Here is a 236522-nt window from a genome sequence, read left to right on the forward strand (position 1 = left end):
GATTCTGAAGAAAGGCCCTACCATCATCTGCAGATCATTTGAGAAACAGCTTTTGGCCTGCTATTGGGCCTTCATAGAGACTGAGCACTTAACTATGGGCCCCCAAGTTACCATGCAACCTGAGCTGGTCTTCATGAACTATGTGCTATCTGACCCAATAAGCCATAAAGCTGAACATGGCAACACTCAGTCATCACATGGAAGTGGTATATATGTAATCAGGCCTCAGAAGACCCTAAAGGCACAAGTAAGTGGCCCAAATGCCCATGGTCCTCACTCTTAGTACACTGCTTTCTGTTACCTGGCCTGCACCCATGGCTTCATGGGAAGTGCCCTACAATCAGTTGGCAGAGAAAGGGGAGGACTTGGGCCAGGATTACAGATGTTTCTACCCAAAAGTGAACCACTTTAGCCCCAAATCCTCTCTGGGACATCCCTGAAAGACTATAGTGAAGGGAAATAGTCCCAGTGGGCAAAACTTTGAGAAGTGCATCTGATTATGCACTTTTGCTCAGAAGAAAAGTTGACCAGATGTGCAACTACTATATACTGATTTATGAGCTGCAGCCAATGGTTTGATTGGATGGTTAAGGACTTAGAAGTAACATGACTAGAAAATTGGTGACTAAGAAATTTGGGGAAGAGATATGTGAATAGACGTCTCTGAAATGGAAAAATACATACAGATATTTGTGTCTTACCAAAGGGTGACCTCAGCAGAGGAGAATTTAATAACCAAGAGTATCCATTCTCTGGATTCTAGTCTGCCTTTCTTTCTTTCTTTCTTTCTTTCTTTCTTTCTTTCTTTCTTTCTTTCTTTCTTTCCTTCTTTCTTTCAAGTCAGCCCCTTTTTCAAGCACCCCTGTCATCACTTATTGGCCACGGTGGCAGGGATAAAGGTTTATGCATGGGCTCCAAAACATTGACTTCCATTCACCAAAGCTGTTCTGACTATGGCCCTGGATAAATGCCCAATCTGTCAGTGCCAGAGGTCAACACAAAACCTCCAATATGGCACCATTCCCCAGGGTGATTAGCCAGCTAACTGGTAGCAGGTTAATTACATTGAACCACATCCAACCTAGAAGGGACAGAGTTTTGTTCTTACTGTGATGGACACTCTAGATATGAATTTTTCTTTCTTGCACACAATGCTTCTGCCAAAATTGTCATCCGAGGACTTACAGATGCCTTATCTACTGTCGTGGTATCCCACCCAGCATGCTTCTGATCAAGGAACTGATTTCACAGCAAAAGACGTACAGCAATAAGCTCGTGCTGATGGAATGCATTGGTCTTACCATGTTTCCTCATTATTCTAAAGCAGTTGTCTTGATAGAATGATAGAATGGCCTTTTAAAGACTCAGTTGTGCCCTGGATGGTTAAGAGTGTCAAATTGATATGCCAACGTGCGGGTTCAATCCCCAGTTAGGGCACATACAAGAAACAATGCATTAAATAAGTGGAACAACAAAAATCTCTCAAATCTCTCTCTCTCTCTCTCTCTCTCTCTCTCTCTCTCTCTCTCTCTTAAATCAACAAATAAAAATATTTTTAAAAGACTCACTTACAGTGCCAGCTAGGTGACAGTAATTTGCAGAGCTGAGATAATGTTTTCCAAGTCAGTGTCCAATACATGGTGCTATTTCTCCCATAGCCAGGATTCATGGGTCCAAGAATCAAGGGATAGAAATTACAGTGATACTACTTACTATTACCTGTAGTAATCCACTAGCAAAACTTTTGCTTTCTGTTTTTATAACTGCATGCTCTGCTGGTCTAGAGATGTTAGTTTCAGAGAGAGACATGCTTTCACAAAGATATGCAACAGTGAAAGTTAAGACTGTTATCAGGCTACTTTAAGCTTCCCATGCCTCTGAATCAATAAGTATTTCAAGGAATTAAGGTTCTGGATGAGATAATTGATTCAAAATCCTAATAAAGTTGGAAAACTACAACTTAATCCAAGAAAAATTAGAAATGGCCTGACTCTGAGGAATGAAAGTTTGGGTCATCCCCCAGGTAAATAACTATTAACAATTGAGGTACTTGCTGAAGGCCAAGAGAATACAGAATGGGTAGCAAAAGAAGATAGTTATAAGTACCAGCTATGACTATGTGACCAGTTATAGAAACAAAGGCTGTTATTGTCATGAATGCCCTCCCTGCCAGCATACACCTCTCTCTCTCTCTCCCTCTCTCTCTCTCTAAGGTTGACATGTATGGCCTTAGCCAGGAAGCAAGATTCAAGCAGGAAGGATGGTGAGATTCAAAGAGGAAGAAAAACTTGCAATGGTGTTGACAAAACTTGAAGACGTGAAAGCATAAGATGAGATTTAAAGAAAACTGACCTGTTTGGCTAAATTGGGGCATTTGTGGGGGATTGATTTAAGCTATAAATCTATATGAGTTCAGGTGTAAGAGAAACAGAGATGATTCAAGAGTTAGTGCTTGGAGCATCAGAAACTGAATGGTATTGACCTCTGAAAAGTTTGGTGTGTGGACATAATATGTGAGTAAAGAACAGCCTGGGCTCCGTGGTGTTTAATATCAGTGGTGTTAAGCCATCCTGTTTGTGATAGCTTACAAACAAGGTGAACTGGATGAAAAGGGAGTGTTCAGGGGTTTATCAGTGGATGTGCATTTTTCTAAACTCACAGTGTCTTGCTAGTGTAAACTTAAAAATAGTCTGTTGGTCTTCCTTCTCATTTTCATACTGCTTTGCTGCTCACCTGGAATCTCTGGTGCTTGTACAAAAGGGCTTAGGTCATGCTGGGCATTCCAAGAGCCAGAGATTAATTGGATATTAAATATGGATTTAGCTTGCATGTAGAGAAGAGGAGATGCTCTTGTCCAAGTTTGGCATTTGCTTAGATGTTGAAGTCCCAATGTCTCAAACTCAGCTCAAAACCCTTTGGTGTGTTTTGAGTTTGTCTCTTGGCAAGAAATGACTTCCTGTTTCTAAGAAAAAAGACTCATGAGAGATCCTCCATAAAGCTTCTTGGACATCAAAACAACATTTTGATGAATTAATTGTAAATGAATCAGAAACATATGGATTCATTCTCTTGAGACACACATGTGTTTAAAAGGGAGGAGGTGGTGGTTGTTGCTCAGGGCTAAATGTGTTTTGGGTTTTATCAATTGCAAAATGCTTAGGGGGAAAAAAGAGCAAAACAGGATAAATTGGAATCTCTGCCTTGTCTTTAAATAGACAGGCCCATTTACAATCTTATTTACTGCCACCTCAGTTGTTCCAGAAGAAATTTAGCAGTCATGACTAATCACAACCAGCCAGGCCTGGCAGTTTACACCATTACATGTAGGCGTACTGTGGAGATTTTGTGGGTTTGGTTCCAGACCACCACAATAAAGCAAATATTACAATAAAGTGAGTGACCCAAATTTCAGATTTCCCAGTGCATAGAAAATTTGTGTTTATACTATACTGTAGTTTATAGTTGCATTAGCGTTATGTTGAAAAATAGATATACCTTAATTAATAAATATTTTACTGGTAAAAAAAATGTGAACCATAATCTGAGCCTCCAGTGAGTCATAAACTTTTTGCTGGTGCAGGGTCTTACTTTGATGTTGATGGCTGCTGACTAACCAGGGTGGTGGTTGGTAAAGGTTTGGATGATTGTGCTAATTTCCTAAAATAATATAGCAATGAGGTTTGACTCATTGATTCACTCTTCTTTTCACAAATGATTTCTCTGTAGCATGTGATGCTATTTGATAGTTTTACCAATAGTATAACTTCTTTAACAATTGAGAAAATTTCTCAAACCCTATCACTGATTTGTCAACTAAGTTTATGAAATATTTAAATCCATTGTTGTCATTTCAACAATCTTCACAGCATATTCACCAGTAGATTCCATCTTAAGAGACCACTTTCTTTGCTCATTCATAAGTAGGAACTCCTGATTTGTTAGCTTTATCTTGAGATATCAATTATTCAGTCACATTCTCAGGCTTCAATTCTAGTTCTAGTTCTCTTGCTATTTTCACCACATCTGCAGTTACATCCTCCACTCATATGTTGAACCCTTAAGAGTCATCCATGTGGGTTGGAATTGACTTCTTCCAAACTCTGTTACTGTTGATATTTTGACCTATCCTTATGGATCATGAGTATTTTTAACGGCATCTAGAATGGTGAATCCTTTCCGGAAAATTTTCACTTTGCCCAGATTTATTGAAGGAATCACCATGTATATGGTGGCATATAGCCTTACAAAATATGTCTTAAATTAGGGGTGGGGAAAGTCTGGCCTAAAAAATCATTTGGTCTGGCCTTACCAAGGCATTAGGGCTGAGTTAATTAAATGTTTGAGCAAATATAGCAGACTAATTTTTAAGTTGATAATTTTGTATGGCCCACAAATTTTATATATATATATATATATATATATATATATATATATATATATATATATGGCTAATATGCTGAGTGTCCCTCCAAACATCTGACATGCACTGACCACCAGGAGCTGCCATAACGTGCATTGGCCATTTACAGAGAAATGGCACTGCAGACCTACACCCACAAAGCAACATTCTGTTTCCCCCAAATGGAACACAGGCCCCGCCACCACCCCGGAGCAACAGCCCCCCAAATCACAGCCAATGCTGCCAAGAGCCCATGGCGCAAAATGCAGCCCACAGCCCAACCCAGCCTGGAAACAATCACCGTGGGCGCCGGGTAATGATGTCACGTAGCAATGCCAGCCTTCCTCTCCCTAGCGAGTAGCCTCTGTGGAATTTCTTCAGCCCAGGAACACGACTTGCTTTAGAGCCAGGTGCAAACATTTTACACTTTAACCAAATGTCTGTGAAGCATTTTCCCATGCCTCATCTCATTTGATCCTCACAGAAGTCCTGGAGTAGGTAAATAGGAGACTTGGTAAAATCCTATTTTCTTTTCATTAGCTAGAAAACAGAGATTTAGAAAGTTTAGAAACTTAACCCAACTGAAAAAAAGTAAGAAATAGTGGACCTTGAAAATGAATTCAGGTTTTTTCACTGCTCAGAATATAGTCAAACACTGCTGCAGTTAAATATTTTACCCTTTGTTCTCCCTGCATAATCTACAATAATAATCTGCTTCATGTTGATATTTACTGCTGTGTTGCTGACAATTACCTCAAAGAGAAGTTGGAGCACTTCACTGGGCTGGAAAAAGTTTAGCTAAATCAGAAAGCAGGTCTAATTAAGCAAGTTTATCTATATATACATATAAAGCTCTCGCTGGCGCCAAGCGCATGTGTGTGTTTCAATCTGTCATTGTCAATCGTGAATTTGGTTGACACTTCTATTATAGAGAAAGGGCAAATAGCGATATTAAAATATTCTAATTAATTTCCATTCAATGTGCATGAATTCATGCACTGGGCCTCTAGTTATATTATAAATATCCAAATGGCCCTTCACAGAAAAAAGGTTCCCCACCCTGGTCTTAGATAATAAGACTTGAAAGTAAAAATTACACCTTACTCTGTGGGCTACAGAATGCATGTTGTGTTCACAGGCTTGAAAACAACATTAATATTGTATAGCTCCATCAGAGCTCTTGGGTGACCAGGTGCAGTATTAGTGAGCAATAATATTTTGAAAGAAATATTTTTTTGTGAGCAGTAGGTCTCAACAGTGGGCTTAATATATTCAGTAAACCATGTTGTAAACACACGTGGTCTCATTCATACTTTTATACAGCGAACCATTTATAGAGCAGAGGCAGAATAGATTTAGCACCATTCTTAAGGTCCCTAGGATTTTTTGTAAATGAACATTGGCTTCAATTTAAAGTCATCAGCTGAATTAGCCCCTAACAAGAGAGTCAGCCTGTTAGCATAGGCTGATAGGCAGCTAGAAGTTAAAGAGAAGGGAGCTACACTGGCTGGGCTTGATTGAGTCTGTAAGTTACAGCTTCAGACGTCACAGGGCATGGCAGCAACCAAGGGTACTGGCATCTCTCTGCCACCACCCCTCCCTGTGTATACTGATTTCTCAATCTCCCCAGGAAAGCACCGGTTCCTTCTGGCAGATTACCAGGAAGAGGAGGAACCAGTGAATGCAAAATTCCTCTGCTGGGTAGGGTCTAATCTGGGAAAATAATAGAATTGGATAAGGGACATGAGACCCCCTCCCCCAAGAGCCATGAAAGAGATTGTTAGTTAAAAAAAAAAGCTTCTCTCTCTCAAACCTGAGATAATATAATCAAACCTTAACAAAGGCCCCTATTTGTAGCATGCATTTGTTAATGCACTTGCCCATTTGTTCACTTGTTCTCTCTTTGCAGCAGCCCTGCAAGTCCAAGCTTGGGCTGGGTCCAATGAGGGCCTAGGTGCCACAGTGCAGCACCTGGCTGAGTGTAGCCAGGAACAGAGATGGAGCTGGACTAAGTTTTGGCATGGACTGAACTGAACTACCAAAGCTTCGGATGCCCTGCCGATGCTAGTTGATGGCACAACATCTCTGGACTCTGGCCTTCTTCTGAGCTTGGTGAAGACAAGGCTGGACTTTTTCCACTGTGGGATGGAGCTGAGCCATCTGCTCATGAATGACACACTGGACATCTGGGGACAGTCCTTTGTGTTTGCTCCAGCTCCAATAAATCTTACCACTACACCTCATCCACCCATGTGTGGGTTCCCAAAATGCTTTTCTTGTGACTCCATGCAAGAACCCTATTTCCACTGGCAACAAGTCTGTCATTAGAAGCTTTAAAGACAAGCATTGATTTGTCCTCTCTAACTATGAAAGTCCTTTATGGCATCCTATATAATAAAAGGCTAATATGCAAATCAACCAAACAGCAGAATAACAGGTCACTATGACATGCACTGACCACCAGGGAGCAGATGCTCATTGCAAGAGCTGCCCCCTGGTGGTCAGTGTGCTCCCACAGGGGGAGCACCACTCAGACAGAAGTCCTGAGCCAGGCTCACGGCTGGTGAGTACAGCGGTGGTGGTGGGAGCCTCTCCCACCTCCGTGGCAGCGCTAAGGATGTTGACTGACGGCTTAGGGGGAGTGGGCCTAAACCACCAGTTGGACATCCCCTGAGGGCTCCTGGACTGCAAGAGGGTGCAGGCTGGGCTGAGGGAACCCCTTCCCCGAGTGCATGAATTTTGTGCACCAGGCCTCTAGTCTTTCAATATAAGGCTATTTCATTTACATTGAAGATCAGTTGTTTGGTGTAGCCACCTTCATTCATTATCTCAGCTAGATCTTCTGGGTGACTTGCTGCAGCTTCTAGATTAGCACCTGCTGCTTCACCTTGCACATTTATGTTATGAAGGCAAACCTCAGAGCCAACCTCTGCTTAGCTTCAAACTGTTCTTCTGTAGCTTCCCCACCTCTCTCAGCCTTTATAGAATTGAAGAGAATTAGGTAGAAGCTTGTTCTGGATTAGGCTTTGGTATAAGGCAGTGGTCGGCAAACTCATTAGTCAACAGCCAAATATCAACAGTACAACGATTGAAATTTCTTTTGAGAGCCAAATTTTTTAAACTTAAACTTCTTCTAATGCCACTTCTTCAAAATAGACTCACCCAGGCCATGGTATTTTGTGGAAAAGCCACACTCAAGGGGCCAAAGAGTTGCATGTGGCTCGCGACCCGCAGTTTGCTGACCATGGGTATAAGGGAATGTTGTGGCTGGGCTGATCTTTTATCCAGACCACTAAAACTTTCTCCATCTCAGCAATAGGGCCATTTTTGCATTGTTATCATCTATGTGTTCACTGAAATAACACTTTTCATTTCCTTCAAGAACTTTTCCTTTGCATTCACAACTGAACTCTAAGAGGGCTAGCTTTTGCCCTAGCTTGGCTTTAGACATGCCTTCTTCACTAAGCTTAGATAATTCTAGCTTTTGATTTAAAGTGAGAAACATGCAACACTTTCTTTTACGTGGACCCTTAGAGGTCATTATAGGATTATTAATTGGCCCAATTTCAACATTGTTTTGTCTCAGCCAATGGAGAGGCTCAGAGGAGGGAGATAGATGTGGAAATGGCTGGTCAGTGGAACAGTCATAAGACATGTAACATTTATCTATTAAGTTTGCCATCTTACGTGGGTGTGGTTCATGGAACCCCAAAACAATTATAATAGTGACATCAAAAATTGCCCTGACTGGTTTGGCTCAGTGGATAGAGCATCGGCCTGTGGACTGAAAGGTCCTGGGTTCGATTCCAGTAGAGGGCATGTACCTTGGTTGTGGGCACATCCCCGGTAGGAGGTGTGCAAGAGGCAGCTGATCAATGTTTCTCTCTCATCGATGTTTCTAACTCTCTATCCCTCTCCCTTCCTCTCTGTAAAAAATCAATAAAATATATTTAAAAAATTATTTATCACAGATCATCATAACAAATACAATAAAAATGAGGAAGTTTATAATATTATGAAAATTGTCAACATGTGGCATAGAAAAACAAAGTGAGCAAATGTTGGAAATGTGGAGTGATAGAGTTGCTCTATGCAGGGTTGCCACAAACCTTCAGTTTGTAAAAAAAAAATAAAGCAGTATCTGTGAAGCACAATAAAGCAAAGCACAATAAAATGAGGTGTGCCTATAGTTGCCAGTCTTAATGGCTTGAGACCCTCGGCAAGGCATTGAGGGCTTAGGAAAGATTCGAACTTGTTTTCATGTTATTAATGGAGTTCAAGTCAGACTATGTAGGGAGGATTGTTGTCTCATAAACAACTTGTAAATCTACTCATTTTTTTTGTTGTTGAATGCTCTTTTGCTATCTTAAATGTTATGGTTGAAATATAGAGAAATTTTCTGGAAATCCTGCTTTAAAAACTAATGTAATTACAATCAGATAGTACTCCACACACATTAAGATGCCTGCTTTACAAAAATGGAAAATAACAAAGGTTGACGAGGATGTGGAGTAATTGAAATGCTTGTGCATTATTTGTGGGAATGCAAAATGGTGCATCTACTCAGAAAAATATTACGGCAGTTCCTCAAAAAATTAAAATAAAATTACATAGGATCCAGCAGTTTGACTTTTTGATACATTTTCCAAAGAATTAAAAGCAGAGACTTAAAGAGAATTTGCAGTAGCCAAAAGGTCAAAGCAATTCAAGTATCAATTGAAAGATTAATTGAAAAAGAAATTGTGGTGTAGCCCTGGCTTGTGTGGCTCAGTTGGTTGAGCATCCTACTATGCACTGCAAGTTCACCAGTTTGATTCCCAATCAGGTTGTATGCCCAAGTTTCCACATCTATCTCCAGTCAGGTATGTGCAGGAGGCAACTGATCCATGTTTCTCTCTCACATTGATGTTTCTTTCTCTCCCCCTCTCCCTTCCTCTCTCTTTAAAATCAATAAAAACATATTATTTCAATTATGGTATAGACATTACAATGGAATATCATTCAACCTTAACAAGGAAGGAAACTCTGGCACATGCTACACCATGGATGAACCCTGAAGATGTGATGCTAAATGAAATAAGCCCGTCACAAACGGACAAATACTGTATGACTCCACAATATGCGGTATCTAGAGTAGTCAAATTTCTAAAGACAGAAAGTAGAATAGTGGCTGCCAGGGGCTGTAGAAAGAGAAAAATGGGAGTTGCAGTTGTAGAAAATGGGGACAAAGAAAGGTTCAGTTCTGCAAGATGAAAAAAATTCTGGAGATGGATGGTGGTGATGGTTGCACAACAGTGTATACGTACAGTGAGAATGCTTCCAGTCCCAGTGGCATAGGGTGTGTAACAGCACTGACAAATTTTATGCTATGGATATTTTGCTACAATTTAAAAACAACAGCAAAATAGAGGGCTTTCATTTGAATACTGTTGACCAGAGTAGTTTGAAGTACACATGACACCTGCAATCCCAGAGGTGCTGTTCTCTGGCTCTGTGGAGTTCAATTTTCTGAATTGGGATTTGGTTGTACCAATGAGAAGATAACTATACACACACACACACACACACACACACACACACACACACACATACACACACACTTAAAATTTTAGTCAGTACTTAGTTTTTCCTGCCTAAAATATTTAACTCAAGGTTTAAGCAATCACATGGATGTGGCCACCTTCTCTGATCCTGATTCTTGCTATGTTAGCAATTTGGTAGACTGGCAGAGTGGAAATGGCATTCCATTAATATTTAGCTAAAGCTGGCACATGGTGTGAGAAGTTACTGGCTTGTCATTGTCTCTTTCCTGGTCTCAGGGAAGGTGAACTAAATAGTTCCCTACCTAGGTCCTTCTCAGCTTTACGTTATAAAGTAATTTAATCTTACTACTCAAAATAGACCAAAGCACATGGAAATATCTTTTGGTGCAGTGTTATCTTTCAACTAGGGGCCCAGTGCATGAATTCGAAAGGAACTGTGGGCACAGGGGTGGGTCTCGGCTCATTCTCCACACCCCTACCTGGCCCCTCCTGCCATGGCCTCCAGTCCCCTGCTGCTCCCATGCACTGATGGTTCTGGCCCCGCTCACACTCATTGATGGCACCGAGTGATTGGGGCCAGAGCCAGCAGTGGTGCGAGTGGGGCCAGCGCCATCAGTGGGTACAAGCAGTGGCTGCTGCCCTGATCGCCCCTCAGGAGCAGAGGAAGGTGGAGAAGCCCTCAGGGGTGATTGAGGCCAGCAGCCACTGCTCACACCTGCTGACAGCGCCAAGTGATTGGGACTGGTGCTGGACACTGGCAGCGGGTGCAAGAGGTGGTTCCAGTGCCAGCTGCGGGTGCAAGTGGGGCCATCACTGGCAGTGGGTGTGAGAGGTGGCTGCTGGCCCTGATTGCCCCTCAGGAACAGGGGGAGGTGGAGGAGCCCTGAAGGGTGATCAGGGCCGGCAGCCACTGCTCGCACCTGATGACGGCGCCGAGTGATCGGGGCCGGTGACAGGTGCCAGCAGCAGGTGTGAGTGGCAGCTCCAGTGCCAGCTGCGGGTGCAAATGGGGCTGGCACTGGCAGCAGGCGCGAGCGCCCGGCGGGACCACGGCATGTGGAAGCAAATAATTTTCAGTAACCACCAGAGGCTTGTCCCAAGGACAGTGACCAGTGCCCGGCCTTGGTCTGGCACCCTGGCTCACCTGCTCCACCATCCCGCCACGGCCAATGCCCGCCATCTTCCGTGCTCTGCTGCCTGCTGCTGATGCCCGCCATGTTCTGCGTGTGCTCCCTGCTGGTCAGCGCACGTCATAGTGACCGGTTGTTTGGTTGTTCAGTTGTTCTGCCATTCGGTCTATTTGCATATTAAGGTTTTATATATATAGATAATCTCTATGTAATAATCTCTGGCTAGGAAATATTGATAATAAAAGAACCACTTAAAAGTGTGCTGAGTTCTTTGGGGAAGTAGTCCAAGAAGAATGCTTTTATAATTGAAAGGACAGGAGCATTCGTGAGTAGCAGGGGAAGGAGCTTATGATGTCTTTCTAGGATGAAAATGACTACTAAATATACACAATGGAATTTGGCAGTCTAGATTGTTTTGGCCTTATTTCCACTCACTTAAAACAAATGTGTGTGTGGGAAGGAGTTTGTGGGAAATGGGGATGGAGGAGATATAATTTATTTGGGGTATTGTGCATTAGTCATTTTTCATCTGCAAAGTCACCACCTAAAAGAAACATCAGATGGCGATAGACGTCATTCATAAGCAATACGTTTTAAGAGAGACTTTTATGGATGTGATTAAGCTTTGTTAAACATCCTATGCCACTGGGACCGGAAGTATTCTCATTGTGTATTCTCACTTGTGAAATGCCACCACTCAGGAAATACATGAACTTTAAAACTATTCTGGCTGGATCTATACTTGCTTGGGAACTGGGGAAGGAAAATAGAATAATCTGATCACTCAGGCCTTGATTATTTGGAAATTTAGCTGCAAGTCAACCAAGTGATTCCTTTAATTTTCCATGTCCTTTTTGGAAGTAGATACTGTTGCTTTTTTATCCAAAAGCAACTTTTTTTTTTCATTTCACTATAATACTTCAAATTATGTCCATGGTAATTTACTGGTACAACTTGAAGCAATCATTTTACACTCATTTATAGTAATTCTCCACAATGTTGCTTGTGATGGTCTTAATTGAAAACCGGTGGATAGGATTATTTTTAGTGTAATGTCAGTATTTTGCTAGAAGGAACACAAAAGTCTTTACAAAAAAAAAAAAAAAAGACAAATAGCTTTTGAATCAAAGTAAAGCACTGGGTTAATATATATATATATATATATATATATATATATATATATATATATATATATGGATAACTCATTAACTAAACACACACACCAGTGAACAATCTGAAAGGGTGGTAGCCATGAGGTAGACGAGTGATGTGGGTTTTTCCTTTTCCAAATATGGCCATAATTGGAAAACATTCCAGACCTTATTGACATCTTATACAACCAAATCCACATTTGATTTGAATTAAAAAAAAACACACACACACATTAAAACTATTTTGAGGACAAACACATAGTAAATAATGCCATTTTTCATAAGTTTGAGTTAGTAGTAAGTTGTAATTTCACTTTTCTCTCTGTATGCTATTACTTTCTAATGTTAAATTGTTGAGACTTTAAAACTGGTTCCATCCACAGATTAACTGATTAAAGAATGTAAAATATAAAAATGCTTAATTTGCCATACCACTCCCTAGTTTAACTAAGTATCATGACACAAAAATCCAAAACCAAAGATAATAGCAAAAGCCAATCAAAATAACTAAGGTGATATGTGTATCCAAAGAAGCCACTTGGTATATTTTATAAGTTTAAATATTTTATAAGTGTCCTGTTAACTCAAAGAAAAGCTCACATTTAATAAATTCATTTGGAGGACCTAAGTTTGGTCACAAAAATGTGTCTTCGGGGTAGTCTTTGATATATGCAAAATCAAAAATTGGTGAGTGACTTTGTGGAAGTCCAGCTAACAGGTGCTCCTGGAAGGCTTCCCCCCCCCCCCCCCCCGCTAAGCTTTGTGAACTAATATTAACCTCTGAGTATTGAAGGTTCCAGCTTACTTTCTGACTGCGACCTTGTAACAATCTCTCATTGCAGCTCATGGTATAACACATCTTGGAAAGGTTTGTGTCTTGAGAATTGTTCAAGGATCTCTCCGAAGAGCTAGCTTTAATTTTCTTTTTTTTCTTTTTTTTAATTTCTTTATTGATTAAGATATTACATATTTGTCCTCATCCCCCCATTCCCATCCCAAACCCCTCCCCATGCATGCCCCCACCCCCCTGTTGTCTGTGACCACTGGTTAGGCTTATATATGCATGCATACAAGTCCTTTGGTTGATTTCTCCCCCTTACCTCCACCCTCTCCTACCTTCCCTCTGAGTTTTGACAGTCTGATCGATGCCTCCCTGTCTCCGGGTCTGTTTTTGTTCATCGGTTTATGTTGTTCATTATTTCCCCTAGATGAGTGAGATCATGTGATACTAGAAATACACTTATAAGAACCAAAAATGGGACAAGCAATAATGGTTATGCTGAGGGGCAAATGAATCAGTCTGTAGTGAGTTTCTTTCTGGGCCAACAGTTCTTTTGAGTCCCAAATTCAATGTCAAACAGTTCCTTATGTGTACATGACAGCAATGATATTTCAGTTCTGGATGGTGGACAAATGGTGGTAATGCAGGTCCGACTCTCTCTGGTTTGGTCCTGGGCAACCTGCAGCGACGCACAGCTGCTGACTGCTAGTATGGCAAGGCGTCGTCTGTGTCTTCCATCTCTGGACTGTTTCTCCTCCGTCTTCATGGCTGGAGCAGACCTGTCAATTCCTCTCTGTTGCAGAAATCCACATGGTCTTGGAGTTGGTTTCTGAAAATATACAAACATATTCTCGACTAAAAGTTAATAAAGGAATCTTTTCTATAAATTTGACTTGGGATCCTTTTTCATTTTTTGTCCAAACGATTTTCCTTTGGCTTGTTTTGATACCATGTGTGTTTTTCATGGGTGTCTTGCTGTTAGCATTACAAATGAAAGTTAATTTTCTAAAGTAAAAATTTTCTAGATGTAATTTACTTACAGGATCTTTTTACTTACATGATTTTCTTCTACTTTCTTTGATTTAAATATTAGAAGGCTTTTGGAAATTTTATAATGCAGTCTTGATAACTTTTAAATTTTAATTTTTTACACTAAAATATGACTGCTTTAGGTTCATTGCATGTTACGCAATTTTACCATGAGATGAACTACCAATAAAAATTTTATTTAACACTTTAGGAACAGCTTTTTGTCCAGTACAATTAATTTTTCTAGAATATTCACTTATTTCAATTAGCCAATTTAAATTAGTCTGAAAACTTGACTACTATTTTACTGTCAAATTTAATAATCTAAGAACAATCTTATTTTATCCTGTAAATATTAGTGGAAAGGATTATTTGCCTTCTTGAGTAGGCCCTGAGCATTCCTGATGCTAGGTTGGATTTAGATATAAAAAACCCACTTCCCCACACCATGGGCACAAGACAACTCAAACAAGTCTTGTTGCAGTGAGAAGACAGCTGCTGTCGGCCAAGTCTCTGTCTGTTACCTGGGTCCCACTTCTAGGAATATATCCCAAGAAACTAGGAACACAAATCAGAAATGATATATGCACCCCTATGTTCATAGCAGCACAATTCACCATAGCTAAGATTTGGAAACAGCCTAAGTGCCCATCAGCAGGTGAGTGGATTAAAAAACTGTGGTACATCTACACAATGGAATACTACGTTGCAATAAAGAAGAAGGAGTTCCTACCATTTGCAACAACATGGATGGAGATGGAGAGCATTATGCTAAGTGAAATAAGCCAGGCAGAGAACGATAAATATTACATGATCTCACTCATTTGTGGAATATAATGAATGGCATAGACTGATGAACAAGAACAGATCCAGAGACTGAGAAATGCCGATCAGAACCTCAAACTTCAGGGAAGGAGGGGGTCGGTGGTAGTAAGGGGGAGAGATCAACCAAGGGACTTGTGTGCATGCATATGAACCTAATCGATGGACGCAGACAACAGGGGGGTGAGGCATGAATGGGGGGTGGGGGGTCATGGGGGAATAAAGACACATATGTAAAAATAATAATAATAAAAATAATAAAAAAATAGAAAAGAAATTGTGAGGTAACCAGAACCCCAAGAACGCCTGAGAACATCTTTCTTGCCATGCTAGTAGTCATCAGCTGTACGCTAGCTTTAATTTTCAACAAATTGTTTACTCTTTATCATCTACTTAAGAAAATTTTTATTCAGCTAAATTAAAAGTATAGTCCATAGCATTTAAAGACAAGTATCACATGATCTCACTCCTATGTGGAATCTAATGAACAAAATAAACTGGTGAACAAAATAGATCCAGAGACATAGAAACATGGAACAGACTGTCGAATCCCATAGGGAAGGTGGGGGTAGGAAGCGATCAACCAAAGAACGTGTATGCATATATGCATAACCCATGGACACAGATAATAGGGTGATAAAGGCCTGGGAAGGGGTGCGTGGGGACTAGAAGGGGTCAATGGGAAGAAAAAGAGACATATGTAATACTATAGATTTTTTTAAAATTTTAACTGTGGTAAATACACATAACAGAATTTACCAAGCTAACCATTTTCACGTGTACAGTACAGTAGTGTTAAGTATATATACATTGTTACAGAATCCATTTCCAGAATACTTTTCAACTTGCAAAACTGAAACTATACACACATTAAACAATAACTCTCATTTTCCTTTAGCCCCTAGCAACCACCTTCTACTTTTGTTTCTGTCAATTTGACTACTTTAGGTATCTCATATAAGTAGAAACATCTAGTATTGTCTTTTAGTGTCTGGCTCATTTTACTCAGCATTATGTCCCATGTTGCTAGCATATGTGAGAATTCTCTTCTTTTTTAAAGTTAAATTATAGGCCATTGTGTGTATACACCACAATTTGTTATCTATTCATATGATTATTGACACTTGTATTGCTTCCCCCTTTTGGCTATTGTAAATAATGTTGCTATGAACCTGAGTGTACAAATTTCTTTAATAGAAATTTTATTTCCTACAAATTGGAGAAGAAACAGCTTCTGAGGCAGTCAATCTAAAATATATGTTTAATTCTTTCTTTAAAATTCTGAGTATAATTCATAGAGGAGCTATTCCTTGAATGATCAATGTTAACATTGTCAGTGATTTCTGTGAATCACATAAGGTATATTGACCTGATATAGACCTTTCCCTAGCATGTAACTCATGAACAAGTTGTGGATTAAATTAAATGAGATCAACTTAGACCTCTGATTCTTAAAGCAAAAGCAAAATCTATACTACTTAATTCTACTTTGAGAATCATGGTATGTTGGAATAATCTTTAAATATATCAGATATACATTTCTAGTGAAGTAAAACAAGGATGTGTGCTGATTTCTCCTTTTAAATTTTATTTTAATGACTTAACAGCACTTTTTCTCCCATTGATTATCCATTCACTGACTTAGTCATATGTTTTATGAATCTTTAAGCTTCCTCTTCCATTTTAGGCACTTTTCTGAGTGATGGGTATATAGCTATGAATAACACATACAAGGTCCCAGACTACCCCTGCTTACATTACATAGAGATAGTAAACAAATAAAAAAATCACCTCCCCACATTTGATTTTTTTTCAGGTATGGAGAAGGGTTACAAAGGAAACAATGTAGGGCAGTATGATAGCTTGAATTTTATTTGATGTAACAACGTAAAATTTCTGGATAGTTCTAAGAGAGTGACCTTCTCTGATTTTGACTCTTAAAAATCACTCTGGCTTAATAGTGTAGAGGTTCATAAAAAAATAAAAAATGGAACTGTCTTACGACCAAGTGATTCCACTTCTGGGAATATACCTGAATAAACCTGAAACAGTAATCCGAAAGAATATATGCACCCCTGTATTAATTGTGGCATTATTTATAACTAGAGGCCTGGTGCACAAAATTCATGCACTGGGGGGGGGGGGGGGAGTGTCCATCAGCCCAGCCTGCACCCTCTCCAATCTGGGACCCCTCAGGGGATGTCCGACTGCCGGTTTAGACCCAATCCCACAGGGATCAGGCCTCAACTGGAAGTCAGACATCCCTCTCACAATCCAGGACTGCTGGCTCCCAACCGCTCGCCTGCTTGCCTGCCTGCTTGCCCCTAACCATTTCTGCCTGGCAGCCTGATCACCCCTAACCACTCTCCTGCCAGCCTGATTGACGTCTAACTGCTCCCCTGCTGGCCCGATTGCCCCCAACTGCCCTCCCCTGCCGGCCCGGTTGCTCCTAACTACCCTCCCCTGCCAGCCTGGTAGCCCCTAACTGCCCTCTCCTGCTGGCCTTGTTGCCCCTAACTGCCCTCCCCTGCAGGCCTGGTTGCCCCCAACTGCCCTCCCCTGCTGGCCATCATGAGGCGGCCATCTTGTGTGAGGGCGTGACAGTCAATTTGCATATTACCTTTTTATTATATAGGATAGCCAAGATATGGGAGCAACCCAAGTGCCCATAAATAGACAAATGGATAAAGAATATGTAGTAGCCTGGCTGGTGTGGCTCAGTGGTTTAGCATTGACCTATGAACCAAGCGGTCACAGCTGGATTTCAGGTCAGGGCACATGCCCAGAGTTGCAGGCTCTATCCCCAGTAGGGGATGTGCAGGAGGCAGCCAATCAATGATTCTCTCTCATCATTGATATTTCTATCTCTCTCTCCCTCTCTGAAATCAATAAAAATATATTTTGAAAAAAGATGTGGTACATATATGCAATGGAACACTACCTGACCATAAAAAAAAAAATGAAATATTACCATTTGCAACAGTATAAATGGACTTAGAAGGTATTATACTAAGTGAATTAAGTTAGAGAAAGACAAACACCATATGATTTCCCTTATATGTGGAATCTAATGAACACTAGAAACAACTCACAGAAACAGATACAGACTGACAGTTATCCGAGGGGAAGAGGTTTTGGGGTCTGGGTGGAAAGATGAAGGAATTAAGCAGTAAAAATGGGTAGTTACACAATAGTCACAGAGATGTGGATCACCTTATAAGAAATATATTCAATAATATTGTGCTAACTACTCATGGGTCCAGATTGTACTGGAATAGTGTGGGGACCACTCTGTAAAGTACATGATTGTCTAACCACTTTGCTGTACATCTGAAATTAATGGAGAATAATATTTCATGTAAACTGTAATTGAAAAAAACTCAATAGAGGGACATTCTACAAAATACCTGACTAGTACTCCTCAAAACTGTCAATGAAATTGGAAACAAGGACAGTCTAAGAAACTGTCACACCCAAGACAAGCATGAGAAGACATGACAACTAAATGAAATGATTTTTTTTTTAGTAAATAAAGAACATTCAGTGAAAACTTAGAATATCTGAGTAAATTATAGACTTTAGTTAATAGTGATTTATCAATATAGGTTCATTAGCTGTGATGAATGTATTATTCTAAGGCAAGATGTTAAAAATAGGGGAAACTGTGTTGGGGACATATGGGAACTCTACTATTTTCATAATTTTTTCTATAAATCTAAAACTATTCTAAAATAAAAGTTCATTCTTTTGAAAAATAACACTCTGGCTTTGAGTAAAAAGAATTTGGGGATCAAAAAGCAAGGGCCAAAAAATTATGGCGGGGGGGGGGGGGGAAGAGTAAGGGCAGAATCATAAGGACCAATTAGGAAGCTGTTGCATTAGTGTATATAAGGGGGAAGGTGAATTGGTCCAGAGTTGCTAACATTGGACATGGAGAGAAGTATAGATAGTGTGAATGTGTTTTGGAGACAGGGCTGACAGAACATATTGCTACCCCACCTCACTTCTGCCACCACACTAACACACATAGCCATACCACATACTGTAATAGATTTATCAATTAGAAATTTTTCAGCTACAAGGAACAAATACCCAAAATGTAATTCACAATAACTTTTAATATATGAAGGATATTAAACATTTTGGATAATTATTTATTTTTTCATTTGCCTTTCATTTTCTTTTATTTAAATTCTTCATGGTTTAAAGTATTACATACCTGGTATAGTATTACATATGTCTCTTTTTTCCCCCATTGACCTCTCCCCAGCCACCCTTTCCCCTTCCCCCCACACCGCACATGCCTTCACCCTCCTAGTGTCTGTGTCCATTGGTTATGCGTACATGCCTGCATACAAGTCCTATGATTGATCTCTTACCACCCTCCCTCCCCTGCCTTCCCTCTGAAGTTTGACAATCTGTTGGATGCATCTCAGTCTCTGTATCTATTTTTGTTCATCAGTTTGTGTTGTTCATTATATTCCACAAATGAGTGAGATCGTGTGATATTTATCTTTCTCCAACTGGCTTATTTCACTTAGCATAATGCTCTCCATGTCTATCCATGCTGTTGCAAATGGTAAGAGTTCTTTCTTTTTTACAGCAGCATAGTATTCCATTGTGTAGATGTACTACAGGATTTTAATCCACTCATCTGCTGATGGGCATTTAGGCTGTTTCCAAATCTTAGTTGTTGTAAATTGTGCTGCTATGAACATAGGGGTGCATATATCCTTCCTGATTGGTGTTTCTGATTTCTTGGAATATATTCCTAGAAGTGGGATCACTGGGTCAAATGGGAGTTCCATTTTTAGTTTTTTGAGGAAACTCCATACTGTTCTCCACAGTGGCTGCACCAGTCTGCATTCCCACCAGCAGTGCACGAGGGTTCCTTTTTCTCCGCATCCTAGCCAGCACTTGTTTTTTGTTGATTTGTTGATTGTAGCCATTCTGACAGGTGTGAGATGGTATCTCATTGTCGTTTTGATTTGCATCTCTCAGATGATTAGTGACTTTGAGCATGTTTTCATATGTCTCTTGGCCTTCTGTAGGTCCTCTGTCAAAAAGTCTCTATTTAGGTCATTTGCCCATTTTTCGATTGGATTGTTTATCTTCCTTTTGTTAAAATGTATGAGTTCCCTATAAATTTTGGAGATTAGGCCCTTATCAGAGATAACATTGGCAAATATGTTCTCCCATGCAGTGGGCTTTCTTGTTGTTTTGTTGAGGGTTTCCTTTGCTGTGCAGAAGCTTTTTATTTTGATATAGTCCCATTTGTTTATTTTCTCCTTAGTTTCCTTTGCCTTAGGAGCTGTATTAGTTAAGATATTACTACAACATATATCTGATATTTTGCTGCCTAAGGATTCTTCTAATATTTTTATGGTTTCTCATCTTACATTTATCCATTTTGATTTATTTTTGTGTATGGTGTAATTTTGTGGTCTAGTTTAATTTTTTTGCATGTATGTCCAATTTTCCCAACACCATTTATTGAAGAGACTGTCTTGACTCCATTGTATGTTCTTGCCTCCTTTGTCAAATATTAATTGAGCATATGGCTTGGGTCAACTTCTGGGTTCTCTGTTCTGTTCCATTGGTCTGTATGTCTTTTCTTGTGCCAGTACCAGGCAGTTTTGAGAACAATGGCTTTGTGGTATAGCTTGATACCTGGTATTGTGATCCCTCCAACTTTGTTCTTCTTTCTCAAAATTGCTGAGGCTCTTCAGGGTTGCCTTCAATTTTCTTAACAGTGATTTAGTATTCAGATATTTAAAAAAATTATATAGTTAAATATAAATATATGATTTGAATTATTTTCAGTTTTTTTCTTAGAAACAGTAACTATCTACATAGAGGAGATTAAATATGTTTACACATATATTCTTCTCTCATAAAAGGTTTACATGCTTTTATTATGATACTAGAGTCCCGTTGCAGGAAGATTCCTGCAAGAATAGGGCTTCCTTTGGCAGTCTCCGCCACCCTGCCTGCTTCCCTCCCTGCTCCGCCACCCCGCTTGCTTGCTTCTCCACAGCTTCACTCTCTTCTGCAGTGCTTGGCTTCTTTCTATGCTGTCTTCAGTCTTCGCTCTGTGCCTGGATATGCAAATTAACTGCCATCTTGCTTTGGGTTAATTTGCATACTCACTCCTGATTGGCTGGTGGGTATGGCTTGTGGGTGTAGCAGAGGTATGGTCAATTTGCATGTTTCTCTTTTATTAGATAGGATTATAAAAATGTAGATACATATAAAAAGTAAATAAATTGTTATCTAAAGGCAGTAACTGTCATTACTTTGGTATTTACTAGACTAGGTTATTATTTTTAAAATATGTTTTTATTGATTTCAAGAGGAAAGAAGAGGGAGAGAGAGATAGAAACATCAATGATGAGAGAGAATCACTGATCAGTTGCCTCCTGCATGCCCACACTGAGGATCGAGCCCACAACCTGGGCCTGTCCCCTGACCAAGAACTGAACCGTGACCTCATAGGTCAATACTCAACCACTGAGCCACCATCACCGGACAGTCTAAGTTATTTTTAAAAATGTAATAGGGTACACTGTTTGTTAACTTGCTGTTTTTACTAATATATATTCTATAGTTTTACATAATTTCATGTTCTATAAAATTATTTTTATACTTGCGATTTATATTAATTGAACTTAATTTATTCAGATATTTTTTCTTGGACATTTTCAATTTTCTGCTATTAAACACAATGTTGCTAAGACACCATGGTGATTAAATTTTTATAGACTTTCATGATTATTTCTTTAAGATCTCTTTCTACTATAAGCTTGTATGTCAGAGGTATGTCTGTTTTAAAGCCTTGCATCAGGGAAATAGGATGGTAATTTTAAAGTTGGACTATGAAATCAGGCTGCCTTAATTAGGATTCTGTTTCTGCACCTTTATATGTCACAAACTCTCAGGGTCATTTTTGCACTTACATATTATTCATAATAGTCTTTATCTCAAGACTATGAAATGGTTTTTTTCCTGATGATGGTGACTGGCAGGGAGGTAGGGAGGGAGAGAGTGTGAGAGAATGAGGAAGTGATAGAGGAGTGTGTAGACATGTGTGGTGTGTGAGTGTATGAGCTAGGGACAGTTAGATTCTGCTGGTCTTCCAAGGGGCTGCCAAACCAGGCAGTCTTAGATGGCAGAGCCCCGCGCACAACGCGGACACTTCTGGGCTGCCAGTGAGGGCAAAGAGACCATGCCATCTTGAGAAACAGAGCTGCTTGAGGCTAGGATCCTGGCCTCAGCACCACCCAGTCGCGTCTCAGATGCAAACCAGGACCCTGCAGCCACTGGGGGCAGAGATCTGTGACCACAGCTGCAGACCAACAGACAACAAGAATCCAGACATGCTGGCCGCAGATTTCTTTGAGTCAAGGAGCCATTCCCCTGCCCTGCAGGCTCGCGGATAGAGCCATAGTAACTGATAGACCCGCCCCTTGCACAGGCCGCATTGCCCCTACTGGAATTTGAGCTTGGGAGCTTGCACAGGGGCCACAGCACCCCTACGGGAATTTGAGCCTGCACACACACAGAGACTGGAATCTGCTCCCTGCAACTCAACCGGGCGACCAAAACCAAACCCGAAGCCCACGCAGGGCAGCAGTGCCACCTGACTTAGATTCTGAGCAAGCACACACGGAAGTCTGTTTTCCGCAGCATGGGGGCAGACCTCCAGCCGACACAGTGCTACTGTGCAACCCAGTCCCCCATGGTGACCGGGACCCAGATTCTCCCAGCAAGAGGCAGCACTGAGCACCACTGACTTGACTCTGTTTCTTATCGCGTGTGCCTGGGATCCCTGACTCATAGCGCATTCACACTAAGAGCCAGTGACTCCAATTCTTGGTGCATACACACACAGGGACCCTGATTCTCAGTGAGAAGCTGCATGAGGCAAAGAGACTCTGATACTGGATTCTTGGTGCAGACACAGGGGAATTCTGACTCTTGGCACGTGCTAGGGGACTGATTTTCGGCTCACACCAACAGCGCGGTGCAGGCGGGGTCCCTGATTCTAGGTGCGCTCACGAGACCACACTGAGCACTGGCAACACTGACCCTGAGCGAGCCTGGTTCCCACCAACCAATGGCAGCCACACATCTTAGTGTTGGAGCACTTCAGTGACACTCGGGTGGTGTGAAGCTCCCACGGCACACGGCCCAGGTCCACGCAACTCGAAGTTTGAACCTACTGGTGATAGTCAGAATGGGGAGATGACACAATCCCCAGAGGAAAGAAAATGAGGAGTCGCCAAGAAAGGAAACTAGTGAAATTGAAGCATGCAACATGACCAAAAAAAAATTCAAAGTAATGGATGTACAATTCATTCACCGGATGAATGAGAAAATCAACAACCTATGCAAGAATCAGGAAGAAATGAAGTGATATAGCTACAATCAAAAACACCATGGAAAGTTTCAACAGTAGACTAGAAGACGCAGAGGACCGAATTAGTGAGTTAGAAGTTAAGGTAGAGAAACAAGCTCAATCTGAACAGCAACTGGAGAAAAAAATTAAAAAGCAGGTGGAGAGCCTAAGGGAGCTTTGGGACAACATGAAACGAAGTAACATACATATAACAGGGCTGTCAGAAGGACAAGAAGAGCAGCAAAGATTAGAAAATCTATTTGAAGAAATAATGACAGAAAACTTCCCGAATATGGGGAAGAAAAAAGTTACACAAGTACAAAGAGTCCCAAGCAAGATCAATCCCAAAAGACCCACACCAAGACACATCATAATTTCAATGGCAAATATTAACGAAAAAGAGAGAATCTTAAAGGTGGCAAGAGAGAGAGACAGAGAGTTACTTACAAAGGATCCCCCATCAGATTATCAAATGATTTCTCAACAGAAACCATCAAGCTAGAAGGGAATGGAAGGAGGTATACAAAGTGTTGCAAAGCAAAGGGCTGAATCCAAGAATACTCTATCCAGCAAGACTATCAATCAAAATTGAAGGGGAATCAGGAGTTTGTAGACAAAAAAAGGCTAAGGGAGTTTATCACCACCAAACCAGCAATGCAAGAAATGCTAAAGGGAATGCTGTAAAATGAAGAAATAAAAAGGTAAGAAGGAACACAGGTACAAAAATAGAAATGACTACAAATAAGTACCTTTCAGTAATAATATTAAACGTAAATGGACTAAATGCTCCAATCAAAAGACATAGAGTGCGAGAAACCAAGATGGCGGCATAGGTAAGCACCTAAACTGCTGCCTCGCACAACAATTTCAAAACTACAACTAAAAGACAGAACGGGTGAACTAAAATGGCGGCGGAATAGAAAGACGTGTCCCAAGCCTTGTCCCAGAGCAGATAGAAAGAACAGTTGAGGGTCGCACGAGGAGTGTCTGTTGGAGAGTTAAGGGACAGCTATACTCCAGGAGAATGTGGGGGACTGCTGGACAGGGATCCCCTGACCGGGCAGCCCCCACTGCTGCTGGGTTCCCTCCCGGAGCCACCAGCTCGGACACAGAGACTGCGCCATCTTGAAGGGGAAAGTGGATGTTATTGGAAACCTGAAAATCTACAACTGTGGCACCCACCGAACAGCTGCGAACCCCAGAGCACCAGTCCCCAATTGGCACAAACACGCGGATTCAGAAGTGCTCTACACTCCACCATGGAAAGGTCAGATTTTGCCTGGTGGGACAGAGAAACGTGCACACTGTGGGAGCTGGAGGACCAGGGGAAATCTGAGCCTATAAAAATCCATGGCTGTTGGGGCTGGCATGATCCGTGAATGTGGAAGGGGGTCCTCAGAGCTGGTAACAGAGGGGATATCTAAAAAGCAACCCATTTTGATCTTATGCAGAAGGACAGCCTAAAAACTCTGGGAGTGTGCCAGCTGTTTGGACACAAGGGGGAAAAGGGGATTGCACAAGCTTATGAGCAAACCCGGAGTTCGCACACTCACGCTTTCTCCTCTTTGAATCTTTGTTTCTGATTACTGAGCCCAATACATAGGATCACCCAGTTGGGGACACCCTAGGAGACTGCAGGGGAAAGTTGTGTTTCTGGAACTTGGGGATCAAAGCGGGGAGTGACCGTCAGAGAAACAGCTCTAGGGCAGCCCACTCCCACAAACCAGTATTGAGTGCCATAGGGAAAGCAGGATCTAAAGCAGAGGTTAGAAAGGACCCATAGACCTGGAAGTCAACCCAGAAACACTGCCACCCAGGGGCTGAATCACAAATTGACTCTTGTGTAATCACAAATTAAGGAATACAAGAAAGTAAGACACACCGCCTGCTTAAAAATCAGGACTGGCTTACAACACTGAGAAGCAGTGGAACCCAGGAAACTGCAATACTGCCCTGACTGGGAAACAGGTGTGCCAAACAGAACAATAGGGGAAGTGAATGACCTTCACTACTGCACATTTTATTTTTTTTATTTTTTATTTTTTTATTATTTTTTTCTTTTTCATTTTACTTAAAAAAACTATTTTTTTTTCTTTTTTCCTCACTTGATTTTACCTTTTTAATTATTACATTTTTGTTTTCAATCAGTATTATTACTACTACTATTTTACCTTTTTTTTAAAAAAAGTGTCATTTTATTTTCTCTTTATTTGACTTTGAGATTAGTGTTCTACATTCTATTTTCATCTTTCCTTTGCATCATTCTACTCTATCTCAACTCTATCTTTATGCCATAACTCTCTTCCTAACTTTTGCCCTTTTGTTGTCCTGTTTCTCTTACCCTTTTCCTGCCTTAGATTTTCCCTATACTTTCTTTTTACCCCCTGTTAAAATTTCACCCTACTTATATATCTAATTTCCAATCCCCTGCTCCAAGTTCATACACACCTCTCTCTTCTCTGTCTTCACTATCCAAAAATTGTTTTTCTCTCTGTGCTTTTGTTGTGTTTGCTCGAATGTTGATTATATTGTTTTTTTATGCTTGTTTGTGAGATTTTTTTGCTTATTCTTTTTTGTTTTGTTTTCTCGTTTGCTTTGTTTTTGTTTTTTGCATCTGTTTTTCCTCGCCTCACTTGATATTAATTGTTGTTTGTAGTTTGTATTCATCTCCAGGTACTTGTTGCTGACATTTGCTGGGATTAGTGGCTGTTCTATTGGAGTTTCCCCCCCATATATACAGTTTGTTCCCATTTACTTCTTATTCTCTTTCTTTTATCTCATACTTATTTTTTCCTTTTCCCAATTTCATTTTGGCACTCCTTTTTTTTTCTCTTCTTCTTTCTCTCCTATCCCCTAATTTGCCTTTCTCTGGTGGTCACCTTTATTTGGGGTTATTAATATTGTGAATACATTTCTGTTCAGTGCCTTGTGTGTGGTACTTGGTTGTGTTGTATTCTGTGCCTTTAAATCAACACAGGAGAGAGAGAACTACATAACCAGACACCCGGAGAAGGAGAGACCATGGGGAGACAAAGAAACAGCCCACATATGAAAGAAAAGCAGGCATCACCAGAAAAGGAAGTAAAGGAAATGAAGGCAAGCAACCTGACAGAGAAAGAATTCAGAGAAATGGTCATAAGGTGGCTGAAAAGAATGGAAGACAAATTTGACAATAGGAGTAAGAACTAAGAGGAAACGAAGAAGAAGCAAGAAGAAATGAAAAATGACATCGCTGCTGTAAAGAACTCAATAGAAAGCATCAAGAGTAGACTAGAAGAAGCAGAGGACCACATCAGTGAGCTAGAAGACAAGGTAGGAAAAAATACCTAAGTAGAGCAGCTTCTAGAAAAATAAATTAAAAAGCAGGAGGAGAGCCTAAGGGAACTCTGGGACAACATGAAACAAAACAACATCTGCATAATAGGGGTTCCAGAAGGAGAGGAAATGGAGCAAGGAATAGAAAACCTGTTTGAAGAAAAATGACAGAAAACTTCCCTGATATAGGGAAGAAAAAACCCACACAAATCCAAGAAGCTCACAGAGTCCCAAGCAAAATAAACCCCAAAAGACCAACGCCAAGGCACATTATAATTAAATTGGCAAACACCAATGACAAAGTAAGAAGCTTAAAAGCGACCAGAGAGAGACAGAAAGTTACCTACAAAGGAACCCCCATCAGACTAGTAACTGATTTCTCAACAGAAACTCATCAGGCCAGAAGGGAATGGAATGAAATATACAAAGTCATGCAAAGGAAGGGTATGAATCCAAGAATACTGTACCCAGCAAGGCTATCAATTAAAATTGAAGGTGAAATCAGGAGCTTCACAGACAAAAAAGGACTAAGAGAATTTATTACCACCAAACCAGTGATGCAAGAAATACTAAAAGGTTTGCTGTAAAAAAAAGAAATAGGAACTGAAGAAGGAACACAGGGGTAAAGAATAAAAATGGCGACTAGTAAGTACCTATCAATAATAACTTTAAATGTAAATGGATTAAATGCCCCAATCAAAAGACATAGGGTAACGGATTGGATAAGAAAACACGACCCATATATCTGCTGTCTACAAGAAACCCACCTCAGAAAAAAAAAGATGCACACAGACTGAGGGTGAAAGGATGGAAAAAGGTTTTTCAGGCGAATGGAAATGAAAAAAAAAGCTGGGGTAGCAATACTTATATCTGACAAATTAGATCTTAAAGTGAAGGACATAACAAGAGATAAGGAAGGCCACGTCATAATACTAAAGGGAGCAATCCAACAAGAAGAAATAACTCTGGTAAACATATATGCACCCAATACAGGAGCACACAAATACATAAAAAATCTCCTAGAGTATATCAAAGGAGAAATTGACAGCAATGCAATCATAGTAGGAGACTTTAATACCCCATTATCACCATTGGACAAATCCTCTAAACAAAAAATCAGCAAAGAAACATCAATCCTAAATGACTCACTAGACCAGATGGAATTAATTGATATCTTCAGAACATTTCACACCAAAGCCACAGAAAATACATTCTTCTCAAGTGCACATTGGTCATTTTCAAAGATAGACCATATGTTGGGCCATAAGCAAAGTCTCTTCAAATTCAAGAAGATAGAAATCATATCAAGCATCTTCTCAGATCACAGTGGCATAAAATTGGAAATCAACTACAATAAAAATCCCTCCAAAAATCAAACACATGGAGACTAAACAGCATGCTATTAAATAATGACTGGGTTACCAGAGAGATCAAGGAAGAAATAAAAAACATCATGGCAACAAATGACAATGAAAACACAACAATCCAAAATCTATGGGACACTGCGAAAGCAGTCTTGAAAGGGAAGTTCATAGCTCTACAAGCCTACTGCAAAAAAACAAGAAACAATGGTAATAAATTGCCTAACCCTACAACTCAAAGAGTTAGAAAGAGAGCAACAAGAAAAGCCCAGTGTAAGCAGAAGGAAGGAAATAATAAAGATCAGAGTGGAGATAAACGACATTGAAACCAAAAAAAAAAACAATACAAAAGATCAACAAAACCAAGAGCTGGTTCTTTGAAAGGATAAACCAGATTGATGAACCTCTAGCCAGGTTCACCAAGAAGCAAAGAGAGAGGACTCAAATAAACAAAATCAGAAATGAGAGGCAAAATAACAACAGACCCCACAGAAATACAAAGGATTGTTAAAAAATACTATGAACAACTCTACTCCAACAAACTAGACAACCTGGAGGAAATGGACATATTCCTAGAAAAATACAACCTTCCAAAACTCCATCAGGAAGATTCTAAAAATCTCAATAGGCCGATAACTATGGAAGAAATTGAAGCAGTCATCAAAAAGCTTCCAGCAAACAAAACCCCAGGGCCAGACGGCTTCACAGGGGAGTTATACCAAACATTTAAGGAAGAACTAAAACCTATCTCCTCAGACTATTCCAAAAAATTCAAGAGGAAGGAACACTTTCAAACTCATTCTATGAAGCCAGCATCACCCTAATACCAAAATCAGATAAAGACAACACAATGAAAGAGAATTATAGGCCAATATCCCTCATGAACGTAGATGACAAAATCCTCAACAAAATTCTAGCAAATCGGATCCAGCAATACATCAGAAAGATCATACACCTCAACCAAGTAGGATTTATCCCGGGAATGCAAACATGGTACAATATCTGCAAATCAATAAACGTGATACATCATATAAACAAATTGAGAGATAAAAATCACATAGTCATATCAATTGTTTGACAAAATCCAACACCCTTTCTTGATAAAAACTCTCAGCAAGGTGGGAATAGAAGGATCATACCTTAACATAATAAAAGCCATATATGACAAACCCACAGCCAACATCATACTCAATGGACAAAAACTAAAACCATTTCCCCTAAGAACAGGAACAAGACAGGGATGCCCACTCTCACCACTCCTGTTTGACATAGTACTGGAAGTACTAGTCATTGCAATCAGACAAGAAGAAGAAATAAAAGGCATCCAAATAGGAAAAGAAGTAAAACTGTTCTTATTCGCAGATGACATGCTATTGTACATAGAAAACCCTAAAGACTCCATCAAAAAATTATTAAACTTAATAAATGAATTCGGCAATGTAGCAGGATACAAAATTAACGCCAAGAAATCTATGACATTTCTTTACACCAATAGTGAACTTACAGAAAGAGAGACTAAAAAAGCAATCCCATTTATCATCGCACCAAAAATATGAAGATACCTAGGAATAAACTTAACTAAGGAGGTAAAAGACCTATGTGCGAAAAACTACAGGACACTGAAAAAAGAGATAAAGGAAGACATAAGCAGATGGAAGAACATACTGTGTTCATGGATTGGTAGAATCAACATCATCAAAATGTCCATACTACCCAAAGCAATCTATAGATTCAATGCAATCCTATTAAAATACCAACGGCATATTTCACAGACCTACAACGAACTTCCCAAAAATTTATCTGGAATAAAAAAAAAGACCCCTAATAGCTGCAGCAATCCTGAGAAAGAAGAACAAAGTAGGTGGGATCTCAATACCAGATATCAAGCTGTATTACAAAGCCACTGTTCTTAAAACAGCCTGGTAATGGCACAAGAACAGACATATAGATCAATGGAATAGAATAGAGAACCCAGAAATCGACCCAAACCACTATGCCTAAAGAATATTTGACAAAGGAGGCATGAACATACAAAGGAGTCAAACAGTCTCTTCAACAAATGGTGTTGGGAAAATTGGACAGATACATGCAAAAAAAATGAAACTAGACCAGCAACTTACACCATACACAAAAATAAACTCAAAATGGATAAAGGACTTAAATATAAGATGGGAAACCATAAAAATACTAGAGGAATCCACAGGCAGCAAAATCTCAGCCATACGCCGAAGCAATTTCTTCACTGATACTGCTCCTAGGGCAATGGAAACTAAAGAGAAAATAAACAAATGGGACTACATCAAAATAAAAAGCTTTTGCACAGCAAAAGAAACCATCAACAAAACAACAAGAAAGCCCAATGTATGGGAGAACATTATTGCCAATGTCATCACTGATAAGGGTTTAATCTCCAACATTTACAGGGAACTCATACAACTTAACAAAAGGAAGATAAACAATCCAATCAAAAAATGGGCAACGGACCTAAATAGATACTTTTTGAAGGAGGACAGAAGGAAGGCCAAGAGACATATGAAAACATGCTCAAAGTCACTAATCATCAGAGAGATGCAAATCAAAATAACAATGTGGTATCATCTCACACCTGTCAGAATGGCTATCATCAACAAATCAACAAATGACAAGTGTTGGTGAGGTTGTAGAGAAAAAGGAACTCTTTTGCACTGCTAGTGGGAATGCAGACTGGTGCAGCCACTGTGGAGAACAGTATGGAGTTTCCTCAAAAAACTAAAAATGGAAATCCCATTTGACCCTGCGATCCCACTCCTAGGAATATACCCCAAGAAGCTAGAAACATCAATTAGAAAGGATATATGCACCCCTATGTTCATAGCAGCACAATTCACCCTAGCTAAGATTTGGAAACAGCCTAAGTGCCCATCAGCAGATGAGTGGATTAAAAAACTGTGGTTCATCTACACAATGGAATACTATGCTACGGTAAAAAAGAAGGAATTCTTACCATTTCCAACAGCATGGATGGAACTGGAGATCATTATGCTAAGTGCAATAAGCCAGTCAGAGAAAGATAAATAGCACATGATCTCACTCATTTATGGAATATAATGAACAACATAAACTGATGAACAGGGACAGATCCAAAGACAGAGAAGCATCGATCAGACTGTCAAACCTCAGAGGGAAAGTACTGGAGGGTGGGGGTAAGGAGGAGAGATCAACCAAAGGACTTGTATGCATGCATATAAGCCTAAGCAATGGACACGAACAGCAGGGGGGTGAGGGCATAAGGGGGAGGGGTGTTGGGGGGTTAATGGAGGGATGAGGACACATATATAATACCTTAATCAATAAAGAAATTTAAAAAATAAAATAAAATAGTAATAATTTACATTTAAAAAGAAAAAAGACTATGTTATGAAGATTACATGAGCTATTACATGCTAGCTTAAAGGAGTGTTTGGTGCATAGTGAGCAGTCAGTAGATTTTTTTGATTATTATATACTGCCAAATTGTCCTTGTAAGCTTTGAGTCTGTTTATAATTTTAACATTATATTAAAAAATTCCCATTTACACAGTTGTTATTTTATTTTTTTAAAAATCTCATTTGAGAATTAGTTGCATTATTTTAATTTTTAATTTTCATCAGTTTAGCTTTCTAGCAAGAATGAACACTTTTATGCATATGTATATTCATATGAACATTTTTATTCATGATAACTGATATATGTATTTCTTTATTTCTGAATTATTTACTCAGATATTTTCCAAAATTTGCATTGAGATATTTGTTTCTTAATTATTAATAAGATTTTAAAAATGTATTGATATTAACTCTACCTTAAATGCTATAATTATCTACTGTCAATTGTTTGTCTTTTAATGTGTTTGACCTGATTTTTGTTGTTTGACCTGATTTTTCTGCAATAAAATATAAAAATTTTGAGGGGTTAGAAATTGTGATATAATACATTTTTTTAATAATAGTTTCTTATGTGATCAATAATCTGTTTTCTAAGTTACTTGAAACTTATTGACATTAAATGAATTAATACAAAGTTTACAGATCAAGTTAATAAAGTAAAAACTTAAATTTAGAATTAAATGTTATTTTTTTTACATGAAAGAATATTTAGTAACTAGAGGCCCAGTGCACGAATTTGTGCACAAGTGGGGTCCCTCGGACTGACCAGTGATCGAGCCGATCGGGGCCAGCCAGCCACAGGGAGGGATCATGGGAGGTTGGCCGGCCACAGGAGGTTGGCTGTGGAAGTGCACTGACCACTAGGGGGCAGCTCCTGCATTGAGCATCTGCCCCCTGGTGGTCAGTGCACATCATAGCTACTGGCTAGTTGTCTGGTCATAACAGTCACTTAGGCTTTTATACATATAGATATATTTGGGGAGAGAGAGAACGAGAGAGAGAGGAGAGTCCCCAAGTCCCCTCAGTACTTCTTGGGAAGATTTGAGACCATTTCAGTTGGCCCTATGAATAGAGACTTCCAGTAGGTCAGATCTAGTTTCAAGAAACAAGATTGGCACTTCACCAAAGCCATAGCTCTATAAATGGAAGTACAGTTTATTCCCTAGGAAGGTAAGACCTGATCTCATTGGAGATACACAGGCAGCCAGAGTAAAGTCCACTCCCCTCTCTGTCACTGTTAGTGTATACCAACTCATCCTGGAGTCATGGAAATATCTAATTCCTCCTTACTATCTTTAGTTTCCATTCCCCTTCATTTTATTATCCACAGGATGAGTCTAGAAGACAATATTAATTGCTTTATATCTTATGAATCTGTTCCAGTTTAAAATCCCACTCAGTTGTAGGAAAAATTTTCTCCTAGATTCATCTTTGGAACTTAAAAAACTAGTTTTTAGTGCACTCAAACTAAAATAATTTCAAAAGCCAAGATTAAGGAAAGATTCACAACTGTATCATAAAAATGAATGGTTTTTATTATTTATATGTTTGTCTTAAGTTCATCTGGTGTGTATTAGGGCTCATGAAAAAAATAAGGTTCTCACTTAATTTATCTTCAAATGATTGAATAATTTCTCCAGTCCCATTAATTTAAAAATCACTATTTAAGCATGTCTTTAGAAGATGATATTTATAATATTTAAATTATACATAAGTTGATCTGTATACTACTATGTCAATAGAAATACTGTTCTTTTTTTAAATTTAATTTATTGGGGTGACATTGGTTGATAAAATGGTATAAGTTTTGTAAATTGTAGTGTATGTTTACCACCCCAAGTCAAGTGTTTTTCCATCAACATTTATTCTCCCCTTTGCCCCCTTCTACCTTCCCCCAATCCTTGTTCCCCTTGGCAATCACCATACTGTTTTGTCCATGAGTCTTACTTTTTTTCTTTGCTTAATCTCTTCACCCTTCTCACCCAGCCTTCAAACCCCTCCCCTCTGACAACTGTCAGTCTGTTCTCTGTATCTGAGTCTGTCTCCACTTGGTTTGTTTATTTTGTTCCTTAGATATAAGTGAAGTCATATGGCACTTGTCTTTCTCTGACTGGCTTATTTCACTTAGCATAATAACATGCTGTTGCAAAAAGTAAGATTTCCTCTTTTTTTTTTTTACAGTTGAGTAGTAGTCCATTGTGTGAATGTCCCACAGCTTTTTATCCACTTCTATACTAATGTGAATTGGGATGCTTCCAAATATTGACTATCCTATCTAATAAAAGAGTAATATGCAAATTAACCATCACGCCACTACACCCACAAGCCACGCCCACAAGCCACGCCCACCAGCCAATCAGGAGTGAATATGCAAATAGACCCAACCAAGATGGCTATGGCCACAGAAAGCAGGAGGGAGGCTTGAGCTGAATAGATAAAAAAGCCAGACCCAATGGAATACTAGGAGGTTGTAAAAAAGGAGAAAATTCTTACCTTTTATGAAGCCTGGATGGACCTGGAGATTATTATGCTAAGTAAAATGAGCCAATCAGATAAAGAGAAATGCCAAATGATCTCACTCATATATGGAATCTAATAAACAAAATAAACTGATGAATATAATGGAAACAGAGGCATGGATAAATGGAACAGTCTTACAGCTGTCAGAGGGGAGGGGGGATTGGATGAAAGAAGGTGAAGGGATTAGTCTAATAATGTATATCCATAACGGCATAGACACAGACAACAGTGTAGTGATGGCCAGTGGAAAAGGGGTGGGGGGGCTGGGTAGAGGGGGATAAAAGGAAGGAAATGGGGATATCTGTAATAGTGTTAACAATAAAAGTAAAGAAAAAATATATATATATACTTTATTTTTTTAAAGCAATACAGTGTTATCATGTAGCTCCCATCTTCCCCACAGCCTCCTCCATTATCACCATCCCTCACCAAAGGTGTACATGTGTTACAATCAAACACTGCCCCGCCCTCCCACAAAAAGCAAGACCTGTATATGCTATCTGCAAGAGACCCAGCTCATAATGAAAGATACACACATACTAAAAGTAAAGGGCTGGAAAAAGATATTTCATGCAAATGGAATTAAAAAAGAAAAAAGTTGGTGTAGTAATATTCATATCTCTCAAAATAGACTTAAAACACAGACTATAGTAGGAGACATAGAAGTACACTACATAATGATAAAGGGAGAAATCTGACAAGAAAATATAATCCTAATAAACATTTCTGCACCCAACACAAGAGCACCTAAATATGTAAAGCAAATCTTGGTGAACACAAAGTGATAAATTGACAGTAACACAGTCATAGTAGGAGATTTTTACTCCCCATTGTCATTAATGGATAGATCTTTCAGACAGAAAAATCTACAAGGAAATAGTAGTCTTAAATGACACACTAGATTAGATGGATTTATTTGATATCTTCAGAGCATTTCACCCTAAAGCAACAGAATATACATTCTTTTCAAATGCACATGGAACATGTTAAAACACAAAACAAGTCTCAATAAATTTAATAAGATTAAAATGACATATCTGACCACAATGGTATAAAACTAGAAACCAATCTAAGAATAAAACTGAAAAACACACAAATATAGAGGCTAAATAACATGTCACTAAACAGTGAATGGGTTAACAGTGAGATCAAGGAAAAAATAAAAAGATACCTTGAAACAAATAAAAATGAAAACACAACACGACCAAATCTGTGGGACACAGTCAAAGCAATACTAAGAGGGAAATTAATAGGATTACAGATCTATCTCAGAAACAAGAAAAATCTCATATAAACAATCTAACTGTGACTTCAAGGAACTTGAAAAAGAACAGCAGGCATAGCCCAAAGTGAGTAGAAAGAGGAAATAATAAAGGTCAGAGCAGAATAAATAAAATGGAGTCTAAAAAAATACAAAGGATCAATGAAGCCCAGAGCTAGTTCTTTGAAAAGATAAACAAAATTGACAAACCTTTAACTGGACTCATCAAGAAAAAAAGAGAGACAACCCAAATAAATAAAATCAGAAATGAAAGGGGAAAAGTAACAACTGACACCAAAGAAATACAAAGGATGGTAAGGAAATACTATGAACAAATTGGACAATCTGGAAGAAATGAATAAATGTCTAGAAACATACAATCTTCCAAAACGGAATCAGGAAGAATCAGAGAACCTGAATAGACAGATTACAACTAATGAAATTGAAGCAGTAATAATAATAATAAAAACTCCCCACAAACAAAAATTCTGGCATCCTATCTAATAAAAGAGAAATATGCAAATTAACCATCACTCTGCTACACTCATAAGCCACGCCCACCAGCCAATCAGGAGTGAGTATGCAAATTGACCCAACCAAGATGGCTGCAAACAGGAGGCTTGGGTTGCCCCCGGCGATGGAGGAAGCCAAGCTTTCCGCACACCCTGGCCAGCCCAGGCCTCTACTCAAGGCTACAAAGTTTCAATTATAGAAGATAAATAAATCCCAACGGAAATGGCTGCGGCCATGGAGTGAACAGGAGGCTTGGGTTTCCCAGGCGATGAAGGAAGCCAGCATTCCACACACCCTGGCCAGCACTGGCCTCCACTCAATGCTACAAAGTTTCAATGATAGAAGATACATAAATCCAAACAGAAATGGCAGCAGCCACAGAGCTGGAAAGAGCACGAGGCTTGGGTTGCCCCCGGCAATGGAGGAAGCCAAGCTTCGGCAGCCCTGGCCTGCCTTGGCCTTCGCTTAAGGCTACAAAGTTTCAATTATAGAAGATACATAAATACCAACAGAAATGGCTGCCGCCACAGAGCAAGCAGAAGACTTGGCTCCGCTCCAGGCTACAAAGTTTCAATTGTAGAAGATAAATAAACCCTGTAAAAGATACCAGGGCCTCCGCTTGGGTCACCAGGGGGCGTGGCCAGCCTGAAAACCACCACAGACCCCTCGCCCAGGCCGCCCCACGACCCAAGGGAACCCCCACCCTGATCCGGGACACCCTTCAGGGCAAACCAGCTGGCCCCAACCCATGCACCAGGCCTCTATTCTATCTAATAAAAGAGTAATATGCAAATTGACCATCACTCCAACACACAAGATGGCTGCCCCCATGTGGACACAAGATGGCCGCCACAAGATGGCCAGCAGGGGAGGGCAGTTAGGGGTGACCAGGCCAGCAGAGGAGGAAAGTTGGGGCGACTGGGCCTGCAGGAAAGGGCAGTTGGGGGGTACTCAGGCCTTCAGGGGAGGGCAGTTAGGGGCAAACAGACTGGCAGGGGAGCAGTTAGGCATCAATCAGGCTGGCAGGGGAGTGGTTAGGGGGTGATCAGGCTGGCAGGCAGAAGCGGTTAGGGGCAATCAGGAAGGCAGACAGGCGAGCAGATGGGAGCCAGCAGTCCTGGGCCACTAGGGTGTGCAGGAAGCTTAAATGGGCAGTTGGACATCCCTCAAGGGGTCCCAGATTGGAAAGGGTGCAGGCTGGGCTGAGGGATACACCACCCCCCATGCATGAATTTTGTGCACTGGGCCTCTAGTTACATTATAAAGGTCATGCACCATGATCAAGTGAGATTTATTCCAGGCATGCATGATAGGTACAATATCTGCAAATCAGTAAATATAATTCACCACATAAACAAAATGAAGGTTAAAAACCACATGATCATATCAATAGATGCAGAAAGAGCACCTGATAAAATCCAGCACCCATTTATGATAAAAACTCTCAGAAAGTGGAAATAGAGGGAACATATCTCAACCTAATAAAGGCCAAATATGACAAACACTCAGCCAACATCATACTCAATGGGAAAAGACTACAAACATTTAAGATCAGGAACAGGACAGGGATGTCTGCTCTCACCACTCTTATTCAACATAGTATTAGAAGTCCTAGCCACAGTGATTAGATGAGAAGAAATAAAAGACAATCAAATTGGAAAAAAATAAGTAAAACTGCCATTATTTGCAGATGACATGATACTGTATATAGGGAACTCTAACGATTCCGCTAAAACTACTAGAACTGAAAAAGTGAATTCAGTAGTCAGATAAAAAATAAATACCCATAAATCAGTGCATTTTTATACACCAATAATGAAGTATCAGAAAGGGAAACTTGGAAATACTGTTTTTATTATCATGGGTTTGTAATATATTTTACTCTCTGAGAAGATATTAAATCATTTCTTTTTCTGACTCTTTTTCTTTAACAATTTTTTGGCTAGCATCTACTCTTTATTTTTTTCCAAAAAGTATATAATTTTTAAGAGAATAAAGCATAACTATTCCAGATGGATTTTTCTAATTTTTGAAAATTTATGTTTAAATTGGGTCAGGATTGCTATGTTTACAGCATTTTTCCATCTGAGAACATCCTGTATAATAAAAGGATAAAATGCAAATCGATTGAACAGCAGAACAACCGGTCACTATGATGTGCTGAACCGGTCACTGAACACCAGGGGGCAGACACTCAATGCAGGAGCTGCACCCTGGTGGTCAGTATGCTCCCACAGGGGGAGCACTGCTCAGCCAGAAACCAGGCTGAGGGATCCTCTCCCTGCCCCAAAGTGCACAGATGTCATGTACCAGTCCTCTACTTACATATAATGTATTCTTGAGTATTTAATATTTTAAAATTTGAATTGTCAATCAAATATTTTTTCCCTGTATATGCCTTCAGAGAATTTCTGATGAATAACAAGACTTTTTCTTGTCAGACATTTATTTTCACCTTGATGTCTTAGTAAATTTTCCTGGTTTAAGTAGTATATTGTTCCCTTTAGATGTCTAGGTACATAATTATATCAACTACAAATATATGATGCTCTTTTTTTTTCCCACTTTGAATAGAGATTATTTTTTCTATTTCACTCACATCAGATACTTAATATGATAGTGTAAAGAACTGTAGTGAAAATTATTTTCTTTAAGACATTTGTCATCAAAATGGCAGAATAGGAATTTTATATTATCTTGCCTTCAAAGAACAACAATTTTGACAATCAACCATGGACAAGAGTGCTTTTGTGGAATTCCATGTGTCCAGCAGAGAAGTTCCAGCACATCACTGGACCATGATTGGATTTATTGAAGAGGGTGAAAGAAACCAGTTTTATTTTACCAGCATCACCCCTCCCCTCAGCAGCGCAGTATAGTGCCAAGAGAGATGTTCATGGCTTACAGTTTTTCCTACAGGAGAAAATGAGAACATGTGAGAGATAAGCTGGCTTCCCCCAGTGAATGACACTGCCAAAGATGATCACTTTTTCTTGCCCCATCAAAACTAAGGTGTTCTACATAACTGGGAGAACATCATCCGGCCTCTCAGAGAGCATCAGATCTTACTGACACTTTGTGGTCTCTATCAGGAAGTCCATCCATGAGGCACTGTGGTGCAGATTTCCCCCATAGTCAGTAAAGACTGAGGTGGTGACTGCTTCTGCAAATATGAAGACATCAAGGTGAAAAATCAAGAAAACATGACAACACCTGAGGAAAACTATAATTCTCCAGTAACCCAAAGGAATTGGGTTTATTCTTTTTATTGGAAATTTATTTTCCCAATAAAAAATTCAAAATTTAAGAAAGCTCAGAGAGATTTAGGAAAACAATACATGGACAAAACACGTTTAATAGTGATATATAAATTATGAGAAAAGAACCAAACAAAATCTGGAGTTGAAGAATACAATGAATAAAATTAAAAGTCTATACTGAGCATTAATAGCAGATTTGATAAATGAAAAGAAAGAATATCTGACATAAAAGATATATCACTTGAAATTATCCAGTCAGAGGTGAGCAAAGAAAAAAGAATAAAGAAGAATAAAAAAAGCCTACATAAATTATGGGATACCATCAAAACAAAGAACATATGCAACATTGGAGTCCCAAAATGAGGAGAAAGGGAAGACAGAAAGCTTATTTCATAAGAAATAATTGCTGAGAACTTCTCAAATCTGGGGCAAGATTAATACATCCAAGTTTATGAAGCTCACAAGGTCCCCAAAAGTTTCAATCCAAAAAGATCTTCTCTAATACATATTACATCTGAAATAAAAGATTTTAGGAGCCTTGTACCAGAATCAGAGACAGAGACCAATACATATAAATTGTCTAATATCTCAGAATATTCAAATATTGCCAGTTTTGATTTATCCACTGAACTCCAGATTTGTTTATCAATCTAACTTTTTTATTTCTCATTTGAATATCTAGAAATTTTAAAATTAGCATAATCAAAATGGAACTTAGGAGAATTATTAATTTTAGTGATTAAGAATAATAGTGTAGTGGAAAACCAAGATGGCGGCATAGGTAAGCACCTAAACTGCTGCCTCGCACAACAATTTCAAAACTACAACTAAAAGACAGAATAGACACCATCTAGAAACACAGGAAAGCTGGCTGAGTGAAAATTCTACAACTAGAAGGAAAGAGAAAAGCTCACAGAGAATTGGAGGTACGGCAAAGCGTCTTTGTGCACGCAGAGAGGAAGGGAGGCTGAGAGCCTGGCTGACTTTCTCCGGCGGAAGGGGGAAGGAAGCCCCCGACCGCACTGAACCCCAGTTCTGACTGCACTGAACCCCAGTTCCGGGCGAGCCCCTGGGGACCCACGCTCTTACGGGGGGAATCTGGACTCTCGGGTGGAGACTCGGGAGCCAGGGAAGGCAGAGGTCTGAAGGTGAGCGCGTGCCAGTGCGCACAAAGGCTGCGGAGGTTGCCACAGGCTTTCCCTAGTGGAAGGGAGTCAGAATCTCCTGACTACACTGAGCCCCAGTTCTGACTGCACTGAAACCCAGTTCCAGGCGAGCCCCTGGGGACCCACACTCTTGTGGGGGGGAATCTGGACTCTCGGGCGGAGACTCAGGAGCCGGGGAAGGCAGAGGTCTGAAGGCGCACGTGTGCATGCAAGGGCAAGGCTGATGGGAAGCCAAGACTGTCTGCTCCACCCTGAGACTCCACCCCATCCAAGCTGAGCACAGAGGCTATTGCAATTTGGCAAGTCTAATCCTATAAGGCTGTCTCCAGCACTGAACTTCTCCCAGCGTAGACACAGCTGATCCTTACAGCCAACTGGCCTGGAGGTCAAATTCTTCCCAGTGATACCAACAACAATCAAGACTTAATTACAACAAGGCTGTCCACACAGTCCACAAAGAGGTGCACCAAGAGTGTCCACCTCAGGTTAACTGGGGAGGCCAACCCACTGGGCCATATAGGAAACCTAGCACACAAATCTACCCTACCAACCCAGGGAAGCAGTGAAAATGCGGCATCAAAGAAACAGATCACAAACGAAAGAAATGGAGGAAAACTAACGACTGGATATAGAATTCAAAACCATGGTTATAAGACTTTTCAAGAATATCCTAGAAAAGGCCGATAAATATAACGAGACCCTTGAAAATATGAAAAAGGACCAACTAGAAATTAAACATACACTGACTGAAATAAAAATATTATACAGAGACCCAAAAACAGACTAGAGGAACACAAGAATCAAGTCAAAGAATTGAAATACAAAGAAGCAAAAAACACTCAACCGAAAAAGCAAAAAGCAAAAAAAAAAAATCCAAAATGTTGAAGATAGTGTAAGAAGACTCTGGGACAACTTCAAGCGTACCAACATCAGAATTATGGGGGTGCCAGAAGAAGAGAGAGAGCAAGATACTGAAAACCTATTTGAAGAAATAATGACTGAAAACTTCCCCCACCTGGTGAAAGAAATAGACTTACAAGTCCAGGAAGCGCACAGAACACCAAACAAAAGGAATCCAAAGAGGACCACACCAAGACACATCATAATTAAAATGCCAAGAGCAAAAGACAAAGAGAGAATACTAAAAGCAGCAAGAGAAAAACAGTTAATTACCTACAAGGGAGCACCCATACGACTGTCAGCTGATTTCTCAACAGAAACTCTGAAGGCAGACGGGAGTGGCAAGAAATTTTCAATGTGATGAATAGCAAGATCCTACAACCAAGATTACTCTACTCAGCAAAGCTATCATTCAGAATTGAAGGGCAGATAAAGAGCTTCACAGATAAGAAAAAGCTAAAGGAGTTCATCACCACCAAACCAGTATTATATGAAATGCTGAAAGGTATTCTTAAAGAAGAGGAAGAAGAAAAAAGTAAAGATAAAAATTATGAACAACAAATACATATCTATCAACAAGTGAACCTAAAAATCAAGTGAATTAAAAACCTGAGGAACAGAATAATCTGGTGAATATAATAGAATCAGGGGCATAGAAAGGGAGTGGACTGATAATTCTCAGGGGGAAAGGGGTATGGGGGTTCAGGAAGAGACTGGACAAAAATCATACACCTATAGATGAGGACAGTGGGGGGGAGGTAAGGGGAGAAGGTGGGGTGGGAACCTGGTGGAGGGGAGCTATGGGGGGAAAAAGGAGAAACAATTGTAATAATCTGAATAAAGATTTATTTAAAAAAAAGAATAATAGTGTATCCTATATTTACTTCATTTTTTCCTGTTTCCAACATTCTTCCACATTTCTATGTGGCATCATACTTCTTCTCTTCTGCCTGAAGAATTTCTTCTAACAATTTTTAGAGCTCAGATATTACAGCAAAAATTTTTTATCTGTTTTTGCTTGTCTAAAAAGTTTTTGTTATTTTATCTTTATTTTTGAGGGACAATTTATATTTTATAAAATTCTGGATTATCAGTATTTTTAGCACTGTAAAAATGTAACCTCGTTGTCTAATATCTGCTGTTAGTCTTATCTTCGTTCTTCTGCAGAGTTTTTTTCCCCTCTGACTGCTTTGTTTTTATCTTTGATTTTTAGCAGTTTTACTGCTTGTTTGTTTGATATTTTTGTGCTTTGATATCTTTGAGCTCTTGGATTTATTTGATGAGTTTCTGATTATTTTTGGAAAATTCTTGGTCGTTGTCTCTTCAAACATTTCTTCCACTCATTCTCATCTTCTCCTCCTACTGTTCTAATTACATGTATATGAGATCATTATATATTATCTCTTGGGTAGTCTGTTTTGTTTTCACTCCTTTCTCTTTGTGTTTTAGTTTTAAATTTTAAAAAATAAGGAATTTTGACTTATTTTTCAGGTCACTGATTCTTTTCCCATCTGTAGTAAATCTGCTGATGAGCTCATATAAAAAAATCACCTCTGATATTGTATATGTGAGTTTATTTATAGCATTTTTATTTGACTCTATATAATTTCTCTGCTGAAATTTTCATTGCTTATCCATGTTTTCCACTAAGCCTCTGGCATTTAATCATAGTTATTTTTAAATTATCTGATTGATAATCCCAGCACCTTGTTAATTTTTTGGTCTATTATTATTGCTTTAGTTTTTGACAATAGGTTATTTTTAACTTGCTCTATTTTGTGCTTCATAATTTTTGTTGAATCCTGAACATGATGTAGTGGATACTGAGGTAAATTGTATCCATACCTAGAAGTAGGCATTACCACTTTATCTATCATGCTGTTTGTGTGGAGTTGAGCTATTTGGGGGTTTTGTTATTGCTATCATTACCTCTAGTGACCACCAGGTTCAAAATTCTCTTAACAGTAGTCTTGTGTTTTGTCGGTGGGCAATGAAGTAAAAACCAGAGAGTTTTTATCAATAATCCCCCCTTCAGTTTGTAAGCATCTCTCTGCATGTCTGAACTAGGAGGCTCTTTCCAAGTTCCTTCCCTTCTCCCAATAGTAGTCATATCTTGCTGTGACTTAGTACTAGGATTTTGGTGAATCAGGGGTATAGTTTAATATTAACCTCAGTCTTGCTGTGATTGTCTCTAGGTTTAAGGCTTTCTCAGTGTTCCTGCCCATCTTCTCCAGGGCAGAAAAGTATCTGCCTTTATTTGCAGTTGATTTTGAGAGGAAGACATTTTATTGTCACATCTCCCCCCTCATCCTCCTCATTGTTAGCAGACCTCTGCTTAGTGTTCGTGTAGGGATCCTTAGCCAGAGATGATCTCCCGCCCTTTGTCCACAGGTAGAGAATGTATCTTACATCTTACTCCAAGCATCTTTCTTAAGGAAACAAATGTGTCCAACAGTTGGAAACGTTTTCAATTCCTTCCAAAGAGGTAGACAGATTTTGCTTCTATCCATTCCCTAAAAACAATTAATATTTATCTGTGCCCTGAGTCAAAAAGGTTTACTACCCTCTTCCAACAGCCTGTGGGATTGCTTCTGGTGGAAGTGTTATATAAATTATTCAAAGATGTCCCTTATATATTGGCTCCATGTTGTTTAGTTCTTCAAAGCAATCTGGAACCATTAGCTCAAAAGTCTCTTGGGACCAATCTCATATTTTTGTCCATCCAGTTGCTCAAAAATATAGTCCAAATCAGCATATTTTAATATAGAGCTTGCCTGCTTTCCTTACACCACAAAATCGCACCCCAAATCTGCTAGCCATAGATAAGACAAAGCCTGGGATTATAAGAGACCCCAAACCACAGCTGTCCTTTGAATTTTTTTGACCCAGAGACTCCTCATTATGCTGCTGAGTGATATCATCCAGACACATAAGCTCCCTAACCAAGTTTCCCCCTCTCTCAAGAATTCCCTCGTCCCTTTCTCCTTCTGGGTGGTGGCCCTATGCCATTGTCTCTGGAAGTTTTCAGCCTGTGAGGTAATCCCCCATCCCTCCCTTGCAAATCTGTCAAAATGCCACCCAAATAAAGCTCATTGTTTGTTATTCACCTGGTGATCATTAATTTTACTTAATCAGGCCCAAAATATGTGAACTCACTAGAGATGGCAATAAGGATCAGGTGATTTTTGGTGATGACCAAGGAATGCATATGTTGTCTAACCAGTCAGTAAATCAATTGGCAGATTGATCCTGGACATCCTTAAGTGGCTGAGACTCCAAATATGGAAAACTTACATGGTGGTTTGGCATGTCATTGCTCTGTGCTCTATTGTGCTCTGTATTTTTCGTGATCTTCCCTGTGCCTCATTAGCCTGGCTAAGCAGCAGCTCCAGTATTTGAATGAACCCACACCATTAGAACTGACTTTTGGTATGAGAATCACCAAAATGCCCAGGCAAAGTGGTTGGTCCACATGCCTGGGTTCACCACTAGGCAGGTGCTAGATGTTGTGAGACTGGAGGGTATGAATAAGAAAAGGTTAGACCTGCATATCTCTAGAGCAAGGACGGGCTATTGGTGACCGTGTAACTGGCAATAGTGGCAGGAACTCCCCACAGCCAAGCCAGGGATTTGGGGAACTCTGAGATAAGACATCCTTGTCCTAGAAGACCTGAATGGTACATAAACAAGCCATAAGGCACAGACAACAGGTTGAGGCCAGTCTCCTAAGTACAGTTGGAGGAGTAAGCAGCCTTTGCAAGCAGCAAGCAAGCCTCTGTGATGCTCAGTTTTGCTGCAGTGATTTCATCATTACAGCTTCTCCTTAGAGGAGTATTGAGGGAGAAGTATTGAGACCCCACCCTTGGTCTGAGCCAGCTAGCATGTTACTTTAAGTTGATAAAGGCAAAGTAATGTATATGTCTGTCCATTCCAGGACTCCAAAGCGGTATCTGTTCAGCTGAACACATACTCCAAACCATAAGGCATGTGGTGGGCATTGCTTAGGGCAGCTTGTCACCAAGACCTCCCACCCCTAGAGAGGAGGTGGAAGCCTAAAGTCCTGGGGGAGATGATAAGGACTGGTGCTCTGAAGAAAGGGCAGCACAATGTCACCACAGCAGTGGCTGAGATAGTTTACCCTCTGCTTTGCCAGTAACCACTCACGGAGTAATAAAGAGAGAAAAGACAAAAATAAATGGCAAAGGAAAGGGGAAAGTTCTCACTTGGAGGAGGAAACACAACCTCTCTCTCACTCTTAGGCCCAATCTCTCCTTAATGAGTTAACCCAGGAAACAGATTTTTAAAAAGGGCCATATAGAATGCATCTGACAGGGGTGTGCTCTACCTGACAGGCACTGAATTTAAACAATTGGCTGCTGTAGTACTGAACACAAGAAAACGGTGTTCTTACTAAAAGATCATGTGTTGGTAGTGCAAAAGGTGGGGATAACCCGCAGAGGAGGATTTGGACCCTGGTCCACATATACTTTGCTGATGTGGACTTTTATGGCTTGGAAAGCTGTTCAGCCTACGTTAGGTCTCATAATGGCCTGGGCACACTGTCAATGGAAAATGTTAGTTGAGGCCAAAGATCTCCTCCACCAGTTGGAGATTTTGGAGTATGTTTTTCAGGCAACTGATGGCATCAAACATGATGACTTGGCAAGTCCAGAGGAAGCTGAAATGAGTCCTGTGTCCACCAGTTGTTTCTCAGGAGGATCTTTTGAAAAATGTAAGTTCTCTTTTCTGCAATAATGGATAATGCTAAAACAATGTAAGAGGACATAGATGACCTGGGTTTAAAAGATAGCCATCTCCCAGGAGTTATCCACACAAATTAAATAAATGATCCAAGAAATGAAACTCATGGGTGAATCTCATCATACTTTAGGGCCAGTGGTCTTAACAGGTTTGCATTAAGAATTGGTTAATTAAGGAGGTTGGGGTGTGTGTGGGGGAGTAGTCCAGATAGCCAGAGACAAGTACCAAAGCACATAATGTTACTCTATTACTAAATTATTAAGTCAAAGTCTTCTCCTTTTTGTATCTATTCTCCTTAATTTCCCTCACTGAATGGGAAGAATGACTGCAAGTGAACTTTAAAATCCTCGTTTGTGTCCTTATAGGATTCTGGGCCAGCAGAATGTTTTATCACTGGTTTCAAGCTCAGAGTTTATGAAATAACATACAGCTTTGGTTGTAAAACATGGGGCCAAGGGACAAATTGTAATATAAATAAGCCTAAAAAGTCCTCTATCTAACGGTCCTATGTCCACTTCTTTACACCAGGTTGGGGTTGGGATAATTATCTCAAAAGCCCATCAGAGAGAAACCAAATGTTTACTCATACAATTTTAAAATTATAGCCCAATAAGTATATTTTTAGCCACTTAGAACCTGCTTTTGCCCATTTCATGAGATGGAACATGACATCTGTTAGACATAGATAAAACAAACTCAAGGACTGTGAAAGACCCCAAACTGTGGAAATTCCTCATCATGCTAGACACAAGTCCTTTCTCCAAAATTCTCTCTTCCCTCTTGTCCTTCTGGGTGTGGCCCCATGCCATTGTCTCTGAAAGGTCTCATGCTATGAAGGAATTCCCTTCCTCATACAAACCTGTGCTACTATCAACTCATCTTTGTCCGTGATCAGCCCCCAAATCCCTGAAATCATTATAGGAGAGAAAGATCTGGAGAAGCATATAACACTTTCTACTCCCCCTCCTTCCCATCAACCACTAGCCCCCTCATGCCAGAGTATCACCATGGGAGACTATCTTTGGTCTCTCTTTTTTCCCCTCTATTAGTTTCCTAGAGCTGCTGTAGCAAGTACTTGGAACTGGGTGACTTACAACAGGAGAAAGATTCTCACAATTATGGAGACTAGAAGTCCAAGTCGAGGTGTCAGCACAGCCATTTTCCTTCTGAGATGCCTTCCTTGTCTCTTCCTAGCCAGCTTCTGGTGGTGCTGTCAATTTTGGTATTCTTTTGCTTGGAGGTATATGGCTCCAATTTCTGCTTCTGTTGTTATATGGCATTCTCTGTGTATCTCTCTTCTCTTCTAAGGAACCCAATCAGAATGGATTAAAACCCATCCTACTCCAATATCTCCTCATCTTTACTAAATGACTCTATTTCCCATTAAGTTTATATTCTGAGGTTGTGGGGGTTAAGACTTCAAAATACCTTTTGGGGAGACACAACTTAACTCAAAATGTCCCTTTCTCATAAGCACATGGTTGAAGACCTGTGTGAAGGGTTGTGCCAATAAATTTTACCTTCTCTTATATCATGGGCTCCCAGCTCTTCCACACTTACATAGTAGCCCACACTTAGACCTTAACAATTCATTAACCTTTAAATGGTTTCTTTTCACCCACTTGTATGGTGACCACCCCCTTCTCCCATGGTCTGTCAATGATGAAACAGTCATTCCCCTAACAGGCTTCATTTTGGAATATAGGTTACTTGGTTGCCTTGGGATTTTAGCTTGCAATAGGCTAAAGAAGTGGTAGTATTTAGATTTTTTTATTAGGCTTTATTGCAACATTCTTTGCAGGTTTCTTCATTTTAAGTGATAATGAAAGTCATAAACTCTTGAATTCTACTCTCCTATCCACCTACCAACCTACTTCTCCTTCAGGCTTCCACATTTTTTATATTATTCTCACCCATTTTCTAAAATTTAAAAATATCTAGGTGTAGTGTCTGATTTTGTGCTCTTATCATATTAAATCAATCAATGTGCCTCTTCTGTTTTACTTTCATATAATGGAACTAGAGACCCGGTGCACAAAATTCATGCACAGGCTGTGGGGTGTGTCCTTCAGCCTGGCCTGCACTCTCTCCAATCTAGGATCCCTGTGGGATCAGGCCTAAACCGGCAGTCAGACATCCCTCTCACAATCCGGGACTGCTGGCTCCTGACCGCTCCCCTGCCTGCCTGTCTGATTGCCCCTAACCACTTCTGCCTGCCAGCCTGATTGCCCCCTAACCATTCCCCTACCAGCCTGATTGACGCTTAACTGCTCCTTTGCCAGTCTGATCACTTCCAACTACCCTCCCCTGCCGGCCCGATTGCCCACAACTGCCCTCCGCTGCTGGCCTGATCGCCCACAACTACTCTCCCTGCCGCAACCCACCTCCTCCGCTGGGACTGGCCTCTGCTGTGCACTTGGCCACTTTGTGGCAGCCACCTTGTGACAACATCACACGAGGGCATTGCACAAGGGCATGATGCCACCTAGGCTTTTATTATATAGGATATTAAAGATAAAGGAGATGCTAAGGCCTTCAAGTGAAAACTATCACCAGTTTGAATTGTGAGATGGATTGTGGGAAAATTGTGGCAATATCCAAGTTTTCATCCATTTTAGAGAATAGTGAAAGATAAAATAAAGCTGCTTTTTAGTACCTTCTAAGAGTCAGGCTTTTGAAGTTCAATGTGGAGCTTTACCTTGTCAGAGATCCACTCTCTGTTTCTCCAAGTCCTGAGCCAGTTGTGTATGTTTTTCAGCTGTGACCAAAGTCAGTGGGTTCTGCATGATTTCCTCATTGTCAAGTTCAAAGGCAACAAGAACTTACACAGTTTTCACATAATCTTTCTGCTTGTGCTTGTGGATTCCTGCTTGATCTTACTTTCTTTCCCTCATCCCACACCCATCTTCCCTTCCCAACTACCTTTCCTGTAATTTTTACACTGCAGAATCCAACATACAGATAAAAAAAACTTACAAAGTCCCACAACTACATAAGATAAAGTCCCTGTAACAAATCTATATATATCCTAATTATTCTGCTTCTGTAATTGAACTCTGACTGACACAGAAATTAAAATCACATATCAGATAATATGCAAAATTCCTTCCAGCTTTTTACCCTTACATATGAGAAATCTGAACAGTAAAATGGTTGGGAGCCCAGACTTTTTAGGCAAGGCTAATCCAGTTAGCTCTGACAATTTCTGCTCATGTGTCTTTAGATAGTTTTTGAAATTTTGAAGCTCTTATTTCTTGTGTGTAATAAAGAGGTGACATTTACCCTTATTATAAGATCATTATGAGGATAAAAGGAAAAAAAATCTTGGTATAGTACCTTACACTCAACAAATGGTAGTTTTAAAAACTATAAGTATAGATTTTTACTCATTAAATTTTGAATTGACAGAGGGTGCTAAAATAATTTAAAAATATTTTATTAACTCAGCTGTGAATAAGCCACTTATGAGAATAAAAAAAACCTAAAGTAACAATTTTTTGACCAAGACTATATTGCTTACACTTCCATTGTGTTTTCTTCTTTTTGTATTTTATTTTATTTTACATGCAATAAACATTAATATTTCAAGAAAAACAATCCTATGTAATAAAAGCTCAGTGACCAAACGGTGGAAGCACCAAAACGACCAGTCGACCAGTCGCTATGATGCTCACTGACCACCAAGGGGCAGACGCTCAATGCAGGAGCTGCCCCCTGGTGGTCAGTGTGTTCCCACAGTGGAAGCGCCACTCAGCTGACCAGGATGAGCAGCCACTCATAAGGGGAGTTCACAGCTGCTCAGAGGGTGGGTCTACAGCAGCTTGGCTGACTGGGATGAGCGTCGCTCCCACAGCGGGCCGATCCCTGTAGGCCACGCCCCCACTGGTGCATGAATCCCATGCACTGGGCCTCTAGTTTTAAATATAATAATGTAACATGCAATGAACATGAATAATTCAAGAAAAATATCTATAATAATAAAAGTGTAATATGCTAATTAGACCAGACAGCTGAACGACCTTCCGAATGTCATTCCGGATGACCTTCCAGATGCAGCTGCCGGGGCGGGGGCAAAGGCAGAGGCAGTTAGGAGTGATCAGGCAGGCAGGTGAGCAGTTAGGGGCAATCAGGCAGGCAGGTGAGTGGTTAGGGGTAATTAGGCAGGCAGAGTGGTTAGGAGCAATCAGGCAGACAGGCAAGTGATTAGGGGTGCTCAGGCAGGCAGGTGAGTGGTTAGGGGTGATCAGCAGGCAGGTGAGCAGTTAGGGACATCAGGCAGGCAGGCAGAGTGATCAGGGGCGATCAGGCAGACCAGCGAGTGGTTAGGGGCGATAAGGCAGGTCGGCAGAGTGGTTAGGGGCGATCAGGCAGGCAGGCAGGTGAGAAGTTAGGAGCCAGTGGTCCCGGATTGCGAGAGGGATGTCCAATTTCTGGTTTAGGCCTGATCCCACAGGCCTGATCGTTCCTAAACCGGCAGTTGGACATCCCCTGAGGGGTTCTGGATTGCAAGAGGGTGCAAGCTGGGCTGAGGGACCCCCTCTCCCCTCGTGCATGGTTTTGTATACCGGGCCTCTAGTTTTAAATATAATAATATTACCAAAACTGTACTAACATAGTATAATATCACAAAAGTTGTAGGAAATATTAAAAATCTTTAAATAACAGGATTATTTCTATTATATTCTAAAAATTTTTTCCTCTGCCTCTATTTTCATTCATCAGTTTATGTTGTTCATTATATTCCACAAATGAGTGAGACCATGTGATATTTATCATTCTCTGACTGGCTTATTTTACTTAGCATAATGCTCTCTAGATCCATCCATGCTTTTGCAAACGGTAAGAGTTATTTCTTTTTCAGCAGCATAGTATTCCATTGTGTAGATGTACCACAGTTTTTTAATTCACTCATTTGCTGATGAGCACTTAGGCTGTTTCCAAATCTTAGCTATTGTAAATTGTGCTACTATAAACATAAGGGTGCATATATCCTTTCTGATTGGTGTTTCTGATTTCTTGTGATATATTCCTAGAAGTGGGATTACTGGGTCAAATGGGCACTCCATTTTTCATTTCTTGAGGAAACTCCATACTGTTTTCCACAGTGATTGCACCAGTCTGCATTCCCACCAGCAGTGCATGAGGGTTCCTTTTTCTTCTCATCCACGCCAGCACTTGTCGTTTGTCAATTTGTTGATGATAGCCATTCTGACAGGTGTGAGATGGTACCTCATTGTTATTCTGATTTGCATCTCTTGGATGACTAGTGACTTTGAGCATGTTTTCATATGTCTCTTGGCCTTCTGTATGTCCTCTTTCAAAAAGGGTCTATTGAGGTCCTTTGCCCATTTTTCGATTGGATTGTTTATCTTCCTTTTGTTAAGTTGTATGAGTTCCCTGTAAATGTTGGAGATTAAACACTTATCCGAGATAACATTGGCAAATATGTTCTCCCATGCAGTGGACTTTCTTGTTGTCTTGTTGATGGTTTCTTTTGCTGTGCAGAAGCTTTTTATTTTGAGGTAGTCCCATTTGTTTATTTTCTCCTTAGTTTCCATTGTCCTAGGAGCAGTATCAGTAAAGATATTTCTATGACATATGTCTGATAATTTGCTGCCTATGGATTCTTCTAAGATTTTTATGGTTTCCTGTCTTACATTTAAGTCCTTTATCCATTTTGAGTTTATTTTTGTGTATGGTGTAAGTTTGTGGTGTGGTCTAGTTTCATTTTTTTGCATATATCTGTCCAATTTTCCCAACACCATTTATTGAAGAGACTATCATGACTCCATTGTATTTTCTTGCCTCTTTTGTCAAATATTAATTGAGCATAATAGCTTGGGTCAACTTTTGGGTTCTCTGTTCTGTTCCATTGATCTATATGTTTGTTCTTGAGCAGTTTTGAGAAAAGTGGCTTTGTAATATAGTTTGATATCTGGTATTGTGATTCCTCCAACTTTGTTCTTTCTCGGGATTGTTGCTGCTATGTGGGTCTTTTTTTATTCCATATGAATTTTTGGAGAGTTTGTTGTAGGTCTGTGAAATATTCTGTTGGTATCTTAATGGGGATTGCATTGAATCTATAGATTGCTTTGGGTAGTTTGGACATTTTAATGATGTTGATTCTACCAATCCATGAACACGGTATTATCTTCCATTTGTTTATGTCTTCCTCTATCTCTTTTTTCAATGTCCTGTGGTTTTCTGAGTACAGGTCTTCTACTTCCTTAGTTAAGTTTATTCCTAGGTATCCTAATATTTTTGGTGCAATGGTAAATGAGATTGTTTTGTGTGGGTTTTTTTTAGTTTCTCTTTCTGTGAGTTCATTATTGGTGTATAAAAAAGCCATAGATTTCTGGGTGTTAATTTTGTATCCTGCTACATTGCTGAATTCATTTATTAAGTCTAGTAGTTCTTTGATGGAGTGTTTGGGGTTTTCTATGTACAATATCATGTCATCTGCAAATAATGACAGTTTTACCTCTTCTTTTCCAATTTGCCAATTTGGATACTTTTTTTTTCTTTTTGTCTGATCGCTATGGCTAGCACTTACAGTACTATGTTGAACAGGAATGATGAAAGTGGGCATCTCTGTGTTGTTCTTGTTCTTAGGGGAAATGGTTTTCGGTTTTGCCCATTAAGTATGATGTTATCTGTAGGTTTGTCATATATGGCTTTTATTATGTTGAGATATGCTCCCTCTATTTCTACTTTGCTGAGAGTTTTTATCAAAAATGGGTGTTGGATTTTGACGAATGCTTTTTCTGCATCTATCGATATGATCATGATGTTTTTGTCTTTCAGTTTGTTTATGTGATGTATCACGCTTATTACTTTGTGAATATTGTACCAGCATTGCATCCCTGGACAAAATCCCACTTGATCATGGTTTATGATCTTTTTAATATATTGTTGGATGATATTTGTTAATATTTTGTTGAGGATTTTAGCATCTATGTTCATCAAGAATATTGGCTTGTAATTCTTTCTTTGTAGTGTCTTTATCTGGTTTTGGAATTAGGATAATGCTGGCCTCATAAAAAAAGTTTGGAAGTGTTCCTTCATCTTGGATTATCTGAAATAGTTTGAGGTGTATAGGTATTAGTTCTTATTTGAATGTTTGGTAAAACTCTCCTGTGAAGCCGTCCATACCTGGGCTTTTGTTTGGTTGGAGTTTTTTTTTTTTTTAATTACTGCTTCCATTTCATCAGGTTTTTTGTGTTTTGTTTTGTTTTGTTTTTTCCTATTCAGGTTTTTTTATTCTTCCTGATTCAGTTTTGGGAGATTGTATTTTTCTAGGAATTTGTCTAATTTCATCCACATTGTCCAGCTTGTAGGTACATAGTTGTTCATAATATTTTCTTACAATCCTTTGTATTTCTGTGGTGCCAATGGTTATTCCTCCACTTTCATTTCTGTTTTTATTTGGGTCCTCTCTCTTTATTTCTTGATGAGTCTGGCTAATGGTTTATCAATTTTGTTTATCCTTTCAAATAACCAGCTCTTGGTTTCATTTATTTTTTGTATTTTTTTAGTCTCTATGTGATTTATTTCTTCTCTAATCTTTATTATTTCCTTCCTTCTACTTACTCTTGGCTTTTTTGTTGTTCTCTTTCTAATTCTTTAAGTTGTATGGTTAAATATTTTATTGCTGTTTTTCTCTCTCTCTTTTTTTTTTTTAGGTATTACTGTAGTGATATGACCTTCCCTCTCAGGACTGCAGGACTGCTTTCACTGTGTCCCAGAGATTTAGGGTTGTTGTGTGTTCATTTTCATTTGTTTCCAGGAAGTTTTTTGATTCCTTTCTTGATCTCACTGGTTACCCATTCATTGCTTAATAACATGTTATCTAGCCTACATGCCTTTGAATGTTTTTGAGTGGTTTTACTGTAGTTGATTTCTAATTTCATTTCACTGTGATCTGAGAAGATGCTTGATATAATTTCAATCTTCTTGAACTTGTAGATACTTGTTTAGTGTCATAATATGTGTTCTGTCTTTGTGAATGATCCATGTGCACTTGAGAAGAATGTATATTCTGCTGCATTTGGGTGGAATGTTCTATAAATGTCAATTAAATCCATCTGATCCAGTGTGTCCTTTATAGTCTCTGTTTCCTTGTTAAGTTTTTGTCTGGAAGATCGATCCAGTGAAGTCAGAGGGGTGTAAAGTCCCCTATTATGACTGTATTGTTGTTGATCTCTCCATTAAAGTCCTCTAGAAGTTTTTTTTAATATATATTTAGGTGCTCCTATGTTGGGTGCATATATGTTTGCCAGGGTTATATCCTCTTGTTGGATCAATTCCTTTAGTATTATCTTGTGACCTTTGTTGTCTCTTTTGATGGACTTCATTTTAAAGTCTATTTTGTCAGATATGAGTATTGCTACTCCAGCTTTTTTTTCTTTTCCATTTGCATGGCAAATTTTTTTCCATCTCTTCACTCTCATCCTCTGTGTGTCTTTTGTTTTGAGATGGGTCTCTTGTAGAAAGCATATAGTTGGGTCATGTTTTTGTATCCATTCAGCTACCCTGCACCTTTTGATTGGAGCAGTTAGTCCATTTACATTTAGAGTTATTATTGATAGGTACTTACTTATTGCCATTATATTTCTGTATGGCTAGGTTTCTCTCTCTGTTTCCTCTTCTCATTACAGCAATCCCTTTAGCATTTCTTGTAATGCTGGCTTGGTGGTGATGTACTTTCTTACCTTTTTTATTTATTATTGTTATTATTATTATTATTATTATTATTATTATTATTATTTGTCTGGGAAGCTCTTTATTTGACTGTCTATTTTGAATGATAGCCTTGCTGGATATAGTAATCTTGGTCTCAGGTCCTTGCTTTCCTTTACTTTGAGTACTTCATGCCATTCCCTTCTGGCCTGTAGAGTTTCTGATGAGAAATCAGGTGTCAGCCTTATGGGAACTCCTTTGTAGATAACAGTTTTCTTTTCTCTTGCTGCCTTTAAGATTCTCTCTTTGTCTTTAATTTTTGGCATTTTAGTTATGATATGTCTGGGCATAGGCCTGTTTAGGTTCTTCTTGTTTGGGGTTCTCTATGCCTCCTGATCTTGTGTGTCTTTTTCCTTTACTAGGTTAGGGAAGTTTTCTGCCATTATTTCTTCAAACACCTTTTCTATGCCTCTCTCCCTTTCTGCCTCTTCTGGCACACCTGCTATTCTAATATTGTTACATTTTATGTTGTCCCACAGCTCCCTTAAGCAGTCTTCCTGTTTTTTAATTGTTTTTTTTTCTTTTTGGTTTTCTGATTGAGTGATATTTTCAACTCTGTCTTCTAATTCACTGATTCAATCCTCAGCTTCCCCTAATCTGCTATGTATTCCTTCCAATTTGTCCTTTATTTGTGTTATGTCATTCTTTATCTCAGACTGTTCTTTTTTCATACTTGCTATATCCTTTTTCATGCTGTTGAGCATCTTTACCATCATTTCTCTGAACTCTGTTTCAGATAAATTTCTTATATCTGCTTCATTTATCTCTTCTTCTGGAGAATTCTCTAGTTTTTTCATTTGAGGATTGTATCTTTGTCTCCTCATTTTGGCTTTCTGTTTGCATTTGTGACTATGTATTAAGTAGATCCTCTACACCTCTCAATCTATAGTGCAGGATAGTGTTAAAGACTATTTTTGACTAATTAGATCAGGCAAAGACTCAAGGCCTCCAGAGACTGCCTCTGCCTACAGACTGATAGGATTCCAACTTGAATTGCTACCTTCCCCTTCTCCCCACAAGCAATCATCCTCAGATGTGGCAAGAGGTTTTTTGTTTTTTTTCAATAGGGTGGGGCAGTTGCTTCTGCCTGGAGGCTAATAGTTCACTTTAGTCTTTTAAGTGGCCTCAGGGCAAGGTATTTCCCAAGGATATTTCAATTGTCTTCCCCCCAGGCAAGTCAGATGTCTATGTGGAAAAGATGTACTCCACTGCATGAGGGAATGACTCAGTCCAGGAATCATGGGATGTCTGCCTTCTGGGCTCTATCCCTTGAGTCCCCAGTCTTGGCTTTTGCCCTCACAACTCCAGTCCACTTCACCCTCCCTCTGCCAGAGCACAAGGTGGGTGACTCCACAGGGAATTTTGTGCATTGGCCCTTTAAGAGGGTGCCTGAATTTTCAGCTTTTACTCTCTGGCAGACAGTGCCCTGCTGCTTTTCACAGTTATATTATGTGGGTACCCTCCTCAGTTTTGGTGATCTCTGCTGAGGGGCCCAGCTTGGGCATTAAATCCAGGAGTTCTCAGTGGGCAACCCTCCACAACTGAGATATCTCTCTGGGACTTCAGTTGCTGTCTGTGGGAGCCCAGCCAGCCCTTTCACGCCTCTGCCCCTCCTACCAGTCTCTATGCAGTCTCCACTTTCGGTCCTTGGGTATCAGGTTTCTCTCCTGCAAGTTTTCCGTTGATTACTCAGGAAGTTTTTCTGTATTTTAGTTGTAATTCCAGTTTGGTCCTGGGAGCGTGTCCGTGCAGCATCCGCTTACTCTGCCACCTTTTTTAATCTCCGTGTTTTCTTTTTCTTTAAGCTATAATTTAGTATTTGATTAATAGTTTATTATTTAAAACAAACCATCTGCTTAACATTTTGAAGCAAAATACCTATCTGTTGATTAACTTTTCTTTCCTTTGCTACCCTAAGTCTATGTATATCAGTGTTCTACTGTGGAAAGTGCACCCAGAGGACTCCTAAGCCCTAAATTCAAGCTTGACTTCCCTACTTCTGGAAGCTGACTTGAACAAATGCCAGAACATTACTTAAAGCTGCTTTCTTATCCATGAAACGAAGTAATACTCCCTATGACTACCTGACCTAAAGGGTTGTCATGTAGGTTAATGGTTAAAGAGCTTGAGTGACTTGAGTGTTACACAAATGTATCCTGGTGTCATTGTTATTGAATATGTGCTTATTAAAGTCCAATTTGAATTTACTCCTGCCTCTGTTCAGCCAAAGAGTAGTACTATTTATTTTTCCCTTTGTGGAGATGACTTGGAAAGCATAAAGACCAAAAAGGAATCAAGTTTTGTGTTAGTACGCTAAATGAAAGTAACATAACATATTATATCTATTAATTATTTAACCATATGGAAAGATATGAGGAGGAAAAATAAACAGAACCCCCAAATTTCTCTGTTATACTTATTTAATATTGTAGGTGTTTTTTTTAAATAAATGAATAATTGAATTCTAGCACTAAAAATTAAAGTTAGCACACATGAATTTAGTGCTTAGAATGCTCCAAATACTTGGCTAGATATAAGAACAGCAGGGATAAATTTAATGGAATCTCTGTTTTTAAAGAGTAAGAGACATAATAGGGAGACTAGATCATGTCACATATACAAATAAATATAATTCATAATGGAAAATGTGTATTACCATCCAGAAAAAAATACAGTTTAAACAATCACATCATTTCTTTTCCACACAGAGCATTTTCCTATGACTTTATACTTTTACTACCACATTTACTGAAATTGAACTAGTGTGTTTGAAATGAACTCTAAGTTAGGCAATTAGTCTAAGGCTTGATATCTTGATCAAAAAGAAAAAATGCAGAACTAGAAAAACTATGGCTCCATTGCAGGCATTTGTTAATGAGGCTGTTAGGAAGGCTGGAAGAGATCAAATATTTAGATAATATATTTCTTGATCTCATTTGTGTACAGAAGAATGTCATTTTTTTAATAAAACATGGCCCCTTTTAGACAATGACACTGGATAATGTAAGGAAAGGAGATTTTCCTAGAATGGTTTGATACCCTGGTTTGATACTTAAAGAGGCACTGAGAGTTTTGGGGAGGATGATTCTCCCTAAAATTCCTTCTGGTTTGAGCAAGAGGCTCAGTCATCCCTGATGCTCAGAGTAAGGGCCCTGGCCAGTTTGGGCCCCATGATTTCTTGTGATGTCTCTGAACATCTAATGCTTGCTTGTATTATCTTTCTCCTGCTGCCCTGTATCCTTTACCTTTAAATGGAAGCCTCAGGTGAGTACACTCTGTGAAGTCTAGCAGTGAGTTCTTTCAGAGAACCAAAATTGGGGAACACCATACACTCAGCTCAACACCATATAATTAGGGACTCAGATAGGACATTTGAAGTGACCCTCCCAACTCTGTAACTTAGTTAATAAAGGCTAAGGCATTGTTTAGGGGAAAGAACGATGAGGTAAGGGGTGAGGGAAATAAAAAAAAAAAAAATTGTCTCCCAGTGGTTTCTCCCTGCACACTCCTTGGCCGAGGTCACAAAAATATTCCTTCTCAAGAAGGGCAGAAAAGCATCTGTAGATGGAAGTGGGTGTGGGAGGTAGCTACACAAATAACAGCAGATTCAAACACAAGGGAAGTTGGCCAAGGACAGGCACCTTGCTGCTCCCATCTGTTCTAGCCAAAGTGACGGAAAGCTGACTTCGGCTACTGGAGCCGCAGCATTAGGGCCAGAGACTGTAAGAGGGAGGGTGGAGTGTCCAGGAGGAATTTGAAAAGATATTTTATTTGACTGGAATTTGGTCAACTAAAGAGTTAAGCTACTTTTTAGATCCATTTTCAGAATTGCTTTTGAAGTAGAAATTGAGTTTGGGAAATTAGAGATTACATCATGAGCACTCTAACCCAGGATCCCAAATTGGCTTGTAGCTTTCACAGAGATGTGGTTAGAGGGGCAAACTCCAGCTCCGTTAAGTTGCTTAAAGACAAGAATATGCGGTTCATGGCCCGAAATAGGGAATTGCCTGTCTCCTCTCTTGGATATTAAGTGGAATACTCCGAGACTACTGAATTGCTGGAAGTGCTAGGAACTTTAGATGAATTGAATGAGAGCCTAATGCTATGAGTCTGACTCAGGGGATGATTGATGCTGGGATAAAGGAAACTATGTTTTCAAAACCCCTCGGTGACTGCACTGTGGAGGGGACAAGATGATTCGAGGGAAGCTGCCCCAGGTCACCTTGCTCAGTTCCCTTGAATGGGTTTTAATGGCAGGGAAAAATTAGAATTACTCAGAAGCAGTGGAACAATAAGAATACAACAGATGGAAAAAAATACAAATCATTGGGACAATGAAACCAGGCAGAGATGTTGTATAGTTGATTAAAAATGGCATGAAAAAGGAGATAATTGGAGTAGCCACTAGATGTTAATGAATCACTAGAAAGGATGATAAAAGCTTTAACACCAACTCCGCACACTGTAAAACTGATACCATTGTAATTAACCTAGTTCTTAACAGGAAAGGAGCAAAGGGAAGGACAAATATTATGGGCATGTGATTTGGGCAGCTTCCGCAGGAAGCTAAAGCTTTACATTCCCCAGGGAGCCACTGGTCTATTCCTGAAGATCTCAGATCGCTTTGCGAAGGGACCACTCAGGGAAGAGAATAAACACATGGCCAGTAAAGTTAGGGTGATGCTGGGGAGGTACTTGCTGTCACAGATCATTGGCCAGAATGGGCATGGCCACTGCAAGGCTGCACAATTTGGGGTATTTAATCCCCAAAGGAGTTTGCTCTCCTGATGCTTTGTGTTCTTGTTGCTCTAGGCTCTTGGGACTCTTGTTGCAGGGAGCATGCTCTGTTCATCCACAAGGCCCTGGGCCATGTGGACCCCACACACAATAGGCTAATGGACTGCAATTAGCTTGATGCTGAACTGGACCCCACTGCAATATGGAATGGAAACTCTGGACACTAGCTCTGCTTTTAGCTCTACTGAAACCCCAGCTGCACTTTTTCTGTGACATGAACGGGGCTTTAGAAGCACAGAGCTGTAATGCCACACAAATAAAAATGACTCATTCTTTGACTCTCAGAAAATTCTTTTTCTTGAGATATTGTAAGGACTTCATCCCCATCATCCAATGGGGAAAAGGATACCCCAATTTCCATGATAACAAACAAAATGATGGAGATAGTTTCACTCAGTTTATCCTATTCTTGATGGATTGAAAATCTGATTATTACACAAAAGAAGAGTCTAACATCTCTTCAAAGCCTATGCCAATGTAAAAAGTGCAAAGCAAAAATAGGATTAGGACTTTAATGGGAGACACCAAGATTCTTAGGAAAATTAAACAAAAAACAGCCAGGGACCCACTCGGTCAAGTGTCCTATTTATAGTGAAGAAACTTTATTAGGATTGCTGGACATTGGTACCTAACCCCACTAATGAAGTGTTGAAAAGCACTGTAATTAATTAGAAGAATATAGTGTTGTAGGTGTAAGAGGCTTGCAAGTGAAAGTATGGTTCAAAATGAGAATTTATTAATACTAATTGTGCATGGTTTGTACCTCTTACCAGAATTTTTCATTGCAATGGATGTGATGTCTAAATGGGGACTCTTCCCTTATCCAAATCATTGGGAACAGGAGGTGTTCAAGTCTGCTTCTCCCCATTTTTATTAGGCATGCTAGATAGGAAACCTTTAGAATTACCTGAGTTCACTCATCTGACTAAGGTAAAACAATAGATAGATTCCCTGGAGAACAATTTCAACCTTAATTATAGACCTGTGATATGCAGTGATATTAATGTCCACAGATTCCTTATTGCATAGGCCCCTATTGCCTAGAAGAAAAGCTGAAGGTTAACTGCTAATGATAGAACGGATTAAGGTGGTGATGATTGTGCAGGTTTCTGCTCCTTGCAGAGCTTCTGACAAGAGTCTGCTACTGCCACCCAGTGGCAACAGCTAGGATTTTTGGACTGGGACTAAAGCACTGGTACCAAAGGGAGCCTTAGAAGCCTGGAAAGTAAAAGGAACACCAGGCTTGGAGTGCTCAATTTTAGAAAACCTTATGGACTTGAAGGGGGGAATTAAAGTGGGACATGTTGATGTCCATCAAAATCCCCCTTCTGGTTTCTAAGGTGACTTGAACCACAAAGTGAATGACCCATTTGCACTCTGAGGGTGGATTTCTGGATACAGGTCAGTGGCTCCAGAGACATTCAAGCAAATCAATGAGGGGCAAGAAAAAGATGTATCCAACTGTCTCTCTAAGAAGCTTGAAAGATGACAAAAAGTTGCTGTATTTGTCAACATAAACATCAGAGACTAAATATAGTGATGGACCTCATACCAAGGTGAGCTGTGCCCACCTGTAGCTGGCAGGCAAATTCATGACTCTGTGGTGGATACCAATGGGTCTTCACTGGATAGGTATTCCTTCCAGGTTCCAACTTGCATTTCTGTTAGCTGAAGCAAATTATCCTCTCACAATTGAACTTAGAACAGAAAATACAACTTCAAGTTGGACTTTTTGCTAACGTGTCACCTAATCAAGAGCCAATTTTAAGGCAGGTGCACTGCAACATGGACTAAAGAGCATCATATAAAAGGAAGTTTACCTCCACAAAGCAGTGGGCTGGCTGAAAATTGGAATGAGCAGTTGAAATACTTGCTTACTAAATTGGGAGTGATAATGGACAGAAGAGATGGCTTCCATGATTGAATAAATGTGCGTTCAAATTTAACATGCATGGAAGTAAAGGGTATTTTCAACTGGACAGATTGTTGGTATATTGTGATGATGATAGGAAGAGGGAGCACAGGAACTTATGTACTCTGTTTTTACTTTTTTAGTATACTCTTATTTTTCTCTACTTCTAATTTTTTGTTATCACTACCAGATCCTGCAGTACCAGGACGTGCATTTCATTGAAGAGGTATAGAAAAAGGATAAAAGTTTAACATGGTACCATGACAATATCCTTAAAAATCATCGAGCAATTCCTAAGAGAATGATGGTTATTGTTTCTCCTCACCTGTCTAAGCTAGATCTGTTTCTGCTTTCCTATGCAGTGGCTGGGTCAGTAATAAGTTGGTATGTATCCAACCTTACCCCATTTCACTGCAGTGGACAAAGGCTAAGGCATTGGTTAGACCCGTGGTCAGCAAACTGCCGCTCGCGAGCCACATGCGGCTTTTTGGCCCCTTGAGTGTGGCTCTTCCACAAAATACCACAGCCTGGGTGAGTCTATTGAAGAAGTGGCGTTAGAAGAAGTTTAAGTTTAAAAAATGTGGCTCTCCAAAGAAATTTCAATCATTGTACTGTTGATATTTGGCTCTGTTGACTAATGAGTTTGCCGACAACTGGGTTAGACTATTATTGCCACCTCTATAGGTCAGTCCTCTGCTGAACTTTGCAGTTGTACTTAGGGCGTGGAAGGAGGATGTAGGTGAAAATCAATAACAATTTAAAAGAATGGGAAGTGCTTGCTGACCTAAAGGGGGTTAAAAATGAATAATGCTAAAAAGAAAATATTAGACCAAGAGAATGATACCTTCTCTGAGATAGGTTTACACATGCCTACTTTTTGCTTGAATATAAAGATCCAGATGAGCTCCAAAAAATTAAAGAAGCATTCAACAGTAGTCATCTATATGATGGTATCTGGATGATATCAACACCCTATGGAGGAAAGCAACATGCAGTAAAGAACCAGAAATAAGTAATGACTTGTTTTGGAAGATGCCTAGAAACAATGAATATATGTTACATGTCCAATTTGTCATAGCATTATGTGCTCTAATGCATATAATCCATGTTTTTTATGGATGGAGATCACCCATCAAAATAAAAAACACTAGGCAAACAGATACCAATGTTAATTAAGGGGTGACTTGGTGGGATCCAATATCTGCCAAGTGATGGTGAATTCATCTATTTCTTCTTGCAATTCTATTAGATTTTGTCGCGTGTAGTTTGACACTGTGTTGTTAGGTGCATACATGCTTAGGATTCTTGTATCTTCGTGGAGAATTGATCCCTAATCATTATGTGATGCCTCCTTTTATTCCTGATAAATTTCTTGTTCTGAAGTTTGCTGTGTCTAAAATTAATATAACTACTCCAGCTGTTTCTTATTAGAGTTAGCATGATATAACTGTATTGCTTTACTTTCAACCTATTTTGATCCCTATATTTAAAATAAGTTTCTTACAGACAATAAATAGCTGTAGTGTTTTTTAAATCCCCTCTGACATTTTTTGTCTTTTAACAGCTATAATTTAGACCATTCACCTTTAAAATGCTTGTTGCTATAGTTGGATTAATTTGTATGATGTTGTAACTGTTTTCTTTTTGCTGCACTTTTTTGTTTTGTTTTTTATTTTCACTAAATTTATTGGGGTGACAATGATTGACAAAATTATACAGGTTTTTATTTATTTTTTGTTTCTTTTTTCTATCTTCTCTGGTTTTCATTGAGCATTTTATATGATTCTATTTTATATCACTTATATTTTTAATTTTTTAGTGTTTGGTCTAGAGTTTGCAACATACATTTTTAACTAATCTAAGTCCATCTTTAAATAATACTATGCTGATCAACTGTAGTAAAGATTCCTTATAATAGAGTATTCCCAGTTCCTCCCTTCTATCCTTTATGGCATTGTTGTCATTTATTTGATCAATTCAAATACCATCCCATATAATAAAAGAGTAATATGCAAATTAACCATCACTCTGCTACACCCACAAGCCACGCCCACAAGCCAATCAGGAGCAAATATGCAAATAAACCCAACCAAGATGGCTACGGCCACAGAGAGCAGGAGGGAGGCTTGGGTTTCCCTGGCGATGGAGAAAGCCAAGCTTTCCGCCTGCCCTTGCTGGCCTAGGCCTCCACTCAAGGCTACAAAGTTTCAATGATAGAAGATACATAAACCCAAACAGAAATGGCGGCAGCCACGGAGCTGGAAAGAGCAGGAGGCTAGGGTTGCCCCCGGTGATGGAGGAAGCCAAGCTTTCCGCACACCCTGGCCGGCCCAGGCCTCCGCTTAAGGCTACAAAGTTTCAATTATAGAAGATACGTAAATCCCCCCAAAAAAGGCTGCTGCCACGGAGCAAGCAGAAGGCTTGGCTCCGCTCCAGGCTACAAAGTTTCAATTGTAGAGATAAATAAACCCCAAATACCAGGGCCTCCGCTTGGGTCACCGGGGGCGTGGCCGGCCTGCAAACCACCACAGGCCCCTCGCCCAGGCTGTCCCATGCCCCAAGGGAACCCCCACCCTGATCTGGGACACCCTTCAGGGCAAACCAGCTTGCCCCCACCCGTGCACCAGGCCTCTATCCTATCTAATAAAAGAGTAATATGCAGATTGACAATCACTCCAACACACAAGATGGCTGCCCCCATGTGGTCAAAGATCCTGCCCCCATGTGGACACAAGATGGCCACCACAAGATGGCCAGCAAGGGAGGGCAATTGGGAGGGACCAGGCTTGCAAGGGAGGGCAGTTGTGGACGATCAGGCCAGCAGGGGAGGGCAGTTGGGGGCTATCAAGCCTGCAGGGGAGGGCAGTTAGGGGTGACCAAGCTGGCAGAGGAGGGAAGTTGGGGGCGACCAGGCCAGCAGGGAAAGGCAGTTGGCAGGGACCCAGGCCTGCAGGGGAGAGCAGTTGGGGGGGCCCAGGCCTGCAAGGGAGGGCAGTTATGGGTGACCAGGCCTTCAGGGGAGGGCAGTTATGGGTGACCAGGCCTGCAGGGGAGGGCAGTTAGTGGCAAAGAGGCTGGCAGGGGAGCAGTTAGGCATCAATCAGGCTGGCAGGGGAGTGGTTAGGGGGTGATCAGGCTGGCAGGCAGAAGCGGTTAGGGGCAATCAGGAAGGCAGGCAGGAGAAAGTTGGGAGCCAGCAGTCCTGGATTGTGAGCAGGATGTCCGACTGCCCATTTAAGCCTGATCCCGCTGGGATCGGGCTTAAACGGGCAGTCGGACATCCCTTGAGGGGTCCCAGATTGGAGAGGGTGCAGGCTGGGACACCCCCCTCCCCATGCACGAATTTTGTGCACCGGGCCTCTGGTCATTACATAATACATTATTACTGTTATCACTTTAAACAATTATCTATAAGTAAATTAAAAGTAAGAAGATTTTATTTTTATTTATTTGTTCTCTAATGCTATTCATTGCTTTAGGTAGGTCTGAGTTTGTTTCTTCTTTTATTTACTTTTTAATTTAAATTCTTTATTGTTGAAAGTATTACTTATGTCTCCTTTTCCCCCATTGACTTCTCCCTGCCCGCTCCCACCCCCCAGCACAGGACCTCACCCCTCTACGATCTGTAGTTTTCTGAGACCTCCATAACAAAATACCACAAAATGTGTGGCTTAAACAACAGAAATTTTTGTCACACAGTTTTAGATGCCAGAAATGAGAAATTAAGGTGTCTGCAGGATTGATTCCTCTTGAGGACTTTGAGGGAGAATTTATCCCATGCCCTTCTCCTAGTTCTTCATAGTTTTTTGGCTTGTAAATGGCATTCGCTTTGTTTCTTCACATTATCATTTCTCTGTGTGTCTATCTCTGTGTTCAAATTACCCTTCTTTATAGGATACCATTCATATTCTATTAGGGCTTACCCTAATGATTTCATTTTAACTTGATTGCAGCTGCACAGACTCTAATTTGAAAAAAAAAAAAAAAGTCACATTCTTGGGTGCTAGAGTGAGGACTTCAACATATCTTTTTGTGGGGACACAATTCAACTCATAGTGGTCTGTCTCCTATACTTCTCAAATTTATGTTCTCCTCATCTGCAAAATCTGTTCATCCTACCCGGACATCCCCCAAATCTTTATCACTTCAGTATCAGCTTTAAGCCTAAAATCTCATCATCTAAATCACTGAAATCAGTCTGAATGAAGATTGTGTTATGATTCATTCCAGGGCAAAATTCCTTTCCATCTGTAAACCTATGAAAGCAAACAAATTATCTGGCTCCACATTACAATGGTGGGGCATGCATAGGATAGGCATTTCCATTCCAAAATAGAGAAATAGGAAGAAAAAAAGGGGTCATGTTTCCCAAAAAGCTCTGAAAATTAGCAAGGCAAATCTCATTAGATTTTAAAGCTTGAGATGAATCCTCTTTGGTTCAATGCTTTGTCTCCTGGGCCCACTGGGGAGGCAACCTTGGGTGGTGGCCCTGCTTCCTCTGCCCTGGGAAGTGACCCCACCCTTTGGAACTCATGATGTGGCTGTGTGTTTTGGAACTCAGGAGGCAGTTGCCCAACCCCCTGGGCCATTGGCCTTAGAGTCTTAATGTCAATGACAGACCCATCAACCTCTGAACTTCCCTGGAGGTCATTCTTCCCTTTTCTTGAAGAACAACACATTTTCATAGATAACTCCATTCACCTGTTTCCTTCTTGTAGAATCCCAGAAGTCTAAAAGTCTTCCTTGATTTCATCTTATCTCTAACTCCTTCAGTCCAACCTGTGTTTCTTGCTGAGATGGTCAATTGGATTCACAAGACATATGTCTAGTTTCTTTAGCAAATGGTTGTTCAACTACGCCCTTGGGATTCATTTCAGAGCACTTTTCCTAATTTTGTTCAATATGGACTGACAATTTCCATATCTTCATATTCTGGTTAGCAATCCCTTATTCAGTTAATCACTTTCCTTTTGCATTTCACCATAAGCAGCAAGGAGAAACCAGACCATGCCTTCAACACCATGTTAGAAATAGCCTCAGCTAAATATTCTAATTCATTGTTTACAAGTTGTATTTGCATCCAACAGAACACAAATCAGACATGTTTTCTGCCACTTTATGATAAGGATTATCTTTCTTCCAGTTATCAATAACGTGATCCTCATTTCTGCCCTAGATCTCACCAGAAGTATGTTTAACACTAATGTTTCTATAACACTGTTCAAGGTATGCTTCTTTTCCATGCGTGTCTCCTAGCTCCACCTAGTAGCTTCAGGCATTCCTCAGCTTACAGGTGGCATTTTCTCTGTGTCTTTACTTTATCTTTTCCATTAAAATTCTCAAAACCCATTTGGCCTCAATTCATTACCAAATTCCAAAGCCAATTTTTACATCTTTAGGTATTTGTTACAGCAGCACTCCACTTACTGTAGTCTATATTAATTTCCTGAGTTGCCATAACAATGTACTACAAATTGGGTGAATTAAACAACAAAAATTGTCTCATAGTATTGGGTGCTAAAATCTAGAATCAAAATATTGGCAAGGTTGGTTCCCTCTGAGTGTTGAACACCCTATCCCAATATCCCCCAAATCTTAATTATTTCAGCATCAAGTCTAAGTCTAAAATCTCATCATCTAAATCAACCAAATCAGTTATGGATGAACTTGGGGTATGACTCTATTCTATTCCTCTTTCCTAGCATCTAGTAGCTTCAGGCATTCCTCAGCGTACATATGGAATTTTCTCTGTGTCTTTACTTTATCTTCCCTTTACATGTATATGACTCTGTGTCTAAATTTCTCTTTTTTATGAGGACACAAGTAATATTGGCTTACATCATAATGACTTCACTTCAGCTTTATTACCTCTGCAAAGAACCTATTTTCAAATAAGGTCACTTTCTGTGGTACTAGGGGTTAAGACCTAAAATACTTAGGGTGAACACACTTAAACTCATAAAATGATCCATATTATTTGCTCTTTTCTTGAATAACTTACTTTAATATTTATTAAGGGTTGTATCTACTTGTGATGAATTTCCCTCAGTTTTTCTTTGTCTGAAGAAGTCTTTATTTTCCCTTTACTTTTAAAGGGTAGTAATTTTAGGTGGTTGGTTTTTTCCTTCAACACTAAATATCTCTCTTTGCTTGCATGGTTTCTGTCAAGAAGAGTGCTGTAACTCTGTCCTTTCCATCTTGGCTGTCTTTAATTTTCTACAATTTGAATATGATAGTCTAGGTGTGGTTTCATTTGTTCATTTTTGGGAGAGTATTTATTCTGTCTGGTGTTCTCTGAGATTCCTGGAACTATGTCATTAATTTTAGAAAGTTCAGGACCATTATTACTTTGCATATTTCTTCTTTCCTATTCTCACATTCTTCTCCTCCTGGTATTCTAATTACATTTATGTAACAAATTTTGGTTCATTAAACACATACTTATTGAACACTACTATGAATCAAATACTGTCTTAAGAACTAGAAATATGCCCTAACCGGTTTGGCTCAGTGGCTAGAGCATCGGCCTGGGGACTGAGGGGTCCTGGGTTCGATTCCGGTCAAGGGCATGTACCTTGGTTGCGGGCACATCCCCAGTGGGGGGTGTGCAGGAGGCAGCTGATTGATGTCTCTCTCTCATCGATGTTTCTAACTCTCTATCCCTCTCCCTTCCTCTCTGTGAAAAATCAATAAAGTATATTTTTTTAAAAAAAGAACTAGAAATACACCTGTGTATAAAAGAGACAAATATATATTAGGTAAATTTTAAACTGTATATATAGAAAGATGGTCATGACATTACTAAATAATTTCACCTTTGTTCATTTAGAAATTGTATACAGTGTTTAACTCTTCAACTATATCTTATTTTTATAAATTTTTGAGATATAATTCACATAACTTACAATTCACCCTTTTAGAATATTTCCATTGCCTCCAAATGAAAGCCTGTATTCTTCAATCCTTCCATCTCTTCCTCTAGGTAGAGATAACCACTAATCTACTTTTTATCTGTATAAGTTTGCCTGTTCTTGACATTTTATATAAATGAAATCACAGTATGTGGTTCTTTGTAACTGTTTCTTCTGCTGAGCATAATGTTGTCAAGGTTTATCTGTTAAAGCAAGTATTGTTACTTCATTTCTTTTTATTGTTGAATAATATTCCATTGTATGCATATACCACATTTTATTTATCCATTCATCAGTTGATTAAACATTGGGTTGTTTATATCTTTAACTATTATGAATAATGTTGCTATCATCATTTGTGTACAAGTGTTTTTACTTCTCTAATTTCATATAATTTCTCTTGCATATATAACTAGGAGTAGAATTGCTGGATCATGTGGTAACTCTATTTTAACCTTTTCAGGAATTGCCAAAGTATTTTTCAAAGCAGTTGCACCATATTAAATTTACACCAGCAATGTCTGAGGATTTCAATTTTTCCACATTCTTGCCAATACATTCTTATCTCTCTCTCTCTCTTTTAAAAATCTTTATTGCTGAGATAATTAGAGATGTCCCTCTTTTTTCCCCTTATTGCCTCCCTCCACCCAGTTCCTGTCCTGCCCTGTTGTTTGGATCCATAGATAATGCATATGTGCATATAAGATCTTTGTTTAATCTCTTGCCGGGCCCCCTCTGAGAATAGTCAGTCTGTTCCATTTCCATGCCTCTGATTCTATTTTATTCACCAGTTTATTCTGTTCATTCGATTTCCTATGCATTTATTTTAATTTTTAGATTCAATCATTGATAAGTATGTATTTGTTTCCATTTTGTTCTTCATATTTTTTATCTTTATCTTTTTTTCTTCCTCTGCTTAAAGAATACCCTTCACCATTTTATATAATACTGGTTTGGTGGTGATGAACTCCTTTAACTTCTTCTTGTCTGTGAAGCTTTTTATCTGACCTTCAATTCTAAGTGATAGCTTTGCTGGGTAGAGTAATCTTGGTTGTAGGTTCTTGCTATTCATTACTTTGAATATTTCTTGCCACTCCCTTCTGGCCTGCATAGTTTATGTTGAGAAATTGGCTGACAGTCATATGGCTATTCCTTTGTAGGTAACTAACTGCTTTTTTTCTTGCTGCTTTTAAGATTCTCTCTTTGTCTTTAGCTCTTGGCATTTTAATTATAATGTGTCTTGGTATGGTCCTCTTTGGGTTCTCTTGTTTGGGACTCTCTGTGCATCCTGGGCTTCTTGCTCTCTCTTTTCTTCTGGCACCCCATAATGTGAATATTGGTATGCTTGAAGTTGTCCCAGAGGCTCCTTACACTATCTTCATATTTTTGGATTCCTATTTTTTTTCCTCTTTTGACTGGGTGTTTTTTGCTTCCTCATATTTCAAATTGTTGATTTGATTCTCAGAATCATCTACTCTACTGTTAAAAATCCCTGTATATTATTCTTTATTTCAGTCAGTGTATGCTTAATTTCTGACTGGTCCGTTTCCATTTTTTGGCATTCTCACTAAGATCCTTAAAGGTATCACTAAGTCCCTTGGAGGTTTCTAGAAGATTCTTCAGTAACCTTATAACCATGGTTTTCAACTCTACGTCCAGTAGTTTGCTTTCTTCCATTTCTTTCATTTATGACATGTTTCTTTGTCTCCGCATTTTGGCTGCTTCCCTGGGTTTGTCTCAATCTATTGGTAGAGCTGCTATGTCTCCTTGAGTTGGTAGAGTTGCCTTGTGTAATAGGTGTCCTATAGGGCCCAGTGGCTCAGCCTCCCCAGTCACCTGAGCTGGGAAGGAATTGACCTCCAGGCCAATTGACTGTGAGGACCAACTGTGACTACAGGGGCAGAGCAGCTATGCAGGACACCCCCATGGAACAGGACCTGCTTCAGTGGGGCTTTGGTGCTCACTGAGTCTATCCCTTGAGTGTATTGCTTATGGATGTATAGAGTTGTAATCTGGTATGCTCTGACACTGACCACTGGGTATACTGGCTCTTGGGTCTCCGTGGAGGTGCAAAGTCAGCCACTCCCTGGGGCCACTCAGCAGGAGCTACAGAGAGATCTGCAGATTCCTCCTCTTTGTATCAGGTTTGGAAGTGCCCAGATGAGGCCCAGCTATGAAACAAGGCAGGCTGGTGCTGGTGTCAGATCCTGGGCCTTTTACTGATAGGTTTTGTGGCTCCCTGACCCAGCTGCAGCTTGTTTGAGAGATTTTAGCCTAAGCAAGGACAGGCCATTCATATGCAAAATCCACTGTACCCAGCTTAGGTGCGGTTGTAAATTGGATGAGGTGAGATCTTAGGGAATCACCAGGGTGGAGCAAACAGAAATGGCTGATAGTCAGCCCTACAATAGGGAGGTCCCAACATAGGAACTATGATCCCTGTGAGCATCTCCATATGGGAGAATGCTGCCCCTGAGTTCCTGTCCAGATGCCAGACAATCCAGTTCCACCTTATATGTGTCTGTGTTCCCCAGAGCCTCGCCCTGGTGCTGGAGCTGAGGAAGTGGGACCTTGTAAGTTCAGTTCGTGGTTCCAGCCTTTTAAGAGGAGCAGCTGGGTCTCCAGCAGCCTCTGTCACTGAACCCCAGGCTGCACTGGTTTTTACAGCCTGTAGTTATGGGGATTTCTTTTCCCAGCTCTGGGACCCTGGGATGGGGGTCTGCTGTGGGGCTGGGACCCCTTGCTCCTAATGGATGGCCTCTGCAGAGATGATCTCCCTCCCAATTGAAGAAGTGGCACATGTGGGTGTTGGACCAGCCCATTCTGTGCCTCTACCCTTCCTACCGGTCTCAGTGTGCTTTATTATTTACTTCTCTAGTTGTAGGACTTCCATCTTTCCAGCAGTTCTGGATGATGGTTGTTCTGTATTTTAGTTGTAATTCTGACATGGTTGTGGGAGGCGGTGAGTACATGCTGCCATCTTGGTTCCTCCAGTAAATCTCAATTTCTTATCTCTCTTTTTGATTAGAGTCATCTTAGTGGGTGTGAAACATTATCTCATTTGTTGTGTATTTCCCTGATGTGTTCAGTGATGTTGACCATCCTTTCATGTGGGTTTTTTTTTTTTTTCATTTCTATATCTTCTTTGGAGAAATATCTGCTCATATTCTTTTTTCACCTTTTAATTGAGTTATTTGTCTTTTTATTATTGCATTGTAAAAATGTTTAGACTTATTTCAGATGTTAGGAGCATAGCTGAGCTTGGAGAAAGAGCAGAGCTACCCCGGGACAGACTAGCTATTTAAAGCAATAAGCCAAAAATGAAAGTGCTAAGGCTTTAATCACTTACTAAGATGGTATACAGCAATAGGCTAAAATAAGAGAAAACACCAACTCCTCTGTTCCATTTTTCAACATGAAACAACACATTAGTTGAGGGTCAGATGAATCAGTTTGGATTTGAGGGTTGTTTCACTGTTGAGAAAGTTCCAACAAAAGTCTCTGGCAGCTTTATGGACCTTGTATTTGGGGAGAGAATGAGAAGGAAAGATTAGGAGCAAGAAAGTACTGGGTACTGAGTTGGTGTGGGGAAAAACATCTTCAAGGCATGCCCCTCTTTCTCTGCATAAGGAGGTCTCCACAGAGAAGTCTGGGAAGATCTACCCAAGGCCTCTAATAAATAAAAACACCTGGCAAGGAATGCAAATATGCCAAGAGCATGATATTGCCCAGCCAGAGAGGTTCCAGCTCTTGACCACAGCTCCCTTCAGAAACTGCAGTGCAGGAGCTGTGCTCCGAGGCTGGTGTGAGGAGGGCAGCTTCTCCTGAGTGCTGCCTGGTAAAGCCTTTGTAATGGCCTGTGGTCAGACCTGAAAAGTAACATAGATTTTTCTAACTAGGAGTAAGACTCCTTAAAGATGCACATCCCTTGTCAGTTACATGAAGGATTTGGAATACTTTTCTCCTATTACGTACATTGTCCTTTCACCTTCCTGATGGTTTGGAAAGTTTTTATTGATCTCTCACTAAGCTCCGTGATTCTCTCCTCAGCTATGTCCAGTCTACCGATGAACTCACCAAAGGCATTCTGGATTTTTGTTATAGTGTTTCTGGTTTCTGGTGTTTCCTCTAGATTCTTTCTTAGAGTTTCCATCACTCTGCTTACATTACTCATATTTTTACATGTGTCTATTTTTCCCCATTAGAGCCCTAACTAGCATTTTAATTATGGTAAAATGCCTAATATGATAACTCCAAGATGTCTGGCATATCTGAATCTAGTTCTGATACTTGCTAAGTCTGTTTTTCTTGCCTTGTAGCATGCTTTATTATTATATTGAAAACCTGACAAGTATTGAAGATAAGAAGTGAGCCTTTAGCATAAAATTTGTGTTAGTATGAGTGGGAGTGGGTTGTGCTTAATGTTCATTGTAAGCTGTGGATGTCGGAGTTTTCAAATACATCTAGTGTCCTTGTTTTTGTCTCCCCTGTTGATTTAGGATATTCCTAAGTACTACTCCTCAGAGAGAGGCTGTGTATTGCAAAACTCGCAGCTATAATCCACTGTTATTCCACTGGAACCCTGGTGGTATGGTGATAATGTAGGATGGGGGAGAAGAACCATTCTGTAATTTTTTTTTTTCATTTTTATTGAGTATTTTTAGAAAGAAAGGGAGAGGTAAGGAGAGAGAGAGAAACATCTATGTGAGTGAAATATCAATCGGCTGCCTCCTGCAGGCCCCCTACCAGGATCAAGCCCACAACCAGCAACCAGGGCATGTGCCCTGACCAGGAATAGAATGATGCCCAACCTACTGAACTACACTGACCAGGGCCCATTTTGTAATCTTAAAATAAAATCTCTTTTTTTAAAGTAGGAAACATTTCTAATTTTTATTCATAAAATTATAAATCTAATTGCAAAAAAATAAATATACAGAGCCACAGGTCAATGACAAAACAGGAGAAAAATGAAACTTCCCAGAGACATCTTGTAAAATTCCAAAGGCACACACATCAGCAAAAAATCTACAGTTAAACTGTGGTTGCACAACAAGCTATATTTAATCCTGCATTTTCTCAATAAGGTCTCCCGTATCTTTGTTTTGCTCTTTTCCAACCTGTACAATTTGGCTTTGCATGCAAGAATTTTTCTCCACTCTTTGTCCAGTTTTAGCCTGGTGGGGCCACTGCTCACATGAACACGTGCTGTTATCCTTCTGCTGTGGCACCCACTCAATTTGGATGATCTCTTTTTTTCTGTACACCTGTACCACATTGTCGATCTGCTGACCTTTGTGCTGTCCCCAACCCATCTGGACCTTGTTGCCTTTGCAAGGGACATGGAGCAGACATTGTGTCTCTGCCACAGATCCTTGGAGAGCGGGCAGACGTGATCTTCCTGCACAGGTGCAAGGGGGCAGTGCAGTGGTGTTTGCGGGTTTTGCTGCAGTCCTAGGTCACGAAAGGGTTGAACTTCATGATGACTGTGTAGCTGGCACCTGGCGGGCTCAGAAGTGCATGCCTTCACTTGTATTTCTTAGGTTCTCTCCTCCCCTTAGGTGACACATGAACGCTAGAGGGTGATAAAGGGAAAGAAGTGCCCTTATCTTAGGTGGGATAAGGCTCTGGTAAAGTTTTATTTTTCCCTGAAGCAGGCCTTTGTTATGAGGAATGCTTTAGGTGCATCCTACAACAGTGACTCCTCCCCTTTTCCAGCTAGAGCCCTGAGGGAATCTTTCTCAGCATTTCCCCTTGAGAACCTGGTGGGTTTCCTACAGGGAAAACCCAGGAAAGTGTGGAGCCCCTAGAAGATGGTGGCTGCCAGGAGTTTTCTCCCACGAGCTAGTCTCAGTCTCCAGCCATTTATAAAAATTACCATTTAAGTGTTTCTACCAGTTTATGGTGCCAGTCGTTTCTGTGCTTTTAGGTAAGTGATTTCAGCTGTGACTCTAGATCTAGAGTCACCTCACTGCCCAGATTTCGGGTGGCAGTTTTTCCTGCAACCTCAGTTCTCTGTAAGTCCAAGAAGAGTTGTTGAGCGTTAGTTTGTTCAGTTATTTCTCGTTACAGAGATGGGAGCGATGACTCCCAAGCACGTTGCATGTCAGAGATACTGGTCAACTTTTCTTAGAGCGTGGACTGTTAGAGCATGTAACTCTTTAGCCTCGAAATTCCAGGGGGAATGCATCATCCTCTTAAAAAGCATTCTCTTTCAGTTCAGATTATTTTTATTTTTTGCTTTGATTGGACTGGTATTTCATGTCACCACATGCACTATGTGATGCAATCAAGAACTTCCCTCTGAACTCAAAGTATCAGAGTTTGAATTATGGCTCTACTTCTTTTCCAAGTGTTTGACCTTGAGGAAGATATGCCACCTTGCTGTTCCTTAGTTTCTTCAACTGCAAAATGAGGTTAATAATGTTAACTTTCTCTCAAAGGCAGGGCTAATTGTGTTAATACATACAAACATCATAGAACAGTGCCTGACACTAAATAAGTACTCAATGAATATTGGATATTACTAAATTCCCCCAGAAGTTTATCTGTTTCTCTATTGGTGTGAAAGGATGGGTGTGTTTTTAATACATCATAAGGTATGTAAATGTTGAATCACTATGTTGTACTTGAAAGTAATATAATATGGTATGTCAAGTATACTTTCGTAAAAATGACTGTTTTTCACTGTCCCTTTAGAGTTTAGAGATGAGGCTCAGATTGGCATCAGAACTGATAGAAATCAGCAGGCAACTTCAAGTCATGGGGCTAGGCAAAGGGTTTTCTAATTGAGAGACACGCCTTTGTCCCTGACAATGTAGGGCAAATGTCCAACAGTTTTGATTTATTTTGTTGAAATCATTGTGTGTGTGAAAAATTATCTGTGTGGATAGTTTATGGATTCTGGAAAACTCCCTATAAAAACAAGATTCTTTGATCCATGAGTGTTTGTTTTTCATCAAAAACAAAACAAAACAAAAAATACCAAACAAAACACCACCAACACCAAATAAACATAACGCAAAGCTTTAAAATGAAATAAAAATTAGGTGCTTTGAAGGCCTGTTATTGTCCTTGGAAAATGTCTCATTTTATGATACACACCTGCCTTGCTATGACTGAGAATGTGACCCAGATCCTTCAACATAAATAGTGAAGATGTTCATTAATGGAGGGTAAGAGTGTGTTCTTTTATGGGCCAACTGTTTGGTTCCATATTGACTTTTTGTTCAAGTCAGGATTGGCTAATGATTATATATTAAAGTAAAAAAAATTTGTCTTCACCCTTCATTGCTCTTTTTCCACGAGTATTATTCTGCCTTTAAGTCTATGAGCTTCCAGTATTATCAATAGCAAACATTAATAAGTGCCCACATGTGTGGGAGATTGTAAGAAATATCATACATAGTTCTTCTTACATAATATTTTATAATCAAGTATTTTATTCTGCTCTTTGAAACTTAGACTTAGTTCTGTCTTCCTTGGATCTTATCCTGTATTTTCTCTTTAATTTATTCACTAAACTGTTGATTCTTGAAGACGAATGTAGAGCTCATTTAACCCCATTTACTTCACATTTCGTGGCAAAGATAATGCTACATACCATCATTTTAGCTCACCTTACATCTAAGGCATTCACTAATTTTCAGAATTAATGTAGATTGTCCACTCTGGAGATGATGGCATTTTTATCTGTGGAATTTGGACAAAAATGATATAAGCCATTTACAGATCTGGCCCTTAAGTCTTTCTACAAGGTCTTTCTTGCTCTCTTTCTTCCTGTCTCAGGAGCCAAAAAGTAAGGGATTCCAAAATAATAGAGTCGCACTATGGAAGGGGACTGGTTCTTAAACTACTTGTTGGCAGAGTGCTATCCCAACGACCTTATGAGTTACCTGATAAAGAAAATCTTCATTAGACTTTCTGATCAGATAATATATTTTGTTATGTATTAATTATTGATTTAGTAATACATAATAAATGAGGTTTTTGCGGTTATTTGTTACAGCAGCTATCAGTAAATAATACATAGCTAGAGCATTGAATCTCAGAGAGTTCAAGTAATTTGTTCTAAATGACATATGACTTTATGCCAGGGCTGGAAATGGAAGTTTCTTATTTTGAATTTCATACCTTTTCTCTTCACTCACTGTTCCATCTCAGGTAGTTATAAAAATATGTATATCACAACATGAGAAATTAACATGTTGTTAATTAAATTAACATGTTTAATATATAGTAATTCCATTTAATTACTGCCTCTCTGCACTTAAAAAACACAACTACTAAATCTCAAGACACTCATTCCTTTGGATACTTACAGTAGCTTTTCCCAACATAATTTCTGAAATTATGAATTTCAAAAGGTTTGCCTAAAAGTTGGGGGAGATGTATATGGACATGAGTCAGTTATTTAAAATCAAAGCACAAGAGTTACCATTAACTCTATTTATGAAATAAGTCCATTTTTAGTTTCCAGAGATCAAATTTCTCTCTGAATTGAAATGATAGTCATATGAGCTTGTGAATCTTTAATTCCATTTAATGCTCTATCCGTGCCAATGGGATGAGTTGGACAATTAAAGGTATCTGACTAAAGGAAATACTTTAGGGCCAAAATAAACTGTCAAAATGAAGCTAAATTTAGCTTTGCAACAGAGCAGATGTAAATCTAAATGGGTTTCTCACCATCGGCTAAGAAAATAACAAACATTCATGCCTGTGTCCCACAGAAGCATTTCATAAAGTTGAAGACAGAAGGGTCAAGGTTTGCAGCCTGTTTCCTCTAAGCTGTAAGTCTGAGATCAGTTCCAGTAAACGTCGAAGGTTACTTGAAGTCTGGCCTGTTTCACACTGCGTACATAAAGTGTCCCCAGTGCAAAACCCTTAGTTCAGTGAGTGGTTATGGCTAAAGCACAGAACCTGACAACTTGTGATGACCATGCTGTCACCTCAGATGCTACAGTGAGTATATGAAGAATGCCAATAATAGGAAGACCATTTTCTTGTCCAATTCTCTTTTTGGACATAGTGAAACATTTGGATCACATGACTCAATCAAAAGCGAGCTGAGTGTCTGTTGTTATGAAATCTCACATTCTTCCACAGTGAGGGGAAAGAAAATAAAGCATAGAAGAAAGGCATTTTCATTTTACAAATTTAGAAAGTAAACTATTTTTCTGTGAATATTTAATTAGGAAGTTGCTGAGAATCTGGTAGCTGTTATAAACTGCATTTCAGTTATGATTGTTGAATTTTGCATTTTGATAAAATTTCCATGTCTGATTCCTTATTTTTTTGACATTTGCAAAGTAATTCCATGAAAACTTTAAAAAGATATTTGCAAAGCTCCCTGCCAAAAAAAAAATTAAAAAAATCTGAGTAACCTTTCCTATATATCTTTCTTCAGAAATGATGAGGTTCTCAGGTGCCCTAAGGCAAGACTTAGTGGCTAAGTAAGCACAGTATGGTTTTTGAGGTGAATTCATTCATTCATATAAAAAACAAATACACTATACACATTTTTCCACATAGTGATTGCCTAACAGAAAAACATGTTTATCTAGTATAAGAATAATTATTACAAAATATCATCATAGGAAGTATTCTAATGTAAACCTTGAGGCAAGTATTTTAGAACAGAGTAAAATAGAGAGTATATATAGCATACACTATTTGTATGGTGTTAATTTAAACTTTGATATTATGGGTATTTAACATTGATCTGAATAAGATAACCAATAGGTTTTATACTCTGTTAAAAGTAAATATTTTTCTTCTTCAATCCTCAGAGAATAGGAGAGATTGTACTCTAAATGTCCTTATTAATGCTGACAATCAGACTGACAATCAGGCTTTGACCTAAGGGCACTGACTTTGTCCTATCAACTAAGGAAGCAACCTCATTGGAAAGACCAAAAACCCAAAGGAAAGCCACGCCTGTTCTTTAAGGGGAAAACAGATGACAAATGACATGATGCACTTTCTCCCATAACCATTGTCTTTTTTCCCCTTGAGTAATTTTTCAGATATAGGCGGTCCCTCACTTGTAAGTTCACAAAGTTCATTTGTCAGAACTGTTAGAACTAAGGATGTAAAGTCCCATAAACATAAGTGTTATGTTGGTGGTTACTGAGGCTGATATCTTTTTTTGTGTCTAAAACCCTCTTTTTTTCTATGGTTAACAATGCCCCCTTCTCTACCTCCCACCTCGTGGTCCTTATAGATACCTCCACCCCTTGACAGCAGCTTTCGTCAAAGGTCAGTGATTAATCGAAGGAGCTGATACAACCCAAGTCAGGACAATCATAGTAATCCCCTCCTAGTCATGGTGACTTATCCAGGTGGTGAGCATGCAGCTCAAGCTGAGCCTAACGGGATTCCTTTCCAGGAGTATTTTTACCTGGAGTAAGGAGAAATAACTCTGTTTTTGTTTGTTTGTTTGTTTCTGGTCTGGGGCTGTAAGGTTGTGACTCCCTTGCTGTTAGAGTCAATTTCTCCCACTGTGTGAAGACGAAGACTTATAATAAGAAAGAGTAAAATTAATAGGTGAAGAGAAGCAGAGATAAAAGAGGAAGAAAGAGAGAAGGAGCTGACAACATTGGATCCCTGATTTTCATTGCCCAACGACCAGAACTGCCTGAATTCATGTTTTCTGAGTTTGGTTGTTTAAATCTCTGTTTGATTATGGAAGCTCCCAGTAGTCTTAAAATAAAACAAAGAAAACAAAGCAAAATCTCTCTTTTCCACTTTGTTTTTCCTTAAGTCGATTTAAATGGTGTTTCTGTCTCTTATAATCAAGTGTCCTGCCTAAAAGGTTTGGTTACTCAGACTAGGATTTAGAAATACATTTTGTCTACAATGTAGGAAACTAGCCACTATCCTGAGCCTGGGGATCCTCTCTTTCCTCTTTTTTTCTGATCTGCTTTAAAAAAGGACTCAGTGAAATCAGACAATCTAAAAAGAGAAGATTCAAGCCCAGCATTCTGAATTAAATATCTTCTTCCCTTGCTGTAGCCATGATAACAGGATAATGAAAAGGGGACATAGCACATTTTTAACCTCAATAAATAGTTATTTACCGTGTCACCAAGGTATTTTCAGCAACATATAATGATTATGATTATAAAATATTGTTAGTCTTTTCATTGAAAAATTTTAATTCATAATTACAATAACTTTCAATGCAATTTAATATCTCCTTTCACCCTGTTCAGAAAATCTAAAATTTGTTTACAGTTCTTTTCTAAGAATTCTATCTATTTTCTGGAATTCTCAACACAAGTAGACTCTAGACAGACTTTCAATATTTTGTTGACTGACTGCCCAACAGAGCATTTATGAAGAGGTTATGTACTAGTATAATACTGGCAATAACAGAAAATCAGGGCTTTAATCATCTGAGAAGAGCATTCTTACACACTTGTTCATACTTTCATTGTTTAGTTTCTGAAATAGCTGAATCATCTCAACATTGGAAAAAACTTTTTTAAAAGTACTGCTCAAAATATTAATCACATCATTGTGATGATTTCTAATCAACACTTATTAATCTAGTTCATAAATATTCCCCATTTCTGGAGAGGCACAAATATGCCCAAGCTTTGAAAATACTTTGTCACATTCTGAAACAATTAATTTTGTGTGCATTTCTTATTTCTAGATGTTTATTTTATGTACTCTATGACCTCCTGAACACACACACACACACATTCCCTTTTTTAGCCCTATTCTCCACTGCTACATGGTATGACCACATTCAAATAAAATAAACCTGAACAACTGTGTGTTTGCTAAAGGGCAGGGAGTGGTTAGGGAGAAGAGAACACCACTGTATTCATTTCATCCTACCACACTTTCCAATTCTCTATCCCTTGGGAAGATTATTCTAGTTTTTTTAATAATTATAATAGGTAATTTGGGTGTACAGAACAGGGACACCAAATTCTGCCTTAAGAGGTCAGAGGAGGTTATAATTGAACCTCATTCCTAGAGGAGATTATAGCTTAACTGTATCATAGATGCTAAGTAAACGTAAACTCAGAAAAGGCCATGAGTGTGGACAGGTGGAGAATGTGAAATTGCTAACTGAAACAAGAACTGAGGAAAAATTTATTTTAGAAATGGGATATGGCATTGGAAAAACAATGTGGTGCATGAAGCAATTTGGTGTTGCAAGAGTGGTAAATGTGAAATAGCCAACGGCTGAAGCTTGCAATGAAGATAAGTAGGGCTCAAATGACAGAGGGCTTTATATTACCATTTTATGATGTTTGAGTTTATTTTTGTTGATAAGAAGCCAATAAAGAGATTTAAATAGGTCCAACATAAACAGATTTACTATTTGATCTATTACTGTTGAGAATGGCCCTGTGTAAAATAATGTTACTACTTGACATGCACATATGATGAGACTTAGCTGCTTTGATTCAACAAAAGTCCCACAACCACTACCAATAAGGCCAAAGTGTAAAAATATGAAGTTTACAGAATGTTTATGAAAATAAAAGAGAAGAATTATTAAAACTTATACATCAGAGCTCAATCTTGTTAATAAAAGTAAAATCCCAATAAGACAACATTTTTACCCATTGGTAAAAATCTATATCTATTAACAAACTATGTTTGTGACAATATGGAAAAATAGGCACCTTCTTGAATTTCTGATATTTATAAGAATTATTCTACAATATACTTATATATGATTGTATATGGGTAGAAGGGATTATATACAAGGTACTCATTGCAGTATATTATAAAAGCAAATTATTAAAAACATTAATAGTATATATTGTGTGCATATATTGAAATATTGTAACCCCATTAGGAAGAATATTGACAGCTCTTTATATAGAGGGTGGAAAATGACCTCCAAAAGTATGCATTTATTAGAAAAAATTGGTACACAAGGCTATGTATTATGTGATGACATACTGATGAAAAAAACCACATGTGTGTACATAGAATATTTGTGGAAGAATACATAAGGAACTGATGAGGAAACAGGATAGGGAGACCTCAGGGATAGGGAGTGACTTATTATTAATAGTATACCCTTTTATAGATTCAAAATATATACCACATGAATGTATTACCTAGCCAATAAAGGAGAATGAGAGAGAGAAAAATAAAGGAAGAAATGAAGGAAGAAAAGAAGGAATGAAAAAGAAAAGAAATAAGGGGAATTAATATATAAGCTAAAATTGTACCTTCCTTAAGGGGATTGAACCTATGCCTACATAAGATCAAGAGATGAACCTTGGAATCCACATGAAGTAAAAAAATTATAACTGATATATCCTATTTAATAAAAGAGTAATATGCAAATTGACTATACCTCCACTACACCCACAAGCCACGCCCACCAGCCAATCAGGAGCAAGTATGCAAATTAACCCAACCAAGATGGCTGTGGCCACGGAGCTGCAGCAAGCAGGAAGCTTGGATTTCCCCAGCAATGGAGGAAGCCAAGCTTCTCAGAATTTGGCTACACTCAAGGCTACAAAGTTTCAATTATAGAAGATAAATAAATCCCAATAAAAATGGCTGCAGCCATGGAGCTGGAGAGAGCAGGAGGCTTGAGTTGCCCCTGGCTATGGAGGAAGCCAAGCTCCCACAGCCCTGGCCTGCCTTGGACTCTGCTACAAAGTTTCAATTATAGAAGATAATAAATCCCAACAAAAATGGCTGTGGCCATGGATGAGCAGGAGGCTTGGCTCCGCTCAAGGCTACAAAGTTTCAATTATAGAAGATAAATAAATCCCACATACCAGGGCCACCGCTTGGGTGGCCTGGGGGCATGGTCGGCCTGAAAACCACCACAGGCCCCTCGCCCAGGCCGCCCCATGCCCCAAGGGAACCCCCACCCTGATCCAGGACACCTTTCAGGGCAAACCAGCTGGCCCCCACCTGTGCACCAGGCCTCTATCCTATCTAATAAAAGAGTAATATGCAGATTGACCATCACTCCAACACACAAGATGGCTGCCCCCATGTGGTCAAAGATGGCTTCCCCCATGTGAACACAAGATGGCCGTGACAAGATGGCCAGCAGGGGAGGGCAGTTGGGAAGGACCAGGCCTGCAAGGGAGGACAGTTGGTGGCGATCAACTGGAGTTTGAACACAAGCCTGCAGGGGAGGGCAGTTAGGGGTGACCAGGCCAGCAGAGGAGGGAAGTTGGGGGTGACCGGGCCTGCAGGCAAGGGCAGTTGGGGGGATCAGGCCTGCAGGGGAGGGCAGTTAGGGGTGACCAGGCCAGCAGAGGAGGGAAGTTGGGGGTGACCAGTCCTGCAGGGAAGAGCAGTTGGGGGGGACCAGGCCTGCAGGGGAGGGCAGTTAGGGGGGACCAGGCCTGCAGGGGAGGGCAGTTAGGGGCAAACAGGTTGGCAGGGGAGCAGTTAGGCATCAATCAGGCTGGCAGGGGAGTGGTTAGGGGGTGATTAGGCTGGCAGGCAGAAGCGGTTAGGGGCAATCAGGAAGGAAGGCAGGCAAGCATTTGGGAGCCAGCAGTCCTGGATTGTGAGAGGGATGTCTGACTGCCCGTTTAGACCCAATCCTACTGGATCGGGCCTAAACAGGCAGTGGGACCTCCCTTGAGGGGTCCCAGATTGGGGAGGGTGCAGGCTGGGCTGAGGGACCACCACCCCCTCCCCCACCACCACCATGCATGAATTTTATGCACCGGGCCTCTAGTATATATATAATACTGATTCTGAAGTACAAGTCTCAAGTAAACAATGGGCTAGAAAAAGTGCACCATCAATATTATGATATCATTGCTAACTCAATCCAAACTTGAAAAAGAAATAAAATCTTCCCTATGAATTCATAAGCATGAATTTGTAGTTATTTGGGAACTGATTTTTATTAGTTTGAGAATCCTTATATCAAGAAGTTAAGATAGAAAGAGGTTTTGTGCAGTAATATCCTGTGAAACATGGAAGAATCAAATGAAAACCAACCTATCAGTACATATCCTTAATCTAAACTCCTCAGGTTCTCCAAGATAAATCTCCTAGAGCAATGAGCACCTGGTCTAAAAATGACAGAAAACACTAGAAAATAAATTTCCCAGAGTGAGAGTTGATAGGATAAGGCCTTCAAAAGTGTCATATGGTAGAGCTCCTAAGTAAAAATGTTTTAAACTTAAAAAGGGACTCAGAGCAAAAAGTTGATATTAAAAACACTTGATAAAAGAGTAAAATAAATCACATAGAAATTTGAGATATAAAAGTATATTTTGGGGTGATTAGTAAAACTGTGGTTTAGGAAGTCCCAGCCCTTATTCTCCCACAGAAACATTGATTTAATATCGATGTATGGACCAAAATACCTTTATTAGAATTCCAGAATCCAATTAGGAAAATACAGCATTACAGATAAGCACAAATCTAATAACAAGCTTATTGAAATGGGTAAAAATAGCAGTTTTACTTTATCCATGTGAGGCCTCCCCAAGCTCTCTCAGGATACCACTGAGAGATCACATTAGCCTGAGATATTTCCCCTGGAGAAAGAGAGAGTGAAGCAGGCATCCAATATCTCTACACTTTTGAGGCATTGCCCAGGAGATCTGCTCTGTGGCACTGCACCCAGAGTGAAGTGTTGAGTTTGAAAACCTGGGGGCAAATGAGAACAATGAAAAGGGTAGTGGCTCTCAGTAGGCATAGATCTGCAAAAATGGTTACAACCCTGATGTGAGAGAAGTGGAGTTTGAACATAATGTTCAGGCCACTTGGGGCACTGACCTAGGGAAAAGGAGTGGGTGGTTTATGGTGAATTACATGGCTTTGCAAGATTAGGAGAAGGTGCACAACCCTGAAACACTTCCCCTGGGAGGAAGGATGAGGACTGGAGCATGCATATTTGTAGAAAAGGTTTGTGGGCTCCCAGTCCGTAAAGACTACTGCTTCTTCAAATGTGCTGACATAAACACAAAGCTATAAGAAGCATGAAAAATCAAGGAAATACGACACAATAGGAACAAAACAAATCTTCAGCAACCAAACCTAAAGAAAAAGCAATCTGTGCCTGAAAAATAATTCAAAAGAATCATCTTAAAGAAGTTTACTGAGCTGTAAGAGAACATAAACAGCTAAATTAAATCAAGAAGAAAAAAAACACCAGGAAAAGCATTTGACTAAATCTGGCAATTATTTATGATAAAAACTCTCAGCAAAGTGGGAATAGAGGGAACATACTTCAAACAATATATGACCATATATAACAGACCCAGTTCACATTATACTCAATGGGGAAAAGCTAAAAGTGTTTCCCTTAGGATAAAAAAACAAGACAAGAATGTCTGTTTCACTACTCTTATTCGACATAACACTGGAAGTCCTGGCCACAATAATCAGAAAAGAAGAAAAAAGGCATCCAAATTGTAAAGGAAGAAATAAAACTATAACTATTTGCAGATGACATGATACTGTATATAGAGAACCCTTCTTATATTCCACCAAAATCTATTAGAACTGATAAATTAATTCAGTAAAGTAATAGGATACAAAATAAATACTCAGAAATTGGTTGTATTTTTATACACCAATAATGAACTATTAGAAAGGGAAACTAAGAAAACAACCCCATTCACAATTGAATTTAAAAATGTCTAGGAATAAATTTAACCAAGGAGTTAAAAGATCTGTACTTGGGAAATTTTAAGACACTGAAGAAAAAAATTGAAGAAGATACATATAAATAGAAACATAAACTGTGCTCATGGATAGGAAGAATTAACATTATAAAAATGTCCATACTGCCCAAAACAATCTATAGTTTCGCACAATATCTATCAAAATATCAAAGACATTTTTTATAGAACTGGAACAAATAATCCAAAAATTTATATGGAACCACAAAAGACCACAAATAGCCACACCAATATGGAGAAAGAAGAACAATGTTGGAAGTATCACATTGCCTGATATCGAACTGTACTACAAGGCTATAGTAATCAAAACAGAATAATACTAGAATAAAAACAGACACACCCATCAATGGAACAGGATTGAGAACACAAAAATAAACCCACACCTGGTCAATTAATATATGACAAAGGAGGCAAAAACATACAATGGGGTAAAGACAGTCTATTCAACAAATAGTGTTGGAAAAGTTGGACAGATTCATGAGAAAAATGAAACAAGACCACTGTCTTATACCACACACAAAAATAAGTTCAAAATGGATTAAAGACTTAAATGTTAGATTCAAAACCATAAAAATCTTAGAAGAAAAGATGGGCAGTAAAATTTCAGACATTTCTCTTAGCAATATTTTTCCTGATATATCTCCTCAGGCAAGGAAAACAAAAGAAAAAATAAACAAATGGGACTATGTCAAACAAGAAGGTTTTTGCACAACAAAGGAAACCATCAACAAAATAAAAGGACAACCTACTGAATGGAAGAACATATTAACCAATGATACATATGATAATAGGTTAATATCCAAAATTTATAGAGAACTCTTAGAAATTAATGTAAAAAAAAACAATCAATTAAAAAAATGGGCAAAAGATCTGAGTAGACACTTCTCCAAAGAGGACATACAGATGGCCAATAAACATATAAAAAGATGCTCAATGTCACTAATCATCAGATAAATGCAAATTAAAAAGGGAATATTTGTAACACTTTCAACAATAAAGATAAATTTAAAAAAAACACAATGAGATGTCACCTCACACGTGTCAGAATGGCTATCATCAATAAATCAAAAAACAAGTGTTGGCAAGGATGTGTAGAAAAGGGAACACTATTTCGCTGCTGGTGGGAATGCAGATTGGTGCAGCCACTATGGAAAACAGTATGGAGTTACCTCAAAAAATTAAAAATGGTACTGCCTTATGACCCAGTGAATCCACTTCTGAGTAGAAGAAACCCAAAACATAGTTCAAAAGAATATATGCACTCCTATGTTTATTGCAGCATTATTTACAATAGCCAAGCTATGGAAACAACCCAAGTGCCCAACAATAGACAGGTGGATAAAAAAGTAGTGGTGCATATATAGAATGGAATACTACTTGGCCATAAGAAGAATGAAATTTTACTATTTGTGACAGCATAGATGGACCTAGAGGATATTATGCTAAGTGAAATAAGTCAGAGAGAGAGAAAGGCAAATACAACATGATTTTACTTACATGTGGGATTAAAGAGCAGAATAATTAAACAAACAAAATAGAAACAGACTTATGAATTTAGAGAATAGTTGCCAGAGGGGTGGAGGCTTGAGGGGCTGGGTGAGAAAGGTGAAGAGAATAAGAAGTACAAATTGGTAGTTACAAAATAGTCATGGGGATGTAAAGTACAGCATAGAGAATATAGTCAATAATTTTGTAATAGCTATGTAAGGTGCCAGGTGGGTACTTGAAATATCTGGGGGAATAATTTGTAAAGTACTATTGTCTAACCACTACCCTGTACAACTGAAACTAATAGAAAGTAATATTGAATATAAACTGCAATTGAAAAATAAAATTGAAAAATAAAACAATACATAAACAAAATGAGAATAATTCTAATAAAGGGATATAAACCATAAAAACAAACAAACAAACAAAGACCCAGAGGCTTTGGAGCTGAAGATTACAAAAAAAATTAACTAAAAAATCAATAGAGTTTAAATAAGAAACTTGATTAAAATGAAGATTCAATGAACATATGAGAAGTAATTGCAAAGTATCCAGTCCAAAGAGCAAAAAGAAATATAAAGCATTTAGAAAGCCTACAAGACTTATGTGACACCATTATGTGAACAATATATGCATGATGGCTGAAACCACCCCAAGTCTAGGGAGGGAAATAGGTATTCAGAATCACAAAGCCTACCAGTTTAAAAGAGGATTAATCTAAAGTCTACACCAAAACACATTATAATCAAATTATCAAATTTCTAGAAAAAAAATCAGAAAATTTTGAAAACAACAAGAGAAAAGCAATTCATCGGATATCAGGGAGCCCAAGGACTATCAGCAGACTGCTCAGCAGAAACCTTGCAATCTAGGAAAAAGAGAAATGATGTATTCAAAGTGACGAGGGAAAAATTGCCAGGCAAGAATAGTGTACCTTGCAAAACTGTCCAAGAAAAAATGAAGCAGAAATGAATAATCTCTAAGCAACAAAATATGAAAGTGTTAATCATCACTAGACCTGCCTTACAATAAATGCTAAAGGGAGTTCTTCAAGGTAAGACAAGAGGACATTGAAGAGAAACACAAAGGCATATGACAACATAAAACTCACTACTAAAGGTAAATATACAGAAAAATACAGAATACCTTAGTACTGTACTTCTGGTATATAAATCACTTTTAATTTTAGTATAAAAGTAAAAGGCCAAAATATAAAATAATAATAATAAAGGCTAATTCAATTGAGGTCACATACAGGTGCAACTAACATTTTGGCCAATAATATGATGTAAGATGAAAGGTGAATAACTGAAATTAAACTGTTCCAAGGCTCTTGAATATTTGGGAGAAGGGTGGTGATTATCAGTATTTAGGAAATACATGGGCTACAAATGTGGGGTAACCAGCTAACAACAAAAATAAAATAAATAAAACAAATATACTGTAGAAAACACATAGTAAATAAAAACCACAACATAAGATATTAAACATAAATTTAAATAATGTATCAGTAATAAGATAAAGCTTATTAGCTAAAAACTTGTCAAATGTAATAAAAAGAAAAAATGAATTCAAGTTACAGAAATGCATCCAAAACAAAAGTGCATTAAGAGGTTGAAAGTAGAAAGATAAAAGTTATGGTAGACAAATAACCAAATGAAAGCTAGTGAAGCTACAATAATACTATCAGGAAAAATATTTTTAGGTGGAAACATAGAGCTAAAATTGTTGCTACATCGTCATAGAAGAACAACTTACCAAGAAGATAGAAATTTATATGCTTCAAACTGTATAAACTTCAAACTGTATAAGGCAATATTTATAAGAAGAAAAATATAAACACACTAGAGGCCCAGTGCATGAAATTCGTGTATGGGGGTGTGTGTGTCCCTCAGCCCAGCCTGCACCCTCCCCAATCTGGGATCCCTCTCACAATCTAGGACTGCTGGCTCCCAACTGCTCACCTGCCTGCCTGCCTGATTGCCCCTAACCACTTCTGCCTGCCAGCTTGATCACCCCCTAACCACACCCCTGCCAGCCTGATTGACGCTTAACTGCCCTCCCCTGCTGGCCTGGTCACCCCTAACTGCCCTCCCCTGCCAGCCTGGGTCCCCCCCAACTGTCCTCCCCTGCAGGCCTGGTCACTCCCAACTGCCCTCCCCTGCCAGCCCGGTCACCCCTAACTGCCCTCCCCTGCCAGCCATCTTGTGGTGGCCATCTTGTGTCCACATGGGGGTGGCCATCTTGTATGTTGGAGTGATGGTCAATTTGCATATTACCGCTTTATTAGATAGGATCATCATGGTAACAACATTTAGAGTATATCACTAAGCAATTGACTAATCCACAAAAAAGTACTTAGTAAAGATATATAAAATTTGAATCACGCAATGAAAACTTGATATAGATAAATAGATAGGTACAGATACAGATATAGATATTGTTGTAGATATATACATACCCATTTGAAATTGTGACTATTTAAACATTTAGAAACTGGCAATTTCATATGCTTAAACCAAATATATGAAAACTAAATTCAGCTATTGAAGACTACACATTCTTTTCAAGCACTCTTGATAATAACTAAAAATTATTACAGCTAACACAAGGGTATAGTAAGGTAGATGTATACTGGAAAAAACAAAATTAACTGTTTATTATATCCCAGAAGGCAAAGGTAGAATCTAAAAATATAATGAAAGAAACATTTATTTTCCAAATACAATAAAAGAAAACAAACACAACTTGACATATATGGAAATATGTTTAAAAGGACTATGAAAGACTAATGAAGAATACAAGCAAATCATAATAAATATTGTGGTATTCTATTTTTAACAATAAGAACACTAAAGGTTGCAAGAATGCCACACCTATAAATGTAACACAATATTAATAAATATCAAAGAAATTTTAAAGGGACTTTGATAAACTGAATTTAACATTTATTTGCAAGAGGAAATACTTAAAAACAGCCACATAAATGATATTTAAAATGCATTTATTCTTGCCCAAGAATATATTTATTGATTTTAGAGAGAGGAAGGGCGAGAGAGAGGGAGAACATCAATGGGAAAGAGAAACATCAATCGTTGACTCCTGCACGCAGATCGAAACTGCAACCTAGGTATGTGTCTCAATTGGGAATCGAACCCACAACCTTTAGGTGTATAGGACAATGCTGCAACCAACTGAGCCACCTGGCCAGGGCAGCCACATGATTTTTTTTTTAAATGAAGGTAAATAGAGGGTAATTGCACAAGAAATATCAAAAAAGTGATGCAAAGCAACCACAATTATATGTTCTTGGTATAGAAATAGAAACATAGATCAATGGAAAAAATATGAGTCCAGAAATAGAATAATATTTAAATAGATGATTAGAATTAATGAAATTTAAATGTTTAAAAAGTTAATAAGATTTAAATGTGTTAAATATTTTCTTGATAAGAAAACTCAAAAATATTAAAACATTAGAGCTGCCTAAAGTTAATTATATGTTAGAAATGCCCCATGTTTTGCTTTATTTTTTTTTTGTTGTTTTTTAGCAAGCAAAAATGATTTCAGTAAGAAAATACCCATACATAATATCCAGGAAAACTGTAAAAAGAGAATTAATAACAGGAATATTGTCCACAAATTGACATATTAATATATAAGAACTAGTGGCTCGGTGCATGGATTCGTGCACATTGAAAGGAAATTAATTAGAAGTATTTTAATTTCACTATTCACCCTTTTTCTATAATAGATGTATCAACCAAATTCACCATCAACAATGACAGATGGAAACACACGCGTGCGAATGGCACCAGCGAGAGCTTTATATGTATCGTGCATGCATGAGTCAATTAGCCTCTTATATATATAGAATAAACTTGCTTAATTAGACCTGCTTTATGATTTAGCTAAACGTTTTCCAGCCCAGTGAAGCACACCAACTTCTCTTTCAGATAATTGTCAGCAACACAGCAGTAAATATCAACATGAAGCAGATTATTATTGTAGATCATGCAGGGAGAACAAAGGGTAAAATATTTAACTGCAGCAGTATTTGACTATATTCTGCACAGTGAGAAAACCTGAAGTCATTTTCAAGGTCCACCATTTCTTACTTCTTTTCAGTCGGGTCAAGTTTCTAAACTTTCTAAATCTCCATTTTCCAGCTAATGAAAAGAAAAGAGGATTCCACCAAGTCTCTTATCTACCTACTCCAGGACTTCTGTGAGGATCAAATGAGATGAAGCATGGGAAAACACTTCACAGACATTTGGTTAAAGTGTAAAATAGTGTAAAATGTTTGCACCTGGCTATAAAGCAAGTAGTGTTCCTGGGCTGAAGAAACTCAAGGAGGCTAGTCACTAGGGAGAGGAAGCCGGGTGTTGCTATGTGACATCATTACCTGGCGCCCACAGCGATTGTTTCTGGGCTGGGCTGGGCTGGGCTGTGGGCCTCGTTTTGCAACATGTGGTCTTGACAGTATTGGCTGCAATTTGGTGGGGTGTCACTCCGGGGTGGTGGCCGGGCCTGTGTCCCATTTGGGGGAAGCCAAGTGTTGCTTTGTTGGCGTCAGGTTCGCAGTGCTGTTTCTTTGTAAATGGCCAGTGTATGTCACAACAGCTCTTGCATTGAGCGTCTGCCCCCTGGTGGTCAGTTCGCATCATAGCGACTGGTCAGATGGTCAGAGGGACACTTAGCATATTAGCCTTTAATATATATAGATATCATTCACAAATAAACTAAAAGTCATGTTATGCATACATAACAATTGCTAAATATATTGCATATTTTCTGTGTGTTAGACATGCTTCTAAGCTCTTCCTGTAACTAAGTTTTATATTAACTATATAAGGCAGGTGCTATTATCCCCATTTTACAGAGGAGAAAATTAGGCAAAGTTTTGAATAACTATGGAAGAGATGGAATTAATTAATAGTGATGTAATTACGGATTTACATTAAAAATAGATGGCAAAAAAATAAATAAATAACAACAAAAATAAAGAATGGATGGCTTTCCGTATAGCCTTACACCAGAATAAATTCCAATGGGTCAAAGATTTAAATGGAAAAGGTGAAATGCTAAAACTTCACAAGCATAACCACAGAGTGATGGAAGCTTTCTATGGAGACAGTCTTGCTTTTTTAAACTACTGGATGATTCAGAGTGAAGAGCAATTAAGACAGTCGTTAAAGCGCAATGCAGAGTTGTGAGAAGGATTGGTTTATTTGTTCGTTTGGTATGTGTTGTGCGTACATGCCAGTGTGTGTGCGCGTGTGTGTGTGTATGCATGTGTGTTTGTGTTTTTAAGGTAAGATAGACTTTGCCCTGGCCAGGTAGCTCTGTTGGTTAAAGCATTGCCCTAATACACCAACATTACAGGTTTGATCTCTGGTCAGGGCACAGGTAAGACTCAACCAATGAATGCATGAATAGGTGGAGCAACAAATTGATGTCTCTCTCCTTTCTCTCTCTCAAAAATAAATAAATAAAATAGACATTTTCTTGAGCTAATAAAATAATAAAAATGGGATTTGTGAAAACTGAGAAAACAAAATATATGTCAGAAAAAAGAAGAACCTAGGCGACAGGTTTGGGACTGAAATTGGATTGGTTATAGAGTAGACATCTCACATTCTAAATGAATGAAGTTTGGGGTTGGAAATTACCAATTTGTGATGGCTCATATATAATATTGAGTGATATTTTCCCAGCAGTACCCAGCTATATGAAAGGAGATGAAACATTGTGGCACTTATTTAAAGTAGTACTTTTGTGGATGTAACAGAAGAAAAGAGATTAAAAGGAATGGGGGTTTCTGGTGAAAGGATAGTTAAATGTTGGCTTCTGGGTAGCATTAAGAGTAAAGTGAAGGTTGAGAAATGAGAAAAAAAAGACATTTAAAACACATAATGGCAGTGGTAATGGAGACAAAAAGATATTCAAGGAATGATATTGAGTAGGATAATGTGTAGTTGAAGAGGAGAAAACACCTAGAATAATCCCTGTTTCTGTCTTGGATGACGTGGGGCATTTGTGAATTAGGGAATAAGGAAGGGAAAACAGGATTAGGAGGAAAAGATAAAATCTGTTTTTGAGTTTAAGGTGCGTGTGGGCCATCTGTAGATGACCATGTTTAACAACTGCCTGTTGTTAAATAAACTTCGAGACCAGGAGGGTCTTAGATCAGATGCCCCAGGAGATTGTCAGATAAAAATTCATGCACAGGTGATTTACTAAAGAAGTGCTTCCAGGAGTGATGGAAGCTGAATAGGGAAGAAAGAGAAGTCAATCAAGGGTGCAGTCTGAGGTGGGGTCTCAGCCTCCTCTAATGCCAAGGGGAATTCTGGAGAATGAATTGCACCACAAAACGTGTTCTGCTCCAAACAAAGGTGCTAGGCTTTTACTAGTATACTGATCCATCAGTCATTAGCTATGGTCTGCCTCATGGGACAAACTTCCTCACATGTCCAAGTAAAGTGGCTCCAGTAGTCTAAGAATTGCCTCTGAATAAGGTTGTAGAAGCTAAGCTGCAGAAATAAGGAATGCAGAACCTTGGGTGGGCACTCAGAACATGCCAAGGGTCTCAAAGGAGATCTAGTAGAATACTGATGCATCTGGAGAGAGACATATGCTTAGAATTCTTCCCTTTATTGGTAAGAGTTAGGACAGAATGTAGTCCTGAAATCAAATGGCTTTGGAGTTACTGAGAAATGATATTTGAGAATCACTGACATTTCAAAAGAAGCCTGAGAATGTAGAGAAAACAGCAAGACAAACCAGAAGAGTAGCAGGGCAAAGAAGTATCCTAGGGTGTTTCTGGATTATTCACATACTCATACAGGGCAGTAGTGTGGTGATGGTGGGGAAGACAAATGAGTGGTATAGATACTTGTCCTGGGGAAATCCAGTCACCAGGCAGGGGAGCAGACTTCAGCTTCCCTACCGACTTTCTGCAGAGCCCCAACCAAGAGACCCTCCCAGCTGTGACGGGCTCGGCCCTTCAAATCTTCTTGACCAAGTGTGGAGTGTTTTTAATTAGGCAATTTTGAAGGCATCCACAGGATGATGAAGCACACACTTTCTGAAGGGGTGAAGGGCAATGACCTGAGGGACTTGGAAAAGCCTGGGTTAATATTTATTTAAAACACTGTGTGAATCAGGCTGTGCCCAGATCTCCAGGCCTGAGTCCCAAACAGGAAATACATTGAGATGAATTGTGGTGACTCAGAATCCAATCTCACTAATTATCTGGTAGGAGAGAGAGAGAGGAAAAGAGGGGTGGAAGAGAAAAAGGAGGGGAGAAAGCACAACTAGTTTGAGGGTATGTGGGTGGGAGGCCTTCCCACTCCACAAGAAAAAGCCTAGTGCTCTGAGATTAACCCCAACAATTCTCATTTTTTTCCTCTCCAGGTCCATCATCTTCTTTTTTAAAAGGACAGTATGCCTTAGGTCTATTTTAATTCATTATACAATAATTATTCCTTGAATAAACATATTTACTTTGAAAAAATGATAAAATCCTAAACATTGTTTTGAAAATCACCCACATCTATATATATATATATATATATAAAACCCTAATATGCAAATAGACCGAACTGAGAAACAACCGAACAACCGGTTGCTATGATGTGTGCTGACCACGAGGGGGTGCGTGCAGAACATGGCAGGTGTCAGCAGCAGGTGGCAGAGCACGGAACATGGCAGGCATTGGCTGTGGCAGGATGGTGGAGCAGGTGAGCGGGGGCTCCAGACCAAGGCGGGGTGCCAGTCACTGTCATCGAGGCAAGCCTCTGGTGGTTACTGAAAATTCTTTGCTCACATGCGCCATGGTCCTGCCAGGCAATTGCACCTGCTGCTGACTCTGGAGTTACCGCTTGAACCCACTACTGGCACCCAGCTCCAGTCCCAATCACTAGGTGGCATCAGCGGGTGCAAGCAGTGGCTGCCAGTCCTGATCGTCCCTGAGGGCTTCTCCACCTCCCCCTGCTCCTGAGGGGCAATCGAGGCAGCAGCCACCGCTCGCACACCTGATGGGGCTGGCCCTGGCCCTAATCACTCCATGCTGTCAGTGGGTGCAAGTGGGGCTGGCACCAGCAGGGCATGGGAGCAGCAGTGCTGGGATCAGGGGACCAGAGGCTGTGGCGGGAGGGGCTGGGCAGGGGTGTGGAGGATGGGCCAAGACCCACCCCGGCCTCACAGTCCATAGTTCCTTTCAAGGTGCATGAATTTTTGCACTGAGTCCCTAGTTCTTACTATGCATAAAAGTAGTTTTAAAATTATATTGTGCTTTTTTATGCTAATACACATTTTTAATATTGTACTATGGCTATAGAATATTACTTTGCACCAATATCACAATTTAGTCAAGCCTCTTGACTATTGTTTGGCATTTTTTTCTAGCCTCCTGTTTTTAAACTAAGTACAATAAATGCCATTTTGATACCAGGAATGGAGCTGGCATTCAGCAGCATGGTTTGCATCTGTCTACCAGCACTTGCATATTCCAGGCATAGCCATTGATGGAATCTGGAGGAAATGCACCATTGGGAGATATGATGAAAGTGTAATTTGAAACTACAAGGGAAAAACTTGTATCCAGGTATAGTACCTCCAACCCAATTAAAATATGAAATTATTTTCTGATTGTACAACAGTACTTAAAATCTTATTGTGCAAGACTAATGTAACCATTGAAATTTGACGACTGTGAAATCTGAGCATCCTGGGGGACTATTTCCACCATCACAGCCACCACACCTCCTCAACTCCTCTTCCTAAATTAGCATGAGAAAGAAATGTAATGTATGCTCTCAGACCTGCAAGAAAAAAAACGGTCTAACTGGGAATACAGAACAATGTAGATAAAAGAAAAATTATTTCTGCCATTCTCTCACCACTTCAAAAAATATCCTTCTGGTATTCTCAACCTTTTTACATCCACTGCATTTATATCCAAATGTTCTCAGACTCTCATTGTCATGTCTACACTTAGAGATAAAATGGTTCCAAATGTCAGTAAATTTGGTTTCTATTTTTCCTACTAAAATCTCTCCATTTCCTTTATCCTATCTGTTCATACCATTTTTTTGAATCCTGATCTCTAAATGTCCAAAATTATACCTTCCCCCCCTCAATTCTTGCAAGGCATGGCTATATCCATTACCTTCAAAAGTTCTGGACTTCATGATCAGACTTTTTCATAAATGTATTGGCATTATTATTTCTTTTGATGATCCACGTATTTACTTTGGATTCCTAGGTTATTATATACTAGAGACCTGGTGCACAAAATTTGTGCACTTGGATGGTGGGTCCCTCAGCCCGGTCTGTGCCCTCTTGCATTCCGGGAGCCCTCGGGGGATGTCTGGCTGATGGCTGGGAGTGGGCCTAAGCTGGCAGTTGGACATCCTTAGAGCTGCCGCAGAGGTGGGAGGGGCTCCCGCCACCGCCGCTGGGCTCAATAGCTGTGAGCCTGGCTTCTGGCTGAGCAGTGCTCCCCTTGTGGGAGTGCACTGACCACCAGGGGGCAGCTCCTGGTGGTCATTGCGTGTCATAGTGACCAGTCATTCTGCTGTTCAGTTGATTTACATATTAGCTTTTTATTATATAGGATGCCAATGAAAGTCACAAATCTAGACTATCATGTTCTCTATAAACTCATGATTTTCCACCTTCAATGTTGCCTACTAATCCTTTCATTGATGTTTTATGGACTTCTTATGGCATCATCCACAGCTGCTATTATAAAATTTTTTCATATTCCCTTGAACAATCCATGTAAGTTGCTTGCCCTGAACTATTTTACCCTTTGTTGCTTGCTCATGGAATCCCTTTTTTATTCAGGAAGTAAAATGCTCAACCCCAGAGTGAAAATCATGCTTGGTCTAAGCCAGTAATGCTAATTTCATTTGTTTTTTTACTCATTTGTGGTCTTTGGGTAGCTGCTGACCAGTTTTGTCCAATGAGATTAAGGGGATATTTGCTAGTGCCTTCTGGAAAAAGACTATATATAAAGTATATATAGTATATTCAGGAGAACGTGTAAATGTGGGTGTTTTTCCTATCTATTCTCATTCTTTTTTGTAGAGGTCATGTGAAACTGTGATTCAACAGCCATCTTATGACTTTCAGGAGAAGGTGGAGAAAGTTTCAAAGATGACAGGCCTGTATCCTGATATTTGTTAACCTCCTGAATCCATCCTGGAATTGCCTGCTTCCAAACTCCTTATCATGTGAGATAATTAATTGCCTGGACATTATTATTAGTTGGTAATTCTTATACTTGTAAGCAAAGATCAACTTAAGCCCAAACCCTCATTACTGCCTCTTGATCTCAGCAGATGATATTATCTGCTACTTTACTAACAAGACCAAGCCATCCTGCAAGGCCTCAACTGGATCATTACCGATTCTATTGTCCCTTTCTCCTGTTATAAAAATTAACTCATTTATCTATCTGTTAGAGTTCATCAGCTTGTTCCTGCTCTAAGACACTGCTCCTTCAATCCTTAATTTCATCTACACCTTTAATCTTTTTGTTTTATTTGCCACCTCTTCACCTTCTTGGAAGAATCCCCACCCTATGGTTTTGGGGATGACCAAACACATGCCATTGACACTGTACCGATGATTTTAATAACAGTTTATTAGTCACATCTCCTCATGACCCAGAGGAGAAGGACACCATTTGAGACACCTGGTCATATGGGGGTTGCACTCAGAAGAGAGTGAACAACCAAAGGAGGAAGGTTTTATAGTACCAAGAGGATGCGACTGGCTTGTTTAAATATTTCGGTGGGATGTAGAGGACTAAAGCCTTAGAAAAAAAGAGGACTGTGCCTGGTGCCCATGATAAGGAAGGTTGTTTGGCTAGGGGAATTTATCCAAAAACAAATGGGAACTTAATGGCTTTTTCATTCTAGGCAGATATAAATATAACTTTAAATATATTATCCACATGTTTTAAACTTTTTAAATAATTTTGTGAATATTTTTCTATTCATTTGAACATGTACAGTGTGTTATTATGATTATACTCTCTGTACCTAAAGGCCAAAATTTAGATATTCTATTTGTTTCTGATGATATGTTCTTGTTATGTATTTTGCTGTATATTCTCGTGGCTAGATGTTTGCACATATAAATGATTTTTTCCATTTATATAATTTCTAGAAAATAGAAATATTGTCAGATTTTACAAAAAGCATTAACTTGTCATACAAAAGTTTATCCTGATTTATACTCCCCAAAATGTTTTAGAGTACACATCTCCAGGTACTTTCGATAACAGTACTCTTGATTACACTATTTTAATTTACTCCAATGTAAGACGAAATTCTCACTCATTGAATCCATGTTTCTCCATATGTTGATTGGCTACTTACATTTCTTCTTTTATAAACTAACAATATTATTTCCCATTTTCCTATGTAAATGTTCATTTCATTTTCTGACTGAATACTTGTAGAATATTTTTTATTCTAAAAATAATTTCTAAGAATTCCCCATAATATGTCTAGTAATAAAATATTGCTGGATGGGGTTATCTTTTTTCATCAAAATGACCTGTCTTTTTTTGTTAGGAGCCCTTTACATTTAAATATCAACTTCTTAAAAAATCTTAGGGAAATTTCCTTCCCTTTTTTTTATTATGTCTTTTCCTTATTTACTCCTTTTGAAATTTCTATTATGACTACATTTGATGGCACTGTTCTATATTTCTGATTATTCTCTTAACTTCTTTGTCTTTATTGTCTGACTCCGATTTTTTTAAGTAACTTTTAAAATGTTCTCTAATCTTAAATTTTTCTTCTAAACAGCTCACTGCTTTCATTGTACCTTTTCTGTTTGGCAATCATGTTTGTAACTTCTTTTTGTTTTGAGTCGCTCTTTTTCTAATTTCATAGATACAATATCATCTCAAATTGATTGGAAAGTTAAATTCAAATGTTCTAGAGCCCTAGCTGGTTTTGATCAGCCAATAGAGCATAGGTCTGCTGACTGAAGGAATCCCAGGTTCAATTCCTGTCAAGAATACATACACATGGTGTCAAAACAAGCCAAAGGAAAATCATTTGGGCAAAAAATGAAAAAGGATCCCAAGTCAAATTTATAGAAAAGATTCCTTTATTAACTTTTGGTCGAGAATATGTTTGTATATTTTCAGAAAACACCTCCAAGACCATGTGGATTCCTGCAACAGAGAGGAATTGACAGGTCTGCTCCAGCCATGAAGACGGAGGAGAAACAGTCCAGAGATGGAAGACGCTGACGATGCCTCGCCATACTAGCAGTCAGCAGCTGTGCGTCACGGCAGGTTGCCCAAGACCAAACCAGAGAGGGTCGGACCTGCATTACCACCATTTGTCCACAATCCAGAACTGAAATATCATTGCTAACATGTACACATAAGGAACTGTTTGACATTGAAATTGGGACTCAAAAGAACTGTTGGCCCAGAAAGAAACTCACTACAGACTGATTCATTTGCCTCTCAGCATAACCATTATTGCTTGTCTCATTTTCGGTTCTTATAAGTGTATTTCTAGTATCACATGATCTCACTCATCTATGGGAAATAATGAACATAAATTGATGAACAAAAACAGACCTGGAGACACGGAAGCATCGATCAGACTGTCAAACCTCAGAGGGAAGGTAGGGGAGGGTGGGGGTAAGGGGGAGAGATCAACCAAAGGACTTGTGTGCATGCATATAAGCCTAACCAGTGGTCACGGACAACAGGGGGGTGGGGGCATGAGTGGGGAGGGGTTTGGGATGGGAATGGTGGGATGAGGACAAATATGTGATACCTTAATCAATAAAGAAATTTTTTAAAAAAAGAATACATGCTCAGGTTTCTGGCTCAATCCCCAGTAGGGGGCATGCAGGAGGCAGCCAATCAATGATTCTCTCTCATCATTGATGTTTCTATCTTTCTCTCTCTCTCCCTTCCTCTCTGAAATCAATAAAAATATATTTTAAAAAAAGATGTTCTAGAGTTTTCTTCTGATTCTTTAAGTAGCTGTATGCCATAAGATATACAGTATTTATTTGCTGTTTTCTATCTATAGTGGTTTCCATTTACTAATCTTATAGAAAGAGATCATTGTATTTTTTTTACCGTAGAGAGTTGGAATTGGTGCTTTTGGACATCATTTAGTCCCCAATTTAAGACATGGAAATTCTACAGGATGTGGGAAAATTTAAATTTATTAGAGTTTAACTTTGCCAGAGTTTAACAAGACCATTGGTGAAAATAGAGGGTCGTATACTATGTAAGCAAGTTTGCTTCTGTGCTGAAAAGTTTCTTTTACATGGCTGTTATTGTGGCCTAAATATAACTTAACCAGTGACTTCCTCTCTAACGAACTGGAATATTACCCACATTTTATTTAGCGTGCTCTTGGCAACTCAAGGGTGTAAATTCAAAAGAAGAGTCTCAACTTCCCCAGAAAATTACTAGGCTTTTATTCATTTTCCTCAGGGACCTATTGACTTCTAGGGTCTTCCTTTCTACACTAGAAGATGTTATTGTAGTCCTACTAGGTAGTGAGCTCTATGTTCTGTTATGTGGTAAACATCGGGCCACTCAGTAATTCCCTAAATCCTGGAATATTTATGAACAGTTCTAATACTACCACATTTTCAATCATTTTAACCTTTAACACTATTGCCAATCCTAACTTCTAAAATTTTTCTCTTTGTTTTACATGACACAAAATGCCAATGACCTCTTTTCCTAGCTGATTGTTTATTGTATTTTTCTCCAACTTCTTCTCTTTTCACAATGACCTAAGTGTAGTTGAGCCTTAAATTTCTATCCTTTTCCAATTTCCATTGTACCTCTTTTCTCTGTCCTTGAGTGACCATATAGGAACATTTGAACATTCATATGTTGACCCAGTTTCTCATCATTCATTTACCAGGAATTTGTCAGTTTTACATATGCTACGCTATATAAGGATGAATAAGATAAAATCTCTATCTTCAGGGAAGTCACTGATTAATTAGAATGGCAAACATCAAACGGTTTTAGTGAAATAAGCTGCATGTTTTAATAGATATATGATATGTGTGACATAAGAAAGTGTAATTCTGTTGAGTAGGATAACTAAGTAATTTGAAATATGATACTATTTAAAGTTATTCTCATAAAATTATTTTTAAAATATGAAAAGTAATGACTAAAGCTCTCAAATTTTGAATGAAATCTTTTACCTAATCACTTTCACATGAAGTTTTCCTTTTTATTTAATTTATTGGGGTGACACTGGTTAACAAAATTATAAGGTTTCAGGTGCACAATGCCACAACAACATCATCTATATATTGTATTGTGTGTTTACCACCTCGAGTCAAGTCTCATTCCATCACCATTTATCCCCCCTATACCCTCTCTACCTCCTTCATCCCGTCCCCCCAGCAATCACCACACTGTTGTCTGTGTCGATGAGTTTTTTCTCTTTTGTTCAATTCTTTGACTGCACTGACACTGCCCCCAACCCCACGCCCTGACAGCTGTCAATCAGCTCTCCCTTTATGAGTCTGTCTCTATTTTAGCTTGTAAGTTCATTTTGTGCACCCCTATATTCATTGCAGTGTTATTTACAATAGCCAAGATTTGGAAGCAGCCCAAGTGTCCCTCAGTAAATGAGTGGATAGAAAAGCTGTGGTATATTTACATAATGGAATACTACTTGGCTGTGAAAATGAAGGAAGAAAAATAGAAGGAAAACTCACCCTTTGAGACAGCATGGATGAACCTCAAGAGCATTGTGCTAAGTGAAATAAGCCACTCAAAGAAAGACAAGTACCATATGATTTCACTCACATATGAAAGAACTCTGGAGGGTAACTACATGAAAAGGAACATCACTTTTTATTTAATAGTGCATGTGAATTTTTCCTGGTTATGTTCATTTTTTTTTCTTTATTTTCTCTAAACTGTTTAGAAAAGATAAGAGCTAGTTCCAAATTCTTAAAGACCCAACTTTGCCTCTTTATCTCTGTGTCAAGCAGAACACTACACACAGTAAAGCCTCAAAAATATTTATGAAATAAAATAGAATTGATTAATCGTTTATCTTAATAAAATTTGGCCTTTTCATCCTAATTATTACCTAGAAGTTAAAAATCCATGTGGAATATGAAGATTAATTTATTATTTCCTTAATGTTCTGGAAAACAAAATCAAGGCTAGAAGACCTAGATTGGAGATTTGGATTTACACTTGCTATATATGTGCAAATTACCTTAACTTGCTGTGGCTTGGTTTTCTAACTTTCTAATTTGAGAAATTGATGACTTTAAATAGCAATTGGATGATATGGATGAGCCTAAGGTATTATAACTTTAGTTTACATACCTTTAGATTTCTGTGTATCTGGGCTTGGAGAGATCCAAACACCCTAAAAAACCCCAATCCCAAAGCCAGTTCCTGTATACTGAGTATTTTGAGAATGGGCATGATGTACAATTGTTACAGGCAGTGTACAAAAGTCAATCTGCACCAGTCCTGGAAAGTAAACATTTGGGTCAGCATCCAAATAAATAAGGTGAAAATAAATATTTTTTTCATAAAACTCAATAAATCATTAACATCTCTCAAATTTAGAATGATGTGGAGGAGTGTAAGAGGTAAGCAAGAGAGAAAGAAGCATGATTTGATTCCTTTCCATTTCAGGACATGTAGAATCTCTGAACTGTATATTATCATAATGAAAATAAGTTAATTGCAATCATATTAGTCCCTTAACACTTTGGAGAAACCCTTTATATAACAGACATATGTTAAGATACTTTGAACTATAAAGGAAGCCATATTCAAGTATCATCTAAAATTTAAGTTAAAAAAAATATGCATTTGGTGAAAACAAATTATCCTGGAGAGTAAATCTGTTGGGGGTTAAAACTGTAAAGGGGACAGTCAGCTATAAACATACATGTGAGTAAGTACCCACATACTAATTCAGAGGTTAAAGTCACCAAGTTTAATACTTGGAGAACACATGAGCCCTTTCGTTAGAGACCCTACATGACTCCGCAGGAAGTTCCACACCTGCAGAGCAATGCTCTCTTTGGAAACTTCTACTTTAGTGATCTTCTCAGTTGATGACTAAGCCACAGACCTGATTGTCTATTAACTAAATGGTCTGCCATGATGTTTCTTCATTGAATCATGCTGGAGCACTTAATTAATACATTACATTCTCCCATAGCATTTTCTTACGTGAGGCAAGAATTTAGCTTTTTAAATGTAAGTCCAGTTTTTCTCTTTATACTTTTTGGTCATTTTTGGCAGAGAATGAAGAAAAGCTGAATGATTTACAAAACAAGTTTGAGAAGATTTGCTTGGAGACAAAACGTAAAATGTAGCAGAGGACTGTTTAGGCTGTGTTGTTTCGTGGCTTTCTTTAGAAACTGGAATGCACAATTTGTCACCTTACAATTGTACTTACACAGTTGAAAATAAGTCTATTTTATTTCCTCCGTGGCTCTGGAGAGTGTGATTTTTTTTTTTTTTCCCCTAGCGAAACTTAGGAGTCTTTCCATTACATGGATTTGGGTTTGGGACTGTAACTTCTCTTATTGTTTCTAAGGAAATGGCCAGGAAAGGTCACACATCAGCTTTTTAGAGTAAAAATAATGAATGGGCATTTGAAATGAATAAGAATTATTCTCACCCTCTGTCCCACCTAGGCCACGTGTTTGCCTTGTGCCTCATTTCCCACAACTGGAAGCTCCCAGCTGAATAATCATATCCAAACATGCTGAGCTAATTGAAGAAAGGTGCCATGTAAACAGAAGGTACTATTATTATGGTCATTTTCCCAGACCTTGGCTTCCCCACCCACTTCCTCTACATGTACAATGAGATGGAAAGCATAACCTCCTCCAACGGATGCAGAGCAAGAGCAATGCCTTTGGTGCCCTCAAGTGGTTTCCTCTAGGTAGAGGTCAATTGACCATAGAGCCTAAGTTCCTAACAAAGACATTATTCCCTTGAACATTCCACTTTAAAAGGGGAATGATACATGACCAAAACATGTATGGCCTTTTAGATGAGTATTTTTAAACAAAATATTTACATGCATTAAAAGTGCCAGGCAGTCTTTAGTATTATTAAAAATAACACTAGCCTCTCTTGTGAAAGGGAGAGGATAGGCACAGTAACTATTTTTCTGGTTGATCTAATCACTCAAATTGTTCAAGCACATATTTCCATCCTTAAATTGGAGGCTGCATTGAAGATGATGCATGAGGCTATGTGGAGGTAATGGGCAGACAGCCAGTTCTTTATAAATATTTCCTGAGTGTCTCTTGTATCAAGTCCACCACCATTAAGTTGGGTGAGGTCAGACAGTTACTTTTGCTGGCTGACCTATAATGTCTTTATTCCCAAAAGAAAAGCATTTAACCAAATGAATAAAGTTCATCTTCTCTACTTCACTGCCTCTGTGCACACATTGATGATCAAAGTAGAAAAAAAACCCACACACCTTAGTACAGATCAATGGAAAAGTTAGGAGAGTGTTTGAATTTGAACAGACAGAAAGGATCCGAGGTTTATGAGGTCTTCATACAAGTTTGGGGGCAGGAATGAATGCTCTCAACCTATCCTTGTGAGGCTGTGTGGATACAGGAGGACCGATAGCTGGAATTAGCAGCTCTGTGGCTGGACCTTGGCTTTACTCCTTAGTCAATGGAAGGATGCCTGTAAAGACACAAAAACATCTAGCAATAAAAGCAATTAACTTCTTCTCTTACAGTGATATGGAAAAATTAATTTACTCCACTCCCATATATACATTCTTTGCCATGTAAAAATATTGGAATTGCCCTAACCAGTTTGGCTCAGTGGATAGAGCATTGGCCTATGGACTCCAGGGTCCCAGGTTCGATTCCAGTCAAGGGTGTGTACCTTGGTTGCAGGCACATACCCAGTAGGGAGTGCGCAGGAGGCAGCTGATTAATGTTTCTCCCTCATCAATGTTTCTAACTCTCTATCTTCTTCCTTCCTCTCTGTAAAAAATCAATAAAATATATTTTTAAAAAATATTGGAATATTACAACATATTTATGATGTGAGTACACAATTTGTATTTTGCAGTGTATTAAATTTTAACCTGTACTCCAAGTAGATAATTCATGTTTAGTATGTAGAATGGTGATGCTAAGAATTGGTGTAATATTTTCAAACATGAGTGCAATAGCTAAAGGAAGCCTTTCTCACTGTCAGGTTGGCATGCCTAGGGACTCTACCTGCTAGGTCAATGCTGCCCTAAACAGATAGCACCAGTCTCAGGTATCAGCTGTTCCAAGGTGGAATATGTGATATGGAAAACATGACTAAAATAAAAGGTCAAGTGCTATCTTCAAGGAACAAAGCTCAGATAGAGAAGAGGTAACAAGGAAGTTAGTTGTGCTAATAAAATCATCATAGATCCTATTACGTGAAAGAATAATAAAAATCTGCCCCTCTATAACAAAGTTGGTGGTTTTTCTCCTCTTAAATTGCTTTTTTTTTTTTAAAAAAAAAAAAATTCTCCAATGGGCTCATGTGATTTCGGCACTGGAACAGGTTGAAGTGAAAACAGGAAACTGTCATTCCTCCAGCTCTGCTTCCTGAGGGGGCAGAGCTACAAAGGGCTGAGGACCAAAGGGGTGGACTCAAGTCAGTCCCTGAAATCTTCCTAACTCAGTATGGTTCATTCCCTCTGAGGGAAACTTGCTGTTAATAAACATTGTGGCCCAGATTAAGAAAGAACATTGACAAAAAATTAATTAACTTATTTTATCACACTAATAAGCTAAATTGAAAAAAAACAAAACAGGGCAATCTCAAAATGCTGGAAAAGTATTTGAAAATATTCACAAATGAAGACTATTTTAGTATATTTGAAATTAAAAGATGTATTCAAAAAATAGGCAAAAGGTTTTCTAGTGGCAAGGAATATATAAATATTGAACAAGTGGGCAGAGAATTATTATATGTAGATGATGTACCTACCAGGAGACTGAATATATTACTTTGACAACTGTTTAAAACCAAGAGATTTACCTGCATATGAAAATTAGTAGATGTTCTCCATTTACAATATCAAAATAAATGAAAACATTGTAAATAAAACAAGAACTATTTTAGAAAAAAATTTGAAAGGCATAATAATAGAAAATGATTTAGTGGGGATATGGTCTATTGTCTTACTACTGGTAAAACTTTCTTCAGTCAATGCAGCCTTGGGGTGCAAGCAATAAGAGGTTATAAATTATAATTGTGTTACAGTTACTGACACTCTGCTTTTCAATCTATACCTTGAATTGAGAACTTTGGACTTTAAAGTTGCTACTCTCTCTGAAAGTTGTCCACCACTATTAGAAGCCATCAGTTCACCTCCAATTCCTTGAAATTCTCATGCCCTATATATTTTTCCATGCACAGGCCACTCAGACTCCCAAGCTTTGCCTTTAATAGGCCTTTTATTACATATGACCACAGACAGCCCATGCCTGCCAGCAGCTGCCAGAGGTCCAGCCCTTAAGTGTCCCAGGAATTCCTCACTGCTGTTAGCACCAACAAGGCCAGGTAACGCATCCTAAATTTCACCAACCTCCCTTGTGGAAAGGTTGTTGATTGCAATAATTTTCAGTGCTAACTTTTGCATTAGTTTACTTGTAAACCTGACAGTCTAAGATATGTTCAGATGGGTTTATACAGGTAGGAAAGAGTTATTAAAAGATAGTGGTAACTTGAGGTGCCAGAGAAACAGGCTTAAAGGTCACAGACAGGAGAGTGTCTCAAATCATGCTCCAGAACTCTTCTGCTACTGCTGGGACCAAGGTTGAACATACAACTATTGAAGGAGACTGGTACCACTGGAATTGCTGTAGCTGCAGCTGCTGGAAACTAGAAGTAGCTGCAGCCTCTTCTACTACCTGTCAACTCATTATTAACTGACAATTACAGCCTGAGGAAGGCTGTGTCACATTGGCATGGCATAAATCATGTGACCATACCTTGAGCTATGGTGGCTGGGGATGCAAAATTTTACAAGTCCTGTAAGGAGGCAGCCTTACTTTCTCAGGAGAGAGAGTGCTGAATTAAAAGAGGGCAGAGAATTATTATATCTTATTTTTTTATATTTAGTTGTGTAAGTTCTTTATATATGTACTAGTGGCCTGGTGCATGAAATTCATGCACATTAAAAGGGAATTAATTAGAGGAAATATTTTAATATTGCTATTTTCCCTTTCTCTATAATCAAAGTGTCAGAAAATTAGTAAAGAAAATCAGTAAAATGTATATGAAAATCTCCCTCAGAGTCTGGGGCATGCCGTGGGACCCAGAGTCAAGTCCTCGCCCACCCGTGCATGCCTCGAAATCATGCGAGACCTAGACCTGGCCTGCCCCACCCCCATCAAGCCCCGCCAGGCAAGGAGCACAGCCTCAGGTCCCCCGTCAAGCCCCTCTGGGTGGGGGGCGCAGCCCCAGGTCCCCCTCCAAGTCCAGCTGGGCAGGGGGTGCGGCCTCAGGTCCCCCAGCCCTAGCGCCAGGACGGGGGGCATGGCCTCAGGTCCCCTGGCATGACCTCAGGTCCCCCAGCCCTGGCACGAGGGCGCAAGGGCACGAGGGCGCAAGGGCACGAGGGCGTGAGGGCATGAGGGCATGACAGCCATTTGCATATTAGCTCTTTATTATATAGGATTTTAGATATTAATTGCTTATCACATATATGATAATATCTTTTTCCATTTAGGAGGTTAGTTTTTCAATTTATTGATGGTTTTCAATTTATTGATGGTTACTCTAATCCAATTTGTTTATTTTGGACAAATATCAGCTAGTAGGGGAGGTCTTCTCTGGTGTATTTTCTTTCTGAAAAACATTTTGATTCAATATTTCCATTCTATTTTTGTTTCAAAAAAATTTTAGCATCACATAATACATTTTGAAATTATTAAGTAGAGTTCAGATTTTGATTACAATAGATTCAATGAGTGGTTTGAAAATAGTTACATTTTATGGTACTTGGTATTTCAATCTAGGAATGGAGTATGACTCAATTGATTCATATAGTCACATACAAAGTTTGCATGTATCTTAATTTTATGAATGTGTAATTCCCATATACTATCTTATTAGTTCCAGGTGTTCATCATAATGATTCAGCACCTATTTATATTTTTAAAAAAATGGGTTCTTGGTGTTTTTTTTATATTTAGTTGTATAAGTTGTTTATATATGTATTTTATATATTAATTGCTTATTACATATGTGATAATACCTTTTCCCATTTAGGAGGTTGTTTTTTCAATTTATTGATGGTTTTCTCCTTTTTTTCAAAAAAAAAAAAAAAAGCTTTCTGGTTGCTCTAATCCAATTTGTGTGTTTTTTTTTCTTTCGTTGTCCTAAGGGGGCTGGTCCAACAAAAATTGCTAAGACTGATGTCAAAGAGCTTTACTTCTAGAAGTTTTGTGGTTTCATGTCTTATATTAAACTATTTAATCCACTTTGAATTTATTTTTGTATATGGTATAAGATAGTAGTTCAATTTCATTCTTTTGCATGTTGCTGTCCAGTTTTCCCAAAACCATTTATTAAAGAGACTTTTATGCATTGTATATTGTTGCATTTTTATGTCACAGATTAACTGACCATATAGGAATAGGTTTACTTCTGGGCTATTTATTCTATGTGTCTGTCTTTATGTAAGTACTAGAGGCCTGGTGCACGAAATTCGTGCACTGCTGGGGGGGGTGTCCCTCAGCCCAACCTGCACCCTCTCCAATCTGGGACCCCTCAGGAGATGTCTGACTGCCTGTTTAGGCCCAATCCAGGCAGTCGGAAATCCCTTTCACAATCTAGGACTGCTGGCTCCCAACTGCTTGCCTGCCTGCCTGCCTGATTGCCCCTAACCACTTCTGCCTGCCAGCCTGATCACCCCCTAACCACTCCCCTGCCAGCCTGATCAATGCCTAACTGCTCCCCTGCCAGCCTGATCATCCCCAACTGCCCTCCCCTGACAACCCAGTCACCCCCAAATGCACTCCCCTGCATATTCCCTCTTTATTAGATAGGGTTTTTTCTTTAGCATATTGGACAGCCCTAACTGGTTAGGCTCAGTGGATGGAGCATCGGCCTGCAGACTCAAGGGTCCCAGGTTGATTCCGGTCAAGGGCATGTACCTTGGTTGGGGGCACATACCTAGTGGGGAGTGTGCAGGAGGCAGCTGATCGATGTTTCTCTCTCATAGATGTTTCTAGTTCTCTATCCCTTTCCCTTCCGCTCTGTAAAAAATCAATAAAATATATATTTTAAAAAAAGAAACATTTAAGATTCCTCCATATCTGCCTGGCTGGTGTGACTCAGTGGTTGAGACCCCAGGCTGCCAGCCTAGGCTGCTGCCTCAGCCCAGCCAAGCTGAGACCCCAGCCCAGGCTGCCATATGAGCCTGGCCGGGGATGACGCCATTGGGGGTGCATGCCCCAGCCAGGCTGAGACCCCAGCCCAGGCTGTGGCCGGGGATCGCACTGCAGGGGGTGCACCCCGGCCAGCCTGAGACCCCAGCCCAGGCTGCTGCCATGGCGGGGGATCTCGAGGCTTGGGTGCGAGGCCCTGCCGGCCTGAGACCCCAGCCCAGGCTGTGGCCGGGGATCGTGCTGGGCGCTGGTGCCTCCCAGCTGGACACCCTGGACTGACGCTGCTGGTCAGGGATCGTGCTGCAGGGGGTGCACCCCGGCCAGGCTGAAACCCCAGTCCAGGCTGCCGCTGCTGGGCAGAAGATCACATGGCGGGGGTGCGCAGCCCTGCGAACCTGAGACCCCAGCCCAGGCTTTGGCAGAAGATCCATGGCGGGGGTGCACGGCCCTGCCAGCCTGAGACCCCAGCCCAGGCTGTGGCCGGGGATCATGCCGGGTGCTGGTGCCTCCCAGCCGGACACCCTGGACTGCCGCTGCTGGCCAGGGATCGTGCCACAGGGGGTGCACCCTGGCCAGCCTGAGACCCCAGCCCAGGCTGTGGCCGGGGATCATGCCGGGTGCTGGTGCCTCCCAGCCGGACACCCTGGACTGCCGCTGCTGGCCAGGGATCGTGCCACAGGGGGTGCACCCTGGCCAGCCTGAGACCCCAGCCCAGGCTGTGGCCGGGATTGCGCTGCAGGGGGTGCACCCCGGCCAGCCTGAGACCCCAGCCCAGGCTGTGGCCGGGATTGCGCTGCAGGGGGTGCACCCCGGCCAGCCTGAGACCCCAGCCCAGGCTGTGGCTGGGGATCGTGCTGGGCGACACCCCGGACTGCTGCTGCTGGGCGGACTGGGGGACTCCAGGGCTAAGAGTACTGGGCGCCACCATCTTGTGGCTGTGGGTGCCGCCATTTTGTAGCAGAGTGATGGTTAATTTGCATATTACTCTTATTAGATAGGATTATACTGTTTTCATTACTATAGCTTTGTAGTATAGTTTGAAATCAGGAAACATGATACCTCCAGCTCTGTTCTTCTTTCTCAAAATTGCTTTGGGTATTTGGGGTCTTTGTGGTTCTATATACATTTTAAGATTCTTTGTTCTAGCACTGAGAAAAATGCAATTGGTATTTTGATGGGAACTGCATTAAATTTGTAGATTATTTTGGGTAGTGTTAAAATTTTAACAATATTAATTATTTCAATCCATGAGCATGGCATATCTTTACATTTATTTTTTATGTCATCTTCAATTTTTCCCAATGTCTTAAAGTTTTCAGAGTACAGGTCTTTCACTTCCTTAGTTAAATTTATTCCTAAATATTTTATTGTTTTTGATGCAATTATAAATGGTAGGTGTTTTTTTTTTTTTGTTGTTGTTGTTTTAATCTTCCTTATGAAAGCTTGTTATTCGTGTATAATGTATATCTATATATCAGTCTTTGGGGGAACTCCAAATTATTTTGACTCATCCAATAGCTGTTTCACTGTTAGTTTTTACTGCTGCCATAAAGTTAAGAATCTGTTGTATTTCAAAGCTACCATAAAGCTGAGGAGAGGACATGTAATTTAGGCAAACTAAAATGTTATAAAGATCATGGTTCTTACTGAGATTCAGCCCTTCTCTTGAACAATTTCTTTTTTGATTGTTATGAACTTTTAGCTGATTGTCAGAGTTTTGAAAAAGTTAAATTTGACCATGCTTGCAATCTTTTTAAAAAATATATGTTTTTATTTATTTCAGTGGGAGGAATGGAGAAGGAGAGAGAGATAGAAACATCAATGATGAGAGAATCATCTATCCATCGGCTGCCTCCTGCATGCCCCCTACTGGAGATTGAGCCCACAACCTGGGCATGTGCCTGAGCAGGAATTGAACCATGACTTTCTGGTTCATAGATTGATGCTCAACCATTGAGAAACACTGGCCAGGCCAGTATGCTATCTTAATCAACTTCTGTCATTCCAGTACAGGGTCTGACATAGGTTTTTAAAAACAGCAATTTTATTTTTATAAGCTTTAATAGGTGTTTCCAAATCACTAATACAATAATTTGCAAATAAGGCAAGTTTTCTTCCTAAACTGGTTCTAAAGTCAATTCAAAAAAAAAAAAAATATTCCAGGACATTATCTGAGTCAGTGGAAGAATATTTTTAGAATAAGTAAAGAAGACAACTTTCAATAGTAAATATTTTGAGGGCAATAACATTCACGTGGATTTGTAAACTCTGTATTGTTTTAAAAATTATTCTTGCCCTAACCGGTTTGCTCAGTGGCTAGAGCATTGGCCTGCGAACTGAAGGGTCCCAGGTTCTATTCCATTCAAGGGCATGTACCTTGGTTGCAGGCACATCCCCAGTAGGAGGTGTGCGAAAGGCAGCTGATGAATGTTTCTCTCCCATTGATGTTTCTAACTCTCTATCCCTCTCCCTTTCTCTCTATAAAAAATCAATAAATACATTTTTTAAAAATTATTCTCATTTTATTAGTGCAGTCCAGTCTAAAATATACCAAATTTGGAGTTAGCTGAGTTCACATTCTGCCCATATCATTCACTAACTGTGTAATATTGAGCAAGTTCTATAATGTCACTGGTATTCAGTTTTGTCATAGTTAAGTGTATAACAATAATAATGTCTTTCTTAAAAGCATAGTGTGAGGATTATAAATATAATTTATTTAAAGTACAAAGCCTGCCACAATGAAGATGTCCTCCAAGTGGTAGTTATTGAGAGCTGTATTGATATCAAATTAACTAAAGTAAGAGCAGGAGCATAAGAATTCTCATCCCACTCACATTGTACTGTTTTCAATTTTATGAATTAATAGGTTGCAAGCTTTATAAGGAATAGGGTTTAACTGTTTCTCTCTCTCTCTCTCTCTCTCTCTCTCTCTCTCTTCCCCCCCCATTTCTCTCTCTGAAATTGATCTTCTGTAGAACCAAGATATATGACAAGTATGAAAAAGTTCATTCAATAACATTTATTTCCCATTTTCTTACTGAACACTTACTATGCTCATACATATTTTAAAAAAAATTAAAAACTAGTAAACACCTTGGGAGCGCTTAAATCTGCCTTGTCTTGTTGTCTCAGAAATGTTTGATCACTAGGTGGCAGCAATACATAGGGAAGGACACTGAAGACCTGACTGTTGCAGAAGTTAGCTGTTCTACAAAAACACAAGCAGCTTGCTGGCTTCCCGGTGGCTGGTAATGGCCTGAATTACTTCCTAATTGTAATTCAGGAATGCATTTCACAGCTGGTGCTAATGAAGCAAAGTCAGTTTTCCTCCTTAACCATCCCAACTGGATTCTCAGCATGATATTTTAAAAAGAGCTTTGAATCCTTTTTTAGTGGAAAAATATTGCTGAATGAACAGTATGTTCAAAAATGCTCCCATTGCATTTTTTGTTACCTCCTACTTCAGCTCAAATTACCTTATCTTCTACCTGTTTCTGTAGCTGTGTCATGAATCTCTGGTAAGAATATATATATTCTTACATTTACATTTTAAAATTTATATTTATCATCATTCCTCAAATTTAGTTTTCCTCTTATATAGAAGATAATTGTTTTAATCAACCAAAACATAATAAAACTAACTGAAAAAATAAAAATATTTATATTTTAAAATAATTACAGGTTTATAGAAAAGTTGTAAAGACACTACAAGGAAATCTCATCTATGCTCCTGGTGAGAATATTTTACCTCTCTTTGTAACCCCTATGGCAGTGCCATTTTTCACAGTTGGGAGAATAAAGGGTTCACCAATAATTACTCCAAAAACGATCTTACCTATAAATGAATTGGATAATTTTAATCAGATATTGTTTTTCGATGAAGTTTTCTGTACCTAGTACTGTCCGCAGAAATTCAATATTTTGAAAGTTACTTTTGTTTGCCTAAAGTTTTGAACCAAGTTGTTCCTTATTATCATTTTGAAACTTCTTTCTTACCTGTCTTGCATTTTATTACCAAATCTCAAGGTGAGACGGGAATTTTGTACTGGCAGGATGGTCTCCCAGGCTCTTTTCAGGTGGAGTGGAAGAATGAAACCACGGATGAAAGGTGATATAGCAAAGGTGGGAGTTTATTGAAGAACAAGTACAGACTCCTACATGGGGAGGAGGAAAGAATCTCACAGCACAGACTCCAAAGTGGGGAGGGAAGAAGAGTCCCAACGATTCCCTTTTTTCACGGTTTTTAAAGACTGCAGATCTGTGTGTCTTGATATTCCCTTTGATTGGTCACTATCCCCTTCTGATTTGGTCACTATAGCAACTCCTGAGCTCAAAGATCGAACCTCACAGGGGACCTGAGGCTCTCCTCCCCTCCTTTATTGTTTCCCTATTCCCTCTGGGCTTTCTTCCTCCTTCCCTTTATTCTGTAAATGTGTACCTTTTGCTACTCCCAGTTCCCTTATCTTATGGAAATGTAACTTCTGCTGCTCCCTTGTCTTATGGAAATGTACCCTTTTGCAACTCTGTAGCCCTGTGTTTGTTTTTTTTTATGGACCCCTTAAATTTTAAAATTTCCTAAATCTGGCTCTTTCACTCCTAAGAAATCCTTTCAAAAGGATTTTCCTATATTTACTATTTACTGCAGTCTTTATGAATAGGTAAAACAGGCATTACTCTGTGAATTTTACATTTTTTATAAATAATTAAGGTGACAATTAGATTAAGTACCTACAGGAGAACCAAATCAGTATAAGAATTTATATCTGGCCCTAACCGGTTTGGCTCAGTGGCTAGAGCAGCAGCCTCGGGACTCAAGGGTCCCAGGTTTGATTCCAGTCAAAGGCATGTACCTTGGTTGCAGGCACATACCCAGTCGGAGTGTGCAGGAAGCAGCTGATCGATGTTTCTCTCTCATTGATGTTTCTAACTCTCTATCCCTCTCCCTTCCTCTCTGTAAAAAAACAATAAAATATATTTTTAAAAAAGAATTTATATCTGATTAGTTTGACTTCAAGTTTACTGTTCTTTCTTCTCTACTTTGCTCATTTTACCTTAATAGAAAAATAATTAATGGTATCCAGAAAATACATTTTAGAAAGAGGTAAGAATGAATTAGGCACTGAAACTTTGAGCAGCATTTAATCTGAAGGCTGGGAACTTGAAGACACTCTCTCCTACTTACAGTTTTGAATAAAATTTCTCAAGTTGTCTTTGAGGAATTAGAACATAAAGAATTTCTCTTCACCCAACATTGACACATACCTTTCATAAAAGTCAGGTCCTTTTGATCACTAGTGATGGAAAATCCAGCCTACCTGGTTTTATACTTTACAGTGAAGCATCCATCTTATATAAAAACTGCTGTTTGAAATTTTAACCCTGCTCTTTGGCTTCTGTAAATGCTTGCTTGCTTAAATAATAAGGAAAATAAGACTACTCCCACTTTAGAGAGGCCATTAAACCTTCCCCGGATGAAATTATCAGTGCTGGCACCAGGACAAGCCTTTGGTTGAGGTCTCAAGGCCCCAGCACATAGGGGCTCTTTAAGAACTTGCAAAGGGGGCTGGAAACAGCTCATATTTGGGAGACAAAGAAGAAAAAACATATAAATAGGGAAAATTCCTCCATGTTGGGGCCCAGAATTTGAGACACATTTTCCTCTGGACCCATGCGTAATAAATGTAACTCTATCTCTCTAAGTATTTATTGCTTGGTTCTTCTCTGGTTTTCTGTAACAAGAGGAATTTGTTGATTTCTGAGTAAAAGTACAAATGTGAGTCTGATTTGTACACTCAAATCACATTATTGAGAATCCTTTTTCTCTCTCTCTTTACCCTGCCTTCTTCAGTGTTGACATCCTCCTCAGGATCCATGTGTCCTTGCTCCTCTCCCACTCACCTCACCCCAAGATAGTGCTGATATATTATTTCCTGGTGGCCAAATGGCTGTTGTGGTTTCAGACTCCAAACACTATACCATATCATCTAAGGATAAAGAGAGATTCTCTTCTGGAAGTACAAATGGAAGATCCCAAGCAAATCCATGGGATTTCTCTCTCTCTCTCTCTCTCTCTCTCTCTCTCTCTCTCTCTCTCTCTCTCTCTCTGCCTGAAATGGATATTATGACTATTTCTCCAACAAACCATACAGATAGGATTGGCTGTTTGGGTTTAAGTCAACCAGGGGCCATTCCTATAGCTGAGAAGGAGCTGATCTTCACCAAGTCCCATGCTGAAGAATGGTGGCAGGTGGATTCTCCAGTCTTTTGGCAGAAGAGGGAAATGGTACTGGGTGGCAGTCAGGAAATTATACCCCCTTGACTATGCCCTTGTTTTTAGGGTTCCTCAACTTACTATTTTGTCAATGATTATTTTCTCATATTTACTCAGAGTTTGCCTCCTCTCTTTGAATTGGAATGTTTTAGGTAAGATTTATAAAAATCTAGTTTTCCTGTAGTATTAAGACCTTTATCAGGAATCACAGCTGATATTACTTCCTGGCTGCGACATTTACTCACCATGTGGCCTAGCCACATTATAGGTTTTCTGAGTCAAAGGTTCTTCAACATTAAAAATAATGGGTCTTAACCTACTTAATTCCTGAGGGACTGAGATAGCAGAGGTAAAACACCTAGCAGAGAATTAATTTCCCTTTCTTTCATGAACTACCCAAAAGGCAGCTCAGGTAGGTATGACTTAACTAGACACTGGTGCCTCATCTACCTGAGTTCTAACAGGGTTTGATAATAAAATATCTCTTCCAAAAAGTTCTCTATCCACTCCGTCCTACTGTTCCCAATGGCTCTGTCAACTTGATATGCTCATATTCAAAGATTATATCCTCCTCCAAAGGAACTTCATATAATTGGAGAAATGAAACTACCACCAACCATCTCTCCTCCAGACAGACCAAGAAGGAGGATGTCCTTTGTCTGAGAATCCACTCCAGTCCTAAAAAGTGGTAATTTCAATATTTTAATATGCCTTTATATAGCTAAGAGAATGCCCAATAAAAGATTTCATGTTCACTGTTATGTTTATTTCTTGTTATCCTCAAGCCTAAGGAGGGAAAATTTGAAAACTAGGGTATGAAGAGAAATAACTGAAATTGCTGTTCATAGTAAGATAGGGTCCTGCACTTACAGAGCTAGTTTTTGGTCAGGACAGTTTTCTCCTTAGAGGACATATGTCATTGTTCAACGTCACTGATGGCCACAAATAGAGAAGGGTGTATTGGCATCTGGTAATTAGAGACAAGAGGGCTGTTAAACAGTCTATAATGCATCAGCAGCCCCAACAACAAAGAATTATTTACCTTGAGAAGGCTAAAAGGACTAATTCCAATGTAACCCTGATATTCAGGGTTAGTGACCTGAATCCAAGCCAGCAAGCTCAGTGTACATTCCTGATAACCTATAATTACCTCTCTCCTTCCCAGATACTGGTCTTTCAGAACCTGTTACTGTGAACAGTGCACTGCCCTGGAGGGAGGGTTATTAACACTAGCGCCAGGCCAGACCATCAGATTGGCCTGGAGATCCCCCAACACCTGGGGGCCTTCTTGCAAGGCCCGCAAAAAGGACCTGAAGCATAATCCATGTTTGTGGGACAAAGATCACAGGGAGAGAGATATAAGGGAGGGCCCCATGCATGCTCCTTCACTCAGATTTGGAAGACTGTTCCCTGAGTCCGCTGGCATATTAAACAGTGTCCCTCCTTTTTTTCTCAGAAGTGTCCTTGGTTTTCTTTGGTCTTTTGCAACAGCCTCTGCTCAAGAACATCATTGTAGATGATGAGAGAGAGAAAAAAAATTTTTCTCACATTTTAGGGTGTTTCCCCCCCTACAATATGTAAGATTTGTCTCCTTTAGAAGGTAGGTATGTGTGTGTGTATGTGTGTGTGTGTGTGTGAATATTTATCTGCTGAGTAACCAGGAAAATAAAGAAATATAAATTTGTAAATCACTGGGGTTAGATTTTGAAAGGATTTGGAATGCCACTGCTTTCTTTAAGCCATTTTATAAAAAAAAAATGTGGACATCCAGATCAACACTTTCTCCATGCTCTGCCACTCAAGAATTTCCAAATAGAATTCACACTTGGAGAAATGTACTTCTTGATAGAGGGTCATGTAGTTCTTGCAAGAGGGTCATGTACTGTGAGTGAAATGGAGATTACCAAAGTGCAGGTGGAGCGCTGCTGGGGCTGACTGGCAGACCCTGAGGGATGGATGAATAGATTACTCTGACACACGTTTCTGTGAAAGAGAAGGCTAAGGGGCTGTTTGGCTTTAGAAACCAAAACAGCTTGAACTAAAATTAACCTCTAGATACAATCAGCAGGGTAAGCATCCTTGAGAAAACACATCCTTCTACAAGTTCGGGTTTAATAACTAAACACAGAGATTCCAGTAAAACACCCAGAGACTTGGACTTGTTTGGAAAAGTCAAGGCAGGGGCTGCTGCCTTCGGCAAGGTCCTCCTAAGAGGCCCCCGACCTTTTGGGGAATCCTCCTTACAGACTTTCCAACCAAGTCCTGTGCTTCCCCACATCTCCCCCTTTTTGTTTTGCTGGCTGCAGAAGACAGAGGGAGGTGGTGAACTTTCTGCTTTGGCAGGTCGGGGTCTGCGAAGCACATTCACTGCTCAAGTTCTGATTTTGTAGACTATAAGAAAAACAAAGAGAATTACAATGACAGCAATGGTTAGTCCGATCAGGTACAAATTGATTTTAGGAAACCATGTGGTGGGGTCTATCCACTCTAAATGCTCCTTTACTGTATTCCAAGCAGTAGTCTGTTTTTCATGTTTATTGATAACAAGTAAGGACTCCCTAATTTGCCTTTGCAACATGTTTACTTCTTCAGTAAGGTTATCATGAAAGACTCCCCATGCTTTTTAACATCAATCCAACGGTGGTGTCTACTGTTCCATTTTTAAAGGGGTGACACATATGTGCTTATGCTCCCACTCGTAATTAAGCACTTGTATGCTATGGCGTCCTGTCTTCCCCCAGATATTCAATGGCTGCTTCTATTGCCTGTAGTCTAGCTAATATTATTTTATCTATGTGCTGTTGTATAGTGAATTCCCTAGTTACATTATAGGCCATATTGTCCACAAACGTGGCAGTCTGCACAGATTCAGAAAGAGCTGCCACAGCTACTCTGGCAGTAGTAGGAATAACAACAGCTGAGATGATGGCTGCAATGAGCATTCCCCAAAATCTTTTGGGCCGTAATTGGCTCCATGCTCTTTCTGAGACTTTGATAGCTGATGAGCCTTGCTATTTCCTGGTGAGATTAAAAGGTATTAGGATTTCTGCTTGTCTCCTAAGTACCATAATAGTGCTGATGTTCAATGAAGTAATATTCTGGGTGGTAATACAGGATGCAAAATAAGCTCCTTCTCCAACCTGTACTAGAAAAGATGAACTATGGCTTATTAGTAGATCAGGGCCCATAACAAAGACAAAGGGGTGAGTGGTGCAAATCAGGCAATTGTCAGTATGATTATCAGTAAAAGTCATACTATAGTGGCCGGAGGAGTTCTGGTAGTCACTGTGCCACAATTTCAAAGGGCTGAAAACATGGCCTAATCTCCATAAAGTTTCCTGAACTGGCAAGCCTAGTACTTGAGGTCGTGGGAAACTCATCCCTCCCTCAGTCCAAACCTGAGGCATGCCTGCATAACCGATGTAACTAGCATTAGATGCACGGTGTACCAGAATGTCAATGTGGTTGGCTTGCAAATGACCATGTGGGCTCCAATCTGTAACCTGTTGGTCCCCTAGGACTGTCAAATGGGCATGATTTCCTTGACAAATTTTGCAATGGAATGCCTCATCAAAGGGGTCCCACCTCTTATTTTGCTTACACAGAGGGATGGGAGGCACCATAGTATTAGTCAGATTACCGCAGGCCAGACTGCCTGCTGAAAGAAAGGTTAGCTGGGCTTTAATCTGATCATGTTTAGGAATGATATGTAACCAAATCTGATTATGAGCTCGCATACAGTACAGAGAGGAATTGGAGGAGGTAACACATAAGGGTAGTAAATTGGAATGAAAAGAGGAATTGGGAGGGACAGGTAGGGAGAGAAATATATAATTTATTAAATTGCTTTAAAAATGCTTCTTTATATCTGAAAAACAAAAAGTTTAAGAATTAGTAATACTTTCAACAAAAGTTGTAAAAACTGTATAATTATCTTCTATTTATTTAGCTCTATAATAAAATTGTTTTTTCTGATTTTTCCTGTTAGTATTTCTATAAATTCAGATACTTTATAAAGTAATGTAAATGATATGAAATTTTGTCCTTTCTGTAAAACACAATATTCCACAATATTATAACTTTTAACATTTAGTTATAAATTAAGGCATATCAAAATATATTTAATATGCATATATAAATAGAATATATTTATTAGTTCCTTATTTGACAGAGCTTCCCATATACCTTAAATATAAAATTTCCTTTATATTTATTAAGGAGAGAAAGCAAATTTTAAAAGTTAAACCCTGGGAAGGTAGTCAAATACATTAGACTAGAAGAGTATGTATTATTATTATTATTAAACATTATTGACTAATTTATTATTTAAAGTAATCAAATTCCTGATTAATATAACATAATTATTTTAATAATATATATAAAACCTTTGCTTCTTAGGCAAATACAGGAAAAACTTTTTTTTCCTTTACTTTTAGAAATAGGCTTATTTTCTAATGGAAAATATACTCATATTCTTTTTTTTTTTTTTTTTTTACTTTTCCCATTGATTTTTATTTTTTTTTTTTTATTATTTTTTTTTTATTTTTAATTTTGTGGCTTTTTTTTTTTTGCTTAAATTTTTATTTTTTTTAAAATAAATCTTTATTCAGATTACAATTATTTCTCCTTTTTTCCCCCATAGCTCCCCTCCACCCATTTCCCACCCCACCTTCTGCCCTTACCTACCCCCCACTGTCCTCATCCATAGGTGTATGATTTTTGTCCAGTCTCTTTATGAACCCCCCCATACCCCTTTCCCCCTGAGAATTATCAGTCCACTCCCTTTCTATGCCCCTGATTCTATTATATTCACCAGATTATTCTGTTCCTCAGGTTTTTAATTCACTTGATTTTTAGGTTCACTTGTTGATAGATATGTATTTGTTGTTCATAATTTTTATCTTTCCTTTTTTCTTCTTCCTCTTCTTTAAGAATACCTTTCAGCATTTCATATAATACTGGTTTGGTGGTGATGAACTCCTTTAGCTTTTTCTTGTCTGTGAAACTCTTTATCTGCCCTTCAATTCTGAATGATAGCTTTGCTGGGTAGAGTAATCTTGGTTGTAGGTTCTTGCTATTCATCACATTGAAAATTTCTTGCCACTCCCGTCTGGCCTGCATAGTTTCTGTTGAAAAGTCAGCTGACAGTCGTATGGGTGCTCCCTTGTAGGTAACTATCTGTTTTTCTCTTGCTGCTTTTAATATTCTCTCTTTGTCTTTTGCTCTTGGCATTTTAATTATGATGTGTCTTGGTGTAGTCCTCTTTGGATTCCTTTTGTTTGGGGTTCTGTGGGCTTCCTGGACTTGTAAGTCTATTTCTTTCACCAGGTGGGGGAAGTTTTCGGTCATTATTTCTTCAAATAGGTTTTCAGTATCTTGCTCTCTCTCTTCTTCTGGCACCCCCATAATTCTGATGTTGGTACGCTTGAAGTTGTCCCAGAGTCTTCTTACATTATCTTCAACTTTTTGGATTTTTTTTTTTTGCTTTTTGCTTTTTCGGTTGAGTGTTTTTTGCTTCTTTGTAATTCAATTCTTTGACTTGATTTTTGTGTTCCTCTTGTTTGTTTTTGGGTCTCTGTATAATATTTTTTATTTCAGTCAGTGTATGTTTAATTTCTAGTTGGTCCTTTTTCATCTCTTCGAGGGTCTCATTATATTTATCGGCCTTTTCTAGGATATTCTTAAAAAGCCTTATAACCGTGGTTTTGAATTCTATATCCAGTCGTTTGTTTTCCTCCATTTCTTTTGTTTGTGATCTGATTCTTAGACGCCGCATTTTCACTGCTTCCCTGAGTTGGTAGATTTGTGTGCTAGGTTTCCAATTTGGCCCTGTGGGTCTGCCTCCCCAGTTAACCTGAGGTGGGCACTCTTGGTGCACACCTTTGTGGACTGTGTGTACAGCCTTGTTGTAATTAAGTCTTTATTGTTGTTGGTATCACTGGGAAGAATTGACCTCCAGGCCTGTTGGCTGTAAGGATCAGCTGTGTCTATGCTGGGAGAAGTCCGGTGCTGGAGACAGCCTTATAGGATTAGGCTTGCCAAATTGCAATAGCCTCTGTGCTCAGCTTGGATGGGGTGGAGTCTCAGTCTTGGCTTCCCGTCAGCCTTGCCCTTGCGTGCACGTGTGTGCCTTCAGTCCTCTGCTTTCCCGGCTCCTGATTCTCCGCCCGAGAGTCCAGACTCCCCCCACAAGAGCGTGGGTCCCCAGGGGCTCGCCTGGAACTGGGGTTCACTGCAGTCAGAACTGGGGCTCACTTCAGTCAGAACTGGAGTTCAGTGCCGTCAGTAGCCTCTCACTCCCTTCCGCTAGGGAAAGCCTGTGGCAGCCTCCGCAGCCTTTGTGCGCACTGGCGCGAGCGGACTTTCAGTCCTCCGCCTTCCCCGGCTCCTGAGTCTCCGCCCGAGAGTCCAGACTCCCCCCACAAGAGCGTGGGTCCCCAGGGGCTCACCTGGAACTGGGGTTCACTGCAGTCAGAACTGGGGCTCACTTCAGTCAGAACTGGAGTTCAGTGCCGTCAGTAGCCTCTCACTCCCTTCTGCTAGGGAAAGCCTGTGGCAGCCTCCGCAGCCTTTGTGCGCACTGGCGCGAGCAGACTTTCAGTCCTCCGCCTTCCCCGGCTCCCGAGTCTCCGCCTGAGAGTCCAGACTCCCCCCACAAGAGCGTGGGTCCCCAGGGGCTCACCTGGAACTGGGGTTCACTGCAGTCAGAACTGGGGCTCACTTCAGTCAGAACTGGAGTTCAGTGCCGTCAGTAGCCTCTCACTCCCTTCTGCTAGGGAAAGCCTGTGGCAGCCTCCGCAGCCTTTGTGCGCACTGGCGCGAGCGGACTTTCAGTCCTCCGCCTTCCCCGGCTCCTGAGTCTCCGCCCGAGAGTCCAGACTCCCCCCACAAGAGCGTGGGTCCCCAGGGGCTCGCCTGGAACTGGGGTTCACTGCAGTCAGAACTGGGGCTCACTTCAGTCAGAACTGGAGTTCAGTGCCGTCAGGAGCCTCTCACTCCCTTCCGCTAGGGAAAGCCTGTGGCAGCCTCCGCAGCCTTTGTGCGCACTGGCGCGAGCAGACTTTCAGTCCTCCGCCTTCCCCGGCTCCCGAGTCTCCGCCTGAGAGTCCAGACTCCCCCCACAAGAGCATGGGTCCCCAGGGGCTCGCCCGGAACAGGTGTTCAGTGCAGTCAGAACTGGGGTTCTGTGCGGTCGGGGGCTCCCTTCCCCCTTCCGCCAGAGAAAGTCAGCCAGGCTCTCAGCCGCCCTTCCTCTCTGCGCGCACAAAGACCCTTTGCCGTACCTCCAATTCTCTGTGAGCTTTTCTCTATCCTTCTAGTTGTAGAATTTTCACTCAGTCAGCTTTCCTGCGGTTCTGGATGGTGTCCGTTCTGTCTTTTAGTTGTAGTTTTGAAATTGTTGTGCGAGGCAGCAGTTTAGGTGTTTACCTATGCCGCCATCTTGGTTTCTCCTATACTCATATTCTTAAGAAGCATAACAGAGATAGTGAATTCCTTAGTGAGAAGCAATTCCCTCAAACTTGTAAATCCCAAGTGGGCTCCAATGACTTACTGCACAATTACTTTCATTTTCTCTCTCTTCATTTTAGAGGGTTCCAGCACCTTTCGTTGCATTCTTGGCTTCTTACACGGGGCACCACTTGCCAGGGCTGACCAGCAGACCCTGAGCGATGGATGAATAGATTACTCTGACACACGTTTCTGTGAAAGAGAGGGCTAAAGAACTGTTTGGCTTTAGAAACCAAAACAGCTTGAACTAAAATTAACCTCTAGATACAATCAGCAGGGTAAGCATACTTAAGAAAGCACATGCTTCTACAAAGTTGGGTTTAAAGACTAAACATGGAGATTCCAGCAAAACACCTGGGGGCTCGGACTTGTTTGGAAAAGTCAAGGCAGGGGCTGCTGCCTTCGGCAAGGACTCCTAAAAGGCCCCCAACCTTTCGGAGAATCCTCCTTACAGACTTTCCAACCAAGTCCCATGTTTCCCCACAGAGTGCCACATAGCAGAGTTTACAAGAGGCTGTCAATTTCATAGACAAGCACAACCTGAAGGACTATGGGTAGGGGGACCATAGTCCTGAGTGTTTAGGAGAATTCTAATTTATCCCTGTTGTCCAGGTAGCTATTAACAGCGCCCTCTTTCAGTCTAACTCTAGAGCAAATTTAGGCACCAGGTGAACACATACAAGCTTACTTAGGAAAGGATTATATTTTTTGGTTGTTATGCCATTAAATTAAGATAAAGAGACAGTTTTAAGTGTTTATCCTATGTTATAATTCCTTTTATTTTTCTAACCCTTCAACAAAATCGGATATATTCACAAATCTGTGTCTGGAAAACAAAGAAACAGGCCTGCCTGTCTCACCCTCATTGACAAACAGTAGCTGAATACAGAATTGAATTCGTTTGAATTAAATTCTTTTGACTGGGACTTTAAAAGCTGATTTAGTTTTCAGAGATTTCTTTGTACCTTAATCTTATTCTCTGTACAATTAGCTCTGCATGGAATAACCTTCATTCCATGCAGAACTCCTATTTATGCTGGTCTGAGTACTGGTTGCTGTGCCTCTCCTCTCAGGTGGATATGACTTATTTGTTCTTGCTTTTCTACCTGGCATTTCATCTACTCTTCATATGGTCCATGACTGCAGTTTTGTTTTCTTTCTTGGCCTGACTTTCTATGTTATTCATTTAGTGACTGCTTCTGCTCCTCCTTGAGATACAGGGTAAAACAACAGCAGAGTCCTGTCTGGCCTTATGTGTGAGTATAAGAGAGAAAGTAATAATTACATTTCTGGATTGGTCCAAGGTTTGAAAGGCAAAGCTGAAAATGGAGTCTGCCAGTAAACTGTGTGCCTATGGAGGTCTGCCAGACATTAGGAGAGAGGAAACCATAAATATTTACATCCACAGAACAACTCTGGAGTGGGATAGCTTAAGGCAGTGTGCTGTCACACCTGGCTGGTCATCACATCCCCTGTAGGAGTTTATAAAATATAGATGCCCTGGCCCCACCACAGACCTCTCAGTGAAAATCATCCAGGTTGGGATCCAAGAATCTGTATTCTTGAAAGCATCCCAGGTGATTCTAATGACCAGTCAGGTTTATGAAACTGGGCTCTGGGGGTTTCTGGTGAACAACTGGCTTGCAGGCATGACAACACTAATGGGTCTTGTCATACCTGCAGATAGGGTGCAGGGTCTGGGACACAATACGTACTGCTGGCCCTGAGTGCTGCTTGGGCCCAGCCTAATTTGTACCCATTGTCCTTCTGTACTCTGATCTGGGGCCAGGACCTCATTGCCTGTGTTTTTGGCTTTAGACACAGTGCTGATCTAATGTACAGGTCCCACCAATTTAGACTGGGCCTCACTGTGTTACCTTGGCTTATTCCAGTAGTACAAAAGATAAGCGATTAATCTTTTCAACTTGCCACATATCATTTTTCCCCCTATAAAATCTGCTGCGTAAAGAAGGAGTGATTTCCAAGCCAGGGAAGCCTCTCACAATTGGCATGTGTGCTTATTGTACTGAATTGCCTCTCCTGAGTGGTGTGGCTCATCTCACCACTTCCTGCTAGCAATTTTAAAGCTATGGTATTTGTAGTATGACTTTTTGGGGATTGGGATAGTTATACATAATGGGACTTCATTATTTAAAAAATACCTTGCCTCCTAATCTCTACATAGTAAGTATCCTACTTCCATTCATGGTTTCCTTTCCTTTAAAAATTTAAACACCTTTACTTATTCTGTTTACTGCACTCTCCTGTTATTAAGTAATTAATTATTATAGTACTATATGACTTAAAAGTAATATTTCCAAGGTCCCTTCTGATTTAGATATATTCAGTGTTCTTAATTTGGGACCCTGCTATATATTAAGTATAGTTTGCACACACACACACACATATGTATACACAGAGCTTATTATTTGAAAAGTAAAAATCAAATCTAGCCTGGTAAAAAGCAAGCTGGGCATGTGTATCATTAAGTGAATTTTGAGAAGGCATTCATATCCTAACTTACGTGAGTCAACAAGCAAAAAGGCTACCTTACCCACAGCATCTCAGGATCATATCTTTGGGATTGTGTATAAAAAATTAAGAGTACATGAGGTTAGAACAAAACTCCAACTGTTCCAGTCATGTTCCGTACCTGGTGATTAGGTCATGAGAGTGGAGCCCTCATGAGAAAAATAGTGCCTTTGTAAAGGTACCCCAGGGAGCTTGCTTACTCCTTCTGCATTTAAAGATACAACAAGAAGTTTGGAAGCTATAACGGGGTCCTCACCCAATTATGCTGGCGCCGGATCTCAGACTTCAGACCTCGAGAATTGTGAGAAATACATTTGTGTTGTTTATAAGTTATCCCAGCTGTAGTATTTTGTAATAGCAGTATGAATAGAGTAAGACACTGGATACAGTATTCAATATCTATTTTTAATTCTATCAGACCTTTGCTCTTATACCAGCCTTTAGTACTTATTAGCCATGTGCTAAATTTAAAATTATTTACTTTGGTATTCTCAGTAATTTATATGATCTGGCTGTAATTACTTTTTCAAGACTTGTTTTCATCCAGTCTGCTCTATGCACCCCCTGCTTCACAATATTTCCTTATTTGCAAGGAAAATACCTTTGCTCAGGATTTTCCATGCTTCAGAAAGGGCAATCAAACTTTGAAAATATATTAGAGTTCCATTTTTATCATCTAACACTCAGTTTACATTAGACCAAACCAAAAAACCTTTCTTGACCCCTCAAGACCAAAATGTTTCCCCCCACAATTTCTATAGCATGAAGGCCCATTTCATTTTTTTGGCCTTTAACATGCACTGTCTGCCTTGTCAGACACCTTCATTTTTAAACTGATATTTTGTTATCTCAAATCTGTTGAAAGTCCCTAAGTGTAGAAATTTGTAGGTTTGCCTTTTTGTACTTTCTTGTATCACACAAGTAGTGCCTCTCATACCACACTCAAATATGTGTTTAATTGCTTAGTGTACCAAAGTTGATGTAGTATACATACAATGGGGTTTCTAACTAGTTATTTTTAAGAGTAATTGTTTTTAGTATGTGAAGAAAACATGTTAGTATTTAGTCCAGTAAAAAAAAAAAATTTTTTTTTCCTATCAAAAGCTTTATTGTTTCTATTTGTTCCAGGGCTTGGGAGAGGCTCCAGAGTGGTTAGAAGGCTGCCTAGCAGCTTCAGGGAGAGTCTCAGGCAGGAGCCAGACACCAGGGGGTTGCAGAGGGGCCCCTCAAAGACCTCTGGACTTCAAAGGCTCGTACTGACACCTGAGGGTGAGCCTTTCAAAGAGATACCCAGCCCAACCTGGGGGCCAGCCAGCCCGTGGAGGTGATTCAGGTGGTCACCCATCTTTTTGATGTGTTTCACCTCCTCATCCAGGAAGTGGTTCTCCAGGAAGTCACAGAGATGAGGGTCTGTGTGAGCAGAACCCAGGGCATGCCGATCCCAAAGGGCCTGGTTCAGGTTCTTCTCAGGGCCATGGCAGTTTCCATGGTGTTCTGAGTTTTAGCCCTCTCATCTTGGGACCACTTCTGCTCATGTAGTGTTCTTCTGCTCATCCCGGAAGAGGGAGCAGCCACCAAGATGGTTTTGCATCTTTAAGAGAGGTTCAGCTCCCTCATGTTTCGCCTCAGCCTACTCTCAGAAGGGCCCATGCTCTTCAGAGCCACATAATCTCTGGGTTGAAATAGAAGCCCTGAGACAGGTAGGTGTAGGAGGATCACAGGTGCAGGTTGACCAGGTGATTGACAACAGCTTCCATCTCGGTGGAATCATTCTGATGAATTTGGGAGCTCATGGCTGCTCAGCAATAAGGAATTAAGTTAAAAAATGGTGTTGGCTGGTCTAGCTAGGAGGCTGAGGATGGCTGAGATGGTTCTGAAGGTGGCAACTGGATAAAAGGTTAGAAGATGGTTGAAAACTAGAAGAAGGGGCATCCCTGAGTCTGTTCTGTCCAAACACCAATAAGGCAAGAGACAGATCCAGGGCCTGCTAAGGGCAATTTCTCCAGTATTTTTTGTTTGTTTGTTTTTCATTTTCCTAATATCTTTGAATAACATCTGAGTTTCTGTTTTAGTTATTTTTAATAATCCTTAATTTTAATTGTTCAAACAATTTTTAAAGGTGTTAAATGATAATTCTAGCTAAAAGGGAATATAATGGCCCTGTTTTGGATTGAACTTTGGAAGAAAATCATTGTTTGTTCTAGAACTTCAACTTTTCAGAATTGTGATGAAGTTATAGTACACTTAAGTTTGTTTGCCCTGGAGCCAAACATTCAAAAAGACTATGGCAAATTAGTGGGATGTCAGGTGATGGGTTTAAATAATTACAGGATAAACCTGTTGCTAAGTTTTTAGGGTTTAGAAGTCTCCAGATGAATGTGACTGGGATGAGGGGCCTAGGGGCATTAGCAGAGCCTGTGTTCCTGGCCATTTACTCTGCATTTCTTTAACTTACCATGATTGTGGACTCTTTTCCCATAGAATATAGGTGTCTGCTCCTTTTTCCAAATAGGTAATACTCTACACCCATTTGGAAAGTAAAAAGCTATGCATTTCCAGGGTTATTCAGTAGCAGTCTGTATTACAGTCAATCACTCTAGCACATTCTGCCTTTAGAGCCGATTGCGACCATAAATCGCTCACTTAATATTCTAACAACTACTGAGGTGATGTTTTCCAACTATTTGTAACTCACCTAAATATCCTGAGAACAAGTCTGAAGTATGATAACTTGGCTTTCCCATTCAGAATCTTCAGAAAGTAATTTAAGTATTTAACTTGCTTCACTCAAATTACACCCCCCAAAAAGAGAAAGAAAAACCCACAAGATTTTAACTAAAAATAAAATACTAACTTATCACAGATAATTTGGAAACAAAAAAGAAAAAAAGGAAAAAAGATAGAAAAATTAGTTTCTCAAATTTCCATCTATCTGTAATGAACCACTATTAAAAATGTTGCAGTGCCGAAACCGGTTTGGCTCAGTGGATAGAGCGTCGGCCTGCGGACTGAGAGGTCCTGGGTTCGATTCCGGTCAAGGGCATGTACCTTGGTTGCGGGCACATCCCCAGTGGGAGGTGTGCAGGAGGCAGCTGATCGATGTTTCTCTCTCATCGATGTTTCTGGCTCTCTATCCCTCTCCCTTCCTCTCTGTGAAATATCAATAAAATATATATTAAAAAAAAAAATGTTGCAGTTCTTAGAATATATAACATATATTTTTAAATAAAATTTGGTTCACATAATACTTTTTATTGTTTTCTTTTTAGTTTAACAATACAATGCAAATGTCATACCATTGTATATATTGCATATCTTCTATAATGGTGTTTAAATATTTTTGTAATATTCCATTATCTTGCTATTTTACATTTTAACTAAATTTTCAATAATGAATATTTATGTCTCAATTTGTAACTATTATAAATACTTCTGCAGTGAAGAACTGCCTATTTTTTACTACATTCATGGAAATTTCTTATTATATTCATATTACATCAAACAGATAATTTCCTTGTCTCTCCCCCCGCCCCCCTTTTTTTTTCTCTGTACATACACTTTTCTTTTGAATTCAGGAGAATTTTTCAAGTTTGTGTTGTTTTATAAAATAGGTTTTTATTGATTTTATAGAAAAAGGAAGGGAGAGGGAGAGATAGAAACATCGATGAGAGAGAGAAACATCTATGGGCTGCCTCCTACAAATACTCCATTGAGGACCAAGACCACAACCCGGGCATGCACCCTGACCAGGAACTGAGCCAGTGACCTCTTGGTACATGGGATGCTGCTACTCAACCAAATGAGCCACATTGGCCGGGTTCAAGTTTGTGTTTTAATTCCATTTAGTGTCCAATTTCATATGTTCTGCCTCCTATATACTTCATTGCAGATTATATTTTTCACCTCTAGAATTTTTATTATCTGAGCTTTTCTCACCCTCTGAAAGACCTAGGCTAATTTCACGATGTAAATATTTGTAAGTATTTTCTGTGTATGTATGTGTGCTTGCACACACATAGGAGGGAGGGAGGAGGGAGAAAGAAATGGAAGGAGGTTGTTAAAAGAAGCTCTAATACATACATAAGAAACATATTTTTACATCGAAATCAGAAATGACAGCATCAAAAATAATTTGAAATAAGAGAAGAGGAAATGACAGGTTGCAATTGTAGAAAGCAATTCAGTAATTAACACTCATCAAACTATAACCTTTGGGGCAAGGCAGGTTAGATGCAGACAACTAGAGGCCCGTTATGTTGGCACTGGATGAATAGTATTAGTTTATACCTCTACAACAAAAATTTCTTTTCCACTTATATTAAAACCCATTTGAGCTGGGTATGTTATCTCTCTATCTTACTATGATTTTGATATAATAAGAAATATGTATTTTGATCTTTTTCTTTAGCTCTGGCCACAGTTCCTAAAACCCTTGTGATATCTTAAGTCAGTGGTTGGCAAATCACGGCTTGCGAGCCACATGTGGCTCTTTGGCCCCTTGAGTGTGGCTCTTCCACAAAATAACACGGCCTGGGTGAGTCTATTTTGAAGAAGTGGCATTAGAAGAAGTTTAAGTTTAAAAAATTTGGCTCTCAAAAGAAATTTCAATCGTTGTACTGCTGATATTTGGCTCTGTTGACTAATGAGTTTGCCAACCACTGTCCTAAGTTATAAAAGCAAAAGGAACATCTTTGGTTATAATATAATTAGAGGCCCAGTGCACGAATTTGTGCACCAGTGGAGTCCCTCAGCTTGGCCTGCGGGATGGGGCTGAAATTGGCTCTCTGACATCCCTCAAGGGGTCCCAGATTGCAAGAGGGGGCAAGCCAGGCTGAGGGACCCCACCGGTGCACAATCAGGGCCAGGGAGGGACGCAGGAGGTTGGCCAGCTGGGGAGGGACCGTGGGAGGGCTCCAGGGCATATCTGGCCCATCTCACTCAGTCCGGATAGGCTAAACCCCAGCAGCAAGCTAACCTACTGGTTGGAGCATCTGCCCCCTGGTGGTCAGTGCACGTCATAGCAACTGGTTGACCAGTGGACTGTCTGCTCACTGGTGCACGTCATAGCAAGCAGTTGAGCAGCCTTCGCATATTATTAGCATATTACACTTTGATTGGTTGAACGGCCGACTGGAAGACTGGACACTTAGCATATTAGGCTTTCATTATATAGGATTATTTTTGTATGTGTCCCCAATTCATAAAATAGCTCTACGAGGTTAGAGCTATAAAGGTGAAAGGAGCATGTTTTTTTATTTAGAACAACCTTATGTTAACGAAGTGACTTTGGAAAGCCCCTCAGGATGGAGGTCTGGTTGCCAGGAGAATCCACCAGGTGTTTAGAGACCGGAACTTCTATCCCACTCCCTTACCTTTGAGAAGGGAGAAGGGCTGGAAGTTGAGTTAACCACAAACAGAGGTGAGATGACATCTCATTGCGGTTTTGATTTGCAGCTCCCATCAAAATTTTCTTCTACACTGAGAATGCTGTAGTCCAAAGTGGTTGGGCTGAGTGTGGTCAAAGACCCCTGGGAAAACACATCCGTAAGTTTTACAGTTAAAAAGCAAATGGATAGGTGGGAATAAAACTGCAGGATTCAGCATGATGAGAAAACAGGCAGGGGGGTCTCCCTACTGAAAACATGCAAACATTTCTTTTATCGATGCTTTGTTACTTACTTTTAATAAATTATACCATTAATTTAACACACTTCAGGGATTATTTGGAAATCAGCACTGAGCAAAAATGGAACATTGATTGGATAGGAGATTCCAGGCAAATATTGCTGCTTCCATCAATATACTGGGAACCTCAGTGGTGACCTACATCCAGTTTTTCCCATATAGCTTTCTCTTCTCCAGTGAGTAGTATGAGTGAGCTTCCTAATCCCCTGCTACCACGATTTGTTATTGCTGCTTGAGCTTGCAGTTCTCTCTCCTCCTCTCCTTGCATACTATCTGAAACCCTCTCAGCCATGGTCAGGGTGCCTATCAAAAATCCCGTTGAAATTCTGGCTCATCAAGTTAATACTTATGTGATATTTGTCAACATTAGGGTGTAAAACAGAAATTATGTTACTTGTCCTACAGTTTTTAGTAGAGCAAAAAAAATAGTTTAACTTATAGGAAAGTATACTATACACTTTCACTATTCAACTTTATCAAAGTTCAACCTAGGCAAATTCACATTGCTAACTTCGTTTTCACTGCCAAACATCACAATGGGAAGTATTGCAAAAATGCTGATCCTGTTGACATATTTATTGTCAGTCTGTACCTCATTTATCTCCCATAATTATTTAACTTTTGTGGTCTTCCTGTTGCATTATCTAAAATGGCTGTTTCATCCCTTTTCTACTTTCCTCACATATCTACACCCAATTTTAGATCCTGTGATAGGTGATACATGCATTCAAAAGTGAGTCCCTTTCACTTTTCTGCAATTTATCTGCATGTTTCTCTGTATTTTCATCTCCCCTATGTCTCTTTGTGTTGCCAAAAACCTCTCCTAAAGATGATCTTGACTGTATCCCACATTCTCCCATTCTTATGAAACCAGCTAAGTCATTATACTCTGTCTACCCATCCTTTCTCTTCTCTTCTCATTCGTTGACTTGTTGCCTTTATATTCAGGTCTCACCCTCTTAATATAAACTCTCCTTTATCATGGTTCTACCTTATATTACCATGGCATCCCCCTCTTTCCTGGATCCCAAATCTCTTAAGTGAGTAGTATTTCCTCATCCCCCTTTCAATATTTAATCTCTCATTATTTATCTTTACCTTCCATCCTCAAATATCATTTCGTGTGACTTCTTTTAGTTCACCATTTCAATTTTTATGTCACTAACACCTCCTTTGGCCACTGTGACAATGACTGTTCTAATTCTTGTCTTACATCTCACACCCTTTCACTGATTTCTTTTTTTGTCTTGTCTTCCAAGTAGTTTTACTCCAAATTCATTTCACAGTCATCTTTTCTTTGTATAATTTCTCCCTTAAGATTATCACCCATCCTCACAAATTCTAATATGAACATAGCTCTCAAATTTATTCAATGCTAGTCTCTCGAGTCCTATTCTTATATTTTCTTTTTTAATTCTTTACTTTTATATTTTTCCTTTTTATTGAATTTATTGGGTGACATTGATTAATAAAATACAGGCTTCAGGTGTACAGCTCTATAATACATCATCTTTATATTGTATTGTGTGCCACCACAAGTCAAGTTTCCTTCCACTACTATTTATCTCCTCTATACTCTCTTCTACCTCCTCCGACCCTCCTCACCCCTCCTCCCCCAGGCCCTCTGGTAAGCACCTTACTGTTGTTAGTGTACCAACAGCTGTCAGAGGGGAGGAGTTCATGAGGCTGGGTGTGAAAAGTGAAGGGATTAAGAAAAAAAACATCACCACAACAAAACCCAAAAACCCCCAAACAAAAAAACCTATTCTTATACTTTCAATTGTTTCATCACAACTGCAAACAAACTTATATTTATAATTGAATTAATGCCTAGCAGGAGGGGCTTAGTTGGTTCAGTGTCCTCCCATACACAGAAAGGCTACTGGTTCCATTCTGGGTCATGGCATATGCCTGGGTTGCAGGTTCCATCCCAGGTCAGTACAGATGGGAGGCAACTGATCAATGTTTCTCTCTCACACTGCTCTCTCTCTCTCTCTCTCTCTCTCTCTCTCGCTCTCTCTCTCTTTCCTCTCTCTCAGCATGTCCTCAGGTGAGGATTTAAAAACACACACACACAAAACAAAAACTGGACTCATTATGATTTCCTCAAGCACATTTTTCCAGTATTTTTTTATTTTTATAATGGCATTATCAGTTATGTAATATTGGTACTTCAATGTCACTCAACAACCTACTCAACTATATTTAGCCTAAATGTCATTAGATTCATATTTTAAAAGCATGTAATCAGTTTATCCCATGCAGTAAAATCATCTCTTAAATATATACACGTGTTTCTTATTTGCATTTAATTTTGAATAATATTAATATTTTGTAAATACTATGAAATGGGTTGCTAGGAATAGTCTGATTTGATGGTACTGTATTTATTGGAAGAAATGGATTTACAGTAATCTGACATGCAACTGTGATCCAAGAACTGATCAAATCAAATTTCTAATGCAGCATGGATCTCTTTTACAATAACTGTTGCATTTTTCCTTTAGTGTATTGTTACATGTCTTAGGTTAGGTTGTAATGTTAAGTGACAGTAGGGATTATATCCCATTAATCTCCATTTTATCTATAGTCCCTAGAGTGTTGCCCATATATAGGTAATCAAAAAGCATTTATTTACTAAATTCACAAAAACATTCAGTCTTTGAGATATAATTGAAAAAGCCACCCCAAAATGGAATGGCTGATGGGGGATTGCTGATAACAGAGTAAAGAAATTGCAGAAAGCAACCTTTGCTTACTTAAACTTTTTTTTTTTCCTAGACCCAAGGCCAACTGTGGCATCTTTGGTAAGAAACAAGGAAGTTAATACAAGAAGTGCATACAGTTCTACTTTATGTTACCACCATGGGTTTCTTATATTCCATATTTTTCCCTTGTGATTGGCAAGCCCTAACTATATATTTAGCTTACCTATTTATTTTGGGAGTTCTTCCAGAAATATCATAAGCTTAGTGCACTCATGAAAATTGAGCAGTTTTATTACATCATTATTACTAGTAATAACCACTATTAGTTAATAAATAGAAACGATGATTTAGGACCCACAGAATTTCATGGGATAATTTTGTTTAAAATGTAACTGGAGGTGGTGCTAGGAGCCCTAGGGAGTAGAGTTTGAGGCAGAAATTATGGAAACATAACCTTAGGGGAACTAGCTTCCAACTTTAAAAGTTTCTCAAAGTTTCAGAGTCACTTTTTTGAAAATTTTCATACAATTCCAGAACTTTCCATTTTATTTTGGAACTGGGTTTTCTCAGATTCAGGCCACTGTTCTTACCTGATTTTTACAGTTGGTTTCATACCATTTTTTCATTAGTTTAACTGGCACTGACTCCAATGCCAAGACTAAAAATGAGGGCATGTCAAGAACATCCATTTTCTGTTTTGTTTTTATTGCCAACCTGTTATGTATACCCTCATAGAATACTTAGTGGTAATAGGAATTACTTTTCAATACTGTCATTTTCTGAAAATGAGTGTGCTGGTGTAGGCTACTGCTTACACCAGCAGTGTCTAAAATTATAAACAAGTTATAAGAAACCCTAGCATATGAAGACACAACTTAAATCTTAAAGAGTTTTAAAATTGATGGGTTGATATTTGATTTTCTAGACATACACAGTATGTATGGAACATTTACTAGAAAATAAATAAGAAAAGGAAAGAAAAACACAAGGCCTTTTTTACTTTTATTGTTTCTTTTAGCTTTTATAGGCACATAAAAGGTCAGAATTCACCATCAATGACCTTAACATTCATCCATGACCTTAAGCCAAATTAAATTGATGGAGAAAAAGAGACATTTTGGGGGGCTAGCAATCTGAATCTAGTCACTGCCCCTTTAATTGTCTGGTCCTGCAAGACCTGTTTACTCCCATTTTAGAGAGGCCATAAACCTTCCGCAGGCGAAGTTATCAGTGCTGGCACCAGGCCAGGCCTTTGGTTGAGGTCTCAAAGCCCCAGCACATAGGGCTCTTTAAGAACTTGCAAAGGGGATTGGAAAACCCCATATTTGGGAGACAGAGGACTGAAAAAGATATAAAAAGGGAAAACTTCCTCCATGTTGTTGCTCAGAATTTGAAAGACATTTTTCTCTGGACCCACACGTAATAAAGTGTAACTCCATTTCTCTAAGCATTACTTGGTTTTTCCTCCAGTCTTCTGTAACATTATAGATGTTATTTAATAAAGACTTTGCAAAATTATGAGTAGCTACGTATATTAATGGAAGGAATTATGATATTGCAATATCACTTAAAGTAATATTAGACAGTAAGGAACAGTTTAGAAAATATTTGACTTCTATGACAGATTTTAAGCCAGAAAGATGTTTTACTTAATTGTTGCATCTGTTCAGCAAGGTGGCATATTTAATATATATATATATACACACTGAGTGGCCAGATTCAGCGCGGCTAGAGAGCAGGTCCAGTTCCTGAGTAGGGGCAGCTGGGGATTGAGAAATAAAAGAAAGAGACAAGACACAGAGATAGAAAGAAAAAGCTGGGATCAGGTGGGACCACCGTTGATGGAGAGACAGGGACAATGACCCAGAGCCAATCCCTCGAGTTTATTTTATATCCCAAATACCAGGAAGTTTTACCAAAAGGTCAAGACAAAAGGAGATTATTTGCATTCTAGAGTAGGCCCTGAGCATTCCTGGTGCTAGGCTGGATTTAGATATCAAAACTACTTCCCCACACCATGGGCTGAAATGAAGGTCAAGCTGACAACACCCTTGCCCTTTTGGCAAGGCGTGTTCCCAGGGCGTGGCTTTGCCTTGGGTTCAGCTGACAATAATTAAAGAATGCCCATGTGCCTCCCCAGGCGCTGTCTACAGAGATATAGAAACACTAATGATGAGAGAGAATCACTGATTGGTTGCCTCCTGCATGCCCCACATTGGGGATCAAGCCCACAACCCAGGCATATGCCCTGACCTAGAATGGAACTGTGACCTCTTGGTTCATAGGTCGATGCTCAACCACTGAGCCACACTGGCCAGGCAAGGTGGCATATTTTAAGTCAAGATACTGTTATGAATATATTAATATATAACTTATGTGTATATAAAATATATGTGAATATATAATATTAATGTATAATTTATATATATTTACATATAAATTTTATACATAAAAAGATAATTTACAAAGAAATATTGCCACCATAATGAGTTTATTTTTAATCAACTTCATATTCATAATTGCATGTTTCTATTGTTTTGTGGAAACATAAAGAGTTAAATTAAGAAAAGTAAGAGAAAGCAGGAGCCCAGAACTTTCCAGTGGTACAGTAGGAATATTCTTACAAATTAGAAATATTTATTAATTGATTTGTCTTACCTGAGACTATGGTCCTACAAAGATAACAGGATGTAGAAAATACCTTGGTGACTCATCTATTTTCAATAGATGTTCTATAACTTATTATAAATGGAAGGCATTCCTACTCTAAAATAATACACCCAGCTCTCTAAATGAAGTTAACTTCTAAGTCTGTTTCTTTTCAGAACATTTTAAAACTAGGTTCTAACACACTTTGGAGACTTGATAAAGGTTCACCAAAAATGTAAAATTGACTTTCTCCTTATTTATTAATCCTACTAGACCCTACAAACTCAGATCTAATCTCACCTTATTCTGGAATCATTCATAATGCAAAAGGTAAAAATAAAAATCATCATATTGGGCTGTATTATTTTACAGGTAAGTAAACTAGGAACTTATGCATAGCCCATGGACACAGACAATAGTGTGGTGAAGGCTGGGGTGAGGCAGTTTCGAGCTGGAGAAGGTCAATGGGGAGAAAAGACAAAGGCTACATCTGTAATACTTTCAACAAGATAAATTTTAAAAAAAGAAAACTGGGATGAAGAGAGGTTAAGTGAATTGCCTAAAGCCACACTAAGTTAACTCCACTTTCCCGGCTTCCTCCCTGTCCCTGGTGAGCTTCTCAGACTCTGAGCATTGCCTCATAATGCAGTTTAGGAACATGGTGTTCTTGGAAATGGGTGAAATGTTCCAGAACCAGATCATTAGCTTGGTCAGGAAGTGGGTCTTCTGGACAAAGGAAATTGATGTAGGAGACCAGGCCTAACCTGTCCTGGCTAGTTAGTTTGAGGGGGTGATGATGGCAATTGCAGCAGGAATGGAACCACCTCCTTGTCAACGTTATTATCACCTACCTTTGATATCAGGAATCCGTGTATGTCCTAGAACACTGATTTTGAAATCATATCTATAAATTGACTTCAAGGGGTGAGTATCTCCCACATGAAAGTCTGTACAGAATTTTGTGGGAGGTTTTTTGTTGTTGTTTGCTTTTTGTTGTTTTTTAAAAACCACATTTATCTGTGGTAAAGTCCACAGAGTTCCTTAAAATTGTTAAGCTTTTTCTGAACTGAAAGTGTTAAAAATCATTGACCTAGAATTTTTTTTTTTTTTAAAGGAATCCTGCTATAAAACTGTAAAGTTGATCCTCTTATCTTTGGAATGTCCCACTTCTCCTTTCTATAATATTTTGCTTCATTAACAATACTCTGTTTAAGTCAACCCCTCCCATTTCAGGTACTCAGTGTTCTTCTCCTGTCTTTTCTCCTGCTTTAAAGTTTATCTTCAAGAATAAGTAATTAAAAAGCTTTATTCTCATCTGAGATGTATAAGACTGATAAAGCAGTCATGCATCTGCTCTCTTCTATTTAGTTGAGTGTAGGTTTGAGGGAGTCCAACCACATCCTGCTTTGGTAATGACAGGATGTACTCAATATTCCTTGGCTCTTTGCATTCTCTCTTTTAGGCCAACTTTTATGATTCCAGGTAGAATACAGTTCTCTATCTGTGTTTATTAATTTAATCTTCTAGAGAACATGGACTTATTTCCATGGGTACTAGGTAGCACTTGTATTATCCTTCAGTTGTAAGAATTCTCTAATTTCCCTTATGATTTGCATTTGTTTGACCTCCAGGTATTCGTAAGTCTATTATAAAAATTCCCATATATATGTTTTTATTGAGAGAGAGAGAGAGAGAGAGAGAGAGAGAGAGAGAGAGAGAGAGAAACATTGATGAGAGGGAAACATTGATGAGAGAAAAACATAGATAGGCTACCTCCAGCACACCCCCTCCTGGGGATTGATGTAGTCCCATCTGTTTATTTTTGCTTTTGTTGCTTGTGCTTTTGGTGTCATATCCAAAAATCATTGCCAACATCAATTTCAAGTAGCTTTTTCCTATTTTTTTTAAGGAATTTTAAGGTTTCAGACCTTACATTTAAGTGTTTAATTTATGTCAAGTTAATTTTTGTGAGTGGTAAATTACAGGATTCCAACTTCATTCTTTTCCATATGAATATCAATTTTTTTTCTAATGTAATTTATTAAAAATACTATATTTTCCCCATTGAATATTCTTGGCACTCTTGTCAAATATTAGTTTACTGTGTATGCATGGGTTTATTTCTGGGCTCTTCTGTTCCATTGGTCTATGTGTCTATTTTTTATGGCAATACCATACTGTTTGATTACTATACTTTACAATATAGTTTGAAATCAGGAAGTCTGATGCTTCCAATGTTTCTCTTCATTTTTAAAATGGCTCTGGCAACTTTGAGTTGTTTATTGGTTTCATACAAATTTTATTTTATTTTTTCTGTTTTTGTGAAAATGCCTTTGGAATTTTGACAAGGATTACACTGAATCTATAGACAGCTTTGGCTAGTATGGACATTTTAATAATATGGACACACTTATAATCCATGGACACAAAATATCTTTCCATTTCTTTGTGTATTCTTTAATTTTTCATCAATGCCTTATCATTCTCAGTGTATAGATCTTTCACCTCCTTGGTTAAATTCATTTCTAAAGTATTTATTGCTTTTGATGCTATTGTATATAGGATTGTTTTCTTTATTTATTTTTCAGATACAACATTGTATGTGTATAGAAATGTAACTAATTTTGTATGTTGATTGAATTCTGCAATTTTGCTGAATTCACTTATTCTAATAGTTTTTGGGAGGAGTCTTGGAGTTTTCTATATATAAGATCATGTCATCTGCAAACAGAATTTTTTTTTACTTTTTTATTGCCTATTTGGATTTTTTATTTCTTCTTTTTTATTAATTGTTCTTGCTAGGACTTCTAGTACTATGTTAAATAGCAGTAGTGAAAGTAGGTATTCTTGTCTTGCTCCTGATTTTAGAGGGAAAGCTTTCAGCTTTTCACCATTGATTATGATGTTACATTGCAGTATTAGGTCTGTCATATATAGATCTTATTATGTTGAGGTATGTTCCTTCTATACCCAATCTGTTGAGAGCTTTCATCATAAAACTGTGTTAAATTTTATCAAAAGTTTTTTTCTGCATCAACTGAGAGTGTTATATAATTTTATTCTGTTTATGTATCACATGTATTGGTATTGGTTGACATATGCTGAATCATTTGTGAACAACTGGAATGAATCCCACCTGATTATGTTGCTTCATTCTTTTAATGTGCTGTTGAAATCAGTTTGATAATACTTTGTTGAGAATTTTTAAATCTATATTCATCAGGAATACTGGACTATAGTTTTATTTATTATATCCTTATCGAGCTAACATTGGCCTTGTAAAATGCATTTGGAAATGTTTTCTAGCTTTCAATATCTTTGGAAGAGTTTGAGAAAAATAGCATTGCTAAGTGTTTGGTAGAATTCACCTGTGAGACCATCTGGTCCTAGGCTTTTCTTTGTTGGGTGGTTTAATTACAGCAACAACCTCTAGTCTTTATTGCCTGTTCATTTTTTCTGTCTTCATTATTTAGTTTTGTAGGCTGTATGTTTCTAGGAATTTATCCATTTCTTCTATGGTATCCATTTTGCTGGTATAGAATTGTTTATAGTAGCTTCGTATGATCCTTTGTATTTTTGTGGTGTCAGTTGCAATGTCTCCTCTATTATTTATAATTTTGTGTGTTTTAATTCTCTTTTTTTTTTCTTGGTTAGTCTGGCTACTGATTGCTTAATTCTGTTATCTTATAAAAAACATTCTCAATTTTATTGATTTTTTTTCTAATCTATATTTCATCTATTTATGTTCTACATTTTAATGTATCCTTCCTTCTGTTAAGTTTGTTTTCATTTTTCTGGTTTCTTGAGGAATAAAGTTAGATTACCTATTTGAGATTTCTTTTTCTTAATGTAGACATTTACACCTATAAACTTCCCTCTTAGAACTGCTTTTGCTGCATCCCACAAGATTGTGTTTGCTGTGTTTTTGTTTTCATCTATTTTAAGATATTTGTTATTTCTCTTTTTATTACTTCTGTTGCTCATTGTTTGTTTAGAAGCATGTTGTATAATTTTTACACATCTGTGCATTTTCAAGATTTTCTTCTGTTATTGATTTCTAGTTTCATACCATTGTGTTTGGAAAGATGCTTGAGATTATGTCAATATTCTTAAGTTTATTAAGACTTGTTTTATGGCCTATTATATGATCTATCCTAGAGAATGTTCTGGATATGTTTGAGAGGAATGTATAGTCTGCTGCTGTTGGATGGGATATACTACATATGTGTGTTTGGTTTATTTGGTCTAATGTATATTTCAATTCCAAAGTTTCCTTACTTACATTTTGTCTTAGTGATTTATTTATTTATTGTCATCTTTTACTACTATTGTATTGCTGTCTATTTATCCCCTCAGATCTGTTAGTATTTGTTTTATGCATAGGTGCTCTGTTTGGGTGCATACACATCTTGATCATTTGACCATTTTATCATTTTTAAAAATATATATATTTTTTATTGATTTCAGAGAGGAAGGGGGAGAGAGAGAGATAGAGATGGAGATAGAAACATCAATGATGAGAAAAATCATTCATCAGCTGCCTCCTGCATGCTCTCTACTGGAGATCGAGCCAGCAACCCAGACATATGCCCTTGACTGGAATCAAACCTGGGACCCTTTAGTCCGCAACTGATGCTGTATTGACTGAGCCAAACCGGCTAGAGCTTGACCCTTTTATCATAATAGACTGACCTTTTTTGTCTCTTGTTACACTTTTTGACTTAAAGTCTGTCCTCTCTGATATAAGTATTTGCTATCCCTGCTCTCTCTTCCATTTGTAAAGAATATAATTTTTCATTATTTCTTTTCCAGGCTACTAGTATATGTGTCCGTAAAGCTGAAGTGAGGTTTTTGGAGACAGTATATAGTTGGGTCTGTTTTTTTTCTTAATTACATTGAGCCACTTTATGTCTTTTGATTGGACAATTTAATCAATCTACATTTAATGTCACTGTTGATAAGGAAGGTCTTGGTATTGCCATTTTGTTAGTTTTTTTCTAGCCATTTTGTTGTTCCTTTGTTCATTTCTTCCTCTCGTGCTGCCTTTCTTTGTGACATAATGATTTTCTGCAGGGATATACTTTGATCCCCTTTTATACATCTTTTGTGTATCTACTGTAGGTTTTTGTTTTGTAGTTACCACAAGGCTTATATAAGTCACCTTATGATTATAACAGTCAATTTTAAGATGATAACAACACAACTTTGATTGCAAACAAAACTTTTCACTTTTACTCACACTTACATTTTATTTCTGACCATAAAATCTGAGACTGTCATAGGCAAGCTGAGCTGTATGGTCTCCCTGAATATGGGATTGAAGCAAACCGAGTCCTAGTGTATTATTGGGTGGATGAGTTCATGGGAAACTTCAGTCCAGCCTCCAGGGAAGGAACACTTGCATTCACTTACCCTTTGTATGATATGGAAATACAGGATATGATAAATCACCTAAGTATATGCTGCTTTCCTCTTTCTCAAATCCATTTTGTAATAACAGTTAATATAACTGATAAGTGAAGTGTCAGGATTGTAATGCTTTAGACCAGGGGTGGGCAAACTTTTTGACTCGAGGGCCACAATGGGTTCTTAAACTGGACCGGAGGGCCGGAACAAAAGCATGGATGGAGTGTTTGTGTGAACTAATATAAATTCAAAGTAAAGGAGCGGAGGGGAGAGCAAGAGAACCGGATAGAACAGCCAGATCCGGCCCGCGGGCCATAGTTTGCCCAAGGCTGCTTTAGACTCTTACTAAAACTAGTTTATAAATTATTTAAAGGAGAGTTTTCAAAACCATAGTCTGAGAAACAGTACCTGAAAAACATGGTGATATTGAAACATGCCCTCACATTTTTAAGATTCTTTCCATAACAAAGTTATCTAATTCTTTTCTCCTTAGTGACTTGATTCTAATGAATTGAATGTGGTATAAATGATGCTGCATGGTTTTTGAGACTAGGTATTAACATAACTTCTACCTGGGTCTGTCTTTGGACACTTGCTTTTGAAACTCACATGCAATGCTCTGAGGGAATATTCAGGCAATGTGGTATGACCTCATGAGAGTGGTCCAACTGATGCCTGGCTTGGGTCCCAGGCAACCACCAGAGCTAACCTCCAAACATGTGAGAGAATGAGCCTTTAGGTATTTTTAGACCCAGCCACTGTCTGACTGCAGTTGCATGCTAGACCCCCAAGAAAGAACTGGCTAGCCCAAGCAAATTGCAGAAATGTGTGAGACAGCAGTCATGTTTGGTGGTTTTGTAAGTATTAAAGAGTATGGAGTGATATGTTATATTATGACATATAATTAGAATGAATGGTAAGCATTCTTGCACTAAAAATATTTCTATGATCAAATACCTTCTGGCAACTCTATATTCTGTCTTCCATATCACCAGGCATTATAATGCATTAAAGTTTCTGTTAAGCCATAGAGTGAAAAAAGCCTATCTCCCATAGCTTAAGTGGTGTATTCAATGATCAATCCCAACCCACCTTTTTAGGGAGAAACAATTCTTAATACTTAAAAAATAATTATGTTTCACAGAGCATATTGAAGAATACCTTGGAAAATCTCTCTATTTCTATTGTAGGTTGCTGAAATATCTCATTATGGGCTAAATTTATGTTTTTTATTGTGCATTGCTATGTTTCCAATTTTGCCAAAATATATACCATGCAACTGAGTAAAAGCTTTTGCTCCAAGCCATTACATGTCCTTTCTGGACCAGAAAATATCTCCATTTCAAGAGTAGACTAGGCAGAATTTGTGGACTAGACAGCACCCTGATTTAGAATGGAATACAACTAATGTTTCTGGGAAACCTGAGCTCAGAATATCTACCTGAGGTCTCCTGAATATCTAACTCTAATCTAGAAAATCCTATTTGCACAAAATGCTACCTGACATGTATTTGAAACAAACATTAGCAGGCTGAGATAGTGTTAGAGCAACAGGCAGGAGCATAGCACTGATTAATGTGCACATCAGGCTTTTGGAGGAGACATTGAACAATACACAATTCACTCTGAGATCAAGCTTTAAGAAGTGATAAAGGGGAGTATAAATTAATGATGACTCACTTTGTAACCTGGTACAAACCGCATCTTCTGTGTGTAAACATGGCATGCTCCATCTCTTTTTTTTTCATCCAGAAATGGTCAGAATAGATGACTTTGGAGAAATTTGTTTTGTAAGATGAGCTTCTGAATTGTATAGAGTTTTTTGGTTTTTTTTTTGTTTACATTAGCCTTACCTCCAAACACAAGGTGCTCAAATTCTTTATCCCATTGTTGGGGCGTGTCCATTTCTCAGTCTATACTGACACATCTCTTGCCCTGAGCCTGGTTCATTTCTGCCTAAATTACCAAATGAGAAATACCTAACTGGATCAGAGGTTGTGACAGCAACAATAAAAGCTTGGGATTGAGAAACAAGAGGTCTGAGTTTATTTCCTGCTTTGGCATTAACTAAGAGTGGAAATTAAAAAAAAAAAAAAAAGTAACTTGGCCTTGCTGACCTCAGCTTTCTTATTAGGAATCTTAGTGGGTTTGGCTAGAAGCCCACTAGATTCTTCCCACCAGACAAGTTATTCTTTAGCTCAGATTCCTGATATATTCAGCAGCATCGCTGTTGGGGTTAATAACAGTGTGGACCTCATTCAATTCGTTGAGGACCTTAATAAAAAAAAAAAATATATATATCAACCTCCCCTGAGAAACTGCATGTTTTGCCAATAGATGGCCCTCACACTTGAGCTAGGTTTTCAGCCTGCTGGCCATCCTGCAGGTTTCAGACTTGCCTACCTCCACAAATGTGTGAAGCAATTTTGTTCAGCTAAAGACAGAAATTAAATAATGTGTGGGAAAAGGTAAGATTAGCTGGAGAACTAGGCTCTAGATAAGGGCTTGAGTTTGATTGAGAAGAGTAGGTTTAAAGCAGTATACAGCTGTCACTTCTTTGAGAACTAGCTACCTTGCCATGAACAAGGCAATATGAACAATGGCAAACCAAGCTGATGCAAACTAAGAGCCTTAGTGTCCTATGTGGGGCACCATTGCTGTCTAGGGAAGGTTTAGAGACTGTAAAAAGAATTCTATATTATGGGCTAGTTTACATCCAGTGACAAAACAATTGCTATAATAGACCAGCAGAATCCACTTCTCACTCTCTGCTTCGTATCTTGAAAAGGCATGACATTTTCCAACTATGTAAGCCTATAGGAGCTGTTGAATGATTTTGGAGTGGAAGGGCATACAGAAGAATATAATGGGTTCCCTGCTAATAGTGTTCTGTGTGTTCAAGTGGATTACTAAAAACTTCTCTAAAGTTAAAATATATATCAGAATTTTTATGTTAATAAATAATGATTTTGCTACAAAATTTTTTCAAGATCTTTAAATTCATTAATTTGAAAACTATTACCAAATATTTATTGGGCATTTACTCTGAAACACTCACAGTTCTAGATGCTGGAGATACTTTATTAAACAATTACTTGCCCTCATGGAACTTACATTCAATTGGATAAGACAGACCATAAAAATAAACAAATAAATATACAGGAGTGGGCAAAAATAGGTCAAATTATCAATCATCATTACCTAAAAGATAAGTCATAAGTAATGATCTGAAATAATAGCAATCTATATATATAAAAAGGCAGTGACCGTGACAATCAAAATAACCAGTTGAATGAACAGCAGGATGCATGGGGTGACCAGGTTGGCAGGGGGGGCAGTAAGGGGTGACCAGGCCAGTGGGGGGGGGGGGCACTTGGCAGCCACCAGGCTGGCAGGGGGAGCAGTTAGGCATAACCAGGCCAGCAGTGGGGTAGTTGGGGGAAACCAGGCTGGCGGGGGGGCAGTTAGGGGCAATCAGGCTAGCAGACGAGGGCAGTTGGAGTGACCAGGCCGGAAGGGGGTTCAGTGAGGGGCGACGAGGCCAGCAAGGTTGGTAGTGAGGGGTGACAAGGCCGGCAGGGGGGAGGGCAGTTGGGGGCAACCAGGCTGGCAGGGGGGGGCAGTTAGGGGCAACCACGTTGGAAGGGGGGGCAGTGAGGGGCAACCAGGCTGGCAGGCAGAGGTGGTTAGTGGTGATCAGGCTGGCAGGGGGGCAGTTAGGCATGAACAGGCTGTCAGGGGGAGCAGTTAGGGGTGATCAGGCAGGCAGGCATGTGAATAGTTAGGAGCCAGCGGTCCAGATTTGTGAGAGGAATGTCCAACTGCTGGCTTAGGCCCAATCCATGGGATCAGGCCTAAACCGGCAGTCAGACATCCCCCGAGGTGTCCTAGATTGGAGAGGGTGCAGGCTGGGCTGAGGGGGACCCCCCCCCCCCGTGCATGAATTTTGTGCACCAGGCCTCTAGTAAAAATAAGAAATCATATAAATAAATATTATAATCTTATATAATAAAAAGGTAATATGCAAATTGACCCTAACGGCGGAATGATGGGGAAGGACTGGTCACTATGATGCACACTGACCACCAGGGGACAGACGCTTAATGCAGGAGCTGCCCCCTGGTGGTCAGTGCACTCCCACAGGGGGAGCTCCACTCAGCCGCAAACCGGGCTGACAGCTGCAAGCACAGTGACGGTGGTGGGAGCCTCTCCCGCCTCCTTGGCAGAGCGGAAAGCGGGCCTAAGCACAGTCGGACATCCCCTGAGGGCTCCTGGGCTGCTAGAGGAATGTCTGACTGCCAGCTTAGGCCTGATCCCCCAGGGAGCAGGCTTAAGCCAGCAGGTGGACATCCCCCGAGGGGTCCCAGACTGTGAGAGGGCACAGGCCAAGCTGAGGGACCCCCTGAGTGCACAAATTTTCATGCACTAGGCCTCTAGTACTTAATAAATAAATAATAGACCATAGACACAGATAATAGGGCCTGAGGGGGAGTGGGGAGAGGGCAATGGGGTAAAGGGGGACATATGTAATATTTTCATCAATAAAGATTAAAATAATAATAAATAAATAATGATACAAGAATAAACCATGTTCCGCACACTCTCAACTGTAAACCTACTTTTACCCATCCCTGTATAATATAGAATGCTAGTATGTGATAGTGTGCAATGAAGAAAAATAAAACAGAAAGGTACAGATTGTGCTAGCAAAGAGAACAATGGAAATTTCTGACCAGTTTACATATCAGGAAGTCAGACCAAATACTTAAAATAGTTAACCATTCAGGTAGATATCTGAGGGAACAGCATTTCAGGCAGAAGGAACAGTCACAGCAAGTGCTGAGGCAAGTCTATGTCTGACATAGTCAAAGACTATGGAGTAATCCAGTGTAGCTTGATTAGAGTGAACAAGAATACAAGCTCAGAGACCAGAAGGGACTGACCGGTGAGTGCAGAGTATCAACGTGTGGGTCCTGTAAAGCATTGAAGGTCATCATACTGGATGGAGTTGAGTTCAATTGAGATGGGGAAGATTTTCAATCAGCCTGAATTTTTATGTGTAGGCAGATCATGGGAGTAAACATAGGAAAACACTTTCTACCCATGATCATAAATAAGAGGAATGAGATCTCCCTGTGGGAGTTTGTGAAAGCAAAACATAATAAATCAAAGGTTATGTAAACAAAATGCCACCTGAGGATATGGAGCTGCTACTGGAGGTGTATGCGCTGGGGTATCCTATTTGTCTTCTACTTATTCCGTTGGTGAGGGACAGTTTCTAACTTTAGGGTTATGGGTATGACTGAATACACACCTGTCATTGGTCAGAGGAGATTGAAAACAGTTTATGTCACATATACTCACAGCCCAGCGTTAGAGAACATTCATGCCATGCCCAAACACAAGGGTTACACTTGGGAACAGAGTGAACAACCAAGAGCTTTGAGAGGCAACCAAGGGGGTGAGATGCCCCTGGTCCCCATGGGAGTGTGTGCTGGGCTTGAGTAACTCTGCAGGGTGGCAGGAAAATGAAGCAACTACTCAGAGATAAGCAGGGCCTGTGCCTGGTCCCTGTGATAAGAGGTGTTTGACTAGGGGACCTTATCCATGGGAGCTGAGTAAGGAAACTTGTGGGTAGGCCAATGCATGACCTCTTGTAAAGGCACACATAATATTGGGTCTTAATTTTAGTTCTTATACCAGAAAGAGGAAGCAATGGAGCACAGAGAATGTGGGAATTACATTTATAAAATTAGAAAATGTCGATCCTTTTTCTATCTGGAACACAGAGTGCTCTGCCAGCCCCTGTCTGCTGGTTAAATACATCAGATGGTGCATCATTTTGATCAGAGCCAATAGATCTCTGTTGATTACCTAATGCTTTTAATTTAGATGTAAAATGAGAGGGAAGGCCACTCATGTTACAAAGAACCTAATGGAATGTAACAGGTATTAAGCACATAGCTAATAATTCAGAGGTAAAAGAGTTATTGGCTGATTATAAAATTAGCATCTAAGCAAGAAAGAAAAATCTTATGTAAATATTTTTTTACATAAAAGTACCTGAAAGCGCCGAAACCAGTTTGGCTCAGTGGATAGAGCGTCAGCCTGCAGTCTGAAGGGTCCCGGGTTCGATTCCAGTTGAGGGCATGTACCTTGGTTGCTGGCACATCCCCAGTGGGACGTGTGCAGGAGGCAGCTGATCGATGTTTCTCTTTCATCAGTGTTTCTGGCTCTCTATCCCTCTCCCTTCCTCTCTGTAAAATATCAATAAAATATATTAATAAAAAAAAAAAAAAGTACCTGAAAGCTACCGTGTTTCCCCGAAAATAAGGCCCCCAGGCTCTGTCTCAAAATGAAAATTAATTTACCATAAACTGGTCGCTAGGGCCGCCCCGACTGGCGTCTAGCAACCAGTGACATTACGCGGAGTCCTGACGTCACTGCTGTGTGGAGGCGGAGCGGAGGTCGGAGTGAGCAGTGAGCGCGGGGTGGGAGAGAGGAGGAGACTTTCGCAGATGCGTGTAGAAGAACAGGAGGATTAGAGCGGATGGGACGCGGCGAAGGTGGTGAGTGCTGGTCTGTCTCTGGTGACACTACCTGATGCTCGCGGCCGCCTTCATGATGACTGAAGGTTCTCAGTCAGTGGCAGACCCTGCTCCAGCCCAGATCCAGGCCCCAGCAAGCCCAGTGACAGTCCCCAGGCAGGCCCCAGGGGATAAATGTCTGATAAAGGGGTAGGGGGGATGTCTGGTGAAGGTGTTCAGTGGCACAGGGGTGGGGGGAGGGGGATCACTTAAAATGACACAGGATGATCAGAGGGGGCAATCAAAATGACACAGGAGGATCAAAAGGGGTTACTAAAATGGTAATCCCCCCTCTGATTCTCCTGTGCCATTTTGATTCTCCCCTCTGATCCCCCCTGTGTCATTTTGAGTGATCCCCCTCCCCCCACCTTGATACCCCAATTCCTTTTTTTTTACCCCTAGAAATGAGCACAAAAAGAAAAAGCTACTCCGTGGAGTACAAGAAAGGAATCGTGGAAGACTCTTGGGGCCAAAATCTTACTGCTTTCTGCAAAGAGAAGATGTTGAGTATCTGATTGGTCCGAAAATGGCGAGCAGAGTATGGTAACCTCATTGAACAAGTGGACAAGGGAAATGCTAAAAAGCGCAAGTGTGGATCAGGTCGGCAACCATTATTTTCCAAGCTGGAAGACCTGATCTGTGAATGGGTTGTTGACAGGAGAGCAAAGGCTTTGGTTGTGAATAGGGCTCAGATTCAAGAATTTGCCCTTGCAATGGCACCACAGTTTGACATAGCCCCCGAAGACTTCAAAGCATCACAACACTAGCTGGATATTTTCCTTCAGCGAAGTGAACTGTCTTTAAGAAGATCTACAATATTGTTTAGGTTGCAAGATACTCAAGTGATTAAGCGAGCACTTGCATTCAAGTCCTTTATTGATGATGCTGACTTCTCTAAATACAACCTTTCCAACATGATTGCTATGGATGAAACTGCAGTGTTTATGGGCCAATCATCTCAAACAACAATTGAACAGCGGGGTGCCTCCTTAGCGTACATTCCCTCCACTGCTTATGAAAGTGCACGTGTTTCCTGTATTTTGGCAATTCGTCTGGATGGCACTAAAATCCCACTTTTAATCATTTCTAAGGGCAAGAAGGAAAAGATTGAATGTGTTTTGGGGTTTTTATTCTTGAAACTGAAAAAGCCTGGGCCACACAAGCAGTTATAAGGAAGTGGGTCGATTTAATGCTGCCGCTTGTTATGCGAGGGAGCCAAAGAGGTCTGCTAGTCTGGGATGCAGCCAGCACTCACTGCGCTAAAGACATGAAGACATTTCTTCACGAAAGAAAAATAGATCAGATAATGATTCCCGCAGGAATGACGGCCTATCTCCAGACTCTTGATATTGCAATAAACAAGCCATTCAAAGACAATTTGCGCATGGAAATTAATGACTACATTGAAAATAGAATGGAGAGAAATCAGCATGGAAACTTTGTGAAACCTAAACTGCAAGAAGTTGTGACTTGGGTCAAGAATTCATGGGAGAAAATCACTGACAGTTGCATTGCAAATGCACTGCGAGCAGGCTACCTTGACAAGAAGTACTCATTTAAAGACAGTGCTATTGCTAAACATGAGAGATTTGGTCCACTGATTCTGAAAGAAATGGAGTCACAAGAAATTCACCAGGAAATTCAGGAATTGGATTGTTATGATGATGTTCCAGAAGATGATGACATGATTGTCATTGAATAAATGAGTAAATTCTTGATACTGTAGGATTCACAGTTTGTCTGGTTTGTGTTGACAACTACTGTACTACCGTACTGTATACAGGTAATCAATTTTCTTTATTTTCATTTAACAATAAATGTGTACCATATTCTTCTTCATGGAAAAATAAGACATCCCCTGAAAATAAGACCTAGCGTGTAAAAAATGTATTTACCAAGCTTAAAAGCAAATAGCTTTCCTTTCTTTGTGTTACATTATCTACTTACCTGAGGTGGGAACATGGTAAGTTAGAATAGGAAACCCTAAGTCTTTACATTGGTTTTGGCTTTAAAAGACTAACAGCGCTTTTTCCTTCTTTTCTTCTAAGACTCAGCTGCTCATGCTTGTGGTTCAGAGACGCTGCTTGTTTTGTTTTGTTTTTTTTTTTAATGAATGTTGGTTGGTGTTTTTATGTTAATAAGGTGAAAGTGAAACAATAAAGACATTTATTAGCACTTTACTCATTCATGAATGATATGAACAACTTCTTCACAAAATCAGATAATTTTCATATCCTGGAAAATATTCCTCAATTTTTTGTGCTATTCACAATGTAATGACTACCAACATTATAGTCAACATTTTCTCTATCACTTTCTTGGGTTTTAACACTTGACAAAATAATAAATCAAGCCCCAACTTGTAGCATTTGCCAAATTCCGTGGTATAAATACTCCCACCATAGCCAATTTCAAGCTACCAGTGCCACTGAAGGGAGAGTTGACAAGCTATAATAGACATAACTCTCAAGAGCAGAGTTTATAGTAAAATGTAGCAACATAATTAGGAAGTGATGAGTTTTGATTACTTATTATTGTTCTTAATATAATTTATTTAGTTATAAGTTTATGGAACTTAATTTCTAATAATGACTAGTCCCAGAATTAGTCCTGTGTTCATCAACAATTTATTTATTTATTTATTTATTTTTGCATTTTAATTTCTTTATTGGTTAAGGTATTACATATTTGTCCTCATCCCCCCATTACCTTCCCAAAACCCCGCCCTCATGCCTTCACCCTCCTGTTGTCTGTGTCCACTGGTTAGGCTTATATGCATGCATACAAGTCCTTTGGTTGATCTCTCTCCCTTACCCCCACCCTCCCCTACCTTCCCTCTGAGGTTTGACAGTCTGATTGATGCTTCCCTGTCTCTGGATCTGTTTTTGATCATTAGTTTATGTTGTTCATTATTTCCCATAGATGAGTGAGATCATGTGATATTTATCTTTCTCTGACTGGTTTATTTCACTTAGCATAATGTTCTCCAGTTCCATCCATGTTGTTGCAAATGGTAGGAATTCCTTCTTTATTAGCACACCGTAGTATTCCATTGTGTAGATGTACCACAGTTTTTTAATCCACTCATCTGCTGATGGGCACTTAGGCTGTTTCCAAATCTTAGCTATGGTAAATTGTGCTGCTTTGGTTTTCTTTTAAAACATTTTTATACATTTTAGAGAGGTAGGGAGAGGGAGAGAGGGATTGAAACATCAATGATGAGAAACATTGATTGGCTGTCTCCTGCACATCCCCTACTGGGGTTCAAGCCCGCAACCCAGGCATGTGCCCTTAACAGGAATCAAACCCGGGACCCTTCAGTCCTCAGGCCAATGCTCTATCAACCGAGCCAAACCAGTTAGGGCTCTGCTTGTTTTTTTGAGTGGTCCTCTTTCAATCATTAATTCAGTGTGCAAACATACTCAGTAGTGCCCAGCTGGCATGGTTCAGTGGTTGAGCATCAACCTATGAACCAGTAGGTCACATACCCAAGTTGCGGGCTTGATCCCCAGTCTGGAGCCTGCAGCAGGAAGCCAATCAGTGATTCTCTCTCATCATTGATGTTTCTGTCTCTCTCTCCCTCTCTCTTCCTCTCTGAAATAAATAATAAAAATATATTTTTTAAAAACTCACATATTCAGTAGCTACTATTTTCTAATAGAAAGGCCAGTCAATAATTTTGGGAAAAATTATATATTTTTGTTTATTTTACATAATTTAAAAATTATACAATAATGCTAATCACTACTTAAATTTTTTTAAAAAGGGAAAGCCCAACTGGTGTGGCACAGTGGTTGACTGTCAACCTATGGACCAGGAGGTCATGGTTTGACTCCCAGTCAGGGTGCATGCCTGGGTTATGGGCTCAATCACCAGTAGAGGGCGTGCAGGAGCAGCCAATCAATGATTCTCTCTCATCATAGATGTTTCTATCTCTATCTCCCTCTCTCTTCCTCCCTGAAATCAATAAAAATATTTTTTAAAAAGGGAAAGAAAAGGAATAAAAGCACATCTTCCCAGCACAAACACAAAAAGCCTCTCTAAATATTTTGGATTTTTTTTCCTGCTTCTGTGTTTTACTCTGAATAGCTTTTCAAAGTTTTTATTTAAGTTTGATTATTTTGTATATAATTTTATTGCTTTATTTTTTCCCGATATTATGATGTAAAGCTTTCCCATAATATTAAAATTTATTTTACAGGTTAGTTTAAATATTGACTTAATATTTCATTGAGTAGGTATGTAGAAGATTACATACCTATCTTCTTATTTTTGGATATTAATTTTAGTTTTATCTTTTATGCATAATGTAATTGATATATTTAGGCATAAAACTCATTTTATATTTTAGATAATTTTCTTAGAATGATTCTCAGTGGTTGAATTATTTATTTATATATGAAGAATGTTTAAAATTTTTGAAGTTGAAATGGTAATTCTTCTCTTAGAGAGTACAAAACTCTTTGTGCTTTTGTTTGTTCCATTACCCTAAGTAGTGGTAGAGATTTGATTGGATAAGTTTTCAATATGTATACATGGTGAATCAGGCAGAGAGACAGAATGTGTTCAACTATGTTTAAACCTGAGTTTCTTAAACTCCATGACACATACTTTTTAGCACACGGGAAGCATTGAATCTGTGCCAACTCTGTGCAGTACATTACTGGGTACAGGAAAGCAAAGAGGGCAGTGTCTCAGTTCTCAATGACTCTACAGCTATCTTTGGATTGAAGGAGTGGTACCTCTCTGCCCATTCCAGATGCAATTGTGAGAGCATGGCAATTTAGAAACATATAATTAAGTAAAAATAGATCATGAAGGTCCTGTATCCAATGGTCCCAAGATTTAGATGGTATGAGGCATGTAGTAAAGGGAAGGGGCTTTCCCAATATCTCAGAAATTACAGGGATTACGCAATTGGAACACAGGTTCAAAGCAGGAATGCCCTTACCTACATCCATCTATACCCGTGGTCAGCAAACTGCGGCTCGTGAGCCACATGTGGCTCTTTGGCCCCTTGAGTGTGGCTCTTCCACAAAATACCACGGCCTGGGAAAGTCTATTTTGAAGAAGTGGCATTAGAAGAAGTTTAAGTTTAAAAAATTTGGCTCTCAAAAGAAATTTCAATTGTTGTACTGTTGATATTTGTCTCTGTTGACTAATGAGTTTGCCGACCACTGATCTATACTAATAAAAGGGTAATATCCTAATTAGACTGGACATCTTCTGGATGTCCTTCTGGACAAAGCCATGGTGGCAGGGGCTGAGGCAGAGGCGGTTAGGGGAGAGCAGTTAGGGGGCGATCAGGCCGGCAGGGGAGGGCAGTTAGGGGCAATCGGGCCGGCAGAGGAGGGCAGATAGGGGCGGTCAGGCCAGCAGGCAGAGGTGGTTAGGGGTGATCAGGCAGGCAGGCAGGAGAGTGGTTAGGAGCTAGTGGTCCCAATGAGAGAGATGTCCCCCAAGGAGTCCTGAATTAGAGAGAGTGCAGGCCGGGCTGAGAAACAGCTCCCTTCTGTGCATGAATTCTGTGCACTGGGCCTCTAGTATCATAATAAATATACATATTTATCAAGACACATCTAAGCTGGTATCTCATGGTGGCTTATTGGGTGGTGGTAACATATTGGAAACACACTACTTTTAAGTGGGGGCATTAGGGAGAAGAAAAGGTAAACCATAGCTCATGACAAAGTAATCTTAGAACCAGGAGCCAGTCAGAACTTTCGCCTGCTTGTGCCATTGTTGCGGACCACAGCTTCAGGTTGTGCAACACCTTCAGTAAATACTTCCTGAAGCAGAGAGGAGAATGAGCCTGGGAGTCTCCTTTGGTTTCACTTGAGAGGTGGCAGCGAAAGACCGAGCAGTGCACTTCTGTTTGAGTGAGAAGGACAGACCCCACACTCCTGGGATCGGCCAGGATGTTGCCAGGGCTTCTTCTGGTGGCCATGTTCTTTCTTTCTTCAGTTCCAGGTAGGTGTTTACCTTTTTTTAGGTTATTTTAAATACACCAGTGAGCTGCTTGCTTTTTATCTTCTCCAAATATATTTGTTTGACAAATTTTACTAGTTGGGCAGATTTTAATCTGTTGTTTGGGGAAGGCAAGTGACTGATATAAAAACTCAATGTAAATAAGAGGCAAAGAGATGTCCTTAACCAATATTTACATATCTGATCTGAGAATATGGAAATCAAATGGAAGATTTCATTCAGCATAATTAAAATAATGAATATGATCTTCAAGTCAAAAAGTGAAATTCATCAAAACCCACCTTGTCCTTTTCAGAGCAGTGCCCATGCAGTGGATTTGACTGGTTATTGCCATGCAGAAGGCTTTGGAAAGTATTTTCTATTATTATTGGGATGAGTTGGCTTGTCCTGTTCCTTTTGAGCTCGCATTTTTAGTTTTTTTCATTTATCGTGATAATAAATATGACTAATTAGAAATAAATACTTGACCAATTTCATTTTATAAAGCATTGTTATATTGATCAAAGTAATGCTGTTGCTAAACTTAACTTGATCACTTTTATTTTGCTGGTATATCAGGCATTTACAAACTTAAAAGAAGAGGAATTCTACTTCCTAGTAACACATAATGTCTACTATCTCTGTCCATTGCTCATACATTCTTCTATTAGATTTGGGTTAAATTAGATTGGTTAACACATTTCCTTAGCTTATTTATATTTCTAGAGCTTAGGGAAGCACATTAACTTTAGAACCTGGGAATTCTTTGGTCAATCTTTTCTTGAGTATTAGCATGCTCACTGGGACCCAGGAATGGGAACAGATTATCAACAAGAAGTACGGGATTGGGAAGAATCTGTCCTCTTTCCCTTGTACTCGCTCTGTACTTTGTCACTAAAAGTGATTTTTCATTTCCCCCTGGTTTCTGATTTGTTTCCCAGATTTTTTTAAGTTTTACTTAATATCTTTAAATATAGAACTATGCTAGGCATTTAAGTTATTGGCTTAAAATTTCTACTATTTGAGTCAAACTTAATAAAAATATTCTTTCCCTACAGTCTCCAAAAATATTATCACTACAAACTCTTTGGAAGCCTTTGTTTGGGTGAAACATAAGAATTACTTGGGTACTAGCTTTATCCCACAGCATAAAGATCAAGCTGTATCAATAAACAGAATCACATAACTAACACTGGACTTAATCCACATTTCAGCCTTTTCAGTGAAGTTGGGTGTACAAACTGACTCTGTTACCCCTGTGTCTGTATTCACTACATGGCCCCCAGAGATGCAATTCCCTTAGAAGTCATGCTTAAAAGCGTGACATCTCTGAGTACTTGGTGGTGAAGACAGAGGTTCTTGTGAAATAAGGGGACAGACAGAAAGCTGCCCACCTTATTTTCTATCGGGAATAGAAATCTGCCCCATTTGTATTACCTGCCATCTTGAATTTTCAAGACTGTCTCCCCCATCAGTGAAATACTCTGATATTTTTTTCCAATAGGTTGATTTCCCAGCAAGAATACAAGAAGTAAAGCAAGTTTATTTCCTTATCTATTCTTTTATTTTGTTTCTTTGTTCCCTTCAACCAAAGAATAAATAGGTGTTGCTCAGACGCTGACATTTACCTAGTTCTCATATACATGAAATAAAAGAAGGGGGTAAAATCAGGCCAACTGTTTGTAGTGAGCTTAGAAATCCCCTGAGAAAAACAACTTATAGGATTGCATCACAGGAAAAAAAAACAAATATTTAAAAAGATGTGCCAGGTGCTTGGGAGTGAAGAACTAAGTGCACTGACAAAGGAAAATGGTCTTTACTATATACCAGCAGAATACCCAGGGGGGTCAGTACTTCTGAAATTATTTTATTTCCAATTAGAAATTCTTTCTTGCCTTCATAAAGTGACCAGAAGACCCTAGAGAGTACATATAATTTCATCTTAATAGCCAAATGATAGACTTAATTAAGATGTGGTTTTTTTCCCTCTGTGTTTGTGCTCACTTTTCCTACATGAAGTTTAAAATTACCAGATGGCTTGAGGGGGTTCAGAGAACCCCGAACTTAAGTCAGTGTCATGGCATGAATCCTGATCAGGACTTCATGTCATGTGCTCAATTTGGGAAGACATTGCTTTAAACGGTTTTGAATATACATGAAAATGTCAATATTATGAACAAATGTCCTAAAATCCAAAGTGGCCCAAAACATCCTATCTAATAAAAGAGTAATATGCAAATTAACCATCACTCTGCTACTCTCACAAGCCACGCTCACCAGCCAATCAGGAGCGAGTATGCAAATTAACCCACCCAAGGTGGCTGTGAACAGAAGGCTTGGCTTGCCCCCGGCGATGGAGGAAGCCAAGCTTTGCACACACCCTGGCCAGCCCAGGCCTCCACTCAAGGCTACAAAGTTTCAATTATAGAAGATAAATAAATCTCAGATACCAGGGTCTCCTCTTGGGTCACTGGGGGGTGTGGCCAGCCTGCAAACCACCACAGGCCCCTCGCCCAGGCCACCCCACACCCCAAGGGAACCCCCACCCTGATCTGGGAAACCCTTCAGGGCAAACCAGCTGGCCCCCACCTGTGCACCAGGCCTCTATCCTATCTAATAAAAGAGTAATATGCAAATTGACCATCACTCCAACACACAAGATGGCTGCCCCCATGTGATCAAAGATGGCTGCCCCCATGTGGACACAAGATGGCCACCACAAGATGGCCAGCCGGGGAGGGCAGTTGGGAGGGACCAGGCCTGCAAGAGAGGGCAGTTGGGGGCAATCAAGCCTGCAGGGGAAGGCAGTAAGGAGTGACCAGGCCGGCAGAGGAGGGAAGTTGGGGGCAACCAGGCCTGCAGGGAAGGGCAGTTGCGGGGGACCCAGGCCTTCAGGGGAGCAGTTGGGGGGACCAGGCCTGCAGGGGAGGGCAGTTAGGGGTGACCAGGCCTGCAGGGGAGGGCAGTTAGGGGCAACAGGCTGGCAGGGGAGCAGTTAGGCATCAATCAGGCTGGCAGGGGAGTGGTTAGGGGGTGATCAGGCTGGCAGGCAGAAGCGGTTAGGGGCAATCAGGAAGGCAGGCAGGTGAGCAGTTGGGAGCCAGCAGTCCTGGATTGTGAGAGGGATGTCCGACTGCCCATTTAGGCCCGATCCCGATCGGGATTGGGCCTAAATGGGCAGTCGGACATCCCTTGAGGGGTCCAAGATTGGAGAGGGTGCAGGCTAGGCACACAACCCCATGAACGAATTTCGTGCACCGGGCCTCTAGTATAAAATATAAAGTAGCAATCCAGACCAATGTCTGTAACATTAATCTTGCCAACAGGATTAATTTTTAACTTTTTAACATAGCAGAATTATCGAATCTAAACCAAACTAAGAGATTTCTTTTTCTTGATCTAGTTTTGCTAGTCAAGATTAATTTAGTACAACAGTCCTTTGGGAGAGAGAAAGCAAGTATTCCAATGAATGAATAGAAACATACCGTGTTACAGCTCAAATTTGTGTAATCCCTGGATGGCAGTTAGTTGTGTTTATTTCACAGGCTTCAAAATAATCAGCCCATGTAATTCTGCTGAGAGGTGGCTTAACTATCTCTATCACCTTACAGTGAATGAGCCAGAAAATATTAAGGTCTGCTGCATCTCTCTAGCTGCTGTGTAATTTATTACATCTCAGGTCACACTCGTCCTGGAGCCTTCTTGGTTTCAGAAAAATAAGTGCTGTTAAGGGAAATTCTATCTGCTTTTTAAGAGAATGTATGATGTTGCAAGAGTTTGGGAAGAGCTAGAAATCATTCATTTCAAACTGAAGAAAGTGAGAGGTTGCCAAAGACCTTTAAATACATTCTGGTTTATTTTATTTATTGGTTTATTTTGCTTACCATTGGAAAATGATCTGCCGTCAAAAAAAAAAAAAATAGTTGAAAAGAAATTTCTCCACTATTTTACATACTTCAACTCCATATTTGAATCAGCTGGTAATTTCGAATTTCACCAAACCCTAGAATTTATATACTAATTAGAAGCATGGTGATTAGATACTAATCAGTGTGTATCAAAGAAAACTTGTGTTGGTCAGATTGATATGTTCCTTACACACCTCTTCTGAATGGGGAATGTGTATGTGTTATTACTTTATGCATTTATGGAAAGAATTATCTGGGTAGGTATTATTTTATGACCTGAGGGCAACTTGGATAATATTTCCTGTCAAAATGATGTGTATTATGGATGAAAAGGATTTTTCATATAGCGTTTTAAATAGAGTTACTCTGTTTGCAACATTAGTGAATATATGGTTTCAAGAGCCTGTATAAATGGGACTAACTGCACTGATTGGACACAAGCCACCCACCAGCATGCAGGCCTTATGGTATGCTTGTTTGGCATCACAGAGTTACAGGAGGCTATGGAGAATTGTGCTGATACCATTACTTACTTTCTGGCAGGAGTAATTTTCTTACCTCTTAACATCATACTATTTTAAAATAAGTGTGATAATTACCGAAATGTTCACTTACTGAAAAGACAATGATTGATGAGATGTTTCTTCAGGCTTTTGGACCTCTGTTATGAAAATTGTTTATAACCAATTACCCAAAATTAATTAAATAGAAATAAAAGATGGCTAGTGATTATCTGTGTAACAGCAAGAAGTAAGTAACTAAGGGAACCTCAGATGTGGTTCTGGAAGTGTGACTATGTGGCCAGACTTATTTTATCAAGTGATTAGAAGTTTATTCAAATGAGCATTGCCTCTTTGAAGAGATTATAGGGGATTCTGTATTTATTTGCATAAAATTGCAGACTACTTGAACTGGCCAGAGATCACTTAACCTGTCCTCTCTTTTCAAGTAATTAAAAAACCAAACTAAACCCAAAGTTAAGGCATTCTAGTATTGATGCCACAGCTTTAAATGCTTTTGAAATCTTGCTAAGAGTAAATCTCAAGCCACTGAATAAAAAACTGTTTCGTCATGTTAATACCTCATTTTTGACCCAATGAATTTGCAGATAATCTTATCACTTTTTCTATCTTTTAAAGTTAGATGTACATGGCTCCTGAGTGATCAAATGAAATAAAGGCACCCTAAAATAATAAAAGAAAATTGACATCACCAAAAATTTTGAAAATTTCTGCTTTAGTTTCTAAAGAAATGTTTTAAAAATAAATCTTTATTCTTGGAACATACTGGGATAAGTGTACAGTCATTCAGGGTGACTAACAAAAATCCTCAGTTCTATTTGTTAAAAGATCAACCAGGGTAACATAAATTTGTATTATCATAGGACATAGGTTCGAGTAGTGTAATGAGCTAGGGTTACCTTTAGAGAGCCTCCTACTCTACACAGACACTAAAGCCTTTCTAGTCCTAGTGTCAGTCAATGGCTGGGTTGGGCCCTGGTTCCTACTGCATCTACATTCTGCGTGGACCTGCGGCCTCTTCAGCAGCCAGAGAACAGATCTGCTGACATTTCCTCAGCCTCCACTCTGCACAGAACAGGGACTGGACCATGTGGGTAAATCTATAATAATAAAAGTGTAATATGCTCATTAGACTGGACAGCCAAACGACCTTCTGGACGTCCTTCCGGACATCCTTCCAGACCACCTTCTGGACAAAGCCAGAGCTGCGACAGCCGAGCCCCTTGCACAAATTTCGTGCATTGAGCCTCTAATAGAAAAATAAAAGAAAATAGAAATTCCAGTGTTAGCTTTGGAAAAACTGAATATCTCTCAAAAATAACTTCTAGATACAATATTGAGATGAGATTTCAAGATGCAGATAGGAGGTTGAATGAGATAACTTTTCAATTCTCTTTTTTTTTTTTTTTTGTAATTTTAGTGTTTAAAATATTACATATAGTAGTACATATATCTCTTTTTTTTTTACTCCACTGACCTTCCCCTAGCCTCCCCTACCCCCTGTCGCATGCCCTCATCCCCCCCCCCCCGCCCACCACCCCTCCCCTCCCCCCCCCCCCCCCGCAGTGTCTTCTCTTTTAAGGTAACAGCCGGCTCAGAAATTTCCTTCCAGTCCAGTAATAGTGTTCTAATTGTCTATGTTTCTAATTTTTAAAAATATGTTTTCATGTGTTGTATGCAAAAATGAAGGTGTGTCTGTACTACAAAGAGCCTGCCCATTCCATGGCACTGGTATTGGAGCCTTTTTTTACTGACTTCATTTCTTTCAATTGTGTAAAACATTGCTTTTGGGAAACCCAAGGAATATGTCTTAGAATCTGAAATGACACCCATTAGTTATTTCATTTTTCTAACACTGTAGTTTTGAGAGTGCTTCAATTCTACCACTCTGACGCTGATTTAGCTTCTTAGAGGATTCATTTGGCTTCTGCCTTCCTTGACTAGCTTTTGTCTATACTGTTTGCTCTATTCCTCTGTGAGGATCCAAGATAGCAAAGAGAAGTGGGGAAATTTAAAAGAAATAGTCTCAGTGGGGAAATATTTAAAGGGATAAGTTAAAGTAAAGATTTGAAAGGGCCCTAGCCGGCTTGGCTCAGTGGATAGAGCGTCAGTCTGCGGACCGAAGGGTCCCAGGTTCGATTCCGGCCAAGGGCACATGCCTGGGTTGCGGGCTCGATCCCCAGTGGGGGGCGTGCAGGAGGCAGCCAATCAATGATTCTCTTTCATCATTGATGTTTCTATCTCTCTCTCCTTCTCCCTTCCTCTCTGAAATCAATAAAGAAATATATATATATATATATAAATGATTTGAAAGGAAGAGTGGGTCTCTGATTTTGTGGATCTCTATTGGTGTCGGCACTTTAATAAAACTCTGACATAACTCAAAGTCTCTGTGGGAGACACCATTCACCAGAAATGCATTAAAGATGACCATTTCCTACCAGCCTATTAGTTCTGATTAGTTAAACCTTCTCTTACTTTTTTTAGTAAATGCTACAGGAGAACTCCATGGAGTAAAGAAGTATGAAGTGGTTTATCCCAGAAGACTTCATCCACTGTATAAACGAGAGGTCAAGAAGCCACATCAACAGGTACAGCTTTTGATTTAACAGAGACAAAAAATCTTGAATTTTTATATATATATATATATATATATATATATATATATACAAAATACACATACATAATATATAAATGCACATGGTGTACATAGAAATATATATTATATTTAATATAGAAATACATATACACATATGTACACATTTGTATTTGATTTTTTGACCTGTTATACATATTAATCTTCAAAATAATGTAATATTCTACCTTATTTTTCAGATTAAGGTTCTGATGGTTAAATTAAACTGTCCAAGGTCTCAGAGAGAGGAAAATTTAACATTATTATGGTAATATATAATGTATTCTGTGTACTCACAAAGAAATTTGATGTAATTTATTATCTATTTATACACACACATATAAATAAAATCATGAACTTTAAAACTGATGTAGAAAATAAAGTATTGTGGATAAATGCATGCATATAAGCATACCAAGATTAATTACTGTAATTAAACATGACATTTACCTCTGTCCCTTCTAAAAAGACAGCTATTAAAGTCTGTATAATTCATACTAATTAATGAAATGACACATTCTCAGTCAAAAGAGAAAGCTAAAACATAATTATTCATTCAACAATAATTTTCTCATTCCCTACACCTGGAGCTCTTTTGTCAGGAAAGTCTAGATATATGAGACATAAATAATAACTTGCACCATCCATTGTGAGATGGAGGCTCATATTTCCCACCTGGATTATGCCAGATACCTTTCTTCACTGAATATTTGGAGAACAATTTGAGTATGTGTCCAGTGTTTTTCATCACAGTTGTATAGCGAGTTCCTCATAACTACAAAAATAAATTTAAGCTTCTGAATAATCTATCTTGATGAAAAACCATAAAGTAGTTATTGGCACATACTAGATGTTCAACCAATTTGTTAAATGATTGAGTAGATGAATGCAATGCGCTTGATATTTACTGCAAATACATATTTATCTAGTCAGCTGTTCTGTTAACTGGCGGTATGAACCTATGGTTTCCTGATCCCTAGGAAAAGTGCAAAGGATCTGAATTCAGAGGGCTTGTTGGTGTTCATGTCTTAGCTTTGTTAATTCTCCCTGTGTAAACTTAGGCACACAGGAACTTCAAATTCTTTGTGTGAAAAGTGAGATGACAACAGTAGTGCTTATCTCATATGGCTATTTTGAGGTGATTACACAAAAATCAAAGCAAGATGCAATAATTAACTCCCTGTTCAAGTTTATGCTATGATGCTATCCTATGTAACCTATCATATTCTACTTTTTATGACCAACTTTTAAGGCATTTTATACTTAATGCTATGGCTTATTAAGCCATTTTGTTATCTTCCAGCTTCTCAGCATAATTTCCTTTTTAGTCTCCCTGGGTATTCTGAAGGCCTTTCTTAAAAATATGCTTGCATACCTTGTATGCCCTTTCTTATGGAGTACTTGAATTAAAGTTTTTAAATTAAAATTTTAACTCCTCACCTGAGGATGTACTTAGAATGAGGGAGAGAGGGAGGGAGGAGGAAGGGAGGGGGAGAGAGAGAGAGAGAGAAGAGACAAAGCTCCCCAACCAGGTATCAAACCCATTCAATTCCGTATGCTGACCTGAAATTGAACCAGTAACCTTTCAGTGCATGGCACTATGCTCAACCAACTAAGCCTCTCTGGCCAGGCCATCTTACATTCTTTGTGATAGTTAGATCCCTTTTCTAAAGTCATGCTTTAGTCATGGTCAATGTTATACCATTTGGCTCTGGATTTTTTTTTTCTGTCAATTTTATTTTAGTGGTGATGTGTGTAGTGTGTGTGTTTCTATGAGAATGTATGTCTTCTGGTTTGAAATTGCCCAGGTCAACAAGAAAAGTGTTTTCTATATCTTTGGCATGTCTCTGTCCCTCTTTCACCCTCATCTCTCAGTCCCTGTCCTATAGATTTAGTAAATAAAATATAGGCTACCCACTTAAATGTGAATGTCAGATAAACCATTAATGCTTTTTTTATTATAAATATTCTCCATGATATGGGGCATTCTGATATTGAAACATTATTCACTGTTTATCTAGCATCCTAATTTCACTGGTGTCCTGTATTTTATCTGGCAATCATATCATGTGGCTTTTATCATCTCCCTGTGAACATCTAGAAACATACCAGAGATGTCTCTCTGGGATTCCAGCCCTTGTTCCCTCTACAAATATAAGACCCCATGCTGCTGCATGTCTGATATTTTAATCCTGCCCTGTCGGGTTTCTGATTTCTGCTATATCACACTTGTCTACCAAACATGTCTAGAAAAGCTAGTGGCATCCTGTCTGCCACACAGCAGGCACATTCTTTTCCCTAACATAGAGAATATTCTCTTTTTGTTCAACTACAGATTATGACTAATAAAAATACTGCCATCGATATAAGCCAAGGTCTTGGAGGTTATTCTTGTTGATTTTGTATTGAGACTATTGGTCTTTCTTGTGCAAAGAACTGATGAGCAATTAATTGAAACATCCAGAATCCATAATGTATGTGACCAAGGAGATCTCTGCATCCCATCGATGCTTCCTAGGTCTCAGGTTAGATTAACCATGTCTCAGGGCCTCAGAAGAGGAGGACTCTTGTACTTATTATTATACAGCTGTGTCCTCTACTGGACCAGAGACTCAGGCACCAGTGTTACCTGTCAGCTGTGCCTGAAGCTTGGCTCCATTTTCCTAAGTTTATCATGACTGACTTACAATTTGATTTGGATTAAAATAATCATTTGAAAACTTTATGGAGGGGCCACTAAACATCAGGATAGAACCTTGACTGTTTTATTCATGATTATAGATTATATTCATTATTGTATTTTATATACACAGCATAGGCAAGCTATATAAGTATTTGAATAAGTGAACAAGTGAATAAGTAGACAGATGGACAAATGAATAAAGGAGTATAACTGGAATACATTGCCCAAACAACTGCATAAACATTTACTCAACAAATACTTAACCAAAGACCCTGATGTTGGGAACTTACATTCAAAAGGTGGTCACTATTCTTCCTAGAATTCAGTCTCCAGCTCACACACTTCCCCAGAGGCCAAAACTGTCTTGCTTTTGGCTCATGCCATAAAATAAAATATCTGGCAGCATAATGCTTCCTCTTATTAGGAACAATTTTAGACCTTAGCTAGGTCCACCCGGGTTTGTAAAAGTCTCAGATTTGTTGTGGCAAGGCTTGAATTAAGATCTTCCCTAGAACTCATAGGGTTTCTTTTGCTAATTCATGTGTGCCCAGGGACACCATCTTGATCTCATAGATCTACACATCTGCTCATATTTTGGACCACCCAGGACTATGGCCTTCTTAGTCCACACTCTAAACCATAGCCATGACATTTTTTTTTTTGGGGGGGGGGATTTAGTCACACACACATCTCTGACCAACTAAACTTATTCGGTAGACTTCACATCATTTCCTTCTAGTGGATGCTCTCCAAATCAAGGTGCATTTTTCCTCTCCTCACCCTTAGTTTAGAATCCAGATAGAACACAAATTGGGCACATTCCCTATTAGCAGGCATTGCCCTTCACGTGGACTTGTATTTGAGAAGCACAGTTATAACCTCGCCCAGTGCACCCTCTTTCATACAGATGCTGGTTTTCTTCCCTGCTGTTTCCTTTCATCCATAAACTATATGCTAGTGTCAACTAAAACTCCCATTCCAAAAGCAATGATTATTTTCTAAAACAGCCTCTAAATAATATTTTAGGTAAAGATCCACTAAAACTCCATTGCTAATAGAAGTAGATATCTGGAAGGCTCTTCTGATTAGAAGCTCATATCTTGTGTCCTCCTAATATTTTTATTCTATACTGCCTTTCTAACCAGGGGTTAGAGCAATTCCCCATGGATTTTATTTTTTATCCTCAGGATTTTTCCCACCTCCTGTTATTTATGAAAATGAACTAAATTACAGCAGCCTCCCCACATTTAGGCCCGCAGTATAGGATATTTATAGTCATGTGCTTTTAACCCCAGGGAAGACATCAATAATTGATTATTAAAAGGAAATATGGGCCAAAATACCTGACCTTGGCGATGGTAAATCTCTGCATGATATCCCTGACCTGATGTGTCTAATTCACTATTGTCCCTCGATGAGCTCTGGTACTGTTGTGGCCAGGAGAGGGAAGAGAGAAGAAAAGTTGGCTTAGGTGCAACAGCAGAGGGAAGAGCACTCAGTCCATCATAAGTGGTTCTCAATCACATGTCATCGCCATTTTTAGATGTCTTTAATAGCAATGTCTTGGCACTTCCCAGTGAATTTTTAGGTGTTATGTGTAACCATGACTAGTAACCTAGTTTTATACAACAAAACCAAAACTCAATACCCAATGCGATCTTTAAAGTATCCTGTATAGTCCTCTATAGTTCTTCCTGTGTATGTAAATTGAAACTTCAGACAGTTCTCCTAATCCACATAGTTTACTCGAGGTGATATTTTTCTCTTTCTGAATACCTGAGACTGTTTTCTTCTTGATGGCTTCTTCCTGCCCTACAGTGCATATTCTTGTTATTTTTGCCCATATTCTGACCTCCGCTTAGCCTTAAGATCTCACACTAAAAATCATCAGCAAGATCCTTAAAGGTCTTTGGATCTGTGTGCAAACTAATCCTTCTCAAATAACTTCCCTACCCTGCTTCACTTGGCTAATTCATATCTCAGCTTATACATTACTTCCTCAGGAAACCTTTCCTTCCTTTAAGGTGTTAGACATCCCACATTGCTTCCACAGTTATATCATTTATCATACAACATAATTCACATTTATTGTCTGTTTTTCTACAAGATTATAAGCTTTCTGACAGCAAGTACCAATTTTTGTTGCTTCAAGTTGAATTTCCAGAACCAAGCCATATCTTGCTAATAACCAGCACTCAAATAATATTTGTAAAATGCATGAATGGGTAAACGAATGGATGGATGGAGGAAAAGATGGATTGATATAAAGATCTCATGTAATTTATCTACTTAGTTGGCAAAGTTGTTAGATTTGTTAAGAGAGGCAGAAGCAGACATTTGGCATTATATATACTACTGTTAAGAAAAAGCAGGCATTGCTTGCTAATGATTAAACAGATAGACCTATCAAAATGATTTTTTTAATTACCAGCAAATGTTTTTACATTTTTGCAGGAAAAATATGAAACTGAATTGAAGTATAAAATGACAATTAATGGAAAAATGGCAGTGCTTTATTTGAAAAAATCCAAGTAAGTGTCTTTCTTCTGATATAATGCTCACCAACAGCAAATTAGCATGTGAGAAGTATGCTAATTGAGTCTGTTACTACTTATGTCTCATGTAAACCTTGACTACTCAGCTTTTGCTCTCAACTGGCCCAAGAGGTTCAATGAATAATTATTCCTACTAAAGTAGTAGGAACACATTGGATAAAACAATGGTTTACTAGTATTTTTATACTTCTAGGAATAAAACAAATTAAATGAGGTTCAAGCAGACGTAAATTTTATCAAATTCGATGAAATAACTATAAATTTTAACTCTTCCCTTGCACTATTTCATTTTATTATTCTAACACTGAAAGATTAGATTTTAAAACAATTTGTAACCATTTTCACTGGAAAAAAATAAGACATATAAAAGTTAAATAAACTCTAGGGCCAAAGAACCCATTCAATGGCAAAACCAGAGTTGGGCACTTCTGATTTCAACACTAATGCCCTTTCTACTCAGCTGCCCACTAACCCATCCATTTCTCTCATATGTTACATTAGGCTCTTACCTCTCCATCCTCTCCATCCAGTTCATCAAAATTCAATGTTTCTTTTCAAGTTTCACTGCCTAAGCTCTCACCCAAATCCTGATTATCCTATAGATACACTATTTCAAAAGCAATTTCCTAATTTGTGCTTTCAATTTCTTTCAATCCCTCAGTTGTTCTATATAGGACAGCAAGATAGACAAATAGACTATCACCTTTTGCAAAAACTCGAAACTGTCTGGAGTTTGGAAATAGTATACTGTAATGGAGGGAATACAGGCTTGGAATTAAGGCAGACCTAGACATGATTCTATGCAACTTGAACTATTTAATCTCATCTAAACAATAGAGAATAATATTTATTTTGTAGGATTGTTGAAAAGATTATATGAAATGACTCATGTAATAAGTCTAACCCAGTGGCCAGTACAGAGATAGCACTTAATACATATTCATTACTTCCTTTTCTCTTTGCTCTACCTCTTTTAAAAACATAGGTCAGGCTTATATTTTCTAGAGAATAATTGAAAGAATTTTAAGAAGGCTCAACAGAAATGCTGGGGGGACCCTAACTGCCAAATGCAAGGGAATTTTCAATAAACTTGAACAGTCACTGGTGACTGAAGGGCTAGGTGGAAATGCAGTTATCTTAAACTGGTGAGGAACAGCACTATTTTCAGCCACTCTTTACTAACTTTCCCCTCAGTTTCATTTCTTCCTCAGGTCTTTCCTCAGACCAGTAAGCAAAGTTGGACAACAAAGCACACATTGTTCCCTACTACTCATGAATGTCTGAACTTATAAGGGGTTGGGACGAGGCACTCAGGAATTAGAACTTTACTGCACACCCAGTGAAAGCTCTCACTTTGATCACTGAACTTTGTAATTAGCATGAGTAACTATGACTTTTTTCTTTGTCTCCAGGGATCTCTTGGCACCTGGTTATACAGAAACACATTATAATTCCACAGGAAAGGAGGTCACCTCCAGCCCACAGATCATGGTAAGATGGAGTATCCTAGATTTATTGTTAATTGGGGTACGACCCACACATCCAAATGCAGTCATTGCTAAACAAGTAGTGAAAGGGAAGCAGCATGTATAGCATCAGTGCTTTATTTCATAGTAATTTCTTTCTTTTTAAATATTTTTTAAAAATTGATTGTTAGAGAGAGAGGAAAAGAGAGGGATAGAGAAATAGAGACATTAATGAGAGAGAAACATCATTGATCAGCTGCCTCCTGGTCGCCCCATTCTGGGGATCCAGCCTGCAACCCTGGCATGTGCCCTGACTGGGGGGTGGGTGTGTGTGTGCCACACTGAGATCTCCAGGTTCCTGGGTCAATGCTCAACCACTGAGCCACACCAGCCAGGCTAGTAGTAATTTCTTGATTGATCCTCCATCATTTGGAGAGCTTGACAAAAACAAAGTCATTCCTTTACAAACATGGTAACCCTTTCCAGCCTTTAAGGGCTCCCTATAGGAAAGTGGACAGAAGGAGCTCCTTATTTTCATTAGAAGAGTGGAAAATTACATATGATCACCTCTCTAGATCATCTAGTCTCTCAAAGTCCAGACTATTTCCTCAATGGTAGAATTATAAAATTCTATGTTTTCTTTAAATAATTTCCATTCTTGACTCTGACTCAGAGAAGATAACAGTGTGAAGTAATAGGAATATTTTATCATTGCCAACTTTTCAGAGGTCTGTCTTCTATTGGAAGGCCTTCACACATTCTCTTCTATAAAATTATGCAGTAGCACAGGGGTTTACATAGGCCAATACTTCATCTTTCCAAAAGTAGAAAGGTCTACTTGATAGGAACACATACAGATGAAAAAGGGTTAGCATTGTGCATTTTGTTGATGGAGGCAGAAGGTGCTGTACTAATCCAATTAGTCTGGTGAAACTCTTTAGATAAATCAAGAAATAACACAATCTGAATAACACATTCATTGTAAAGAACTCCTAGTTGTTAGGAAAAAAATAATGAGAAATCAGTCAAAGAAAGAAAGAAATGTCTAATGTTTTGGGAGCTCAGGTTTTAAACATGTATTCAACCTGTTTTCCTTTATCTGCAACACAAACATTTACACCAACATTTAGTTAGCAATCTGTAAGCATTTGGGATCATTAACTAAATATTAAAGATTTCAACAATAAAAAACTTAAAAATGTTTTTACTATCTTTAAGTTGATTGTTATTCAGCATAAAATGACTTTAAAGCATTATAGATCCTATTTCAAAATTTCAGTTTTAAATGTAGCAGTGGTCTAAAAAACATGCACACTTTCCTTTATAAAACCACTTTTCTCTTTTCTTTAGGATGACTGTTATTATCAAGGACATATTATTAATGCAAACATTTCTGAAGCTAGCATCAGCACATGTAGGGGTCTAAGGTAAGACTTCATGAATAGTTTGTATTCATCTTTGATGATTGGGTGTGTATGTGTGTTTAATAAACCCAAATAAATGGGGACATCTGTAATAGTGCCAAAAATTACATATATACACTAGAGGCTCAGCACACGAAATTCGTTCATGTGTACAGTCCCTAGGCCTGGCCTGCAATCAGGGCCATCATCCCCGGCTGCCCACAGTCAGCCCCAGCCCCCACCTTCACCCACCCCTGGTTCCCCATTCGCCATTGGGTGATCAGAGCCTGCTGGCTGGCGGGGGTGGGGGGGGGTGGGGGGGTGGGGAAGAAACTGAGAAGTTGCCTGTTCTGCCCACTTGCCAGCCCCGCTTCCTGTCACCACCCACTCCAGTTCCCTGTTCACCATTGGGTGATTGGAGCCTGACGGCCAGGGGAAGGGACCAAGAGGTCGCCGTTCCTGCCTGCTCGCCAACCCCACCCCTACTGCGGGTTGCCCTCTGTGTGTGGGGTGACTGGTGGGGCCGGGGCCTTGGCCTGGTGCCACCCATGTCCCCTGCCACCCATCCCCAGTTCCCTGTTTGCCATCGGGTGATTGGAGCCTGCTGGCTGGGGTAAGGAACCAAGAGGTGGTCAGTGTGCCTCATAGTGACTGGTAGAGAGGTCATTCTGATTGTGCCGCCATTAGGGTCAATTTGCATATTACCCTTTTATTATATAGGATATATATACATATATATGTATATTATAGGGAAATATGAATTCTAAGGGTTAAAAATTTTGAAATTTGAAGGAAACGTGGCCCCTGTTGATAGTAGTTTATAAATTAAAAACCTGAATTGCTTTCTGAGTTGCTTTTCTTTGATTGGTTGCTTGCTTTAAAAATATAGGTTTGAGTCCCAATTTTAAAGTCTGAACCTTTAGAAAATGGGAGCTCCTCTTCACCTTCTCTCTTCACTCTAAAACCTCTAGTTTGTCCTATCCATGCTTATCCATTTCTTTCTCTGTACTACCCATGTGTCTGTCAATAATAAGATATCCATACTTCTGATACACAGACTTGAATATCTAATTTTTTCCTTCTTATCTCCATATATCTTCCATATTTGGATATCTTAATGAAGCTAATGATTTTCTCTAAAATCTGGTATTTTTCCAGTGTTGCTTATCTCAGTAAATAATCAACAAACTACTTGCCCTATCCAGAAATCTAGGTTCTTGTTGACTTACTGCCTTTCAACTACCTATTTTAATCCATTATTAAGCCTTATTGATTATATGTTCTAAATATTTTCTGAGATTATTCACTGCATTCTCTTTCTATTGCCACATTATGCAGACCAATGCAATCAATCCCCAAAGTTATCTCTCCACGTCATTTCTTACTCTTCCAATTCTATTTATAATAAATCCATTTACCCTACTGTATGTTCTTCTGTTTTTCTTCTTGGAAATTATCTGTTGTAATTATGTATATTACATATATGTCATACAATTATATATATTTGTGGGCCAAATGTAATTATTTAATCAACATCTATCTTCTTCATTTGAATATAAGCTCTATGAGATGAGAGACCATGATTCTCTTTTCTACCACCTGCCATTAATCCAATGCTTAGGGTGTTCCCTAAATATGGTCCAATGAATCTTAGCTTGGGTCTTCAGCAGAGAGAATTAAGATGAATTTGGCATTATTCATTGATCATATACTTTGCATATTATCTCCTTCAATTTTTATAACCATTCTATTGTATGTACTATTATTCTCATTTTATAGAGAAAATGAAGCTATGTGAGTTTAAGTAATTTCCCATGGTATCACAACTAATCAGTGATAGGCCCAGAGTTTTAACCCTTATCTATAAGACTAGAAAATCTCTTTCATTTTCAGTACACTTGAGAACAGACAAGGCAAGGGAATTGGAAGAACATTGGACCAAGAGTCAGGAAATTTTATTCTAGTGCCAGCTCTGACTTAGGTTAGCTCTATGACATTGCAGGGGCCATTTCTCCCCAATAAGTTCCATTTCCTCATCGAGAAAATGTGTCTAAATAATTTCTAAGGGGATCTTCAGCTATAATGTTACACTGTTTTCTACTGCCATGAGCTTAGAATGTTTTGGCAATGGTAACTTTTTGGAGTCTCTGAGTCTATCGCACTCAAATGCAGGAATATTTTTTAAGGAGCCTGGACTCTCATGTTTTTTAGGGGCTACTTCAGTCAGGGAGATGAAAGATACTTCATTGAACCTTTAGGCTCTGCAAATCAGGATGAACAGGAGCATGCACTCTTCAAGCATGATCCCGATGAAAGGAAGGCTAACAGCACCTGTGGGATGGATGACATGTTATGGGCACATACATCTCGGCAGAATGTGACCCCACCTGCCACCAGTCTGATCGTATGCATACCTCTATTTTTTTATTTGGAACATTCATGTATTCTGTCCTGTCTGCCCTGGGTTCTAGTCTTAGCAACTGCACATTGCTGAAACTTTACAGTCATTGTTGAAACTAATAGGTTATAGAGACATTAAAACCTTATTGTACATTGATTCATTTAATAAGTACTTATGGATCAACTAGGAGCAGGCAACCTTCGCAATACTCTAACATACAACAACAGTGTAAAGTATTATTATTACTTTGAGGTAAAATATCCTGCTGTCTTCATGAATAAACTCATTCAACAAATCTTTCTTTAAGTACTGCCATAGGTGCTGAGGATGTAGCAGTGAGGAAAGTAAATATAGGATCTGCCCACAGCAGCTTAGAATGTGCTTTCGTATATGGAATCCAGCTTTCAGTTACAAAAGATCATCTCTTATAAACATTTAGAGAATCCATAAGCAGTGGGCAGAATTGGTCCGAATAAAGTAAAATCTCTGTTGGGTTCAATGTGCTGGGTGTTTGAATGCTACCGGCTAGAATAACCACTCTTACCTATGTGAATGCTGATCTCCTGGTTTAGTTGGTACAGACCTCTTGTCTCTGTCTCAATTCCTTGCTAATCATGTGCAAATAACTATGTAACTATGCTTTCATGACATCTCTCTCTCTCTCTTTTTTTCCTCCTACCTCACCAGTGCTATGCCTTCTCAGTTCCTCTCACTGTCATCCTTTCTCTAAATAATGGAGGCCCTCATAAAACTAAATCCTGGGTCTGTCCCATTCCTTACTTTATCTACACATTCTTTCTAGGTAATCTTATCCTGTGCTATGCCTTATTTTATTTAAATAAGAGTTCTGCAGTAATTACTATCAAATATATACTTCCAGCCTTGAACTCTCCTTTAAAGGCCAGACTGTTCTAATTAACTGCCTACTTCATGCATCCATTTGAAGCTCTCATATCACAAACTTAATGTGGTCAAAATAGAACTACCAATTTCCAAACCCCAAACAAGACCTGCTTCTCCCTCATTCTCCCCTGTATCAGTACCACCATTTATCATTTGCTCAGTCCCAAATCCAGAAATCATCCTTGATTCCTGTTTTCTTTATCCCTTTTCATCAGCAAGTGCCTCTACGTATTCCAGATCTGTCACTTTGCTTTCTTTTTCCAACTACCACATGGCACCATCCCTCTCACAATAACCATTGCAACAGCTTCTGACTTCTGCATGCTCATTCCTGCTTCACTGAAGCCAATCCCCACACAATAGCTGCAAATGATTTTTTTATTCTAAACCACATCATGTCACTTTTCTCTTTAAAACCCTCTAATGGCTTCTCATTGCATTTAGTACAAAATCTAAAAACAAAACAAAAACTGACTGAGTTACAAACCCATGTATGACTAGGGCCCCAACGACCTCTCAAATCTCTTCCTATCTTGTACTCCCCATCCACCAGGGATTGCCCCCATTTATTTTCTGACAAACACAAGCTTTCTGTGCTTTAACATGCCAGTATCAATTCACCTTGGAGTCTTTTTTGCTCATTTTTTTCTTTGCTGGAATTAGTTTTCAATTTATCTTCTCTTGCCTGGCTTCTCATTTTCATGAATGTGTCAGCTTCAGTGCCAGCTTTTTAGGGCTTTTTCTAACCATCTATTCTGAAATGACTACCTTGTCATGCAATATCACATCACTGTGTGCAATCCTCTGCATAGCTCTGATGCCCATCTGATATGTCGGTGTTTATTTGCCTATTGTGAGCTCCTTCAGTGCACGGACCATGTCTATTTCACTGCCTTATCCCTCGTGCCCAGAGCATTGCTGGTGCACAGTAATTGCTAATAAATTTATTGCTCCCGTGGAGGGTGGGAGGTAAGTATTACCATTAGATAATAGCTAAAAGTCTACCTTCAGGACTCTTTTTTGTTAATGGAAACTTATTTACCTGTTAAAAGATAAACACTTCTGGAAGTGCAGCATAATAAACTTGATGGTTTGTTATTTAATACAAATAATGTCTGCTACTTTTCAATGGGACAATCACTATGAAATATGTTTTCACTGTTGTTGTTTTGTTTTATTATGGAGAGAAAGGAACAGAAAATAGGGGAGCTTAGGATGTGGGACAGAGATCCCGCTCTTTCTGGGAAGAAAAGAGCAGACTAGGTGTCATGGTGGCTTTGGGCATTGCACAATTGGTTAAGAAGGGGGTGTTCACTGGAACAGGAATAAAAGGATACTAAACAACAAAAACACGAGGAGGACACTGAAGAAGAAGTTTGTCTATTTCATAGCAGGATAGTGGGAAAGTCCACTGTTCAAAAATCTCTGAACACTTTTAACTCCAGCATCCCTATGTACTAGTTGTGTAATCACTTAAACTGTTTGGTAAAACAAAGGGGTTTGGCTAGCATATCGCTGATATCTCTGCTAGCCTGACATTCTGAGCCTGTCTATAGATAATTCTGGCTTATTAGTTAGAATTGATATTGCAATCTTATCTTCCTTTATTCCCAGACAACAACCAATCTCTATAAATTACACATTTCTAATAAAAGAAAGATTCTTGCAGAGAAAGGTCTTGTCTTAGTAATGTTTCTTTTTATATTGATTGCAGAAATTAAATGACCAGAAGGTCTGGGAACAAAAGAAATACATAGAATATTATTTGGTCCTGGATAATGGTGAGGTAACTATATCAATAAATGTGTCTTTTATAACCCCCTCTTACCTAAGTTTATTATGTGAGTATTAACTATCGGGATTGGTTTTTAAAAATCATGATTATGAGTAATTCTTTTTTACCAATTGTTCTGAACCTATGAAAAATTTGACATATAATTAGACTGATATGATTTCTTCTTTCCAGGAATGGGCACTGGATATGATATGCATACAATACATTTTTATACTCTAATGTCCTTTCTTTTTATCTTAAAAGCTCCAAAACTCAGTTTCCAATTAAATTTCTTTGTCATTTTGGTTTCTGTTAACTAGTTAAACAATTGGTAAATTAGAATTTATGCTCATAAGGAAATCGTAAATATAAAGGACTAATGAATGGGATCTTCTGGGGAAAAAGGGCACTTTCTTGTAATATTCATTGTCTATCTTCTTTTATAAGAATGCATTTTCATGTGTTGTGTATTCTAAACCTGAGACCCAGATGTATGATCTCAAAGGAAAAATTCTGTACTTTGATAACACAAGTTAATTAGTTCAGACCCTAAAACTTTGACCTCTGTTACTATACTAAATTTATTTACTGTTCATATATATTTTTTTAATGAATAAGCTATTCCTGGCACTGATTCTGCACAGGTTAGGGAATCATGGTATTTAGCTGAAATACATTTGTAATGAATCCTTAAAGCTTTACACTGAGTTAGTACTTTAGGGGACGAAATATCATCTCTATTCCTAAAGTGCTTTCATATGGCTAGAAAAATAAGGAAGCATTTGTTTCTAACTTCTAACTTTTTGTAACTGATCATGGATTATAAACACTGGTAAGTAAAATAAACTGAAAATGCCTTTATTTTTAAACCTTCCCATTATGTTCATTTCTATCAATGCCCATTTTTTTGTGTGCCTTGGTTGTCTTTTAGTTTAAAAAGTACAATCAAGATCCAGAGAAAATAAGAAAGAGGGTGTTTGAGATGGCCAATTACGTCAACATGGTATGATATATTTTATACAATGTAATTTTAACACTTGCTAAGCAGTATCATTGGGTGTTTCTGTGAGGACTCATGAAGCAGGGAAAGAAAGACAACATTCTTAAGACTAATACTGATGACTGCCTTTTGAAGGGTGACCACAACCTTTGCTACTTAATTAAATATTAATGTTGCAGGACGGAGACATTTCTCACCTACTTGTCACACTAGTCACAGCTCCATGAAGGTATACGAGGTGTTTGCATGGTTTTTGTTTTCCCAAAGCCCAGAATAAAAGTTCCGACAAACAAGTCTCAAGGAAAGCCAATCACAGGAAGAAAACAGAACAAGCAAAATAAGGCAAGCTGTGGCACAGTAACATCTTTCGATACATTATATCATTGAATTATCACACAATGCTAAAATATTAGCAAACCTAATTTATAGCAAAGAAATCAGATTCTGAGAAGCAAAGTAACTTGTCTAAAATCACAAAATTAGAAAATGATAGAAATAAAATTTGAACGTAGGTTGGTCAGATTTCAAGCCCATTTTGATTACATAATTGCTGATCTGTTCTTTAAACATGATTTTATAATCTAATCTTTTAAAAAGATTTAAATATTAATATTTAGTTTATTACTTGAACATATAGTTAGCCTGCTTAGTTGAAAAGGGTTGGTCACTTTGTGGTATCCTACAAATCATCTAAGGATAGAAAGAAAATAAAGGTGAATTCAGAGACCAAGGTCCTATTTTGTCTTCTCACCACAAAGATCATGGTGACTCCTCTTAAGGAAACCCCCAAGAACTGGCCATATTTTTTTGAGCATCTACTTTGTGCCAGGTACTTTTTGAGATTACAGAAATAAAGTGAGGAACGAAACTGACAAATATCCTTTGCTTCAAGGGAGTTTACATTTTTGTTTAAGGAGACAAATGTAAATAAATCATATAAAGAGTATGTAGGATGGTGATAATTGCTATAAAGAAAAATAAAGCAAGAGAGAGAGAGAGAGATTCATCTTAGGTGCTATGTTAAATAGGAAGGCCTCTCTAATAAAGTGACAATTGAGTAGAGACTTGAAGGAATTGTCTCTGACCCTAAAGGGAGGTATGCAAAGCAGAGCAAAGGACCTGAGGGCAGAACCTAGATTGTCATGTTTGAAGAACAGTGGAAAAGCCATTGTGGCCAGAAGGTAGCAAACCAGAGCAAGGGTGAGAGGAGATGACATCTGACAAGTAACAAAGGCCAAAACCTGAAGGCCTGGTGGTTCCGTGTAAGGACTTCATGAGTGAGGAGAACATTGGGAGCCTGAGGTATGACATGTTCAGATGTGTGTTCTTAAAAGATTATCTTGGCCATTGTGTTGAAAATAAATGGAAGGAAAGCAAGGGCAGAAACAAGTTGAGACAGGGGAATTATGCCATAATTCAGGCAAGAGATGATGGTGGTTTGAGAAAAAGCAGTGATCATGGGTCTATTGAGAATAGCTGATCTCGAGATAGAGTTAATAAGGTTGTGACATGTGTGGAGATAAGAATTACAAAAATATAAAAGAGAGGAGTCAAGTAACATAACAAACGAGGAATGGGGAAAAATGGTAGGAGATGATGACTCCGAGGACAGATTAGGATTTCCATTTTGGACAAATTAACATTGAGATACCTTTTTGTATAAAGATTTCCAGGTAGAAATGCTGGAAACATAAGATTGGAGTTCTTATGTAAATCTGTAAGGTATAAATCTATAAGTCCTTAGCACATATAGATAAGGCACAGGTCAGAAAACTGTAGCTTGTGTACCAAATCCATCCTGCTGCCTTTTTACAAAATAAAGTTTTATTGAAACACAGCCACCCCCATTTGTTTGCACAAGGTCTGTTTTGCTGCTTTCCTGATACAATGCCTGAGGTGGTGAATAGTTTCAACCCAGAGTACACAGCCTGAAAGCTTAAGGTATTTTCTATCTAGACCTTTCTAGAAAAAGTTTGCCAAGCCCGGTGCAGGCTCACCAAGGGTTTGGGCATAGATAAGTAGAAAAGAAACCCAAAGACAGATCATTGAAGTACTTCTCTGAGGCGAGATTAGAGTGGAGGAAACACTGATAGAGACCAAGAAGGAGTAGATAGTGAGGTAGGAGGGAAACCAGGAGAGAGTTGTTTTAGAAGCTACTTGATACAGAAATCTATAAAAGGAAAAAATGACCAAAGATTGTAGAGGCTTCTGAGCACCAAGGATTGACCATTGTGTTTAACAAGATAGAGGTTACTGATCACCTAGAGATGCAAGTTTCTGTGGAGTATAACAGTATATCAGGATTAGAGTGAGTCCAGAGACAATGAGAGAAGTGAAATTAGAGACAGCAAATATGGAAAATTCTTCCCAGAAGTTGCTATTAAGGGGAACAGAGAAATGGAGCCTAAGTTGGAGGGGGAAGGGTCATAAGAGAAATTCTCTTTTCACCCTCTAATCCCCATTACGAGGGTTACCCTTTTTTTTGCTGCTAATGGGAAACAATTCCATAGAAGGAAGATGGAAGAGTTGCTGGAAGATCTCTTTGATTTAGTGCATGAATAAAAGAGTTGTCCTTCAGTTCACTGAACAGTCATGCCTATCGTAAGAAAGGAGAGGCATGGGTTGTTCGAACAGGTGTAGGCCAGGGGGTAGATGGGTGGTAGGAGCTGGTGGAAGTTCTCTCCTGATTGCTTCTAGATGCTTAGTGAATATGATAAGCAGGGCCATCCATTTAAAGTGAGGATTTAAAAGAAAGTGTCAGCCCTAACCAGTTTGGCTCAGTGGATAGAGCTTCAGCCTGCGGACTGAAAGGTCCCAGGTTCGATTCCGGTCAAGGGCATGTACCTTGGTTGCGGGCACATCCCCAGTAGGAGGTGTGCAGGAGGCAGCTGATCGATGTTTCTCTGTCATCCATGTTTCTAACTCTCTATTCCTCTCTGTAAAAAATCAATAAAATATATTAAAAAAAGAAAAGAAAGTGTCAGAATTTCAAAGAAAGTGGAGTGAGTATAAAAAAAATGTTCAGAGAGTGAATGAATTTTGGAAATGCAGCTGGTTTCTGGAGTGTGGGAAAGACCATGTGAGGTCTGTAGTCATGGTTTCAATGTGAAAGCAGTCAGTCAGCATGGTGTGCTTTCCCTGTCAGGGCATGCTGGAGGGCAGGCATAGAGGGGAGTGAGCTTTAACCAGGATTAGAGTTTTATCAGGTGACTAAAATAAAGTAAGAAAGGAATAAGGAAGCTGAGGGAATAATAGTGAGGATTTTAATCTTGTTAGATTTTTACTTCTCCTTTGGCAATAATTATATCCTAAATGTTTTATTATTTTTCAAACTACTTTTAAAAGGAATTTGTTTGGGTTTCTCAGCAGAATGTTGCCCCATGAGAAAGCCTGTCACTCTGGATTTTTTTCAGTTTTATCCTATCTAATAAAGAGGGAATATGCTAATTAACCATCACTCCATCACAAAGATGGCTGCACCCACAGCTGAGGCCAAGTTCCCATAAGGAACCTTAACGAGCAATCAGCAGGGACCTGAGGCTACACCCTCCCCCACCACCATGGGGCTTGACAGGAACCTCAGGCTGTGCCCCCCACCCGGCAGGGCTTGACAGGGGACCTCACCCCCCACCCGGCAGGGCTTGAAAGGGGACCTCAGGCCCCGCCCCCCGCTCTGGTGTCAGGCTGGGTGACCTCAGGCTGTACCCCCTGCCCCAGTGCCAGGCCAGGGGACCTGAGGCCATGCTCCCCACCCAGCAGGGCTTGACGGGGGACCTCAAGGTGCGCTTCCCGTCCTGGTGCTGGGCTAGGGGACCTCAGGCTGTTCCCCCTGCCCCAACACTAGGCCGGGGGACCTCAGGCCATGCCCCCCACCCAGTCTGGGCTGGGGGAGCTCAGGCTATGCCCCCCATCCTGGTGCCGGGCCAGGGGACCTGAGGCTATGCACCCTGCCCAGCAGGGCTTGACAGGGTGGGACTGGCCAGGTCTGGATCTAGCCCAATGTGGGCGGGGGGAGGGGGGGAGCGGCTGGGTCTAGTTCTCACACGATTTTGAGGTGCATGTGGGTGGGCAGGGACTTGACTCTGGGTCCCATGGTGTGCCCCAGACTCTGACAGGAGGAAGGTTTTCATATACATTTTACTAATTTTCTTTAATCTCTGACACTTCTATTATAGAGAAAGGACAAATAGCAATATTAAATTATTTCCTCTAATTAATCCCCTTTTAATGTGCACGAATTTCATGCACCGGGTCACTAGTTGAGATATAATTGGCATATAGCATTGTGTAAGTTTAAGGTGTTCAAAACATTGCTTTGAAATACTTATATATTGTGAAATGATTTTTACTATAAGTTTGCCAACACCTCCATCACGTTACATAATTACCATTTCTTTATTTTGAGGACAACATTGAACATCTACTCTCTTAGCAATTTCCAAGTATATTATATGATATAGTAATATTAACTATAATCACCATGCCCTATATTCAACCCCCAGAACTTATTCATCATAAAACTGGCAGTTTTCACCCTTGGACCAACACTATAGCTTTATAAACTATAGCAGCTATTTAAGTTTTTTTTTTCCTTTAGAGTGAGCATATTGTCTCATAAGCTTAACTTATTTCCAAAGGTTATTCTATGTGTATTGTAGAGTCTTTGGTTTCTAGTCCAGTTATAAGAATTAGAGAACCACTTATTTCATTGTGACTTTCAGATGTAGGACTTTTCCACATAGCATGTCTCTTTACTACTGTCCAAACCAGCACTGACTCAACCTTGCTAAGTTCTGAAATATGATGACTCTGTGAATGTTACAAGGCATTTGAGTTAAATGAAGTCATAGTAAGGAACCAATAATAGAAAATTATATTTCTTGAGGTTGCAGACAGAAAAAAGATTTGTCTCAATAGAACCTTTCCTCCAAAAAAAAAAAAAAAAAAAAAAAAAAAAAAAAAGGAATTTATAGACCTGAAATATCTAAGGGTGCTTGTTTTGCCTAAGAATGGGGATATCAGCCCCAGCATGAAAGAAATGGTAACTTCCATTCACAAGTATGTTTAGAAAGAAAGCTTTTACAGTGGTGTTATAAATAGTTTGAAAATCTAAAGTGTATTGAGAATATTAAATGATGATGTCACCATTATAAGTTGATGTTTTGTCATTTTTTCTCTTTGAACAGCTTTATAAAAAGCTCAATACTCATGTGGCCTTAGTGGGGCTAGAAATCTGGAATGATGAGGATAAGATAAAGATAACCCCAAATGCAAGCTTCACCTTGGAAAACTTTTCTAAATGGAGGGGGGATGTCCTCCTTAGTAGAAAGCGTCATGATATTGCTCAGTTAATCACGTATGTATAGATTCCCCCTTTTTTATGTTATGTGGTTTTTAGCTTAAAACTTTTCAAAACCTGGGCAAAGCAAGTGGTATCTCAGGGTAAGGTAAGGGGACATGGTTTACACATAGAAGGTTAAAAGTTTTAAAAGTATTCATTAGGACCTTATGTTGAATATGCTCTTTTCTTTTTTAAGAGAAGCTAATGATTTAATAGTGATTCACAAGAAGTTTGTCTGTTTTTATTGGATGCTCAGAAAGGAAAGACTGGTTTAGAGGATGGTAAGATGAATTTAGATTTACTATTTAAAAAGAATTGATTAGCTTTAAGCACTAGTCAGGACAAACTTCTATAATAGAAGATAATTTGAATATTTCTTTCTAATTACACACCTCTACCATTCTGCTGAAATGACTAATTAAAAAAAAACACAGGGGAAATAAATCTAACAGTTGTAAATTATACAAAAAGTGCTGAACATTTGCCTCAAAAGAGATCAAGAAAATTCTGCTGGATAGCTTGCAGCTGTATCAGATAGAAGGAAGCAGCAAGAAATTAGATTTTGTCAGAATTAATATTGTTTGCTGGTTATCTATTACAGCATAGCACATCAGCTCACAACCTCTTGATTTAAACTAAGTCTTCTTCACTTATATGCCTGATAACTTGTCTAGTGTGGCTGGAGAAGGGGGCTGGTTGATCATCTTTCTGTATAAACAGGTTTTCATGTGGCTAACTTGGACTGCCTCTAACATGGCAGTCTCAGGATTTTGGATATCTTAGAAGGTGACTCACTTTCCCCAGAAGAAGCATTCTAAGAGGCCCAGGAGAGAGCTTTAAGGCTTGGTTATGACCCAATTTCAGAAATGACATGGTCACATGATTTGTTCTATTGATCAAGAGCAAGTCATACGTACACCTATCCAGATTCATAGGCACTACAGGATGTGAATACTGCAAAGCTGGTTTTGGGGGGTTATCTTTGAAGAACAGTAGCCACAGTTCCTTCATTTGGAAAGGTCAGTTCCAGACTCAAGGGCCCACCAAAGGTAAAACATAATTTTTGGAAAATTCATGATTTTTCAAGATCTTAAACTAGTAAGTAGTAAGGGAATTCAACTTACCAGTCTGGCTCCAGGGCCATCTCGATTGTAGTGTATTCCTATATGTGAAGTAGTAGGATAGAGAGATACAAATTATACATAAGATAACAAGTACATAAATAAAAAATTGGAAATCAAATGTTCAGTAAGTTTGTTGAATAGATTAAAATAAACAGAATAAAATCACTAAAATATATGATGGAAAGAAATAATTGTCCATTCACTTGTAAATAGAAAATTTACCATTTACCTGACAAATTAACAAAAATACCTGTACCTCAGTGTAACCAGGTAGGGACCTTAGAGTCTAAATATATTTTATTCACTAAAAATTGGAACCAAACTAGATAACTCCAAGATGGGGAAAGATTTTATTTTTTATAAATGAGCCAGTAGTGAGATTGAACCTAAACAAATGTAGACTTAAGTATAAGTAAATTTACAATATAATTTTTAAAAGATCAGTATCATTTCAAAATAACAGATATCCGAACACTCCACAGTGAATGCAAAGTGGGAGGAAGTTCTCCATTTCCTCATTTTGCATGGCAAAATTAATATTCTCCATTCTTGATGTTGATAAGTGGGATAATATAGGTTCTTTTTTTATGTAACTGCATGTACTAAGTAAATTTATTTTCTTCCTTTTTAAATCCTCACCAGAGGATATTCTTATTGATTTCAGAGAGAGGGGGAAGGGGAGAGAAAGAGAAACATCAATGTGTGAGATAACATCAAACCCACAACCTAGGTATGTGCCCCTGATTAGAATGAAACCTGAGACCTCCCGGTGTATGGGATGACACTAATGATGCAAATATTGCAAATTTCTAGGGACAAATGAGGACCAGGATCTTGAACAGATAGCAGGAGAAGAATAACAAAGAAATAAAGTGGAATCATTACAAACTGAAAGAAAAAAAATAATTAGCATTACTAAAGGCCAAATACATCATCTCCATAAATAAATGCAAGTGTTTCAAATCCCTCTTCAATAGGACAAATATTTCAATTACATATAGGGTCCATTAACACAAATTCTTTCAGAATGGGCCCAAATTCCAAATCCTTCTATACTTAAAACAGTGCTAAAGGAAAATAAAAGTAAATGGTTATAAAAATATATGAGGAAAATATAAACTAAAACAAAACATATATGACAACACGAATATAAAAATACTAATATATATGTATATATATTTTCTTTATATATATATAAGGAAAACATTTATTAAGACAAAAACACATTTTCTGACAAGGGATGAATTTTACAATGAAAATATAATAATCATGAATGATAGATATAAAATATTAAAATTGATTACATTCAGGTGCTTGGATTTAGGTGACATGACAGCCATTGTATAAGAAAAATGCCTCATCAAATCAAATTTAAAAAACTAAAGAAAATATTTAAATCATTTATTTATTTACTTTAGAGAGAGAAGAAGGGAGAGAGAGAAACAGAGAAACATCAATTTGTTTTTCTAGTTATTTATGTATTAATTGGTTGATTCTTGTATGTGCCCTGACTGGAGACTGAACCCACAACCTTAGTATATTGATATGATACTCTAACCAACTAAACTACCAGACCAGGAGCAAAAACTAAAGGAAATATTTAGAGTGATGATTCACAATGTGAATTTCTCTGTTAACCATGTAGAGTTGTGGATGAATCATAAGTTGTCACATCAATTTCTTTCTTGCAGGGCAACAGAACTTTCTGGAACAACTGTGGGTCTTGCTTTCATGTCCACTATGTGCTCTCCTTACCATTCTGTTGGCATCATTCAGGTTTGTTTAAGATAATCAGTTGGTTCTATGTTCAAGCCTGTCAAATGCTCTGTTTTATGAATCTATTGAGAAGATAGTATAGTTTTTCTCCTTCATTGTTTTGACATGGCTGATTAACATTGATTGAACTTCAAATATTGAATGTATCTTGCATATCCAGTATACACCCAGCATGATCATAATATATTGTCTTGTTTATGGGGTCATTCCAGGGACAAATATTTCAATAACATATAGGGTTATCTTGTTTATGGGGTCATTCCATAGGACAAATATTTCAATAACATATAGGGTTCATTAACACAAATTCTTTCAGAATGGGCCCAAATCCCAAATCCTACTATACTTAAAACAGTGCTGAAGGAAAATAAAAGTAAATGGTTATAAAAATATATGAGGAAAATATAAACTAAAACAAAGCATATATGACAATACTAATACAAAAATACTAATATATATGTATATATATCTTCTTTATATATATATAAGGAAAACATTTATTAAGACAAAAACACATTTCCTGACAAGGGATGAATTCCACAATGAAAAAACATTGAAGTTATGAAAATAACTATTTTAAATGAATACCCTAAATTTGAAGAAATTTTAAAGCAATCGGGACAGTCTTGAAGCACATTTCTACTTTTCTTAATTTTTTTCGTTTGTTTTTGTCTCCATTTGGGGAGTTCTATCTTACTAGATAGCAAGGTTTAAAATATTTATTTCAACAGGATGAAACAATATTGTGAATGGTAGGTATTAACTTCTCATCTTACACAAGTGTTCCTTGTTTGCCAGTCTTGTACTGTGCATTATGAATCTATTTATTTGGTTTCCTGAAACAAAAAAGGTAAGGGAATTGGGTTTCTGTGGATCGGTGTTATCAGCAAATTTTTCTCTCCATTGAGAAATTACAACTAGCAATCATTTTCTAGTGTTTTTAAGTGCTCCTGGATAACTTGGAGCCCCCATTTTAACACCTCTAATCAGAAACAATCTGGTAATGAATTTGGCCATTGGTTAGACTTCATGCAATGGGGCAAGTCTGGAATTGATCGATGTCTAGTCTTGGCAGTAATAGAGTTGAAAAAGATGCCTATGTGCTAAAGTTCTAGGTTAACCAACACTTTTAAAACTCGATTAGTTAAGCATATCATAGCCCTCCAATTGAATTAAAAGGTATTAAAAAGCAAGCTGGGGACTGGAGGTAGATTATTTTTAAAATATTTCTGATTCCTTATTATGCTGAATAAATTTTGCTATCTCTCATGGCAGGAAACCACTAATATCTTTCTCATTAAAATATCCCCCATTCACAAGAAAAAAAGAGCAGGTAATATGACCTGTGATAGGCATTCAGTATTAAAGTTTTTGTTTTATTTTATTTTATTTTATTTTGGTGTGTGTGTGTGTGTGAGAGAGAGAGAGAGAGAAAGAGAGAGAGAGACAGAGACAGAGAGAGAGAGAGAGAAGAGGAAAGGAGAGGCTAGGAGAGGAGGGGAAGGGAGAAAAGGAGAAGGGAGAAGAGGTTAGGAGAAGGACAGAGGACAGATGGTGGGTAGGGTGAGTAGGCTGAAGCTAAAATCAGCCTCTCCACTTGGCTACAGTAAAAATATTTAATTATACCCTGAGTTATAATTTAGTTTACAAACTAGATCTGTTTCCTGTTCTCACCCTTAGGACCACAGTGATAATGTGCTTAGAGTTGCAGGGACAATGGCCCATGAAATGGGCCATAACTTCGGAATGTTTCATGACTCCCATGTTTGCAAGTGCCCTTCTACAATTTGTGTGATGAACAATGCACTAAGGTAAGGCTCACTGGAAAGATGCTATTTTTCCCTGTTTTTTTGGTTGTTTTTTTTTTTTTTTTTAATTCTCTCTGGGATGTGCTACTCTTTTATGTCATCTTTCATAACATAGTCAAAGTTTTAAATGATTAAATAGCATAGTCATGAATGTGTATCTATATCAAACTATTTTATCTCTCCTCTATATGCTAATATTTTTCATTAATTAACACATAGTTTAAACATATTGACTCTTGTTTTTGGGGGGACTTGTCATTTTATCCTCATCTTTATGAAATCATTAGCATTTATCATATTTTGAATAAGTTTAGATTGGGTGACTGAGAGGAAAAAGTTCTAGGAGAAAAATCAAAAGAAGAAAGTTCTTACAGGAAGATGAAGAGAGAGTCTTTGAAAAGAGATTACTCATTTCTGCCTTGCCTTAAGCAAACTTACCAGGCAATTTTATCTTTAAAAATTCCAGACTCCCTTTTACACATTCATTTCCTCTTTTTCATTTCCTTCTAAGCTTCTTGATATAAGATTAGTCTCCATTCTGTACAATAGCATATGGCTGCATGCCAACTATATATCTGATGCTATCTTTTCAAAATATTAGTGCATTTTATATACTAGAGGCCTGGTGCATGAATTCACGCATGGGTGGGGCCCCTCTGGGTGGCCTGCAGGGATGGGCTCGCACCCAATCAGTCCCGATTGGGAGAGGCTTGTGCTGCCACAGCAGCACTTGCCAGCCGTGAGCCCTGCATCTGGCGCCCTCCTGAGGGGAGTGGCCTGCGGGGTCTGGCTGAAACCAGCTCTCCGACATCCCCCAAGGGGTCCCAGGTTGCAAGAGGGCACAGGTCAGGCCAAGGGACCCCACTGGTGCACAATTGGGCTGGGGAGGGACCACAGGAGGGCTCCAGGGCATGTCCAGCCCATCTCGCTCAGTCCTGATTGGCTGGACCTCAGCAGCAAGCTAACCTACCAATCGGAACATCTACCCCCTGGTGGTCAGTGCACATCATAGCAATTGGTCAACCAGTCGACTGTCTGCCCCCTGGTGGTCAGTGCACGTCATAGCGAGTGGTTGAGCAGCCTTAGCATACCATTAGCATATTACACTTTGATTGGTTGAACAGTCAACCAGTCACCAAACAACCGGACACTTAGCATATTAGGCTTTTATTATATAGCACTAGCAGCCCGGTGCACAAAATTTGTGCATGGGGGGGATCCCTCAGCCTGGCCTGCACCCTCTCCAATCTGGGACCTCTTGGGGGATGTCCAACTGCCGGTTTAGGTCCCTACCAGCAGTCGAACATCCCTCTCGCAATCCAAGACCGCTGTCTCCTAACCACTTGCCTGCCTACCGGCTTGATTGCCACCTAACTGCTCCCCTGCCGGCCTCATCACCCCCAACTGCCCCCCCTGGCTGGCTTCATGGCCCCCAACTGCCCTCCCCTGCCGACCTGATTTCACCCCCAACTGCCCTCCCCTGCTGACCTGATTTCACTCCCAACTGCCCTCCCCTGCCAGCCTGGTTGCCCCCAACTGCCCTCCTCAGCTGGCCTGATCTCGCCCCCAACGACCCTCCCCTGCAGGCCTGATCTTGCCCCCAACTGCCCTCCCCGCCAGCCTGATCACCCCTAACTGCCTCTGCCTCAGCCCCCACCACTGTGGCTTTGTCCAGAAGGAAGTTGGATGGTAGAAAGATATCCAGTCTCCTGGTCTAATTAGTATATTACCCTTTTATTAGTATAGATATTTTATTGACTTCAGAGAGGGAGAGAGATAGAAATATCAAAGATGAGAGAGAATCATTGATCGGCTGCCACCCTCAGGCCCCACATTAGAGATTGAGCCCACAACCTGTGCATATGCCCTGACAGGAAATCAAACCCTGACTTCCTGGTTCATCGGTCGACACCCAACCACTGAGTGACACCAGCTGGGCTGCATTTTTGTTTTTTTTTTAACAGCAACCTGGATTCTGTATTTTGCTCATTTAGTTGGAGGTGTTTATGTCCATTCAGGTAGGCTAATTTAGGTACATAAATGAGCTTATGACTTGGCAGCTGATCAGTGGCTTTGATTTGCTCTTTTGGGGAAGGTTTCAGGTGTATCATCTCCAGTGTCTGATATTTGTCCCCTACCTGCTCAGCATGACTGCATTCTCTTTTCTCTTTCCTTATCTTCACAGCTTCTACATACCTACAGACTTCAGTTCCTGCAGCCGTGTCAGCTACGACAACTTTTTTGAAGATAAATTATCCAATTGCCTCTTTAATGTTCCATTGCGTACAGATATCATATCCAACCCAATCTGTGGAAATCAGTTGGTAGAAGTTGGAGAGGACTGTGATTGTGGGACTTCGGAGGTACAGCTGAGTCCTTTATAAAAAAGCTTAGTTTGTTTTTCAATTGCCAAGAAGATAAACTATAAAACTCTATAGTGTTTGTACACTTGAAATCTATTTAATTTTATTAACCAACATCACCCTGATGCATTTAATTTAAAAATAAAATGAAACACTTTTGAGATATATTTTTTAAAAGGATATAACGTGGTTGACTATAAAAGTTCATGTTTATTGTGATTTTTGTATATTCACTTGTAAATACTTGCCAGGCCAGCTTTTCTAACAATGAATCCCACAATGCTTAACAGACCTTCTTGAGTTTCTTCCCTATATCTAGTTTTTTAGGTACCACTGACCAGCCTGGGCTTTGTGTCCTTATTCCTCCCTTTTTGTCAGAAGTACTTCACATCTCTCTCTTTATTTTTAAATATATTTTATTGATCTTTTTTTACAGAGAGGAAGGGAGAGGGATAGAGAGTTAGAAACATGAATGAGAAGAGAAACATTGATCAGCTGCCTCCTGCACACCTCCTACCGGGGATGTGCCCACAACCAAGGTACATGCCCTTGACCGGAATAAAAGCTGGGACCCTCCAGTCCGTAGGACAATGCTCTATCCACTGAGCCAAACCGGTTAGGGTAACTTCACATCTCTTATGTGTCCTATGACTTCTTGAGCAGTCACTTTAGACAGAGCACTGTGACAGTGCTCAGAGAGTGGAAGTAGCTTGCCCAAGGTCACCAGGCTGGTAAATGAAGGAGCCATGGTGTGGACTCAGGTGCACTCCCACAGCACCCTGCACAGTTTATCCCTTGGTGACTCAGGACTTGTTACCGTTATAAGTGCCTGGCCTGATCCCACCTTGTTCACAGGGCAGCCGGGATTCTGCATAGGACTCTTGCCCCCCTCTTATTAACACTTAATATAAGTAACATGTCCAACTGTCAGGGGTCCAGCTTCTCAGTAACTTTAAGTAGAATTTCAGATCTATTCATTCTATGAGAAAGAGCAAACTTTCTCAGATGATACTTATATTTGAAATTGGGTAAGAATTTTAAGCTTAAAATATTGTAATTCTGAATATACCATTCATTGTGGGGAATTTCAATTGCTTCAACAAGAAAGGTGCATTTCTCAAAAACTAGGCAAGGAGAACAAAACAAAGTATACTGCTCTATGTAGAGTTGAATTGAATGTAGAAATTTAATAAAGAACTATATTTTTAGACTTTCAGTTATGCGTTCTGGATATTAAATTTACTGCTGAATAGGTACATAACTGATCAGTTGAACTAATTATGTTCTTTATTTAGATAAATATTATTTTTTAATAAACTGCCCTTTGTGTGTTTGCTTGCTCTCATATTTTCAGTATTATTATGGGAAGCTTGATGAACTAAAGAAAATGTATTCAAATTAAAAATATATATAAGTAGAATTCAGAAAAATACCAAAATCTTGGTTGCTCTAAAACAGCCGTGGGCAAACTACGGCCCACGAGCCGGATCCGGCTGTTCTATCCGGTTCTCTTGCTCTCCCCTCCGCTCCTTTACTTTGAATTTATATTAGTTCACACAAACACTCCATCCATGCTTTTGTTCTGGTCCTCTGGTCCAGTTTAAGAACCCATTGTGGCCCTCGAGTCAAAAAGTTTGCCCACCCCTGCTCTAAAACCTCAGCTTTTCTAATGTCCAGCTTTGTTGTTGTTTTTTATTTTCCTGAAAATTATGTTCAGACTATACCAAAATGAGGTCTGTGCAATGAACAAATTGTATTATGAATTGTGCTGAAATGAGACCAACAAGTAATTTGGCATTTGCAATTGTTTCTGGTATTCCTTAGGAATGCACCAACATCTGCTGTGAAGCTAAAACATGTAAAATCAAGGCAGGTTTTCAATGTGCGTTAGGAGAATGCTGTGAAAAGTGCCAGGTAAGATTCTTTTTTCTGTCTTAATAATTACGACTACCCTTTATTTTTTCATGTTAAAATCTCAGGTGTTGTGTTAAATGAAATAGGCAAAACAGCATTTTTCTGTCTCTACATAATGCTACCTGCCACTTATCAAGTCCTCCCTGAGTGCTTGACAAATGCCGGGAGCCAATTTTAGCATGTCATAATTGCAAGAGTTTTATCAAAAGGTTGATAAGACTTGGGGGCTCAACAAGGGCTGAGTCACATATGTTATGGCCTGTTGGAAAATGGTTTCAAGACATTTCCCCAAACCTGAATAGGATTATTGCTTGCTGCCAGACAGTTCAGGGAATCTTAATCTGCATGTTATTGCCTCCTGTTGGCTAAACACCTGAACAGCTGTAGGCTATTTCCCCATCTGACAATGCTTCTGTAAACCCTACCCTTTGAAACTTTACCCTTTGAAGTGTATGTCTCCACCTTGCCTTAGGACAAATTGTATTAATAAAAGCACGGGTCCTGAGTCAAGGGGTAGTCTTTAGCTCCTTTAGCTGAAGCTCCTCTGGCCCCCAATGCCTTTCAAAACTATCTTTCGTCTTTGGACTCTTTATTGAATCTACGCACAGCTCCTTTCTCCAGATTGCTGAATCCTTCCTAATGCTGGGACAAGAACCCCAGCAGACAAACATGGGCTATTTGATCTTCCAACACCCCTTTGAACTAGGTGTTATTATCTCATTTTGCTTTTGAGGGCAAAGAGGCTCAGAACAGAAAATGTGCAGAATAACAGAATCACTAAATGGCAAACTCCAAATTTACTGGTTCCATAGCCAATACACCTACCTCCTGCTTCTTAAGCTACTACCTGACCTTCTTGGACCAAATCTCATAATTAGTTATAAATTCCTTTAATAATTATTTTGGCGGTAAAACTTGTTTTGAATAATATTGGGGTTCCCCTATCTTCAACCTTTGAAGTCACTTCAGGGTGAAGTTCATAGAAAACAAGACATAAAATGAGGATGCCATGTCTCTTTCTCTGTGCAGCTTTTTGGCTTTTCCTTCAAGTTAAAATTTAGCATTTTACATTCCATTGTTGCATAGAGTTCTATGTAATGATCATTTATTTATGTGCCTGTCTCCTTTGTTAGAATGGCTGCTAAGGGCAGGGGACTGACACCCTCACCCAGCACTGAATTCTGTACAATGTAAATGCTCAATAGCTATTTGTAGAAGAAATGTGTAGATTGGATACCAGGTTATGGGTAATGTTTGGGTTAGGGTTTTTGTGTTGTTATTATGTCAGAGGAAGAGGAAAGAAATAGAGGAGGCTAAAAGGAAGGAAATTTGAGAACTTAAGTAGTATTCAACAAGTGTTTATCACATTCTATTTGTTAACTATTATGGGAGATGTAAAAAAAAGAAAAAGAAAAAGCCGTCTTTTACCTCAAAGAACTTGCAATTTCCTCAGGACAATGATATACATGCCTAAAGCAGATGAAAATATAATGCATGATTGAATGCCCAGGTAGATATGATAATGGCATATGCCCTTTGTGTAAAACTTTTCACAATGAACTTGTAAATTAAAACTTCGACGGGAAAATGGATTTTAGACAGACTAAATTCATTTTCTAAGGTTACACACTTAAGCACTGGAAGAGCCAAGATTCAAATCTGCATCTTTCAAATCTGAGTTCAGGCCATGTTCCCCACCACATGTAGAAACTTGACCTGTGGTGGTGAATACACAATACAGTGAACAGATGATGTGTGTGGAATTGTGCACCTGAAACCTGTGTAATTTCATTAACCTACTGTCACTCCAATAAATTCAATCAGTCAATCAATCAGAAATAAAAAAGGAGCAGCTATATGTGTGGGAGAAATCAGAGGAGCCTTCACGGAAAGTGAGGATTTCAAACTCGGCTGGAAAGTAATGAGTAGATTTTAGAGAAGTAGATGGAAAGAGAATTTTTCTAAATAAGGGGGCTGAGAGAAAGAACAAAGACAGAACAGAAGGTATAAGTCTACTTTGCAAAGCTAGGCCAGCTGTAGCAGTGGGGGGTTGAATTTGGAGGGTCTCACATGATCCAATTTACATTTGGATCATGTGCTGTCACCAGCATAAAGATATTGAAAGTGTTCTGATAATCTGAGAGCCTGCCCGCTCACTTCAGCTAGGGAAAGCTATGCTTCCAGTGTCCACACAGGCCTCTTCAGATTTGAATAAAAGACCTGTGTGGACACTGGAAATAAGAGAAAGATTTGCAGTAGTAGATTGCAATGAAATTAATATACCAAATGAATATTTGGGTATTTCTCCCTCATTATAATATATTCCATAAGAAGAAGTGAGTTGAAAAGAAATATCTGAACACACAATAAGAGGAATTAAGAATTAGGAAACATGATGCCTGGGAAGGTCTCAGAGCATGTGGACCTGGTGCTTGTAAACTTACCTCCCTTAAGATGTAAGATCCTCTGAACTTACAGATTGAAACCTCCTTGAAAGTCTTGACAACGATGCATTCAATAAAGTCAGAAATAACTTCCTTCTTTACATCTAGGATATTGCTTGGTTTTCTTTGGTACTTTTCTCCTACAAATCCAGAAATACTGATTGCTTAGAGAATCAGGGTGTTGGCCAAAATCAATGGAACTGACATAATAGGAGATGGCTTTAGCTTATACCGTGTAAATGTAAACTGGAGTAGAATGATGCCCCTAACTATCTTGGCAATGAAGGGCCAAAGGGAAAATATTATTTGTGTTCATTTGAAATATTTGGTAAGCCAGGTGGAATACAGCCTTCTCTCATTTCCCTCCCTGCAGTTTATAAAGGCCGGTACAGTGTGCAGACCAGCAAAAGATGAGTGTGACCTGCTGGAAATGTGTGATGGTAAATCTGGTATTTGCCCTGCTGATCGATTCCGAGTCAATGGCTTCCCTTGCCAGGATGGGAAGGGCTACTGCTTGATGGGGATGTGCCCCACACTGCAGGAGCAGTGCACCGAGCTCTGGGGAGCAGGTAGGAGGGCACACCCCAGTGTCGCTGGCATTCCTGCCTCTCTCAACACACATGAAGCAAAACAAAACATGTTATTGCAAGTGACAGTGTTTAATCATGGCCAAAGTGACGTTCTGTCCCAACCTTCTCTCTTAGCAACTACACCACTGCATTTTAGGACCAAAGGTCAGTTTGGGGTTTGCTAGATTTAGCAAATAAAAATAAGAATTGGGCCAGTGAAATTTAAATTTTGGATTAAACAATCTTTTTTAGTATTTGTATGTCTCACGCAATATTTGAGGAAAACTCAAACAAAAACATTTCTTTGTGTAACTGAGATTTAAATTTAATTGCTGGGTTCAGTATTTTATCTGGTAACCCTAACCAAGATCTTTTTCAGATAAATAAACCCTTGGAAGTTTGTGTGCATGTATGTACATACTAGTACATGTGCATGTGTATGCATGTGTGTGTGGAGGTGTGTGGAGGTGATCAGAGGTGGACAGAGAGTTAAAGAAAGGGGGAGAAGAGAAAAGGAAGACACTTGGAATGCAGAAGAGCAATGAAGAAAAGTGAATGCTCTTTAATGCTTACTTTGTACATAATACCAGAATTTTAGAGGCTACCAGGGGTCCTCAAACTATGGCCCGTGGGCCACATGCGGCCCACCGAGGACATTTATCTGGCCCGCCGGGTGCCGCTGCCTGTCCTGCTTAGCAGCCAACTCGTCCCGGGCCCGCAGTGCGCATAGGAATTTGTTCATAGTTTTTTTCTAAACTATAGTCCGGCCCTCCAACGGTCTGAGGGACAGTGAACTGGCCCCCTGTTTAAAAAGTTTGAGGACCCCTGGATTCTCTAATTATACAATAAAAAATTTAAAAAAATAAAAGCATAACTCAAAAATCTGCAAAAACTCTAAACCAAAATTTAAATTGTTCTAAATAACTGCATTAGAAAGGCAATTTTAAAAATATCAATTCTTTGGGCTTCCTGGATATAATGTATTGCATAAATATTATATATATATATATATATATATATATATATATACATATATACATATATACATATATACATATGTACATATATATATATAAAATTTTCACAACCCTTTTGCCATACTCCCAGATTCCTACTTAACTGGCTGAGGGAATCTTTTTTAAATAAGGAGAATACATATTCTTAAAATTATTTGAAGAGAATTATCACGTCAGAAACATTTTATAATTTCTAAAAATATACAAGATAAAATATTAAGGAGAGTAAAAGTAATTATTGATTCACAGAAACCTGGGAAATAAATGGACGTGAACCTAGAAAAATTCTTCAGTAAAACCCTGTGTCAGGGAAGCATGGGCTGAAACCCAGCTTGAGGAGCAAAGTTTGATACCAAGTTAATCTTCTACACTTGTTAAACTGGCAAAGCTGGAATACAGTTAATGCCTAATGTTGGTGAAGATGTGATAAAATATCTAGGTTCACACACTCTGGTAAGAATATGATTCAGCACAATCTTTTCAGAGAGAATTTGGAAAAATGCATATTCAACCTAAAAAATGTACTCATTTTCCTAAAAATTATACCTGAAAATACTTACTTACAAGTATTTACCCAGCACTTTTAAAAAATAATAGTGGATATTTGGGAAATATCTCCAAGTCCAAGAATAAGGATTAGTCAAATACATTATAGTGTACCTATCCAGTGATTTCATTACAGCTATAATACTGTAGAACATTTAATGCCTGGAGAAAGGACAATTAGGAAAAGTAATTTATGAAGAAGTATACCAGGTATATGAATGATACTTTCTGCAATATTAGCAGTAGTAACTCTGAATTTTGGGGATTAAGAATACGCTTTTTTCAGCAAGGATGGACCTAGAAGATATTATGCTAAGTGAAATAAGCCAGTTAGAGAAAGGCAAATACCATATGATTTCACTTATATGTGGGATCTAATGAACAAAATAGAAACAAATTCATGATACAGAGAACAGACTGACAGCTGTCAAAAGGGAGGGGGTGTTGGGGGCTGGGTAAAAAAATTGAAGGGATTAAGCTGTACAACTTGGCAATTGCAGAATAGCCACAGAGATGCAGATTACAGCACAGGAAATATAGCCAATAACATCTAGAAAACTGGGTATAGTGCAGGTGGGTGCTTCAGGGAGTAGGGGGCCACTCTGTAGAGTACATGGTTTTCTGGCCACTTTGCTATACATCTGAAACTGGTGTGGAATGGTACTGCATGTAAACTGTGGATATGTATTAGTATATATATATATATGCTTTTCCCAGATTATTAATGCCAAATTATTTCAATTTTTAGTGTAGACATTTTATTATAATGAGGGACTAATAAATGCTACTAAGATACCAATTAAGAAAATATGGTAATAAACTCATTTTATCATCTTGAACATTGAAACATAAATTTATTTAAAATGGTTCTTACCATTTGCAACAGCAAGGATGGAACTGGAGAGCATTATGCTAAGTGAAATAAGCCAGGCAGAGAAAGATAAATATCACATGATCTCACTCATTTATGGAATATAATGAACAACATAAACTGATGAACAAAAACAGATCCAGAGACAGAGAAACATCGATCAGAACATTAAACCTCAGAGGGAAGGTAGGGGAGGGTGGGGGTAAGGGGGAGAGATCAACCAAAGAACTTGTATGCATGCATATAAGCCTAACCAGTGGACACAGACAACAGGGGGGTGAGGGCATGAGTGAGAAGGATGGGGGTAATGGGGGGATAAGGACACATATGTAATAACTTAATAAATAAATTAAAAAATAAAATAAAATGGTTTGAGTTTACAAATCATTATAATAGAACTAGAGGCCCAGTGCATGAAATCGTGCACGGGAGAGGGGGGGCCTTCAGCCCAGCCTGCACCCTCTCCAATCTGGGACCCCTCGAGGGATGTCCGACTGCCCGTTTAGGCCCGATCCTACTCGGATCCTACTCGGATCGGGCCTAAACGGGCAGTCGGACATCCCTCTCACAATCCAGGACTGCTGGCTACCAACTGCTCGCCTGCCTGCCTTACTGATTGCCCCTAACCGCTTCTGCCTGCCAGCCTGATCACCCCCTAACCAAACCGTGGGCAAACTACAGCCCGTGGGCCGGATCCGGCCTGTTTGGCTATTCTATCTGGCCCGCGGAGCCGAAAGAGCAGAGGGTTCTCTTGCTCTCCCCTCCGCTCCTTTACTTTGAATTTATATTAGTTCACACAAACACTCCATCCATGCTTCTGTTCCGGCCCTCTGGTCCAGTTTAAGAACCCATTGTGGCCCTCAAGTCAAAAAGTTTGCCCACCCCTGCCCTAACCACTCCCCTGCCAGCCTGATTGATGTCTAACTGCTCCCCTGCCAGCCTGTTTGCCCCTAACTGCCCTCCCCTGCAGGCCTGGTCACTCCTAACTGCCCTCCCCTGCAGGCCTGGTACCCCCCAACTGCCCTCCCCTGCAGGCCTGGTCACCCCTAACTGCCCTCCCCTGCAGGCCTGGTACCCCCCAACTGCCCTCCCCTGCAGGCTTGGTCCCCCCCAACTGCCCTCCCTTGCAGGCCTGGGTCCCTCCCAACTGCTTTTCCCTACAGGCCTGGTCGCCCCCAACTTCCCTCCTCTGCCAGCTTGGTCACCCCTAACTGCCCTTCCCTGCTGGCCTGATCACCCACAACTGCCCTCCCTTGCAGGCCTGGTCCCTCCCAACGGCCCTACCTTGCTGGCCATCTTGTGGCGGCCATCTTGTGTCCACATGGGGGCAGCCATCTTGTGTGTTGGAGTGATGGTCAATCTGCATATTACTCTTTTATTAGATAGGATAGAGGCCTGGTGCACGGGTGGGGGCCAGCTGGTTTGCCCTGAAGGGTGTCCCAGATCAGGGTGGGGGTTCCCTTGGGGCATGGGGCAGCCTGGGCAAGGGGCCTGTGGTGGTTTGCAGGCTGGCCACGCCCCCTGGCGACCCAAGCGGAGGCCCTGGTATCTGGGGTTTATTTATCTTCTACAATTGAAACTTTGTATCCTGGAGCAGAGCCAAGCCTTCTGCTTGCTCCATGGCGGCAGCCTTTTTTGGAGGGGTTTATGTATCTTCTATAATTGAAACTTTGTAGCCTTAAGTGGAGGCCTGGGCGGGCCAGGGTGTGTGGAAAGCTTGGCTTCCTCCATCGCCAGGGGCAACCCTAGCCTCCTGCTCTTTCCAGCTCCCTGGCTGCCGCCATTTCTGTTTGGTTTTATGTATCTTCTATCATTGAAACGTTGTAGCCTTGAGTGGAGGCCTAGGCTGGCAAGGGCAGGCGGAAAGCTTGGCTTCCTCCATTGCCGGGGAAACCCAAGCCTCCCTCCTGCTCTCTGGGGCCGTAGCCATCTTGGTTGGGTTTATTTGCATATTCGCTCCTGATTGGCTTGTGGGCATGGCTTGTGGATGTAGCGGAGTGATGGTTAATTTGCATATTACTCTTTTATTAGATAGGATTTTTTTAACAACATATTTTAGTGATTTTTTACAGAGAGGAAGGGAGAGGGATAGAGAGTTAGAAACATCGATGAGAGAGAAACATTGATCAGCTGCCTCCTGCACACCTCCTACTAGGGATGTGCCCACAACCAAGGTACATGCCCTTGACCGGAATCGAACCTGGGACCTTTCAGTCTGCAGGCCAACGCTCTATCCACTGAGCCAAACCAGTTAGGGCTAGAATAATTTTTCTTGAAAGCAGTGCAATATCTTCATGGATTTTTAATTATTTTAGCCTAATTTGTTGTTTTTTGAAAGACTGAATTAAAATTTTTTCACATGTTATTTATTGATATTTACGAGGGGCATCTCATACAGAACAAGAGCATAAGTCTTAGACTCAGAACTGGATGTGAAGTCTGATTTTTTATCTCTCTCCATGACTTAGCCAGTATGATTCTCCACTTCCTTGTTGATAATATGGGAATGATAATAACCATTATGATGGCTAATATTTCTCAACCATGTACCACTCACTGACCACTCTTTGATTGGCTCACATATACTAACTCACTTAATTCTCAGAACAGCTCTATGAGGTTGGTACTATTATATATCCTCATTTAACAGCTGAGCAAACTGCCAGGTTAAGGTACTTGCCTGAGGTCACACAGTTGCTCAGTCTTACTTGATACCTGAGTTGCTAACCACCATGTTCTGCTGCTTATCTGACTGGGATCTGAGGAAGATTACACGAGAAATTAAATATGTGATGCTCATTGCTCTTCTTGGCAAAATGGGAGTTTGACCAAGCATAGCGCTGGTTACCACAGTAGGAGCACATAGCAGCAGGATAGCATTCCATTGCTTGCTTGCTAGTTAATGTAATGTCTGTGGCTCTCCTGGTTCTATCTCCATATTTATATAGATTTCTTGTAACTTTAAGCAAATAATTCAGATGTTTTCAAATACTTAGATAACCATTTATTCAGAAAGAATATTTAGACATTGTTTTTAATTCCAGTCAGCTCTCTTGATATCAAATTGTTGCAGGCTATAATTCTGAGAATGAGCATTCCATCCTGTGCTGCATAACTATGTTTACATCAGTGACAAACCACACATGCTATGGTGGCTCCACAAGATTATAATGGAGCTGAAATTTTTCTATTATATATTGATGTCATAGCCATCATAACATCATAACACAATGCATTACTCATGTGTTTGTAGCAATGCTGGTGTAAACAGACCTGCTGCACTGCCAGTTGTATGAAAGTATAGCATATACAATTATGTACAGGACATAATACTTGAGAATGAAAATAAACAATTATATTATTGGTTTGTATATTTACTGTAGTGTCCTTTTATTCATTATTTTAGAATGCTTTCTTTCTACTTACATAAAAAAATTTCTGCTGTAAAACAGTATGTCCAATTATGCTGACAGCAGCCTCATACATCTCATGTATACTGTGTCTGTTAATGCATCATCTTCTTGTTATAGATTCAATCTTATGTTATTTATCATGACCCCTAAATGTACAAAATCCACTTCTAATGTTTCCAGTAAGAGGCCACATTGAGTGACTGGCCTGGAAATAAAATTTAAAATGGTGGTTTTGCTCGCCAGTCAGGCATGTCCCATTCCACCACAGCTGTGATCTTGAAGAATAGGAACAAAGTGACAGAAGCTGTTAAAGGATCAGCTTCATTGAAGGCAATGGACTAACAAAAATTTAAGAACCATATGATTTCACTACTATGTGGAATATAAAGCTGAAAGCAACAAGTAAACAAAACAAACAAAAACTTATAGACATAGACAACAGCATAAGAAAGGGGGATGCGGTAGTAAAGGATAAAAGGGGTTCAAATATATGGTGACATAAGGAGTTTGACTTTGGGTGGTAAACACACAGTGTGATACACAGGTGATGTATTATAGAATTGTACATTTGAAATTTATATAATTTTATTAACCAACTAGAGGCTCAGTGCATGAAATTCGTGCATGGGGGAGGGATCCCTCAGCCTGGCCTGCACCCTCTCCAATCTGGGATCCCTCGCGGGTTGTCCCTCTCGCAATCCAGGACCGCTGGCTCCTAGCCACTCACCTGCCTGCCTGCCTGATCACCCCTAACCACTCTGCCTGCTTGCCTGATGCCCCTAGCTGCTCCCCTGCCTGCCTTATTGCCCCTGACCACCTCTGATTGCTGCCTGATCCCCCTAACTGCTCTCTCCTGACAGCCTGATCCCCCTAACTCCTCTCCCCTGCTGGCCTGAACACCCCTAACTGCCCCTGCCTCAGTCCCGCTACTGGAAGGATGTCTGGTCTAATTAGCATATTACCCTTTTATTAGTATAGATCAGTGGTTGGCAAACTGCGACTTGCGAGCCACATGCGGCTCTTTGGCCCCTTGAGTGTGGCTCTTCCACAAAATAACAGGTACGGGCGCGCACGTACAGTGCGATTGAAACTTCGTGGTCCATGTGCAAAAGTCGGTTTTCGGCTCTCAAAAGAAATTTCAATCGTTGTACTGTTGATATTTGGCTCTGTTGACTAATGAGTTTGCCAACCACTGGTATAGAGGTTACCCCAAAAAAATTTTTTTAAAAAGAAAAAAATTGAAAAAGGCTTATATCGAACATAGAGAAAGTTTTAATGACCTGGATTCAAGACCAGACACAGAAGCATGTCCCTCTCAGCACCATGACAATCACAGCCAAAGCAAAAAAAAGTTTATGTTGACAGAAAGGCTGCACCTGACTACAATGTTGAATTTACTGCCAGCTCTGGGTGGTTTAAATGTTCCAAGAATCCTTATTCATTACACAATGTGAAACTGAGTAGTGAGTCTGCAAAGTACTGATGTGAAGGAAGCTAAATAAGTTTTGGAAACTATAGATAAGCTAATTGTAGAGGAAAATTACTTGCCAGAGCAAATATTCCATATGAATGAAACCTTATTCTGGAAGCAGATGACTGAAAGGACCTTCATCACAAGAGACCATTCAATACCAGGTTTCAAGGTTTTAAGGACATGATAACAGCCTTGCTTGGGGGCAGTGTTGCAGGCTACAAATTGAAAGAAACGCTTTGTGATCTGGCACAGTGGGAACACCAGAGCCTTCAAGCTTATCAGTAAGCACAAGCAGCCATTGTACTATAGGAGCAATAAGAAGTCATGGATGACCCAACTTCTCTTCCAAGATGCTCCCCTAAACTGCTGTGCTAATGAAATGGAGAAGTACAGTTTGGAGAGTAGTATGCCTTTCAAGACTTTGCTTGTTGTTGATAATGCACCTGGACATCCTCCTTTTATTGGTGATCTTTCCAACACCAACGTGATGTTTCTCCCTCCAAACACCACCTATTTGATCCAACCAATGAATCAAGCAATTACAGCATCTTTTAAGACCTAAGACCTGAGCAGGAGCTTTGCCCAGGTTCTGTTGCAACTGAAGAAGACACCAATGTAATTCTGGAAGGACTACAACATCTCTGACTGCATCAAGAACCTTGCTTAGGCGTGAGGTGGTCACCAGGCGGTGTACAGATGGTATCTGGAAAGAAGAGACTCTGGAGTTTTATCCATGACTTCAAAGGATTTGTCAAGGATGAGGAGGTTGAAAAAAATCAACAGAGCTCTACTTAGGATAGCAAACAACTTTAACCTGGGTGTGGATGAGGATGGCATCGAGGAGCTCCTGGAGGTGGCTGCTGAGGAATTGACTAAGAAGGAGTAGTTGGAACTGAACAGGAGCACATAGTTGAATAAGAGGCAAGAAAAAAAAATCGCAGGAGGAAAGAAGAACCCCAAGAAAATTCACAGTGAAGGGCTTAACAAAAGCTTTGGCAGACTTTGACAAACTCCTTAAAAAGTTTGAAAACATGGATACCAGCACCAAAAGGTTTTCATTAATAGAGAGGAATGTTCATGGTGCATTATCTGCTTACAAGCAAATCTATGATGAAACAAATAATTCAAACAAACCACCATGGACATATTTCTGAAAAGAGTGACACCCCCTCAGGCAGGTCCTCCAGGAGGAGCTCCAGGAGAAGGCACTGCCATCACAGGGTGGGGCAGCTCCAGGAGTTACTGCCCCTGATCACCCTCCAGCAGGGCAAGGTGTGCAGGTGGAAGACAGCGATAGTGATGAACCTGACGTTGGCTAGGCCTAGGCCAATGCGTGTGCTTATATCTTCGTTTTTAACAAAAACATTTAAAAAGTAAAAAAAAAAATTAATAAAGACTTCTAGAATAAGTATATAAAGAAAAATTGTTTGTGCACAGCTCTGTACAATGAGTTTGTGTTCTAAACTGTGTTATTATAAAGTAGTTGAAACGTTTAAAAATATAAAAGGTGTATAAAGTAAAGAAGTATAGTAGGCTAAGTTTCTTTTATTATTGAAAAAGGAAAATTATCTTCTTATAAATTTAATGTAGCCTAAGTGTACAGTGTTTATAAAGCTTACAGCAGTGTACAGTAATGTCCTAGGCCTTCACGTTCACTCACCACTCACTCCTGACCCAGAGCCACTTCCAGTCCTGTAAGCTCCATTCATGGTAAGTGCCCTACACAGGTGTTCCATTTATCTTTTATACCATAATTGTACTGTACCTTTTCTGTGTTTAAATACATGAATACTCACCATTGAGTTACAATTGCCTAGAGTAACATGCTGTACAGGTGTGTAGCTTAGGAACAATAGGCTATATCATATGGCCTAGGTGTGTCGTAGGCTATACTATCCAGGTTTGTGTAAGTAAACTCTATGATATTCACACAACAAAATCACTTAAAGATGCATTTCTTATAATGCATTGCTATTGTTAAGGAATGAATAACTATATGCTAAAATAGCATTTCTCATGATGTTTTTACATTTATTTTATTTTTCAATTACAGTTTACATTCAACACTATTTTGTATTAGTTTCAGATATACAGTCAAGAGGTTAGACATTCATATAATTTACACGGTGGTCCCCCTGATATTTCAAGTGTCCATCTGGCACTGTGCATAGTTATTACAATATTGTTGACTATATTCCTTATGCTGTTGGTTTTATATTCCATTAACCCTTTGCAGCATTGAAGTTCCTTTCTGTTTTCTTTGCAAATATGATCCTACTGATCCTGCCTGGTCCCAGGAACCGCGGTTGCAGATAAGTCATGCTACAAGAGGAACGAAGGTGGGTCAAAGTATGGGTACTGCCACAGAGTGAACGACACACGTATTCCCTGTAAAGCAAAGTAAGTGGCCTTCAAACAATACTTTGAACCTTCCTGCTCCACAGACTAGAGAAATTGCTCTCACTTCCAGCTACATGTTCTGATTTATTCCATTTCAAGTAAAAGTTAATTTGGAAACCATTCATTTGACAAATAGTCATTGAGTGACTATTATGTGCCATGTTTCTAGCTAGGCACTGAGGTAACAAGAGAAATAAGAATTAATGCCTTTTTTCAAGTCCGTCCTGGTGGGTGTTTTAGATGGCATCAGGTACAATCACTGTTAAAGAGAATGAATGTTTGAGATGGGTCAAGCAAGGTAAATGGTCCTGGTTGGAAAGATGCCCATTGATTTTCCAGGATATTTTAGGTACTTTCCCATCTGATATCTTTCATTATGATTCTAGGGACACCTACTCAGAGAAATAATTAATAAATGCTTGTACAGTTTTATGTAAACTTGCCATAGAATTATATAAAGGAAAAAAAAAGGCAGCAAGAGAAAAAATTGACAATTCACCTGAAGAATGTTTTAATCTTATATTGATATTATAGAAAAAGTATAGAATATTATATGCAATAAACTTGGTATTTTTCTGTAAGATTTTTTTGATTGTGCAATTTTAAGATGACATTAAAAATTCAAATTATACTAGATTAAACTCCTTGTACCTGCTCCAAATTTTTCACTAAGTAATGTGCAACAAGAGGTTAAACAAGATCAGCATTTCTCAAAGTTTTTCTATTAAATACTAATTTTTCTAGATGATAGATATTGCCAAGCAAACTATATTTTCTGTTTGTTTGTTTTTAATTTTTCTAAGCAAAATGTATTTTAGACATAGGATAATCTCTTGAGGAGGTTGGGCCTAAACGATGGACTATCATATTCTTTTTTTTTTTTTAATATATTTCTTTATTGATTTCAGAGAGGAAGGGAGAAGGAGAGAAACATCAATGATGAGAGAGAATCACCGATCTGCTGCCTCCCGCACACCTCCTACTGGGGACCAGGCCTCAACACAGGCATGTGCTCTTGGCCGGAATTGAACCCCGGACCCTTCAGTCCTCAGGCTGATGCTCTATCCACTGAGCTAAGCCGGCCAGGGCTGGACTATCATATTCTGTGCTTTCTCCTTTATAGGATATCAGGGCAGATTCAAAGGGGAAAAATATGTAAAAGGAAATATTTTGGGGAAAAGAGAGCAATATGTAGAACGATTGGTAGTGAGTAGAGAAAGAGAGCAGGGTAGTTGTGGTTTTTCATCGACAGCATGTGCATATCCCCTTTTCTCATATCACCATCTGTATGAGCATTGGCTAATTACTACAACTAGAGGCACAAGCATTTCATTCTCCTCACAGGCTGCCTTTCTAGTTACGTTTTAATAGTAGCTGGCTGTCGTGAGAGTAAGCCTGTAATCCCCTGTATCCTAGAATCTTCATTATAAGCCTTCCTTTATGTCAGTGGTTCTCAACCTTTCTAATGCCGCGACCCTTTAATACAGTTCCTCATGTTGTGGTGACCCCCAACCATAAAATTATTTTCGTTGCTACTTCATAACTGTAATTTTGCTACTGTTATGAATCATAATGTAAATATCTGTGTTTTCTGATGGTCTTAGGCTCTACAGCAGCGGTTCTCAACCTGTGGGTTGCAACCCACAGGTTGAGAACCGCTAGCAGGGTCTTTCTCTACTGCCTTTCTCTACTGCTCACTCATATTTTTCAACAACCACCAGAGACATCAGAAGGATCCGATTCTATCTGCTCTCAGAATACTTTTTCACAGCCCTCCTCTGAATTCTGCATAAAGCAATCATCTGCACTTTTATTGGCATTGACTTGACTCTCTTTGGTGGTAAACGGAAGGTTTTCTTGAGTGCTGAGCAGTGTCATCTGCCTTTGCAGGGAGATAGTTCTTTAAGTAACGCCACATGAGGATCAACTAAGAAGAAGATTTATATTGACACAACCATCGTGGAAATTATTCTACTGCAATTCATTAAATAAATAAGAAAAATTAACTGAAACAAGATAGAAATTGACTTCCTAGGTACCCTCATTATATTAGAAATCCATTCTCCTCATATTTTCTAGCTCTATCATATATGTGATCTCCATTCCCAAGCATTTCTCTTGGTCTGTGTTGGCTTCTTCAGAGCCAGTCATCACTTTCCAATAAGTAAAAAGGACAAACAAACAAACAAGAACAAAAAAGTAAGGCCACCTTCAAGAATTTGTACTTACTAGTAAGATTCTGCTTCTTTCCCATTGTCCAAAGCTAGCAGCATGGGAATCTGGAAAATGTGTTTTTGTTGTTGTTACAGCAACAATATGCCTTCCCATATTCAATGGTGCTATTACTGAGGAATAAGAAAAATTTTGACATGAAGGAGAACCAGGAGTCTCTGCTATAGGGAGAAATACCATTAGTTCAATCTGGATAGTCAGGGAGCTATTGACTGCAATTTGGGTCCTGGTAATTTAACTGCAGCCCTTTTCTTACTTTTCCTTAGTGACGCCACATGTGGGAAGTTGTTCTGTCAAGGTGGGTCAGATAATTTGCCCTGGAAAGGACGTATAGTAACTTTCCTGACATGTAAAACATTTGATCCCGAAGACAGCAGTGAAGAAATAGGCATGGTAGCCAATGGGACTAAGTGTGGAAATAAGAAGGTAGGTTGAAATCATGGCTTTTATTCAAATGTTTTTTTAGTTTTAGTTTCCTGTTTAGTTTTTCAAGGCCTCCTTGTGTTTCATAGGAGCAGTTTTCAAAGCAATGCTTATGTCATTCATTTAGGCCTGCCTGCATGTATTCCTTCAATATTATTTCATCAGTACCTAGTATGTGCTTAGCACTAGGTTGTTAAACTTTGGTAAGTTTTATTGCCCCTAAATTGGTAGGTTTTCAATGAATGATAGTCTCCCTTATAATAATAAAGGGATTAAAATATTATTTTTTATATAAATTATAATTGTTAATATTGCAGAAGTGTGATATTAACATGTTTTCCGTAATATTTTTTGTTGGAATGGGTACCTTCTATCATGTGCTATGCTCAGCTCTATTCTAAATATCAGTCTTAAGAGAGGAGGTGGGTTAAGGGGATGACCCCCTGAGGAAAGAAGTGAAGTAAGAAAATCTTTAAAGAGGACTCTCTAAATATTTTATTTTATATATATCTATCTCTATCTCTATCTCTATCTCTATCTATATATCTATATCTATATCATCTATATCTATATCTTTACATCTTTATTGTTGAAAGTATTACATATGTCCCCATTTTCCCCCATTTACCCCATCTAGCCTGCTCCCACTAACTGCCCCAGGCCTTCACCACCCTATTGTCTGTGTCCATGGGATATGCATATATGCATACAAGTTCTTGGTTGATCTCTTCCCACCCATCCACTCTGCCTTCCCTCTAAGATTACGTAGATCCCATCTTCCTATTTTCAAAAGGATGCTGTGATTTCCCTAACGAAAAGGTAAGTTTAATAATGGTAATAGTGGCTAATAATATAAGACCAAGTTCCAAATAATTTGAATAACTGATATTATTGGACATTAGTGTCAACTGCTTGTTTTTCCCGTCATTTTCAGGTTTGCATTAATGCAGAATGTGTAGATATCGAGAGAGCCTACAAATCGACCAATTGCTCATCTAAGTGCAAAGGACATGCTGTAAGTTTTGAAAACGTTTGCCCAATCTTGCTGAATCTTATGTAATTTTTAGGTCAGTTTTGATTACATAAAAGGATGTTTCAGTAACTGTGAAAAAAGAAGGATCTCTTACCCTTTGAGATAACATGGAGGGACCTGGAGATTATTAGGCTAAGCTAAATAAGCCAGTCAGAGAAAGACAAATATCCCATGATCTCACTTATATGTAGAGTCTAATGAACAAAATAAACTGACAAACAAAATAGATCCAGAAACATGGAAGCATGCAACAGTCTAACATCAGAGGGAAGGCATAAGGCAGGAAGAGACTAACCAAAGAACATATGCATAACCCATGGACGTAGACAATAGCGTGCTGAAGGCCTGGGGAGGGTACAGAGCAGACAGAAAAGGGTCAAGGGGGGAAAGAGGGGGACATTTATAATACTTTCAACAGTAAAGATAAAATTTTTTAAAAATCCATCAACCCAAAAAATAAAGCTTTTGTTTGTCTAACCCAGGGGTGGGCAAACTTTTTGACTCGAGGGCCACAATGGGTTCTTAAACTGGACTGGAGGGCCGGAACAAAAGCATGGATGGAGTGTTTGTGTGAACTAATATAAATTCAAAGTAAACATCATTACATAAAAGGGTACGGTCTTTTTTTTTATTTCAATAGTTTTATTCATTTCAAACATTTTAACAAGAAGAATGTAAACACTAATTATAATTTGAAACTTCAAAAAATGGAGGAATCATAGCACAATAACATACCTTATATTGAAGATGGAAAAGGCAAAATAAAATTGCCTAACAAAGGAAAGGTACAAAAGCCTTTCAAATTAAACTTAAATATAATAAAATAATTTAAAACTAAAACAAATAGAAAAGAACAAAATGTGTAAACAGTAAATTAAACATTTTCTTTAGTGCAACTTCCAAATTATGCCCGGGACGTAGATGTAGATGGCAATGTAGACTGGGTTGAAAGGTTTTTGGTCTTTAAAACATCAACTTCAGTGGTAACAGTGTTGTTGGTCTCCTTTTTTAGCTAATGCATCAAAGTCTGGAGTTAGTTTTGTTGTGGCTATTCTCAGGATAGATCTGAGGTGTTCGTCAATTAAGCTGGATCTGTGAGGGGCTTTGTTGATGTTCATGACGCTAAATGTCTGCTCACAAACATAGGTTGACCCATACAGCACCAGTATCTTCTGTGCCATCCTCCGGATGTTTGGAAAAGTGGCTTCATTAAGTGAAGCATAAAAGTCTCTTAGTTCAAGAGAGCTGAATTTCTCCTTTAGGACAAAGTCAGACTGAAGATCGATGAGTTCCAGTTGCACCTCTTCTGGTGCTGTTTCAGGGTTTTGTGACAAAGGACAGGCCACCAGTTGAAGTGACTGGTCAATTTTTTCAACATCAGAAAACCGACGACAGAATTCTGCATGCAGGTCATCCAGTGATTTGCTGTATTTCTTCACGTTTTGGATGGTCTCCTTCTGTGTGGCTAGTGTGGCAAAATGACTGAAGACTTTGTCTGAAATTTGTCTGGAAAAGAAAATCAGCTTCGATTTAAAGGCTTTCACATTAGTGTACATGTCATGTACATACGGATCTTTTCCCTGTAGCTTCACATTTAGCTCATTCAAATGTGAAAATATATCTACAGCAAATGCAAAGTCACACAGCCAATTCTTGTCACTCAGCTCAGTAAATTCGTCAGACTTCCCCTTTAATTTCAAAAATGCACCAATCTCTTCTTTGAGCTCCCACACTCGTTGGAAAACTTTGCCCAAACTCAACCAGCTGACACGAGAGTGGTAAAGTAAGTCGTGGTGATCCACATCAGTTTCCTCCAGAAACTTAATAAACTGACGGTGCTGAAGTCCCTTTGCTCCAATGAAATTAACAAGCTTTACAACTGGATTAACAACATGATTAAGTTGTAATATAGACTTGCACAATGATTCCTGGTGAATAATACAGTGAAGAAAAATAACATCTTGGTTAGGGTTCTCCTCTTTCACTTTATCCTGAATTCTTTTTAGTAGTCCAACATTTTTTCCAGTTAAATTTGGAGATCCATCTGTCGTGACATTAGCAAGTTTACTCCATGGTAGCTTCATTTTCTCGATGACAGTAGACACCCAGTCATACAAGTCCTCTCCCCGTGTTTTTCCTTTCAGTGGCTCCATGGCTAAAAACTCCTCCATAATTTCAAAATTGTCACTAATCCCTCAGATAAAAATTAAGAGCTGAGCAGTGTCCTTTACGTCATTACTTTCATCCAATGCTAGTGAATAAAACTTAAAGAACTCTGCCTTACTATTTAACTTGCTGGCCAAGTCTTCATCAATCAGTTCCACTCGACGAGTCACTGTCCTGCATGATAAGCTGAGTTTTTCAAACTTGCCTTTGCTCTCTGGACACAAGAGACCTGCTGTCTCTATCATACATTCTTTAAAAAACTCGCCTTCAGAGAGAGGTTGCTAGCTTTTGCTAATTTGAATGATAGCATAAAACTTGCTTTGGTAGTTGTCTCTTGAATTGCAGTTTGTCTGTGAAAGACATTTTGCTGAGCCTGTAATTTAGCCATCAACCTCTGTGCAGTAGCCTCCCGTTCTTGAGGTGACTGCTTGCTAGCATAGTTGCCATGCTTTGTGGCAAAGTGACGGCTGAGATTGTACTCTTTGAAGACTGCAAGTGTTTCCTGGCATATCAGACATACCGGCATTGATTGGACTTCAGTGAAAAAATATTTTTGTTGTCCACTCCCTCTTAAACACTCGGCATTCACTGTCCACTTTCCTTTTCTTTGGTCCACTCATGTTTAATATTGGGCTAAAACCAACAGTACCATTCTCTTATTAAATTCTTTACTAAAATAAGACAGTAAAGTATAAAAACAAGTGATTAAATTTGCTCTACTATAACATTTTTGGTCTTCTAAAAAATATATATATAACAAAATCATCTGAAAAAGTTCAGACATGGGACAGAGGCACACCGTGACCATAGAGAACAACCCCTTTCCTCCATAGGAAACCTGTGTATCTTTCACACAGACCCTTTGTTTATGGTAACACACATAGCTGCACATTGCTGTGTCTTCCAGACACACTTGTATGGGAGGTGCTAGGGCAGTGCAAAACATGGGTAACCAGTAGTTACCACTAGCACTTCCGTTACTGGCAAAAAACAGCCGCAGTGCACATAGTGCGAAAGAGCCCATTATCAATGTCAGATTGCATCCACTGGACTCTATAAAAACAACCAAGTGCCACTTTTAAATGCCCATTGCAACAGTTTTTCTTATTAAAAGCTGGAAATGGCAGGATATTTATATATATACCCCTACTGTGACAGCCTGGCAGAGCATTACAAAGGAGAAAACCCAGCATCTGGTGATGTCCATAAGTACAAGACTTCAGGCTGTCATTACCAGGAAAGGGTTTCATCCAAGTATTAGATATGAACATTTGATTTTCAGTTTTTCATTTGTCCAATTACTTCTGAAACCCTGAAATTAAGCGATTTTGTAATAAAATCTTTAGTTCATCACATTTCTATACAATCTTTTTGTTCAACCGCTGAATTAGGGTTCGTTCACACTAGCCATGCTGCCGTTGCAGTGTGGTGCAGTACTGCAATGCAGCGCAGCTAGGGTTAATGCAGGGTACACAGGTTTCCATCATGTTTGCATTGATGCTAATGTGCAGTGGTGCATGTTAACACAAATGCCCTGTAGCACGCATTTTTACAGGCACAAGGGGGAGAAGCAAACGCAGCGCAAAATGCATTTGTTTTGCCGCTAACACATGCGGTTAGTGGCCACGGTAGCATTACTGATACTGCATCCGTATCAGCAAAAAAATGCAGCCGCAGCATGGCTAGTGTGACATGTCCTCTGTGTGTCTTTTTCCGCAGTGGGAAAAAAAACTGCAGTGGATACAAGCCCTAAAAGCTGAAAGTCTTTGTTGTTTTATTAACAAGTCATTGTGATGTACAGAATGTGGGAACAGGAAAAAATTGTGTTTGAGTAGAGCTCTTAATCTTACCTCAGAAAGGCTCTGATACTGTGCTCTCCAGGGGTGTGTTTCCCTACATCACCACGATAACGTGTCTACGCATTCCCAGGGTGATGTCGGGAGACGCATTCCCGGGCATTACAAGGAGCCTCTGGAAGATTGAGAGGTTGTTCCTTCTACTGAATGGGAGGATATAAATCCGCCCACTCCGAAGAAGGAGCTGCAGCCGTGTTTCCCGACGTTGCCATGTTAACACTGCTGCTGGTGAAGGAGCGGAGGGGGGAGCAAGAGAACCCTCCGCTCTTTTGGCTCCGAGGGCCGGATAGAACAGCCGAAGGGGCCGGATCCGGCCCACGGACCGTAGTTTGCCCATGGCTGGTCTAACCCTTCACTAGGGTGTTTCAATGAAAAATTTCTTTCAAGAACCTGGTCTATATGAAATTCCTATTATCGATTTGTATGTTCTGTAGATAGTTGAAAGATGCAGAATTGGGGTTATTCCATTTTTAGAATGGACTTAATGGTGGATGGGTGGGCCCTTGGGTCAGTGGTCAGTCTCGTATGGAAACTGACAAGATCATTGATCCCACAGGTATGTGACCATGAGCTCCAGTGTCAGTGTAAAGAGGGCTGGGCCCCTCCTGACTGTGATGACTCCTCCTTGGTCTTTCGTAGGTAACATTCCATATCTAACCTGAGAAATTGCTTTCTTTTCCAAGTTTTTCTTTCAAATCACAAAAGATTTCATTGCCTCTTTTCTCTCCTCTTAAAATTCCTGTCCTGTAAATAATCCACAATGTTAATCTTCAAAGTTTCTTTAACAGGTTTTTAACCCAATTTTCCACATCCCTATGCATTTACTCTACATACAAACAAAGATTTCTTCAAATTTTATATTTGTAATCTTACTTTAACTTTCCAAATTCTCTTGTTTTCTGATTGTTCCATTTTCATACCAGCCTTGACTTAAAGCATAGATATAACATCCTCATAAAACTCTCTAAGAATATGACCAATTGTTTTTGTAGATTTAATTCTGTATACTGAATTATCTCGATTTATTTTTAAAAATGTATTTTTATTGATTTCAGAGAGGAAGGGAGAGAGGGATAGAAACATCAATGACGACAGAGAATCATTGCTCAGCTGCCTCCTGCATGCCCCCTACTGGAGATTGAGCCCACAACCCAGACATGTGCCCTGACCAGTAATCAAACCCTGACCTCCTGTTTCATAGTTTGATGCTCAACCACTAAGCCACAGTGGCCAGGCTATCTCTATTTCTTCTGAGTTTGACTATTCTGTTTTTTCACCCTGTCTCTTGTATTTCATTGTGTTATTTTGCTTCAGGGTATGTGATCTTTTGTTACATATGGGATTAGGTCAACTTGAATTAGCTCACATGAATTTCCTTTGCATGAGTGTGTGTGTGTGTTTGCTGTACCTACTAATAACCTCTCCTGATGGGAGATCTGGCTGTGAGTTCTATCAGGGTGGAAAGCAGCCAAAGTGGGGATCCTCATCTCTAGTTGCCGTGGTGATGAAGAGTACTTTGCCATGATGAGAGAGGTTTTTATTTCAACTACTTCCTAAGAGAGTTGGTTTTTCTTTGCACTCAATTTCTCCTTGACTCTTCCTTCTCTCTCCGATCTAGAATGGTATCTGTCATTAGCTCTGTGCTGTTTCTCAGGCTCTTATGCCCCCATTGTTTCTAGAGCGTTCTCTAGAAGGGCTTTGTCTTGAGGCATGAGGCATTCTTGTTCTATATACACAAGGGATGGAGATGGGCCTGAATGAATCATCTGTCCCAAGTTCAGATCCTCTGTTGACTTCCCAAGAAAAAATAGCATCTATTTCTGATGTTTGGGCTAATTATGTTTTTAATTTGTTGATTCTTTGTTAAATATCTACTTCTGATATTTGGAGCTTTAATCTACTCTGTTTCTGTCCACATAAATCCTTTACTTCCTATATTTTTATAATTCTTTTCATTTTTATGGAGGGTGGAAAGTTTAAGATATTTGAAGTAAAATTATCATCTCACCTAGAATTCTACTACTGCTGTCTTCATATATGTATTTACACTTGTGAACTTTTCTTATATTAAAAGAAATAATCTCATTGACCTGCTAATCTCTGCAATAAGAGAGTAATACCTGTTTGATTTTCTCTTCAAAGCTGTACCTCCTGGTATCTGTAGTTTCTGATTATTATAAAAAAATGAATATTTTAAATAGCAAAAGATTGTAGTTACAGTGGTTACTTAGATAAGTAGGTAAAAGAAAAAAGCACTATATAGAACCAAGAATTTTATTTAAACCATTCCCCAATTTACAGGGGCACACTATTTCTTTTATGTTCATAATTTTTCCAATATAGGGCAAACATCAGTAGAATACTTAGTTGTTTCTCTATTAATTGCCTTACATCTCAGCTCCTTATTTGCTACTGACAGGGATATGATTTTAAGGCTTCAGTTTCTATTTCCCTGTTTTATTTCAGTAAACATTTTACTCCTTTTCTGCCATCCCCCTTACTTTATATTCTCTCTAATCTTCCAGTCATTCTTTTTCCAGTTATTATAACCATTATTGCTTCTAATACTTCTCAAGAGTATTTGCTCTACCTATCTCATACAAAATGTTTCATATAGATTTCCCCTTATTTATTCTATCTAAATAATACTTTACTAATCACAATCAAAATACATCTTCATTTTACTGGCTATGAGAGAATTGCCAGAGAATGCATTTTCTCTAGGGAAAGGGTAGAGGGAATTTATGCAAAATGAAGAATAAGGACTAATGTGATATGTACGTGTGGATTCTCAGATCCTCACTACACCTGGGTTCTCTTTGTTGCAGACTTCTCCATTGTGGTTGGGGTGCTGTTCCCTGTGGCTGTCATACTTGTGGTGTGTGCTATAGTATTCCGGCACCAAAGCACCAGAGGAAAGCAGAAGAAAGTCCATAGGTAGGCTTTTATGGGGGGACTTTTGGGCTTCTAATGAACTTTAAATTCAAAGATGTGACCCAAATTCTCAAATTTAAATTTGGTTTACTTCAAATTCTTAGAAATAAGTACAGGCCTGGCTGGTGTTCTCAGTGGTTGAAGTTTGACCCAGGAACCAAGAGGGCTCCATCCCCAGTAGGGGGCGTACAGGAGGGAACTGATCAATGAAGTTTCTCTCTCATCAACATTTCTATCTCTCTATTCCTCTTCCTGCCTCTGTCTCTAAAAAAAAATTAATAAAAACATGTATTAAGAAAGAAATAAGTACAGATACATTTTGCTTGGATCAGAGGCTGAGTATTCCTTTTACTGAGAAAATTTTCACAGTAAGGCCTGTCTTTTTCTCCTGTAATTACTGTATATATGTTTAATAATAAGATTAATAACTCCTTATTAAAGATTTTGTACTCATTATAATAATACAATATATAATCTTTATTGATTATTATCTTTATGATAAACACTTTTAGTAAGTCCTTTTACATACATTATCTCATTTAATCTTTGCAAGAATATCATGAGGGTAGTAACTATTATTTCTATTCTGTAGATGAAAAGATGTTATATATCAATTTTACAACAATAATGCAAGGCCAGGCACTTCAAATTTTACTGATATGGAAACAGAAGCTCAGAGAGGTCAATAAACATGTTCAAAGTTGTACAAAGTAAGTGATGGAGACTTGATATGCACCAAGATCAGTCAGTCTTTTGAAAATGGTCTGGCACTACAACATCTTTCTTGCATTTTTAAAAAAACTAACTATCCAAAATGAGCTATTAATAAATAGTAAAAGAATAAAACAAATCATTAATTAGATGGCGTAATTTAGATAAAAGTTGTATTCCACACCATCATTATTAGGATTCAGGGCTCTGCAAGAGAATCAAAAAGAAAATCAGTGGTGGTAATGATGAATTACAGAACACAGAAACCTTAAGAACATCCTAGGGAGCAAGTGAAAACCCAGTCATTCACCAGTTGTGGCACAATGGGCAAAGGAAATTGGCAGATTTATCATGAGTTTCCCGCTAATGGTGAACAAACTGCTTGGTCTATTTGTGTGATATACTTTCACCTACAGGCCACTGTCTGCCCCTGGCACCAGGCCATGCAGAGAGAAGAGGAAACCACAGACAATGAAGGCTGTTCATTGCAAAGAGGTGAATCATAGTCTGTACTATATTTGCTATGGACCCCAGTTTGTGATTTTCTCCCTCTCTTGTGCTGACCACCTATCTATCATTTCTACTCATCCGTATTTTATGAATGTATGACACTTCTGAGTACACAGCAATGATTGTGGGCTCTGTAACTGCACATTCAGAAAGTTGTCCTCTGCCTTTGGTTAAATGCAGAAGTCTCCCTAAAATGCAGAAACTCAGAGGCTGCTTTGCTGGGATTCACAAAATGCAAACAGAATAAGAGAACAAGGAGGGCAGATGTCAGATTTCTCTCTCTCTCTCTCTCTCCCTCTCTCTGTTGATTTCTTATTCCTTTAAAAATATCCCAGTAAAGAAAATAATGCATGTATTTGTATGACAATATATGTAATATGTATATATGTATAATTCCTAATGCCTTGGTTGTGTCCTGCAAGTTTAGAAATTTTAACAGAAGTTGGTTAGTGATAATGACATTGTTAATAATGTTTTTGATGGAGACTTACAATCTCTGATAGCTCTGGACATAGCAGAATGCAGCAGCTGGACCACTGTGATTTTTCCATCTGGTCTTTTGGTGTCATCATAGTCTTGGTCTCCAATGCTTTGAAAGGATTGCTTATTTGGAAGATGAACATAAGAAACTGATAAATTCATTTTAAAAATATTTTTTTCTTTTTAGAAAAGTCAGATGAAGCTTCATGCCCCTGACCTGCCAGTGGATGGCAGTGAGCCTCCAGCTTCTTTTGTGAGTTAGCAATTCCTCTTAAATCACTTCCAGTCTAACCTTAAGGAAGTAGTAGTGAAAGACATAACCCACAATGCCCAATTGTTTCTTTAGAAGAATGTTAAAATCTGTGTGAATGTAATATATAGATTCTTCTACACAACATTCTGAAAATGTCAAATTTGAGAATGTGTACCTGTCCATTATACTCCTAAATTTAACCCTTAAACCAGAATTACCAGGTCTATAAAGCTGATAACTCATTAAGGAAGAGTGCCAATCTGCTTCATGGAATGGCATCCCAATCATATGTCTATTGGCATTGGACTTATTTCTCAATTGGATGTGTACACCTAAATAAAAACAATTGAACTTACAGGTTTAGAATATTCTCATGGGTAAAGTCATAAATTGTCTGAAAATTATTTCTGAAAATAATTTAAGCCTTTCCATTAAGCGCATTTCTTTTTAAGGCCCAACCTTTATTTATTTATTTTGTTTTTACCTCTTACTAGCTAATTACAAAGCCAGATTTTCCACCACCTCCGATTCCTACTTCTGTGTCATATTCTTCCTTCCTTGTAAGTATCAGATGGTCCCCAGTGATCTTTAAAATGTCTCTTGTGCCAATGTGAATAGTATTCTAAATCTATGGGTTCTTTATCAAGATATGTACTCCCTGGGCTAATCTGAGATAGCATAGCAAGTTCTATTTATTATCTATAAATTATTATGGGTATTAATTTATTATTATTAAAAACAGTTCTGTTATATAATTGTTAAATGATTAATAGTTCTGCTGTAAAACTGTCTACCTCAAAGGACAGTGTCTAGATCAGCCATGGGCAAACTACGGCCCGCGGGCCAGATCTGGCCCGTTTGGCTGTTCTTTCCGGCCCGCGGAACCGAAAGAGCGGAGGGTTCTCTTGCTCTCCCCTCCACTCCTTCACCAGCAGCAGTGTTAACATGGCAACTTCGGGAAACACGGCCGCAGCTCCTTCTTCTGAGTGGGCGGATACCGCCCATTCAGTAGAAGGAACAACCTCTCAATCTTCCAGAGGCTCCTTGTAATGCCCGTGGACGCGTCCCCCGACATCACCCTGGGAATGCGTAGACACGTTATCGTGGTGATGTAGGGAGACACGCCCCTGGAGAGCACAGTATCAGAGCATTAGCTAAAAAGGAGACCAACAACACTGTTCCCACTGAAGTTGATGTTTTAAAGACCAAAAACCTTTCAACCCAGTCTACATTGCCATCTACATCTACGTCCCGGGCATAATTTGGAAGTTGCACTAAAGAAAATGTTTAATTTACTGTTTACACATTTTGTTCTTTTCTATTTGTTTTAGTTTTAAATTATTTTATTATATTGAAGTTTAATTTGAAAGGCTTTTGTACCTTTCCTTTGTTAGGCAATTTTATTTTGCCTTTGCCATCTTCAATATAAGTTATGTTATTGTGCTATGATTCCTCCACTTTTTGAAGTTTCAAATTATAATAATTAGTGTTTACATTCTTCTTGTTAAAATGTTTGAAATGAATAAAACTATTGAAATAAAAAAAAAAGACTGTACCCTTTTATGTAATGATGTTTACTTTGAATTTATATTAGTTCACACAAACACTCCATCCATGCTTTTGTTCCACCCCTCCGGTCCATTTTAAGAACCCATTGTGGCCCTCAAGTCAAAAAGTTTGCCCATCCCTGGTCTAGATGTTGATTTTGAGGATGTAAAATTTAATAATAAAATATATTTACTTTTTTATTTGTTGTAAATAGAATAAAGCCTATGTTAGTCATAGTTTCTGTAGGAGGTAGGGCATGAAAAACAGACCACATATAGGCCAACATCGAATCAAAGTCAGGCACTCATGAAGTAAAAGGTAGAATTCACTCAAATAGTTACTGAGCATATTTCCTCCTACTTGATGCTCTGCTGTGGGTAAATGAAAAAACTAAAACTTAAGGTATTTTTTAAAAGAATGTTTACAATTTTAGTAGGAAAATAAGTCAAATATATATAAAGCACTTATTTGCTTATATATTATTTATGTCAAAGCTGGTGATCCGGATTAGAAGAATATGGTGAGGGGGAAATGAATGGGGTCAGGGTGGTGAAAACAGGAAGAAGATCCATTGACTAAGTAGCTGGAATTTGAACTGGAATTTGAGAGTTAGGTAGAATTTAAGTGAGTGCTGACGAAGTCAGGAATGATTAAAAAAATAAGTATAGCTAAGATGGGAAATGCATAGCATTTCTAAAGTCTTACCATTATTTTTGTCCATAATATAGCATGAAGAAACAAAGGTCCTTTCCTCTACTGTTTTCATGGATAAGTCAATGGCTATACCTAAGGTATGAGATCCATAGCTAAACTATTGTAATTGTGTAGCACTCCTGGTATCAAGGAGAGAATAACTATATCTCCCTAGAAGATGTTCACTAAGAATAATATCTGTATGATTATCGGATGGGTGCTAGCATATGTCTTCCTTCTGAGTTTGCCCAATAACCAAGAGGAAAAAGATGGATGTGTCTTAGCTATGCAGTGATGATGATCTCAATATTATTCATTCTCTCAGAAATATTCCCCAGGGATATTGAGATTGTGGAAGTACCCATAGAATAATAATCACCTAGTATCTCAAAACTTTTCTCCTGATTCCCCTCACCATCTCCATATTATGCTAATTAGCTGGATGGGTATTTGCATCCCAGTGTGGTATTTTTCTTACCTTCTTTCCTTACACTCCCGTTTTTCCACTCCTTCCCTGTGATGTATCAAATAATCCATAAAATAGGAAGTACAACTACAGATAATTAATTTTAATTTCTTAATATTTCAAAATTATGAGGTATATACATTTTTCTAGGAAAAAGTTGATCATTTAAGTGTATTGTCTTTTTTAGGGCTCCAATCCAAATGTCTGAAGCACCAGCTAAGCAAGGTTTGGTGGGTAAATGATCAACTTGAAAAGTGGGACAATCTGGATAGAGGAAAAAATATAGCTCACGACTATTTGCTCTTGATACCCAAAGAGGTTAACATTTCTTGATTCATGTTATACTTTGAATAGATGAAATAAAATTTTTGAGATGTATTTTTGAGAATCTTTGAATTTAAAATTTATATTCTCCATAGGGAAGGAAGATGACTCTACAGATACAGCTATGAAGCTGAAATTTCTAATTAGGTTTGGTAGGAATTAATTCACCCTCTAATGAAAACAAATAAACAAGTAATCAAAAAGAACTGGGAAGGATGGAAGAAAATAGTACATTTATCATTAGAAGTCTAACAACAACTAAATAGTTTTAACTATTAACCTGTCAAATTAGAACCCTTTGTTAAGAAGAAAAAGTATATAAACATTTTCTGATTTATATAATATCTTTCCTAGATTATCTTCTATAATCCATATTAGTTGTGTAATTTGAAGTTTACTACAATTAAATAAACTTTACTAATAAAAATATTTTTCATAGGAATTTGTATAATTTAGTTACTGGCAAGGTTAAAGTGAGCTTTACTTTCCTAAGTAAAAAACTTTCAGTTAAATAAAAAAAAAAAAAAATAGAGGTTCTAAACTGGTAGCCTTCCAGACATGTATGAATTGCAGATTTATTCTTATTGGACCAGAATAATTGGGGCCACAAAGTATTTTTAAGTGTTTTGAATTTACTGCCAATATTTAAAAGTTGGGACATCTTGTATAAACATCCAGATTTCCAGCATATTAAAAGTAATCAAATGGTCTGTCAACACTAATCACAGGCTCATAGCAACCATCTGCTTAGTTGGCTGGTGATGGAGCAAACATGGCTGGTTGCCTGCCAAATAGCCCTCTTCTTTCTTGTTTCCATAATGCCAATTTGTTCAGTTGTCCATGTTTTAAAAGAATAATTCCAACTCACTCTAATGGGTAAATCTCTACTATTCTAAGTCAACATAAGAATCTAATCTCCCTTACTGGTGGTTGATTTGGAGGTGAGTGTACCTCCCCTTGTTTTAGCTAGTGAGACAAGAGAGGAGATATGCTGGGGAATTTCTGGGAAAGATCTCCTTGTTCCTTCTTCTGGATGTTGGCATCTGGATATCGCAGCCATGTTGCAACTATGAGGGCAAGGCTGATATACTGAACAAGGTAGAGCAGAAAGATGAAAAGAATAAAGCCTGGTCTTTTAATAATGTTATTGAAGTGCTAGATTAGTAACTGCTGGAGTCACCCCATACTTTGTTGGGACTTCCTATTTATATGATCAATAAAATTTCTTATTGTTTAAGCAATTTCAAGTGGAATTTTCTCTTACTTGTAACAGAAGTCATCTCCACTAATAAAATAGCTGCTCTATTATTAGGGCCCATACTTTCCACTTCATCAATACTGCTGCACATTTTTTATACTTGGCCTGCTTTACCCATTTGGAGCACAGACCTGGCCTCATTGGCCTTCCTTTCCAGGATGGATTTTGCCCACAAGAAGTTCATTTGCCCTTGCAGTGTGAATTTCTAGATAAGTTCATTCTGGCCTCAAAAGTGAAGCTCAGTCCCCAGCAATCCCAGAGTCCATCTGTCAGATCATTGTCATTGTAGCAGCCTTTCTTTCCATGTGGGAGTTTACTCAAGAACACATTAAACATATTGCTTTATCTGCAGTATGAGGTTTCAGAAGACCCTGCCCTAAACGAGAAATAAATTACTATTTGCAGCAAGGCCATAATCTTACTTGCGATCGATCTATTAATCTTCAATGGTTTTTGTTGTTATTTGTTTTGTTTTCATTCCTGTCCCTGTCTCATTCTTTTAAGATTGACAAAATGGGAATCTTGAACCTATGAATTTTCAACCAGCCACCTACATAACCTGAGCTAGAAATAAAACATATGCTCTAAGGAAGTGGCACTCAGACATTCCTGTAGATTCTGAAGTGATGGCACTAGGTCCTTGATGTTTATGGAGATGGAAGGCAGGAGGATGACAGAAAAAGCATTCTCTTTTCCTAAGGCTTTGAACTGAATGAAGCCTTACAAAGTTTCTGGTGGGCTGAACTGTAGCCCAGTGTAGACAATTTAAAGCAAAGACTTTGATTTCACAGTCCTGCTTCCAAGTTAGATCTGCAACATACTAACTTTAAGGGAATTCTACTAATATGACATTTAACCACCTCATGTATGCCACCAAACCTTTTTTTATAATTAGGTGTTATTACCTTCTCTACTTTTAAAAAATTGTAACAGATTAAACTGTGGTCTTTTCTAGGTACTCTAGGACGGGTATACCATGGGGTATCTCTAAATACTCCTTAGCACTTCAATCAGTTACTGCCTTTTATGACTTTGGGGATGCTTTTAACTTTGTATGAAATCCTGAAGTATGCATGAAAAGGAAAGCAAGTTTTAGCTGCAATCAGGATGGAGCTATGCTATTATTTAAGTAGATAGTAATAATGACACCTATGTGGTAAAGAATTGAGGGTGACCTCTGGCTAGCAGCCAGTGAGAAAGTGAACACTTTAGTCCAACAACCCTCAGGATCTAATTCTGCCAACATCCATTGAATGAGCTCTCATTCCCGTTGGATCTTGATTGACACCTTGGGAGAGAAACTGAAGCAGAAGACTCAGCTAAATTTCATCCACATTCTAAAAGCACAGAAAGCGTGAGATAAAAACTATGTTTTCTTTTAAGTTGCTTTGGTTTGGGGAAATTTGTTGTACAGGAAATGATAACTTCTACAAATGGGGTAGAGTTCAAATGTTTCAAATATTCCAGACTGGTTTACATAGACTTAACTACTATATTTAATAGGATTTCCATCATCTCAAAAAAATGTTTTTCTTTCTTCATATTCTCTTTCCTTTTTTTTTATGAGTACTGATTATCTGCTTGGAATCACTGATATCCAGTCTTCTCAAATATCATGTTCTTTCTCATTTTGTTTACCTATTTTGGGGGGCATTTTTGACAAGTTCCTTAATTTTAGCTCCAAAGTTTTTGATTTTATGTTCAGTACTGTCAATGCCCATTTTGTACTAATTTTAAGGCATTTTATAATGTTTCTCATCTTTGCTTAGTAACATTCTTTTCTTTTCTCACATTAGTTTTATAAAGGCCTGCCAATTAACTTTTTTCCTTTTGTTTCCACAATTTTACTTCTAAAATGAAATTAGCAAAGCAAATTTGGTGTAAACTTTATTACTGTGTCTCAAAGTAACTATTTTTCAAAAATGATATCTTCCTCAGCCATTTGAGTACCATGCTCCTAATCACTCAGCAACACAAGTATTGCCAGGTGGCTAACCTTTGTGTTTTAAAAGTTTTATTTTAACATGTAAAATATTCTCACATTTTATATATTTGATGATATATTCTATCCCCTGAGCTAAAGAACTTTGGTACACTAGCATTCTGAGTGTAATATAGGAAGAGGTGGGTTCATAAATAAATCTTGCATATTCTTCTCTGCCCAGATTGTTTTTTCTTTGTAGGCTAGATCTGTCTACCAGGGCCAGACAAGGAGTGGCATAGTCTCGTTGGTGATCCTGAGATCCACCACATCAGGAAAGCTCCTGACTCATTAAAGGGAAAGCCTCAAACAATATAATTTGCAACCATCTTGGCACATTTGCTCTTGAATATCCCTAGTCTTTTCTGCTGCTTCTAGAAAAAGACCTTTATTTGGTAACGACCACTTTAGACACTGCTTAACAATTAGCCTGGTTGTTTGCTATGCTGCTCAATTAATACTATTACTCGTATTACTAAGCTAAGTAAGTGAGAATGTCATGGACACTAAATCTCTAAGCAGAGGAAAATGATGGTATGTAATTTATGAAGGCATTGAACTCTTTTTCTCTCACACTTAGTATTGAAGCTTATATCCTATTTTTAAAAATAAATTAAAATAATATATTATATGCCTTGGCCCAGTAGCTCAGCTGGTTAGAACATCATCCCAATATGCTATGGGCTATGGTTGCAGGTTTGACCCCTGGTCAGGGCACATACAAGATTCAGCCAATGAATGTATAAAGAAGTAGAACAACAAATTGATGTTTCTCTCTGTGTGTGTGTCTCGCTCTCTTCCTCTCTATCTGAAAATCAATTTTTAAGAAGTTAAAAAAAGAATATATTGTGGTAAGAGCACAACATGGGATCTACCCTTTTAATAGATTTTAAGTGTACAATACAATATTGACATATATAAGCACAATGTATACAGCAGATCTCTAATCTTGTTCACCTTGAATAAATAAAACGCTATACCCTTTAAGTAACAAATCCCTATTTCCCCTTCCCAATCCCTGGCAACTAACTACATTCTAAGCATTGCTTCCATGAGTTTAACTATTTTGATATCTCATATAAATGAAATCATGCAATATTTGTTCTTCTGTGATTGGCTAAATTCACTTAGCATAATGTCTTAGGTTGTTAACATGTTTCATTTCTTTTTTAAGGCTGAATAATATTCCATTGTATGTATATACCACAGTATTTAAATCCATTGATCCACTGATGGACATTTGCATTGTTTCCACATTTCTGCTCTTGTGAATCAACAAACATGGGATTGAAAGTAACTCTTCAAGATCCTGATTTCAATTTAGATAAATATACAGAAGTGGGGTTGCTAAATCATATGACAGTTCTATTTTTAATTTTCTGAGGACTCTGTATACTGTTTTCCATAGTGACTGTACCAATTTACATTTCCACCAACAGTGCAGAGGTGGTCTCTTTAAATCACACCCTCACAAACTCTTGTTTTTACTGATCAATTTAATAATAGCCATCCTAACAAGTGGGAGGTAATATTTCATTGTGTTTTTAATTTGAATTTCCTAGATGATTAGTGAATTTAAACAACTTTTTGTATACCTGTTAGCTATTTGTATGTCTTCTTTGGGAAAATGATTTGCCCACTTTTAAATCTGGTTATTTGTGAATTTTTTAAAAATCCTATATAGTAAAACCCTAATATGCAAAAAGACCCAACAATGGAACAACCGGTCGCTATGACACGCACTGACCACCAGGGGGCAGATGCTCAATGCAAGAGCTTCCCCCTGGTGGTCAGTGTGCTCCCACAGGAGAACCACTCAGCCAAGCTCACAGCTGGCAAGCACAGCAGCGGTGGTGGGAGCCTCTCCCACCTCCGCTACGGGCGGGCGGTAAGGAGCAAGGGGTCCCAGACTGCGAGAGCCCCTGACTGTGAAAGGGATGTCTGACTGACGGCCCGATCCCCAGGAGAATCAGGCCTAAGCCAGCAGGCAGACATCCCCTGAGGGGTCCTGGACTGTGAGAGGGCGCAGGCTGAGCTGAGGGACTGCCCCCCAGGTGCACAAATGTCATGCACTGGGCCTCTAGTACATACATAAAAATTAACCATTTCAACCAATTTCAAATTTACAATTCAGTGGCATTGAGAATGTTCATAATGCTGCATAACCATCACTACTATCCATTTTCAGAATTTGTTCATTATCTCAAACAGAAACTCTATACCCATTAAATAGCAATCAATTACTCTTTCCCATAGCCCCTAGCCCCTAATAACCTCTATTCTACCTTCTGCTTGTATAAACTTGCCTATTTTAGGTACTAGGTATACTAGTAAGTGGTATTATGCTCTATTTTTTTCTTTTATCTAACAGCTTTTTTCACTGAGCATAATGTTTTCAAGTTTAATCCATGTTGTAGAATGTATCAGAATTTTATATCTTTTTAAGGCTAAATAGTCTGATACCATTTTAGTCTATTTTCTGCTTGAAGCATCTGAAAACAGTTTGCAGGGCTCCACATCCTCACCATTCATATTAACATTTTTTTTACCCTTGCTCATTTTCTAGTCAAATAATGCTTTTCATACTTTGTTTTAATTTGTACTTCTTTGATGGTGAATACATTTTAGAACTGATCATTTTACTGACTTTATACCTAATATTTTAGAAATTTGGTTTAAATCAGAGTTAATGCTTTCCTCTTCTTAGCAAGAACTATGTCTAAGATTACTTTCTTAGCCTTACAGATCATCTGCATCATTTCTGTGTTGAAATCCTTGGTGTGCAATCCTGGTGGGAGTAATGATTAAAGGAATTTCAGAAGTTTATTTAAGAAAAACCAAGGTGGTGGGAATATGACCATGAGGTAATGGTCTCCTGATGTCCCAGTAATTTCTGAGAAAGATGGTCTCAGCCTCTGAACTGTAAAAATTGTTGCATTTCTTATTAAAAAAAGTCCCAGATTCACAGGTCAAGTGTTATGACCCAGCACACAGCATTTTTCTCTTACAAATTGATCTGAGTCCCCAATTTGGCTTTCTAAACTTTGTAGCTTCTGTGAAATTCCTTACCAAGATTTGTGAGTCTTTCAGAATATCTTGCAACTATAATTGGAATGAAGTCTGCAGGAGTCAATTCTAGGCAGAAACTCCGTTAGTCCTGCCTGCCAATGGCAGGGCAGAGTAGATCCGGCAGAAAGTTGAAGTGTCACATGAGAGACCAGGGAACATTAAGAGAAAATGTAATGGAGATATACAGGAGAAAATAAGAAAGAGTATATAACTAACTAACTAAATAACTAAATAAATAAATAACACTGAATGGGTAAGGTAGACAGCACATAGGGATAAATGCAGAGGCAGTGACTCTGATAATAACTAGCTTTTTGACTTAGTAAATAAACTCTTAGTGCATCTTTAAATTTTCTCATCTATGAAATGCAATTAATTCATAACTTGTCAATTTCCAAAGAGAGTTTTTAATAAATGTGTAAAGGTAGCATGGGAGTATAAAAATAAAAAAAGAGAAGACAGATGTCCATGGTCTACTAGACAGGGAGATAATGCACCTATGTCAATGATCTATCCAGAGGACGACTCTGCCTAGGTTTGTCAGAGGTGAGGACTCTCTCTGCACAGGTTACTATTTCATAGATCTTTGAGAAGGAAGTATAGGTCAAAGTTACTTATCATTTGCACATATTTTCTTGGTGATTCTCTATTGTTCTTGATATTTTACTCTGTATCTGAAGTGACTTCAGAATTAATCTTCAGATCCCTACTAAGATTCCTCTTCTTATGTTAAGTCAAACATTGTCTTAGATTTGAGGCTGCCATGTACAATGACCCTGAATTTTGGAGAAATCAATGATGGTTGAATTCACAAAGCTCTTATGAAAAATGAATTCACAGCCAAATGTACATGTAAATTTATTTTTTTTAATTAAAATATCATCCTATATAATAAAAGCCTAATATGCTAAGTGTCCGACTGTTCGACCATTCAACCAGTCACTATGATGTGCACTGACCACCAGGGGGCAACACTCCTACCAGTAGGTTAGCTTGCTGCTGGGGTCTGGCCCCTTGGACTGGGCTAGATGGGCCAGACACGCCCTGGAATGGAACCCTCCTGTGGTCCCTCCCCAGCCCTGATCGTGCACCCATGGGGTACCTCATCCTGGCCTGTACCCTCTCGCAACCTGGGACCCCTCAGGGGATGTCGAAGAGCTGGTTTGAGCCCTATCCCCGCAGGCCAGACCGAGGGACCCTAGTAGGTTAATAATGCAGGTTTATATCTGTAGAGTGCACTATGATTTTTACAAGATTGTGTGTGTGTGTGTGTGTGTGTGTGTGTGTGTGTGTGTGTGTATGATTTCACTTAACCCTTATAAAAATCCTATGTAAAGGACCATAGTCCTCATTTTATAGATGAGAAAACAAAGATAAAAATGACAATAGGTGATTTCTCTCTAGATCACAGCTAATAAATGTTGGAATAGGGACTTCAATCCAACTAGTCTAAATCTAAATTTTTAGTTTCTTCTAGACAACTGCAGTGCCTGCAATAAAACTATTTGGCACAGAAAGGCAGATACAATATTATAGTGCTAAGTTCCATTTTATCTCCAGCTACAATTTCTTATACATAATGTTAGCAGTGAAAATTTATCTGATGGTGCAGTCAAATTATATGATATTTGACTGTCTACTTCTTCTGAAATCACTTTTGACTTTTCTCCCCATTCTTGTGACTGGAGCCTGGAAAATGGTAAGTACTCAAAAAGTCTTTGTTTAACAAGTTTTCTTTTAATTCAAACATTTACAACCCCATTTACTATGTTGACACTGGAGATAGAAAGATTAACCTCTTTCCCTGCTCTTCAGGGACTCAGGACCTCATTCTAAAGACCGACATGAATTAATAGAGAAATAAAATAATCACTAAAAGAGATATAAGTCATTAAAATGCCAGCACAAAGAGCACATGGGGAATAAATGTTTATCAGGGAAGGGCAGGAGAAGTTTCTCAGGAAAGTGCTATTTAAATATTAAATTACAGTCATTTTATCAGTTCTAAAATGGGGAAAGAGGAAAAGCACATTCTGGGGAGATAATGAGGTTAAACAATAGTATGGATGAAGTCATGATTCATCAGGTTTATTGAGATTAGAATGAACTGAAGCATTGTCTTTATTTTAATGAGTCGCCCTTCATTAAATATACACATACATTTATGCATATGCAAATTGAGGAGGTTTAGGAACATCCAACAAAAGAAAAAGGAATAGTTAAGAGAGAAAGCAGGACAACAAGAACATTCTAGAAAACTTAAAGTCATGGGTCATATGAGACCAGTGAAATGTAAAACACATGACCTTCCATGTTTGCTAAGTATGAGCTCCAAGTTTTACTCCAAACTACCTAAAAATGAAAAAGGAAACAAACAAGAGAAGTAAACAAACAAGAGAGGTAAACAGCATTGACAGATTTAGAGTGTCCATGAATTTAAAACAGCATACTATAAACAAGGAGAATAAAACCACATACACAGAGCAAAACCAACCAACCAAATAAGTAAAAATCAGTGGCTCAGAAGGGACACAGCTCTTCCTGCTGCAGAGACTCAAAAGAAGTGTTCCTGATGATACTGCTGCTGGATCAAACTGGAGAACCCAGGTCGCCTTTTCCCTGGCCTCTCGCACTGCTTCCCTAGAGCAGTCTTTCACATATGCAGTCTCTTGGCTCTTTGTCCTACCCCACACTCTGGTCACACTCAGTGAGAAGTGAACCCCACCAGGCAGCAAGATGTAGGCTCAAATTAGGACATTTCCCCAACTTTTCACCAGTAAATTCATCACTTGTCAGGGTAATGGAGTAATTATTTATAACTGCTCTGCATACTGTGAACTGAGAAACCAGCTAATAGCACCTCCTATCATATGAGTTAGGATCTCACATCACCACTGAATGAATAAAATAGGTATTTTCACCTGTGTAAGAGTACTTAACTTTTTTTGAAATGTACACAAGTAGCACATTTAAATTTGCCATTGAGAGAATTTAATGTCTGAGAACATAATGGCTTTACACTGAGTGACAAAGGTTACATTTTGTATCATCTTATATAATAAAAGGTTAATATGCAAATTGGCCCCGTGGGAGCTCGGCCGGGAGACCGGGAGTTTAATTGCTCGCTATGACATGTGCTGACCACCGGGAGGCGGCACAGAACATGGCAGGCAACCAGGGAAGGAGGAGGCGGGGAGGCAGGGAGACGGGGAACCTGATTGGCCCTGATCCTTGGCCAGGCCTAGGGACTCTACCTGTGCACGGATTTTGTGCACTGGGCCTCTAGTTAGTTCTATTAGTTGAGATGGAAATAATTGAGATAGAAACCTATCTCAACTGATTCTTTTAGAGACTGAAACTTTTTTTTTTTCTACAGAATTATTTCTAGGCTTATTAGAGTCACCATTTTTGGTCACTAAAGTATATGTAAAATATTACAATATTTGCTTTCTTACCCTTGTAATGATTTTATTGGTAAACTCTGCATGGAGTAAATTAAATAACAAGTTATATACAATTTTCTTCACTTGCTAAAAATCAAGATTGAAATTGTTTCTCATGTAATAATGGTTCTTTTTTTAAATTCTTTATTAATTAAAGTATTACATATGTCTCCTTTTTCCCCCATTGACCTCTCCCCGGCCACTCCCACATCCAGCACTTACCCACACCTCCCTATTGTCTGTGTCCATTGGTTATGTTTATATGCATGCAATCAAGTCCTTTGGTTGATCTCTTACCCCCCTACCCCCACCCTACCCTGCCTTTCCTCTGAGGTTTGACAGTCTGTTCAATGCTTCTCTGTCTCTAAATCTATTTTTGATCATCAATTTATGTTATTCATTATATTCCACAAATGAATGAGATCATGTGATATTTATCTTTCTTTGACTGGCTTATTTCACTTAGCATAATGCTCTCCAGGTCCATCCATGCTGTTGCAAATGGTAAGAGTTCCTTCTTTTTTACAGCAATGTAGTATTCCATTGTGTAGATGTACCACAGTTTTTAACCCACTCATCTGCTGATGGGCACTTAGGCTGTTTCCAAATCTTGGCTATTGTAAATTGTGCTGCTATGAACATAGGGGTGCATATATCCTTTCTGACTGGAATTTCTAGTTTCTTGGGATATATTCCTAGAAGTGGAATCACTGGGTCAAATGGGAGTTCCATTTTTAATTTTTTGAGGAAATGCCATACTGTTCACAGTGGCTGCACTAGTCTGCATTCCCACCAGCAGTGCACGAAGGTTCCTTTTTCTCCACATCCTCGCCAGCACTTGTAGCTTTTTGATTTGTTGATGATGTTGACTTGTTGACTGCTGTGAAATGGTACCTAATTGTCAATTTTATTTGCATCTCTCCTATGATTAGTTGTAATAATGGTTCTTGATCAAATATGAGCATTAAAATCATCTATATTACTTTAAAAAAATTAAGAGCCCCACTTTATACCACAGAATCTGAAACAGGATACAAAAATCAAGAGAAACTTTCTAATACATTCTAGAGGTAATTTTAGTATGTATTCCTGGTTAAAGAGACAAAAATTCAATGGGAACATCTCAGTCATTTGCTACCTATATCATATTCCTAGTATCAGTCTTGGCTATTCATCCAAACTAACATCAGAGATAGCAAAAGTTATTTTATTACAACAATAGTTTAAAATCTGTATTTTTTTTCAGTATCTCAACTTTTTAATCAAAGCACTGTAATTAAATTCTAAACATAGGACATTTCATTGGTGCTACTGATAAAGTAGCTTTATTTGAAGTAAAATGAAACCAAAGTTAAGTATTAGAAACAAGGCTACAAACAATATTGAAAAATAAGCTTGTGAATTATTAAGAACAAAAAATATTTAGACTTAAGACTATTATTTTCCCTCTTGGTAGTTGCTGAACAAAATTTTGTATAAGAGTGCCAAGCATAAACAAGAAAATATATACAACTGTAGCATAGCCTAACGCATTTGGGGATAAGTGGATCAGCTGTAGTACACACTATGTTTACTTATTGCTTTGTGGTTCATTCCCGTGATCAAACAGAAAGGACACAGTCTTTTCTTTTTTTATATTCTTTATTTTCTAGAGAAGTTTTAGGTTCACAGCAAAAGTGTGTGGAAGGTACAGATGATTGCACACACCCTTATCCCCACACCTGCACAGCTTCTCCCACTATCAACCTCCCCACCAGAGTGGTCCATTTGTTGTAATCGATGAACCTACACTGACACATCCTTATCACCTAAAGTCCATAGCTTATATCAGGATCCACTCCTAGTGTTATATATTATGGGGTTGGAGAAATGTATAATGACGTGTCTAGTATCATACAGAGTATTTTGACAGCCCTAAAAATCCTTTTGCCACATGGATTCATTCCTCCATCTCCCCAACCCCTGGTAACCACTGATCCAAAGTTTTCCCTCCTCCAGAATGTCATATAGTTGGAATCACACAATATGTGATCTTTTCAGATTGGCTTTTTTCACTTAGGAATATGCATTTACATTTCCTCCATCTTTTTCTATGCTCAATAGTTCATTTCTTTTACATGCTGAATAAAATTACATTTTGTGAATGTACAACAGTTTATTTATCCATTCACCACTAAAGGACATTTTGCCTACTTCCAAATTTTGGCAATTATGAATAAAACATCTATAAACATCCAGGTTCAGGTTTTTGTGTGAACACAAGTTTTCATTCATTTGGGCAAATATTAAGGAATGGGATTGCTGAATCATATGGTAGGAGTATGTGATGCCAAACTGTCTTCCAAAGTTACTGTAACATTTTGCTTTCCAATGAATGGGAGTTCCTGTTGCTCTACATCCTTGCTAGCATTTGATGTTGCCATTGTTCTGGATGTTGGCCATTCTAATAGGTATGCAGTGGTATTTTATTGTTTTAATTTGCAATTCCCAATAATAAATTATGCTGAGCATTTTTCACATGCTTATTTGCCAGACATAGCCATTTAACTGATCCAGGCACCTTTTATTTTGTTGCAACTGGAGAAAATGCCACAAAAATTTTTATATTTATTTGAGTCTTCCAATTTCTCTTCAGATGGTGAATTTCCCTCTCACTCAAATGACCTCAAAATAATCCTCCATCAGCAACTTGTGGGGCTTCCTGTGACAGTGTCTCACAACTAAAGACCCAGGAACTGTTTGGTTTAGACTTCTGCTTTCTCCATAAAATAAAAAAATAGAGAAACAAAGGGAAGGAAAGAAGGGTGATACAAGTAACTTTTATACTAAAAAAATGGATTTTGAATGACCCACTCAGTTGAATGATCTATTTCCAGGTAAACTTAATGTGAAAAGAAGACATGTATATCTTGTTTACGTTAAAATAATAAATTCAGTGATTTCCAGCAAATTGATGATATGGCTCAGCTGTCTTTCTCTTTGGTCCCAGAAGAACTTCTAAGAAAAATGGAAGATTTCCCCAGAGAATGTGGGAGTGAGGGTCAGTTAGTTTGTAGACTTCTGTGTGTGGTTGGCTTGGAAAGGAGATCACCTGGTAGCTCTGTGAGAGAATAAAAGAGTAGAATATATGTTGTTCTTCTCTGCTGCTTGCCCGCTGTGTGTTGAACACACATGTGGTGTGTATACCTGCAGCCATTGGACTAGTCCTGGTGGACTCAGGCATAAAATCAGGGCAATTGAGAAACGCGTGCAGTGTGAAGCCAGGGGAAATGAAATTAATTCCTGACAGTGGTTTTCTCACTGCAGCCCCTCTAAACCAACAAGAGTGACAGCTGAAGAGGTATTCTCCCATGCTGCTTCTCTGGGAGCAAAAGCTGAACATCTGACCTGAGCGCGGTCTGTGGACAAGAGTAATGAATGGGCTGGTTTTCTTATACTACAGGTATCTGAGGTTTTCCACCCTGTGGAGATTCATCAACTTGCCACTCCCTAAGCTTTTGCTGCTGACAATATCTGAGGCTGCCCTTCTCCATAAGCATTGCTTAATAGAAAAAATGGTGTTGTCATGTAAAAATGACCCAAAAACAACATATTAGGGAACACAAACATTTCCAAAGAATATATTGGATTAAAAATTCCAACCCATGCAGAAAGATGACACGAGAGGAGCCCAAAAATAAGAAGGGTGTTAAAAGGCATAAGGGAAGATATTCCAAATATAAAATGAAAACAAACAAAAAAACATGAAAAATGAAGCTGAGGAAAAATATTAGGCATAAAAATGTGATAGTTGACAGTGATAGTTGACCATACTGTTACCTGTGTCTATGATATTTTGTTTGTTTGTCTTGTTTGTTCAGAGGGTTGGAAGGAGGTAGTAAAGGAGGTATAAATGGTGATGGAAGGAGATTTGATTTTAGGTGGTAAACACACAATGCAATATACAGATGATGTATACTTTATTCACCAATGTCACCCCAATAAACAAAAATAATGTTTCAAATAATATAGCAGTTGAAATGCAGACTAATAGAATGAACAGTAGAATACATAGAACTGAGGAGCAAATCAGTAAATTGCAGAGATCAAATAGAGAAAATTTTCCAGAAAGCCTTTAAAAAGTCCTATTTATACCCCAAGAAACATATAGTATTTAATGGTACTGTAAAGACAGAGTTGAATAAAAAAAAAAATGCTATGCAAACAGTCTTTATCAGAAAGCTAGTATGACTATAAAATATTAGAAAAGTAGATTTTATATAAAAATACAACTGGAAATAAAGAGGGACATATGTCATGAAAATATAATAATCTTAAATATTATGCACATCAAGTGAAGCTTAAAAATACATAAAATGCAAACTAATAAACATTAAAGAATAAATAGGTAAATTCGCAACCATGGTAGGTGATTTAAAATACCTCTATCAGGAACTGATAGAATAATGAGGGGAAATGTTAAGAGTACAGTTACTCTAGTAGAAGACTTGAATAGCACTATCAACTAGGCAACTAGTACAGCCTAATTAATAAAGAGTACTACATTCAGCATCACAAAAATACATAATTTTAAAGAGAGCATGGATCCTTCACTAAGAGAGATAATATGCTGATCAATGTGTCTCCTATACTTCAAAAGGCTGAAATGTTACAAAAATTTTCCCAGAACACAACTGAAATATATTAAAATTCCATTAAATAAGATATCTTAGGAAGTTTCAAATATTTGTATATTAACCAGCACACTTCAAAGTCTTATGAATTAATGAAAAACATGAAATTAGGAGATATTTTTAAAGTGAAGGATATTGAAATAAAAGTGATAAAATTTTGTTGGATAGTGCTATGAAAATGTCTAAGGCTTATGTTATTTAAAATCAATGACTTCAAATAATAAAGAACAAATAAATTATAAAATAGGGAATAATAAAGTCCACCCAGGAAATATAACAAAGGAAATTAACAACTCTATAATTTGATTATTTGAAAAAAAAAATAAATTGGTAAATTTTTACTAATCACATCAAATATAATGAGAAAGCAGAAATTACCACTATTGGGAATGAAAGAGATGACATGACAGACCCTTTAGACATTAAAAGGTTAATAACAAAGTAGTACGAAAACTTTATGGTAAAAAAAATTCAGAAACTTAGATAAAATAGAAAAAATTTTAATAATTTAATAGGAATATGAAGTAGATATATTATTTTTCCGATTTATCATATGAAGTACAACTAAAACCCATATACTGTATATTAAACATAATAAGACTCTTAAAGGTGCAAAGAAGATGGAACTTTTAGGACCTTGGTATGCAAGGAAGGACATAGTGGTGAGTTCCCTAGGTTTCCTTTTTTTTTGTACAGATTGGACCTGAAGAAGCCATAAACCTGGGAATTTCAATGGCCAAAGACAAGGAAAGCCCCAACAAAAGTCTGTTCACTTTAGCCAATGGACCAGGAACAAAACAGGCTAGCAAAACATAAGACTTTAAACAATAAATGCTCCACTCCAACCAAACGCTACAGAAATATGTTTGGCTACACTCTCACTACCCAGCAAAGGCTGAATGGAAAGTCTAGATTTCCGCACTTACTAGTTTGTATATTAACCAGTCTCCAAGCCTTGTCTGACAGCTCCCCAGACCCCTCACCCCCATTCTGGGGAGCTGTCAGACAAGGCTTGGAGACTGGGCCTTTCATTCTCACTAGGCAATACTAGGCATGACAGCCACCTTCCCCTTGGTCTCAGTAGCAATGAGGTAGAGAGCCTTGATAGTTTGTTACTCAGCAATAGATAAGTAGAACCATGTATAGATTCAGTAGCATTATTGAAAAAGAGAAGAAAAGGAATGATGGACACAGTATTCAAGACAATGATTAATTTAGAATGAGAAGGAAAGCAGATGTGTTGAGATAGATACTGGTTAGATGTAGGTCATTGTCAAAGGTTGTAGCTTTTGTCTTGGGGGGTGTCTTCTCAGGTATTTACACATTATTGAAAATGAATAATTAACAAAGAAAATCTTAATCTTTATTTAAAATTGGATTATATGTGGATAAATGTGTTATAAATCAAGTACTGTAATTTATTCAATTATCTTCACTTGATATTTAATAAGAAAAATTAATCCCTCTACAGGCAATTATATTGTAGATTCTATAAAGTTCATATATCAAATATGAACTTTTTTTTTTTTTTGGCTTTCATTGCCTTGCTTTAAGGTCTTTTTTTATTAGTTATAAGTACTTTCCCAAGGGAAATAAAGTACACATTTAACCTCCTTATATTGCATTTGAAGAATGGTTTATAGGAAGTCAACTGATGAAACATGTTGGCAGGATTTGATATATCTCTTTCTTGAAATTAATATTTGTTTTATCAGAGATGTTAATCTTAGGGAAGATTAAATAATTATGTCCCTTCCACGAATAAGTTTAGATAAGATACACAGATTCAAAATGATGTATACTTATAATAAATCGCTGTACCAAAAGCCTTTATAACAGCCTCAATAGTATAGTGGCTCCTTGAATTTAAAAAAAAACAACAAAACACGGAGATTTCGTAAGAGCTAATTTAAAAAAAGCAATATTTATTTATTGTATAAATAAGAGTGTAACGATAATAGTTTTACAAAAAAACAAAGACAAAACAAAACAAAACAAAACAAAAAAACAGGCTCCCAACAAACCAAATGTTTTTGTTTTGTTTTGTTTTACTTTATTTTTTAAATTTTTATTGATTTCAGAGAGGAAGGGAGAGGGAGAGATAGAAACATCAATGATGAGAGAGAATCATTGAGCGGCTGCCTTCTGCATACCCCTACTGGGGATTGAGCCTGCAACCAGGGCATGTACCCTGACTGGGAATTGAACAGTGATCTGGTTCAAAGGTAGACACTCAACCACTGAACCATGCTGGCTGGGCCAAAGTAAATGTTTTGAATTGTTGATGTTGTGTTCAAGACAAATATGTATGTTTATGTGTGGATAGATACACAGAGACATATACATATGTAACAACTTTGTAAAATTTTAATTAAGGCTATTATACATATACATATTTAGAGAAGTATACAAAATTTACAATTGTACAGCTTAATGAGTTTTCACAAGACATATATCCCATGTACTGATCACATCCATCAAGAAAAATGTAACATTAATAGTGCCCTGGAAGTGTCAATCATATCTCCTTGCAGTCATTATATCCCCTTCTTTCCCCAAAAAACCACTATATTATATCTAAAATTATAGCTGAGTTTTGCCAGTTTGGGGAATGTATTTCAGTAGAAGTATAGGCCTTTCTTTTTTAAAATATGTATGTGATATTTACCCATGACTCTGCATATAGCATATGGTACACTTTCTTTTCTGTGTGGTTTTTCACTGTGTATGTCTACCAAAATGTACCTTTTCTTCTGGCAGGCCGTTAATCTCAAGGTAAATCACCTTAATATAATCCTTAATATAATCGGGGACTGAGCTGATCAGAAACTAGTTTTCCATCTGTAAAGGCTTTCCATTTAGTGTTTGCCTTTACTAAGAGAGTGCTGTCTTTCATAGATCTCAACTCATCCTCAGGAGTTTATTAGTTTCCCTCCTTCTTGGGGACCTTTAATTCCAAATTTGTCTTGGTACCAGTGTGAGGCTACTGAGAACTCTGCTCAGCTTCTCAACCTCTCAGCTGGAACCTAAGAATTGCTAAATGCCTGAAGGAAAACAAGGCGGGGGAGGGGCTGGGGGGCGGATCTCAAGCTCACCTCTGTGTAACTTCCTTTCTTTTTGAAATCTTGCACATTCCATTTCTTTTTGCCTTAGCTATTCTAAATGCCTTCTAATAGCTATTATATGCCTACATTGTTGTCTCTAGCACATTAAGACATCACTAGCCGCCCTAACTGGTTTGGCTCAGTGGATAGAGCATCAGCCTGTGGGCTGAAGGGTCCCAGGTTCTATTCTGGTCAAGAGCATGTACCTTGTTTCCGGGCACATCCCCAGTAGGAGGTGTGCAGGAGGCGGCTGATTAATGTTTCTCTCTCGTCAGTGTTTCTAACTCTCTCTCCTTCTCCCTTCTTCTCTGTAAAAAAATCAATAAAATATATATTTTTTAAAAAGACATCACTAGTGCAGGACTGCACTGATATAAGTTAGTCTATCATAGCTGGAAGTATTCTATGGTTGATACCCAAAATATCCCCCTCTTACCCACTCTACATTCTCTTTTACTTTTTTAAAAAATATATACTTTATTGTTTTTTTACAGGGAGGAAGGGAGAGGGATAGTTAGAAACATTGACAAGAGAGAAACATCAATCAGCCACCTCCTGCACGCCCCCTACTGGGGATGTGCCCACAACCAAGGTACATGCCCTTGACTGGAATCGAACCTGGGACCCCTGAGTCCGCAGGCCGACGCTCTGTCCACTGAGCCAAACCAGTTAGGGCTACATTCTCTTTTTCCTTATGCTTTGTCCCACGTACTGTTCAGTGTGATTTCCTTCACTATTCTAGTGTTTAATCTCACGTCCAAAAACCCTGATACGAAGCCTAGAAAATAAGAACATAAACAATTCTAAATATTTGTTGAATAAATTGGCACACCCTACTGAACCCTCTCTCACTCCTTTCACTGAAATACTTAGAGACCTTTATTCACCTGCAAACAAAATTTATCTTTCACCTTCAGTCTTTTCAACATCTATACCACCTATCGTAAGTGAAATCTCACTCTCCATACAATGACTTTGTTACCTTGCACCCATTTTAAGGGTATTTCTTAGGATTTACTGTAATTTTTGTCCATGTTGCCATTCAATTTTCATTTCTAATTAGATAATAAACATCTGCCATGAGTCATCAAA

The 236522-nt window shown here is 38.9% G+C and overlaps 1 protein-coding gene across 1 annotated transcript; it reads left to right on the plus strand.

The window, feature by feature from the left end:
• Nucleotides 1–91229: 91229 nt before the first annotated feature.
• Nucleotides 91230–233142, plus strand: ADAM28 (ADAM metallopeptidase domain 28; the record flags this gene model as incomplete). Its single annotated transcript, XM_080675480.1, has 24 exons — nucleotides 91230–91429; nucleotides 153886–153968; nucleotides 160882–160985; nucleotides 166167–166243; nucleotides 167680–167758; nucleotides 169084–169160; nucleotides 171348–171540; nucleotides 174155–174226; nucleotides 175146–175217; nucleotides 180401–180570; nucleotides 183371–183455; nucleotides 185136–185266; nucleotides 187449–187626; nucleotides 189451–189540; nucleotides 192358–192553; nucleotides 202171–202273; nucleotides 204772–204931; nucleotides 205863–205943; nucleotides 210540–210618; nucleotides 212812–212920; nucleotides 214045–214123; nucleotides 214806–214871; nucleotides 215366–215431; nucleotides 233023–233142. 24 exons carry the CDS (start codon nucleotides 91230–91232, stop codon nucleotides 233140–233142), a joined length of 2670 nt encoding a protein of 889 aa, XP_080531606.1.
• Nucleotides 233143–236522: the final 3380 nt, after the last annotated feature.

The sequence above is a fragment of the Plecotus auritus genome (genome assembly GCF_963455305.1).
Source record: "Plecotus auritus genome assembly, chromosome: 6".
Classification (NCBI taxonomy): domain Eukaryota; kingdom Metazoa; phylum Chordata; class Mammalia; order Chiroptera; family Vespertilionidae; genus Plecotus; species Plecotus auritus.